Source organism: Grampus griseus (assembly GCF_964374135.1).
Source record: "Grampus griseus genome assembly, chromosome: 11".
Classification (NCBI taxonomy): domain Eukaryota; kingdom Metazoa; phylum Chordata; class Mammalia; order Artiodactyla; family Delphinidae; genus Grampus; species Grampus griseus.
The window spans coordinates 10,903,811-11,186,486 of NC_139005.1; the positions used below are offsets into that span (position 1 = coordinate 10,903,811).

Genomic DNA, 282,676 nt, shown 5'->3' on the forward strand with positions numbered 1-282,676 from the left:
GTCTGAGAATACCTATATTCTGTGGCCCATTTTCCAGCAAAGGCGGGAAGCAGACAGGTTGTGGCTGGTCCCACCTGTGAGACTGCTGCTTCCCGCAGGCAGAGCTTGCCTGATAGCATGCGCATCCAAAGTATAATTTTAAAAGAGCATAATTTCTTAAGATATGACTTTTATACAAATATAGAATGAACACGTGTCAATGATTATTATTTAACTCATTAATGAGTTATTTAACTCATTAATGAGTTATTTAACTCATTAATGAGTTAAATGGTAAGTTAGTTAAAAGAAGAATTAGAATAATGGAGGATATATAACAGTCCATCTGAAAAGTCATACAGAAATGCATTTGTTAGGTTTGGGAATAAATTTTGGAGTGTTTTTGGGTTTTTTTGTTTTGTTTTTTTGTTTGTTTTCGTATGGGAAAGAAATAATTTGCATCTTTCCCTGAAAAAAATTTACAACTTAATGAGCAACTTCACAAAGTCTGGAGTCTAATCAAGTATTAAGTCACACAAAAGCATATTCCCTAGAAAATTAAATAATCCTGGATGGGGGGGCTGGGGAAGTTTGTTAGACATTAAAGGGACATGCAGTCATTTTTTAATCTTGTTTCTGAGTTTTGGATAATTTTTTTCAATAGTCCTCCTTATGATCATAAAAAATTCTGAAAATTAGACTTGATAACACATATTTTTAAAAGCTGGACTCGTATTGCAACCTGATTCATTTATGTGTATGGTTTCCACAGATTAAGAACCCTACCAGTTTCTTCATGGTAGGCTTTTCATACCTAATGAAATGAGATTCATTCTGTAAAATATACTCCAGTATAGACCTGATAGGACAATTGATGTAACTGTATCTTCATAGAAAGTAGGACAGATTCTTATTGAATGTATGCAAATTATTATGTTGGCAAGAAAAATAAAGTGACTCAGCAGAAGTATTTATTCTTGAATGCCAAGGCATCAGGGAGAACAAAACACCATTTAAAGAATGTTTAATTTCAGTTTGCAAAAGCATAGTCTGCAGGGGGTGGGGGGGTGGGGGTGGGATGAACTGGGAAATTGGGATTGACATATATACACTAATATGTATAAAATAGATAACAAAATAAAAAGCATAGCCTACTATATTTAGGGTTGGAGATAGAATTTGAAGAAATAGAAAAAGGGCTTCCTGATATATCTATCAGAAAATAGAACACTATGAGTAATACAACAATATACTCCCCACCCCAAATAAATGTCCATTATTATTATTAGTTTTTTCTCATCAGTTCACTCAGTTCTATGTAGATCTTGGGTTACTAGGTTTTCACAGTCATGATTTTTGATCTGAAAATCACAGTTCAGTCCTCCAGCACAGTATGACAAGGTATAAATAACGCTGGCTCAGAAGCCAATACTGATGAGTCTATTCATTGTTGACAGAGTACCTGGTACAGTCCTGTTCATGAGGCTCTAAAGCTGTCCTTTGCTGAAGATTCAATTTGTACTAGGAGTTTATGGCAAGGCTCTTAGACAAGCATGAGAGGAAAGCAGAAGCCACATGCTGATAATGCTGAATGGCTTTGATTAATAACACTAGCCAATAAAATGGAGAAAAAAATTCTTTATAGGATAAAATACATAACAATTTTATTAAATATTTATCAGTGTTTTCCTGAAGATAACATATTAGGGGCAGTAAGAACACTGACAAATCTTCCTCCAGATAAAGTATATACAGTATCTGAAACATATTTATATTAATAATATTTTACCTGTTCAAAATTAATCAAGTGAAAGGCACTCAACAGCACTACTCAGGAAAATGCAAATCAAAACCACAATGAGATATCACCTCACACCTGTTAGGATGGCTATTACCAAAGACAAAAGATAATAAGTGTTGGCAAGGATGTGGAGAGAAGAAACCCCTGTACACTGTTGGTAGGAATGTAAATTGGTGCAGCCACTATGGAAAACAGTATGGAAGTTCCTCAGAAAATTAAAAATAGACCTACCATATGATTCAGAAATCATTTTTCTTGATATATATATATATATATGTAGAATGAAATCAGCATCTCAAAGAGATATCTGTGATCTCATGCTCATTACAGCATTATTCACAATAAGCAATATACGGAAACAATTTGTGTCTATCAACAGATAACTGAATAAAGAAACTGGCATATGCACACACACATACACACAGAAAATAGACTATTATTCAGCCTTAAAAAATTAAGAAATCTTGCCATTTCAACAGTACTATACAACATGGATGAATCTGGAGGACATTATGCTAAGACAAAGAAAGAAGCTAGACACAGAAAGAAAAATACCGCATGATTGCACTGATAAGTGGAATCTAAAAAAGTCAAAATTTCAGAAGCAGAGAGTAGAATGGTGGTTACCAGGGGCAGGGAGGTAGGGGGCAGCGGGGAGATGTAGTCAATGGATAACAAGTTTTTGTTGTACAGATGAATTAGTTCTAGAGATATAATGTATTACATGGTGACTATAGTTAATAATACTGTATTGCATACTTGAAATTTGCTAAGAAAGTAGATATCAGGTATTTATAATACATACACATACACACATAAAAGTAACTGTGTGAGGAGGTGGATATCTTAATTAGCTTGCTGTTGTAATAATTTTATTATGTATTGTATATCAAAACATCATGTTGTACACCTTAAATATATACAATTTTAATTTTAAAAATGTTTAACTACAATTAAACAAGGAAAGTTATGTTTCTATATTGACTGGGAAGTTCTTTCTATGCACCTCTTAAAATAGTTTTGAAATAATTAAAAAATATAGAGCATACCAAACAAACTTCATTTTCAGCTTTTTATTTTTTTTTAATAAGGTAACAGAACAAATCATTTTGATCACCAAGGGGATCTCTGGAAAACCCCTAAGTGTAAAAGATATCTTAAGTTTTATCCCTAAATTTAAGTTCTAATTTTGGATGGAAAAAAATAAAAAAACTATAAGAGGAGATATGGTCATGATTAAGATAGGATCATACATGCCTTAGAACAATAAATTGTTAGAGCTTAGCTGTCTATTAATCAAAATGTCAATAAGGTAATTTAAAAAACATACCAGACAGTAACACAATTACAAGGAACCTTACCTTTTTCAGAAGTGAAACCCTGAAAAATAAAGTACAGTAGAAGGCACAGAACATTATTTTAGTGAGAAAACAAATATTTTCTATATGAGCAGAAAGTAAAATATAATGTTCTATTTTTGCAGAAATAGAAAAAATTCCATCCTAAAATTTACATGGAATCTCAAGGGACTTCGAATAGCCAAAACAATCTGAAAAAGAACATAATTGGAGGTCTCACACACTTCCAGATTTCAAAACTTATTACAAAGCTACAGTAATCAAAACAGTGTGGTCTTGGCATAAAGACAGATATATGAAACAATAGAATAGACAACTCAGAAATAAACCCTCACATATTTGCTCAAATGATTTTTGACAAGGATGCTAAGCCATTCAATAGAGAAAGGACAGTCTTTTCATCAAATAGTGTTGAGGAAACTGGATATGCAAAAGAATGAAGTTACACCATACACAAAAATTGACTCAAAAAGAATCAAAGATCTGAGAGCTAAAACTGTAAAACTCTTAGAAGAATATATGGGGAAAAAGCTCATGACGTTGGATTTGGCCATAATTTCATGGATATATACCAAAACATAGACAACAAAAATAAATTGGACTACATCAGAATTTTAAACATCTGTGCACCAAAGGAAACAACAGAATGAAAAGGCAACCAATGTAATAAGAGAAAATATTTGCAAATCATATATCTGATTAGTAAATACCCTGGATATATAAAGAACTCCTACAACACAAAACCAGCCATAACAAAGCAAATAACTCAAAAAATAGGCAAAGGACTTGAATAGACATTTCTCCAAATAAGATACACAAATGGCCAACAAGCATATGAAAAGACACTCAACATCACTAATCATTAGAGAAATGTAAATGAAAAAATAAAAGCCACTGAGATATCACCTTACACCTATTAGGATGGTTACTATCAGAAATAAACAAAAAACTGAAAATAACCAATCTTAGCAAGGATGTGGAGAAATTCGAATTTTTGTGTTGGTTGGAATGTAAAAAGGTACAGCTGCTATGGAAAACAGTATGGTGGTTCCTCAAAAACAGTTATCATATAATCCAGCAATACCACTTCTGGGTATATATCCCAAAGAATTGAAAGCAGGATCTTGAAGAGAAATTTGTCCACTCATGTTCACAGCAACATTATTCACAATAGCCAAAATGTGGAAGCAACCTAAATATTCACTGATGGTGGAATTGATAAACTAATGTGGTATATACATACAATGAAATATTATTTAGCCTGGAAAAGGAAGGGAATTCCTACATATGCAACAACATGAATTATGCTAAGTGAAATAAGTCAGTGACAAAAAGACAAATACTGTATGATTTCACTTATATGATGTATCTAGAGTAGTCAAATTCATAGAAACAATAATTAGAATGGTGATTGCCAGGAGGTGGGGAAAAGGCAGAAGGAGGGACTTTTAATGGGTTTCGGTTTTGCATAATGAAAAAGTTCTGAAGATTGGTTACACAAAAATAGGTTATATTTAACACTACTAAATTACACACTTAAACATGGCTGATGAGGGACTTCCCTGGTGGTGCAGTGGTTAAGAATCTACTTGCCAATGCAGGGGACACGAGTTTGAGCCCTGGTCGGGGAAGATTCCATGTGCCACGGAGCAACTAAGCCCATGCACCACAACTACTGAGCCTGAGCTCTAGAGCCCATGAGCCACAACTACTGAGCCCATGTGCCACAACTACTGAAGCCTACGTGCCTAGAGCTCATGCTCCACAACAAAGACAAGCCGCCACAACTACTGAGCCCGTGTGCCACCACTACGAAGAGTAGTCCCCGCTCACCACAACCAGAGAAAGCTTGCACACAGCAAGGAAGACCCAAGGCCGCCAAGAAATAAATAAACAAATAAATAAATTTATTTAAAAAAATGGCTGATGGTAAATTTTATGTTATGTGTATTTATCACAATTAAAATTTTAAAACATTAAATAACATTTTACTACCTCTCTATCTGCCAAGACTAAACTTTGCCATTTTAATAGAAAGAAAACCAAATTCTACATTCATTAATATTTGGCAGGAAATGAGTAATAAGCTCTTTTAAAAATTTTGTTTATGGATAGGTACATCAAAAGTGAGGAAACGGGCTTCCCTGGTGGCGCAGTGGTTGAGAGTCTGCCTGCCGATGCAGGGGACGCGGGTTCGTGCCCCGGGCCGGAAAGATCCCACATGCCACGGAGGGACTTGGCCCGTGAGCCACGGCTGCTGAGCCTGCACGTCCGGAGCCTGTGCTCCACAACAGGAGAGGCCACAACAGTGAGAGGCCCGCGTACTGCAAAAAGAAAAACAAAACTGAGCAAACTTTGCAGAACTTTAAAAAATTTTTTCATTTTATTTTTTTATACAGCAGGTTCTTATTAGTCATCAATTTTGTACACATCAGTGTATACATGTCAATCCCAATAGCCCAATTCATCCCACCACCACCACCACCCCCCGCCTCTTCTCCTCTCTTGGTGTCCATACATTTGTTCTCTACATCTGTGTCTCAATTTCTGCCCTGCAAACTGGTTCATCTGTACCACTTTTCTAGGTTCCACATACATGCATTAATATACGATATTTATTTCTCTCTTTCTGACTTACTTCACTCTGTACGACAGTCTCTAGTTCCATCCACGTCTCAACAAATGACCAAATTTCGTTCCTTTTTATGGGTGAGTAATATTCCATTGTATATATGTGCCACATCTTCTTTATCCATTCATCTGATGATGGGCACTTAAGTTGTTTCCATCTCCGGGCTATTGTAAATAGAGCTGCAATGAACATTTTGGTACATGACTCTTTTTGAATTTTGGTTTTCTCAGGGTATATGCCCAGTAGTGGGATTTCTGAGTCATATGGTAGTTCTATTTTTAGTTTTTTAAGGAACCTCCATACTGTTCTCCATAGTGGCTGTATCAATTTACATTCCCACCAACAGTGCAAGAGGGTTCCCTTTTCTCCACACCCTCTCCAGCATTTGTTGTTTGTAGATTTTCTGATGATGCCCATTCTTACTGGTGTGAGGTGATACCTCATTGTAGTTTTGATTTGCATTTCTCTAATAATCAGTGATGTTGAGCAGCTTTTCGTGTACTTCTTGCCATCTATATGTATTCTTTGGAGAAATGTCTATTTAGGTCTTCTGCCCATTTTTGGATTGGGTTGTTTGCTTTTTTAATATTGAGCTGCATGAGCTGTTTATATATTTTGGAGATTAATCCTTTGTCCATTGATTCGTTTGGAAATATTTTCTCCCATTCTGAGGGTTGTCTTTTCGTCTTGTTTATGGTTTCCTTTGCTGTGCAAAAGCTTTGAAGTTTCATTAGGTCCCATTTGTTTATTTTTGGTTTTGTTTCCATTACTCTAGGAGGTGGATCAAAAAAGATCTTGCTGTGATTTATGTCAAAGAGTGTTCTTCCTATGTTTTCCTCTAAGAGTTTTATAGTGTCCGGTCTTACATTTAGGTCTCTAATCCATTTTGAGTTTATTTTTGTGTATGGTGTTAGGGAGTGTTCTAATTTCATTCTTTTACATGTAGCTGTCCAGTTTTCCCAGCACCACTTATTGAAGAGACTGTCTTTTCTCCATTGTATATCCTTGCCTCCTTTGTCATACATTAGTTGACCATAGGTGCATGGTTTTATCTCTGGGCTTTCTATCCTGTTGCATTGATCTATGTTTCTGTTTTTGTGCCAGTACCATATTGTCTTGATTACCGTAGCTTTATAGTATAGTCTGAAGTCAGGGAGTCTGATTCCTCCAGCTCCGTTTTTTTCCCTCAAGACTGCTTTGCCTATTCAGGGTCTTTTGTGTCTGCATACAAATTTTAAGATTTTTTTTCTAGTTCCATAAAAAATGCCATTGGTAATTTGATAGGGATTGCATTGAATCTGTAGATTGCTTTGGATAGTACAGTCATTTTCACAACATTGATTCTTCCAATCCAAGAACATGGTATATCTCTCTGTCTACTGGTATCTTCTTTCATCAGTGTCTTATAGTTTTCTGCATACAGGTCTTTTGTCTCCCTAGGTAGGTTTAGCCCTAGGTATTTTATTCTTTTTGTTGCAATGGTAAATGGGAGTGTTTCTTTAATTTATGTTTCAGATTTTTCGTCATTAGTGTATAGGAATGCAAGAGATTTCTATGCATTAATTTTGTATCCTGCAACTTTACAAAATTCATTGATTAGCTCTAGTAGTTTTCTGGTGGCATCTTCAGGATTCTCTATGTATAGTATCATGTCATCTGCCAAGAGTGACAGTTTTACTTCTTCTTTTCCAATTTGTATTCCTTTTATTTCTTTTTCTTCTCTGATTGCCATGGCTAGGACTTCCAAAACTATGTTGAATAACAGTGGCCAGAGTGGACAACCTTGTCTTGTTCCTGATCTTACAGGAAATGCTTTCCATTTTTCACCATTGAGAATGATGTTTGCTGTGGGTTTGTTGTATATGGCCTTTATTACGTTGAGGTAGGTTCCCTCTGTGCCCACTTTCTGGAGAGCTTTTATCATAAATGAGTGTTGAATTTTGTCAAAAGCTTTTTCTATATCTATTGAGATGATCATATGGTTTTTATTCTTCAGTTTGTTAATATGGTGTATCACATTGATTGATTTGTGTATATTGAAGAATCCTTGCATCCCTGGGATAAATCCCACTTGATCATGGTGTATGATCCTTTTAATGTGTTGTTGGATTCTGTTTGCTAGTATTTTGTTGAGGATTTTTGCATCTACATTCATCAGTGATATCGGTCTGTAATTTTCTTTTTTTGTAGTATCGTTGTCTGGTTTTGGTATCAGGGTGATGGTGGCCTCATAGAATGAGTTTGGGAGTGTTCCTTCCTCCGCAATTTTTTAGAGGAGTTTCAGAAGGATGGGTGTTAGCTATTCTCTAAATGTTTGATAGAATTCACCTTTGAAGCCATCTGGTCCTGGACTTTTGTTTGTTGGAACATTTTTAATCACAGTTTCAATTTCATTACTTGTGATTGGTCTGTTCATATTTTCTATTTCTTCCTGGTTCGGTCTTGGAAGGTTATACCTTTCTGAGAATTTGTCCATTTCTTCCAGGTTGTCCATTTTATTGGCATAGAGTTGCTTGTAGTATTCTTTTATGATGCTTTTTATTTCTGTGGTGTTTGTTGTAACTTCTCCTTTTTCATTTCTAATTTTATTGATTTGAGTCCTCTCCCTCTTTTTTTTTGATGATCTGGCTAATGGTTTATCAATTTTGTTTATCTTCTCAAAGAAGCAGCTTTTAGTTTTATTGATCTTTGCTATTGTTTTCTTTGTTTCTATTTCATTTACTTCTGCTCTGATCTTTATGATTTCTTTCCTTCTGCTAACTTTGGGCTTTGTTTGTTCTTTCTCTAGTTCCTTTAGGTGTAAGGTTAGATTGTTTATTTGAGATTTTTCTTGTTTCTTGAGGTAGGCTTGTATAGCTATAAACTTCCCTCTTAGAACTGCTTTTGTTGCATCCCATAGGTTTTGGATCGTCGTGTTTTCATTGTCATTTGTCTCTAGGTATTTTTTGATTTCCTTTTTGATTTCTTCAGTGATCTCTTGGTTATTTTGTAACATATCGTTTAGCCTCCATGTGTTTGTTTTTTTTTACGTTTTTTTCCCCTGTATTTTAAAAAACATATTCACTACTGGTTTTTCAGACTCATTCCTTCTTTTCAGATATTGCAGGCATTAGAAGCCACAGCAAATAAAGTCCACATTCTGCATATCATTTACAATTTTCTATAATCATTTAAGTTTCATCATTAGCTCTCTTTTTATAGTCTCAATCAACAAGGGACATTAGCCCACAACTATTCACAATTTCCCTTGATAAATAAAATACAACCCATTACCTTGCATACCTGGTTATATTTCTCTGCCACTATTGCCTCTAGAATCGTGCACCAGTTATTAAGTTACTGTCTTCTAGCTCCAAACCCACCATTCCATATTTTGCACTGTGATAGTAAAGCTCAGATTCTTCATACAACATATCTGCTTTGCCAGATGGCTCCATTTTATGCTCTCTCCATAAGGGATGTTAGAGGGAGACTGCAAGGCTAGAGGACTGCATCCTGTCTGCGTCCTGTCTCCTTGTGGTTCCTATAAGCATCGCCCTGGCAGTGCTTCTTCACCATGGCAGCAGCAGTTCCTTCTTGTAGCAGCAGTTGAATATAGTTTGCAGTTTTTCCACCAGTGTCCGGATGAACTTTAGTGTGCCTTCAATACCCTTAGAGACACCAGCAGTGACTGATGCCCCCTCAGGACCTATTTGATTCCTCAGAAGTCTAGATTTTAGTGTCACGGGAACTTTCCTCTATATTTCTAAGTTTTAATCATTCCAACTGCTTCCCTTTGTTGCTATAGTACAAAGGAAGCGTGTTAGCTGCTTATTGCAAATTGCTACTTCCATGATATGCACAGTGGTCAGTCACCGACAGACCTTGAAAGAAGTGACATCGGTCGCTGACCATATTTACATAGTGATTTTTGTGTTAAAAGATGAACTGAATCATATTAAAAATTTTAAGAGTTTTTTGAGCAAAAACTGATTTGAAGCAGGCAGCGTGCAATTTAGCAGGTAAAAAGGAGATCCGAGGACCTGTATTTGATGAAAGACTTTATAAGCAGAAGAGAGCAGAAGCAAGGAATTTATACTTGGCAAAAAAGCAAGTTGGTTATGGCAAAGTTGCTTTCCTTTAGAGGATCACAGGGGTCTATCAGGCAGATTAGTAACTAGTGCTGATGAGGTAATTCCTAATTGACTAGTTTAAGATTCCATTTCTGGGAGAGCAGAAACTGTAACCCGAGGTTTATTAGCATAAGCAACTCCATTTGGGGTCTGTTGTCTTGTTTTTTAATAAGACCTATAGCAAAGTTTTTACTTTATGCAATTACTTACAATTAATATACCATGATAATTGAAATTTGAAACATGTTATTGGGGGATTGGTGTTATTTAACTAAATGATGGTGTTATAAGTTGAATGATGATCCTAAAAAATAATTTGAAGTCATAACCCCTTGTATTTTAGAATGTGACCTTATTTGGAAATAGGAGTTTTTGCAGATGTAATTGATTAAGATGAGGTCATACTGAAATTAGTCCAGTATGACTGGTGTCCTTATAAGAAGATGACGTGAAGATAGGAGGGAAGAAAATCATATGAAGATGGAGGCAGAGGTTGGAGTTATGCAGCTGTAAACCAAGGGACACCTGGGGCTACCAGAAGTGGAAGAGGCAAGGAATGACGGAGCTGCAACATCAGACTTCTGGCTTCCAGAATAAATTTCTGTTGTTTTAAGCCACCCAGTTTATAGTACTTTGTTACAGCAGCCCTAGGAAACTAATACACATTGTAACTATATTGGAAAACTACATTTCTCCTCCTGGGTCTTTCTCCTTTACTTTCACACAGAACATATCATTTCTGACACTTCTGGTCACCGAATGTTTGGGTTTTTTTTGTTTGTTTGTTTGTTTGTTTGTTTTTTCTTTTTTCCCCACACCAAGCAATTCTGCAACACCAGCTGGGTGTTGTCCTGCAGTTTAGCTTAATTCTGACACTATGGCCCTGGAGATAGTATCACATCCCATAGGTTCATCACATAGGCATGATCGATCATTGACTCCGTTTTCAGCCTTTCTCTGTTCTCAAGAGAATGAGGTGGGGTGGGACAGAGCCGACAATTCCAAGCTTCAAATCATGGCTTGGTCTTTCCAGTGACCAGCCCTCACCTGGGAGTCATCACATTAGAACAAAAGACACTTATCACCCAGGAAATTACAAGGGTTTCGGGAGCCCTGTGCCAGGAACTGGGGGACAGAGACAAATACATATTTTCTACTCTCTCACAGTAATTAAAATTATAAAATGATACACATGGTAAAATAAAATGTGGTAACTAAAATTCATGCATGTCAGAACTGTGCAAAGTGGGGACTACCTGTAGTCTTAATTACCCATATTGCATATACATTTTAAACAAATTAACTAACTGCTATTTCACAAAGAGACCCAGGAGATAGGATGTTGATACTTGTCATATGTAAGCATTTTAGCACGTCATTGGAGCGTATCTATGATGACCCTCATAACCACATACACACATCACTTAAACACTTTCTTAAGATTGCAAAAATGAACACTTACAGCTGTTTAATATTGTATAAACATAAGAAGGAAAAGTATATATGAAAATACATGTATACTTTATATATACATGCATACTTAATATTATATATATATATTTTTTATATAATGACCAATTTTCAGTATTCTATCATATTTAGAAATTTTCCATGTAATCAAAGAAGAACCTTTAATTAGCCAATATTAGCATCTTAAAATTAACTAGGGATCTTGGAGATTTTGTTTAAGTTGACATGCTATGGAACATAATTATTATTGATATGAAGAACTTTATTAGAACTATAATTCAATTTAATTGAATATATAATTTTACATATTTCATAATCTTAAATTCTTATATTATACTCTCTATTGATTAAATCAAGAAGACAGTTTTTTTTTAAAACCAAAACTATCAAACTAGTCCCATATGTCCAAGGACTCACCATAGTCCTGTGAACTTGGATTTTTATATATAAATGCATCTGAGTTAGAAGTTTTCAATGAGAAGATTTGTTTCTTCTTGCAAGGCCAACACATTTAGAGTCTTAGAAATTCAGGGGTTTTCCCCTGGAATTCTTATGCTCTTTATAGGTTGTAAGATTTTTTTAGTCTCTATAAACCAACAAAATTGGAGCTCCTTTAACTTTAGAGGCTTTATAATCTAATTTGTGAACAGATTCCAAAAGTAATATATTACCTTGTACTCATGCAATGGGATGTGTATGCTATTTTTAATAACAGTCATAAAGACACACTGAGAGCCCGAAGATTCTCTTCTACAACCTTACCCATGGGCAAAAAGTAAACCCAGAACACAGAAACGCACCAGTCCAGATAGCCAAAGACACGTCTTCTTTCCAGTAGGCACAAAACATTTGCTTAATTCATTTGGATTCACAAAACGTCAAATAAGTGAGCAAAATGACGAATAAGCCAAAATTCTCTGCCATGTCCCATTAAACAAAGAATAGATTCCCACCAAATCAATAGAGATCACCAAAGACTCATATCATAAAATCAGATTTCTAATTCTTGTTGCTACCAATGGGAAACAATTTATCAGCTATGTGCACACCAAAACTGGAACCAAACCTGGCCAAGAACCAAAAATAAAAACAAAACAGGGCTTCCCGGGTGGCGCAGTGGTTGGGAGCCTGCCTGCCGATGCAGGGGACACGGGTTCGAGCCCTGGTCTGGGAGGATCCCACGTGCCGCGGAGCAACTGGGCCCATGACCCACAACTACTGAGCCTGTGCATCTGGAGCCTGTGCTCTGCAACAGGAGAGGCCGCGACAGTGAGAGCCCCGCACACCGCGATTAAGAGTGGCCCCTGCTCGCCGCAAACAGAGAAAGCCCTCGCACAGAAACGAAGACCCAACGCAGCCAAATAAATAAATAAATAAATAAAAAACGAATTAAAACAAACAAACAAAAAAACAAAACAAAACAAAACAGAGTCGCACAAAAAAGGAGATACAGGAGAGTCAATGAAAGTAAAATTATATTGCTGCCTAGAATTCACTCCAAAGGCCAAAAAGAGAAATGCCTTGAGTATTCCATGTGGTATACTTCCTCAATTTCACTGGCTGTAGTTGGGTGAGTCCAGGTTGGCATCTAGGTAGAATAGCTTCCATAACTGTGAAAGTATAATTTTATTTCTAAAACGTTTAAAATGACTCAACCACACATAGAATGACACCATCAACAATTTTCATTAATGAGGGGACTAGCAGGATTGTAAAGTTGATTTAAAGGAGAATTAGAGAAATTAAGGACTATTAAAACCTTCAAGAAAGACATACAGAAAAAAATGTTACATTTGGTACAAAAGTGATTCAAATCCGACTGGTCCATAATGCTATAACCTATGATGATATCTTTTTATACAACATTTATTACTTATATATCTGCCAGAAAAAAAAAATCTACATGGTGATATGTACCTCTACAGTCCTAAACCATAGTACTTAATCTTAGAACTAGAGACAACCTGTTAACAGGATGAAGTATAACATTGAAAGGACATACATTAACCTTTTGCTTTAGTTCCAAGTGTTGGATAAATTTTCTTAACAAGAATGAGAGTAAAGTGTGAAAAAAATTAGTTCAAATTTACTTCTTCTCTAGACTTTCATTTATTTCTGTTACTTCTGCCACATTTTTGCATTTTGCTGCAATCCCAAGCCAGGGGGCCCTGCAGGTCACCTAAAACTGCTTTCACTGAGAATTTTTCCCTAATTTATTAGCAAAAGCAAGAATTGTAATACCTTTACTTTCCTTTTAAGCAAATAAATGCTAATATTTCTTTAATAGGAACACTTTTAGCTGAATTTCTAAAAATGGAGAAATGGAGTTTGAAGCAGATCAAGTTCTAATATAACTTCCACATTTCAGGCCGCCTCACAAATAATTATGAATAATTTTTTTACATTTATTTATGCCTGTATAATATGCAAAACTTACTTTTGGCTCTTCCACTCAATTACAACTTAGTTATATGTTTTGAGGTATTTATTCTGTGGTCTACTCCAAGACCTTATGTCTGTCGCATAGGACAGGGGTTTAAGAAAGCAGCATAACTCCTTCTAGCTTGTGATCTTAGATAAATACATTAACTCTTTTTGCCTCACTTTCTTTATCTGGTTTTATGTTGAAAGGAAATATAAATTCTTTCCCAAGAAGGAATATTTTACTGGTTCTTCACTGTCCCAACCAATTCATCAATCAAGATTCAATTATCCACCCCTCTCTCTATCCATTAGGATTCAATTGATAACAGAAGGCCAACCAGGCAATGGTTCTTATTGTAGACTTACCTAAGAAGCTTGTTAAAATGAAGATTCCTGGCCTTGTACTCAGATATTCTGATTCTATAGAACTGAGATCAGCTCAGGAGTCTGAATTTTTACTCAAGACCTCCCAGGGAATTCTTAAGCACAAGGTCCTTAGAACACATTTTGAAAATAGGCTTTGAAAGCTAATTTTCCATACCAACTGATATGGAGGCAAAACCCAAAATACAATTGGTAACTACAGTGTTAGGCAAAATTGGGGTTGACCTAGACCAAGTGGCAACTATTAAGAAAATAAAACGGGTGTAGTGGTCCAGGCACAGCAATCGCAGAAGTTAAAAGAAAAGCAGTGGGTAATTAGACACTGTAATATGAGTCCTGCCAAAAGATGCCTCACTCCAGATATCAATGGTTTTAACTTTAGAGCAGTGGGATTTGCAAGAAAAATCTGCCAACCAGCTTACTAAGAGGTTGCTTAATGTGTACTTCAGAAAAACACTAGACATAACAAAGAATGGTTTAAACCACAGTAATAGAATTACAGGCAGTTGGGCAGTTCTCTGACAAGTTTAAAAGTGAAATATCTGAATATATGTGAGATGAGAAACCCCACAGAAAGGATGATATAACATCACACAGCGGGAGAGGGCAAATAGCAAAACTTTTTGATATTGGCTGTGACCTAACATACCAAGTTCTTAGGACCCAGGACATCACTAATTCCACTTGTCAGAATATGGGCTTAGAGATATGAGAGTTAGCAATGAATTTGTTGCCCAGTTGGCTCAGTCTGATTCTGAACTCATTCTTGCTTAAAACATGATGGCTAATTATTTAGCTGGATGATACGACCCATATTGTGATTGTCAATCATCCTTGGCCTTGTTCTTGCTCAATGGGCCCATGAGCAAAGTAGCAATGGTGGCAGTGAAGGAGGCCATCATGCGTTTATCACCTGGACTTCACTTCACCAAGGCTAATTCATCTGCTAGCACTGCTAAGGATTTAATCGGCAAGCCACAGTGATCAGTGAACAATTAAGAGGAAAATAGAGAGAGAGCCCATCCATGCTTTAAGGGGAAGCAGTCTACCTGATTATAAGTCAACTTCATCAAGCTCTCCTGACAAGTAGAGGACAATGTCTTGTCCTCACCTAGACTCACTCTGGTTGTGTATTCAGTTCCATAGTTATAGTGACATCATATATAAAGTTATTGGATGCATTATGCATCATTATGACACTCCATCCACATTGTCTCACATAGCTCTTCACAGCAAAACAAATGAGGCTGAAGCCCAGAGTATTGTTATCATACTTTGTTGTGCCCACAAGTTGGCTTTAGAAGAAAGAAGAATATTTTATTGAAAATCCAACCAGGGTATCAAATTGGGAACCCCATTTTGAAAAGTTAGAGTCCTGTCTTGTAGAATGTGATAAATGTACTGAACCAGTGACCAACAAAGATACTTTCTCTCCTATAAGGAAGAATGAATCTAGGAAACAAGCAGTGTACTTGAGAGTGGCACTGCTCATCATGGCACCTAATAATTGTTTCAGAATTTTTGTTTCCTGAGCTTGAAACAATGGACTTCTCAGCTCTCAAGCCTTAGTAACCAAGAAGATGGGATGTAGTAATAGTGGAAATAAGTTTGAAGAAGAAGCTACCATCTGGCTAATTCAGGCTCCTATGACACCAAAGCAAGAGGCAGAAAAGGAAGTAATGACTTTAGCTGGATGATGGATCATGATTATAAAGGAGAAATGAAGAGTACAGCAAGAATCCTAGGGAACTCCTGGGGGCATCTCCTCTTACTGTTATCTAGTGGTACCAGAGTACCAGAGACATGCACAGGCAGGATCACAAATGATTCATTGCTCTCAGAATTAAAGCTTTGAATCACTCAACTGTGGGTTGCGTGAGTAGGCGAGGGAGGAGAGGGAAAGGAGGAGTAGACTCCTACAAGCTGAGGTGCCGCCAGAAGGCAAAGCACACACAGTCTAGGTAAAGGGAGGGGTCAGTTACTAAGCGTCAACACTAGCTAGTGCCTCATGACCAGTTGCAGACGTGACAGCTTTAGCCATAGTCTCTACATCATATTTATTATTATTGCTACTTTGTCTTTTTACTAATTGTAATAGAAATTACAAATTTTCCTTCACTATTCCTTTCTTCCTTTCTTCCTTTGTAACAGAACATTCAGTTTTTATCTAGGTACATGACTACTCAAAATAAAGACTGCTTTTCCTCATCTCTCTTTAAGCTAGGTATGTGCACGTGACCCCATTCTCACCAGTGGAATATAAGGAGAAATGCTGTTTGTGAAAGTCCTTAAGTGGGGGTAGTAGGGACATACCATTTTCACTTCCTTCTTTTTCCTGCTGACTGAAAGAATGTATGTGTGTCATCTTATTTGAGAATATTCAATTCTTACATTCAGGATAAGACAAACAAATGAGATATTTGAAACTCCTAAGAAGTACTAAGCCTAAACACCAGGTAAGCTAGTAGCCTATGAAATACAGGTGAAACTTGTGGAGGGTGTTAACTACAGATAATGTGTAAGCACGTAGCTTGTGAGACATGGGCAGAATTTATAAAATGTGTTAAATATAGATTTTAGGTAAGTTAGTAACTTGTAAAACATGTTGAAGTTACATATAATAAATGGAGTATAGGGACTTCCCTGGTGGTCCAGTGCTTAAGACTCCGTGCTTCCACTGCAGGGGGAGCAGGTTCCATCCCTGGTGGGGGAACTAAAATCCCACATGCCGCATGGTGTGGCCAAAAAAAAAAAAAAAAAAAAAGGAGTGTATGACAGGACAAACAAGAATGCTAGTCACAGGTAGAAAGGGGTAAAAAGGTCAAGTCACGAGGTGTAGATACATCTCTAGGCTAACAGCGAGGCCATCCTTCAGGCGGCTGCTGTGGTAGGCGGAATTGTAAAATGGCCCCCCAAATTTCTGGCCCCTGGTTATCTACACATCTTCACTTAGTTATTCATCAAACATTGATTTAGGTGTTGCTGTGAAGGGATTTTGCTGATGTATTTGAGATCCTCAATCAGTTGACCTTGAGATAGGGGGACTATTCAGGTGGGCCTGACCTATAACTACTAGAGCCCTTTACACACAGGCCTAGAGATCAGAGACGGAAAACCAGAGATTCAAAGCAAGAGGAATTGATGCACCATTCCTGCCTTGAAGATGGAAGGGGGACACGTTGCCAAGAATGTCAGCACCCTGCTGGAGCCAAGAGCAGCCCCTAGCTCACAGTCGCTGAGGAAAGGGGACCCCAGTCCTGCAACTTCAGGAACTGAATTGTGTCAACAAGAAGAATGAGCTTGGAAGTGGTTTTGTCCACAGAGCCTCAGACAAGAACTCAGCCCAGCTGAACCTTGACTTCAGCCTTGTGATGCCTTGAGCAGAGAACCTAGTCATGCGGTGCCAGACCTCTAACCTACAGAGCTGTGACTACTAAATGGGTATTGTTTTAAGCTGCCAAATTGGTGGTAATTTGAGACACAACAATAGGAAAGGAATACAGCTACTCATTAGTGATATTCATTATGGTATCATTCTGGCCTCACATGTGCTCTACCCTACAAACATAGATAACACACATAATTGTTCAGCAGGCTAATTAGGGAGCTACACTGGTAGCCAGGCATACTCACCCATCTCTTGCTGATAGAACACATGAGTGTGTTGGTTCCAGACACCTCCTGTCTGCCAAGCTCCCTTGCTCAAATCCTAGCTCTGCTCGTCAAAATCACACCATCAAAGGGGAAGATATGTGTGGTAGAGAGAAAAAGAGAATATATGAACATTATGTAACCCAGGGTTCAGATAATGTGGTCCTTCCATCCCACTTGCATCCTATCTTAAATGTGCAAAATTGTTATCCCATTTCATTTTCCTTGTTTTTCATTCTGTTTTAAATTGATTTAATAAACCATATAATTTGAGCATCTTTACTTGGTCTGTAGACCTTTTTGTTTCATGACTTCTGTGACAGCTTGCATGGTAGTGTACTTAAAGTCTACTGTTGCATCAAGGTAATTTCCCATAGGACAAATGTGGACATAATGGCTGGCACTCAAGCAGCCATTTTGGTCCCATGAGGGAAAAGGTCCATGCTGAGGATGATATTGCTGTCAGATACAAGGAGAAACAATTTAGAAGAAGACTGAATTTCTTATATAATGGAGGGCTGTGACAGCCCTGGATTGCCTACCTCTGACTATTTTTTATGTGTGAGAGAAATAAACTTCTATCTTTTAAAAGTCAGTATTATTGATTTTCCATCACTCACAGCTGAGCCTGACTTTATGTAGTAATGTTTCATGTTTCCTCCACTATTTCAAATAATTGGTTTTTTAAATGTGGTCTGGGCTTCCCTGATGGTCCAGTGGTTAAGACTCTACACTTCCATTGCAGGGGGCATGGATCTGATCCCTGGTCAGGGAAGTTCCGTGTGCCGCGAGGTGTGGCAAAAATAAAAATAAAAATAAAATGTGGTCCAAGGCCTATCAAAATGATCTGTGCTACTTGTCAAAAAATTTAGTTTCTTAGATGCTTAGGTTCTTAGATTCTAAAGACTACGGTAGAGTCCAAGAATCTTTATTAGTGATGAGTGAAGATTGGGTATTCCTATGCCACCAGTATTTGTAAACCACTGATCAACAGGGAATGTTTGTGGTATTTACATTTAGAATTTAGTCCAAAGACTAAAGAAGAGCAAGGAGTAAAACTTGGAGAGGTCCCCAAAGGAATCAGAGGGCTAACATAAAATGCCTGGAGATTTTGAACTGAAGGGGAAAAACCAACTTTGAAAATTACCCCGTGTATTAGTTTAGTGTGGCTGCCATAAAAAAATCACCACACATTTGGTGGCTTAAAACAAACACACCTTTATTCTCTCATAGTTCTGGGGTTCGGAAGTGCAAAATCAAAGTGTTAGCAGGGTCACACTCCCTCCAAAGGCTCTGGGGGAGATGTGATTCCTTGCCTCCTTTCGCTACTTGTGGTTGCCTGCCATTCCTTGGCATTCCTTGGCTCTTGGCCACATCACTCTGAACTCTGCCTCTGTTTTTACATTGCCTTCTCCTCTGTGTGTCTTTCTAATATCTCTCTACCTCTCTCTTATAAGGATACATTTGATTGTATTTCAGGCCCACCCAGATAATACAGGATAGACTCTTCCTTTGAAGATCCTTAATTTAATCACATCTTTTGCCATACATGGTAATATTCATTCTTTGGTCATATAAGTTAGTATTAACAGGTTCTGAGGGTTAGGAAGTAAATACACCTTTTAGGGGAGGGGACATTTTTTCTCCTACTACACGTCTTAATATCACTTTTAAAAACAAATTAATTAATTAATTTATTTTTGGCTGTGTTGGGTCTTTGCTGCTTCATGTGGGTTTTCTCTAGTTTCTCTAGTGGCCAGTGGGGGCACTCTTCATTGTGGTGCGTGGGCTTCTCTTTGCGGTGGCTTCTCTTGTTGTGGAGCGCTGGCTCTAGTTGTGCGGGCTTCAGTAGTTGTGGCACGCTGGCTCCGTAGTTGTGGCTCACAGGCTCTAGAGCGCAGGCTCAGTAGTTGTGGCACATGGGCTTAGTTACTCCACGGCATGTGGGATCTTCCCAGACCAGGGCTCTAACCCATGTCCCCTGCATTGGCAGGCGGATTCTTAACCACTGTGCCACCAGGGAAGTCCAATATCACTTTTTGATAGAGTAGTTAAACCGTGTATTAACAACAATTTGAATACATTTATAGTTTTTCACATGATAGATCATAAGGAGACGTTTCATGCATTACACCCAAAAAGTGAAATATACAGGACATAAAGTCATACTAGCTACCACCCCCACTATCCTCTTTTAACTCAAGCCCTACTCAGGGAAGCCACCTTGAATTGCATTTCAGGATTAATGATTAGATCAGGGTAGGTACATGATTGGAGGGAAGCTAGTTTATAACCTATGAGATTACCTGTTAAACATGTGGTTGTAAACGTCTAAGACAAACACCCTAGCTTCCTCTGTAATTTTGACTAAGGAGTTTGAAATGTGGCGAAGATTACCAGTTAGCAGAGAGATTTGGGTTTAACAGCCTGGGGGCGGGCCTGCGATTTTTTTCTCTCTCTTTTTTTAATCAGCTTTCTACTAGTTCCTATGTACTTCATAATTGGAGACCTCAGTTGTATTGAAAAGATTATGGTATATTGAGTCAAGTATTTAAATCTTGTCCCTACCACTTACTAGCTTTGTGGTTGTCTCTTAATCTCTCTGATTCCTAATTTCCTGCACTATGAAGGTTATGTCTACCTATCATGGTTGTAAAGACTGCATGACACAAAATATTTAAAATACCTGGCACAGTACTAGGCACACTGGAAACCCTCAGTAAATGGAATGTACTAAGGGCTTTAAGGCAGTAAAGAAACAGATAAGGTGACTAAAACTACAAACATGGTCAAGTCACAAATTTTAAGGAATTTGACAAAGTTCTCACGGTCTTTTGCATCTCTCTATATGAAATGTTATCAGGAGCCCACTGGATACCTGTACACCAGATTCAGTCTAGCTTAACATATGTAATTTTGTTAAAATTTCTCTTCCTACCATATGTGATTATATAATGATAATAAGGGATAATTAACTTTTGTTCAGAAATCTCTTTATCTCTGGTTAGAAATTTGCATTTCTGACCATCTGTAGATTGCAGGCCCCATGAGACTGTATCCTGGTCCTACTGGGGCATTTCTTGTTTATATATGGTAATGATGTTATATTTCAACACTAATTGACATTAACAAGACTATTTTCATATAGTGGGAAGGTATATTCACATGAGTCTGGCAAAATGGAAGTCTTCAAAGATAGACAGAGTTCAACATCACTAATTATCAGAGAAATGCAAATCAAAACTACAATGAGTTATAGCCTCATACCTGCTAGAACAGCAGTGCACTGTTGCTGGGAATGTGAGTTGGTACAGCCAATATGGAAAACAATATGGAGATTCCTCAAAAAATTAAAAATAGAACTACCATATGATCCAGCAATTCCACTTCTGGGTATTTATCTGAAGAAAACAAAAACACTTGAAAAGACATATGCACCCCATGTTCACTGTAGAATTATTTACAATAGCCAAGATATGCAAACAACCTAAGTGTCCATCCACAGATGAACGATAAAGAAAATTTGGTATGTACAAACAATAGAAAATTATTCGGCCATAACAAAGAATGAAATCTAGCTATTTATGACAACATGAATGGACCTCAAGGGTGTTATACTAAGTGAAATAAGTCAGACAGAGAAAGACAAATACCATATGATCTCTCCTATATGTGGAAGCTAAAAAACATAAAGAAAATGAAACTTATAGATATAGGGAACAGATTGCTGGGTGCCAGAGACAGGGGGCTGGAGAGGGTGGGCTAAATGGGTGAAGGGAGTCAAAAAGTACAAACTTCCAGTTTAAAAAAAAAATCGATAATCCCTGCCTCCCTTTTCCTCCTTTTGCCATTTGTTTGCTTAAAAAGCTGGTTTATTTGTATGTAGAATTTCCCATTTTATAGATTTTGCTAATTGCAAACATGTTCTTCTATTCCTTGTATTTCCTGTAAACTTGTTAAATCTAGAAATTTTATTAGATTAGGGTTCAATATTCTTTGGCAAGCATGTGTCAGAGATGATGCTGTATACTTCATATTGTATTGCATCATGAGTCAAACAATGCCCTTTTTTGTGTGGACAAGATTGGCTTTGAGTTCAGGTATTGCTAGCCTAATTCATTCATCATCAAGTTTCCTAACAATATTTCAGCTAATGCCATAGTTTTCAAATTGTAGTCCATAAACTCTGGGGATCTCTGAAATTCTTCCAGGGAGTCTGCAAGGTCAAAATTTCAAAATAATAATAGACATTATTTGCTTTTCCTCTTTATATTCTCACAAGTGTACAGCAGCGTTTTTCAGATGCTACGTGACATTCTTGTGTTTTAAATTTTTCTCAGTTTTAATTTCTAGTGTAATTAATATTGAGATATATAACTTTCAAAAAGAAAACCTCCTTGTGGTGTCCAATAATTTTTAAAAGTGTGAGGCATCCCTGAGAAAAAGTTGGAGAACAACTGAGCCTATGAATTTAGTAGCCATTGACGATTATTCCCTGAATTTATTATTTCATTAGAGGTTGTAAAATATTAATATTAAAATGTAAATCTGATTTTCTCCCTCTTCTGCTTAAATCAGTTCTGCTTGTTCTTCAGTTAAAGTGAAACATCTGAGGGACATGATAGAGTATCCTATTATAGATTGATGATGTCTATTGGTGCTTTTGCACTGAGGAAGTTTCTATTTCTGGACACAAAGCAAGAGATTGATATTCCAGGATTTACCCAGAGAGCCAATACTGGAGAACAGAGAAATTAACAGAGCTTTGTCACAGTTTTTGCTAGAGAAACACAATTGAAGGCATGAGGAGCTAAGATGCCAGTAAGAAGAGAGGAATGGAGAATTGAGGTTGACATGCAGACAGTTTCCCCTTGTCGTTTGCTAAATTCTTAAGTTGTAAAATTCTTAAGCTAAGAAACAAAGTAGAGTGCTTCCAAAAATTAGAGTGGAGAGTTTTGCAATCTCAAGGTACTAAGGAGGTAAAGATTAGAATTTAGAACTTTCTGGGGAAGGGCTCAGGGTAACATATCAGGCATCTCGTTGAAAGCTCTGGAGAAGTATACCATAAGCATAGGGGAAAAAACAAGGGCAGACAAAAATCCTTACCCAAATGATGGCCCCTTGATTAAAGGAGCACCTATTGTCTTCAAAAAAAAAGGGAGGGTAAATCTTCTCTGAAGGAAACAATATCATCTGGAGATTTTACAACTTCTATACATGATATCTAGCATCCAGTCAAAAATTACTAGGTATGCCAAGAGACAAGAACATAAAATAGATAAGTGAAGACAAAATAGAGGACAGAAATAGATCCACAGCTGATCCAGATATTGAAAACAGCAGACAAGAACTTTAATGTGTTCAAGAAAATCACAGTAGAGATGGACAAAACTGATGAAAGAATGGAGAATTTAATCAGAAAACTGGAATCTATATAAGGGAATCAAATGGAATTTCTAATTCTAAACTGTAAAATCTCACCTCAGTGGTAACTGAACTTAACAGCTTAATGGAAGGGTCCCACAGTAGACTAGCACAAAAGAGATCATTAGTGAACTGAAAACAGAAAAATTTTCTGAAGCACAGAAAGAAAAAAAGAATGAAAAATACAGAAAAGAGCATAAGAGAAATGTTAGCATAATGAAAAAGTCTAATATGAATCTAAATGATGTTTCAGAAGGAGAGGAAAAGTAAGTGTCTGAAGAAATATTTGAAGAGATAACAGCAGAGAATTTTCCAAAATTCTTCCAATTGTTCTCTTCTCCTTTACTTCTTCCCACTCTCTCATCTTTTTTTTTTGGTGGTACATGGGCCTCTCACCGTTGTGGCCTCTCCTGCTGCGGAGTACAGGCGCCGGACGCACAGGCCCAGCAGCCATGGCTCACGGGCCCAGCTGCTCCGCGGCATGTGGGATCTTCCTGGACCGGGGCACGAACCCATGTCCCCTGCATCGGCAGGCAGACTCCCAACCACTGCGCCACCAGGGAAGCCCTCTCATCTCTTTTTTCTTCTTCTTTTCCCTGTGTTTTAGCTTGGATAATATATATTGATTTTCTTCAAGTTCACTGATCCTTTATCCTACATCCAGTATGCTGCTAAGCCTATACAATGAATTCTTAATTTCAATTATTGTATCTTTCAGTTCTAGAATATATACTTGCTTGTTTTCTAGAAATTTATTTTTATTAAGTTCTCTATATTTTAACTGTTTTTTTTTTTCTTGCGGTACGTGGGCCCCTCACTGTTGTGGCCTCTCCCGTTGCGGAGCACAGGCTCTGGATGCGCAGGCTCAGTGGCCATGGCTCACGGGCCCAGCCACTCCGCGGCATGTGGGATCTTCCCAGACTGGGGCACAAACCCGTGTCCCCTGCATCGGCAGGCAGACTCTCAACCACTGTGCCACCAGGGAAGCCCTATTTTAACTGTTTTATATGTCTTTTCCCCTGTTTTCCTTAACACATTCCTAATAGTAATTTAAAAGTTCTTGTTTGCCAGTTCCAACATCTGGGTAATCTATGGTTCTGCTTTTAATGGCTATGTTTTCCCTGTTGACAAGTCACACTTTCCTTCATATTTGCATGTCTCATTTCTTTTTTTTATTGTACACTGAACATTATATATCTAAAAATTTATGGGAACTGAAATATTATTTTGTCCCAGAGAGTGCGTGTCTTTTCTACTGTCAGGAAGCTAGACTGAGAAACATTATTTTGATCCAATCAGGATTATGCTCTGTTGGGTTTAGATTACAAGTTTATTTTGTTTGAGTTCACCTTAGGTTTCAAACATCTTGAGGGTGAAATCTGGAGTTCTCTCCTGTGTATATAACATACGTTCCTCTGGCAGGACTTTTAGACTAGGCATTGTGAGACTGGCTACATCTTACCTGGAAGCATAACTCCTACAATTAACAAATTTATTATTGCTTATGAAAGATAATTTGGAAAATAATTCCAAATAGAAAGACAAAACTCAATCAAAATGCCATCACTTCAATAAAGCTACATCATTATTTTGATGTATTTTCTTACAGAACTTATCCTGGGGCTAGATAGTTTACAATTATTTCATTATTTAATTGAAATTCTAAAAGTAAGTATATATTTTGATTGAGGTGAGGTTACCTGAAAAATATTTTTTTTTGTCAAATCCTAAAGCAAAATAATATTTATAATGAGACTGCTTGCTTTTAAATTTTGTCCAATTTTCTTTGAGAAGGAGGCATCCACACTTTTGCATTCTTGCAAGATCATTAGGATGGTAAAGTCAATTCATTATGGCTTCTTAAATTATTATTCTCAGAATTTTTGTTGGGAGTTGTGTGCTGTGCCTATAAATAGTTCTTTTAAACAAATCTTTTTAACTAATACCCAAACCTTCTAATTATGGAGATATTAATTTTGGTGACTCTCTTAGATAAATAGGTCTATAAATGTCAGTAGCTCTTCTAAAAGGGTAGATAGGTCATATATTTTCTGAACCTTTGCGTATCAAAGAATAAAATTTGTTACTTTTCTACATGAAAGACAATTTAAACATAATTTCTAATGGCCCATCCTTTCCCTCCCAAAACTCTTACGATATTGCTCAATTAAGTATTTGGTATTTAATATAACAGAGGAGAAGTCTGATGTTAATTTGATTTTTGTTCTTTGAAATATAGCATATTGTGTCTCCATTTTTCACCCACCCACCAAATACCCACCACGGCATATATACCCTCTTAAGCCCATACCAAGCTGAAGTGAAGCACTGGCCATTGCTCTCTGAAGGTTATCTTAGTCAAATGTGGTGATGAACAGACAAAGAGGTCATATATTGACCTTGACAAGTTCCAGATGGTCCTCACTCTCCTTCACTTCACCTCCAACTTGTCTTCCTATCTGCCAAACCTGTTGATGAGCAACAGACACTTGGTTTAAACACAGAGGCAATAACTAACTACACAGAGGCAATAGCTTTCCCTTTGCAGTCCCACTTAGGCAGCTACATATGCTTTACTTTTCTGATTAGTCAGTTGGTGACTCCTTCTCTGTTCCTTCAACTAGCCTTCTCTGGCTGTTACTTCCCCAGCTCCTACTACAGGTGTAGAAGGTTTAAATCCTATAGTAAATCTCTTATTCCATAAGACTTATTAAGATCTCTGCTTCTCTCACTAAATTCAGCTGATATTGTTATTGGTACTGAAAATTGTTCCAGGGGAACAGAAACATGATGATGGGACTTTAGAATTGATTCTCTGATCTACCTAAATTTGGGATTAATGACCCTGTTGCCAGTAATAAAATGGTAGCCTATTGCATGAAGTGGCAAAATAGTTACTTAAATTATAACACATGGTCATGAGAAATCAACTGCCTATAGAAATAGCTGATACCATAGATTATCTTAGGGGAAAAACAATAGTGTTGGTTGATTGCTTCCAGATGCATTATAGAACTTGAAGAAAGAAAATGATTAGTTCAGAACTTTAAATTCCCAGTTTTAGATCCAGGTAAGGAACAAGATGGCTTCTATGACTGCCCTAAAATAAACCTTTATTTCTTTTAGCTGCAGTGTCAAGGTTTCTGACCAAGCCCAAAGTCTAGTCATGTGGATGGCTAGGTTACAATGCAAATTAAAATTATAACATCAAATGATCTCTTATATTAATGTTAGAACATTGATTGGAAGGAGTGAGAGAATTGGGGTGGGAACATAGAGGAGACTCCATTTAGGCTAAGAACCCAAATTTTGTCAAGCATCTTTTGCATCAGAAATAGCCTTTTGTACTCTGTCTCTGTAAATTAGTCTCCCCCTGTCTGAAGAACCAGTAATGACCTTTCCTGAACTGGTTGATTTATAGGGTCCAGTGATCCAGGGTATGGACTTGGAAGGTACCCCTTCCAAGATAAAGTGCAAGTTGTTTCATCTGATTCTTCCTACCAGTAAGGATGCCTATTGGGCCTCTTTGGATTTTAGAGACAACATACTCTGATCCACTTACTGGATAACCCAAAAGCCTGCTGGTTTGGTGTGGATCCTGGAAGAATCTCAGCATCAGATTGAGGCTTCTGCACAACCTGCTCTGTCATTTGGGCCATATAACTCAGCAGATACGATTGTGCTTGTGCTTTCTTTGGTATGGATAGGGATACTGTATGAAGCCTTTGGCAGGCTCTTATAGGATTTTGAAACAGAGCTATGCCATCTTCTGCAGATGACTACTGTCCTTTGGGAAATAGCTCTGTCCTGCTATTGGCCCTAATACAGACTGATAGCTTGACCACAAGCCACTAAGTTACCATGTGACCTCAGCTGCCCATCATGAACTGAGTATTGTATGACACATAAAACCCTAAAATTAAGTATGCACAGCAGCACTCTATCATCAATCTAGATTGGTCTTGAGAAACTCCTACAGAAAGTAGTAAGTTTTATGAGTCTGGTTCCATCTCCTGCTATATTGCCTCTTCTCTCTCTTGCACCTGTGAATGCATTGAAAATTCCTATAACTAAGAAAAATTTGGGACTGGGTTACAGATGGTTCTGAATTCTATGCTGGCACCACCTGAAATTGGATGGCTGCAGTCCCACAGCCACACCCTGGGGTGGACCTGAAGAGTACCGGTGAAGGAAAAACCTCATTGGGCAGGATTTCAAGTGGTACATTTAGCTGTCTACTGTATCTGGACCAAATAGTTGGCCAGAAGTATGGATCTACATTCATGGGCATTTGCTGACATCTGGCTGGATGGTCAGGGATGATACAGAATTGGAAGACTGATGACGCAGCGTCTGGGGTAGAGGTATGTGAATGGACCTCTCCAAATGAGGACAGGGTATGGAGATATTTGCATCCCATGTGAATATCACCAAAGGGCAACCTCAACAAAAGAGGATATTTATAATAAGGTAGAAAAGATGACCCATTCTGCAGATGTCAGGCATCATTTTTCCTCAGACATCCCTGTCCTTGTTAAATGGGCTTTTGCACAAAGTGGTCATGTGGTCAGGGATGGAGGTTATGCATAGACTTAGCAACATGAATTTCCACTGACCAAAACCATTGCAGTGAGCCCAAGCTACAACAGTAGAGATCAACAATGACCCTCCTGCTTTAGAACCATTCCTGGAGGATAAGCCAACCTTGGTAGGAGGATGATTACATTAGATTAATTCCATCATTCAAAGGGTACACACTGTTCTCACTGAAACAGACTATTTCAGACTAATATAATTTGGAAGCATATTTACCTTCCCTGCCTACAGTACTTCTGCCAAAATCACTACAACCTGTGGATTTACAGAATGCCTTCATCATAATATTCCAAAGAATAGCATTTCCAACCAAGGAACTCATTTTACAGCAAATGACGTATGGTGATATGCTCATCTCATAGAATTCACTAGTCTTACCATGTCCCCATCACCTAAAACAACCGTCCTAATAGAATGGTAGAATGGCCTTTTGCTTTAAAGACTAAGTTGTCTTTTAGAGTAATTGAAAATATTTTCTTTTACCTTCATTTATTGATTTCTGATACTCTTTATTGCTTTATGTTGATCCATGTTTCTCACCTAATATTCTTTCTCCCTGAGAACTTCTTCAACATTTCTTTTAGAGTAGTTCTATTGACAGTGAATTCCCTCAGTTCTGATTTGTCTGAGAACATTTTTATTTCCTCTTCATTTTTAAGGATACTTTTGCCAGGTATAGAATTATGGGTTGATTTTTTTTTTTCTTTCAGCACTTGAAAGATGTCACTTTATTGTCTTCTTGCTTGCATAGTTTTTTTTGTTTGTTTTTTTTTTTGTTTTTTGCGGTACGTGGGCCTCTCACCGCTGTGGCCTCTCCTGCTGCGGAGCACAGGCTCCGGATGTGCAGGCTCAGTGGCCATGGGTCCTGGGCCCAGTCGCTCCCTGGCACGCAGGATCCTCCCGGACCGGGCCACGAACCTGCGTCCCCTGCATCGGCAGGTGGACTCCCAACCACTGTGCCACCAGGGAAGCCCGCTTCCATAGTTTTTGATGAGACATATGTTATAATTCTAAGCCTTGCCCCTCTGTAAGTAATGTATCTTTTTCTCTGGATGACTTCAAGATTTTTGTTTGTCTGGTTTGCAGCTCTTTCAATATGATATGTCTAAGTTGTGGGGTTTTGGTATTTATCCTACTTGGTTCTCTGAGGTTTTTGGATATATGACTTATTGTCTGTCATTAATTTTGGAAAAATTTTGCCCATTATTTAGTCAAATATTCTGCCTTGTTCTTTCTTCTCCTTCTGGGATTATAATTATGTATATATCACACCATTTGATACTATCCCACATCTCTTGGTTATTCTGTTCTGTTTGTTCATTCATTCTTGTTTTTCTTTTTGCATTTTACTTTGGGTAATTTCTGTTGGCTTATCTTCAAGTTTATTGGTTCTTTGCTTACCTATGTTGAGTCTACTGATAAACTCATTTACAGCATTCTTCACCTCCATTACTGTGTTTTTTTTTTAGCTCTCCCAGCCATATTGTAATGTTATTTTAAAAGTCAAATCATTTTAGCATGAGGTGGTGGGGAAGGGTGGGGGATATAATGTGGAGATTAAGTCATAGCTTTAAGCAGGCACTGTAAACTTGGGTCTTGGGGTATGGATTTCATAAGTGTTCTGTGTCTCTTGCAAATATATACTAGGCCTAGCATGTCTTCCTGTTCCTCCTATAGGGGTAGAGCATTCTTTTTGTCCTACAGTTAGTTTTTGTTGCTTTTTTCACTGCAAATTAAGTTTTTTGTTCCACAGAGGAGATAGGAGAGACAGGTTTCAGCAGTGGCTGTGTTCCCCTCTCCCAGCCGCAACTGTGAAGCAATCTTTCTCAGGATTCCCCCACTCTTCCTCATGGGAGTGGTTGGATTCCTGGAGGAAAAGCCTGAAAGAGTGTGCAATCCCCTGCATGTCTATGTCCCTCAGGAGCCTCACACTCATTTTAGCCCATACCTGGACTTTAGCCATTTGGTAAAAAATTGCTAGCTGCATCTTCTTACTGGCTTAAATGATATCTGGAAGCATCTGCCAAGGTAAAAAAGTGCTCAGACCTTGTTTTTCTCTGTCTCTCTCCAGATTTCAGGTTAGTTGTTTGCCCTATAGCTGCAGTTCTCAAACGGGTTCAAGAAAAGTCATTAATTTGCACAGATAATTTATTTTGCTGTAAGGGTGACACTCTTTTCAGCTTTCTGAGCTAAATCTGGAAGCCAAGAATGGCCTTTTGAAGGCTTAGTTATGATGTCAACTGGGTGGCAACACTTTGTGGGGCTGAGATAATGTTCTTCAGTTTGTGACATATACTCTGATTCAGTGACAAAAGTAGGATTCATGAGTCTCAAAATCAAAGGCTGGATATGCGAGTGCCGCCTTTTGCAATTACACTTAATGTTCCACTAGTGAATTCTTTGCTTCCTATCCCACAACTTTAGGCTCTGCTGATCTGGAGGTATTTGTTCCCAAGTGAAGACTGTTCCACCAGCGAATACATTGATTTTATTAAACGAGAAATTACCTGGTTTTTAGGCAACTCGTGCCAGTGAATGATACTGTACTGGTTGGGGGTAATTAATACTATTAAGGAGAAATTAGGTTGTTGCTACATAATGGACATAAAGAGAAGTATGTCTGGAACACAGGAGTTACTCTGGGGGTGTCTCTTAGTACACCCATATCCTGTGATAAAATTAATGGGAACACTACAACAAACCAGTAAAATCAGGACCATTAATGGAACAAACCCTTCAGAAACAAAAGTTTGGATCATCACAGGTAGGGAAACAGAACCATTTGAGGGGAATAGCAACATGTAATGAGTAGTAGAAGAATTCAGTTATAAATACCACTTACAACCGTGTGATCAGCTGTTATCACTTGAAAGCATGTGACCAATTGTTATCCTATTCTAACACTTATTAGTGATTATTCTCCCTTCACTGAACCCAGAATGATGTACTTCTCTAACCAGAAGGAGGAGAAATGTCTGTGGACAGACAAAAACAACTATTGTGGGGCTTCCCTGGTGGTGCAGTGGTTGAGAGTCTGCCTGCCGATGCAGGGGACACAGGTTTGTGCCCCGGTCCGGGAAGATCCCACACGCCGTGGAGCGGCTGGGCCTGTGAGCCATGGCCGCTGAGCCCGCGCGTCCGGAGCCTGTGCTCCGCAAAGGGAGAGGCCACAACAGTGAGAGGCCGCGTACTGCAAAAAAAACACAAAAAAACAAAAAAAACAACTATTGTGAACTTTAGGAACTTTCATTAGAAGGGATATGGACTGGCTGGCTTTGTGCTTAATATCTCTAATTCAACCTTACAGTCATACAGATTCAAATTACCACATTAATGCTTATGTTATTTTACCTTGGAAACTAAATGTTTATTATTTAAAATTAGGATAATATCTATTATGTATAATTTGTTATAATTTTTAAAAGCACCCTATATAGGGCCCAGCATATAGTATATTATTTTCTTCATTGCTTCCCCTTTCTAAAAATACTTCCTTGGGCTTCCGTGGTGGCACAGTGGTTAAGAATCTGCCTGCCAATGCGGGGTACACGGGTTCGTGCCCTGGTCCGGGAAGATCCCACATGCCATGGAGCAACTAAGCCCGTGTGCCACAACTACTGAGATTGTGTGCCACAACTACTGAAGCCTGCTACTACTGAGCCCATGTTCCACAACAAGAGAAGCCATGGCAATGAGAAGCCCGCACACCGCAACAAAGAGTAGCCCTTGCTCCCCACAGCTAGAGAAAGCCCGTGCACAGCAACAAAGATCCAACGCAGACAAAAATAAAATAAAAATTAAAAAAACTTCCTTGATGAATATATGTATTACCGTCTTTAACATCCCCAAAAACCTTCTTTTTCCCCCTCTAGTTTCCTTTCTTCTCCAACAAACTTTAAATACAGGTCTTCTTCTTCTTAGAAAAAAATATTAATTTGGGTCTTGTAGACTAGAGCTTCCTAACTGATGTACCAAGGTACAATGATATGCTAAGGTTCATTGATGTGCCATGTGTGGGTTACAGATGTATAGATACACTGATCCCCTCAGCTATCAGTACAGTCGGCTTGGGTCTGGGGCAGCTGGAACCCCAGTTATCTTTGTTCTTCACAGACCATAAGCAGCTTCTTTCATTTATCACAGTGTTCCTTCCATACAAAAGCAGTACTGTCATTTTTAAATTTATACTGTGACTGAAAACACTATAATTCTACAAAGGGGGATTAGAGAGATTGATTTCAGGAATTAATTTTCTAAAAGTGATTTTATCCGTACAGATTGAATGAGACCTGGCATATGAAAATTAGCGACAAGATGCTTTGATAATTATTCTATATTCTTTTTTTTTTTTGCGGTGCGCGGGCCTCTCACTGTTGTGGCCTCTCCCGTTGCGGAGCACAGGCTCCGGACGCGCAGGCTCAGCGGCCATGGCTCACGGACCCAGCCGCTCCGCGGCATGTGGGATCTTCCCAGACCGGGGCACGAACCCGTGTCCCCTGCATCGGCAGGCGGACTCTCAACCACTGCGCCACCAGGGAAGCCTTATTCTATATTCTTCAACTCAATATAATTAATCAAGAATACTGCTTAGCATGTATAAAAGGAAAGAACTAGAAAGATTCTGCTTTAAGAAATTCTTCCCACCAAAGGGTAACTGCTGCATACATAATTTACTGCAGTGCTGTCATTTTACTAGTGATTGTAGAAGCTCTATATTTGTTGATAGCTGAACATTTAATAGTTTTATTCTTTTTTATTCTATCCTATTTATTCTTTTTATCCTATCCTATCCTATCCTTTTTATCCTATCCTATCCTTTTTATCCTATCCTATCCTATCTTTTTATCATATTACCATATTTATCCTTTTATTTGCTGAAGTTATTTATTAACATATTCATTTTAATTTTTACCAAATACAGGTCTGTAGTTTAAAAAATCAAATAGTGTTAAAAGTCTTATAGTAAAAAAAGCACTCTTCTATTCCTCCTTTCCCTACTCTAACCCTTTCTCCAAAAACAACCACTTAAAATTTTGATGCTCTATTCTTCTGTTTTTTGGCCACATGTTTCTAAGTGACATTCATATATCACTATCTCTTTGTTCACCCATTGACTTATAACCTACTGGTATGGTAGATCAGAATTTACCTCACTTATACCCCATTCCTCCAAACTACCCTTCCCTTTATTCTCTCAATATAGCTAAAGCATTATGAATTGAACATCCAGTATTTACATTATTAAGACCAGGTAAATATTATTTGTTGTTGAACCAAATAGTACCCTATGATTATATATGCTTGTCTAAGTTAATTTTTCTTATGAATAGTAATTGCCCTGCTTTTCATTTGTTGGTGAGCAGTTTTTTATCGAGGATTATCTTACCCCATCTTTTTTTTTTTCTTACCCCATCTTTAAACATCCTCTAAAGATAATTTTTCACATGGTTCAATGTATCAGATTATCTAATATTTCCAGTATTTCTCTCTCAAGACCTCTCTCAAGCAGTCTCCTGTCCTGCTCCTATCATGACTTCTTTTCCTTTTTAATTCATCCTCTGAATTTTCTTTGTCTCTCCACTATATTGGGATCTCTTTCCTGGAACCTACTCACTTCTTTTTGGTTAATGTCCTCTTTTTGGTAGATGGCATCCTTGATTAAGATTCCTGTGTAATTGCATATGAGAGGTAAAGTTTTGACATTTTGCATTTCTGAAAATGTCTCTATCCTAGCTTCATATTTGATTGATAGCTTAGTTATAAAATTAAATGTTGAGAAGCAGTTTACTCAGAAATTTTAAGATAATACTTCAAAATTTTCTCTGGCTTCCAATATAGAAGAAGACTAATATCACTTTTATTTATTTTAATATGTGGCCTATTATCCCCCTACACCCACCCTGACATAAGCTTTTACGATCTTTCCTCTCTTCCCAAGATCTTGACATTTCAAAGTGAAGGGCCTAGGTACATGTTCTATGTTTTGTACTGAATTGCAATGAACACTATGAATTAGGACTCTTGTATCGTTTAGTTCTGGGAAATTCTTTCTTCATATATCTTGAAAATTTCCTCCCCTCTCTTGGATCTTTTCTCTCTTTTTTGAACTATTAGTTAGATGCTGGACTTTCTGGAGCAGTCCTTTTTTAAAGAATTCTTCTCCTATTTTCCACTGTTTTTCTTTCTTGAACTTGACAACTTATTCCAAAAATACTTTAATTTTAAAAGTTTGGTGATGATATTTATAATATCCAAGATCGTGTTTTGTCCTCTGTTCTTTTATTTTTTCTATCATGGGAAAATATACATAACATAAAATTTACAATTTTAACCATTTTTAAGTATACAATTCAGTGGCACTAAATACATCCACAATTTTGTGCAACCATCACCACTATCTATTCCCAGAACATTTATCATCATCCCCAAAGAGAAACTCTGAACTCATTAAATAGTAACTCTCCATTCCCCACTTCCCCAAGTCCCTGGTAACCCTTTATTCTACTTTCTATCTCCATGAATTTGCCAAGTTTAGGTACTTCATATAGGTGGAATTACACAGTATTTGTTCTTTTGTGTCTGGCTTATTTGACTTAGCATAAAGTTTTCAAGGCTTACCTATACTGTAGCATGTATCAGAGTTTCCTTCCTTTTTTATAGGTGAATACTATTCCACTGTATGTATATACCATGTCTTGTTTATCTGTTAACCTGTTGATGGACACTTTCTTTTCCCCCACCATTCATCTATTGTGACAAATGCTACTATGAACATGGGTGTACAAACATCTCTTTGATTCCCTCTATCCATTCTTTTGGGTTTATGTCCCAGGAATGGAATTGCTGGATCCTATGGTAATTCTACGTTTAACTTTTTGAGGAAATGTCAACCTGTTTTCCACAGAGGATATACAATTTTACATTCCCACCAGCAATGCATGAGAGTTCCAATTTCTTCACATTCTTGTCAACGCTTGTTATTATTATTTGTTTGTTTTTGGTGATAGCCCTCCTAATTGCTATAATGTGGTATGTCATTGTGATTTTAATTTGCATTTTCCTAATGATTAATGGTGTTGAGCATCTTTTCACGTGCTTATTGGCTATTTGTATATCTTTTTTGGAGATGTGTCTATTCAAGTCCCTTGCCCATTTTTGAATTGGGTATGGTTGTTGTCATTGTTGTGAGTTATAGGAATTCTTTATAAATTCTAGATTTTCATTCAGATTTTCAAAGATTTTGTCCCATTAGGTGGGTTGTCTTCCTATTCTCTTGATATTGTCCTTTGATGCAAAAAAGTTTTAATTTAAAAACATTGAGAAATAATTGACATATAATATTTCATTAGTTTCAGATATACAACATAATTCAATATTTGTATATCTTGCAAAATGAACACCACAATAAGTCTAGTTAACATCCATCACCACACATAGTTACAAATATCTTCTTATGGTGAGAACTTTTAAGATTTCTCTATTATCAACTTTCAAATACATAATACAGTGTTTTAAACCATAGTCACAAAGCCATACACTATATACACATGACTTATTTATAACTGGAAGTTTGTACCTTTTGACCCCTTTCAGTCACCTCCTTACCCCATACCTTTGGCAACTACTTTTTTTTTTTTTTTTTTTGTGGTACGCGGGCCTCTCACTGTTGTGGCCTCTCCCATTGTGGAGCACAGGCTCCGGACATGCAGGCTCGGCAGCCATGGTTCACGGGCCCAGCCGCTCCACGGCATGTGGGATCTTCCCAGACCGGGGCACAAATCTGTGTCCCCTGCAGTGGCAGGTGGACTCTCAACCACTGCGCCACCAGGGAAGTCCTACTTTGCTTTTTTGTTGTTTTTTAGATTCCACATGTAAGCGAGATCATATGGTATTTGTCTTTCTCTGACTTATTTCACTTAGCCAAATGCTCTCAGGATCCATCCATGTTGTTGCAAATGGCAGGATTTCATTCGTTTTTTTTTTTTTATGGCTGAATAATATTTTGTTCTCTCTATATATACCACATCTTCTTTATTCATTCAGCCATTGATGGGCACTTAGGGTTGCTTCCATATCTTGGCTATTGTAAATAATGCTATAAGGAACATGGGGGTGCATATATCTTCTTGAGTTAGTATTTGAATTTCCTTTGGATAAATACCTAAAAGTGTAATTGCTGGATCATATGGTAGTTCTATTTTTAATTTTTTGAGAAATCTCCATACTGTTTTTCATGGTGGCTGCACCAATTTACATTCCCAGCAATAGTGCACAAGGGTTCCCTTTTTCTCCACAACCTCGTCAACACTTGTTACCTCTTGTCCTTTTGGTACTAGTCATTCTAATAACAGTGAGGTGATATCTCATTGTGGTCTTGATTTGCATTTCCCTGATCATTAGTGATTTGATCACCTTTTCATGTACCATTGGCCATTTGTATGTCCTCATGGAAAAATGTCTATTTAGATATTGTGCCCATTTTTCAATTGGATTTTTTTTTTTTTGGCTATCGAGTGTATGAGTTCTTTATATATTTTGAATATTAGCTCATTATCAATTATGAAATTGCAAATATTTCCTCCCATTCTGTAGGTTGCCTTTTCATTTGGTTGATGGTTTCCTTTGCTGTGTAGAAGCTTTTTAGTTTGATATACTCCCACTTATTTATTTTTGCTTTTGTTGCCTTTGCTTTTGGTGTCAAGTCCAAAAAAATCATCACTAAGACTAATGTCAATGAGTTTAAAACCTATGTTTTTTTCTAGGAGTTTTATAATTTCAGTTCTTACACTTAAGTTTTTAATCTATTTTGAGTTAATTTTTATATATGGTGTAAGACAGTGATCCAGCTTCATTCCTTTGCATGTGGCTAACCAGATTTCCCAACACCATGTATTGAAGAGACTTTCCTTTCCCCATTGTATATTCCTGGCTCCTTTGTTGTAAATTAATTTACTCTATATTTATGGATTTATTTCTGGGATCTCTATTCTGTTCCACTGACCTATATGTCTGTTTTTATGCCAGTACCATACTATTTTGATTACTATAGCTTTGTAATATAGTTTGAAATCAGGGACGATGATGCTTCCAGATTTGTTCTTTCTCAAGGTTGCTTTGGCTATTCAGGTGTGTGAGTGTGTGTGTATGTGTGTGATTCTTTGTGACTCTTTAGGGTTTTCTGTATATCATATCATGTCATCTACATAAAACTGTCATAATGACAGTTTTACTGTTTTCTTTCTGATCTGTACGACTTTTATTTCTTTTTCTTGTCTAATTGCTCTGGTTAGGGCTTCCAATACAGTGTTAATAAAAAAGGCCAGAGTGGGCATTCTTGTATTGTTCTTGATCTTAGAGGAAAAGCTTTTAGCTTTTTACCCTTGAGGGTGATAGTAATTGTGGGCTTGTCGTATATGGCCTTTATTATGTTGAGGTATGTTCTCTCTACACCCACTTTGTTGAGAGTTTTTATCATAAATAGATGTTGAATTTTGTCAAACATTTTTTCTGCATCTGTTGAGCCAACCATATGATTTTTATCCTTAATTTTTTTAATGTGGTGTATCACATTGATTGATTTGCAGATGTTGAACCATCTTTGCATACCTGAAATAAGTTCCACTTTATCATGGTCTATGATTTTAATGTTGTTTGCTAATCAAATTCAGTTTGTTAATATTTTTTTGAAGATTTTGCATCTATGTTCATCAGGGATGTTAGTCTGTTATTTTCTTTGCTGGTGGCATCCTTTTCTGGTTTTGGTATCAGGGTAATGCTGTCCTCCTAAAATGAATTTAAAAGTGTTCCTTCCTCTTCTATTTTTTTGGAAGATTTTGAAGAGAATTGGAATTAGCTTGCCTTTATATGTTTGGTAGAATTCACCAGTGAAACTATCTGGTCCTGGACTTTTGTTGTTGGAAAATTTTTGATTACTAATTCAACCTCCTTACTAGTTAATTGATGTGTTCAGATTTTCTATTTCTTCATGCTTCAGTCTTGGTAGGTTGTAATTTCTCCTCTTTCATTTCTGATTTTACTTGTTTGAGACTTTTCTCTTGGTGAGTCTAGCTAAAGGTTTGTCAATTTTTTTATCTTTTCAAAAAACTACCTCTTAGTTTCAGTGATCTTTTAAATATTTCTTTTTTAGCCTCTATTTTAATTATTTTTGCTCTGATCTCTGTTATTCCCTCCCTTCTACAAACTTTGAGCTTCATTTGTTCTTGTTTTTCTAGTTCCTTGTGGTATAAAGTTAGGTTGTATGAAATTTTTCTTGTTTCTTTTAATTAATTAATTTATTTTTAACATCTTTATTGAAGTATAATTGCTTTACAATGTTGTGTTAGTTTCTTGTTTCTTGATGTAGGCATTTATAACTATGAATTTCCCTCTTAGAAAATCCTTTTGTTGCATTCCATAAGTTTTGGTATGTTTTGTTTCCTTTTTCATTTGTCTCAATGTATTTTTTGATTTCTCTTTGATTTCTTTTTTGACCCATTGCTCAGGAATGAAGTATTTTTATGAAAATAGAATTACTTATAATTCTAGAACTTAGTGTAATTTAGTTGCTAATTTAAAAACTGAATATCATGTTTCATATATGTTCCATCAACATCTACATGTATGGTATACAAATATAAGAATAACATGGATTATTTAATATTAAATTTTTTCCCCAAATGTTAGGAATACTGCAATAAATTCTGAGTATCTACAGAACCACAAACTGGAACATTCAAAAAAGCAAGAAAATGGAGGTTTGACACTATTGGCAAGTGAATTCACTGTGCAAAAATCTATTAAGTCTGCACTAATAGCAGAGAAGCATCTGAGAAGTTAGAGTTTTTTTCTTACCTATCTTGCTGCTCAAATATTTGCATACTCTAAAGCTGTGTGTGTATCTCTACTCCCTAACCTTCACAACATTCTGATAGTTTCCTTTTGTTTTTGAGGACACAGAGCAAGAAATATGGGGAATCATTCCCCTGAGGCCTTGAAAAGTATTAGGAGAGCAGATATTTAAGATCACAGTTCCCCATGTGGTACTGCTGATTGTCATATTCTGAGTGACAAAGGCATTCATGTGTTCTTTCAAATGTGTGTGTGTATGTTTATTATATGTAGGGGCCTTCTAAAATATGAGGACCCAAACACAGGTCCCTCTTGCCCAGCTATAATTACAGTACTAGTTCTAGCCTTTTTACGAATGCCAGGCAATATCTTTTACTTAGGACCCATTTTATCCATTTAGGTCACCTATCTACCTTTGAAGATTTTAAGGTACCCCTTCCCTTCTTTGATGACTTCCTGTATTCGTTTTCTATTGCCAAGTAACAAATTACCACAAATTCAGTAACTTAAAATAATGGCATTTATTATCTCAGTTTGTGTGGGTCAGGAGTTTGAGTCTGACTTAGATGGATCCTCTGCTCAGAGTCTCATAAGGCTATAATCAAGGTGTTATTTGGGCTGAATTTTCATCTGAGAGCTTGACTGGTAAAGAATCTACTTCCAAATTCATTTGGTTTGTTGGTAGAATCCATTTCCTTATGGCTATATGATTGAGAGTCTTGGCTTTTTTGCTCACTGTTGGCTAATACCCACCCTCAGGTTCTAGAGGCTATCCAAAGATTCTACAGGCCACTTGTAGTAACTTTCCATGTGGGCTTCTTCAACATGGCTGCTTACTTCATCAAACCATTAAAGAGAACCTCTCTCCTCAGGGAAGGCCCAGTTCCTTTTTAAAGGGCTTTTTCCAGTTTAAGTCAGGCCCATCCAAGATAATCTCTCTTTTATTTATTCATAATCAATTTTTATGAGACCTTAATTACATCTGGAAAATTCATTCACCTTTGCAATATTCTATTGGTTAGAAGTAAGTCATGGGTTCTGTCCACAGTCAAGGGGAGAGGATTATACAGGGTGTGAATGCAAAGGGGTGGAGATCATCTTAGAATTCTATTTATCACACTTCCTATTCCAGAAAGTTATTTCTTAAGTTTTCCCAGGTTTGCCTACTTAACACCTCAGTAAACTTCTCTGAGAAATGTAGGATAATAATAAGAATTATCAGGTTATGGTTAATTCATTTTCTTTCTTAATGGTAGTATAGGATGTATAGATAGAAACTGCTCAAGCTGATCTATGCCTGTACCGTTACTACTCTGACAAGTACTACTAGTACTAGTACTACTATTACTACTATGATTACTATTAGCTAACACTTATCAAAGTATTACTATATACCCAGTATTCCTTGAAGTGTTTTACCAGAATTTAATCTTTGTAAAAACCTTACCAGATAAGGGCTATTTTTTTCATGTGCATTTGATATTTCTGGAACCATTTGGTTAGAGAAGTTTAGAACAGGCAGTAAGTAAGAAGTAGAGAAAAACTTTTAATTCAGGTAGTAAATCTTCAGAGCCCATTTTTGTAATCACTAAATTAGACTGTCTCATATTATAGTACTTAGAAACTTCAGTTTTCCTCTTCAGTTGTTCCTTTTCCAAGTTTATACTGTTTTTCAAAAGTTCAGTTTTCCTTGCTCAATTGCTACAACTGAAATTCATTTAAAACTGTTTATTATTTTAGGTTTTTTTGCTTTTGGATTTTTTTTTTTTTGTGATACTGCTTTACTCCAGCACTTTTTTTCTGGAAGTCTATTCAGCCTGTATATATAAATAAGCCCACAATGGTGGGTAAAATATGGAAATCCTTCAGTACTGATCGGTAAGTAGCCGCCCTACCGTGAATACCCCTCCTACCAGCCAGTCTGTCTTGGTGCCCAGCTGAAGAACCCCTGGGTTCTCCACAATCCTACAACTAGAGGATTAACATTTGATAAAATAGGGGGTCTTCAAACCTTCTTGTATTCTAATGGACCAGTGTCTGGTACCACAAGGATTGATAAACATTCTGAATATCATCCCACCTATAAATTGAAGCCATGTCTTTTTCTTTTTTCAGTGTCTTTGCATTTCTGTTTTACCTAATTTGGATTCTCCTTCTTTTGTACCTATTCTGACAGCCACTTTAAGTTCTACATTATAAGTCAGATCAAGCATCACCTGTTCTGTGAAATTTTCCTATATTCCATGAGGAAGTTTTAGGTTCTTTTGTTTTACATTTCTTTTATACTTAGTATATACCTCCATGATAGTAATGATCTCATAATGTATATCTGTATATATGACTCTTTCCCTACCAGAGGCAGTGTCATTTCCTCTGGGCATCCTCAATGTTTAGAACAGTGTGTGAATAAATAATAAAGGCTGTACTTGTTGAATGAAACAATGAATGATTGGTTAGATTAACCAGCAGGTAGACAGCTAAAGAGACTGTAAACACATGGTTGAGGATATTTGAGGAGATTCAAACAAAATAAAACTGTCTAACTGGAGTTTTAGGGAGGCAAGTCTAGAATATGAGCAAGAAAGAAAATTGATCAGTTGGAGTTCATGTTCAATTACTTTCCCTTTGCCATTAGCCAAGACAATTGAGAGTGAACTATTATAAAAATGATTCCTTTCTATTTGCTTATAGAAGACAAAGAGAAACCTAATGAACTCTGTTATTCCTATCCCATTTCTCTTTTTATAGAATGGAATTTTAAATATTGATATTATTTATAATTTGCTGAGCATCTATTTTATAATTGAGCACTACGTACTAAATAAATTACAATACATAATTTGTTATAACTGAGCCTCTATTTGTAATTTATTGAGCACCCATGTACTATGTTCTGTGCTAAGGACTTTACAAAGCTTAGCAATTAAGCAATGCAAATCTAATTGTGTTATTTCCTAACTTAAAACCTTTTAAGTGATTCCTCATTCCTTTCACAATGAAGTCCAGCTTTTAGGCAAGAAATCTATTAAATCAGTTCTCATGTTAGAGATTACTTCTTCTAGGAAGGCATTACTGATTCTCCAAGTCTAAATTAGGTGATCCTCCTAAAAGCCACGCAGTATTTCAACTAAGTTGAAAGCCCCAAATTATAGAAATAAGTATTAACCACCCTGCACTAATTTCTTATTACTTACAAAAATTTCCTGTTTACTTTTCTGTCTCCTTCACTGTAGTAGAGATTTCTTGAGGACAGGCACCTAATATAGGTCTGGAACACCAGCATTGCTAAATAAATATTGAACGAATAGATTAATTTAAGGGAGAAATGATGTTAAAAAACGACAACCAAACCTCACCATATATTTGCCAGGCTGCTTTTGCTTTGCAAAACACACTAATATTTATCCTATCATTTAGCCCTCTCAACTGATTTGAATTATAGCCATTATCACCATTTTAGAGAAGAGAAAACTGAGTAACACACTTATTTCAAGGAACAGGCACGTAAGCAGGAGTCCTTGGACGTAAGCCCAGATATCCCAACAAATACAGAGGCACCTTTTTCATTACACTCTGTGGCCTTCATGAAGGGTTGGCTCCCTAAATAAAACTGAATAACAGGGATACAACAGGTGGAAGGGTATGACTGCAAGCGCTTGCTCTGCCACAGGACGGAAAGAAAAGATGTGTTTGTGCCACTCCCTCGTGACTTACACAGTTTGAGGTATATTTTCTGACTTTTTAATATAAACGATAAACAACCTAACATACTCCAGCCTTTTTCGAAAATCTTTACCTCAGCTCTTTAACTTTCACCTACCTATTTCCTTCCTTCCTTCCTTCCTCTCTTCCTCCCTTCCTTCCTTCCTGAGGCTCATAGAGGGCGCTCACAAAGCGCTACTCCACTCAAAAAACACACCTCACTGCAACTGAAAGGCGCAGCGCCACCACCTCAGACTTCCTTCTCTTTTCCACGGCAGGAGGCGGGGCCAATTTTTCTCATTCAAATAAAAAACCAGAAGATTTGCATGGGGAACGGCCAGTCCGTGAGCCCATTGGCTAAAAGCATGGTGGGCGTGACCAATATTACGACCACCGAGCCCCGCCTACGATAATTTGCATAACGGCCCCGGCGCGTGCAAGGGAGAAGCGGGTTTGTTTTTGAATCTGCGGAGGCGGCGGCGGCGGCGGCAGCGGCGGCGGCGGCGCGGCGACTGGAGCGCGCGAGACTGAGGCTGCAGCGGAGGGGACGGAGGCGCGGGACGGCTCTGTAGGAAGGAATTTGGTTCCCCCTCCCTCCTCTCCCACCTCGAAAGGTATATGTGAGTCCCAGGGTCTATTATAACCACATTTTGTTAAATTATTATTGTATTTCTTTAGAGTCGAGACCGCATTATGGCGGCTGCGGGAGCTGTGTTTGCGCCTGCGCGGTTGCGGAGCTGCGGGCGGGCGCTGCATGGGAGCACGTGATCTTGCGGGGTCGGGCTCTAGCTGCAGTTGTGCAGCTGGCGGGGCGGTGGCTGCGCAAGCGCAATATTCATTTTCAAGATAGAATGTTCTTGTTGGACGCCATTCGGGTTCTAGATTTAATTTTCCTCATTCTTGAGGGGTTTCGTTTTGTTACGCTCGAATTCCTATATTTTAAATGGAAAACATTTCTCTTATGTTGTATTCCCGTACCGACCTCAAACTCCTTTCTTGTATTTCTCCGATTCTCTGAGAAGCTGTGGACTTAATTTTGTGTAAAAATGATTCTCCCCTTGTGGTTCTCGATTTTTACTTCACTTTAAGGGTATTGCTGGATTCAAGTTTATATTTAGGGAGCGGAAGATCAGCACCTAGTGGTGTTCTCACGGGAAGTGCAATTATTTGAACTGCATATTTGCAAATACATTTTTAACCCTATCTTTACCAGTTCTGTTGGAATGTTTTCAAACTAGAAACAATTTGAGTTTTGGAAAAATGAAGGGGAGGGGGCATTGGAAGAATCTGTATAATGTCATTTAAAAAGAAATCTCAATCTCCTTGGGTATTTATTTTTTTTAATAAAAAACACCTCAGTCGGTGAAGTTTTAATTTAATCAGTGTGTGCCTCTGATCTTGCTTGCATTTGAGTTTTACATTTTTTCTGTTTCTGATCACTTGTCCATTACTGCTTCAGTTAGATTATTTTTGGTACCTTGACTTTTAAAATTAATCATTTCCTTACCATTTTGTTTGTAATGATATATAAAGTATAGTACTTAAACTTGGTAAATTTTTCTGATAAAGAATTCTACAAAGAACTCCCAACTACACTGAGGCCTTTATGAGGAAATTGTGAATCATTGATAAATCAGTTGATTAAAAAAAAACAAACTGCCATATATACATGTGTGTAAGATACAATTGTGTTAGATTTTAAAAAATTGTATGTTCCTGGTTTTAGTTTCTTAAAGTAGTTATAAGTATGTTACTGATTATTTTACTTTAAAATGGTAGTGTCACTATATTTAAATCTTATACAAACCCCTGGGAGAAGTTTTATACATTTGATATAATTCTACCATTGTGTAAATTATTTCTTACTGAGCTGAAAACTTGTAAATGGTTGTCATAAATTTCATCTGTGGTTTGTATATACAACAATTGTTTTCTTGGTTGGTTATGTAACTCTGAGTTTAAGTCAGTCACTTGTCAGATGAAGAAGTGGCTGTTGCTTTATAATCTTGGTTGGTTTAGGGACTTTATTGCCTACAAGAACGGTTAAGTATCAAATAGATGTAATTGAAGGGAGTACTTTTGGTTGGTGGAGTTTTAAAAAATGACATCACAAAGGAGATAGAATGAAGTGAAGGGAATAATTCTTTTTTTCTCAACAGAAAATATGTTGATATAATTTTTGAACCCCTGAAGTCTTCTACAGAGACATATATTTAGAGGGCAGTTGTGTAATCTTTTCCCTTTTATGCTTCCAGGGTAATTACCCAGCACACCGCCTCCACCCTCCAGACATTATTTCAGGTGTTGTAGAGTTGGAAATACATTGTATTTTCTGTATCTACGTCTATGTCTGTGTGTATGTGTTAGGTTAAGAAAAGAACTTTGATCATAGGGCATGGTTCATTCTGCACTTCCAAAAAAGTGAAATATTTTGGTTTATATATTTAAGCTTATGTTTTCATTTGCATATACAAATGATTGCCTCTTAGGTTAATGTGGAAGATCATAAGAGGCACTTGAAACACTGAAGAACATAATGTACTATGTAAATATGTATTGGTAGGACAGTTTTGCTGTTACATTTGTTAGAAAGGCAAATATAGTTCTATAAATTTAAAACTAAGATTAATGAATTGTCTGAACATCTACTGTTTGTTCATTGGTACTCTATCAATAACAAGCATGTTGTGGAATTTCAGTTAATATTAAGACTAGGTTACCAAATGAATACCAAGTTACTGGGAGTCATTTAAAATCTTTTTCACTATAGCACATTTGGAAAGTATTGAAAATTAATTAGAAATAAACACTTTTTTGGTGATTTTTGTGACATTTCCATTTATTGATTGATCAATTAGTTTATCATTTGGATCATAATTTCATTCCTGCCCTTTTAACTTAGTATTTTATTGTGGATATTTATCCATTTCATTATTCTTTTGAAATTTTTTTTAATGATTACATAATAGTTATTTTGTGAAAATATCCCAAATGATCAAATGTTCTTGAAATATATTTTTAAATGGCTATGTAATATTGGTGTCTTTAATAAGAATGTACTGTGACTTACTAAATCTTTCTTTCCATTTTGTTGCCCATTTCTCTATTATAAATAAAGCTGCAGTGAACATCCTTGTACATGAGTCATGATCTACATCTCATAATATTTTTTTGAAATTACTGTTACAAAGGACTTTTAAAGTAATTTACAAAACTGATAAAACCTTAGTTTTATTGAAAAGCATTTCCTATACCACCATCAATTTGGTGGTTAGCATTTTTTTCTGATAACTAGTGAAATTGAACTTTTAAATATTTAATATATATGCAACTTTCTCATTTTTTGTGACTTTGCTGTTTGAGGTTATTTTGTGTATCTTTTTCTGTGGTAAATGTTAATGTCTTCCTTATGTGTAAGTTATTTATGGATATTAGCCCTTTGCTTTTCATATTTTTTGAAGTTTTTTTTTTGTTTGTTTTTGTTTTTCGGTACGTGGGCCTCTCACTGTTGTGGCCTCTCCCGTTGCGGAGCACAGGCTCCAGACGCTCAGGTTCAATGGCCATGGCTCACGGGCCCAGCTGCTCTGTGGCATGTGGGATCTTCCCGGACCGGGGCACAAACTCGTGTCCCCTGCATCTGCAGGCGGACTCTCAACCACTGTGCCACCAGGGAAGCCCTGAAGTTTTTTTTTAGTTAAGATTTTTTTTTTTAATTGCTATGGTTTTACATATTTAGAATTGTTACATTTTTATGAAGTCAAATGCACTGCTTTTTCATGTGTTATTTCTTCCAGGACTTCTCTGCATAAAAAATATTGTAAGATGAACTAAATGTTCGTCTGTTCTGTTTATTTTTTCTAGATGTTTTAATTATCTTAAAAAATACCTTTTGGCCTATATGGAGTTTATTTTGACATTGCGTAAAGATGGGTTGCTAGTTTCCATCTTTTCCTAATTTTCTTAGAATTTTATGTTGATGATACATTTCTTCTTTTGATCATAACTTACTAAGTTTGAGCTATCAATTCTGCTTCATTTACTAGGGATATTTAACTTGAGGTCCATTGACCTTTGGGGGTTCTAGAGATACTTAAAAAACTTCCGTGGATTCCATGATATACGCAATTTTGTGTGAGTGTACATATGTGCTTTTTTTTTCCTGGGGAAAGAGTTACAGTTTTATCAGCTTCTCACAAGAATATGTAATGTAAAATCTAAAAGCAGGTTAACAACCCTGGAACTGGGCCTTGTTTATATAGCAGTACTGCATTGTCTTATTTGCTGTAGTGCTATAGACTATATAAATATATGAAGGGGCAGTAGATATCATTCCTTTTCACAATTTTCTAAGCTAATTTTCCCTCCTTTTGTACATACATTTGGCAAAGTTTAAAAACCAACTATTTGAAGTTTTGTTTAGAATTGCATAAAACCTAAATTAGGGTATGTTTACATCTTTATACTGTTTTTTTTTTTAATTCACGAATATGATGCATTTTCTGTAGATCCCACAAAAATGTATTGTTTTTAGGAACTCTGAGAAAAATTGTGGTACTGTTACTTTCTATTAAGGTGTTATCTTACTGGTTTCCTATAATGGTATAATGTTAATAGGGATGACATGATAGAGGATATAGGACAACATTTCCAGTTTTAATCTGCTTTAGAATATAGCATCATGAAAATAGTGCAAGTATGAAGTTAGAAATGAGAAAAATAGGTTACCAAGATAGTGTTCTGCAGTATTTGAAAACAGAATTTTTCTTGTGTATTTAACGTAGACCTTTTTTTTTTTTTCCAAATTTATTTATTTAATTTATTTTTGGCTGTGTTGGGTCTTCGTTGCTGTGTGTGGGCTTTCTCTAGTTGCGGCGATTGGGGGCTACTCTTCATTGTGGTGCACACGCTTCTCATTGTGGTGGCTTCTCTTTTTGCGGAGCATGGGCTCGGCGCATGGGCTTCAGTAGCTGTAGCATGCAGGCTCAGTAGTTGTGGCTCGCTGGCTCTAGAGTGCAGGCTCAGTAGTTGTGGTGCGTGGGCTTAGTTGCTTCGTGGAATGTGGGATCTTCCTGGACCAGGGCTCGAACCCGTGTCCCTTGCATTGGCAGGTGGATTCTTTTTTTTTAACATCTTGATTGGAGTATAATTGCTTTACAATGTTGTGTTGGTTTTTGCTTTATAACAAATTGAATCAGCTACACATATACATATATCCCCATATCTCCTCCCTCTTGCGTCTCCCTCCCACCCTCCCTATCCCACCCCTCTAGGTGGTCACAAAGCACTGAGTTGATCTCTGTGTGCTATGTGGCTGCTTCCCACTAGCTATCTATTTTACATTTGGTAGTATACATAAGTCCATGCCACTCTCTCACTTTGTCCCAGCTTACCCTTCCCCCTCCCCATGTCCTCAAGTCCATTCTCTATGTCTGTGTCTTTATTCCTGTCCTGCCCCTAGGTTCTTCAGAACCATTTTTTTTTGGACTCCATATATATGTGTTAGCATATGGTATTTGCTTTTCTCTTTCTGACTTACTTCACTCTGTATGACAGTCTCTGGGTCCATCCACCTCACTACAGATAACTCAACTGCATTTATTTTGATGGCTGAGTAATATTCCATTGTATATCTGTGCCACATTTTCTTTATCCATGCATCTGTTGATGGACACTTAGGTTGATTCTATGTCCTGACAATTGTAAATAGAGCTGCTGAACATTGTGGTACGACTCTTTTTGAATTATGGTTTTCTCAGGGTATATGCCCAGTAGTGGGATTGCTGGGTCGTATGGTAGTTCTATTTTTAGTTTTTTAAGGAACCTCCATACTGTTCTCCATAGTGGCTGTATCAATTTACATTCCCACCAACAGTGCAAGAGGGTTCCCTTTTCTCCACACCCTCTCCAGTGTTTATTGTTTGTAGATTTTTTTTTTTTTTTTTGCGGTACGCGGGCGTCTCACTGTTGTGACCTCTCCCATTGCGGAGCACAGGCTCCGTACGTGCAGGCTCAGCGGACATGGCTCACGGGCCCAGACACTCCGCAGCATGTGGGATCTTCCCGGACCAGGGCACGAACCCGTGTCCCCTGCATCGGCAGGCGGACTCTCAACCACTGCGCCACCAGGGAAGCCCTGTTTGTAGATTTTTTGATGATGGCCATTCTGACTGGTGTGAGGTGATACCTCATTGTAGGTTTGATTTGCATTTCTCTAATGATTAGTGATGTTGAGCATTCTTTCATGTGTTTGTTGGAAATCTGTATATCTTCTTTGGAGAAATGTGTATTTAGGTCTTCTGGCAGGTGGATTCTTAACCACTGTGCCACTAGGGAAGCCTGACCTTTTTTTTTTTTAAACAGAGAAAATTTGAAAAGTTATCTGATTCATTTTTTGGCCAGTGTGGAGCCTAATAAATAATATATAATTAAGGTAAAAAATTTTCATTTTAGTCTGTTTTGGTAACATTAAATATTCCTCTCATAAGGATGTTTCCCTAAGTATTAGTATACATTCATTCTCTATTAAATCTATTCTTTGTGCTGATTGCAGTGAAAAGTATAATCTTGATTGATAGTGTATTTTAGTTGTAATCCTACTTTTTAAAAATTATTTTTATATTAGGTACAGGAAAGAATGTCAGATTATTGTAAAAATATTTTTGTTGAATATAGTTAAACTTGAAAAATTGGTGGTTGTATGTAAAGAAGAAATCAAGGAAGTTAAAGATAGAAATCAAATGGTAAAATATTATTGGCTTTATAAAAATAACTCTAGGAAATAGGTAGAAATTGTGTTAAGATATTATTGGCTTTTCTTCAGCATTTTTTTCTAATGAAAAAATTTTGTCTTTGGATATTTTTCAAGCAAATCCACTTATAGCAGTTTGCATATTTTTATTTTTTTGTGTATGACCTTTGCCCTTACCTGAGAACTTTTCATAGTTCTGATGTATTGTGGTATCTGTGTTTTCAGACGATAATAGTTAATTAGGGACAGGAGAAGTGCTACTAGAAAAATGCATATGGATAGGGGCAAGAAGAGATGGCTGGCATCTTGATAGAGAAGAGCTGTCAGATTCCAAGTGTTAGAACAAGAATTAAAAAACTTAGTTTTGAGGTTACTTAATTTGGGAATTGTTATTCTTAAAGACACATTATTTATAGCATGTTCATTATGGTAATAGATGATCTTATTATGATTCTGAATTATAGGAATATTTAATTATGCTAAAGTTGTTCAAGAAGACAAAGAGATGTATGATTTGGTTTAGAAAGATTTCTATTATACTTTTTGTTTTTAAGTTTTGAGGTATATGGAAAATTCATACATTATCATACCAAGTTTTTCAAAGGAGTCACATGTAGAAAGAAGTTTGAGAGTAAAGTTCTTGCTTTTGAGTTCCTAACAGCTGTATGGCATTATAAATAAAAATAAGGTGATATTTTAACAGTAGATTATAAAAAATATCAAGTAGCTCTGGGGAGCATTGTCCTTGTTAGTTTCCTAGAGTATCTAGAAACTACCTATCCATTAGTGGAGCTTCTTTTTTTAAAATCCTTGCCCATTTGATCTTGTTATGTTCTTTAGAGAGTCCAAGACTAAAAATTACTTCTCAGAGTTCTTAGATTGTCATGCAATCTGCAGAGGAAATCAGTGTTTTTTTTCTGTTATTTTACTTTTTTCAAAACAGAGAAGTGAATTCCACAAAATTAAACCGTTTATATATGCTTCAGGTTGTACGGTGGAATCCATCTTGTATCGGAGACACTATGATTGCTGGGCAGCATTTCCAGTTTTTTAAGTGCTGCAAAGTGAGAAAACCAGGGCGCTAGTGTTTATTTATACAATGTGAACGTTTTCAGTTTTGAATTTTGATCTTTGGGTTTTTGAGTCTTTAAGAGAATGACCCAGGCATCTCCTTGGTCACCTTCCAAAAAATGTGGCAGGCCTAAGGGTACAGTTGATATTATCTTCCTGAGAGTCTTTATAATTGGGCCTATGTAAACATGAATGTCTGGGAAATGAAGATGACCTTTACCATCAGAAATATTAACTTTACCATCAGAAATATTCACTTATTCATGTCTGCAATTTTTCATTGTTTAGAATATTATTAAGAATTTTGTGTTATTTTTTGTTATACAAAAAACAATTATCAGTTATAGTTCTAGTAACTAGGAATAACTAGATATATTCCCTTTAGTTTGGGAGAGAGACCCCTTTTTATGATGATGATGTGAGGTAGTAGTGTTATTATGTCAAACCGTATACTCCTTTCTCCCTTTCTTTGTTGTTAGTGTAGCCCTGTGTTACTTTGGGAACTGTTGTCTTGGTAGGTACCCAGGAATTATGTGTATGGCACTTTTACATTCTAATAAGGAACTTGAATTTTATGTTGGAATAGTGGTTCTGAGAACTGACAGGGCTGTAAAAGGATCTCTCCTTGAGCCAGTAATTGTCCAAGATGATGTCTTCCATTTTGTGGAAAGGTAAACTTAGAAGGTAGGAAGAGTTTCTGCTGTTTTGAGGACCAGGAGCAAAAGAAAAAGAGATTTTGGTGAATCAATAACGAACGACTTGACTGCTTCAGCTCATTTTCAACTAAGACTTGCCAGCTTAGGAGCGTACCTGCCCTGTTACCATTATTAGATTAAATGTCTCAAGAGAAGGAAGAAATGGGGAAGAGTATGGAAAAGAGACTGTTTTTGAACTTCTTTTATTTCCTTTTAGGTAGTCAATGTCAGGAGCTGATTGGATTACAGTAAAGGCTAAACTGCTCTGAGACACTCTGTCACTGTTAAGGATGATGTTTATTTCTCTTGTGTAATAATACAGAGAAAAACTCTTCAGGTTTGTAAGTGGCTTTGGCTTAATGTATGGTTTCCATATGTTGAACATGGTTTCTGGGTTGAACATGGCTGCTTTCACCAGCCAGGGGCAAGGGAGAAAGAACAATGGGAGTGCACGCTCATTGTTTTGAGAGCCTCATCTGGAAGTAGTACTATCATTTAGATTCATGTGTTATGGGTGAGAATTTAATCATTGGAACATACTTAGCTGGGAAATGTAGTATCTGGCTGGACAACCATGTGTTCAGCTAAAATTAGAAAATTTTATAAAAGAAGGAGAGAAATGGGTATTAGAGAACAGTTAGCCTTTTCTGCTACTAAAGGCAGCTGGAGAAGTGGTCTCTAATTAATTCATAATTTGATATTGAAAACTGGTTTTCTGTTTTAAGAATTAGATCCAGTTGTAACTATATATCTTCCTTTGAAATGGAATTTTGAGAGCTTTGTAATCATGATTCCTGACAGATTGTAGTTACTATAAATATTTACCTTATTAGGCAGAGTTTTTCCTCTTTCTGCTTGCTTTTGAAAACATTAAATCATGATTAGTTTTGCAAGAATTCAGTGTACTATCTTTGAATCTTGCCAGTTAACTTACTTTAAAAGGATGAAGGACTGTAGGTAAACTCTGACAATTGTTTTAACTGCTTCTTTTAATTTCAAAGTTGAGTTTATGATTTCTCAAGATGGAAAATGTGATTTTTGAGGGCCTTGTAATATACACAGGTAAAAAATAACTGTGGTCATAAATTCTTTGCTTACAAGTAAAACTTATCTGATAAGTAAGTAATAAGTAACTAATTAAAAACAGCTCTTTGTAGATGATAAGTGTAACACAATAGATATCTGTGTAAGGCACAGAAAGTGGGACTCTGTTGGGGGGAGGTCAAGGAAACCTTAGAAGAGTTGTATTTAAAAAAATTTTTTAAAAAAATATTTATTTATTTATTTGGCTGCACCGGGTCTCTGTTGCGGCACGTGGGATCTTCAGCTGCGGCATGTGGGATCTAGTTCCCTGACCAGGGATCAAACCTGGACCCCCGGTATTGGGAGCTTAGGGTCTTACCACTGGACCACCAGGAAAATCCCAGAAGAGTTGTATTTTAAAAGAAGAATTACAAGGATATTCTTAGTAAAGGGAATAAAGAGGGTATTCAAAATCTCAGAGGTGGGAAAGAAAGTATTATGTTTAGGAGAATATATTCTGATATAAATCCTTGATTTTTGTAAATAAAAAATCATTGATGCCATGGTGCCTACATAATGTACCTAATAAAGGATATTGTTATCCTCAGCTGGAAGTTCTCTAATTTCTCTTTTTACTTTGTATCTCTTTTAAAGGCATTTATTCCTTTCAACTTTTATGTTTATAGTTATTTGTGTAGTACTTTATAAGCTTCCTGCAGTTAGGAATTTTATCTTACTGATGTATCTGGCAAATGTCGCATTTTAAGGACAAACCCTTTCTAATTAGGTATAATAAGACTGCTAATAAAAGTATAAAATTGCATTCCACAATACCTACCTTAATATTCAATAAATATTTGCTTATTGAAAGAATAGAACCCCTTTGTTTTAGGTACAAAAAAAAAAAAGGTAAGATGTTCTAGCTCCTTTCATTTAATGCATGATAATCTACATGTCAGAACTTTTAGTTGTTGTTGTTTTTAAATAATTAACCATGAAGTTTACTTAAGCAAGCATCCACTGGGTAAATTGTCAAAAGATTTGACAGACACTTTGCATCTGGAAAATTATAAATAGTAAAATAACTTGGAAAAAATTCTTCAATCCCATTCATTAAGAAATAGAAAAAATTTAAAAAACACCATTGCTTACCTATTAATAAGAAGTTTCTAAAATATAATTCTGAAGGACATATGTATGAAATTAATAAGGGTTTGATGAAAAGATGGAATGACATAATTATTTTGAGTTGTGTAATTCTCTTCTCCATCAAACATATTTTAAGTGATATAATAGTTGGCAGATTAAAAATATGCAAGCAAATTGACAGAAGAAAAAGAAAGAACAAAAGAAAAGACAAAGAATTTTCCTAAAACCAGTTAGTAATATCATGAAGTGGAAAGTATAGTAATTTTGTATTGGAACCTGGCCAATTTGTGTTTCCCAGCAGTATTTCTTACATATAAAATGGTGATACCACCTACCTGGTAGGCTTATTTTGAGAGATTAAATGAGATTAATTATATAAAATGTTAGCATTTGTTCCTGACACACTTTTAATCTCTGGCTTCAACCAATTGATGAATCTATTAGTAAGACATGAATATTTACTAAGAGGCAGCTACGTGAAGCTTTAGGGAGCCCTGCAGTACAAGGAGATATATGGAAAATGACAGTATTCTTCCTTACTGGAGTTAGAACTTATATACATTTAAAAAGCAACTTAGAAAAGTAGGTTTAATCATGCCCCTTACTAGTAGGAAAAATATGAATTTAGAAATGTAGTTTATTTGCAAAGGTTTGTGAGAGAGTCCAGCTTTAGGACTCATTCATTAAATTAAAACAAAAACAAAACCAAAAAACACTACCAGAGTACTTAAGAATAAAAACCCCTCAAAGATTACTAAATCTCTGAGTCTCATCATGGTGAAAAAGCAGCCATTTTCTCACATTAATTATTTATCTTCAAGGTTTGTCATAATTCTTCAGACTGTCATTATTGCCAAAGTTAGAGATGAAGTCATTTATTTTGGGAGCTAGATCCACATAGAATTATCCTGTTTTCTTTTTGTAATTTTAGGGTGCAGGGTGATCCCTCACCCCTTATTTACCCTTCAGCTATGGAACTTGCTGGGCATGCTCACTTAAAATTGAGGCAAAACAAAGTGTCAGTTTTCTTCCATAACCCTTCCCGTGGCCAAGTTTCTGCCCCTTAAGGTACAGATTTGATCATATAAGTTTGTTTAATAATTTTCTGATTCTTTATTTCGATGTTTTGTTTGACTCGTTTATTGAACTAATGACGTATTGTTAAGTATAGAAAGGCTTCTCTTTGTCTGCTTAACAAAACTATGTCCATTTGATATAAGAGTTAAGTTCTGTCTAGTTTTATAAAGCATAATAATTTACTTATTTATTTGCTTGGTTACAAGATTAGGAACCAAGAGCCATTTAATTTATCTCAATGAGATTTTGCCTGCATTACTTAGAACTGTATGGTATCATGGTTCTCTAAGAGTCCCACATTTGTCAGTGTTCCTTGTCTGTCAGGAAGTGATATTCTTTATTCCTCTTAAAGCTGGGAATCCATAAGTTATGAAAGAGATACTGTATTGATTTCCTGTGAAGACCTAGAAGGCATCATTTCTACATTTGAGATGCAGTCCTTTTTCCCTGTCATAGCTAATTAAGAGAGATTTGTTTTTAAACGTTGCATTTTTCTGTGGTCATGGTTACAAATTTGATTTATCCATTTTATTCTGAAAGGAAGGAAAACAGATTCTCATTGAAACTATGTAAGTGGGTTCATAAAAAGTAGAGAGACTCAGTTATGATACTTTATACAAGATTTAATCATTCTTCTAAGTAGTTTTTAAACAAGGCCAATCAATATATTCAGTATTTTTTTATAGAATTGTTCTTAAAATATTCTCATAGATTATTAACTTAAAACCTGTAGTAAGGTCTTTCATAGGATATTCTGCCCCCCCCCCCCCGGAATTCTGAGGGTGTTGGATCAAGATACTATTTAAATTACTATTTATACAAAATATATCTTAAATTGAGGGTTAAAGGTAGATTAAGAAGAAAGTATTTTTCTTATATGACCATTAAAAGAAAATGTTAACCACAATTAAATCATTTCATTTAGTCCTAAATAATTCTTATCCTCCTGATCTAGAGTTAAGTAATCTACTTACACAAAGTTGTCTGCCCTGAACTATAACAGAATTATGGAAATCATGACTCATTCTCTTGATACAGTTATGACAGAGGTCCATCCATGAAGGTAATTTTATACCAGGATGCCTGTATCCATGAATCTCATCCATGTAATAGTAATAGTTGAGATGATTTGGTACAATCCTTTACTAAGGATTTTTTAATGTTTATTTAGAAGACACTTTTTTTCCCCCTCAGGTACAGTGGCAGCAAGGATCGTGACTCATTTTTGTTTCTTGATTTTCATTTTTCCAGGCTAGCCTACTTGCTTTCTATATCTGGTATACCGCTTTCATCCTTAGAATTTTATTCACCATTGTGGGGATTTCTCTCACCCCTCTTCTGTGTAGGACCTTTGTTTTCCATGTGCTATGTCTTTTTATTGACTTATTCTGTCATTAGGGGGAGTGGACCACATTCTCTAGTAGCTTTTTGAGAAAGAATATATAGGAGATATGTTCTTTGAGACTTATGTGTGTCTGAAAATTGTCATTTTATATTTTTAATGCTTGATTGATAGTTTGGCTAGGTATACAAAGCTAGGTTGGAAATCATTTTTCTTTAGAATTTTAAAGGCACTGCTCCATTAGCTTTTTGCTTCTGTTACTACTGAGAAATCTGAAGCCGTGCTTATTTTTGATTTTTTCCCTCAATGGAAGCATGTAGAATCTGTTATTAGTTTCCAGGTGTTCTGAAATTTCACTTTAATTCCTTCATATGGATCTATTTATTATTGTTTGCTGGAATTCATCAGGCCCTTTCAATTTAGCAGCTGTTGCCTTTCAGTCCTGGAATTTTTCTTAAATGATTTCATTGGTGATATTTTCTGCCATTCTATCATTCCAATGTGAATTTTTGGATGGATACTCAAATTTTCTTCTCTCTCTTGTTGACAGCTTTGTCGTTTTGCTCAGGTAGATTTTTTTTTTTTTTTTTTGCGGTATGCGGGCCTCTCACTGTTGTGGCCTCTCCCGTTGCGGAGCACAGGTTCCGGATGTGCAGGCTCAGTGGCCATGGCTCACGGGCCTAGCCACTCTGCGCCATGTGGGATCTTCCTGGACCGGGGCATGAACCCGTGTCCCCTGCATCGGCAGGCAGACTCTCAACCACTGTGCCACCAGGGAAGCCCTCAGGTAGATTTCTTATCATCAGGTCCTTTTATTGAGTTTTTCATTTTTTTCTATCATATTCCTAATTTCTGTTTTGTAATCCTTGCCTGTAGTATTCTATTCTTGACAAATGAATGCAGCATCTTTTGATATATATAGATATTAATTTATTTTTGAAGTTTTCTCCCTGTGTAGTCTGTTGCTTTGTGTTTTTTTTTTATTTCTGTCTTCCATCTTAGACTCTTAGACTTTTCTTAGTTGCCTTTCTCTTCCTTGCCTGACTGTATATAATATGTTGTGGAAGAGTAAAAAGTTGATTAGCATATCTAAATTTGTCAGTTTTGGACTTCATTATAGAGGCTGATCTGGGTGGGCTGTTTTTGGAGAGCTCCCAAGACCTTAAGGCCTTGTGTCTTGTGCTTGTTAACTACCCTCAGAGAGTAGTCTTACATTTTCATACATAGTAAGGATCGGATTGCTAGCATTCTGGGAGATTAATGGAGGAAGAGGATTGGATTCTCTTCAGTGAGCACTCAGTCCGTCTTTTTGGTATGCTACTCTCATTTTTAACTGTGGATATTGTTTTCAGACCTCTGCTAGGATTTGGGAGAGCAGGCATTCAGTGGAATGTGATGAGGGACATCTAGGGTATCTTACTGCTTCACAAACAGCTTTCACTGGTATTCTCTTTTTTAGTCATACAATCCTACTATTTGCTCCCTTCACCCCAATTTCCAAAGTGCTTAGTTCTTCTAGTTTCTATGTCTTTTGAAGTTTCTGCCATGTAAATCAAACTGGTTCTTAATTTATCCCCAATGCAGCTTAGAATATAGTGTTTTGGGAACTGCTGACTTAGTTACCAGTGGTTCTGCTTATTTTCCAGCTCCGCAAATCATGTAGCTATTGTCCCTTTTACTTTTCTCTTTGTTCTTGAGGATTTATGCCTTCAAAAAATACCTCCACTGTAGTTTTAGTGGGATTTGAGGGAGTGAAGTTAGGTGTTTTCAGTTTATCATCTTAGTAACCTTCTAATGTTCCTTTTCTCTTTATATATATATATATATATATATATATATATATATATATATATATATATAATGTTGATAGTAACTTGTGTAATTAAAGTGTATTAACTAAATTAATGAAAAGTGTATTTACTTTCTACTTAATACGCTGAAACCATTTTTTTAGGTTCCTAGGTTCCATGGAATTTTCAATATTCTGCATGTGCAAAGTTTTTTTTTCTCTTTTTTAAAAAAAATAAATTTATTTATTTATTTTTCGTTGCATTGGGTCTTCGTTGCTGAGTGCAGGCTTTCTCAAGTTGCTCCAAGTGGGGGCTACTCTTTGTTGTGTGCGGGCTTCTCACTGTGGTGGTTTCTCTCCTTGCGGAGCGCGGGCTCTAGGGCACGTGGACTTCAGCAGTTGTGGCTCGTGGGCTCTAGAGCACAGGCTCAGTAGTTGTGGTGCCTGGCCTTAGTTGCTCTGTGGCATGTGGGATCTTCCCAGACCAGGACTCGAACCCATGTTCCCTGCACTGACAGGCGGATTCTTAACCACTGCGCCACCAGGGAAGCCCCAGAGTTTTCTAATAGTGTGATATATGATATATAAAAAGTGTAGTAGTTGACTAAACTTAATTCTCCTATAGTTCTTTTTCATTACTACTTGTGTGACCCCTGGCAAATGATTACATTCTCTGGTCGTGAAAAATTTGAGATTATAGCACTATTATTTTACATGGTCATTGTAAGAGTGAAATGAAAAAATTATATGAAAAGGGCTAGTTTTATTTAGGAAGAGGTAAAACATTGAGTAATCATGGAGATGTTTACCTTACATTAGAAATGCCTTCCAAATGTGTTTTGCTTTCACAAATGATTGGCAATGGTTTTCTGACTAACCCTTCCAAAACCAAATTTCTTTTAACCTATGACATTATATAATCAAGCTGTACTCTTTCTTAGTAATGTTAAAAACTTTTTAAAGTAAATAATATATTTCTATAATTTTTATAGACATTTTTCAGACTTTATTCTAACACATATTAGCTCCTATGTAGTGCCTCTAAAAACACTTTAAAAACTGAAAAATGCCCTGCAAAAGGTATTTTTTTCCACCTTGGGTTTTGAAGTACAGAGCTGTTTAGGTCAAGACTAAAAACTTAGCTGACTTCTTCTTCTTGCTAGAAAGTAAGAGTTGAGATCCTAAAAATGAAGGTTCCTAAGGATGTAGAATTTTCGGAGATTTTTGTGGTAGAAATGCAAACACAGGGAATTACTTTCAACTCACCATCTATTGAGCAAATACTATTTCACACTATGAAAGTGAGTGGAAAGTGAATTAAGTTGTTTCTGTCCTTTAAGAACTCATATATAAAGATATAAATAGTGAAATATGCTAAGTATAATGATGGTGTATACGAAAGACCTTGAGAGAGCAATTACACCTGGTTTGTGGGTTGGGCATAGTAAGGGGAAAGGAGAGCAAGGAAGAGATTGTCAGTGATAAGATAATTTAGGTTGAATCATGAGTAGGGTTTATTGGGTGAACCGGGATAGTCTCTTTGGGATAAAGAGTGAATGAAACATTGGCAGTGACACCACTTACCTGACTAACAGCCTAACCGTTATTCTTTCCTAAGTTGTTTCCGTGATGCACAGAAACAGAACCAGTGTGGGAAGGGACAGACAAAGCTCCAGTAGGCTTGGGCTGAGTGTAGTCTAGGATGTATTTTAGCTATTAGCACTTTCGTGAAGTTATTTAATTTTTGAGCATGTTTCCTCGATCACGAATTGGAGATAAAACCTATCTTGTAGGGTTAATGTGAGAATTAGTTTAAACAATGTATATAAAAACTTATATGAAGGCTTGATTTATATTAATGGACTTCCCTACTCCTTTGTCTTCTAAAGCCCCTTGCATGAAATAGGCAATCATTATATTGATTTGACTTACATGCCTTGGGATAATAGAGAGGATATAGTAAATTAGTAGTAAAATGATTGTAGTGGCTGGAGGAGGATTGGTATAAGGAGGGAACTTAGATTATGTCTCTTATTTTGAAGTCTAAATTGGGTGAAAAGGTAGATCTTATAGCCAAGAGCCAGCATCTTAGCTTGCCCGGGAAAGCTTAGACTGAGAAGAAGGTATTTAGTATTTACATTGGAAGGTGTCTGGCGAGACGGGGGAGGCTGAGGGAGGTGTGGGGAGCACCGCACGTTTGAAGGTATATTACATAATTTAAACCTTTGTGGAACAGGCTTCCGAAAGAATCTGCTTTTTGAATATCAGCTGCTCTTCATCAGGCAGCTCTAAATGTTTTGGTTGGTTGTCTCTCCGTTAACCTTAGCCACATTCTAGTGCTCCAGTAATGTCTATCCTGTTCGAATCTTTCCCAGTTTACCTCTTGCTTTTAACAAATAGATTTGAGCCACCCTCAGAGAATCCATTATATTTTTGAAGAATTAATGTGGCTTAGATCAACTATAAACTTTTTTTCCCCTCGTACAGTACTTAAAGCAGTTTACGTTATCTGGTTTACCTCAGGGAGAATAAATAAAGACTTTTTAAAAGCTGAGTATTTTTTTTAACTTTTATTATGGAAAAATTTCAAATATATACAGAAATAGAATGAAATAATGAGCTCCATGTGCCCATCACTCAGCTTGAACAATCATCAATTTATGGGGCCAGTCTCCTTTTTGCTGTACCCCTACCACCCCCTTACACCCTTAACGTGTTTTAATAAATACCTACATCTAGTGGTGGATAGAGACAAAACAGCACAAGGCAGCTAAATTTTAGGATGGTAAACCAAGTAAGACAAAAGGAAAAGATGGATTTCCTAGCTGATGTGAGCTATCAAGCAAACAGGTTCTTTCTGTGCTTTTGTCCTTCTCTTGATGGTTGGTTACTGTTAAAACAAATTTGTCTTCTTAATACACCCACTTTCAGACTGAATTTTATTCTTTTGTTCTTCCTATTTGTTTTTTCCCCCGGGGGTGTCTACATTCTTTATTTTATTTGCTTTTCACCCATGTCAGAATGTTGGGAGGTCTGAGCCACGGCATGAAATTTAATTTGCCCTGGGACCAACCACTCACCTGGAGATGTCTTTGTGACCATCTGGACTACAGAAGAGAAGAAATTGTTTTTTATCTTTATGGCAGATTGCTCAAAATAAGCTTTGTTGCCACTGTAGCTCTAATGTCTCTAGTCTTCCCCAGCAGTTATTTAAAATTATTGTCAAGATTCAATAATTTGATTGCAAGCTTTAACCATTCGGCTAGATTTGAGCACTTTGGGGCTTAGATTCTGTGGGAAAAACCTTTAATTAGCCTTCTATAAATGGAAATTGATTATCAGGATTTAAACAACTTAACTTTCTAGAAATTATAAAAATTGGCACTCTTTTTATGTAAAAAGTACTATAAAAGAGTAAAAAAAAAAAAGGACCTTGAGCATAGTTTGACTTTTTTTTTTTTTTTCTGGACTGAAATGGAGGCTTTCTTTCAAGCAAATTCCCTGATGTTTGCTGTGTGTGATTTGGCTCTATCTCTGTAACTGCTAATATGTGGCATGGACTTCAAGCTGTCTGGGATCAGGATGTGCCCAAACTCTGTATTGCAAGTCGGGATTCACAGGCATTATGTTACAAAACTGGCTTGCTGCCTTCTCTGTTTGCTGTGTTGTGAGTAGCTGCATTGTTTGTTGCAGTATATGCATTAGCTGTTGTCAGTGTTCAGTTTCCTGCAGGCTGACAAAGTGGGAGGGGCTTTGTTTGATACATAGCTGAGTTTCCACTGTGTGAGTTCTTGAGTGCACACTGGAGCCATCTTAATTACACTTTAGTGCAACTGAGACAGTGCAGCTGTCTCAAAATGGCTGCTAACCTAGTCTTTGTAGCTGCTTAGGCAGCTACTATGCCACTGAGGAGGTTTGTCACATGCATCAGGACCAGAGGTAAGAACCACATTACTCTTTATCTCTGAACATTTTAATTAAGAAACATTTGAATTTTACTAAGTTTATATAGGAAGGCGAACTAAGAGCTTGCTTGCTAAGAAGTTGAAATGTTTGCTGATAGAACATTGAAGCCTCTGTTATGGAAACAGTACATAGGATGGTGAGGTCAAAGGTTAAATTCCTGTAATTTCTCACCGTCTTATGTTCTGACATTGCCAGAACAATTGATCACCACAGTAGTGCTTTTCTGGCCCTGATTAACTTAATGTTCCTTTTATGTTGGATATTTTAGTTTGCTTGATATTTATTTGTAGAAATTAAAAACAATATATTATCTCAGTAGATTTTTTTAAAAAGAAGCCATAAGTAAGCCGTGTTTTGCATGAAGATTGTGATTTTTCTGTGTGTGTGTGTGTGTGTGTGTGTGTGTGTTTTGGAGGTATTGTTTGGTAGCTTTTTGGGAAGAATGTTAATTCTCTGGATGTAAATCACAGTTACAAAAATAAACAAATTTTTAACATTGTTAGATTTTTTTTTTTTTTTTTTTTTAACTGGGTTTCAGTTCTTTCTCATTATGCTGCCTCCTCCCAGCCATCCAATTTTTTCACATTTTTGATGGGGCTAACTTTTCATCCTAACTATTTTTTGCTTAAATTGGCATTCAGATTCAGATTTTGAATTTAGAAATAATTCACATCTTCTAGGTCTGGATACCCTTCTTCTTTGTATCTAATGTATGCTTATACAACAGGGCTGAAGTAAATCTCGGTTTTTTAGTTAAGTGATATGAACTGTTGATGTCCACCTTATCTTAGTTAAAATCTGTGATATATTTAAAAGTAATGACTCAATAATTTTGTAAATTTAGTTTCAAAATTTTCAAAAAGCTTTCTTAACATTGTTCTGAAGTATCAATAGAAAAGTTTATTGAGATATTGTAAGTCCATAGTGACCCAGAAAATAGGAGAATGAAATTTTTATTCACGTATTATTTCAGATAGCAGAACAGTTAGTTATAATTAAAGCACTGATGTTTGGATCGCAGTACTTAATAAAATTTTTTCTAAATAGTATTGTGCATTCCTCTAGCTTTGTCAATAGAGTATTATGAATATATCCCTGACTAATATGACATAGAACAGTAAGTTTTGATCTTTCTGAATACAGAAACTTTTAAAAGACAGCAACTTTTTGCACCTTAAATTCTTATGAAGGACCCCAGAATATTAAAGGGATATATGTATGGTATTTTTATATTGTGTAATTATTTTATAATGTAAAATTATAACATTTACTTATTAATTTTCTTAATAAAATGAGAACAATTAGGCTGTTACGATGAAAATAAAGGTTTGAAACCAGATCATGTATGACAATTATGATCTTATTATTAGTGTCAGGATCTAGGTCACTTAATTGTAGACATCCAGGCGCTAAGGGACTATGGAATTCAGTTTGAGAAGTATTCTAGAACATATATTCTTCATGTTCTTTTTTGACTTACAAATTTTCATGAAGGTAGTATATAAGTTCTATATTTACATGATTTAACAGTTTAAAATTGCTGCCTTGCCCCAAAATTGTGTTTTTACTTGTTCTTATTTTAAAATTCTTTTAGCAACATTATTGTTTTTCCTAAGTTAATCAGTATTTATTTGTTCGGTGGCCTAAAATGTTTTTGGAATAATTAGCTCAGTTTTATCAACAGCTGTAGTATGCTTATTTTACTTCCATTAACTTATTACTTTGTGACATTGTTAGGACTATTTTATGTGATATAATGGATTCTCATAATCTGAACATTTCTTTATGTAAATGTATATAGGAGCTTGCTCCTGAAAGGGAAAAAGAATAACAAATCCAATATGCATGACAAATCCAATATATGTGAGAGGTTCTATCCATCGTGCATTTCACTTCAGTAAGGTTGTGCCCTAGAGTGAGTATGACATAGGAAAGTGAATGTGCTGTGACTCTAATCACTCTTATTTTTTTTGCCTCTCATAGTATGAACAGCTCACTGGATTTCAAAAATTGCATACCATGTAAACCAGCTACTTGGTTTGATATTCTTTATTGCTGGAGAGAAACTGGCCAGGTTGAAACTATTGATCAATTTATGTTAACCTTCAGAGTAGGACCTCAGGGAAATTTTAATGATCCATTCTTCTTGCCTTCTATTGTGGACTGTAATATTTACATCCACCCTCCCCTCCACAAGATGAATCCACTGATTATTACTTATACATGGGGAAACACCAACACTCTGTGTTTACTCAGGATGTTATTGCTAATTCTTTCAGTGCCATGTTGCATTTTTGCAACTATAAACATAAACTAGACCTCACTGGGATTATTACTTTTGGGGTTGGTGACAGTTTTCAAATTTTCTATGCTGAATTCCAGGTTAGCTATTATGCTGAATAATTGAGGGCATAATAAATCTGGGTGCTGGGTAATTGAGATGTTATGTTATTATTTTGTCACTTCTTGTCCTCCCCATTTGTTTACCCTTTTTCACAAGCCATTTCACTAGCATAAACCTTTAAGAGAGATGTTGAGGTAGTGAAAAGAACACTGACCAAGAGTTCAAATCAAAATTTGAATTCTGCTTTTGCTACCCTTTTCTTATATTGGCCATTCCATTTTCTGACTCTCATTTCCTTATGTACAAAATGGAGGGAAAAAATCCTATCTATTTGGCAAGGATATGTTGATGATTACTTTATATAATGTTTCTGAATAGTACCAGGAAATACTCTACAAATATCTGGCATGCTAATTTTCCAGTAGTATTTGAATGCTCTTCAGTTTCTTTGCTTCTCAGATGTCATATACTTTATCAAATGTGATTGGATCAGGGAATGTGGTATGTTTAGAAAGAATGGGAAATTTCTCATAGAACTCATGCTCAGAAGCAAGAAGTAGCAAGAAGCAGAACTCAGGCTTAGAAGCAAGAAGTAATTACCAAGCATCCACTTGGTAATTGATATATTCATGTTTGCACTCCTGGGTTCTACTCTGTTAAATAAATTAGCCATCCTTTGCTGTATGTGGGTAGTGGCAGATGTGTTTATTAAGTAAAGCCAATATAGAATGTTGTCATTACAGAATCAGAGTAGGAGAAATGTTTCAGTTCTAGTCTGGCTGAGTAGTCCAAATATGCAGTGAGAAAATAACTTCTCTAAAGGGATGATGTGAATTCAGGGCCTAGAGTTTTATATGTTTCAGTACAAATGAAAGTCTTTACAGTATAGTTCTCTTTCGCTGGCCACAAACTGGCAGCCAGCAGACTTCTTTGGTCCTTTAACCACTGCCGTATTTCTCTAGTTAACATTTAAAGTGGTCAGATTTTACACAAAAATCTGCATGTCTCATCTTTCAGAAAATAGAATATTGGGCAGTGCTAGAAATGTATTTTTGCTTGAGAAAAATAACCTACAGTTGAGTAGCTACTGTCTCCTTCAGATAGGGCCTACTCCACACAGCTGGTCCTCTTCATTGATTCTGGGCCCCTGAGAGCTGTTCCTTTTCAATCCCTATTCTACTTACTTGACAGATTGTTGGCAACCTTTAATATCTAAAATACAGCTTCTCATCCAGAAGAAAGTAAACATAAGTAAAATCTACCCTACTTCACTTGGTAGGAGAGAGAGCGTATATAAAGTCAGCCTACTCTTTAGAGATAACGGCACGTTGCTAACGTTTTTCTTGTCCTGATTTTTATATTAGAGTACCATTGGTGGCTGATTGAAGGAGATCCAGTGACAACAGGAAAAACTGACAATTGGTTGAAAGTGAGGCGATTAAAAAAATACAAACTAGAAACATACAAGTTCCTTGAGGTCTTTTAATGTGGTAATAAATTCTCATTTCTTTACATGTTATCACTATTAAAGACATCACTATTTGTTGACTTGATGTTCACAGTGATGATATTGAATAAAAAAATGTTAAATTATATTCAAGATGTGCAGTTTCCTGAACAGGTAAATGAAATGAGCTTTAGAAAAGATTTTTGCCTAAATTGATTGAGCTAAGAAATTTTAGCACTTAAAATGAGTAAGTTCCTAAAAGAAAGTGTTCTTAACTGCACTAGACTAGATAATTTCAGAGGCTGTTATTTTTGTTAAAATATCACTCCTGTTTACAAAACATTGACCATCTCAACTACGTGAAGACTACCTTCATGATCCGTGAAACGTTGGCGGTGTATAATAATGATCTGATTTAAATTTGAATTCCACATTTTCCAGAGTAAAAGCCAGCTTCTTAGCATTCATGTAATACCATGACATAGGTAACTCTAGGGAAGTGCTAAAAGAAATTTACTCATTTTTGGAAAATGGCTTTCAAATTAGAGAGAAAGCTTTAGCGAAAATTGAAAAACCGGTTAACTTGCATAGGAAACACTGATGGGCTCCCCTGTCTTCCACTTCTTACACTCCCGAAAGAGAAAGTGATTTGGGAGAAAGCTTAAAGTTTATTCAAAGAAGGGATTTTTAATAAATTGCTCAGGTTAGAACTTTCACTAAGTGTTCTCATTAGTAATTTGTAACAGTCTGTTATTGGACATTAATGTGTGAATATGGAGATGATGAAAATAGTGCTTATTGACTCAACGAATCTTTGAGTTTAATGAAGGAGGGAGTTTTCTTTGAGTTTAATGAAGGGGGGAGTTTAACACCAGAGAAAAGAGTTGCTTCTGCATCTTCCTGAGGGCTTCTACCTTCCCTGCTGAAGTAAACCAGGCACTGCTGCCCAGTGGAGTCATCTGACTGGCGTTTCTTTTGCTGACATACAAGTATCATCGCATGCAAAGTGGAAAGTATTAGTATAGAAGTGATAGTTCTGGTGCTGCTAGTGAGTAGTTGTATAGTTTGGATAAATTATTTAAGCTCTTAATGCCATTCTGTGACCATTAAACAAGGGAGGTGGTTAGACTACAGGGAAGAACACGAACTTTGGAGTCAAGGTGAATTCATGTTCTTCCACTCACTAGTTAGAAGTTTATATGAAAAGCGTATAATAGTGCTCAAAGTATAATGGCTATTTACAGTAAGTGCTCAATAGGTCTTATGCGTTATTTTTTATGGGATGAGGCTAGTTGCTTATTTTCAGAACTTTAGCTTTCTTATCTTTAAAATGGGAATAAAGTACCATACAGAGTTGATACTGGGATTTAAATGGGCATAACAAAGTACCTAGTGTATGTGTGATACAAATTAAGTGTGAGTAAGATTGGTTATTCTTCCTCACAAGGTTTCCTCCAGCACAGATTTTTTTTTCTCTGTTTTTTTTTTCAATCATTATGAAGTTTCAATCATTAGGAAATCTGGGGTACTGGATACTTTAGAAAAGGATCTTTAGGGAGAGGGGATTGTTAGGGACCTGGCTGATAATACAGTAAAAATGCCCGAGAGCAAGGTGTTTAAATCTCAAATTGAAGACTTTAAAGAACCTAAAGGGGACAAAACAAGCATTCTTATTTGTGCTAGGGCAGCATGATAGAGTGAGAACAAAAATGGACTGTGAATTGATCAGTTGATTCAACAGATTTAACAAATATTTATTATGCCCCTGTTATTTGCCAGACACTGTTTTGATTGCAGGCACACAATATCCCTTGCCCTCAAGGAGTTTACATTGGGGCAGGGAAAAAAGGACGAGAGAAATAAATATGAGATGCTTAACATGCTGAGAGATTGAGAATGCCGGGGGTAGGATGGGATAAGTAGTGCCTAGGTGAGCCCTACTCAGAATGTGTTCTGTGGATCAGTTCAAGGTCAGTTCTCATCAGTTCATCTGTTCCTGGTTCTCCAGTAGATAACTGAAATTAAGAGTGTCTAGAAAAAAAAAAGTGTCTAGAAATTTCACATCAGTCTAATAAAATAATTTTATATCAGATCAAATAAGAAAAAGGCTTAATTTATATGCCTTTTTTTCCCCAAATAATTCATTTTCATTGTATTTTACAACAATATTGGTATGTAATGGATTGGAAATAAAACATTGGGTCTTTACCATTGTTAGTTTGAGAAACGCTCAGCTAGATTGGTAACTTCCATTGTTGGCACTTAAGCAGGCTGTAGAGAATTTGAGCTTCTTATGATTAATTCATTGTGAGGGGATTGTTTAACTTATTTGACTTTCAAAAACAGTATCTAAATACTTGTTATTAACATTATATTTTCTGATGGACTAAAGGATTTTAGGTCCTTTGATTTTAAAGTACTTTTATTCAAATAGTTGGGTGTATAAAGTAGAAAGAGAGGAGGAAGCAAAATTAAAAATGGAAGGAATACAATACTTAGATGATTTCCAGCTCTGAGATTTTATGATCAATTGTTGTTTTGGTATAAGACCTTTCCTCCCACAAAGTGTTGCTTATACAGGGTCTACTATGTGAAGTTACACCGTCTTATTATGCATTTGTCCCTGTACCTTCATCTGCCGCTGGTGGGGGCACAGATCCTAAGAAGAGAGTATAGTTGTTTGAGGAAATCTACTACTGCTTATCAAAGATAATGTGGGTAACATTTAAGATTATCCACATATTAGAAGTCCACCAATTCCTGTTGGTATGTAACTTTATCATTCCCCTATCTAGGGCCTTATTATCCTTATTGTGTAATAGGGATAATTTAAGACCTATGTTTTAAGACAGCTGAAAATAAGATTAAAAAATAAGGAACATATTTTGGATAACCCCTAGTTAGCGTATTAAATACTTTTCATTTTATTACCATTTTAGATGTGGCACTAAACTAGTTTCGCATTTATTATTTGAAAATGAAATTTAATATATTTAAACTCAATAAAGTAGTGGAAAAATAGAAGTGGAGGTATAGAACTATTTATTAGTAGGTCATAAAGTAACTATAAAAAAATTTTAAACAGAGGACTTTCATAGATAATGATTCAACTCTTGCCCAGTCAGATCTGGCCAATTAAAACAATACACAAATGATTTAGGTTCAAAAAAGAATATGCCACACAAAATATGTTCTTGTGTAGATATTTGTAATATAACATGCCTGAGTTTTGATATTCAGTGCATGCTTTAGTAGTATTAACTAGTGGTAAATATGTTGAATTATTTAAACATCACAACAGTGATACCTGAAGATGTATTGTCCTGTTATATTTGGTGAAACATAAAGCAATTTGGTTCTAAGAACACATCTATTTAATGATCATTTACTATTTTAGTGATTAGTTAAATTTGAAAGGCAGCTGTAGAGTAGAATGAGGACAGCTTTTAGCTAATATGAATTATAGTTTATATTTTTAATGATTGTTAAAAATAGCGGTCATTGGATTTATGTAATTATATTGGCCCATGCCACAAATAAACTAAGGCTTTTGAATATCTCTGGGGGTTAAAAATATTTTTGGTGGGGTGGAGGTGGGATTTCAGTTATATAAGAGCTACGAGTTGATTTTTTCTTATTACCTGGATTTTAATCATATTAATAAATAGATAACTAGATATATTCTAGAACCAGTCAGTGCCTGTTGGGGAACGAATGGGGGAGGGTTCACTCAGCAGTATTCTTCTTTAGTTTGGTCATGAAATGAGGACTGCTTTATGTAAATTGTTCTTTCTGGCGCCAGCTAGCTGTAACTGCAGTCTGGCTGTACTAGGGCAGCAAATAATATGTGTCATGGATTTTCTGTTTGGAATGTATAAGAATGCAGCCTTTTGGACTGAAAGAGCAGAGTTGATGCATTAGAATAGGAATACTGAGACCTGAACAATTGCCAGTGAATATGTGGAATAGTAAGAAGCTATAAGCCTTTTAAGTTTCTATTCTGCTTTTACAGATTCATGCCTATTGATACTATTGGGTAATATGTGGGAGGTACCTAACTGCACACAGTTGCTGCAGACCTAATAGTTGGCAGCATAGAAAGCCATACAAAAGAATTCTGATTCTAGGCATCTTCACTTGCAACAGTCCTTTGGAAGATGTATGTTGAGTGTTCTGTGAGCTTCATTGACACGCTGTCTGATGTCTTCTGGCTTTTGTGGCTGATGGGATGTTTGCTGCACAAACTACATAACAGATGTGAACCACTGTTTGAAAGGAATTTTAATATGTAGCCAATCTACTGTATTCCTATTATTATTATTATTTTTAATGAATATGTACCAAAAGAGGAATTCAGGCTCAAAAAGGCTGATCTAGAAATCTGCATTAGCTTTTAATGCTTATACAGATGAACTGAGTAGCAGTGGTTAACAGAAGAGGAAATCTTTTTCACAGTATCAAGCTGCCCACAGGTAAGAGATTCAGGTCCTTTTTCTGTGATAACCCTTCTGCTCCCCTCCCTCCTCAGGCCTTACATCTGTCTCTCACCTTTGGGAAGTTTTTCTTTGTTAGTTTTAGTAATACCAGGATTACTAGATTGTTTAATGTTAATTTTCAGGAGATTCTGAATGTCATATTTGGATTTGATTTTTAAAAAAATATTATTTTCACCTTCTCTAATTTTCCTCGGGTTCGAATTGAAATTAACAGTGGGTGTCATATGTGAACATTACTCATGCATACAATATATTCACATTACATAGGAATCAGTTTTAGGTCTCTCATCATTATAGTCCTGTTACTGTGTTCTCCGTTGTAGTGACACCAACTGGTACATACGGAGCGATGACATTTTGTAACCTTACTAAACTATAAAGTTTTAGTTTAAATGTACCCCTTTGACTTCATCAAAATCAGAATGCTTATGTTTTTACAAGGGGCTCATTGGCATACATTAGATAATGTGTATTTATATATATATATATATATATAACATGGTCAAGTTTTCTCTACCACCCTCATCGTTTCCATTTCCACATATTTAAATGTATCACCATTTTACAAAGTGAATTTAAGAATTTAAAACTAACATGAGTGTATTAATTAGAAATTCCATTGAATCTAATATTTTATTTCTTAAGGTAGGTGAAAGGTACATAGGCATTTGTTATATTATTCTTTTTTTGTATGTCTGAAAAATTGCATACAAAAAAATCTCATTGAAATAAAAAACTATATAAAATAAAGAATATATAATTGTTACTGTAAAGATATGAAGATTTATATTTATAAAGAAATGCATACTGATATCAGTATGGCCAATGATAAAATATATTACTGATTGATCTAATAATAATTTTAGGGGGATGAGAGTGGGGAGGTGAGGAAGTTGGATGAAATGAAGGATGGTAGTTTAGAGGCTACCACTCTAGTGGTAGTTTAGAGGCTACCACTCTAGTGGTAGTTTAGAGAGGCTAGTTTAGAGAAGTGGAGGAAATGAATTAGATTAGGCAGTTCTCTGCCTTTGCCTTCTGGGAGTTAAATAGCAGGTTCTTTCTGCAAACTGAAAGTGTTAGTTTTAGGTGGGACTTCAGTTCTCTAGATTCTGAAAGGTAGCTCATCATTTGTTACTACTGTGTAGTTGAGTACTTAAAAAAAACTAGAGGCCAGCTGTGATAGAAGGCACACTCATGTTTCAGGGGCATGAACTATTTCCTGTCGCCCTTTGACAATATTGCTTGGGATTTTTAAAATGATTGTTTTAATGTATGTTCTGTTGAAGTATAAAAATGTATGTTTGTGGGTGTATTTCCTCTAAGTAAACAAATTCACTAGGATTGGAGAAATGCTGATAGTAGAAATATATCAATTTCGATTAATGTGCTTGAGGTTGGATGGAAGAATGAGGTTGGATGTGTTCTCCTGGTGTGGAGAGCATGGTTGGGAAATATTTTCAGACTTTTCTTGAGCCATTGTTTAGGAGAATATTGGGCTGGGAAGATGGTGGAAATAGACTGACTGGTTTATATATATAGGTAAAGAGGCAAGGAGTTGTTAGACCAAAAAACAGAGGAATTTATTGATTGGTATTAGAGTTGGGGGTCATGGAAGAGAAAGATGATGGAAAGTAAGACAGAGGAGTATTCTGTCTATAGAGAAATAAACCTAAAAGGAAGCAGGTAAGACAAAAAAATAAAGGCCATGAGCATAAAGATGTGTAATCTTTGAGACTGCTGAGGTTGAGTGTGCGTGATCCAAAAATCTGGGGGATAAAATTTGCATTTTTAGTTTTTGTGTTCCTCTTAGGCAACAAAATTTATTTAGCAAGCAGTGTAGACTTATGAAATCTTCAGAGTGAAATGGGCCTAAGTGATCTAGTAGTTCTAACATCACACTTTGCATGGGAGTCTACTGTTTGGTATTTCTGACAGGTAATTATCTAGTTTCTGCGTCAACCTTTCTAATGACAGAAGAGAGAGGCTCTAATTTCTTAAGGCAGTTCCTTCTTTTGTTGGATATCTGAAAAAAAATTAACATTTGCAGATTTTGAGACAAAATTGGCCTTTCATTGTTTTGTTCCTGCCCTCTACCTTGTGTCTGTCTCTTTCTCTGTGTATCTATCTTTTTTACATGACAGATCTGCACTATTTAAAGAAAGCCATTAAAATTCCCTTGTGTTTTCTAGGCTAAATATCCTCTGTTTTCCAACGTTTCCTCATACACTACATTGTTCTAGGTCCTTCTTTAGCCTGGTCATCCTGCTGTTCTTAAAAGTCTCTCTTTATCTGTGATGCTCATAAGTAAATGTATTACTAAAAAATATCCCTTTCCTCTGACTGTGTACTTCTGTTCTGCAGTTTAACTTTGCATTGACATTTTTGGCAGCCTCCTCCCACTGTTGGATTTTACTGAGTTTGCGGTAAGTTAAAATCCCTCAGTCTTTTTCATGTATTCCATTGATAACATTTAATATACTTAAATATTTGAACCAAGAGTATTACCTTATATTTGTAGTTATATTTTCTTCATGATTTCTAGTATTGTTTATTATGCTTTCTTTAGATTCTCCTTGCAATATTTTCCCCCTTTTAGTAGTCTTTTCAAAGAACTGGCCTTTTGGTTTCATTGATTGCTTGCTGTTTTATTGAGTTTCCCATGATAATTTTCCATTTTTATTGTAATTACTTGTTTTGGGTTTATAACTTTTACTAGCATTTTTGAGTTTGTGCTTTTTTATTAATACGTGCATTTAAGGTTTTCTCCAGAGTATCATTTTAGTTGAATTCCCTGGGTTGTATTTTGTTAATACTTTGTCGTTTTTATTATTTTTACCACTGATTTCCTCCTTAATCCAAAGTTGTTTTGTTTTTCTTTTTAATTTATAAGGAGATAACTTTCCCTCTCATTTCATTTTTGTTTATCTAAATGTATTATGTTATGGCCCGAGAATGTGGCCTTGTGGGAATTTTTTTGGGGGGGGTGGTCTTGGAATTTATGATTTCCTTGTCACCACATGCACAGTCAATATTAATGTATGTTGGTTTTGTTCATAAAAAATTCATATTCTGGGTTTTTTGATATACAATTCTATTTATTTTTCTGTTTTTCTAGCATGTTAATTGAGAAATGCATTTTTTAATATTACTTTTGTTTTTATCTGTAGAGTTTAGAAAAAGGTGTGTCTTTGTGGATTTATTAGTCTTTTCCTGAATTTTTAAAAACGTGTTTTTTCTTTATGTTATTTGAAGCGATATTATTTAGATATATCAAAGATAATGTTTCTAGTGGATTGTACCATTTATTAATTAGAAATATCTTTTTTGTCCCATTACTTGATCTTCAATTTGAACTTTTTTTTTTAATATGTTACATATAGGCTTTATATGTATACTTAACTTTTTTTTTTGTATTTTTGGTTAGCATTTGCCTCATGTATCATTTTTCACCTCTTAGTTCTCAACGTTTTATGCTCTTTTAAGGTATGTCTCTTTTTTATAGCACATATTTGATGATATTTATATTTTACCCAGCTTGAAACCTAAGTTATTTTTAGATGATAGTTTTTTTTATTTTTGTGCCATATTCCACAATCTCTAAGTCCATCAACTCCCATTTTGTAATTATCTTGGATTTTGATTCCAGAATATTTGTTTTAAAGATGGTGGGTCCTCAGTTATTTCAGTCTGCCCATGAGTTTTACTTGTTTTATGGAGCATTGCTGTTTCCCTTATCTGAGTTTCTTCCTAGGGCCTTTTGCTGTCTTGAGTCTGTAGTATATCTTTATATAATTATGTTAGCAATAATCTGTTTCCTCAGACTTTGCTCAGAAGTAATACCTTTAGTTTTTCTATCCTTGTTGATTTTCTGGCAATAGGATTCTAGGCTAAAAATAACTTTTCCCCTGAACTTTGGATATTGTTGTTTCTTTTAGCATTCAGTATTGCTGATGACAAGTCTGATGTCAGTTTAATTCTTACTCCTTTGTAGTTAAAAATGATTTTTTAAAAAATTCTAAGATATTAGTATTTATTCATATTGTTTTCCTGAAATCTTAACACAGTATGTCTAAGTGTTAAAAACTTTTTTTTTCTTATTTTAATTTAGTCTGTTTTGGTAATTAGTAGGCCTTTTCTATGGAAATCTTTTTTTTGGGAGGGGGGATCTGTGAATTTTTTTCTTCTCTCCTTTTTTTCTCAGTTCTTTTTTTCTATAAATCCTCTTTGGTGAAAGTTGTTGCTTCTGGGTGTATCCCCTATGCCTCCTTTCTTTCTGTTTTTCCTTTGTATAATCCTTACCCACCCCCCCGACCCTGAATTTTTAATTGATTACACTCATTTTTGTGTTTGAGTTTTCCTATTTTATGTTGAGTAGATGCTGACCCAAGTGATTGTGAAGGAGGTGGTACTTGCTGCTCATGGCATATGCTGGGAATTTGTGTTTTGAATGGTAGCCTTCCTTCCCTGTCTCTTCTGGGTTTGTGTGGGTCACTACCCTTTCCACATTCATAAATGTCACTGCTGCCCTGGTTTAGCATTAGCATTAAAGAGATTGGGGGAAGTGGAATGAGCTTAACTGTTAAGATAAAAATCACATGAATGTGTTTTCATTTTAAAATTGAAACGGATATAGCAAGTCTAAGTGAAAGTCTATATATTCGACTGTCTTCTCCCTAAGTGAACTGCTGTAACTAGTTTGGCATTTATCCTTCCAGACTTTGAAATATCACTTGAGATATTTCAGAGATTATATATTGAGATATATAAATGTTTAGAAATATATTATTTTGCATTTTAAAACATAATTGCATAAAAACTGGAAACACTTATTGACTACTTATATGTCTGAGAACTTTCTACTTACATTCTCATTTAATCCCCATAACATTTTTATGAGGACAGGCATTATAATAGTCTCAATTTCGTAGATGAGGATACTGAGGCAAGGAGAGAATAAGTATCTTGGACAGGTAACTTAACAAGGAAGTGATCATACCATATACAAAGAGGTATGTCTGGCTTCAGTGTTTGTACTGTTAAGTACTGTGAATTCTGTAGCTGCTTGTACACTTAATATTCATGCCTTTAAAAGAGATCTACCACATTCTTTACTTTTCTTAGCGTTCTTTATTCTTTTTTTTTTTTTTTTTGCGGTATGTGGGCCTCTCACTGTTGTGGCCTCTCCCGCTGCGGAGCACAGGCTCCGGATGCGCAGGCCCAGCGCATGGCTCACGGGCCCAGCCATTCCGCGGCATGTGGACCTTCCTGGACCGGGGCATGAATCCGTGTCCCCTGCATCGGCAAGTGGACTCTCAACCACTGCGCCACCAGGGAAGCCCAGTGTTCTTTATTCTTTACTGTGGATGCTGAAGTTTTTTTTTTTTTTTTTAACTATTAGTGATGGCTGTTAAATTTGATTGTTTGCTAGTACAGTGCAGCAGTAGGTATCCTGATACATTACCTTTTTAAAACATATTATTAGTGTATTTAAGATACATCTCAAAGTGTCTTTGGTGTGTCAAAGTGATGCACAGTTCCTGCTTATTTGCCCCTGAAAATAGTTATGACAGTGAAGTCTTCTACCAGCAGTGTATGGTGCTACTCATTGCTGTACATTATTGCTAACAATAAGTAGTTGCCAATCTGATGTAAAAAAAAAAAAAATGTATTTTCTCTTTGTTTTGTCTTTCCCTGATTATTTTGAAGTTGAACATTTTTTCTAACTTATTTTAATGAGTTACTTGTTTGATTCTTTTTTTACTCTTCTTTTGAATTTTTTGTCCTTTTTATTCACTAATAGATGTTCTTTTTTATTCTGGGAACTAATTCCATACCACTACGCTTTTTTTTTTTTTTTTTAAACTGGGAGCGGCTCCTCTGTCACTGCGGCTGTGCAGTAGACCCGCCTCCCAACCCCGGGCCGCGAGCCCCGGCTATTCGGTGGCGCAGCCTGGAGCTGGCCACCTGCAGCCCACCAGCACGTGCGAGGCACCCTGAGTGCAGTGCCCGGTGTGCACGGAAGATCTGAAGATCTGAAGATCAGCAGATCAGCACTCACAGAAGACAGGGCGAGCAGAGAGGGAAGGAAGGTCCAGCTGGGAAGGGCTGGAGTGCAACCCCACTATGTTTTTTATCTTTCACGTATTTCTCAAAACGTGTGGTTACTTGTAGTACTTTTCTGTGCCTTTGATATTTTTCTACATTGAGTCATATACCCAACATAGTTTTAATATTTCACATATTTTCATAGCTTCATGAATCTTTTTCTTATATGTTAATGTTTTTAGATACCTTTTTTTCTTGCTGTTCTGAATTAAATGTTTTCTTCTTTATATCTTTTTTGTTTGAGCTCTTACTGCTTTGGTCAGGATTTCTAGAACAATAAATGTGTGAATATAGTATTACACTTTTGTTTTTGCCTTTAGTGGAAATGCCTATGGTGTTTTACTACTAAATGTGAAGTTTCCTGTTGGTTTGAAGTAGCCACTATCAGCTAAGGGAGCAGTCTTTATGTTCTTAATTTTCATTTTTATCAGTAAATGAGTCTTGAAACATATTCAGTGCCTTTTTAGGTTCTGTTGAAAAATGACAGTTAATTTTTAGGTTGTTAATACATTTCTGAATATGCTTAAGTTTTTAATTATTAGAGGTGTTTAAAATGGAAAAACAGTGCAGTTTGGGGTAGAAAATTTCTCATTTAGTATTTAACCAGGCCTACAGGGATAGAGTACTTTGATGAGAATGTATAGTTTTTTGTCTCTGGGCCTTCAAGATCTAGCGTAGGAAGTCTCAGTCATTTTCCTACAGACTGGGGCTATTCTTTGCACAGTATGTTATTGAGTCAGTTGTTATGCCATTAACAGTGAGGTGGCTAATCACATTTCTTCTGTTCTCCAGTAGAATAGCTTCAGACTCTTTATTCCAACATTTAAAAGATGATAAAAAATTTCCTAGAGAGATATAACAAATATTTGAAAATACCAAAATAAGGTCTTTGATTCTGAATTTGTGAACCCTTGAAAAGAGCTTGGTGGTATATTGCATTTATCATTGTATTTCTTTGGGCTTTTTTTTTATCCCCCACCTCCTTTTTTTTTTCCCTTTCTTTCCTTTCTTCTTTTTTAAATTCTGGAGGCTCTAGGCTCAGTTAAATATTTTAATGTGGCAGACAGCCAGATTTCCAGTAGCCCTGAACTCAGCATGTTGCTGTTTCTAAGCAACTACTTGTGAAGTCTTGTGGATGTAACTAACTGAATTATAAATAGGGTTATGAGCAGAAGTGCAATTGAAATTGAGATTGGTAAGAAAGGCATACTCTTTTTTTCCCTCCCATTTAAATTTGAGTTATTCTTTATGCAGAGTCAGTTTTTAGAAATCTGGCTCATAAAACTTGGGTGTACTAACCCTATCAGGAAGACAGTAAGGGCTTTGTAGAGGTTTTTTTGTAATCACACATCTGAAAGCCTTTTTTTGATTATTAGGATTGAATAGTCTATACTGGACAGATGGCAGTTAGTGGAAAATAGAGTACTTCTCCTAAGTTTCATGGTCATTCATGTGGAAAGATGACCACACATAGTATTACTGCCTATATTTTTTTCCCACATTTATGTTAAAATCTACATGTTGTAACACTTAAATTTTGGCTATATTTTTATACTTTTAATCACATTGTTTCTTTAGTGTCTTAAAAATTGTCCTTTAATAGTGACCATATAGACATTTGATAAATGCATGAATACACCAAGCTATCTTCGCCATTTCTCAGTAGAGCAGTGGACTTTAGAGTGGAATTTATTAAAATTTTATTTAAGAATCAAAATATAAGTATTCTCTCAGGTCTTCTAATTTGTTTTCCATTTATTCCAGATGGAAAACTTTAGACCTAAAGATTTTAAATGATTTGCCTAACCCAAATCTCTCCAATCTGCGTTTTTTCTGCGTTATTCTCTTACTGATACAGATCTAACAGCTTTTTTTTTTGCATTCATGTTTCATCAGTTTATACGAAGTTTAATTGTATTCTGTAATTTAAATTAGAAACATACAACTGAATTCGGTAACAAGCACAACTAATATGAACAGATTTAGATGAGAGTAGAAGAACATGAGATCTCAGTATGCTTGTGGTTATCAATTGTATGTTCATAGAATGTGTGGAAAACATCAGCTCATTTGGTCTGATGGTTAAGAGGAGAGAGACTAAGAGAGTTTCCAAAGTATAGTGTTTTTTGGTCAGATCTGCAGATTTTTTTAGGTTCTGAAAGAGGAAACAAAGTGATAATCCTTGGTTTTGGGTAAAGGAACTCTGCATTTTCTTAAAATACATCACAAACTTTTGATAGTAGCTTCTGATAGCCCAACCTGTATTAACTCAGCTTTTTAGGAACATTTGCCTGAAGCAAATAGATTATATTCTCACGTATTGTTTGCCAGAAAGATTTCAGACTAGGAACATAATTTTTCTTTTTTTGCTCCCTGTGGGGGGTGGGGGTGGGTGCTGGTCCATTCTGAGTTGTATGCCCAGGAGAGATCTTGTTATCAAAAGCATAACTTTTTTTTCCTGAAATTCTAACTGAAGAAAGATACAGGTTTGCAGATAAGATCAGCTCAAAAAGTTGTGGTAAATAGAATTTTAGTTAGAGCTGCAAAGGGATAATATACTAGCAATATTGCTTTGCTACAGAAGAGAAAAATTATAGGTACAAAGAAGAATTTGAGTTTCCTCTGGGATATGAAAGAAGATTAGGTTTCTTCTTTTAGTTTAGTTATATTTGTTATTAAAGTTAGACTTCTGTACCCATAGGCTAGGGCCACAAGAACATCTGGTTCTCAGCTGACATTTTAAATTCCTGTGGGTTGTTGGAGGGGAGGGTCTACAGATGGGGCAGAGAATGGAGAGATGGAGGGTGATGTTTCTGGAACACATCTAAACTTGTCCAGGGCATTTTAGTTGCTGTACTAATTTTTAACACTAAGGTGCCATTGATTATTCAGTCCCCCCCAAAATTCCTATTGGTGTGTGATAAAATGTTTACTTTGAATAATATTCTGCAAACCTTATGCTTTTTCTGTTCTCTTGAAATGAAACTGGCTAGTGTAAGTAAAAATAAAAAGTATTATAACTGCTTTAAATAATACCTAAGAAAATATGAAGTGCTGAGATGTATATCTAAAGGGATATTTGACTTACATATCTGGAATTATAAAATACTTTTTCCCACTTGTTGTGCCTTGTTATCAAATTTTGACCCATTTGTTATATTCTCCCCCACTAATTGTAACTCATAGGTTAATTCATACTGCTTTCCTTTGTGATGAAGATCATAGTTTATTTGTTCAGATAAGTAAACAAGATCTATGTACATATAATATTTAAGTTATCTTAAAGATGTGAATACAGTTGTAGTTAGATCTGTATATCCAAGTCACGTGAATACAACGTTAAGAAAAGTGAAGACAATAAGCTGTTACTTTTCATTCAGACGAATGTTTAAAATAATAGTATTTATGTTTTTAAAAAGGCATGGTTAAACTTAATTTTAAAATCTACCTATCTTTAAATGTCTAGATTAAAAGGATATACTGCTCAATAGATTGCTCATTTGATGTTTCTTCATCCTTCACAGGAGCTCTTTTTGTTACTTAAAACTGTTCTGCGTTCTTATATGTTTTAGAGACATTGTTTCTAAGCTTTATTAAAATAAGTCCTTTGTATGTAATTTTCATAATGAACTTTTTAAGACTTTCCTAGTATCAAATATATGAATTCATTTTTTGACCAAAGAAAACATTTTAAAGTTAATTTACTACATCACTAAAACATACTGATGGAGGGTTTGATGTAAGAAATGTATAGAACATGAAATTTGATAAATAGCATTTGTTTTAATATGGTTTGATTGTCTAACCAGCCTTTCATTTCAGCAGCTATAATTTAAATTTTTGAAATTAAAAAGTTCTTTTTCCTTTTCTCTTTACTTTCTTTTTGTTTATTTATTTTTAAATTTGGTCATTCCTCAGTAGCCCATAATCTTCATAGTTATTACATTAGACTGCACATTGTTTGCCATCTTTAGGAATTAAAATTTCTCCAAAGTAAATTTGTTATGTACAAGGAAACATGCATACTAAGCATACTTAGGTTGGAAAGTTAGAATGATGAAAAACATTCTTTTATTTGGGTGACAGAATAAGAAAAGTCAAGTGTTGTCAACTTTAATATTATCCCACATTAGACAAAATTGAAAAACCAAAGATAGCAGTATTTTACAGATTATATATTTACATGTTTAACTTTTACTTGACATATACAATAAGATGGTTTGTTTTCCTCACTGACAGGAATTGTTTTAGTTTGATTGAGGAAACAATTCTTGAATGTCTACCATATGGAAGACACTACTGTATGTTGGAACAAGTTTGTGTCAAAAATAAATAAGGCATAATCCCCACCCTATTTAGAGATCTGCTTTGATAAATTATTTAATCTTTGTATTTTTAATACACAGTAAATAGTCTTTTACCCTTAAGTAAGATTCTCAAATGATTGCAGGGGAAAAGTGATAGGAAAAAATGCAGTGGTGTTCAGATTTGAGAGATTTTTAGAGGTTTAGAGATGTAAGAACTATGATTAAAGTGCTTAATTTTTCTCCTGACAAAAGAATGCTTAAATATATATGTACATGCACACACATATGTATATAAGTAAAATAATACGGATAATGGCATGTAACTTGAAAGTGGCCCATTAATTTAGCTTAGCATTCATTTTTCTTTAACTGCCACTTAGTAAGAGAAAGTTGCAAGTTTAATATTCTAAATGATGAAATGCAAGGTGCATCTTTTTTCCCCAAGAAAGTAAAGGTTTTTTGCTGGTGGTTTTGCTCTTATAGTCACATCTATTCTGGGATTCATACTAGCATATTGTTTCTATTTTTAGGCTGTTGCCGGGCAGATTAAAAATTTCTCCCCTTATGATTGCCCAATTTCTAGCTTTCTGATTGGTTACATGAACCTGCTTTCTTTAGCCAACCACAGTGACTATGCAAATTGTATTTCAGTTTCTGTTGCAGTGAGAGAACTGATAAGATGGCTGCAGGGGTTTTCCTTTGGGGTATGTTTATTATTTTAGAGGATTTTCATCATTATGTAGTAATAAGCAAAAGTAGATTTCTTTCAAAACGGTATTTTAGTTTTTGAAATGTAAAATCAACTATCTAAACAAGATTTATGAGCCTTGAAAAATGTCTCTCATGTCAGATTAGATTAATTTTAATGGTGCTATGTATTGCACCCTGTCAGAGGCAGCATTTTGTGTAAGTAGGCATACGTTACTTTTTGTTAGTAAATAAGCATTCTGACTCCTCAAAGGAAGGTTGACCTTTGTATGTAAACCTGCTGTATTTGAACATGCCAGCATGTTAGTTTGCAATTCTGTCAGAAGTATTCTAGATTACTACCTTTGCTTTATAAAGAATAATTTAGTTTTTTCGCTTAAGAATTATTTTTGATTTTAGTTGTATGTATATAGCCTATTATTCTTTTAGTCAGTATTTACTAAGTGTATACTATATGCCAGACACTGTGTAGCTCATAAATATTATTCCAGGTTACTTACTTTATTTTTTGTTCTTTCGTTAAATGACCTCTGAAGTACGTCATAATGATACCAGCATATTTTAAGATGTTTTCTGACAACGAAGCTTGGGCACTTAAAATGTATTAATCTTATACTAAATACATGATGAGATGTGCCAAAGTGTTTCATTAAACATAGGTATTACAGTCAATTTATACTAATTATTTCTTTTTTTAAAAAACTGAAATATAGTTGACTTACAATTTTATATATTTCAGGTATAAAACATTCGATATTATATGTTGCACACCAAAGTTATTACAATATTATTGACTGTATTCTCTGTGCTGTGACATTACTTCCCTGTGACTTACTTATTTTATAACTTGTAGTTTGTACCTCTTGATCCCTTTCACCTGTTTTACCCATCCCCCCATTACCTCCCCTAATAATTATTTCTAGAAAGATACATGTAAAGTACTGGTAAATACAGTGGCAAGACACTTCATATTGAATAAAGACAGTATTGATAAAATGTGACAAAGCTTTATGTAACTCCAGAAAGTTCAGCAAGTATACCTCATTTATAAATATTATCATTAATTACGTGTAAGGCCTTTTGATTATAGTGCCAGTTTATAATAAAAGGGAATGCTCCTGCTTCACTTAAGACTTCCTAGTCCTTTTGGTAAAGATGGTTAATTGCATTTTCCGTGTGTGGAAGACTTTATTCGTATATGTACCTGGAGTGTTCATTTGCACCATGCTCAGTACTGTTTTTGTTGATAAAATTTGTTTTGTTCGTTTATCTTATATGAGTATCTCATGCCCATTATTACCATCCTGTGAGATAAACATCATAGAATTATGTCCCATTTAGGAAAGGGAAAAAAAGTAATTGGCTTATCTAAGATGAACACGTGGAGAACAAGATTGCTGTTATTTTCTGTATATTGCCCTTTATCACTAGTATAATTACACGTATACTTGTTGGCCTAGAAATGTAAATTCCCTAAAGTAGGAACCGGTACTCAGTTCTTTTGGTATAGTTGTTTTGTCCATCATGAAAGTGTGACTCAGTAAAAGTCATAGATTAAAAATAAATGAAAAAATACTCAACTCTAGTTTGCTATTTTAAAAAAACAGGTTTATTGAGATGTAATTCACATACCATACAATTCACCCGTTTAAAGTATATAACTCAGTGGTTTTTGAAATATTCATACACTTGTGCAACCATCACCACAATTAATTTTAGAACATTTTTATTACATTATAAAGAAATCCTGTACGCTTTAGCAGCCATTCCTCATTTCTTCCCCAACCCTCAACCCTAGCCAAGGCTTTGCCTTGAATCAGTAGATCAGTTTCGAGAGTAGTGACATGTTAATATTAAGACTTTTGATTCAAGAGGTTAAGTTATCTTTCTGCTTATTTAGGTCTTCTTTAATTTCTTCAATGTTTTGTAGTTTTTTAGAGTATTAAGTTTTGTACATTTTATTAAATTTATTATTTTTGATGCTATTGTAAATGGAATTGTTTTCTTAATTTCATTCTTAAATTGTTCATTGCAAGTATATACAAATACAACAGATTTTTATATTTTATTTATTTTTTTTGTGGTATGCGGGCCTCTCACTGCTGTGGCCTCTCCCGTTGTGGAGCACAGGCTCCGGACGCGCAGGCTCAGCGGCCACGGCTCACGGGCCCAGCCGCTCCGCGGCATGTGGGATCTTCCCAGACTGGGGCACGAACCTGTGTCCCTTGCATCGGCAGGTGGACTCTCAACCACTGCACCACCAGGGAAGCCCTACAACAGATTTTTTAATATCTTGATCTTATATCTTGCAACCTTCTAGACTCATTTACTGGTTCTAATACAATTTTTAGTGGATTCCTTAGGATTTTCTATGTACAGGATTTTATCATCTGCAAGTTGAGGTAGTTTCACTTTTTTGTTTTCAAGGTGCATGACCTTTATTTCGTTTTCTTGCCTAATTGTCCTGGCTAGAACCTCTAGTCAGTGCCAAATAGAAGCGGTAAGAGCAGACATTTTGTCTTGTTTTTGATCTTAGGGTGAAGGCTTTCTGTCTTTCACTATCAAGTATGATGTTAGCTGTGGGTTTTTCTTAGATGCTCTGTATCAGATTGAGGAAACTCTCTGGTTTGTTGAGTGAGTTCTGTTGTTATTTGCTTGGGTGACTTAATGAAAAGTTACTTTTAAAAAGATACTTGAATGTTTAAGAACCTCTTGGTAATCCTGTTGGAGCTAATATATGAACCAGTCTGCAGGGTGGTTAAATTGAGTGTGTACTGTCAGAACTCATTTACTGTGTGGATGGGCCTTAGCAATTCTATCAAATGACTCTTCCATTTCAAAGAGATAGAGAAGAAAATTGTGGCAAATACAGTATAGTTTATCGCTTAGCATTTTGAACGCTAGAACACTCCCTGGTTGCAAAATTTAAAGGATGAAATGCATAAGAAATGTTCATATGCAATGGAGACAACTCCATGCTGAAATTGGGTGTCTGTTGACCTTATTAAGTTAATTATTATCTGTGTAATGAGATGAATGATAGCAGCGTGGTTACTGATATATTAATTCAGATGTAAAGTTGAATTTGTATAACTTGTCACATAAATAAATGGGAAAAGAATATGCCTTGGTTTAGGGCTTGACATATAATTACCCCTTGATAAATGTCAGTTCCTTTTATCCCTTTAAGGTGTGTTGTTTCATTAATGAAAAGGGGAATTTATAGAAAAAGTATAAGGTATGCCTGGGACTAATAAACATCAAATTCAAGAGTATGCTTATCTTTGTGTTAAGGAGTTGGGGATGGGGAAGGAGGAGCATGCTATCTGGTAGTGTTACACAAAGGGCTTTGTATTTAATTTATCTGGATAATGTATACACATGTGTTCATTATATCAGACTTTATATCTTGCATGTTCACTGTATTTCATAATGAAAAATTAATTATAAAAGAGCATCAGTATAGCTAGACATTAGTAAAATAATACAAAATTTGAGCTAGAATCAAACTTAGCACCCATCTGGTCTAACGTCAGTTTTACAGTTGAGCGACGTGAAATCTAGAGAGTTTGGGTGATTTATCCTATGACAACTGTTATGGTAATGCTGGAACATGGAGTAGATTCAGTTTTGTTAGTTTAGAAATCTTTGTTGTGCTAAGCTTTTATAATTATGTATTTTTGAGGTGTGGTAGATTATATAGCTCACTGTTATTCTTGTTCTGGTAAGATTATATATCCCTGCCTTTGCCATGTGACATGAAGTCTTTCCCCATGAGAGCTTTTTTCTTCTCTACCCTCTTAATGTCTAACTTGGCTTTAGCCAAATGGAATGTGAGTGAAAGTAGTGCTATGTCTAAGAAAGTAAGTACTATGTCTAAGAAAAAGCTTTAAAACCATTGTATACTGTATGGTTCTGTCATTGTGGATTTTCTCTCTGCCACAAGACCTAGAATTGCAGGGGGTGGGGGAACAGTTGCTGCTCCTTCAGCCTATGACTTAGAATGAAGAAGAATCTTAGTTATTAGCCAATAAAAATTTTTTTTTCATACTGCATTATCACCTAGTGAAAGCTGACTGACACAGAAAGTAAGCTCTCCGGTCTTTCAACTTAGGTTGGGTCAATAAGAAAAGTAAAAGCTATTTCCTGGCATTTGAAGGATTTACATCTTTCAACTTGTCCTAAATCATTTTGGGTGTTGTAATTCACCCAGGTAAAGTGTGAAAAATTTTGGACAAGTGGTTCTTAAATTCCTGAGGAAATAAAATACATGGCCTTCTGTAACTTTACTCATTGCTGGTGGAATTTGGTGAGTGAGATAAGCTAGTGGGGTAGGGCTCTGATGGATAACTGGCTAATTTTCTAAGGGGGTGTAATTTGGTAAGTGTGTTCTAAAATTGCATTTGTTGGATCAGGTCAATTAATTTGACTTTGCCTATATAACAGAATGATCCCCAGTACGCACTTGGAGAAGTGATTTTAAGGTATCTTGCATTTTTTCATGTAGACTACCTTAGAATTTCTCAAAAGATCAATATCAGTGAATGCAACAAGTTAGACTGTAGTGACCATTCTGGTTTGATGTGCATAACCAATATTGATTTGCTCGTGCTTTGTCCAAGGAATTGTTGGTAAAGCAAACTCCCTGTTTCCTAGGGGATATTCCATTACATATTTTTATATCATTAGCTTGATGACAGGCAGAAGGGGTTGTTTGTTGTGTCAAATATTATGAACATTCAATACTTTACTGAATTTGTGAGTATTAGGTAAGGAACAGATTTCACCAATTAATGTTTTTTAAAGTGTGGTAGGATAGCTATTGACAGTGTTTTTATGCATGTGAGAGAAGAACCATAGCATAGTAGAAATGAAGAATTGTGAACTATAAGGGACTCTGGATCCTCAAGTAAATATTGCCAGTGCTTTGTGAGTGGCTGGGAGAGAGAAGTTTGGAAACAAGATGCAAATCTTTGCGGGATTTTTAACAGAAGTAGTGATTTTGTTTCACTACAGTTTTAGAAAAATAATTATTGACAGAGATGACAAGATATCCAGTATTTAAGAGAAAAATTTAGGAAGTCTGTATACTAAATTTGAGCAGATAAGTATCAAGAGGACGAATCACTGCACTAGCAGTTTCACCAGTCTTCATTAATGGGCAGTAAACACACGCAGATTATTAACATTTGCTGTGCAACACACTGATTATTCTTTATGGTTTTATTGCCAGGACTATTGCAGAATTCTCAAGTAAAATTTAGGAGTGCAAAGTAAAATCACACAGCTCTCAACTGACAATGGGATTCTCAAAGAACTCAGTAGCAGAGCCTCTACAGAGGCTAGGAATCCTCAGCATAAAGTGATTCTTTAGGAGTAAGCCATTATTAGTCAAGCCTATTGACTAATATTTATTTAAGCCATTTAACAAACTCAGATCTGAATAAAAATTATTTTCAGCACCCCATTATTCAGAATAATGTTATACTAATGTCAGTTAACAGCATGAATTTAATTGGAGTAACTGTGTCAAAGATAGAAGTGTCAAGTCCACTTAAGTAGCTTTGCTTAACATTTTGAAAATTTTTGCTAAAGTTTTATTTTTAAATACACTTCATCAAGTATCCATACTTTGAATTAACATAGTGTTTATGTGTGTGCGCGCGTTTTGATCCAACAGTCCTGGTACATTGTTAGTTAAGGCAGTTCTTGGAAAGCAGTAGTATAGATCCTTGTTTATTTACTCAGAAAAACCCCACCATAGTCCTGTTATTGAAGCAAAGAATCTGGGGGTATATTACGAATATGTGTCAGTTTCATCATTCACCTTTAATTTCACACCGTTTGGATTCTTGGTAGAGCACTTGCCCTCATCTGCTTCCCTTGTTGCCGGGCAAGGTACGTGATGCTGATGTCTGATTGGTTTAGGCAACTACGGCTTTGAGCCAATCAGACAGTGAATTTCAGTTCTCTCACAGGACTGAAGCATTCAAGCAGCTGCTGATTTATTTTTCCTATGGGGAGACTATATAAACTAAGAGTATGGCTGCAGCAAGCTCCCTCTTGGGTGTGTTTGAAAAATTACAGGGTTTATCTGTAATTGAAGGAGAAAAACGTGAGGTTTATTTAAAAAACTTGTTTATTACTAAGAAAATTTTATAGGTAGTAAATTTGAGAAAAAAATTCTGATGACAGATTTCCTATTTTTATTTTATAATTTTACATTTAAAGGACTGTAGAATGATGTAATATAGGAAAAATTTGCCTTTAGTTTACATGAGTATTTACTATGTAATATACACATTTGCTTTATTTCTTCAAAAGGGGAGAGCTCATAACCTTTTTGTAACCTGCTGCCAAGGGCAGTTAAGGAGAAAATAATGTAGTAATTGTACTTACAACACTTAATACAGGTTATCAAGAATCACATTTTAATTTCATTAGATGAATCAAACTAAATCAGTTCAGTGCAGTAGACAACAAAACACTTTATAATGCTATCCATAGTAAACCTTTTTTGGGTCCAGAACACAATTAATTTTTGGAATTGGAAATCTGTAACAATAGAGGTAGGTGAGTGTGAAAATAATCTTGTTAGTTGTTTGGATTTAAGGTTTTGCTGGATTTTTAGTATAAATGTTTTATAAACATTAAGGACTATGGAATTTTAAAAAGAAATTTACATTTGAATTTTGCAGATTCTAACCCATTGTGTAGAAAAGTATGTTCTTGTTATGCATTGTCCATGTTTGACTGATTCCCCAGGTAGGGAATGGATTTATATTTCTGGAAACATTCTTTAAATGAAAATAAATAAGATTTATACCTTTTATCTTATTTTAATTTATTTATATGATATATTTAATATATATTATGGACTTAGAATTCTTTGCAATTATGTTCTAGATTACTTTTATCAGACAAAGAACCTCACTGAAGTGTTGTGAATCCAGGTTTTAACTATGTTTTTCTGACCTTATTGTCTGTCTCCTGTTGCTGGGCAGGAATCAGAATGCTGGCTACTGATTGGCTGAGTTTGTGACCAGCTCTTGAATAGCCACTTAAATTCTTGAGCTTTTTGAGCAGGCAGATTGTAGGCTAAGACATTGCAGCTTTTGGTAATACTTCTCTTTGTTGTTTCATAGCTATAATCTCTTTGCTAGAAAGAAGAGTGTGAAGGGAGTGGGTGGAGGGGGATGAAGCAGAATAGAAAATAATGGTTTCACTTAAAGAAGAAGAGGCTCATTGGGCTTTACTTAAAAATAATTTACACAAATTTCAAAAAAAAATTCCAAGCCATAGAGACTTATTTGCAGGTAACACATCCTTCTTGGTTATTTAAATATAAATTCCTTAAGTAAAGGTGAAATCCTTGTTAATGCTGTAGAAAAAGATTCTTTTTTTTTATAGTGATAGTATTTCCCTAGAGTTCTTGAATCTGAATATATAGAGTAAGGACCTAAAAGCACTTTTTTCTTACTGTCTTTCTCATGAAAAAATGTTTTCAGGAGAAAGTAGTTCATCACGTTTTACACATTTACTTCTAGATATGGCAGACATTTTCTGCTGTAAAATATAAATGCTTTTTCCTGTGAAAATAAATTACAGTCTTGTGAGAGCTTCATGATTCTAGTGTTGCCACCTAAAAAAGTAGTATTTCTTTTGTCAAATAGTTTTGTGAATGGCGTCTCAGTTCCAGATGATAGTATTTAAAATGATCTTTAGAAATGTTTTGTTCCGGTACTACAGTCATGGAGACTTGTTTTCAGGTAAACACTTGTTTTCAGGTATCTTTCTTAAATATACATTGCTCATGCAAAATAGATTTTTAAAAACTTAACTGCTGATTGGTTTGCATAGATATGGCTGAACTAGTTTGAACTGGTTGTTCATGCTACGGTTGTTCATGCTACTTCCTTATTGCTTTGTCTGTTATTCATTATACTTAGAACCCATAAAAAATCTTGTAAATGGCTGTAGTGTGCACCCTTGTGGGTATAGGTGGTAGTTATTCTGTAATTCTTTGTATAGGTAGTCCTTTAGTGTACTAAAGGAATTGAATGGCAGTTTTGTTGATAAAACCAGCTTGCTTCGATAACATTTATTTTTATTAAATGTTACTTGGTGGTGGCTATTAACATTGAACGTGATGTTTGCGTGTTGGATTTTCTAATTCATATACAAAAAATCCCAGAAGTATTTAAGAGAAATTTGTTTCGGATTCTCTAGTTTATGCCTAAAGCCATTGTGAATATACATAGACAATTATGATAATAACATTTATTGAGTGCTTACTACCTTCTAGGTGCTTAATGTATAGAATCTCATTTAATCATTATTACAACCTCTATGTCAGGTACTGATATTCCCTTTTTAAGGTGGCTGAAACTAAACATTGAAAGGCTAGGTAACTTGCCGTCTGTCACATAGTATATCGGAGAGCTAGAATTCAAATCCATGTTTCTGTTTGCAGAGTTCATGTTCTTAATGGGATTACTAAAAATTATGAAAATATACTTTTTTTTAAAAAGAGGAGTGTTTGCTTTTACTGCAACTGGCAATAACGGCCACTTCTGCATAATGGTTGAGAAATGTGGCTGTTATGAGGTCAAAGTCCCAAAGAATTGCAGTTCAGTATTTGAAAATATTTAAAGGGTAACCATACTCCTTGTGCTGTAAATTTAATCCTTTTGTATGTTTCGAGTCAGCAAGGAAAAGTGACTAAAAAATTTGCATTGTATCTTTGCAGAAAATTTTTCAGTTAGTGTGAGTTTCAAATGGATGGTAGATGGGAAAAATTTTGAAGTTTAAATTTTAGCTGCAGTTAATAACCCTTAAAATAGTGCCTATGATAATTTTGCGTTGACGTTTCTTCTCAATTTTAAGGTAATTTCTGTAAATTGTTTCACTCATCTCCATAATTTAAATTAAAAACCTAGAAAGACCAAGAAACATAAGTAATTGGCTTAAAGTAAGAGAATGAATGCAGATTTTATACCACAGTCTAGAAGTACTGTGACAAAATAGTTGGTTCTCAGGCTTTATTGGCCTCCAGCAAATAGGCTGGGCCATAGTTTTATGCCTTTCAGCTAGAGGAACAGTGGAACACCAAGAACACACCTGTAATTGAACAAGTTGGGTTTATTGTTGCAGTGAGAGAGAATGTTCACCATGGGGAAACAGCGAGGCATATCAGTAGGAGGATGTTAGAAAAAAACCTGGTAAAAGATTCAGTTATAGTATAGTTGGGGTTTTGGGGGTGGGGGTTGAGGCAGTAGAGCCTTACTCTGTATTAGGTGCTATCAGAAAGCAGGGGCAATTCTATGCTTGTGTATCTCAGCCACTGTTATCTATAGGGAGGACAAACTATAGCGAGGATAAAGCTGCAATTGATAAAAAAGTGTAGCTATCACTTAGTCAGAGAGGGAGATGTTTAGTATTTTACGGGATGCTGGGTTGCACAGTGACCTTGTCTAATTTGAATGGTGAAGTCGTTTTATGTCCAACATGATTTAGCTATAAGCATCAAATCAGTTTATAACAACAGTGAGCTTTGAGCCTTAGATAAGTTCCCAGACTTCCGAGGCTGCTTTTTTCCCTTCTCCAACCAAAGCAAGTATATCCTAACATCATTCCTACTGGTAATGGTGATGTTAAGTGAATATCCAATGTAAAATTAATATTCTTGATTCTGTATATCTTAGTCCTTAAAGGACGTTTGTTTTATTCCACTATAGACTGGCAACATTGTCTTTCTCTAGGACCAAGTCTTTTGTTTGCCTTACTGCACTGACCAGATGTTAACACAGAAACAATGATAGAGAATATCCTTATCTTAGTTCTGATCTTATTTTACCATTAAGTATGATATCTGCAGTCTTCTTTGTAGATAATCTTTATTAGATTTGAGTTGTTTCCTTCTGTTAGATTTCTGAGAGTTTAACTATGAGTCAGTGTTGAATTTTGTCAAATGAATGAATATTATGTGTCTGTTGAGATGATCTGTTGTTTATTTTCATCCTATATTCTGTTTTTGTGGTAAATCACACTGCTTGAAAAAAATGTTTTTTCTTAAATAACAGAAATGTATTGTCTTACATTTCTGGAAGTTAGAAGTCTGAAATCAAGGTGTTGACAGGGCCATGCCCCCACTGAGGAAGCTAAGGAAGGGTCTGTTCCACACCTCTCTCCCAGCTGTGGCTTGTGGCTAACTCCATTTTTCACACAGCGTTCTCCCGTGTGTGTGTGTGTGTGTGTGTGTGTGTGTGTGTGTGTGTCCAGATTTTCCCCTTTTTATAAGGCCACTGATCATACAGAATTAGGGCCCACCCTAAAGACCTTATTTTAACTTGATTATCTCTGCAAAGACCCTATTCAAATAAGGTCACAATTTGAGGAATTAGGGCTTAGGGCTCTAATGTATTTTTATCAAGTGGACATCTTGTTTGGGCCTATAATAAAGCTATAATGCTTCATGTCTCACTCGTAAATCTACATTGCTTAATTTTTTAATATGAAATTGACCTTGTATTTTTTTTAATGAGCTTCACATGGTCATAGTGTATTACCTTTTAAAGAAACATACTTTTAAGTAACTCACAGATGAAAGAAGAAATCACAATGGAAATTAGAAAATATTTTAGTAGAACAACAATGAAAAATATGACACATTAAAATGTAAGATGCAGCTAAAACAGCACTTAGAGGGAAATTTATAGCTTTACATGGATACACTTACAAAAAAAGGGAAAGATTAAAAATTAATGATTAATGTTTAGCATGTTGAGGACCTACCAGACTGTTTTCCCAAAGCAGTTGCACCATTTTACAATCCCATTGCCATTGCAGGAGAGTTTCAATTTGCCCACATTCTTGCCAACATTCATTATTTTCTTTGATATAGCCATCCTGGTGTGTGTGAGCTGTTGTCTCATTTCGGTTTTGATTTACATTTCTCTGGTGACTAAATGATGTTAAGCATCTTTTCATGTTTCTTGCTTATTGGCTATTTGTGTATCTTTTAGAGAAATGTCTGTTCAAGTCCTTTGCCCATTTTAAAATTGGTTTTTTTGTTGTTACTTTTCAACTGCAACAATATTTTATATTCTATATTTTCCAGATGCAAGTGTCTTATCAGATACATTATTTGCAAATGTATGATTTGTAAATACAGTTGACCCTTGAAAAATGTGGGGGTTAAGGGGGGCCGACCTTCCGCACAGTTGAAAATCCTCGTATAACTTTATAGTTGTCCCTTCGCATCCACAGATTAAACCAACTGTGGTTCAGGTAGTACTGTAGTATGTATTTATTGAAAAAATTCCAAGTTTAAGAGGACCCATGAAGTTCAAACCTCTGTTGTTCAAGGGTTGACTGTATTTCCTTCTATTGTGTCTTTTCACTTTCTTGATAGTAACCTCTTATTAATGTGTTTACAGTTGTTAATTTAGATATTCCTGGTTGCAAATGTAATCTTTCCTTATGTTCCTTAATTCTCCCTTCTTTTTTTCCCCTTATCGCTATACCTCTCTCCCATTCCCCTACTGCTTTCATTCTCTTATAATTTTATCTTTCCTTTGACAGCTACTTTTTTACTTCATGTATTTTTTTTAATGCTATCTCCTCCGGACTCTGTGAATCCATTAGCTTACTGAGAATGAAAACTAGAAATTAGTCACTTTTTTCCTAATACTGCCTAGTAATTGATCTCCTGTGAACTGTATCTGCTATCAATTTTATATTATATAAATTCAATAAATGTGAAAATTAACACACAGCAAGGATCATTATGCTTTCTATATGTAATTATTTCAAAATTACATAAAGGGCTGCTTGCTTATAAGATCAGTTTGCAGTAAGTCTGTAATTAGGTGGTTTCGGTTTCAATTGTTAAACTCTGTCTTTCTCTTTCTCTTTTTAAAGATTCAAAATGGATAGTATAGAAGAACCTCAGAAAAAAGTCTTTAAGGCTCGAAAAACAATGCGAGTGAGTGATCGTCAACAACTTGAAGCAGTGTACAAGGTCAAAGAAGAACTGTTGAAAACTGATGTCAAGCTGTTAAATGGCAACCATGAAAATGGAGACTTGGACCCAACCTCGCCTTTGGAAAGTATGGATTATATTAGTGACAAGGACGAGGTGAATGGCATTGAAGAGCTTTGTTTTGACTCCGAAAAAAGTAAATCAGAATGGAAAGAAACACCCTCTACCTTAAACGTTAATGTAAAAAACAAGCAGGATGATGATTTAAAGTGTGAACCTGTGTCTTCTAATAATATAACTCCTGAACTAGCCTCTAAACTGACTGCTGAACCATCTTCCGCTGATACAGCCTCTGGTGCACTAGCTGCTAGAGGTCTGGTATCTGGAGATTCTGCCTCTGGAGACTTGGCCTCTGAAGCAGTAACGTCTGGTGATCCCACCTCTGGTGATCCTGCTTCTGTTGATCCTGTCTCTGGTGATCTTGCCTCTGGTGAACTGGTCTCCAGTGAACTGGTCTCCAGTGAACCGGTCTCCAGTGAGCCAGTCTCTGATGAACTGGTCTCCAATGAACCAGTCCCTGTTGAACCAGTCCCTGGTGAATCGGTCTCCACTGAACTGGTCTCCAGTGATTCAGCATCTGATGATCCAGCCTCTGGTGATCATGCTTTTGAATCACTGGCCTCTGATGATCCAGGCTCTGGTGATCTGGCTTCTGGTGATCCAACTTCTGGTGATTCGGCCTCTGGTGATCCAGCCTCCGATGAACCAGTTTCTGATGAACCAACTTCTGAGTCAGTCTTTGATCCCACCTTTGAACCAAATTCTATACCAGTCTGTGAACCAGTTCCTGAAACTGATAGCACAGAGCCTAGTAGCAATAAAGGTGATGATTTTCTTGAAAAAAATGGAGGTGATGAAAAGTTAGATCAAATTTTCCCATTTGATGAGAAAAATAAAGCTGATAGTAATGTTGATGTTGATGCAGAAGCTCTAGAAACAGATGATACAATTATTTGTTCAGATGTGTCTCCTGAAAAGAAGATAGAAGAAGATGCTATCACAGAATCTGCTCTTGGAGAGGAAGCTATATCTAGCAGTATTGAGATTGACCAAAGTGAAAAGACTGAAGAAGAAAATTCTGCAGACCTTGCAGAAACCATTAGTGAAAATGTTATGAAAGATGACAAAAATGAGAATGTCTTAGAAAATACAGATTCTATGGAGACAGATGAAATCATTCCTATTTTGGAAAAGCTTGCACCTGCTGAAGATGAACTTACTTGCTTTTCTAAAGCTTCTCTCCTTCCAATTGATGAGACAAATCCAGATTTGGAAGAAAAGATGGAAGGTTCTTTTGGTTCACCATCTAAACAAGAAAGTAGTGAGAGTTTGCCAAAAGAAGCCTTTTTGGTCCTCTCTGATGAAGAGGATATTTCGGGTGAAAAGGATGAGTCTGAAGTTGTATCACAAAATGAGACATGCTCTCCAGGTTAGCATATTATTTAAATTCTAAAGATTTTGATTAGCTTTGATAAACTGCTTAGTAAAACATTCTCTTAAAGTTTAAATTTCTTTTAGTTACAGAAAAAGTGGAGAATGATGGTGACTAGAATGATCTCTTAACTTCACAGCTTCTTAACTTCACAGAATTTAGAATTACAGAGAACCACTCTGAGAGCAGCATTGTGTGAAGTGCTGAGAAGGGAGATAAAATAAGTAGAAAATTTTGCACTTGCCCGTAAGGGACTTATAGACTGGGAATAGAGATAAGAGGGACCAGTTTAACACCATGATATAACAATTTCCAGTACATAATTGATCAAAATCCTAGCAATTGTTCATGCTATCACTTAGCAACCAAATAACTTTGAATCTAAAAGCCTACTAGTTTATTTGCTTCAAGTGTAACAAATTCCATTTTACAATTAATTTTCCAGTTGGAATCTGATTCTTTTTAATATTCTTTGTCCAGGGAATAGCACCACCATTGCTGGAAGCCAAAAACCTAGAGGTCTAATTATATGTTTGATAAAGACTTTATCCATTTGCTTCCTAAGCCTTCTTGATTCTACCTAACGTACTCCCCTCATTTTCTGAATGATCTCTCAATAACTTAAATCTCTTTTATTTGATTGTGTTCCTCTCTTTCATTAGATCACTATTATTGGGTTGGCCAAAAAGTTAGTTTGGTTAGTGAATACACTGTTCAATAAAATTCTTGGTGAAAATGAATATTTGTCCTTTATTTTTAGTTAGAATTGAACAAACTTTTTGGCCAACCCAATACTTTTAGGGTAATTTCAAACTCCTTATATAAAAGCTATATAAACTTCATGATTTGGTCAATGCCTGTCTTTTCCATATCTTTTATTATTACTAGAGAAAAAAGAGCGAATGAGAAAAATCCTACTTTGCTTTCATGGTCAAACTCAAACATGTGTGAAACTTGTTTGAAACTTTGTGAAACTTTCTCAGTTACTTTCAGACTGGTGTGAATACCTTTATGTTCCCATCGTGTCACATTCTCTTAGCCTTAGAGCCCTGTGAGTGGAGTGACCTTGTAATAAGAAAAACAACATCTGGTTTTTAGTTTGTTCAAAGAAAAAAAAAGCCTAGAAGACACAGAGGATTCCCTCCCACCCACCCCCACCCCCAATATGTCATACCTACTTTTGGAGATAGAAACGTTTTCTTATTAAAAAATGACTTCACTTCCAAAGAGCATTCATTCATTTATTAAACCTGTATATATAGAAAGGCCAAGCTTTTCTTGGCTTGGGGATTTAAAGATAAAGTTCATTACTTGCCCTGAGGATTCTGACAAGAATTAAATTGCAAGCCATTAAATACATGGTTGTGAATACAGTAGTAATGTTAAACTGGTATGCTGGGAGTGTAGAGGAGAGTAACTTTGAGAATATAGATGTATTCAGGGAAGCACTTTCCTTTCACTCTCCGTGTAACATAGGGTTTTAAGGAAGATAATCCCTCTTAATTGCAGCTCCATACTACTTGCTCAGGCCAAAAATCTTGGAGCCATTCTTATTTTTTTCATTCATAGTCCATATCCAATCTGTCAGGAAATCCTGTTGGTGCTACTTTCAGAACAGATCTAGAATGCAGTCTCTTCATACCATCTTCACTGCTATCACCCCTGCTTTGAGCCATCATAATCAGGCCAAAAAAATGCTTGGGTCACAGTTAGTGCTCAGTAAATGTTTGTAGAATTAATTAATTGGTAATAGAAGAGTGTTATGGAGGACCTTGCTTACAATGCTAAAACATACTAACACCGGGGAGCCATTGAATGATTTCAAGCAGAGAAGAATGACACGATGAAATTTACATTTTGGAAAGATAATAAATAACAATGTTTAAGGAGAACTTCACTCATTTTTCAGTAAGAATATAGAGAGTAATATTGGGGTAAGTCCTTAAAAAAATCTTTTGGTAGTGTGTATAAGAAAGTCATGGCAAATTGAAGCTTAATTATTTAATGAGTTTATACATTTTACCTTTATGTCAGAATCTTGGAGATTGGAGACCATCCCTCCCACCCAGTGGTTAAATGCAGAAAGATGAATATTAAACCATCCCCATTGTATACTTTGAAAATTCAGAGTTCGGTTTATTTTTGGTTACTTTTAGACTTTTATTTGATTGTATGCTGTTAGAGTAGGTTTAGTGATAGATTTAATTTCTTAGCTGGTAACTGAACTTTTATTTTCTGTCCCCTGACCCAAAGGAGATTTTGTGTATTGTAAGTTGAAGTATGGTTTCTTCATTGGTTCTTAAACGGTTCTCTGTTCTGTTTATATGGTAGTAGAATCTGTTACATGTCATATTTGCTGTTGTTCATCTGTTGAGGTATTACTTTCTTCAGATTCTTTATTCTTGAATAATTTTTAATGTTTTCAGAACACAGGATTATAAGTCTGGCTTTTCCCTCTAAGTACTAACATTTATGTGCTGTACTAGTAGGAAAACATAAACCTCTATTATTTCAGACACTTTAGCAAATTTGTTTTAAATATAGCAGTTATGGATATGAGCAGCAGCAAAAAATAATGAAAGGTATCTGAAAACAAATGGAAAAGCGATTTCAGGTTTACAAAGATAGATGAAAGACCTAAAAAACGATTGCAGATATTCCTTAGTAGGCCTGAGGATGCTGTCATATTGTTGCTTAATACTGTATAATACCTGATACTCATTAAATGTTTACAATCATAGTCTGTTTAAGAAGTCTAGGAAAATAAAGGTTTCTCTTTGGGAACATTCAAACAACACCAGAGGAGGTACACGTATTAGTTACCTTCCATGTATTCTCCATACCATATACTCTCCTCTACTACTGTTCCATCTTTCCTCTCTTTCAGTGCCATTCTTCAAGTTATGTTAACAAAGCTAGCACAGTTTCATCTTCTCCTCTTTACTCTTTAACTTAATTGAATTGTGATTTCCACGTTCCCAGCCTCTTTCCTAATTGTTCTCAGTGGAGTGACATTGATGCTCATGTTGTTAAATCCAGGGGCATCCTTTATTTGTCTTTATTCTCTCATATTTAATAACAATTCCTCCCTATTGAGATTCTCCTTAGCTTTCAGTCTACTGCATTCTCTATTTTCTTCCCTTTTGGCCCTTCTCATTTTGTTTCTTATGTAGAAATGAGAGGGAGAGCTCTTTTCTACTCGGCTTTTTAAATTTTTTAAACATTGTTTTTTCTTAATATTTTTGAGGAGAAAAATCTGTTTCAAAGTAAATAAGATTTTACCCTAAGCTCTGACATAATTTCCTTCCAAATATTATTTCAGATTTTAAAAATATCTGGTTGTTTTTCCCTTTCATTGGATCCTTAAGATAAATTAGATGAACGTAAATGCTAATGAGGATAATTGCATGGGAATAGAATTTAAGGTTTCTAATTTTGCTTTAGGTTAATAGTGGTAGAATTGCCATGGTTTACATAATTAAAATTTATTGATATTTTGTTTTCACTATTTAATGTGTTCAGCTAAAATTCTTTATTATCTCAGCCCATTTATATTCAACTGTGTCTTACGTACTTGGATTTTCTTTATGGAATCTTGTATTCCTGTACATTGTTGTAGAAGTTGCAGATTTTTCTTTTCAGAGTTGAGTGAGATCAAAGATGAAGCAAGTTTTGGAAAGGGGAGTGTGGGAGGAAGATCAGTTTCAAATGACAATTGTTGCCTGAGTTAGATATATGTCTGGATTTTAGAGCAGAGGCTTGGACTGTCTAGAAAAAATTAGGGGTAGATACCATATAGACATTAGTCGAAGTTGAGTGACGAGGTGAAATCACCTCAGAGTGAGTATAATTCAGTGAGAGGAGATCCGAGAACTGAGGTCTTTGGCAGTCCTGTATTTAGAGGTTGAAGATATGAGGAAGAACCAGCAAAGGAGACCAAGAAAAAACTTCAGCTAGAAAGAAAATTAGGAGATTTTGTTGTCTTAGAAGTCAAGTAAAGAATGTTTTGAGGAGGAAGGAGTAACTCTATTTGTGTATCAAATGCAGGTGTTTGTTCAGTTAAGATGGAAGAGAAATATTTAATGACCTGGAGATCATTTATGACCTTGACAGGGGGCAGTGCAGTTGAAAGCCTAGTTGATAATTGAGTTTCAGAGAGAAGGGGAGGAGAAGAATTGGAGATAATAAAATGTAACTTACCCCCCAAATTTTGCTTTAAAAGGGAGCACAGAAACTTACTGTGGAAGATACTATTTAGAGATTTGTATTAGTTAAATAAAGCTTTTAAAAATTTTCTGGAAAAGTCACATTGCCAGTAATGCCCCATTTTTCTGATTCCTCTTGTGAGGCTGAGAATCTTACATTTGTATTCCTTATCTATAAATTGCTTCTTCCTCTTCTTTGCCCATTTTTTCTGATGGATATATTGTCTTCAGTTAGTCTGTAGGAATTTTTTGTTTTAAGTATTCTTGTAGAGCCATTAATCTAAGACAGGGGATTGGCAAACTGTGACCTATAGGCCTTAACTGTTTTTGGTCAATAAAGGTTTGTTGGAACATAGCCACATCTATTTGTTTACATATTACATATTGTTTATCATCAATTCCCACCATAAGGACAGAATTGAGTAGTGTGTCAGAGACCATAGAGCCTACAAGATCGAAAATACTTCGTTTTGGCCATTTACAGAAAATGTTTGCCAACCCCTGATCCAGGGCAACGGTTTTGTCTGTATTTTCTTGGAATAAAGTTCTATGTAATTCTGAAAATGGGAAACCAACCCCTAATGTAAATTCTGTCTTCTAATCCTCTACAATACAGTTTTTCCACCTTCATTTAATGAATTTTATTAAAGATAACAGTCATTAGAAAGATATTAAATATCTACTTTGTCTCAGCTCTTCCCCAAAGTTTTTAGGGTTACCAAAATTACAAGGTTTGGTACCTGCTCTTAAGGAGCTTACTGTCTAGTCTGGTTGAAAGGAAAGAATACCACAGATAGAACTGTTTGTGAATGTATGCCAACATATGAGGCTATATTCAAGATGGGAGGAATTATAGCAGAAACTGAATGAAGACAGATTCTAAAAAAGACAGTCTTAACCCAAGTATTTGGATGAGTTTTAGGAGTCCCAGAAACTACTTGAAATTATATATATATATAAACACCGTGTACCTGAGCCTCTGATTATTATTCTGAGTTGATGGAGGTTCACTTAGATTCTCTACAGGCTCTGTGAACAACAACAAAAAAAAAAAATTAAAGAAATATAGGGCCTTACTCCCTTCTGTAGACTCTGTTAGTACCATTTTTTTAAATCCCAACTTCTTTATTATATAAAACTCGAGGCTAAATTTTAATTCTGTTTGTCTATTTCAAACTCCTAATAAGTGTTTTAAGTATTAAGAATCCAGTCATATCTTCTAAACATACCTGGAAAACGGGAATTTGATGATAAGAGGAGTTGTTTGAATAAAATGAAGGAATTGGGAGCTAAGCTTGACATGTCTGTGGGCGGAGAGGGATCTAACATATGCATAAAAGAGGCAGACCAAACCAGGCCAGTTTGCTTTGCTGTTTTCTGATCTGGCTTGAAGTAACCCTGATTGGAGCCAGGGCTAATTTTGTTCTTTGGGTGGAAGGGTGGTTTGCTAAATAAAGACTAAGTAAACCTTCATCTTAAGCAACCCAATTTCTCTGTGTTTCTGGAAACTAGGAAACTATAGGAGTCACCATCCTCAGTATTAAAGGCAGGAAAACTTGGAAAAGTATATATAGGAAAAAATGCTATGTAATGAGTGTGCAGTCTACAGGGGAGCAAAACAAACTTTCATTTCGTTGAACTGGTGTTGAGGGATGAGATCTTAAAAAAATTTCTTAATGAGCATAGGGTGGTAAATGGAAAGTTAATTTTTTAATATTCATTTATGTTAAAGTTTAAAAATAGTCTCAGTAATCTCTATATGTACTGTGTAAACGTCCTTTTGTATTACTGTGTTCACGTTTTACAGCTTTATTGTTTATCTTAATGTGAAAAACATTGTAACAGGTTCATCAATGATCCTAGTCTCTGCCTATTTTCACCTAAAAATTCTTTTAAGTTTTTTTAACCTTGGCTTCTACCATCAGGGCTGTTGAAATTAAAACCCTGGTGTTTGGAGCAGAGATGCCATATCAAAATCTTTATATAGTTCTATATACCCATGATTGTTTATTTAATTGTGGTTGTAGAATATGATGAAATACGGCATGCTTTATTGAAGCTGCAGGGGAGCCACTTGCAGGGATGTAAGGGGGAAAAATAGAAACCCAAACATGTTAGTGACTTGTTCTTCTCCCCTAAATGATTAAGTTAGTTGAGGAGCTATAGATTGATTGACCAAAGACCATTTACGGTGCCTCTGGGATTTTATTTGTTGTAACAATGCAACTGTATGGCTATTTTTAGCAATATTTTTTGGTAGCACTCTTTAGTTGTTATATTTTATGTGCCTTTTGTGAAAATTACTTAACATTTCTGAACGTTACTTTCCTCATCTATATATATGATGGCAAAAATACTGTTTATAGTGTAGGATTTTTTGAGGGATAAGTTAGTTGTTGGCACTGGTATCAAAGTAGCTATTACTTTTAAGTAAAACTTTTATTATCTTTAGGATAGCTTTTCCCTATCCATAACCGTTAAAATAACCTAATGATTCAACCTGTCTGGTCAAAATATTAGGTGTTCTGAGTTCACCAGTAATTTATAATTTTTTTTTGTAATTGCCACAACCACTGTTTTAGTTTTAATAATTGAATGTAAAGGAGTCTGAATGCTTTATAGTAGTTGTTTTCACATTTTATTAATCTATTGATGACAGTAAATTACTAAGATTCTTTGTCTTAAAATTTATATTATTTAATTTTTTTCCATGTTAAGAGTTTATTATGAACTTGCAGAAACATTTAAAACTAGACTTGTCCACTTATTTCCACCAGTTCATGCTCCCTTTTTATTCCCAATATTTTACATTTTGAGACTCTGATTTCCTAAAATATTATCAACTGGATAATTACACCAAAAGTATAAATTATAATGAACTGTTACAAATTCTGATGGAAGAAAATTTCCTTTTCTATTTTTGTTACAGAAGAAGTAGAAAGTAATGAAAAGGGCAGCAAACCTGAGGAAGAAGAGCAAGTGATACATGAAGATGAAAGACCTGAGAAAAGTAAGCATGTACAAACAAACCTGAAATAGTTTTAAAAATTGTTTCTGCTTTTAAGGCTGTGGAAAATACTTTTCTGTCCATGAGATGCTTGTAAAATTTTTCAGTTTAAGTAAGCCACAGTTAAATCGTTTTGTTGATGGCTAACCCAAGGATCTTTGAAAGTATTAATTATTTCATGTATTTTATTGTTTATTTATTCTTTCCATTGCTCCATAGAAAGATTTAAGCTTACTATTTAGTAAGATGCTATCTGAATATCTTGAGAGAAATTGTTTTAGATTTGCTTTTAGAGCATTGGACCATAGGAATTTTGTCTGGGATGATATAGGCAAATGGAAGTATGTGTCTCAATCTCTACTTAAAGTTCTTAAGCTGTAAAGAGAAGGGGAAATGATGTTACTGAATGTCATTAGGTTGGGTTCTGTAACTCTCCCTGTCATACTGCTCTCCATCTGTGACTATGTAAGTTATTATTTTTTAAAACTTTCAATACTACTACTACTTAATAATAATAAAAGCAACTGTGTTGATAACATGTTATGTACCAGACACAGTTCTAAATTTTTTCCATCTTCTTTTTTTTTAACTTTTTATTTTATATTGGAGTATTTATTAACAATGTCATGGTAGTTTCAGGTGTACAGCAAAGTGATTCAGTTATACATATACATGTATCAATTCTTTTTCAAATTTTTTTCCCATTTAGATTGTTACACAATATTGAGCAGAGTTCCCTGTGTTATACAGTAGGTCCTTGTTGGCTATCCATTTTAATTATAGCAGTGTGTACATGTCAATCCCACACTCCCTAACTATCCCTTCCCTTCACGCTTCCCCCACCCCCGGTAGCAATAAGTTCATTCTCTAAGAATGTGAGCCTGTTTCTGTTTTGTAAATAAGTTCATTTGTGTCATTTCTTTTTAGATTATGTATGTAAGTGATATCGTATGATATTTCTCTTTCTCTGTTGTGACTTACTTCACTCAGTATGACCATCTCTAGGTCCACCCATGTTGCTGCAAATGGCGTTATTTCATTCTTTTTAATGGCTGAGTAATATTCCATTGTATATATGTACTGCAGCTTAATTATCCATTCCTCTGTCGATAGAAATTTAGGTGGCTTCCATGTCCTGGCTATTGTAAACAGTGCTGCAATGAACATTGGGGTACATGTATCCTTTTGGACTATGTTTTTCTCCAGATATATGCCCAGGAGTGGGATTGAAGGATCATATGGTGGCCCTAGTTTTAGTTTTCTAATGAAACTCCATACTGTTCTCCATAGTGGCTGTACCAATTTACATTCCCACGAACAGTGTAGCAGGGTTCCCTTCTCTGCACACCCTCTCCAGCATTTGTTGTTTGTGGATTTTTTTGGTGATAGCCATTTTGACTGGTGTGAGGTGATATCTCATTGTAGTTTTGATTTACATTTCTCTAATAATTAGCAGTGTTGAACATCTTTTCATGTGCTTCTTGGCCATCTGTATGTCTTCTTTGGAGAAATGTCTATTTAGGTCTCCTGCCCATTTTTTGATTGGGTTGTTTGTTTTGATGATATTAAGCCACATGAGCTGTTTGTATATTTTGGAGACTAATCCCTTGTCAGTCACATCATTTGCAAATATTTTCTCCCCTTCTATGGGTTGTCTTTTCATTGTGTTTATGGTTTCCTTTGCTGTGCAAAAGCTTTTGAGTTTAATTAGTCCCATTTGTTTATTTTTGGTTTTATTTCCATTACTCTGGGAGACAGATTGAAAAAGATATTGCTATGATTTACGTCAGAGTGTTCTGCCTATGTTCTCCTCTAGGAGTTTTATAGTGTTTGGTCTCACATTTAGGTCTTTAATCCATTTTGAGCTTATTTTTGTGTATGGTGTTAAAGAATGTTCTAATTTCATATTTTTACATGCAGCTGTCCAGTTTTCCTAGCACTTGAAGAGACTATCTTTCCTCCGTTGTATAGTCTTACCTCCTTTGTCTTGGATTAATTGACCATAGGTGTGTGGGTTTATTTCTGGGCTTTCTATTCTGTTCCATTGATCTATGTTTCTGTTTTTGTGCCAGTACCATACTGTTTTGATTGCTATAGCTTTGTAGTGTAGTCTGAAGTCAGGGAGCCTGATTCCTCCAGCTCTGTTTTTCTTTGTCAAGATTGCTTTGGCTATTGGGGTCTTTTGTGTCTCCATACAAAGTTTAAGATTTTTTTGTTCTAGTTTTGTGAAAAATGTCATTGGTAATTTGATAGGGATTGCACTGAATCTCTAGATTGCCTTGGGTACTATATCATTTTGACAGTATTGACTCTTCCAATCCAAGAACACGGTATATCTTCCCATCTGTTTGTGTCGTCTTCGATTTCTTTCATCAGCGTCTTACAGTTTTTGGAGTACAGATCTTTTGTCTCCTTAGATAGGTTTATTCCTAGGTATTTTATTCTTTTTGATGTGATGGTAAATGGGATTGTTTCTTGAATTTCTCTTTCTGTCTTTTGTTGTTAGTGTATAGAAATGCAACAGATTTCTGTGTATTAATTTTGGAAACTGCAACTTTACCAAATTCATTGATGAGTTCTAACAGTTTTCTGGTAGCATCTTTGGGATTTTCTATGTATAGTGTCATCTGCAAACGGTGGCAGTTTAACTTCTTTTCCAATTTGGATTCCTTTTATTTCTTTTTCTTCTCTGATTGCTGCGGCTAGGACTTCCAAAACTATGTTGAATAAAAGTGGTGAGAGTGGACATCCTTGTCTTGTTCCTAATCTTAGAAGAAATACTTTTAGCTTTTCACCGTTGGGTAAGATGTTAGCTGTAGGTTTGTCGTATATGGCCTTCATTATGTTGAGGTATATTCCCTGTATGCCCACTTTCTGGAGAGTTGTTTTTTTTTTGCAGTACGCGGGCCTCTCACCCCTGTGGCCTCTCCCGCTGCGGAGCGCAGGCCCAGCAGCCACGGCCCACGGGCCCAGCCGCTCCGTGGCATATGGGATCCTCCCAGACCGGGGCACGAACCTGTATCCCCTGCATCGGCAGGCAGACTCCCAACCACTGCTCCACCAGGGAAGCCCTGGAGAGTTTTTATCATAAATGGGTGTTGAATTTTGTCAAAAGCTTTTTCTGCATCTATTGAGATGATCATATGGCTTTTATTCTTCAGTTTGTTGATGTGGTGTATCACACTGATTGATTTGCGGATATTGAAAAATCCTTGCATCCTTGGATAAACCCCACTTGATCATGGTTTATGGTCCTTTTAATGTATTGTTGGATTCTGATTGCTAGTATTTGGTTTAGGATGTTTGCATCTATATTCATCAGTGATATTGACCTGTAATTTTCTTTTCTTGTGGTATCTTTGTCTGGTTTTGGTATCAGGGTGATGGTGGCCTCATAGTATGAGTTTGGGAGTTCTCTTTCCTCTGCAATTTTTTGGAACATTTTCAGAAGGGTAGCAGTTAGCTCTTCTCTAAATGTTTGATGGAATTCGCCTGTGAAGCCATCAGTTCCTGGACTTTGGTTTGTTGGGAGTTTTTAAATCACAGTTTCAGTTTCAGTGCTTGTGATTGGTCTGTCCGTATTTTCTGTTTCTTCCTGGTTCAGTCTTGGGAGACTGTATCTTTCTAAGAATTTGTGCATTTCTTCCAGGTTGTCCATTTTATTGGCATACAGTTGCTTGTAGTAGTCTCTTATGATCCTTTGTATTCCTGTGGTGTCAGTTGTAACTTCTCCTTTTTCATTTCTAATTTTATTAATTTGAGTGATCTCTCTTTTTTCTTAATGAGTCTGGCTAAAGGTTTATCAATTTTGTTTATCTTTTCAAAGAACCAGCTTTTAGTTTCATTTATCTTTGCTTGTCTCTATATTTCTGCTCTGATCGTTATGATTTCTTTTCTTCTACTAACTTTAGGTTTTGTTTGTTCTTTGGTTGCTTTAGGTGTAGGGTTAGGTTGTTTATTTGAGATTTTTCTTGTTTCCTGAGGTAAGATTATATTTCTGTAAACTTCCCTCTTAGAAATGCCTTTGCCATATTGCAAACAGAGCCATTGTGCTTTCATTTTCACTTGTCTCTAGGTACTTCTTGATTTCCTCTCTGATTTCTTCAGTGATCCAGTGGTTGTTCAGTAGCATATTGTTTAGCCTCCACATGCTTGTGTTTTTTACAGTTTTTTTCTTGTAGTTTATTTCTAATCTCATAGCATTGTCATCAGAAAAGATGCTTGATATGATTTCAATTTTCTTAAATTTACTGAGGCTCCCTTTGTGGCCCAGCGTGTGGTCAATCCTGGAGAATGTTCCATGTGCACTTGAGAATGTGTATTCTGCTGCTTTGGGATGGAAAACTCTATAAATATCAGTTAAGTCCATCTGGTCTAATGTGCCTTTTAAGGCCTGTGTTTCCTTATTGATTTTCTGCCTGGATGATCTGTCCATTGATGAAACTGAGGTGTTAAAATTCCCCAGTATTATTGTGCTACTGTTGATTTCTCCCTTTATAGCTGTTAGTATTTGCCTTATATGTTGAGGTGCTCCTATGTTGGGTGCATATATATGTACAATTGGTATGTCTTCTTAGATTGATCCCTTGATCATTATGTAGTGTCCTTCTTTGTCTCTTATAGCAGTCTTTGTTTTAAAGTTTGTTTTGTCTGAAATTAGTATTGCTACTCCAGCTTTCTTTCGATTTCCATTTGCATGGAATGCCTTCTTCCATCCTCTTACTTTCAGTCTGTATGTGTCACTAGGTCTGAAGTGGGTCTCTTGTAGACAGCATATATATGGGTCTTATTTTTGTATCCATTCAGCCAATCTGTGTCTTTTGGTGGGAGCATTTAGTCCATTTACATTTAAGGTAATTATCGATATGTATGTTCCTATTCCCACTCTCTTAATTGTTTTGGGTTTGTTATTGTAGGTCTTTTCCTTCTCTTGTGTTTCTTGCCTAGAGAAGTTCCTTTAGCATTTGTTGTAAAGCTGGTTTGGTGGTGCTGAACTCTCTCAGCTTTTGCTTGTCTGTAAAGGTTTTAATTTCTCCATCAAATCTGAATGAGATCCTTGCTGGGTAGAGTATTCTTGATTGTAGATTCTTCCCTTTCATCACTTTAAATATATCGTGTCACTCACTTCTGGCCTGCAGAGTTTCTGCTGTGAAATCAGCTGATAACCTTATGGGAGTTCCCTTGTATGTTACTTATTGTTTTTCCCTTGTTACTTTTAATATTTTTCCTTTGTCTTTAATTTTTTCCAATTCGATTACTATGTGTCTTGGTGTGTTCCTCTTTGGGTTTATCCTGCCTTGGACTCTCTGTGCTTCTTGGACTTGGGTGACTGTTTACCATGTTAGGGGAAGTTTTCAATTATAATCTCTTCATATATTTTCTCAGGTCCTTTCTGTCTCTCTTCTCCTCCTGGAATCCCTATAATGAGAATGTTGGTGCATTTAATGTTGTCCTAGAGGTCTCTTAGATTGTCTTCATTTCTCTTTATTCTTTTTTCTTTATTATGTTCCACGGCAGTGATTTCCACCATTCTGTCTTCCAGGTCACTTATCTGTTCTTCTGCCTTAGTTATTCTGCTTTGATTCCTTCTAGTGTATTTTTCATTTCAGTTATTGTATTGTTCATCTCTGTTTCTTCTTTAGTTCTTATAGGTCTCTGTTAAACATTTCTTGCATCTTCTCAATCTTTGCCTCCATTCTCTTCCTGAAGTCCTTGATCATCTTCACTATCATTATTCTGAATTCTTTTTCCAGAAGGTTGCCTATCTCCACTTCAGTGAGTTGTTTTTCTGGGGTTTTATCTTGTTCCTTCATCTGGGACATAATCCTCTGCCGTTTCATTTTGTCTACCTCTCTGTGATTGTGGTTTTCATTCCACAGGCTGCAGGACTGTAGTTCTTCTTGCTTCTGCTGTCTGCCTTCTGGTAGATGAGGCTATCTAAGAGGCTTGTGCAGGCTTCCTGATGGGAGGGGCTGGTGGTGGGTAGGGCTGGGTTGTGTCTCTCTGGTGGGCAGAGTTCAGTAAAACTTTAATCTGCTTGTCTGCTGATGGGTGGGGCTGTGTTCCTTTCCTTTTCGTTGTTTGGCCTGAGGTGACCCAGCACTTGAGCCTACAGGCAGTTTGGTGGGGCTAATGGTGCCTCTGGGAGGGCTCATGCCAATGAGTGCTTCCCAAAACTGCTGTTGCCAGTGTCTTTGTCCCTGCAGTGAGCCACTGCCACTCCCCACCTCTGCAGGAGACCCTCCAGTGCTAGCAGGCAGGTCTGGCCCAGTCTCCTGTGGGATCACTGCTCTTTTCTCTTGGGTCCTGATGTGCACAAGACCCTAAGAGTGCAGTTTCTGGTTCTCCCAGTCCTGTGGAGGTCCTGCAATTAAATCCTGCTGGCCCTCAAAGCCAGAGCCTCTGGGGCCTCCTCTTCCTGTTGCCAGACCCCCAGGTTGGGAAGCTTGACATGGGGCTCAGAACTTTCACTCCAGTGGGAGAACTGTGGTATGATTGTTCTTCAGTGTGTGGGTCACCCACCTGGTGGGTATGGGACTTGATTCTATCACGATTGTGCCCCTCCTATTGTCTCGCCATGGCTTCCCCTTTGTCTTTGGATGTAGGGTATCTTTTTTTGGTAGGTTCAAGTGTTTCTTTGTCAATGGTTGCTCTGCAGTTGTGATTCCAGTGTTCTTGTAAGAAGGGATGAGCGTACCTACTTCTACTCTGCCATCTTGACCTTATCTCTCTGTGACTATGTAAGTTTTGATACAAGGGAAATCGTAGAATAGAATTGGATTTTAATAATAGGCTCATAGATAGTGTGGAGATTTTAATATTTTAATATTTCCCTGTTTCTATATTGAAAAAGAAACCATATAAAATATGTTATGATCTCATGAGTGTTACCAATATTTGAAACAAATTTTCTAAGTGAAGGTCTTTGAATGTTTGTTCTTTACCAAATTTACCTTTATAATGACATTAATTTTATTATTTTTATATATTTGAAATTTATTAGGATATGTTAAGAATAACTAATACTATTTTCCTAAGGCTGGTGATTAAGAAAGAATTTTTCCTAAACTTACTGAGGAAGAAAATTTACTGAGGATGAAGAATTAAATAATTAAAGCTATGCACAGTTAGTAGAAGCATGTGATGTGAGAATAAATACTGAGAAATCTGTGACTTGTGAATGAATACTGTATTTTGTCAGAGAATTCATATACACTAGAGAATTTACTGAAAGGAATGAATTTGAGATGATTTCTTCTCATCCCATATTGTTAGTTGAGCTTCCATCTTAATACGAAGATTTCAAGGAAAAAATGTTCTTTGTTCATGTTGTTTGTACATTTACTTATTTAGTGTTCGGAGGTTCTTATTTAGCATATTGAAAATCATTTCAAGTTTAAGGTAAAAGCTATCTATTTACTTTTCTGATCACAAAAACAATTCATAAAATAATTTATTGAGAGTGCTATTTTGATAGCTAGAAATAATATCTTCCTGAGGATGGAAAGAGGCATTAAGGTCTATGTATAATAAAAACAGCTGACTGGTCATTATGCTTTTTCTTCTCAGGTGAATTTTTTAGAAGAAAACGTTCTAAGTCAGAGGACATGGACAATGTACAGTCCAAACGACGTCGATATATGGAAGAAGAATATGAGGCAGAGTTTCAAGTAAAGATTACAGCCAAAGGAGATATAAACCAGAAGCTACAAAAGGTGTTAGAGATTATAAGTTAAAACCATATTAAACAAAAAACACCACCATCTTTATTCTATTAGATTTTTGACATTACTCTGTATTTTACTGAAATATTCAGCTTTTTCATAGAAAGAAAGAACTTGAAGAAATTGGTTAAGCTTATTACCCTTAATAATTTAATTATAAAATTCCTTATGACTCTTTTGAAGCTAAATAGTTTTTTTGTTTTGTTTTGTTTTTTTAGATATGGTAGTAATTTTAAAAATGGGAGAGAAATTATGGCTTCTTTTCTTTTCTTTTCTTTTCTTTTTTTGTGGTACGCAGGCCTCCCACTGCTGTGGCCTCTTCCGTTGCGGAGCACAGGCTCCGGACGCACAGGCTCAGCGACCATGGCTCACGGGCCCAGCTGCTTTGCGGCATGTGGGATCTTCCCGGAGCGGGTCACGAACCTGTGTCCCCTGCATCGGCAGGCAGACTCTCAACCACTGCGCCACCAGGGAAGCCCATGGCTTCTTTTCTTATTTGCTTTAGTAACAAAACTGAATACCAGTTTTCAGCTTTTATTTTTTCTTCTATATTGAACTTTATTCTAATTGGAAACATTAGAGTCTTAGTGTTAACATTTTAGTTTTTGTAAGTTTTGTCATAAGCTGGTTTCATGGCTATAAGTCCCTGTGTTCTAAAATCTTTGTTATGTACCTTAGGCTTAGTATTAAAAATGGTATGGACAAGGCTTTCGAATGACTAGGGAAAGGGAATATTTAAAGTACAGACTTTGGAAACTTCCCCCTATATGTGTTAGACTAGAGATAGAAATAATGAAAATATAAAGTATTTAATATATGTTTTAAGATGTGTTCACAAGGATTGATGACAAATGCCTTTTTAAGAGAAGAATAGAAGACTCAGGTGAAAATTTTTCAAGCTCTTATAGATTTAATGGTGAAATTATAAATACTCTAGGCCAGTGTTCCTCTACTCAGATAAAGTATAAATATCCCCATTAGAGAAAGGAACAGAGAGGCAGTACAAAAGTGGCTTTTTTTTCCTCCCAGTGTCTTTTTTCTTTTAACCATATGGTGATAATAATGCTTGTTTAGTCTTTCTTATAGAGCTATCAGAAATATGAAGATAGCTATGAGAAAGCATTTTGAAATATACTTCTGTGTGTACTGAGGGTTTACTCCTCTAGAGCAGTGTAATTTGGGGATGGTCTGTGGGCTGCACTGTGTGTCCTGTTTGTTATGGGTCCATAATGAGATAAATATGGAAATTGTGAGCAGGCATTTAGAAATGTTTTATAGGAATTTCATAGTGCAGTGACATTCTTAGTGTCTCACAAAAATATCATCTGTAACAGATTAGAAAATTTAAAATCTGCTCCTTACCTTCAACTGGTTTCTTTTAAATCACAGTAGAGGGTGTGGGAAGAAAATATTAAAACTTCAATTTCAAAATGTTTTAAAAATTTCACCCTCTGGAAATTTTCTATTTTTAGTACATTTTATTGTGTTATAGTAGATATTATATATGTAGAAGTGGAGGATTTCAGCAGATAGCATTGTGTTATGGATGCCAATATGTTTTTTTTAATTAATATATCAGTACTTCAGAATATTTACTGTTTGCTGCTTGCTTGAAATTCCTTTTTTGCTATAACAAAGGAATATGTATTTTTTTAGGTTGTACAGTGGTTGCTGGAAGAAAAATTGTGTGCGCTACAGTGTGGTGTATTTGATAAGACATTGGCAGAATTGAAAACACGAGTGGAAAAGATTGAGTGTAACAAGAGGCATAAAACAGTTTTAACTGAACTACAGGTTTGTACACTGACTTGAATTGCATATCCGTGTGTCATCATTTTTATAACTTACTTTCTGGGATATGTTTTTGAAGTTGACAATAAAGTATATTTAACTTTTAAGTATTAGAAATAAAAGGAGCCTCTATTAGTTTGCTAGGGCTACCATTAACAAAAAGTACCATAAACTGGATGCCTTAAACAACAGAAATGTATTGTCTCATAGTTTTGGAGGCTGGAAGTCCAAGATTAAGCTGTCGTCAGGATTGGTTCTGAGGGCCGTGAGGAAGAATCTGTTCCTTATGTCTACTCTAGCTATAGATGGTTTACTGACAGTCTTTGGCATTCCTTGTCTTGTAGAAGTATCACCCTGATTTCTGACTTCATCTTCACATGGTGCTCTCTCTGTATGTTTGTCTGTTTCCAAATTTTCCCTTTTTACAAGGATACTAGTCATATTGGATTAGGACCCACCCTATTCCAGTATGACCTCATCTTAACTACAGTTGACTCTTGAACAATGTGAAGGTTAGAGGTGCTGTCCCCACCCGCTGCAGTTGAAAATCTGTACACTGGTATCTGCTTCAAAAAATGAAGGAGTTGGGCTTCCCTGGTGGCGCAGTGGTTGAGGGTCCGCCTGCCGATGCAGGGGACACGGGTTCGTGTCCCGGTCCGGGAAGATCCCACATGCTGCGCAGCGGCTGGGTCCGTGAGCCATGGCTGCTGAGCCTGCGCGTCCGGAGCCTGTGCTCCGCAACAGGAGAGGCCACAACAGTGAGAGGCCCGCATACCGCAAAAAAAAAAAAAAAATGAAGGAGTTGATAAATGACTCACCCCAGGCAGTAGCTGAAACACTTCAGATAGAATCGGAACTCAAGCCCTAATTCTTTTGATTTCACATCTGTTGATCTCTAATTGAACACAAACTTTTCCCCACACTTAATTTAAAGATCTGTAAAGTGAAAATATAGGTACTATATTGATTGAAAAAAAATCCATGTATAATTGGACCCACACAGTTCAAATCTATGTTGTTCAAGAGTCAGCTGTAATTACCTCTGTGATGACCCTCTTTCCAAATAAGGTCATGTTCTGAGATACTTGGGGTTCAGACTTTCATATACTTTTGAGATACATAGTTCAACCCATAGCAGAGCTTCAGAAATAATCTGACTTAGTGCATCTTAAACATTTCTTCATTCAGTGAAGAAAGGCTGGCATCATCTCAAATGTCATGAGTACTAAATAATATTTGCTGTGATTCTTTTTATTTTAATCTACTTCTCCCATGAATCGTATTTTTTAAAGATATTAGCTTGTTAATCTATATTTATTAATAATTACTACTTTTAATTTTTTATTAAATACATCTGTATGTTAACGTGTACTGCTAGAGCTTCTAATCAGTTGAAATGAGCACACGGTACCATGGTGCAGTAATTCATTTTATTCCAAGACTAAGAAACTGGAAAATTTTATCAGTACATTCATTCTATATAAGCATAGTCTCAGACGCTGACTTGCAAACCACTTATAGAGCCTTTTTTACAAATGAGGGAGAAGTGGTCTGTGAAAATAAAGTCGCTTCTTCACAGTTAAAAGCAAATTGCAACCAAATGTGTCTAGAATTTAGGTATTATATTTGGCAGCCTACAAGTTACTTTTCTAGTTTCATATTGTTAGTTTTGTTTACAGTGAGACTTTACTACAAATACTTTATTATTAATAATTTTGTAATGTATCATTTAGGACACCACTAGTCCTGTTTCTTACCTTTAGCAGGTCCTTATATAGTGTTGGATTGTCTCATCATTAAACTTTATTTTACTAGTACTGTTAAGAATTTTGAATGAGAAATTGAAAATGTCTGAAGATTTAAGAAAGTAATTTCATTCGTTGTTTGTTATCACTCCCGTGGCTGCATCTATGGTTTTGTGTTTCTAGAACCTGAGATTTTGACTCTTATAGTCTTATAGTCTTGCTTAAGATGCAAGTCTGCATCTAACATTTAATAAACCTTTGCACTTGGATATTTCTTTGTAGCCTCAGAATCTTTCCAACATCAAACCAATCATCTTCTCCACAAATAAGTCCCCCTTCACATTGTTCCTCTTACTCACAATTCTTGAATTCTTAGAAAAATCTTCAAGGAATATCTTCCCATTGTTCCTGTTATTCACAATTTTTTAGTTCTTGGAAACTGATTCCTCTGTATCACTTCACATATACACAGTGGGTTGCCAAATTACAACTATTTTTGTTTCTTATAAAAGTCTATCTTTTGCTTCTATCTGCAAGGCCATCATTACCCAATTTCTTGATTATAGTAACAACCTTTTACATGACCACTTTGGTACTGCTTTTTAAGTCTTTGCTGGTCCTTCTCAAGGATTGTACTCATCTTTCTAAAATACTTCTTGTTCATTCTCTTCTGTATAGTCCAGTTTGCTCAACTGTGTACCAGTTTAAACCTGTATTCATTCTTCAGTTTGTAATTTGGATCTCCTAGATTTTGATCTACTTTTCCTAATACCCACCAGTTGCTTCACTGTCCTACAGAGTATTAATGTCCATAGTATTTTTATTTCAGGCCTCTGACTTCATATTGCTTCTCCCGTTCATTTATGATCTGCCCTTACCATGCCATTTATTTAAATCTTACTCAGCCCAATTTAGTTCCCATCTCTTTCTTTGTTTATGGAAGTAAAATTCAGGTAACAATCATTTTAAAGTTTACACTTCAGTGGCATTTAGTACATACACACTGTTGTATGTTCATCATCTCTATCTGGTTCCAAAACATTTTCATCAATCCAGGAGAAGACCTTGTACCCACTGAACAGTCACTTCTCATTTCCCCCTCCCCCTCACCCTCGGGAAGCATGAATCTGCTCTCTGTCTCTACTGAGTTACCTGTGCTGCATATTTCATATGAACAGAATTATACAATATGTGACTTTTGGTGTCTGGCCTGTTTTTCTTAGCATAATGTTTTTAAGGTTCATATATGTTGAAGCATGTATCAATACTACATTCCTTTTCATAGCTAAGTAATATTTATATTTCTGTACTATTGAAAATAAGTAGGAATTAATTCAAGATGTCAACGTGTGTGTACACACATGCACACACATTTTGTTTATGTATTCTTTGGCTGATGAACATTTGATGGGCATTTGGGTTGTTTCCAGCTTTTGGATATTGTAAATAATGCTGCTATGAACATTCATATACAAGTATTTGTTTGAATACCTGTTTTCAAATCTTTTGGGCATATACCTAGGAATGGAATTGTGGGTCATATGGTAATTCTTTGTTTAATTTATTGAAGAACATTCAACTTTTTCCCAGATCAGCTACTCCATTTTATATTTTACTCCCCACCAGCAATGTGAGGGTTCCATTTCTACACATCCTTGCCAACACTTGTTACTGTGTATTTTAAAAATTATTATTATAACATCCTAATGGTGTGAAGTGATATTTTATTGTGGTTTTGGTTTGCATTTTCCTAATGGCTAATGATGTTGAACATCTTTTCCTGTGTTTGTTGAACATGTGCATATCTTCTTTAGAGAAATATTTATTCAAGTTCTTTTTGTTTTGTTTGTTTTGCCCTTCTGTTGTTGAGCTGTAAGAGTTCTTTACATATTTTGGATACTGAACACTTAGAAATACACGATTTATAACTACTGATATTCTTACCCACTGTGTAAGTTTTCTTTTCACTTTCCTTTTTTGATAATGTCCTTTAATGCACAGAAGTTTCAAATTTTGATGAAATCTTGTAGACAGCATAGAGTTGGGTCATGATTTATTACCCACTTTGCCAGTCTCTGCCTTTTAATTGGAGAGTTTTTTTTTGTTTTTTTTTTTTTTTAATTGGAGAGTTTTTGTCTGTTTACATTTAAATTAGTTACTGATAAGGAAAGACTTACTCCTGCCATTTTATTTGTCTTCCACCTTTTTTCCCCTTAATTCCTACATTACTGCCTTCTTCTGTGATTGATTTTTTTCTAGTGAACCATTTTGATTCTTTTTGTCTTTCTCTTTCTGTAAATTTTTTAGCTTTTTCCTTAGTGATTACTCTGGGGATTACACTTAACATCTTGAATTAATACCTACTTATCTTCAATAGTATACAAAACTGTTCCTTTACAGCCCTGTCCTGCTCAAATCTGTTGAACCTCTCTGGTGAATTTCTTAATTTCAGTTATTATACTTTCAGCTCCAGAATTTATATTTGTTTTCTTTATATAATGTCTGTCTCTTTATTGATATTCTCTATTTGGTGAGACATTATTTTCCTTTTTTTTTTTTTAAAGTTCTTTTTCTGTTGTGTCCTTTAGCTCTTTGAATAGATTTAAAACCATCTGTTTAAAGTCTTTGTCTAGTAAGTCCTATGCCTGAGCTATATTTCTGTTAATTCTTTTTTTTTCTGTGAATAAACCATACTTATTTCTTTGTATACCTCCTAATTTTTTTTGTTGTTACTGTTGAAAACTGGATATTTTAAATATTGTAATGTGGCAGTTCAGAAAATCAGGTTTTCCTGTCCTGTCCAGGGTTTGTTGTTGCTGCTTGTTGTGGTTTGTTGTTTGCTTGCTTAGTGAGTTTTCTCAACTAGTTTTGGAAAGTATGTATTCATTATTGTGTGTGACCACTAAAGTCTGTGTTTTATTAGCTTAGTGGTCAGCTTGTGTTTTGACAGTTACCTTAAATGCCTGGAGCTTAAAGAAGGAAAAAAATTACTCTCCCAGGTCTTAGCAGATTGCCTGTTTTGGAGCACTCCTTCCACACTTAATCTAGGCCATTTACAACCTGCTTTATCAGACTTGCCTTATCCTTCTCTTCCTGCTTGCACAGACTCTGAAAGCCAGTCAGAGGTGAAAGCTTAGGGTCTTTTCAGCCCATTTCTGAGCATGCTTTCTGCCCTGGGCATTCAGATATTCTTCTCAATTTCCTGACATGGGTGAGAGCTTTTAAAGCCCCCTTTTGCTGTGTGTCTTTTTTCTGCCCTTTTCTATCCCAGGCTTTTCTTTATATTCTTTGTCCAAATTGTTCTATGCCTCAAGCTGCTGTGCCAATACCAGCACCTTTAAATCTTTTTGGGAAAATCTGTCTGGAATGCTGCCCCAGCCTTGGGAATTACTCAGACTTGGGTGAATCAAAGGCCAGCCTTTGTGCTCGTTCTTGAGGGAGTTACTAGAGAAAATAAGGTGCATATTGCTTCCTGTGGCACTCATAACTTGCTTCAGGTATCCCAGCTGTCATCCTTACAGCTGCTGCTGATCTGGGTGTGGGGAATCATAAAGGACAATTTTAAAAGACCTCAGTGCTGTCATACTGCAAAGTGCAGCTTTATTATTCCCTAAGTCTTCCCTTAGCTATTGTAAGTTTTTGAATAGATTCCAACAATGCTTGCAAGCTAATTAGTTGCTTTGGGGAAGAGACAACCCTGAATTTCCACTCAGGCATTTTTGGTGATGTCACTTACTCTTTCAATATTTTAATAATTATTGTTTTCAAGTTCTTCAACTTAAAGCCTACTTTATCATATGCTTCAGCAGATAACTGTGTATTTTATTAAATAATTTACTATTTTTAGGTAGAGCTGACAGTAAACTGTTTGAAAATATTGCAGTGTGTATATAGTACTTCCGTATCTCATATCATAGCAGTAGATGAGTACATCTTCCTGATATGCATATATATTCGTTTATTATACCTGACTTCCTTTGGCAGAATCCAGTATAAGTTTTATAGCATTCAAAGTCAAAACACAATTGAAAGCAAATAATTAATCACCCGTGGCTTAGTAGGTATTTTGCTTTAAGGAATACATAATTTAATATTATTAATTTTAGTATTAGTGGCTTCTTCTTTTTTTTAACTCTGCAGTTACAAAAAAATAGACTTTTAAAGGACTTGTGATCCTTTGCCATAAGTATAAAAATTTACCATACATTAAAAACTGTGGTAAGAGGATAGAATTGAGTAATGTGGACTTTACCTCTAGAAGGAACTCATGAAGGTCTCTATTCTGCTATAATTTTTAATGTATAAATTTCTCTATAGATAAAGGAAGTTAGATTTTTATGGATTTTCAAATTAGTTGCCATTCTTATGTATTTTTTCAATGGACTAGTTCTTGATTAAAGTCATTTTTAAGTTTTAAATAATAGTTCACTGTGTATTATGACTTTTGTCCATAAAGCCTGTTTGTAATTATTAGCTTATTTTCTGTGTACTAAACATATTTTATAAGAGCTGAAAAAATTGTCAACATTGGAATATATGGAGAATTCATTATATAATTATTTTCTGTGTTAGTTTAGGGATTGTTGCTTTCTGAATCTTGAAAAAGTTTTATGTATTTTCATTTTTTCAGAGATGTCAAATTGTAAGGTAAATCCAAACAGTTATGTCCACGAGTTTTATTATTTTTTAAGTAGGAAAACATATAATTTTTAGGTTTATATATCTTTAATGCATTGTCACATTAGAAATGTAGTGATTTCTAAGAGCATCTTAAAATGCTAACCACCATCATTTGTTGTGGATTCAGTAGTAACTATGTAGTAAAATTAGAAATTATCGACAGATATTTAGCTTTTCTCCTCTCCCAGATGGTACCTTCCCCCAAAACATACTTCCAGGTAATTACAAAGAGGAATTTAAAAATGGACATTCTCAACTCTTCAGGTCAGAACTATAATAATACATTGCATATTAAAACTTGTAAGTTAAAGCTGATGCAGTATTCAAAAGGAAATTTATAACTTTAATTTATTACTAACAAACAGAAAAATAAAAAAGCATTATATGTGCATCTCCTTTGCTAGGGAAAAATAGCAATAACAAACTAAAACCCAGAGAAGGAGGAAGGAGTTAATAGAAATAGCAAAAACGCCGACCCTTTTTGAAGATTGAGCAATAAAGACAAAAGCTTATTGAAAAGCCTTAAAAGTAGATACATTTTTGATCTACAAAGAAAAGTACAAATAAACTGTATAAGGATTCAAAAAGGCAAGAAATAAAGATCTAGAGGAGATTCTTTAAGTTAAGAGAACATTATTATATACAACCTTATACCTATGAAGTCCATTTTATCTAAGAAGAAAGTAGAAAGCTGAAAATTATGAGGAACTCTGTTAAAATTGTAGTCACTTGTAGTGAAAGATCTGTTTCTGAAGAAATCATTAGGCCCCAAAAGCCTTGCCAGAAAATTCTGACAAACATTTGAGGAACAGGTAATTCACTTCTCATATAAACACTTCCAGAGTATAGGAAAAGATGAGGCCTCATTTTATGAAGCACACCCAACTGTGGAATTCTGTGGCGTTAGAAAAGAACAAATATAGGCCAGTTTTATTTTCCAGCATTGGTTTCTCTCATGAATGTAAGGCTGGTTCAATATTAACCATTATATTTCACTGTACTAACAGAAGAACGATGTAAATTGTGTGATCATCTCAGTAGATACCAAACAAGGAGGATTTGCTAAAACTGACCAGGTGTTGGAAAAAATAGGAGGGAAGTACCTTAAATCTCATAAAGATGATCAGAAACCTGTTATAAATATCATATTTAATAGTGGATCTTTGGAAATATTTCCACTAGAGTTGAGAATAGGACAAGGATGCCTTATCTGTGCTGCTCTTTAGAACTTTGGTGACAGGGCAATAAAATAAAACAGGAAAAAGGCATGAGGAGTAATAATGGTAAATGATAAACTGTAATGCTTAGCAACTAACTGATAAAACGAAAACATATTCTAGTAGCCTTGCTGTACATCAGCAACAACCAGTGGGAAATTGTAATGAGAAAACGGTTTCACATATGGTAGACATTTAAAAATAAGAAAATACTTAAGAATAAACCGAAAAACAAAATTTCAAGACCATTATGAAGAAAACGGACAGAAAAAGAAAGCATGAGTCAACAGTGATCTACCATTTCCTGGATAGGAAGACTTGATTCCTCTCAAATCACTATGCAAATTCAGGATACTCAATATTTCAACTGGATTTTTTAATGGAAAAACTGTCAACACACTCTGGAATCCAATGTTCCATTGGTTATGATTTATAAAATGCCATTTTAAGTAGTTTTAACTGAAAATAGCTTTTTCAGTTTTTTCTTTCAGTCTCTCCTCCCACTCGCCTCCCTCAATGAGTAAATCTGTGGCTGCCTAATCCACGAGAGAATTTTGAATAATGAACACCATGTGTCTGTTTATTCACTAGCGTTTTTGAGTGCTAACATTTGTTATTAGGCAAACGATATACGATTACTTTTTTTTTTCCCCACACAGAATTATTTCCTGAGATATTCCTTGGTAAATAACAAAGAAATTCTTGGTTTGCGTAGTTTGCTAAACAAGGCCCCAGTGTGTCTGAATCCCAACAATTTATGCAACTTTTATTTAAACAGGTACCATTGTGCCATTATACAAGAAATGATAGATATGCCTAAGAAACCAAGAGCAAATGAAATAGTAGTAGTAATCAAAGATATAGTAATAGAATATTACCTCCTTCACTAAAAAAATGACTTGTTTATAGAGTTTTTTAAAAGATTTCACAGAATACTTGCCAGAAAAAGAGACCCAATCTTAGATATATTATGACAGATATTTTGAATTATAATTAAAAAATTGTAGTTTCCCTAGATTAAAACAACACAAAAAGTCTGCTCTTTGATTTCTTTTTTATGATATTAAATGGCAGAAGAAAGCATGTCTGTGTCTAAATTTTGTTATTTTTTTCCTCTGCCAGTAGTTTAAATTTTGAAGTGATAAAAAAATTTTTTTAAGAAATATTTGAATATACTATAGATGTATATGACATGAAATTGAAGCTCTCTTTACACTGCCTGCCAATCATAGCCTCTAGAGGTAACCACCGTTAGCTTTGGTGTTTATTCTTCTAGACCTTTCCCCATATATAACATATACAAAATAATGTTTTAAATTTGCTTTCATTTTTAAGGGCAAATAATAATAGTATACATATTATGCAATTTATAGAATACCTACTAGATAGCCTGCCAAAAGAAAAAATGAAAGACATTCTTGTATAAGTTGGAGTACAGAAAACACTTTCTCATATACCTTTCTTGAAAAAATTACTTGAAATATTTTAGTTACAGGAAGGTAAATCCATATTAAGAATTTAAAAAAATGTGCTGTACATGTCCTTGGGTGTTAATAATATGCATAAATAATTAAGTCCTGAGGAAAATCTTCACCTTGGGAGTCATAGGTAATTGATTGCCTAGCCCATATCGGTGGACTTGAATACTTCTTAAGTTTTGGGGTCTTCTTTAGAAGTGACTATTTTGGGAAAAAAGGGTTTAAAAGTAAATAATATTTTCTTTTTATGATATGATTGTATTGGCTAATTGAAATTATCTGGAAGAGCACTTCCTTAGGCAGGCCTCATGAACGCACTCAGAAGTTTAAAATTCTTAAAAATATATTTATCGTAAAATGACAGCAACAGCCACAAGAAAAACAATTGAGTATCATAGCAATGCCGTGGTAAAAGACTTAAAGGAAATAAATACAAAGAAAATATTCATGTGGTGATGGGGTAATTTTTCTGTTTTTTTCCTTTCTGCCTCTGGTATTAAATTTTTATGAATATGTATGTGGGCAAAATATGTGATCAGGCAGTGTTTAATAAGCAGTACAAATGATTAATAAAATAATCTCACTGACAAATGTTAACACTAAGAAGGTAACATTTTTGTCAGTTTTTTAAAGGTTAACACAATATGAAATTAAATACTTCAAAGAGTAATATCGTGTGAACATTTACATACATTGCCATTGAAAGTGTAAATTAACAAAGCCGGTCTGAAAAGCATTTAGATAGGAGCCTTAAAAATACACTGTCTCAGGAATTCCACCTCTGTGAATGTAGCTTAAGTAAGTAATCTGAAAGAACAAAATTATTAATTGCATGTTATTTGACTACAGCAGTTAGTTAAGAAACAACTGAACACATCCAGTAGGAAAGAGACTGTATAACTAATGATTCAATATATCATACATATACTCATATGTACTATCAGTAAGGGATTTATAGATATGCTTACTATACACTTCTCAGTGAGAAAATTAAGTGTGGTTACAACTGTGTTAAAAAATAACAAACGCAAGCACACATATTCAGAAATATACTGGTTTGTGAGCAAACAACCACAGTTCAAGGAGGAAAAAAGCCAATCTTACAAAATTAAGTGTGTTTACGTTTTTGTTATGATTTTCTGTATTTTTCAGATATATGTTTTACAGTCAACTTGCCTTATTTCCTTTGCTGTTAGCTATCTTCTGAGGATCCTATTACCTGTGGGTTTCTTGTTATGTATGCATGGGTTTCTTTTTAATACTATAATGCCATTTGATTTCCGTCTCATTTTTGCTCTTTTTAGGCCAAGATAGCCAGGTTAACCAAACGCTTTGGAGCAGCCAAAGAAGATCTTAAGAAAAGACAAGAAGTAAGAATTTCTATTCTTGCATAATTAATATTTAGCCTTAAGTGGTAATATTAGGAAGTGCTGATTTAGGAGGAAACTCTTTATTACAGGTCGGAAATTTGCTTTCATACTGTGCACTTCCTGCATGTTGTTTCCAGAGCTGCTACTCTAGAACTAATTATTAACCGTTTCTAATCCTCACTGTTTTCATACATCAGTACATATTAATCTATTTATATAAGGCATTCTTGAAATTGTATTTTCTATCCATCTTTAAAATTGTGTTTTGGGGATTTGCCTTACCTTGTTTCTCTTTTTACATACAGGCATGCCTTGGAGATATTGCAGGTTCAGTTTCAGATCACTGCAGTAAAGCGATTATTGCAATAAAGCGAGTCACAAATTTGTAAAAAATTTTTTCGTTAAAAAAAAAAGAAGTTATGTTTACGCTACACTATAGTCTATTAAGTGAGCAATGGCATTGTGTCTAAAAAGACAATGTGCATACCTAATTAAGAAATACAAAACAAAAAACAATGAGAGTAATGTCAAAGATCACTGATCACAGATCACCATAGCAATATAATAATAATATAAAATATTGAAATATTGCAAGAATTACCAAAAAATGTGACACAGAGATGCAAAGTGAGGAAATACTGTTGGAAAAATGGTACCTATAGACTTGCTTGATGCACGTTGGCATAAACCTTCAATTTATAAAAAATGCAGTATCTGCGAAGTGCAATAAAACAAGGTATGCCTGTATTTGCCAGTGTCCTAGTCTAGACTATTATTTCCTCCAAAATGTTTTAGTATACACTGCCTCAAGTAGCCTGGTTCTCCTCTTCCTTTTTTCCCCCATGTAGTTTAGTCCAAGTGTCATAGCATAGCACACAAACTAGTCTGTAGTCACACTTTTGCTTTTGTTGTTTCCTTAGTTATTCAGTAATATGTATTTTTAGTATAGCACTTGTACATTGCACTATTGTTTTTAGTTCAATTTCTTTCTTTTCCTCCTCTTTTCTTTTTTTTAATCATTTGAGCAAGTTACATTTCTTTGTGTCTTGATATCTTCATTGCCTGGGACATAGTAATTGCCAATAATAATTATTTCAGTAGTAGTCATTATTACTGTAGGATTTTTCTGTCTTGAATCATTTTCATATCTTCTTTACTTGACTTTTTAAAACAAAATTTACTTTGAAATAATGATAGATACGTAGGAAGCTGCAGCAATAATACGTAGACTCCTATGAACCCTTCACTCAGCTTCCCCCAATGGTGAAATCTTCTATAATTGTAGTACAATATCAAAACCAAGAAATTGTTACAATTCTATTAAATAGTTTTGTAGACCATACCAGTTTCCACCAGTTTTTACACGAATTAATTGTGTGTGTGTGTGTTTCTACGCAGTTTGATCTCATGTATAGATTTATATAACCTGCCACCACCGTCAAGATACAGAACTGTTCCCTCACCATAAAGGGACTCCCTCATGCTGTTCTTTTACAGTTTCAACCTTGCTTTAACCCTACCCTCACTCCCTGTACCCTGGCAACTACTAATCTGTTCTGCATCTCTGTATTCTTTTTTTTTTTTTTCCCAGCACCACTTATTGAAGAGGCTGTCTCTTCTCCATTGTATATTCTTGCCTCCTTTATCAAAGATAAGGTGACCATACGTGCATGGGTTTATCTCTCTTCTATTGGTTTTTTTTTTTTTTTTTTTGCGGTACACGGGCCTCTCACTGCTGTGGCCTCTCCCGTTGCGGAGCACAGGCTCCGGACGCGCAGGCTCAGCCGCCATGGCTCACGGGTGCAGCCGCTCCGCGGCATGTGGGATCTTCCCGGACCGGGGCACGAACCCGTGTCCCCTGCATCGACAGGCGGACGCTCAACCACTGCGCCACCAGGGAAGCCCAACTGATAGTTTTTATCTTTGTTTACACAGGCTATTCTCATCAAACCCTCATTTGGCCACAGCCAAAGATTTTTTAATTATGGTCCTCTTCGATGATGTAATTAATTCTCTGATTTTAAACTCCACTTTCTCAGCTTTGTTTTTTTGTCACAGTATAAAAACTAAGCTGTTTTATTTCTTATATTAGAAAATTGGTATAAATCTTTGTTTAACCTTTATTTGCTATGCATCAACCAAATATAGGAGTTTGAAATTTTTCCATTGTTTTGTGCAATATGAATTTCCATTTTTTCCTTTCATCCTGTGTCTGAACTAAGCAGTGCTGCCCACCGTGTACTTTTCCAGTGTTTATGCATATCAAATTTGTTCTCAAATCTACTTTCCAAGTCTTGTTTGTTTAGTTAAAGAAGACAGGCAGAGACCTTAAGGAATAAAAATGAAAATATTACAATCCATGAAAAGTTTGTCTTGAAGGGCTACAACTGGTATGGAAACAAGGACAAATATTGTATAATTCCTAAAGATTGGAAAAGATTAATTTGCACAGTTAGTATATGTGGCACTTGAAGGAAATGTTAAGGTGTAGTATTCAGTTTTTCAAATTTTGTTCCTTCCTTCTTTAGTTTGTGAACAAGGCCAATTTTAAATTTCAAAACTTGGACATCTTTCTAACTCATTCTTGTTAATGTTTTCTTCTTGTGAGAGAGATGTGTAGAAATTTCAAAGATTTTGTTCTTTTGTGTTTAATTCCCTTTAATTATGGTATCCACTGTACTTTTACATCTGTGTCTTGCTGTTTTAAAAATAAGACATGTAGAAAGAATGTTTAGAACTTTATCCTGAAAATAACCAAACAAACAATGGCACTTCAGATGCTTTTCTTCTATTTAGATTTGTTCCTTGGTCCTTTGATATTAACCAGTTAATAGTGAACCCCACTATTCAGGTTTGTCTTAAAACATTTTCTATTAATTTCGGAAAGAATAGAAAATCCTCATAGGCAGTTTGCTATTAAGACCACACGCATAATCTAATCTATTTTACTCCTCTATGACTGATACCTTTAACTTTCATCCTTTCTAGTTTTTTACTGCAAAATAAATATCAAGATATTTTTCATCCTTTATCTATGAAAATCAATGACATAACTGATTCTCAAACAAATTTTAGATTGAATCTAAATCCTACATTTCAATTTTTTATTAAAAAATATTTTAAATTCTTTTTACTTTAATTATGATAGAAATAGTTAACATAAAATTTACCTTTTTTTTTGGTTGTTGTTGTTCTTTTTTTTTTTATTTTTGTGGTACGTGGGCCCCTCACTGCTGCGGCCTCTCCCGTTGCGGAGCACAGGCTCCGGACGCGCAGGCTCAGCGGCCATGGCTCACGGGCCCAGCCGCTCCGCAGCACATGGGATCCTTCTGGACCGGGGCACAAACCCGCGTACCCTGCATCGGCAGGTGGACTCCCAACCACTGCGCCACCAGGGAAGTCCAAAATTTACCATTTTAAATTCTATAACTCAGTAGTGTTACCTTTGTTAACATTGTTGTGTAACAGATCTCTAGAAATTTTTCATCTTGCAAAACTGAAACTGTACCCATAGAACCCATTTCCCCTCCCTTTTAACCCCTGGAAACTATTGTTCTACTTTGTTTCCATGATTTTGACTACTCTAGATATCTCATAAGTGCAGTCATACAGTATTTGTTGTTTTGTGACTACCTTATTTCACAAAACATTATGTCCTCAAGGTTCATCTGTGTTACAGCATGTGACAGGATTTCCTTTTTTAAGGCTGAATAATACTCCATTGTATGTATATACCACATTTTCTTTATCCATTTATGTATTGATGGATATTTGGGCTGCTTTCAACTCCTGGCTCTTATGAATAATGCTGCAGTGAACATTGGTGTGACCTCTTTGACTTCTTTGAGATCAAAGTCTTGGATATATATACCCAGAAGTGAACTTGCTGGGGCATATGGTAATTCTGTGACTAGTTTTTTGAGGAGCCTCCAGACTCTTCTTTAGCAGCCACACCATTTTACATTCCTATCAGCAGGACACAAGGGTTCCCATTTCTGTACATTCTTGTCAGCACTTGCTTTTTTTCTGTTTTGTGTTAGTGACCACCCTAATGGATGCGAGGCTGTATCTCAATGTGGTTTTGATTTGTATTTCTCTGATTAGTGATGCTGAGCATCTTTTCATATGCTTGTTGGTCATTTTGCATATTTTCTTTGGAGAAATGTTTATTCAGGGCCTTTGGCCATTTTAAAATCTGGTTACTTGTATTTTAGTTGTTAAGTTGTAGGAGTTCTTTATATGTTCTGGACATTAACGCCTTACCAGATACATGATTTGCAGTTATTTTCTCCCATTCCATAGGTTTCCTTTTCACTCTGTTGATTGTTTCTTTTCATGTGCAGAAAATTTTGTTTGATGTAATCTTCTTTGTCTTTTCATGCTTTTGTTGCCTTTGCTTTGATCCAAGAAATCGTTGCCAAATCCAATGTCATGAAGCTTCCCCCTGTGCTTTCTGTTAGGAATTTCATAGTTTTAGGTTTTACATTTAGGTCTCTAATCCATTTGGAATAAATTATTGTATATGGTTTAATGGTCTAACTTAATTCTTTTGCATTTGGATATCCAGTTTTCACACCATTTGTTAAAAGACTGTCATTTCCCCATTGTGTAGCCTTGGCACCCTTGTAGAACATCATTTGAGTGTATACATAAGAGTTTATTTCTGGGATCTCTATTCTGTTTCACAGGTTTATGTGTCTGTCTATATTCCAGCACCGAACTGTTTTGATTACTGTAGCCTTTTAAAATCAGAAGGTATGAAGCCTTCAGCGTTGTTCTTTTTTCAGATTGTTTTGGCAATTCAGGGTTTCTTGAGATTCCATATGAATTTTAGGATGCTTTTTCCTACTTCTGCAAAAAATGACAGGGATTTTGGTTGGCATTGCATTGAAACTTTTGACCACTTTGGATAGGATGGACATTTTAACAATATTAAGTCTTTCAATCCCCATGAATATGTCTTTCTGTTTGTTTTGTTTGTGTCTTTTATTTCTTTCAACAAGGTTTTGTAGTTTTCAGTGTAAAGGTCTTTTACTGTCTTGGTTAAGTTTGCTCCTAAATATTTTATTCTTTCTAGTGATATTGTAATGGGATTATTGTCTTAATTTCTTTCTCAGATTGCTCATTGTTTGTATATAGATGTACATTGGATTTCTTTTTTGTTGTTGAGGTATAGTTGATTTACAATATTATATAACTCTCAGGTGTACAACATAGTGATTCACAGTTTTTAAAAGTTATACTCCCTTTATAGTTGTTACGAAATATTGGCTATATTCCCTGAGCTGTACAGTATATCCTTGTAGCTTATTTATTTTATACATAATAGTTTGTGCCTTTTAATCTCCTATCCCTATCTTGCCCCTCTCCCACTTCCTCTCCTCACTGGTATCCACTAGTTTGTTCTCTATATCTATGAGTCTGTTTCTTTTTTGTTATATTCAATAATTTATCTTAGCTTTTACATTCCACATGTAAGTGATTTTTCGTGTTGATTTTCTATCCTGTAGCATTGCTGAATTCATTTATTAGTTCAGACTTTTTCGTGTGTGTGTGGCTTCTTTAGGGTTATCTAAATATAAGATGTCATCTGTGAACAGTGATACTTTTACTCCTTTCGATTTGGCTGCCTTTTATTTATTTTTCTTGCTTAATTGCTCTTGTGAGGCCCTTCCAGTGCCATGCTGAAGAAATTGGTGAGAGTGTGCAAACTTACCTTGTTCCTTATCTTAGAGGGAAAGCTTTCAGTTATTCACCATTGAGTATGATATTAGCTATGGGCTTTTGACATATGGTCTTTTTAATATTGAGGGAGTTTCCTAACTTGTCGAGTGTTTTTATCATGAGAAGGTGTTGAATTTTGTCAAATGCGTTTTCTGCAACAATTGAGAAAATCATGTGGGTTTTTTTCCCTTTATTCTTTTAATGTGGAGTATTACGTTGATTGTTTTTCATATGTTGAGCTATCCTTGTATTCCAGGGATAAATCCTACTTTGCCATGTTGTGTAATTCTTTTTAATGTGCTGATGAATTTTATATGCTAGCATTTTTTTGAGAATTTTTGTATATATGTTTATCAGGGATATTAGCCTGTAATTTTCTTTTATTTTGGTGTCTTTGGCTTTGGTATCTGGATGATGTGGGGTTCATAAACTGAGTTTGGGAGTATTCCCTCCACTTCAGTTTTTTGGAAGAGTTGAGAAGGGCTGTTGTTGATTTTCTTTAAATGTCTGGTAAATTCTCCAGTGAAGCCATCTGGTACTTGACTTTTTTGGTTGTTAGGATGTTTTTGATTACTGATTCAATCTCTGTACTTGTTTAGGTCTGTTCAAGTTAATTTCTTCTTGATTCGGTCTTAGTAGGTTGCATATTTCTAGGAAGTTATCCATTTCTTCTAGATTATCCAGTTTGTTGCCACAGTGGTGTCTTATGATCCTTCTCTTTCCGTGACATCAGTTATAATGCCTCCTGTTTCATATATGATTTTGTTTATTTATGCCTTCTTTCTTTTTTCTTAGGTAATCTAGATAAGGTTTTACCAATTAAAAATTTTTTTCTATTGATTTTATATTGTCTATGTCATTTATTTCTGCTGTAATCTTTATTGTTTCCTTCCTTCTTATAACTTGGAGTTTAGTTTGTTTTTTTCTTTTCTAGTTCCTTGAGGTGTAAAGTTAGGCCGTTGATTTGAGGGTTGTTGTTTTGTTTTTTTTTTTTGTAAGCATTTACGACCACAAACTTTTCTCTTAGTACTACTTTTGCTGCATCAATTTTCCCATAAATTTAGTATGTTGTGTTTTTGTTTATATATATCTCAGATATTCTCTAGTATCCATTGTGATTTCTTATTTTACTCACTGGATTTTTAAAAGTTTTCCACATATTTGTGACTTTTTTCCATTTTCCTTATGATGTTGATTTCAAGTTTTATTCCATTGTGATTCACAAAGATATTTGGTATGGTTTTCATTGTTTTAAATGTGTTCAGGCTTGTTTTGTGACCTAATACATGATCTATACTGGAGAAAGTTCTGTGTGTGCTTGAGAAGAATGTGTGTTGGGTGAAAATTTCTACATTTGTCTGTTTGATCTTTAGTCTTGTTCATTTCTAGGGATTCCTTACTGATTTTCTGTCTGGAACATCTATCCATTATATAAAGTGATGTTCTGAAGACTCCTACTATTATGGTGTTTCTGGTTTTCTGTAAAAAAAAAACCAATTTTTACATACTATATTTGGAGGCATAGATGATATGTCCATATATATTTATAAATGTTATATCTGGTCAGTTGACTTTTCATTATGTAGTGTCCTTCTTTGTCTCTTGTAATAGTTTTTGATTTCAAATGCATTTTGTCTTAAATACGTATGGTCACCTCTACTTTGTTTTGCTTACCATTTGAATGGAATATCTTTTTCCTTACTTTTACTTTCAGCCTATTTGTGTCTTTAGACCTAAAGTGTTCCTCTTGTTGATAGCATATAGCAGGATCTTGGTTTTTTTTGTTTTTGTTGTTGTTTTATTGAATCCATTAAGCCAGGGTATATCTTTCTATGGAGAATTTAATCCATTTGGATTTAAAGTAATTATTGTAGGGACAAACTTATTATTGCCATTTTGTTGAATATTTTCTGTTTGTCTTGGAGCTGTTTTGTCTGTCTTCAGTTTTTTCTTACTTCCTGTGTGTTTTGTTTATTTTCTTAATTAGTTAGTAGTGTCAGTGCTTTAATTCATTTCTCATTTTTTTGTGTATCTTCTATAGGTATTTTCTCTGTCATTACCATGGGGATTACATAAAATATCTTAAGTTTACACCTATTTTAAACTAGTAACAACTTCAGTCACATGTTTCCTCCCACTACTTTATGTTATTGATATCATACATAATATCTTTTTGTATTGTGTATACTTTTTTTTTTTTTTTGCGGTACGCAGGCCTCTCACTGTTGTGGCCTCTCCCGCCACGGAGCACAGGCTCCGGACGTGCAGGCTCAGTGGCCATGGCTCACGGGCCCAGCCGCCCTGCGGCATGTGGGATCTTCCCAGACCAGGGCACGAACCCATGTCCCCTGCATTGGCAGGCAGACTCTCAACCACTGCGCCACCAGGGAAGCCCTGTATTGTGTATACTTTAACATAGATTTACAATTATATTTTATACTTAAATTCTGTACCAGAATTATATGATTTTTGCACCAACTTTACAGTAATGCAGGATTCTGCATTTGTTTGTGTATTTACTTTTACCAGAGAATTTCATATTTTCATTTGCTTTCAAGTTGCTGTCGTGTCCTTTCTTTTTTTTTCTTCAGTAAACATTTAATCTTCTTTCCTACAGCATTTGTGAACATAATTTATGAACTATAACATATATACACACATATATACACATGTATTCACACATAGATATATATAATATATATTAGCTTGATGAACTTTTACCAAATAAACATACCAATATTACTATCACTGAGATTAAAAACTACATTATTACAACCCTATAAACTTCCCCATTGCTCTCTCCCAGTCATTACCCTTTCCCGAAAGGTAACCTATTCTGTCTTTATATAAGATTTATGTCAGTGGATTCATAGAGCTTTTAATCTTTTGTGCCTGGATTCTGTCTTTCAACATTATGCTTTTCAGATTTTTATGTGTTGTTTTGAATAGCTGTAGTTAATTCATTTTTAGTCTGAATGTAACACAATTTATTTATCCTGTTTGCTGTTGAGGGACATATGTACTGTTTTCAGTTTCTGGCTATTTCACATAATGTGCCATGAGCATCTGTGCAAGTGTCTGGTGCTCACAAGCACGTATTTCTGTGAGCTGTATAACTTGAAGTGGAAATGCTGGGTCAAAGGATGTGCATATCTTCAGACTGAGTGGATAATGACAAACTTTTCCAAAGTGGTTGCACAGTTTGCATCCATACCAGCAATGCTGGAGAGTTTTCATTATTCTGTATCCCCACAAATACGTGCTATTGTCTGTTTTGGAACAGCAACAACAAATAGCCAATATAATGGTGTGTAATGATATACCACTGTGGTTTTAAAGTGAATTTTCCTAATCACTAATGATGTTGAATAGTATTTATCATGGTCTGAGTGTGGGTTGGAAGAAGAATTTCCAGAAACGAAGTATTTTAGAAAAGAGTGAGTTTCTTGAGAACAAAGAGCAGAGTTAGTGAGGGGTGCTGCAAATACAGCGGGCCGCGTTCCTGATAGATCAGGGAGAGCCGATCCTCTTTGTGAGCTAGTAGCCAACTTTTATAGCCTCAGGACAAAGAAAATTCCTGCTGGCAAGATGGCATTAGGTCATTCTTGTCAGGATGCTCTGAGGTTACTACATGGTGATTATTTTGCTTAATACGGAGTCGGGGGCTGTCTGGTTTAGATTAGGAGAGCTCATGGCAACAGTTGCAGTGGGGGCTTGGTTAATTCTGGAATTTTTGTCCTGTGTCCTTGATACAGGGTGTCCTTGACGTAGGTCTCAACAGTATTTCATAAGTTTATCAGTTATTTGGATGTCCTCTTTTATGCCTTTTGTCAGTTATCTAAAACTGGTTGCTGAATGTAAAATGGATGGCTAGTGGGAAGCTATAGCACAGGGAGATCGGCCTGATGCTCCGCGATGACCTAGAGGGGTGGGACAGGGAGGGTGGGAGAGAGACGCGAGAGGGAGGGGACATGGGGACAAATGCATACGCATACCTGACTCACTTTGCCGCACAGCAGAATCCAACACAACACTGCAAAGCAACCACACTCCAACAAAGATACAAAAAAATAAAACCGGTTGCTGTTTTTTCTTATTGATTTACAGTGTGCTTTATATATTTGAAATATAAGTCCTTTGTCTAATATATGGCTTGCAAACATCTTCTACTTTTCACTCCTTAAGTTGTCTTTTGATAAACAGAATAATGTAGTCTTTATGATCTTTCCTTCAATGCTTATTACTCTTTGTGTTCTGTTTAAGAAAGGTTATAAAGATATGTCTTATGCTATCATCTAGGCACCTTATATTTTTACCTTCCACATTTGGATCTAATCTATCTGGAATTAACGTGTGTGTGTGTGTGTGTGTGTGTGTGTGTATGTGTGTGTGTGTATCCTATGTGATAGAGATTAAGATTCATATTTTAAAATATGGATGTCTCATTCACCCAAGAAATACTTAATGTAAAGATCATACTTTCCCATCACTCTACCAATGTCATTGTTCTTCAGGATTGCTCTGACTATTGTAGAGCCCTTGAATTTTCATATCAATTTTAGAATCACCTTGTCATTTTCCATTAAAAAATTTCAGGAGAACTTTGAATGGGATTGTATGAGATCTATAGGTCAATATGGAGGAAAATTGACATCTTTGCAACACTGAGTCTTTCATTACTTAATTAGGAAATTTCTCTCTACATCTTTAGTTTCTCTCAGTAATGCTTTTTTGCTTTCTATATTGAGTTTTGAACATCTTTGATTAGATTTATTTCTTTGTATTCATTTTCTGGGTATAAGTATCATTTAAAAATAGTGTCATGTTAAAAAGTTTCATTTTCAAATTCTTTTTGAATGATATGTAAAAATACAATTTGTTTTGGTATCTCAGTGCTTTTGCTAAATTCACTTATTAATTCTAATAGATCACATATATTCTTTTAGGTTTCTGTATTATTATGTCACCTGTGTCATCTTCCATTCCTTTTTTTTTTCTTTTTACACCTTTATTGGAGTATAATTGCTTCACAATGGTGTGTTAGCCTCTGCTGTACAACAAAGTGAATCAGCCACACATGCACACACGTTCCCACATCTCCTCCCTCTTGCGTCTCCCTCCCTCCCACCCTCCCCATCCCACCTCTCCAGGCGGTCACAAAGCACTGAGCTGATCTCCCTGTGCTATGCGGCTGCTTCCCACTAGCTATCTACCTTACGTTTGGTAGTGTATATATGTCCATGCCTCTCTCTCTCCTTGTCACAGCTTACCCTTCCCCCTCTCCATATCCTCAAGTCCATTCTCTAGTAGGTTTGTGTCTTTGTTCCTGCCTTACCCCTAGGTTCTTCATAACATTTTTTTTCTTAAATTCCATACATATGTGTTAGCATACGGTATTTGTCTTTCTCTTTCTGACTTACTTCACTCTGTATGACAGACTCTAGGTCTATCCACCTCATTACAAATAGCTCAATTTCATTTCTTTTTATGGCTGAGTAATATTCCATTGTACATATGTGCCACATCTTCTTTATCCATTTATCCGATGATGGACACTTAGGTTGTTTCCATCTCCGGGCTATTGTGAATAGAGCTGCAATGAACATTTTGGTACATGACTCTTTCTGAATTATGGTTATCTCAGGGTATATGCCCAGTAATGGGATTACTCGGTCATATGGTAGTTCTATTTGTAGTTTTTTAAGGAACCTCCATACTGTTCTCCACAGTGGCTGTATCAATTTACATTCCCACCAGCAGTGTAAGAGGGTTCCCTTTTCTCCACACCCTCTCCAGCATTTATTGTTTCTAGATTTTTTGATGATGGCCATTCTGACTGGTGTGAGATAATATCTCATTGTAGTTTTGATTTGCATTTCTCTACTGATTAATGATGTTGAGCATTCTTTCATGTGTTAGTTGGCAGTCTGTATATCTTCTTTGGAGAAATGTCTATTTAGGTCTTCTGCCCATTTTTGGATTGGGTTGTTTGGTTTTTTGTTATTGAGCTGCATGAGCTGCTTATAAATTTTGGAGATTAATCCTTTGTCAGTTGCTTCATTTGCAAATATTTTCTCCCAATCTGAGGGTTGTCTTCTGGTCTTCTTTATGGTTTCCTTTGCTGTGCAAAAGCTTTAAAGTTTCATTAGGTCCCATTTGTTTATTTTTGTTTTTATTTCCATTTCTCTAGGAGGCAGGTCAAAAAGAATCTCGCTGTGATTTATGTCATAGAGTGTTCTGCCTATGTTTTCCTCTAAGAGTTTGATAGTTTCTGGCCTTATATTTAAGTCTTTAATCCATTTTGAGCTTATTTTTGTGTATGGTGTTAGAGAGTGATCTAATCTCATACTTTTACATGTACATGTCCAGTTTTCCCAGCACCACTTATTGAAGAGGCTGTCCTTTCTCCACTGTACCTTCCTGCCTCCTTTATCAAAGATAAGGTGACCATATGTGCATGGGTTTATCTCTGGGCTTTCTATCCTGTTCCATTGATCTATGTTTCTGTTTTTGTGCCAGTACCATACTGTTTTGATTACTATAGCTTTGTAGTATAGTCTGAAGTCAGGGAGCCTGATTCCTCCAGCTCCATTATTCATTCTCAAGATTGCTTTGGCTATTCAGGGTCTTTTGTGTTTCCATATAAATTGTGAAAGTTTTTGTTCTAGTTCTGTGAAAAATGCCAGTCGTAGTTTGATAGGGATTGCATTGAATCTGTAGATTGCTTTGGGTAGTAGAGTCATTTTCACAATGTTGATTCTTCCAATCCAAGAACATGGTATATCTCTCCATCTATTTGTATCATCTTTAATTTCTTTCATTAGTGTCTTATAATTTTCTGCATACAGGTCTTTTGTCTCCTTAGGTAGGTTTATTCCTAGATATTTTATTCTTTTTGTTGCAATGGTAAATGGGAGTGTTTTCTTGAGTACACTGTCAGATTTTTCATCATTAGTGTATAGGAATGCCAGAGATTTCTGTGCATTAATTTTGTATCCTGCTACTTTACCAAATTCATTGATTAGCTCTAGTAGTTTTCTGGTAGCATCTTTAGGATTCTCTATGTATAGTATCATGTCATCTGCAAACAGTGACAGCTTTACTTCTTCTTTTCCAATTTGGATTCCTTTTCTTCTCTGATTGCTGTCGCTAAAACTTCCAAAACTATGTTGAATAAGAGTGGTGAGAGTGGGCAACCTTGTCTTGTTCCTGATCTTAGTGGAAATGCTTTCAGTTTTTCACCATTGAGGATGATGTTGGCTGTGGGTTTGTCATATATGGCCTTTATTATGTTGAGGAAAGTTCCCTCAATGCCTACTTTCTTCAGGGTTTTTATCATAAATGGGTGTTGAATTTTGTCAAAAGCTTTCTCTGCATCTATAGAGATGATAATATGGTTTTTCTCCTTCAATTTGCTAATATGGTGTATCACGTTGATTAATTTGCGTATATTGAATAATCCTTGCATTCCTGGAATAAACCCCACTTGATCATGGTGTATGATCCATTTAATGTGCTGTTGGATTCTGTTTGCTAGTATTTTGTTGAGAATTTTTGCATCTATGGTCATCAGTGATATTGGCCTGTAGTTTTCTTTCTTTGTGACATCCTTGTCTGGTTTTGGTATCAAGGTGATGGTGGCCTCATAGAATGAGTTTGGGAGTGTTCCTCCCTCTGCTATATTTTGGAAGAGTTTGAGAAAGATAGGTGTTAGCTCTTCTCTAAATGTTTGATAGAATTCGCCTGTGAAGCCATCTGGTCCTGGGCTTTTGTTTATTGGAAGATTTTTAATCACAGTTTCAATTTCAGTGCTTGTGATTGGTCTGTTCATATTTTCTATTTCTTCCTGATTCAGTCTTGGCAGGTTGTGCATTTCTAAGAATTTGTCCATTTCTTCCAGGTTGTCCATTTTATTGGCATAGAGTTGCTTGTAGTAATCTCTCATGATCTTTTGTATTTCTGCAGTGTCAGTCGTTACTTCTCCTTTTTCATTTCTAATTCTATTGATTTGAGTCTTCTCCCTTTTTTTCTTGATGAGTGTGGCTAATGGTTTATCAATTTTGTTTATCTTCTCAAAGAACCAGCTTTTAGTTTTATTGATCTTTGCTATCGTTTCCTTCATTTCTTTTTCATTTATTTCTGATCTGGTTTTTATGATTTCTTTCCTTCTGCTAACTTTGGGGTTTTTTTGTTCTTCTTTCTCTAATTGCTTTAGGTGCAAGGTTAGGTTGTTTATTCGAGATGTTTCCTGTTTCATAAGGTAGGATTGTATTGCTATAAACTTCCCTCTTAGAACTGCTTTTGCTGCATCCCATAGATTTTGGGTCGTCGTGTCTCCATTGTCATTTGTTTCTAGGTATTTTTTGATTTCCTCTTTGATTTCTTCAGTGATCACATCGTTATTAAGTACTGTATTGTTTAGCCTCCATGTGTTTGTATTTTTTACAGATCTTTTCCTGTAATTGATATCTAGTCTCATAGCATTGTGGTTGGAAAAGATACTTGATACAATTTCAATTTTCTTAAATTTACCAAGGCTTGATTTGTGACCCAAGATATGATCTATCCTGGAGAATGTTCCATGAGCACTTGAGAAAAATGTGTATTCTGTTGTGTTTGGATGGAATGTCCTATAAATATCAATTAAGTCCATCTTGTTTAATGTATCATTTAAAGCTTGTGTCTCCTTACTTATTTTCATTTTGGATGATCTATTGGTGAAAGTGGGGTGTTGAAGTCCCCTACTATGAATGTGTCGCTGTCGATTTCCCCTTTTATGGCTGTTAGTATTTGCCTTATGTATTGAGGAGCTCCTAAGATGGGTGCATAAATATTTAGAATTGTTATATCTTCTTCTTGGATCGATCCCTTGATCATTATGTTGTGTCCTTCTTTGTCTCTTCTAATAGTCTTTATTTTAACGTCTATTTTGTCTGATACGAGAATTGCTACTCCAGCTTTCTTTTGGTTTCCATTTGCATGAAATATTTTTTTCCATCCCCTCACTTTCAGTCTGTATGTGTCTCTAGGTCTGAAGTGGGTCTCTTGTAGACAGCAAATATATGGGTCTTGTTTTTGTATCCATTCAGCCAATCTGTGTCTTTTGGTGGGAGCATTTAGTCCATTTATATTTAAGGTAATTATCGATATGTATGTTCCCATTTCCACTTTCTTAATTGTTTTGGGTTCGTTATTGTAGGTCTTTTCCTTCTCTTGTGTTTCTTGCCTAGAGAAATTCCTTTAGCAGTTGTTGTAAAGCTGGTTTAGTGGTGCTGAACTCTCTCAGCTTTTGCTTGTCTGTAAAGGTTTTAATTTCTCCATCAAATCTGAATGAGATCCTTGCTGGGTAGAGTAATCTTGGTTGCAGGTTTTTCCCTTTCATCACTTTAAATATGTCCTGCCAGTCCCTTCTAGCTTGCAGAGTTTCTGCTGAAAGGTCAGCTGTTAACCTTATGGGGATTCCCTTGTGTGTTATTTTTTGTTTTTCCCTTGCTGCTTTTAATATGTTTTCTTTGTATTTAATTTTTGACAGTTTGATTAATATGTGTCTTGGCGTATTTCTCCTTGGATTTATCCTGTATGGGACTCTCTGTGCTTCCTGGACTTGACTAACTATTTCCTTTCCCATATTAGGGAAGTTTTCAACTATAATCTCTTCAAATATTTTCTCAGTCCCTTTCTTTTTCTCTTCTTCTTCTGGAACCCCTGTAATTCGAATGTTGGTGCGTTTGATGTTGTCCCAGAGGTCTCTGAGACTGTCCTCAGTTCTTTTCATTCTTTTTTCTTTATTCTGGTCTGCAGTAGTTATTTCCACTATTTTATCTTCCAGGTCACTTATCCGTTCTTCTGCCTCAGTTACTCTGCTATTGATCCCATCTAGAGTATTTTTAATTTCATTTATTGTGCTGTTCATCGTTGTTTGTTTCATCTTTAGTTCTTCTAGGTCCTTGTTAAATGTTTCTTGCATTTTGTCTATTCTGTTTCCAAGATTTTGGATCATCTTTACTATCATTATTCTGAATTCTTTTTCAGGTAGACTGCCTATTTCCTCTTCATTTGTTAGGTCTGGTGGGTTTTTATGTTGCTCCTTCATCTGCTGTGTGTTTTTCTGTCTTCTCATTTTGCTTATCTTACTGTGTTTGGGGTCTCCTTTTTGCAGGCTGCAGGTTCGTAGTTCCCATTGTTTTTGGTGTCTGTCCCCAGTGGCTAAGGTTGGTTCAGTGGGTTGTGTAGGCTTCCTGGTGCAGGGGACTAGTGCCTGTGTTGTGCTGGATGAGGCTGGATCTTGTCTTTCTGGTGGGCAGGTCCACGTCTGGTGGTGTGCTTTGGGGTGTCTGTGGACTTATTATGATTTTAGGCAGCCTCTCTGCTAATGGGTGGGGTTGTGTTCCTGTCTTGCTAGTTGTTTGGCATAGGATGTCCAGCACTGTAGCTTGCTGGTCATTGAGTGAAGCTGGGTGCTGGTGTTGAGATGGAGATCTCTGGGAGATTTTCACCGTTCGCTATTATGTGGAGCTGGGAGGTCTCTTGTGGACCAGTGTCCTGAAGTTGTCTCTCCCACCTCAGAGGCACAGCACTGACTCCTGGCTGTAGCACCAAGAGCCTTTCATCTACACGGCTCAGAATAAAAGGGAGAAAAAGTAGAAAGAAAGAATTAGTAGAAGTAGAAAGAGAGAAAGAAAGAAAGAAAGAAAAAATGCAGGGAGCGAGGGAGGGAGGAAGGAAGGAAGAAAGGAGGGAAGAAAAAAAGAATGGAGATAAAGTAAAATAAAATAAAGGAAGATAAAATATAATAAAGTTATTAAAATAAAAAACTAATTATTAAGAGAAAAAAATTAAAAAAACAAACACAAAAAACGGATGGATAGAACCCTAGGACAAATGGTGGAAGCAAAGCTATACAGACAAAATCTCACACAGAAGCATACACATACACACTCACAGAAAGAGGAAAAGGGGAAAAAATCATAAATCTTGCTCTCAAAGTCCACCTCCTTAATTTGGGATGATTGGTTGTCTATTCATGTATTCCACAGATGCAGGTACATCAAGCTGATTGTGGAACTTTAATCCGCTGCTTCTGAGGCTGCTGGGAGAGATTTCCCTTTCTCTTCTTTGTTCGCACAGCTCCCAGGGGCTCAGCTTTGGATTTGGCCCCGCCTCTGCATGTAGGTCGCCAGAGGGCGTCTGTTCTTCACTCAGACAGGACGGGGTTAAAGGAGCCGCTGATTCGGGGGCTGTGGCTCACTCAGGCCGGGGGGAGGGAGGGGTACGGATGCCAGGTGAGTGTGCGGCAGCAGAGGCCGGCTTGACATTGCACCAGCCTGAGGTGCGCTGTGCGGTCTCCCGGAGGAGTTGACCCTGGATCCTGGGACCCTGGCAGTGGCGGGCTGCACAGTCTCCCCAGAAAGGGGGTATGGATAGTAGGAGTTGTTCCACGTGTAGATGTATTTCTGGTGCATCTGTGGCGAGGAAGGTGATCTCTGCGTCTTACTCTTCCACCATCTTCCCGGAATCCTCCAAGTGTCCTTTCATTTCTACCTAAGGACTCCTTTTAGCGTTTCTTGTATGGTGGATTTAGTGGTGATGAATGCCATCAGGTTTGTATTTACTGGGACAATCTTAATTTTGCCTTCATTTCTGAATGATAGTTTTGCTGGTTATGGTATTCTTGCTTGGCAGTTTTTTTCTTTCAGCACTTTGAGTATGTCATTCCACTCCCTTGTGGCCTGCTAGGTTTGTGCTGAGAAAACCATTGATAATCTTATGGGAGCTGCCTTAAATGTGATGGGTCGTTCTTCTCTTGCTACTTTTAAAATCTTTGTGACTTTTGACAGCTTGACTATAATGTTTCTTAGTGTAGGTCTCTGAGTTAATTCCAGTTGGAAGTTTTTCACCTTCTTGAATTTGTCAGTTTTTTCCCTCAAATTTGGGAAGTTTCTGGCCATTATTTAAGTAGGCTTTCTGCCCACTTTCTTTCTTCTCATTCTTGGTCTCCCAAATTTGTATATTGGTCCATTTGATGGTGTCTAATAAATCCCTTAGTCTGTCTTTACATTTTTCGTTCTTTTTTCTATTTGGTGGTCTAACTCAATAATTTCAAGTGACTTGTCTTCAGGTTTGCTGATTCTTTATTCTACTTGATAGTCTTTTTTTTGTTTTGTTTTGTTTTGTTTTGCGGTATGTGGGCCTCTCATTGTTGTGGCCTCTCCCGTTGCAGAGCACAAGCTCCGGATGCGCAGGCTCAGCGGCCATGGCTCACGGGCCTAGCCGCTCCGCGGCATGTGGGATCTTCCTGGACCGGGGCACGAACCTGTGTCCCCTGCATCAGCAGGCGGACTCTCAACCACTGCGCCTCCAGGGAAGCCCTACAGTCTGGTTTTGATCCCTTCTCTTAAAAGTTTCAATTCAGTTATTGTACTCTTCAGCTTCAGAATTTCTATTGGTTCTATTATAAAGTTTCTTTTTCTTCTTGCATTGTTTTCCTGATTTCATTTCATTTTCTGTCCTTTCTTATCTCATTGAGCATCTTAATGTTAGTCATTTTGAATTCTCTGTTGGGTAGTTCATAGATCTGTTTCTTCAGTTTCTGGAATTTTATTTCTTTGATTGATCCATATTTCCCTGTTTTTTTGTATGTCTGGTTCTCTTTTGTCGAAATTAGGGCATTTGAAAAAATAACCTCCCCATCTTTTTGGAATATCTGTATACAGATGAAGACCTTTACTAGTCAGTCTGGGTAGATACTCTGGTGTCCTCTCAAACCTATTTTTAAAGATGCATTTTCTTGGAGCTTGTGCATGTATCTTTCATCTGAAGAGGTTTATCTCTTTCTACTTGGGAACTTCCCATCCCTCACCTGGTATCTACTTTCCATATTGCAGTCTTGTGCTGCTTTAGCAAGCCATGACTGGAGTTACCCCTGTTTTCTGTCTGTGTTACTGCAATTTTTCTGGTTTGGTACCAAGCCAAGGGGTTCACGTTTGTTCTCATCTAGTCCCCAGACATCCAGCTTGTGCTGCTTTATCCAAGTCAGGTGAGACTGAAGCCAGTGCCTTATCAGTACCCCAAAAAGCCAGAATATTGCCTGCAAATTCCACTCTTCTCTTTCCTTCCCAAAGGAGAGGACAGTTGTTGGGAAGTTTTTCTTGATTGCACCACACTGTGCGAGGAAGGGGATGGAGCATGGTGGGTAGGAGCAGCAGACTTTCCTACCCACTACCATATGTCTCCTGGGGCTTGCTTTCACTTGGGGTTCTATAATCTCTCAACAGGTTTCTGGACTTCTTACCAGTGAAATTTGTTCTTATATTGCTAAATCATTGTCCTCATGAGGTAAGGAGGGCATAGGATTTCCAGTTCTGCCGTCTTGCTGATGTCACCGCACTGTAGTGTTTAAGGTCCTCCCTCTGATGACTCTAAGCCCTGTTATACTTATTTATTATGCTTATACTGCTCCTTTTTTGTTTTCCCTGCAATGTTGTTTACCTTCATTTTAACTATTTTGAGTGTACTAATTACTCAAAGACTTGTTAGAAGATGCATTTCTTTCCCCTAAAATTTTTAAACTTTTTCGAGTAATACTACAGTGTTACTTTCATTTGCTTTTCTATTTATTTCAAATGTTTTTGCATCCACAGCCAGGTTAGAAGTTTATCTTAATTCTTTATCTTTTGTCTCCTCTACACAGATAACTAGTACAACACTATACTGTTTGGTTAAAATCATCCTTTTATCCTATAAAAAGCAGCAAGATATATTTGTTGTTGAGAAGAGTGATTAGTGGCATCTGCTTGATGTGATCCTAAGCACTTACCACCTTTTGTTTAGTATATGTATTATTATACTTAATTAACTCTTGAGTGGAGGTATTTATTTTTCTCAATTTAAGAAATAAATGATGATAGTGTCATTAATGATGGAGGCCCAAATAATGGTGATTAGCATATAAATATTAGAATTCTCTTTCTATATTCCCTGTTTTGGGGAGCCGAAAAGGGTTAAATTAGTTTGTTCTGAAGTTTAGAATTGGGACATCTTTTTATGAAATTGTAAGTCACATAGTGGCAAGTATTTATTTTTTAAGCAAAAATTGTAAAAATAATTTTGATTTGTGACCTAGGATACCACTTAATTGGCAATCAATTACTTCTGGGGAAAAATAAATACTTACCTTGTTTGTTGAGTTTCTGCCTGTAATCGTGCCTGATCTGCCTGATATATAGTAGGCATTCACTAGATATTTATTGAATGAGTGTCTAATTTTTCTTTAGATTCATATTAATGTTTACTGAACCGTTAGAACATATAAGCTACTTTCGTATTCTCTATTTTATTTACTCATATCAAAAACTGAGGTTTAAGAATTATTCTATTCACTTTTCATATGATAAGCCCTTGTGTCAATAGACTAAGTAATTTGTGTAAGGGGTTTAACAAGTGGCAATGCCAAGATTTAAATTTTTTTCTCAGTAAGATTTTCCACTATATTAGAGAAATAACAGATAACATATTGACAAGGCATTTAAAGGTCTTATTTTAAAAGATCCCTTGTGAACTGGGTTTTATTTTACCTTGGTATTTTTCTCCCCCAGAATCCACCAAACCCACCTGTATCACCAGGAAAGTCTGTAGTTGATGGCGGCAGCAATAACAGTGTGCCCTACAGGTGAGAGTTGTAAACAGTCTATTTATCAAGTTTTTAATTAAGAGAACAAGGTTCTGATTTTCTTTGCAGAAAAATCTTGGAACGTGATTCTGTGTATTTATGTAGAAGTTTGGTACAGTGGGATAAGTATATTTGCTTCCTTTTTGCTTTGTTGTAACTGTTCACCTATGAATATTGATTTTGCTAATTTATTATAAGGCTTTCTTTAACCACTTGTGTTAAATAGTATTATCTTAAGTAATTGAGAAATGCTCTCGTCAGGGGTGATAAAATCTAATGTGTGCAGATATTCGGACCTACATTTGGTTCTCAGGTTCAAGTATTGAAGACATAGAATATAGAAGGAAGACTCTCCCCTAATGCTGTAGACCCCAGCATTCCAAAGTCTTTGTGCCAGCTTTGCTTCACTGCCTTCACTCTCAGTTTAATGCTTTAATATCCAAGTCTAGCCACCCTTTTTTCCAAGGGGCCACTGCTTTCTCTATACATAAATAGATATTCCCTAGAATGGCAATATCAAGTGACCATTTGTGTGTATATATATTTCATAGAAATGCAAACACAGTGAGACAGATGTTGGAGTCCAAAAGAAATATAAGCGAGAGCACACCGCCATCCTTTCAAACCCCTGTGAATACAGGTAATATTCTTAACACTGAAATACATTTTCTTAGGAATTGAAGGTTTTGGTTCTCTTTTCTTACGTTCTTTTGAGGTTGAAATGGACTAAGAAACTGAGCACAGTTATGTAAAACTGAGTGCTAAGCACAAGGTTTATTTAAAAATCAGGATCGCAGATATGCATGAAAATACAGAAATTCAGATCTCTAGTCTAGTGGTTCTCAAACCTTTGGGTCTTCACATCCCCTTATAATCTTAAAAATTATTAAGAATCCAAAGAGCTTTGTTTATGTGGGTGTACTAATTGATATTTACTATGGTGAAAATTAAAACATAAAAATTTTTAATGTTTATTTATTCACTTAAAAATGATTACAGACCTATATTATGAACCATAAGTAACATGTTTTGATGAAAAGTAGCTCTTTTCCAAGCTTTAAAAAAATTAGCAAAAAGAGTGTTATTGTGTTAAATTTTTATAAATCTCTTTTATACCTCACTTAAAACATTAAGATGGCTGAAGATACCTGGATTCTCATATCTGCATCTGCATTCAATCTGTTGCAGTTTGTTGTTATAGTTGAACTATGTGAAGAAAATTCAGCCTCATACCAATATGTAGTTGGAAAAGGCCTAGCCCTTTTAGTGAGTTGTGGATATTCTTCTTTGATACAGCAAGTAGTAGTTTCTTACAGGTTAGTTGCAAAGTGGAATCAGAAACCACACCAATAAACTTCTCTAAATTTTTCATTAAAATTCATTTGTCTTGTCTTGTACTTGGATGGATCTTTTACTAATATCATTGATCATTTGGAAAATATTCACTGAGTTTTCTGAGTGTTCCAAATGTTGACACATTTCATTAATAAATTTTTTTTTAAAATCGTATTTATTTATTTCACTATCAGTTCTTCTCAGACAAGTCTTTAAAGATTTGGGAAGCTGTCATGCCCTCAGTGGCAGGTAGACGTATTTTCCAAAGTTCTAATTTTTTTTTTTCTTTTTTTTTTTGCGGTACGCGGGCCTCTCACTGTTGTGGCCTCTCCCGTTGCAGAGCACAGTCTCTGGACGCGCAGGCTCAGCGGCCATGGCTCACGAGCCCAGCCGCTCCGTGGCATGTGGGATCTTCCCGGACCGGGGCACGAACCCGTGTCCCCTGCATCGGCAGGCGGACTCTCAACCACTGTGCCACCAGGGAAGCCCCATAATGAACATTCTTAAATGAAACTGATTTTGTTTGGCTTTTACTGTGCACATGTGGTGTTAAAGAGTGCAGTGATGGTTTGGTACGACTACCTTGATTTTTATACTGAGACATCAAACGTTTTACTCACCATTGCTTTTGCTCCATCATTGTAAATATCTACACAGTGAAAAAGTCAAATAATGTTTTCTTATTGTTATGGAAATTGTTTGGACATTTCAAACTTCCTGAAAGGGTCTCAGTAATCCCCAGGTGTCTCCCTAGACTGCACCTTGAGAATTGCTGCTCTAGCGTGCCTATGATTTTGGAAAGACTACAAATCATTGAGAAGAAACTTGGTCATTGATTTTAAACCTGTTCAAATGAGAATAAACACAAATGATTGAACTAAAATGACAGTAAAACTACAGTGACAAGCATTTTGATTTTCTCTGCTCTTTGTTATCTACTCCTTAATTCATCTCCCATCTTCACCACGCTATTTTCCATATCACATAATGTCAATAGAGTGTTAATAGAGACAGCCTCTCCTCACCAGTTCCTCCCCGGGGAATCCAGTAAAATTTTTGATCCACAGATAGAGGTTTCACATTGTCCAAATGACAAAATACCATCACCAGGTTTACCTGTTATTCATTAATGGTACTCTTTCTAGATTTTCTATTTGAGTTTATGTATTGCCAGTGTTCTAAGGCATTTATAATATATTTAATGTACTTTCAAAATTGTCTATACAATTTTACCTAGTTTTCAGTGTTTTTTAGTTGTTTTTCCAACTAGTTACTCTGAACTAAGTATAATAATTTTCAGAGACTCCTTTTATACAGAGACAGCAGTCCTCTGCCTTAATCATAAAACATGTGCTATTTTCATAATGTACCAAATACAGATGCAAAAATGCTTCTACAGATAATCTGAGAGTTCGAGGATTTAAATCTTGAATTAAAAATTTAATTATGAGAGACTTTCGTGTATATACTGCAATACATCAAATTTGTATTATATTATCTTAGCTGATAAAGATAGCTATTTAAACTGAGACTTCTTTTTTCTTTTTATAGTATCTTCAACCAATCTTGTCACTCCTCCAACAGTTGTCAGTAGTCAACCTAAATTGCAGCCTCCAGTGACGTCGGGTTCTCTGACAGCAACGTCAGTTCTTCCTGCACCCAACACAGCTACAGTAGTTGCTTCTACTCAGGTGCCTAGTGGAAATCCCCAACCTACAATCTCTTTACAGTCTTTACCAGTGATTTTGCATGTACCTGTTGCTGTATCCTCCCAACCTCAGCTCCTACAGAGCCATCCAGGGACTTTAGTGACCAATCAACCATCTGGCAACGTTGAATTCATTTCTGTACAAAGCCCACCTACAATGAGTGGTCTAACCAAAAATCCAGTATCTTTGCCATCCTTGCCAAACCCCACTAAACCAAACAACGTTCCTTCTGTGCCCAGTCCTAGTATTCAAAGGAATTCTCCTGCCGGTGCTGCACCATTAGGAACAACACTTGCTGTACAGGCTGTTCCAACAGCGCACTCTATTGTACAAGCCACAAGGACTTCTTTACCCACAGTAGGCCCATCAGGACTCTATAGTCCATCAAATAATCGAGGCCCTATACAGATGAAAATTCCAATTTCTGCTTTTAGTACTTCATCTCCTGCAGAACAGAGCAGCATGGCCACCACAAGAATTGGTAAGTCAATATGGAGGTTTAATAATAGAAATGCAAGCATGTTAATAGTCTATAGGTAATTGAACATGTGTGAGTGAGTGTGTGTGTGTGTGTGTGTGTGTGTGTGTGTGTGTGTGTAAGTGACTAGCATTACTGGAAGAACAGAGTAAATAGAATTTTCAGGGAGATTATTTTTAGTAAGTTTTTTGTTACCTAAGAGAAATGATGTTGTTACAGTGGGATTTGAGAGAGAGTTTATTTTGAGTGAGAAGTTAGCATTTGTAATTTATCTTTTACTAGTTTTCCTAATCTGTGCGAATCTTTAATTTAGGCTTTGTAGCAAGCATTATGAATTACTTTTCTAATACATTTTTCAGATATATCTGAATAGAGCAAGTATATTTTAAAGGATCTAATTGACATAATATATGCTAATAAGAAGAAAATAAAAACCACATATCTTCCCTACCCATTTGGAAAAATCCTCTGTGCAATCACTCATATCTTGCAAATTTGAGAGGTTTAAAACTAGGTCTTCCCTCTTTAATTTACTACAGAATGTTTGCTTGCTTTTTGTTTTCTCTTTTATATATTTTTCCGTTATGACATATGATTATGTTTGCATATGTATATATACTTCGAAGTATTGCAAAAAGGAGAACTTGATTGCTCCTGTTTTTAAAATCTGTAAAACTCTATGTCTTCCTTGTTCTTCAAAAGCATACATTTTTTATGCATTCTTGAACTTGCTTATTCTTTATTTCTGATTTCACATTTATCCCCACTGCTTTTGGAAAGACAGGCAAGAGAGCCTAGGCATCATGTATATAATGAAATTGCCAATAGTATCTGTCTTACTGATGTAGGAAGTGACCATGGAATATAAGAAACAGATTATAAAGTACAAAATTACTCTTACAAGTGAGATATACAAGCCTTGTTTTTTTTAAGTTCTCATATAGTCTTCAGTAGTGTACTTGCCCTCTGACTATATTTTCTCATAAAATAGTGATGGTGTTTCATAGAGTTATTGAGAGAGTAAATGAATGGCAGCTAAAAATTAATATTGGACTGAACCTGAATATCATCCTCATACAATTAACATCTGAGATATAAGAGTAAATCTGAAATTTCAAATAGAATTATTAGTATTTAAAATTAAATATTTGCATGGTACAGTAACCATATTTTTTTAGCATTATCTGCTATCACATCCTTATATGCTAAAGATGCTTACTTTTAATTGAGGTCAGTGATGAGCAAGATTTTGGGGGGTTACTTCATATTTCTCTAATTTATTTTTCTTCCAGTCATTACTGTTTTTTAATATGTCAGGTGGAAGATGATTATCATGGACATTCTTTTATGAGATTCTGGAGTTTTTCTTCTTTATGAAATTTTGAGCCTAGTTGACATTGTTTCTAATTCATGGTCGCAAGATAAGATATATTCTTAAATATAGAACTTCCCCTGAAAGACCATGGCCTGAAAAGAAATAAATAACTTAAAAGATTATTTTGTTTAATGTTATGAATGCAAGTACCCTAAATAATTCTACAGTATCAGAACTGTAATTCAGTTTCATTATCCTATTAACATTGTATGAACATCTGTTGACACAAAAGGTATGTTTTTCCCAAAGTTATCTAGCTTAGTGCGCTTTATTAGTTGTAATGAGTGTTAGTCTGTTTTGTATTTATTTAATTACTTGACTGTCCTTGATTATTTTTGTATATAAAATTAATAGTTTTCCCCATTATTATTAATTAGAACATCACTCTGCTTTTGTGATAATATACATTTATACTTACACTTAAAATTTTATATTTTAACATATATTTAACACATTTATCTGTACTTTAATACATAAATTATATTAAGGAGATCTTCATTTTGAGTTCTATTTAGAATGCTTACCTACTTTTGAAAGTAAATTATTAGATATTAACCAAAAATGTTAATGATAAGCTTTGTTTTTATGTTGTTCATAATGTTAATTAGAATGAGATCCTATGAGATGATATGTTCTTTGATCATGCATAATTTTAGGGGCGCCATAAATGGCATTAAAGTAGGCGTTTAGCTGTTGAGGCTCGCCAAAGCCTAAGCTGAAGCCAAATAGCAAATTTTGGCTAAATATGAAGGTTGAACCAAACTTTAATACATCCCTAATGTGATAAAGTAATTAGTTTTAAATCCTATGCTTATGTAGGTTTTATTTACTTAATGAGAACATATACTGTATAACTAGACATGCATTTATATGTATTTTATATACATATATCCCCATAGAGTAAGTCAATATTTTTTGGAAAATGTAAAGTAAAAATTGTTCTAAGGACTACTTGGAAATTTAGAGACCAAATTATAGCTTATATCATTTATTCATAAAATATCAAATGCTTGTATTGTTCTAAAATCCTGCAGATACACAGAAATGTACAAAATAGTCCCTATTCTAACCAAGCTCATAATCAAATTCGGAACTTGGATATTAAATAAATAATTAATTATCAGTGTGATGAGTGTAAAGATATGACGGTTTCTGTGAGAGGATATGGGAGATCTGGGATGGTATGAGAATGGAGTGAATCGAAAGATGGTGGGAAATAAGGTTTTAAAGGATTTTTACGGAGAGGAAGGAGTGTGACATCCATGAACACTGGCTGCAGTGAGGGGAATGGATTAGAGGGGGAAAAACAGAGTTAGGGAGACCAGTTAGGAGGCTCTTGGAGTGATCTGAATGAGAGATGGTGTTGTAAAAATGATTTAAAGGTCTTGCATTGCATTCATTTTCATACCATTATCCAGCACCTACTGGGGTATACTACTAATTGGCACTCCTGTAAAACCTTTTTATTATTCTGGTAAAAATGCAGTGTTGGTAAAAAGTGACAATATCTTTTCAACATAAAAAGATAGAGATGTTTCCCATATGACAGAAAGAATTTGAGGTACAATTTTTTTTTTTTTTTTTTGCGGTACGCGGGCCTCTCACTGTTGTGGCCTCTCCCGTTGCGGAGCACAGGCTCCAGACGCGCGGGTTCAGCGGGCATGGCTCACGGGCCCAGCCGCTCCGCGGCATGTGGCATCCTCCCGGACCGGAGCACGAATCCGTGTCCCCTGCATCGGCAGGCGCCCCAACTTTAGATAAATTCTGAAAGTAAAAAGTTACAAATCAATCTATCAAGCAATAAAATTGGCAGGGTGGGGCTTCCCTAGTGGCGCGGTGGTTGAGAGTCCGCCTGCCGATGCAGGGGACACGGGTTCGTGCCCCGGTTCAGGAAGATCCCACATGCCGCGGAGCGGCTGGGCCCGTGAGCCATGCCCGCTGAACCCGCGCGTCTGGAGCCTGTGCTCCGCAACGGGAGAGGTCACAACAGTGAGAGGCCCGCGTACCGCAAAAATAAACAAAAACAAAAACAAAAACAAAAACAATTTATTTAAAGTAGATATTATAGTAAAAGAAAACAAAAGATGCAGTGAGACTATAAAATGATTAAGAATCAAGAAAACAATCTGTAATAAAGGGGTAGGGGAAGTTAACTGAAAATCTAGAATAAGGAATATCATTACAGCTTTGTGAATAATTAACTCTTTTTCCTGAGACAGTTACGTCAAAGAATCACTCTGGATAACAGAACTCTCATAGTTATTAGTATTTGTGTGTGTGTGTGTGTGTTTGTGTGTGTGTGTGTAAAGAAGTAAAACATTTTATTAAGCAGTCTAAATCTTCTCTGAGTCTTGAGGATAATTGTATGAGGATATTTCAACAGAAAATAAAAATGAAGCTCCCTCACCTACTTTGCTTCTGAATTTACCTTTTATTTTCACATGGAAATGAAAATGTCTTTTAACTCCAAATGAATGTATTGACATTGTATATATGTATTAAAAAAATTGGAAGTAAATTGATGATGTTTTGGTAATATCATCAGTGTAATTTAATACTCAACCATGTAGGATCAGTACCCTGGAATTTGTTTTTTATTAAGTAGTATTTCAAGAACTTCACAGTCCAGAAGAGAAGCTGATTCATTGTAAATGAAGTAATTTTAAGGTATTAAAGATATGTATATATCTTTTTTAAGTTATACACATCTTAAATTATTTCCCTGCGATATTCCTTAGGTTAGAGTTATATATATTTTATATATATATATATATATATATATATATATATATATATAAAATATATATTCTTCCTACGAAAGGAACTAAGATAATTCAGATAGGGTAGGGAGAAATTGTAAGGGCCTCCTTTTACGTGCCTAGCCTAGAAAACCTTCTTTTTTAATAGGTAGATATTTATCCTGATTTTTTTGACATACAGATTTATATGTAGAAATACATGGTTATGTCTCCTGTTTCTGTTTTGTTTTTTTAATATAAATGGTTTACTTTATATGTGTGTTATGAAGATTTACAGATGAAAGGAATGCCATATTTTGACCAACGTTTTTTTTTTGACAAAAAAGCAAGGATGGAATGTTTCAACATTAGAAAATTCCTATTAATATAATTGACCACATTACCAAAGAGAAAAAACTGATTAATCACCTCAGTAGATGCTCAAGACATTTGATAAAATTTAATACCTTCTCTTTAGAAATTGAGGCAGAAAAACCTACTTGGTTTCTTTTCTGTGCTGTTTTTTCATTCAGCTATCTTTTTTACAACTATATAGTTGTAGTTCTATACATACAACTTTCATGTGTGTGTGTGTACATGCATGCACACACATACATATGCCACAAACTCAACACAAGTTAATTGAAAACTGAATAAAGAAAAATCATCTGTGATTGACCTACTGAGATCATCCATGTATATTTCATCAGAATCACTGCAACTATTTTTCTAGTGAATTTATTACATTTTTGCCATGCTATTAAATTTTTTTTCTCCAAAGGTATATAGTATGGACGGATTATATTTTATTTAACTATTCATGTTTCAGCATTTAAGTTACAGACGTCTTAAATTGTTTCCCTGCAATATTCCTTAGGTTAGAGTTAAAATTTCCGGTTAATGAGTATGTGAAGTGTTTTGATCTCTATTATGAATTTGTCCTTCTGAAAGGTTTTGTAGTGGTGGTCTATGAGAGGATCTCTTTACATACGTAACATGTTGACAGACAAAAAAAAATTGGAGAAAATTAACATGAATTGTTGTATGTAAAGCAACCCATCCTTTCACATTTTGTAGGTGCCTTTAAGAATAGCTCTGAGTTTTGCTTTGTTTTGTTTTTTGACTCCTCAGAAAACCAGACAAACAAAACAATAGATGCTTCTGTTAATAAGAAAGCAGCTGATAGCACATCACAGGTAAGATTTTTCCTACTGTTTCAAAGTAAAATTCTAATTACAGTCCATAAGAGAATGAATTTCTATCAATATTCTTTGGTAAAATGAAAATTATTCTAAGTCTGCTTTTTACAACTGTCCAGAAATTTTCAGTGTCTCTGTGTTGTTTGACAAGAATTGAGTTTTTTTGCTTAGTAGTTCTCTTAGAAATAATATGTTTATTAAATTAACTAACTGCTTGGATTATATATAATCGGCAGTCTAGTTGTTTTTCTTCATATATTGTGAAGTTTTAAGTCTCCATGTGTAATTTCTTCCTGGCCCGTCTTTTTAAGAAGGTCTCACTGGTTTACCTCCCCCGCGGGGATCCCCCCAACCCAGTCCTCTGTCCTGCCATTGCCAACACACACGGAGACATCATTTTAGTTTCTTCAAAGCTGATCAGAGATAGCTTTTATGGAAAGAAAATCTTGGTCTTTCTGATAGCTTATTAGCACTTTGCCAGTCCTGGTACTTTTTCATGTTAAATTTAAATCACTCAGGAATGGAGTAACTACTTTTTTCCTGTATTAAATTGACAATGTTCATCATACTTCTTTTACTATATTGCTTTAGGTGTAATAGATTTATAGGGAAGTCATTACGTTGTTGATAGTCTAATTTTATTTTCTTCCCTTCCTCTTAATCATATCAAGAAATGCATATATTTTTCCTAGAAAAATAAAAAATCTTGAATAAGTCGGGCATGAATAAATTACATGAATTTTAAAACAAGGGCATAATCTTTAATTTTGACTGTTTTCCTTTAAAATGATGGATTTTTAACCAAAGATAGGTGTACACCATGCTTTATAGAAAGCTATTAGGAATATTTTATTTCTTACAAATTTTAGTAGTCTTTTTATATGATATTAAAGATCAGAGTTTTGATTGCTTCTGAGGATGTCTTATAGTAGCTGTGTTTTTAATTAAAAGTATATGGAGTACTTTCTGGAAGACACATGGTATAGGAAATGTTGATATATTCAGTGACTTTTATGGAACATTTATAGGAAGTCTAGCCTTACTTTATAAAGTAAACCTAAAACTAAACAAAGAAATTACAAACAACTTTATTTCCCTCAGTAATTTTTTTTCTTGTTTGTCTAGACATACTAGGTAATGTTTCAAGACACAAAAATGGACATTGTAATGGCTGTGTTTTTATCTTATTAAAAATGATGATTCTTGGGCTTCCCTGGTGGCGCAGTGGTTGAGAGTCCGCCTGCCGATGCAGGGGACACAGGTTTGTGCCCCGGTCTGGGAGGATCCCACATGCTGCAGAGCGGCTGGGCCCATGAGCCTGTGCGTCTGGAGCCTGTGCTCCACAATGGGAGAGGCCACAACAGGGAGAGGCCCGCGTACGGCAAAAAAAAAAAAAAAAAAAAAAAAAAATGATGATTCTTCTAAAGTTGTACTGTCTAATGTGGTAGCCACTAATCACATGTTGGCCATTTAAATTAAAATTTAATTTAATTTAGGCTTAAATAAAAAATTTACTTCCTATATCACAGTAGCCCCATTTCAAGGCTCAATAGCCAAATATAGGTAGTAACTACCATATTGGAAAACAAAGATACAGAACATTTTCATCATTGCAAAAAGTTATACTGGATTGCTGAAATAAAGTGTATGTAATATTGTAAACATCTAGGTGAAATTAAAATTGATGTAAAAGTTTGCTAGACTTTTAAAATTGTTTACTTAAAAATATCCTTTTTAAATTAAAGAAAGACAACAAAGCAAAATAATATAAAATCCAGTAACACCCAGCTGCTTATTATGTTCTAGAAATTCTAAAACATCATGTGTTACTCCCCACTTCACAGGTTTTAGAATCTAAAATGTTTTACTTTACATTGCATTGTATAACTTACATTTTGATGAACCAGTCGATCCAAAAGACGCCTGAAATAGTAAGAGACTGCATCAGGTAGCGGAGAGACAGTGCAGCCAAATATTAAGCTCTCAGTGGTTATCTTATTTGGCTTACAGGAAGAGTAATTCAATACCATTGTATGAAAAACACATACAAGTAGCATGACTAGGGAGCTAACCTGCCCAAGTCATGCCTGGTCAAAAAAAGATTTTCAGCTTTGAATGAGTACCAGTTACGGATTTAAATAATAAATATAATATGCAAGCTTTATTATATGATAAGAAATATATATGTGCTGCCAGTTATAAATTGATGCTTTACTGGCTCTTTTGGGTTACAAATAAAATTTTTGTTGTTGTGCTGAATACCTTGATTAAGGTAACACTGTTTTTTTTTAAATAAATTTATTCATTTTGTTTATTTATTTTTGGCTGCGTTGGGTCTTCGCTGCTGCGCACAGGCCTTCTCTAGTTGCGGTGAGCCAGGGCTACTCTCCCTTGCATGGGCTTCTCATTGCCGTGGCCTCTCCCGTTGCGGAGCACGGGCCCTAGGCGTGCAGGCCTCAGTAGTTGTGGCACGCGGGCTCAGTAGTTGTGGTGCACGGGCTCAGCCGCTCCACAGCACGTGGGATCCTCCGGGACCAGGGCTCGAACCCGCGTCCCCTACATTGGCAGGCGGACTCCCAACCACTGCGCCACCAAGGAAGCCCCAACACTATTGTTTTTTGAAGATATATTAAGAAATTATCGTTAGGTTTTTCCCCTGTATGTTGCTTAGTAGCAAGTAGACTCTGGTATGAAACAGGTAGCTTGTGATTCTTTAGACTGTTAACTTTCTAAGTATACTCTGCCAGCTTCTTTTTTCTCTGCCAAATCTTACTTAGTTGTACTTCTGAACACTTTAAGGCTATTATAAATTAGAAGGAACCTGGATGGCTTGTATGGAAATGATCGTTGTTCAGACATAGCTAATTTGAAAATAATTAAATGTGTAAAATATTCTCTTCGTAGTCCTTGAAGATTTCTCTAATGTCCTCCAAATAAGTATTTATTAACATATTCTATATAATGAGTTATTACTGCATATTTTATTCATAGATCTCATTTCATACAGTACATTACTAATATATTTCATATGGTGAAAAACATTATTCGAAGTATCATCGCATGTTGTAAAACAGTATAGAAATCTTTTTCTGCCACATCTGTAGTTTTATATTACTTTTTTGAGGGACTCAAGATCAGCCTCAATTTTGTTTATTTGCTATAAGGACTTATAAGACCTGTGACAGGTTATGCTCATGGTTATGGTTTATCACAGCAAAAGGTAGAGAGCAAAAACAGCAGGAAAAATATATGCATCAAGTGGGATTAAGTGCGGTCAGGCTGAGGCCTCCATATTCTCTCCTATCCAGCACTGCACAGGATGTGCTGTCTCTCTGGTTATTAACTGCAGGGACATGTGCCAATAGTCTTTGCCCAGAGAAGACTGACTGAGTATCAGGGTCTGAGCTGACTATACAGCTGCCTCTTTCTTTGTAACCAGCCATGGCAGTCAAAACTCAGGACCCCAACAATGAAACCAGGTGTGCATTGTCAGACTTGATGTCTGTGCAAATCAATCCTGATAAGCCAGTATGACACTGTTTAAGGAGTACATAAGAAAATTATCATTTATTAACGTAAACTTTCTAAGGGTCACATTCCTGGTAGCCAACCAAGCCTGCCTGTAGTTCCCAAGTCCCCTTGGAGAGATGTGTGTGGAGTGAACAACCAGGTCTTCTGTATTTATAACTTCCCTTGCAATTGTTGAAGTGCCCTACTCTAGCCTTTCAAATATGTTCTTATTTGTTTCAGTAAAAAAAAAAACAACAACCAAAAAACCCCCCAAAAAACCTACAAAGCCAGTATCTTTGCTTTCTTGAAATTTTCTTAGTGTTCACTTAATGAGAGTGGTCTCATTTTGCGGGAAGGACACATGATTAAGTAACTTTTTAATAAAATAGATTCTTAGTATTAAAACCTATTTGATACAACTAAGATGTTTTTTAATAGTTTCAAATTGAGTAATTCTGTAATGTGTGTAAATGCAGATATAGGCATGTAATGTCTCTGATTACATAAGTTTTCTCAGAATTGATGGCAGAAAAAATGTGAAGATATATAAATTTGCACCTAGTGGCATAGAAATAATAAGCTCTAGAGTCAGACAGTGCCTCCTGTCACTTAATAATGTGTAAGCCTTGAATAAGTTATCTAACACCTTGATTTCTTACTTATAAAATATGGCTAATGCTGGTCTCAACCTCAGGATTATTGTAAAGGTTAAATTTGTTAATGAATGTATTGATAAAACACTTAGCACAGAGCCTGATGGGAATAGTGCCAGCTATCATGACTGTCTTATAATTGCTGTTAATAGTTATTGAAATAATTCAGTTTTATTTCTCAAGAAGAAAATATAACCAGGAAACTACCTGCAGTATGTGATAATAGATGAATTTTATCAGTCAGGTTATGGTAAATAAAAATATAATGTAGGTTAGATCATTGATTATAGATCTTCTCTTCCTATTATATTATACATTATAGAAAAATATGCACCTTATAATAGAGCATCAAAACATGAGTGAAAACAATAAAATAGACAAATTGACTGTTTTATCGTTATAAGGTTTACCTCTTTATATGTTGTCTAACATTAATGTGATTTAACAGTTTTTTTATGCTTGCTTTTTTTAGTGTTTGTGTATTTGTATTTAAAGTGAGTATCTAGGAGAAGAAAACTAGTTATTTCTTGATTTCTTGATATATTATTTCATCTGACAATCCCTAATTTTGATAGGAAATTTCATTCCATTTAGTCGTTGATATGGTTGAATTTAGGTCTGCTGTTCTGTAATTTAAAAAATATGTCATCTGTTTTTTTGTTTCTGAGTACTTTTTTCCTACTTTTATTTTGTGTTGATTTTTTAATATTCTATCTTAATTTTTCTGTTGTCTTCCTGTTTTTCTCATTTTCTACTTTTGCGATTTCTTATTTGCACATCTGTTAATATCGTATTTTCCTTTAATTCTTTGACATATTTTTTTCATTTTTTAAAAATGGAAGTATAGTTGATTTACAATGTTGTGTTAGATTCTGGTGTATAGCAAAGTGATTCAGTTATACATATGTATATATTCTTTTTCATTATAGATTATTGCAAGATATTGAATATAGTTTCCTGTGCTATACAGTAGGACCTTGTTGTTTATCTGTTTTATATATAGTAGTTTGTATCTGCTAATCCCAAACTCCTAATTTATCCCTCCCCCCCTTTTCCCCTTTGGTAACCATGTTTGTTTTCTGTGTCTGTGAGTCTGTTTCTGTTTCGTAAATAAGTCAATTTGTATCATATTTTAGATTCCACGTATAAGTGTTATCATATATTTGTCTTTCTGTCTGACTTACTTCCCTTAGTACAATAATCTCTAGGTCCATCCAAGTTGCTGCAAATGGCAATATTTCATTCTTTTTTATGGCTGAGTAGTATTCCATTATATGTATGTATGTATGTATATGTATATACGAGTGTGTGTGTATGTGTGTGTATATATATATAATCCCACATCTTCTTTATCCATTTATCTGTCAGTGGACATTTAGGTTGCTTCCATGTCTTGGCTATTGTAAATAGTGCTGCTGTGAACATTGGGGTGCATGTATCTTTTTGAATTAGAGTTTTCTCCAGATATATGCCCAGGAATGGGATGGCCGGATTATGTGGCAACTCTGTTTTCAGTTTTTTAAGGAGCCTCTTTTTCTCCATAGCAGTTGAACCAATTTACATTCCCACCAACAGTGTAGGAGAATTCCCTTTTCTCCATACCCTCTCTAGCATTTACTGTTTGTAGACTTTTCAATGATGGCCATTCTTACCAGTTTGAGGTGATACCTCATTGTAGTTTTGATTTGCATTTCTCTGGTAATTAACAATGTTGAGCATCTTTTCATGTGCCTATTGGCCATCTGTACGTCTTCTTTGGAGAAATGTCTATTTAAATCTTCTACCCATCATTTGATTGGGTTGTTGGATTTTTAGTTATTGAGTTGTATAAGCTGTTTGTATATTTTGGAAATTAAGCCCTTGTCAGTCATATCGTTTGCAGATATTTTCTCCCAGTCCAAAGGTTGTCTTTTCGTTTTGTTTATGGTTTCCTTTGCTGTGCGAAAGCTTATGAGTTTCTTTAGATCCTATTTGTTTATTTTTGCTTTTATTTCTGTTGCCTTGGGAGACTGACCTAAGAAAACATTGCTATGATTTATGTCAGAGAATGTTTTGCCCATGTTCTTGTCTTGGAGTTTTATGGTATCATGTCTTATATTTAAGTCTTTAAGCTATTTTTAGTTTATTTTTGTGTATGGTGTGAGGGAGTGTTCTATCTTCATTGATTTACATGTGGCCGTCCAGCTTTCCCAACATCACTTACTGAAGAGACTGTCTTTTCTCCATTGTATCATTCTTGCCTCCTTTGTCAAAGGTCAATTGATTGTAGGTGTGTGGGTTTATTTCTGGGCTCTCTATTCTGACCCATTGATCCATATGTCTGTTTTTATGCCAATACTATGCTGTTTTGATTACTGTAGCTTTGTTTATTGTCTGAAGTTGGGAGTGTTAGGTCTCCAGCTTTGTTTTTTTCCCTCAGGATTGCTTTGGCAATTCTGGTTTTTTTGTGATTCCATATAAATTTTAGGATTATTTGTTCTAGTAATTCTTTGAGCATATTTTTAACAGCTGCTTTGAAGTCTGCTGAATTCAACATCTGGCTCCACTTGGAGTTATTTTTATTGACTATCTTTTTGTCTTTAGTTGGGTTCTACTTTACTGGTGTTTGCATGTTTGTCTAGTAATTTTTGATGAATTTAAAACTTAATTTTAAAAGTGGACCTTAGTTTGAAAAGTGGACCATATAGATCTGTTGTAGCAAGTGGATTCTGTTATATTCTTCAAGGTTTGTTAAGAACTTTTCATTTTGGATTTTTCAGATTTGTGATGTTTGTAAACAAGTCATTTTCTATGAAGTCATTATCAAAGAAAGGTTTATAAGTGTAAGATTTAGAATTACATCATTGTGTTTGGATTTGGCCTGAATATCTAACGTCAAAGAATTATTTAATTTTGCAAAATTGGAGTTTTATAGATGAAAGCCTTAATCATTTGGAGTTGATATATCATAAAGTAATTATGATTAGCATTTATTAAGCAGTTACCATGTATCATGCCTGGTGTTAGGCTCTTTGTATGCATATTTGCATTAATCCTTATAATAGACTTCATATCCAAATTTTGGAAATTGAGGAAATGTGCTTTTAACATAAATTCACATAGCTTGTATGTGTTGGAACTAAAAGATGCACTCAGTCTTTTTGACTTGAAGATCTTGGCTCTTCAGGTCTGTTTTGTACTGCTTTCCTTTTTTGTTGCTATTATGTAGTTAAATTTTTTAATTACATTTCTAATGATTTTGGGCAGTGGGTGGACTTCAGTCAACTTAGATGGCAGTTGATTACAGCACATCACATCCTATCAAACGACAGCATTCTTCAGGGGAAAATATATTATTTTATGTAACCTAATTCTGGCTTTAAAGTTGCCTTTGGTGTTTTTGTGAATTAACGTTGATAACTTAGTGTAGGATTGGTCAGCATTTAAATGTTAGAAAATGGATTGTATGGGACTTCCCTGACAGTCCAGTGGTTGGGACTTCGCCTTCCAATGTGGGGGGTGTGGGTTCAATCCCTCGTCGGGGTAATGGCATCCCACATGCCTCGGGGCCAAAAACCAAGGCGTAAAACAGAGGCAATATTGTAACAGACTCAGCAAAGACTTTAAAAATGGTCCACATCAAAAAAAAAAAAAAAGAGAAAAAGTTAAAAAAAAAAGAAAATTAAAAAAAAAGAAAATGAATTGTTTACAGTTAATCACTTAACACACTTGATCGTCACTTTAATAGCTCTATGCAATTGACAGTGTAATTTAAAAAAAAATTTATTGTGAAAGGATTTCAAAGTTATTTTTTATGTGGCACATATTTAGCTCATGAGTATCCTTGGGTCATTTATCTGACAAACACTCTTTCTTCAGGTGAAGCCATTAGGTGTCCAAACTGAACCAGGCTGTGCATTATCCTTGTTTCCCCTCAGTATTATTTTATTTTCCTCATGTCTGCCAGAGTTTTCTTTGCAAAATGCAGATGTTTTGTTTTTTTCAGAGTGGAAAAGCCACAGGCAACGATTCAGGTGGGGTCATTGATCTGACAATGGATGATGAAGAGAGTGGAGCTTCACAAGGTACTTAAATATAAGTAATCCTACTAAGGAATGCTTTGATACCATTTTTCTCTCTTAATCCATTATATTCAGTGAATACAGATCTCTACCCCATTATTTGTGTCCTTTTTAGAAAGAGGGTTTTTAAGATTAGAATTAAAAAATAGAAATCAAATCTTGAATGTATATGAACAAGGCATAAAGGAAAACAGAGCAACTAGGAGAATATTTGACTTGCGGAACACCTCTCCTTTTATATCTGTTATTTCACTTGATCCTTACAATAACCCTATACTGCTCATTTTAGAGTTGAGGATAGATTCAGAGTGCAAATTAAACCCAAGTCTTTTGACTTTAAATTAAATGTTTTTTCCATGTGTGTGTGTGTTTTAATGTAGATGTTAAATGAAAGTAATGTTAAAAACCATGCACACCCAGAATTCTCAATATTATTCTGAGTTATAATATTTAGAAATTATATTGGTTAGATATTAACCAATTTTCCCAGTTATTCTTCCACAGTGTTAATAGGTGTTCTGTGATAAAAGTTCATGGTTAAATATGCTTGGAAAATGCTGAGTTAAAATTATATGGATTTTTTCCTTAATACAGATTTCTCCGAGCCTTTGCTATGCTAATTTACAGTGTAAATCTCCAAGAATGATTCAAGCTATAAAGTATTTCTCAAACTTATTTGAGAATAACTGTTCACAGACATATTTGTAAAACTTTGTGGTGGTAATTATATAATACATGTGGAAAATCTAATAGGATCAGGTGCTAATTATTTTACCTTAAAGACATTAAATTTTTTTTAAAACTAAAGATTTTTAAAAATTACGTTTTAGGGAATAAGATAGTTAAGTTGGTTTTAGGAAAACAAAATTAATTAGCTATACAATTCATTATGTGACATTAAAGTCAATTTTTTTTTTTTTTTTTTATAAAACTGATGTAAAATTGGAAGATTTGTGCCATCATTTGTCAGGGTTGAATTCATGCCCGTCTGATTATTGTTTAAAAGTTTCAGATTTTCTGTATTGCTTTTACTATTTTTTTTAATAGAGAAATCTTAATGGAAGGAATTTCCTAGAGCACAAAAATAAATACAGGTTATTTTTGAGAAGACACAGGTAAGGCTGGTTCTAGATAAAAAAGTAAAGTAAGCAAAGTTTGTTATCAGTGCTCTTGTCAGTTCCCTTTCTATCACCCCTGCCTCTTGGAGCCTCTTTCCATTGCCCCACCACTGAGTGTTACTTCAATTCTCCCCTCTAAAGTGCATTGTTCTTCATCAACACTCAAGTATTAAAGTAGCAGTTGCTAAAGCCTTAAATTTGTTGTATTGAGTTAGAAGTAGGATTCGTTCGTTAAAAAAAAAAAAAAGTAAAACTGTGTTTTCTTTAAATGTGAATTAGAATCTGTGATAGAGCCAACAGTGAATTGTTTAAGGTCCTGACTTGGTTTTCAAATTGGCAAAAGTACACTTAATTAAAATACAAAGAAATCGTTCTCTTAGGGGTACATGTGACTGAATGGCAAGGATAAACTTGTATTTCTAATTTTCTTCTATCAATAATCATATTGTCTCACTTTTAATTAACAGACCCTAAAAAGATAAATCACACTCCTGTGTCAACCATGAGCTCTTCTCAGCCTATATCTCGACCACTGCAACCCATCCAGCCAGCACCACCTCTTCAGCCATCTGGGGTGCCAACAAGTGGACCATCTCAGACAACCATACACTTACTACCTTCAGGTAAATATGCTGAATCACTAAGCTGAAACTTTAGTTTTGCCTGCAGTGAAATATGACTATGAAATGGAATGGAAAGATTAGACAGAAAATTAGCTCATTTAGGTAAATACCAATGAGCGTGATTGCTGGATCATACAGGAAGAATATGTTTGGTTTTGTGAGACACTGCCAAAGTGTCTTCCAGAGTGGCTGTACCATTTTGCATTTCTGCCAGCAATGAGTGTGAGGAACTATTGCTCCACATCCAGCATTTGGTATTGTCAGTGTTTTAGATTTTCACCATTCTAATAGGTGTAGTGGAATCTCATTGGTATTTCATTTGCATCTCCCTAATGACATGTTATGTTGAGTATCTTTTCGTGTGCTTGTTTGCCATCTGTTATCTTCTTTAGTGAGGTGTCTGTTCAGATTCTTTGTCCACTTTTTAATCGTGTTGTTCATTTTCTTATTGTTGATTTTTAGGAGTTCTTTGTATGTTTCGGATAATAGTACTTTATCAAATATGTCTTTTGCAGATATTTTGTCCCAGTCTGTGGCTTGTCTTCTCATTCCCTTGAGATGAATTGGATTTTAACCCTAATTATGTTAGTAATAAGTTATAAAAACTATAAAGTATTTTAAAAAAGGATTAGACAGAAAATTAAGAATAGTCCTCATTGTTACTTTGAAGGCAGTGTATGTTTTTGAATGCAGTATGACTTAATTTCGTGGACAGTCTCAAGTAGCAGCACTGATACAGAATAGTTATAAAGAAGAGTTCAATTATATATGTCTTTGCCACTGTAAACAGCAGAAATGAATATAGTTTCTCTGGAAGGGATGAGTGTAATGATTCATTCTGATTATAACCAAGAAGTTATAATTGACTGATCAAACAAGAATTTTTAAATGATTCTTAACTAGAAATAGTTTTAACTGGCCTAACACTACTGTCAGAACCACTAATATTTTACCTGCTACCTCTCAAGAAACTATAAATCAGACATTTTCAAGATGTCGCCTGTGTCTCCTAATCTGTTTAGAAGCCAATCAAGACAGGTTGTCTTCTTCAAAAAATAGCCTATTGCGTAAGAGATTTATCTGCAAAATGCTTATATAAGCACTCTTCTCATTAAGGTATACATTGAGCTCACGTGGAATTTGATCCAGTGAAATAAATTAAAATGACAGTCACCTAATTTAGATAATTTAGAAGGAAATGTCATTATGCAAACCCATGAACAATACAGATAGTAAAATGGGGAATAAGGAGATGAAGAGATAAGTATTCCTCCTTGTATACTTTACTTTTTTCCGCTTTTGAAAGACTCACGTTGAAAGTTAGGATATGTAAAGACTAAGCAGTCTCTTTATTATATCCAGTGTTTACCTCCAAATTTATTTTATTATAGAGCCCATTTTTCCATATGAAAGTATATTTATTATTGATTTTTATTATATAGTTAATATGTGGTCATTTATAAAATGAAATTCTAATTCAGAGAGTTATTAACAAGAAACTGTTAACTCCTGAAATCATTACTGTATTTCTATGCTGTCAGTGAACATCTAGGACTCATATTTTGATAAATATGTGTTAATATCACTCAAGGCATTAATGCTCTCTGGAACATAAATTAGGAGGAATGCCACAGTAGAGAAGGAAGAAGCCTGTATTTTAATGGGTGTTTTATTGTTTTGAGTAAGAAATGGTTTGGCTCATCTGAAGAAAATGTCAATTATAATAGCCAGTTTTTTTAAACTGGGGGAACACAGAGTTACTCTCTTGGATTTATACCCATCGGTAGAAGGCCTGGAGGGCCGAAAGTTCCACTCTGCTAAGAATAATTTAACACTGAGGAAGGGAAAATTTACTCTTTTAAATCACTCCTATAAGATCATACTCTCAAGGTCTAAACCCTTTCTTCATCTTCACTTGCTTATTTAATCTAGTTAAACTAGAGTAGGAAGGGCGTTGGACCTGGTTGAGGTACTCTTTTCTTCTGAAGCTTGGATTGTAGTAGTATTAATTTTGATTGGCCCTGTCATTCTTACCTTCCACGATTACAAAAGGAGTCGCTTGTCTCTAGTTCTCTTTATTATAGTAAATCAGATTTTGTATAAAATTAATTATCATTTAATACTGTTTACTTAGCATAACATTTACTGCATTTTTAATATATTTTTCTGCTTTTCATTAGCTCCAACCACCGTGAATGTAACGCATCGTCCAGTAACTCAGGTGACCACGAGGCTCCCTGTACCAAGAGCTCCTGCAAACCATCAAGTGGTTTATACAGCTCTCCCCGCACCACCAGCTCAGGCTTCCCTGCGAGGAACTGTTATGCAGGCTCCTGCTGTTCGGCAGGTCAATCCCCAAAATAGTAAGAGACTCTTCCTGTATATGGCTCCAAGTTACACGTAGTTCTTTAGCACTTAGCTGGAGTAGCTTATATTGACATTAGATTTAGCAAAAAGTGCTAAATATCATATTAAAACTATTATTAATTCATTTTTCTTCCCTTAGGAGAGTTAACCAGAAAAATTGGACTTGTATATTATCTGATATGTGTTCTGGGTGTTGTCTTCAATTTAATTACTTATGGCCTGTACTATCACAGTACCCTATTTGATGTTGGTCTGTACTCTGTTGAGACACCTTGCCTAGATAAAGTGGGAATGATCAATTGTGACTTAGCCCAGATGGAGATAATGGTAAAAGATAGCCTCCAATGAGAGAGTCTTAAAGGTATGGAAAGTGGCTGAGAAATAAAAGATGGGAAAATGTTAAAGGTAACTTGTAATTTCCATATGTATATGTATGTGTATATAAATGGAAAAAAATATATATATATATTTTTTTAGTAGTAAAATATATCATACAAACAAGTTTCTGTAAAAGATATATTTAAAATTTAAAGAAAAATGGCAAAATGAACCACATATGAACTCCCCACCAGCCTAAGAAATAGAGCTTTATCAGTATCCAAAAGTCTACTATATGCCCGCCTTTAATTGCATCCCTCTCCCTTTCTATCAGAGGTAACCATCATCCTTACTTTCTGTTTTTCTGTATGGTTTTGCAATCTATATATGTATCACTAAAAATATTTAGTTTTGCAAAATTTAATAGCAAGGGCAAATCCAGCTGTTTAAAGAAACTTCAGTAATGCCATTATTAGGTGATGGCTTCTAGGAGAAAATAAACTAAGCAGAGTCTTTGGTTCACATTCTGGCTTTAGCTTTCTCAAGTTTACAAGAGCTTTCTCTGGGGAGATCAGTCAACTGTGTCATGAATGAATTCTGGGAAACTGGGCTCACCCCAGTCAGGGTACATGGTGGTACTGAATATATGGCAGGAATATGGTTGAGGCATGGGTGGCTTCTAAATTTTCTGCGTTTGTTGCCCTGATGTATGTCAGAAGAGTTTTCTGTTGGATGAAATGAGTATCCTCAGCTGATCAGCAGGGCATGGAAAGAAAGAGGAACCTCATTAACGCAAGGCAAGGATAACTTCCCTGTCCTGGAGGCGGCAGCGATCTCTGTGAAGATAGCTTCAAGCTTTCTCTCTTTAGAGTCACACTGCTCCATTCCGACCTGTTTGCCTTGTACATGTCTACAGCTCCAGTGTTTCAGCGTTCTAGGATTTTCGGTTATAGTCCTTTTGGTAGGGACGGCATTTATTTCTCTCCTGTCCACTAAGTCTCCTGTTCTCCTCTTTCTTGATTTCCTCTCTCATTTGGGGAGCATATATCCTGCAGTGGCTACTTGAGGAAAAGTTCACAGAGGTAGATTTTATTTTGGTAGCTCGCATATGTGAGAGTTTCTTTATCCTCATGCTCAAATAATACTTTAGCTGAGTATAGACTTATGGAAAAATAGAAATATTTTTCCTTTTGAATTTTAAAAACATCACTTTACTGACTTTAAATGTTTAATTCAGTGTTCTACCAAATTTGGAATAGAATTCTAATTTTGTCACTGAATTTTCTTTTATAGGTGTTACAGTTCGAGTGCCTCAAGCAACTACATATGTTGTAAACAATGGATTAACCCTGGGATCAACAGGACCTCAGCTCACAGTGCATCACCGACCACCACAAGTGCATACTGTAAGTGTGGATGCTTGGTTTCACAAAATTCTCACCTGTAAAGCCGTCAAATATCATTGCAGTTGGTACCTTTTTCTTTAAACTGGTTATATCAAAAGGAAATGACAGGTCTTCTGTGTCTCCAGCAGAAGTTTATTGAAGAAAATAGACCTTACCATTGTGAGCAAATGTTTGTAGGGAATGATGGTTGAGGATTACTGAGTCTGCTTGTGGTCGTGAACAGTGTATAGTCCACATCTGGGGCATGCAAAGTGAAATAGACCATTTTAAACTCATGGTTAAATTAAAAAGAGCATTTTGGAGTATTAAAAAGGATATTTTAAAAAGTATCTTTTCACGTTCTAACTTTAGTTTTTATTTAATACCTTTATTATAGGTATGGCCGCTAATGTACAGAGGGGTTGAGTAACCAACCCAAGGTCATACCTCATACATTTTCGTCATCTGGCCTTAACTTACCTTTCCAAATGTGTATGTTCTTCTTCACATACCCGATATCTAAATAACATGCTTTTACCTACTGGCAGAAAGGTCTGTGACTATTTCTACATTTCTAAATTCTGTCTTTCACAGTCCAATATAAATGTCACCTTTTTTGTGCTGACCAAGGGAAAAAAAATACATTCAGCGTTAAATGCGCTTTCTTATGAGAATACGCTGCTGTCTTTATATGGGAAAGCAGTTTGAAAATGAAAGTAGAGTTGATACTCAAATTTTACATGATAGACTGCCACACATGTTATTTAAAAATGTTATATTAAAATATCTGTAGTACAGATCATCAAATCATAAATTATTTTGTTAGAAGTAGATGCTTATTTCAGTTTTTATCAAGATGATGCTCCATCAGCAAGGGCTTTTGTTTCCCAAGGAAAACTCAGTATTTTAGACCTCAGACGTAGAGTGGGAGGAGCCTTAGCTCTCATCGTGCGGGGCGTTACTGGTTACAAATCATCAACTAGAACTTGCCAGAAATGGCATGGGGTCTGGTGTCTCCCAGGGTTCTTGGTGTAAGGTGAAGCCCCTCTAAATGTTCTCTAGGGTGCTGTGCTCTCCCTTCAGCAGCGGCCCTCTTTGTGGCCATTATAAACTGGCGTGCCTCTTCCTCCTCCAGGAGCCCCCCTCACGCCCTGTGCACCCGGCGCCCTTACCAGAAGCCCCGCAGCCGCAGCGCCTGCCCCCAGAGGCCGCCAGCACATCTCCGCCTCAGAAGCCGCACTTGAAGTTAGCCCGGGTGCAGAGTCAAAACGGCATTGTGCTGTCCTGGAGCGTCCTCGAGGTGGACAGAAGCTGTGCCGCCGTCGACAGCTACCATCTGTACGCTTACCATGAGGAGCCCAGTGCCACTGTGCCCTCCCAGTGGAAGAAGATTGGAGAAGTAAAGGCGCTTCCCTTGCCCATGGCATGCACTCTCACCCAGTTTGTATCTGGAAGCAAATACTACTTTGCAGTACGAGCCAAGGATATTTATGGACGTTTCGGACCTTTCTGTGATCCTCAGTCAACGGATGTGATCTCTTCTTCCCAGAGCAGTTAAACCTTGGGGCCTTTATCTCTTCCTCTTTCTTCAAAAGTTCCACATTTGGGTCTCGCTTTAATCTTGTGCATGATACCCATTGTAAAATCCACACTGTGCAAGATTTCTTGGACAGATGTGTATATACATTACATTTGTTTATAATCAGAATAAACTCAGCCCATAAAGCAGAATCTTTTCCTGAACAATTCACGCTTCAAGGTTTTGAAATGTAAATTGCACCTTGCTTTAGTTCTGAGGCTGGGGTATATGTGTGGGTGTTTGTGCTTTTCTGTATTTATATGTTTATTGCAGTGGAATCTCCCATTTTCATTCTCAAATTTACCTCTCTTCCAGTGTGAAGTAAGTAGATCAAAGGATTTGAGGTATGTATCTGGCATGATTCTGCTTCTCAGAGATCTGTAGGTTCATAGATAAATGATTTAAACTGAATCTAAATGGAACCCAAAGAAAAAATAAAAAGCAAAATGGTTAAATAGTTTAAAATAGGTTAATTTGAACACAGGAAAGGATCTGTTCATCTTTTCTTTTGTCTCTTCTGGGTTGTCAGTTAGATGAAAAAGATCTGCAATGGGCCCTCCCTTTTCTAATCTGGTTTTTCCATTTATTTTGTGCCTTAAAGATTAACGACAAAAGTAAACAGGGCCGTTTGTCCATTATTATTTACTCTTCCCTGACAGCCTTTCACCCTCATTTCTCCTTTATCTCCACCAAACGTAGCACATCTCCCTCAAGTAAATTTTAGACCAAGCCTTTTATAAATAGTCTCATCAGTGACATCACTACATTTAACTCCAAAAATCTGACTTGCTCTTTTCTTCCAAGAATATAAATGCTTTTTATTTTTGCACCACGTTGTGTAAGAAAATTTTCCTTCAAATATATTTTGGTATCTATGTTGCACAAGGTTTTAGAGATGATGAAAGCAATTCTAGTTTACCTTATCACCCAAAGCATAGTATTCTTTCGAAGGAAGTAAATAGTAAAATTCACAAAATACAGTGAGTAAACTATCAAAGGGAAAGCTCCGTTTCTTCTTTATTCTCCTGTCATTCTTCCTGTCTTAATCTTTTAACTTTGTTTTGATGGTGCTAAGTTTTGTCTGATTTACTGTATGTCAGCTTTGGATAGGATTTTTAAAGTATATCCTTTGGAGTCATTTTATGTAACAATTAGATATAACTTCTGTGCTTCTCTGTTCTTCTTCAAAGTTTTAATCAAGTTCAGCTTAGGTCATGGATTTTCATTATGAGTGCCAGCTATACGTGGTATCAGGTACATGTTTGAGTGTAGATAGCTTAAGACAGGAGAGGTGGTGTAATTTGGGGGGTGAGAGCGTGGTTGGCCATACGTGGAAAGGAATTTGTGGAGTTTGTGAAACAAATTTTCCAGTCATCTTCCCATATCATATTTGAATTCATACTCCTACCTTCTTAAATAAGTCAGTCATTAATTTTTCCTGGAATTATAAGCAGGAGCTATGGCTTCAATATTAATGCTGCTTTGTTTGCAACTTCGGTGGCTTGTAATAAGGAAGCATTCTAGTTGTAAAGAAACTCTTTAGAGACTTTTACCGGTCAGTGTACTGTCGTGTTGGGTGTGAAGTCTGATTGATGCTGAAGAAAGCCTACAGATTGCCAAAAGTAAATCCAAAATCTTCCTTTTGCTTTCAGAAAATGAGACCACAATAAGAATTAAAGTTTCCACTAATTGTATTTGCCAACCAACTATGTAGACGTTACTCATTCTAGTACTAATGATGATGGTAAAGAAGTTGCCAATGTCATGCCAATGAAACTTTAAAGGGAGAAATTGATGATCTTCTAGATGTGTGTGAGCACCTATCTGATATCTGCATGTATATATGTTTTTACCTGCAATGGTTGCAGTATTAATTATGTGTTCAAGATCATTCCTGTCTACAGAATAGAAAGCCCACGTTCGAAATTGTTCTTTATTGACCGGTTTTGTGGTCACTTGATAATAATTTGCTTACCTAGCCTAGAAAGGTGCCCTTGGTGAACGTTTTTTATTTATATTTACTAATCCTTTTTTTTTTTGTTTAAAGCTTTCATAGCATTATATAATCAGGTGAAGAAAGCCCAGTAGAATGAAAATATTATTTTAGCCTATATTGTGTCATTTCTGTCAGAGAAAAAAAATACTTAAATAGTAACCCTAAAAATAGATTTTCTACAGTAAAATAAAACTTTATTACAGGTGGTGGAGGGAAGGTACAAAGAGAAATTGTGATTATTTGAGGGAAAAGATATTATGAGATGGTCTCCTTCAGTTAGCCTGCCATGGGATTTATAGGCAGCAGCTATATTGGAGTTACTTATGGGTGCTAGGCTAGAACTCTAGGCTTTTATTTGGGGCAGGTTTTCATGTTGAGGAGTACTTTCTTTTTGTTTGGTTTGTTTCTTTGGGGACAGAGAATGGAGGACTCAACTAGAAATAGCTACTGGTTACAGATTTTTTTTAATAGCAGTTCACACTCCATGGTACCTTTTTTTATTTCACAATATCTTTTCACAGAGTGTTATAAATAAACTTGATAATCCCATTTTGGGAATGCAAGTTTGCTACCTTTTTAGCCTGACAATACTTGTGTAAGTATTGCCTCATTGGAAATCCTGGAAACTTCTGATACTTCAGCCTGAAATATAGGATGTTTATATGACATTTAAAGGTAATTGTGATATTTGTTACTCTCTACTTTGCACTTTGTCAGAGTAATCTTCACCCTGTTTTAAGTGTAAGCCTCACATTTTAAAATTATGTTCTTGCCAGTAAATTTATAAATTACATACAAAGACATCTGTTGTTAACAGGTAACTTTATGAGGTAACTATATCCCTCTATTTCTCTGGACTCACTTTTTAAAATATGCAGAAAACTGTGTGCTGTTTAACACAGTAGAAGTTTATGAGAGAAGTGAAGAGTAGAGCTTTCTTCCTTGAGAAGTGAGTGTTTATTGGGATACCATTTGCCTCACAGAGAGGTGTTCCCCACTCTCCTGACCCCCATTGCCAGATAGTAAATGAAAGGTTTAATTGAAAAAAATGACCTAAAGCAAGGAGCTTGGAATCTTAGGACCACCTGTCAGCAGAACTCCTTAGGTGGGCCGCACCATACAGTTCTCTTGCTATATTGGATTAAGTGTTAACGTAGCTTTTTTTTGTTGTTTGCTCTTTTGCTTACACTTTCAAAATGATCATTTATGCAGCAAGGTGTCAATACTGCATACACTTTTGTCTTATTCTGCGAATTTTCCAGTACTGTACAAGATTAAGAAAATAATGCCTGTGGTATCCTCCTCTCTCACCTTTATACACTGTGATCTTAGCACAGTAGGTTACGGCAAACACTTCCAAGTGTTCTCCGGGACTTTCCTTCTTGGGCTATTTCAGTATCCTATGATTTATTCATTACTTTAGCTTTATCATTGGCCTGTTTTATTTTAATTTCCAGAAATACCATGTCCCAGTATTAGATTATTGAAAATAACTCTATCTAAAACCAGTGTATGATTCTGCCTGCCTTACTATTTACTGGGCAAATGAGGCTCCCTCCCCTTTTTTAAAATTTTGGGACAAAAAAAAGAAAAAGATTAGAACAATTCCTATAAGGTGTTTTGTTAGTGCGGCAGGTGTATCCAGTTCCTAAAACTTATTCCCCTTGAGCCAGCCAGTGGGGAGGAATAGGATGATACAAATACATGCTTTGTCTTCTGGTCAAATTATTTTATCATGCTAAATAAGTTTTTCATTTTTTTTTATTTGTAGAGTCAGTTAATACCCATCATTTATATTTAATTGCCATCTTTTAAAAAAAATTTGTTTGTAAATAAGGTAACTGGGCAATCAAACACCTTTTGGGAAATCTTGGCTTTAGTGTTTTATCAACCATTTCAAATTTAAATATAAAAATAATTCCTTTGTAGTAAACTTGCATCCTGATTTTTCTTTATTGCAGTTGAAAGTGTAAATAATAAGACAATGTAAGACCTTCCTAATGTCTAATAGAAACTGGGCTATAGCAAGTTGCCCAATTTTTATTAGGTTTTGAAGGTTTTTGTGGGGTTTTTCTTTTTTAAATGTACAGTAGAGTGTTGTCTGTATAAGTGTTAACTGTAGTGGGATTTTGTTCAGCAAGCCTGAAATTTATACTTTGAAATAAACTGCTGGGTTTTTCACATCCTGTGTACTCTGATTCATTCTGATTATTCTCAGCCCTTGTGTTTCTTTGCTTTTTCTTTTGGGAGTCTTTCACCTTGTTGAGAGTCACTGTTACACCGTTCAGTATGGCTCGTTTAACTTAACTTGACGGTACCACGGTACTCAAACCACATACAGTTCTCCAGCTTTGAAAGAAAAGTTTGTTATGCAGAGTTGCTCCCCGATTGGATATGCTGCTTTTAACTAATGGGAGACAACGTTAAAGTTTGCTGTATTATGTGCCTATCCTGCGCCAGAAAAAGACTCAGCTGTTGCTTCCTAATGACCAGGAAAAGAACACTATTGGCGTATTCCTATTGCAGGTCCCACCACCCCCTAGAGCTCTGTCATCAAGCACATCCAGCTGGGAGAAGGGGAAACAGCATGAGCAGTACAGGCTGTTAGGGGCCAGGCCTGGAAAGAGTCCACTCGCGAGAACTCCGCCACGTGGCACAGCTGCCCAGGGCAGCCTGGGAGGTGTGGTCTGCGGGGCCAGGCTTAAAAGCAGAGAGAGAACGGATTTTGGTGAGCGAGGGAGCAGCTTCTACCATACTTTCTTGTGTATAAGCTTGTGTGCTAAAACGGTATTGTCGTTCATCGTATGTAATGTTTTCTTCTACAGTGCTCCACCCTGTAGTAAATGCTTGTTTTAAACATGACAAAATTGGCAGTGAAAAATGAAAGTGATAGACTGGATTGAATATATTTTAAGACTAAAAGTTTGAATGGGAAAACGTAGTTAAAATAGTGCCCTTTGTATCTCATCTCCCTCCATTTCATGTCAAGTTACAGAATTGGTTTCATGGTAATAAAATCAAAGTTGTAGGCCTCTGGCATTCCCTCATGGAGAGTTTTGTTGAAACGGCTCCAGTGAAAAACAGGGAGGCCACCTTGTACTGTGGGCCCACTAATGGCATAGGCTGTGTACGCGGACGCCAGGTGGATATCTGCCACCTGCAAAGAGAGGAGAGGGGGACATTTTAGGAAACCGCTGGGCAAAAGCTAGACTACATCCCTGCTGTACTTGTCGCTCCTGCTCCTCGTCCAAAGTCACAATATTAGCTCCCCTTAAAGTGAAATCCTACAGGCTTCCACAATAACGTTCTTCTGCATCTATCTGGCATTCAAATGTGCACTGACTAGTAGAAGTGTGTTAAACGAACCGCCAAAAGTGTGAGATCTGGAATCAGGTTACTCATGTTTGGAATTCTAGCTCCAAAACGTATTTTGACTCCGTTTTCTCATTTGTAAAAAACTCTGCTTCATAGAAGAGTTGTCATAAGGATTAATGAGAGCAAATACTTGAAGCAGTGCCTAGAATAGATTAATTCCTCAGTAAAAGTTGTTATGAATCAGGGCACTAACGAGTATTAAAGTAGAAGGAACTCGATGAAAAGTGAGGTCCGTGGTTCTTAAAAACACTTGAACATTGGGTAGCAGCAGATCTTAAGCCTAGAGGGGAAAGCAGGAAACGTCTCATAACTTCTGGTTTTCCTCATATTCAAAATGGCTCAAGAGAAATGATATTTTTAAAGTATATGCTTCAACAGAGACTTTTCTGATGAAAAATTGGCAGGCTCTTGTCTCCTGAAGAAAGTAAAACTTGGCAGATGGAAGCTTGGCTTGGGTTCTCCCCAGTTCAAGTCATTCTCTTTGTGTGTTCTGGAATGGATATAACACTTTTCACACACTTTACTGAATGTTTGCAAATGCCATTAAAAAGAAATAAATGCAAAAGCATTCACTGGGGCTTCATGTGTGCCAGGCTCGCTACATCCACTAAATTTTTCTTACACAACATTTTGAGAGTCATTAAGGCTAAAGCTTGGCTCAAACTCTTCTAAGGCATCTTCTGTTTAGACATTAAGCTGATAGAAAAAATAAGGTATGGGGGGGTTGGCATTCTTACAGTTACCAGAGCGTCAGATAGAACAGTTAACTCCGCTTGTAACAGATTTCTTCTAGAATTTAGGACTGGAGATGCAAATGAAAAGACATATGCCCAAGCCAAAAGTGCAAAAGGATGTGGTAGAATGATTCCTTCCACCAGCTAAATGGCTAACTCACAACCTTGGACATCCCAAATCCTGGTAAATTTTTAACTAACTAGCTCTCTGAGGGAAAAAGACCCCAATTTGTAGTGTTTGCTGATTTCCACGATGTAACTATTCCACCACTTCAAGCTATCAACTGGGTGTCAACTATTTTAACAACTGGTTCTCACAAGCCTATATGAGTGGGCTTCAGCCCCACTGCAAACTTCTTATTACCTATATTGTGGACACATTACGGCACTTAACAATTCTAGCATAGTGAAAAGCCTTTATTGCTTGAGCATCTGGTCCAATACTTGTTCCTTCGGCTACATTCAGTTCCTGTGTAGCGTGAAATCACACTGCTCTCGGTATGTTCTTTGGACTTTGGGCCGGCCTGGTAACCCTGAAAACCTCCACACCACCACCACCACCACGATCGTGTGTATTTACAAACAACCCACTAAGTACTGTTGTGAGCATTTTATAGCTATTAAGTGTTGACTCTTCACAACGACCCTCGAGGCAAGTACTCTTACTTCCATTTTTCAGATGAGGAAACAGAAGCATAAAAGATAATGTGGTTTACGGCTGAGTGGCCGAGCAGGAACTGGAAGTGAGGCAATAGGACCTACCACCAGCATCTCTGAAAAAGCTGATTCCTGAATTGAGTTTGTGTTTAGAGACATTATTGTGTTTTATGCCACAAAAACCTCTGCAGCTCTGCCTTTGAAAAGGCCTAGGTGCTGGTAGAAATTAAATTCAAAAACCAGTAAGGACTGGATGGGAGGGGAGTTTGAGGGAGAATGGCTACATGTTACGTATGGCTGAGTCACTTTGCTGTGCGCCTGAAACCAGTGCAACACTGTTAATTGGCTGTACTCCAGTATAAAACAAAAAGTTAAAAAAAAAACCAAAACAACCAATAGCGTGTTACCTTGGTGTCATAGCAACCTCCAGGACTTGGATTAAGTGAGTTCAGGTCCTCACGGCAGCAGATGGTATTGCAGGGATCTCCCTTACTGTAAGTATCGTTCTTGTAATCTAGGAAACAGTGATGGGGAAAAGAGTGAGCACTGACCATTCTGAGATCCACTTATCCACAGTAAACTGGACCTGTTTAAGCCTAGATGATCAGAGCGTATACCCCAGAGACCTCCTCGGCCCAGCCTGCTCCCATATACAGAAGTCACCTCCGACTTGTACTGGGAAGAGGCAACTGCCAAGTCCCCTGCTCCAGGCTCAGCCTGGTCTCAAGAACCTCGCACAGTGAAGAATGGATGGAAGAAAGGTAACAGAGGACAAATGTACCTACATTTTTTTTAAACAAAATAAATACAAATCTGACTCGATACTGTTCATCAAAAATAAAGTGTTTATGAATAATTGCTGTTTTAGTAGCTGCTTTTCTCCTTGGAAGGAAATCTGTGTTTGGGACGGTAGGGTAAAAAAAGTACCCTACATGGGTTTTTTCTTTTGTGTTTTACATATAACTTTTTCAGTTAAAAAAAAAATGTAGAATTTTCTTCCCTATCATTTTTATAAAAGAGGACAAAATTCTATTTGTTGTGTATATAATATGCATAGTATCAATTGAATACTAAATAATTCAATAACTTCTTATAATTCCTTCTAGTACAGAGATGATAAAATGACATGGATTCTTTATCCATGGGGAAGAAAAGGAGTTTTGAAGAATGATTCTTGAGAAATGTGCTACGTACTGTTGTAGCGCATGATATATTTCATGGATTCCATATCAGTCACTTTCCCTTGGTCACGCCGGAAGATTTTGGCTCGTGAAGCCAGATCGTAAGAGTAGTCCAAACCCAGCTTCTTAACCAGCATTGGATAGCCGCTCCAGTTGTAGATTTTTTCATGGAAAGGAATGTTGTAGGAGGGCCAGTAGCCTAATGTGGAGTGGAAAGGAGGGAAGGGTGGGATGGACAGGGAGGAAGACAGAAGAGAGAGGAAACCAAAGAAATGTTATTCGTGGTACTTTCTTTTGAAAATTGGCACAGCTGTGTAATTACAAAATGATACTACATAGAAAATAATGACTGTGAACCCTGGCAATCAAACAGATCCTTTGACATTTACAGACTCGGGAGACCTCTAGATTATTCCATGAGGGGAAGAAAAGCATCAGGGTTCTTTGGGTTTTCACCTCAAATTCTTAAAGCAATCTATTAAGCAGAAGATTATCTGAATTCTAGGCTCCGGGTTGAATAACTAGACCTTAGGCAGTTAACCTCATTCCCCCAACCCCTTTTTTTTAGCAGGAGGAGGGAAAGGAAGAGTTCATAATGTGAGGGGAATGGAGATGGTCTGTATGGTTCCAGTAGGCATTAACTCCTCTGACGCTCAACATTCATAAAGGCTCAGCTGCATTCAGAGCTTCACAGTGTGCCAACGACACTAGGCGTCAAACGTGTGACACAACTTTAGTAAAATCAACATTTCGGGAACAGCTCAGATTACAGTGGCCTAAGGTATTGCCTATAGGACAGTCAGCCTTCAGCATTCGGGGATTAATTCCCACTCCTATATTCTCTTAGCCCTTGTCTGCCTTTTTCCCTTCTTACTGTTTTATAGGATCCCCTACTCGGGGGTGAACTTATTAAGAGAAAACAAATGACAAGACATTCAACCTTGCTGATTCTGGGGCACAGAGCCAGCATCAGGAAGAAGTGAGATAAAGACAACATTGAAAGTGCAGGCTAAAAGTCACATTTATTATTGCAGTGTACCTAGGTTATACAACTTGGGAGTTAGACTGCCTGGACCTTAAGCCTGGTCCTGCCATTATTAGGTATGTGACCTTACACGAAGTTTTTAACCTCTCTGTGCCTCAGTCTATAAAATGTGAACAATGATAGTACTTACCTTATAAGGATCATTGTGAGTGTTAAATGAGTTCAAACAGATGGAGTAGCTTACAACAGGGTCTGGTACTTGGTAAGCACTAGATGAATATTAACTTTTATAATTATAGTTCTCTATGTGAATTCTCTATGTGAATAGCTCAAATGAATAATAAAAATGGCCGCTTTATACTTCACATAAAGCTTCATGACTAAAAAAAGATTTAAAATAGAGTATCTTATATAACAACACAATACCTGCTGATGTATAAATATTGCATCCCTCCTTCTAAAGGAAGAAACAGAGGTTCAGAGAGGTCGAATACCTTCCTTCTGACTAAAATCACCCAGGGCTTCTATCGGCATATCATAGCTGCTTCCAAATACTAGGAGGTTTGCGGGACTTTTTTTTTTTTTTTTAAATGGCTATATGATATCGCTTAATTATTTAGGAAAATCACATGTTTCTTTCTGAGCCTTTCTTCCCTTACAGTAAGACGGTAACGAAACTACTTATCTGGAAATACGTTATGAAGGTCAAACAAAGGAATATAAGTAAAAGGTATGTCAAGTATATAGCAGACACTCAATGAGTTTAACTCTGTGTTCTTCTTGCCTCTGGGGGAAAACAAAACAAAACTACAGACAGATCAGCATCAACTTGTTTTAGTCCCAGGGTAGATTTCTTCGTGGGATCTAGGGATGGGATTGCAAAGAACCTGAATCTACCAGCATATAATCAGCGGCTTCCTGTGATTATCAGGCTCTGAGAACCAAGTCCGACAGCTAGGTTCTCGGTTTTGAACTGCCACGCCAACCAAGTAGCCACCTAACCATCTGACTTCTCAGGTGGATTTTCCAACAAGAAGAGGAGGTAGGTCCGCTACTTGGTAGCATCTGATCTTCTTGAAGTTGCCACCTTAATTAATTCTGTTTTATGCACATTATTTGCACTTAGCTGGCAGGAGCCACCCTGGAGTGAAGCGGTTCCCTCTGGGTGTCGTTACAAAATGGATTCGAGGACCTGGGAAATGAAGGACCGGCCCTGACCCCCAGGATCCATACCGTATCTTGGTTCTGTTCCTTCTCATCTCTCAGCTGATCTATTTCAAGTTTCTAATTCTCCTCCTGTCTTCTCTCTGACCTGTGCGTTCTCCCTTTTCAAAGACTCCAGTTTTCTAAAGGATAAAGGCTAATTTTTAGTTTTTTAAGGAACCTCCATACTGTTCCCCATAGTGGCTGTACCAATTTACATTCCCACCAACAGTGCAAGAGGGTTCCCTTTTCTCCACACCCTCTCCAGCATTTATTGTTTGTAGATTTTTTGATGTTGGACATTCTGACTGGTGTGAGGTGGTACCTCATTGTAGCTTTGATTTGCTTTTCTCTAATAATTAGTGATGTTCAGCATCTTTTCATGTGCTTTTTTTGGCCATCTGTATGTCTTCTTTGGAGAAATATCTATTTAGGTCTTCTGCCCATTTTTTGATTGGGTTATTTGTTTTTTTGATATTGAGCTGCATGAGCTGTTTGTATATTTTGGAAATTAATCCCTTGTCGGTTGCTTCGTTTGCAAATATTTTCTCCCATTCTGAGGGCTGATTTTTTGTTTTGCTTATGGTTTCCTTTGCTGTGCAAAAGCTTTTAAGTTTAATTAGGTCCCATTTGTTTATTTTTGTTTTTATTTCCATTACTCTAGTAGGTGGGTCAAAAAGGATCTTGCTGTGATTTATGTCAAAGAGTGTTCTGCCTATGTTTTCCCTGCCTATGTTTTCCTCTAAGAGTTTTATAGTGTCCAGTCTTACATTTAGGTCTTTAATCCATTTTGAATTTATTTTTGTGTGTGGTGTTAGGGAGTGTTCTAATTTCATTCTTTTACAAGTAGCTGTCCAGTTTTCCCAGCACCACTTATTGAAGAGAGTGTCTTTTCTCCATTTTATATTCTCGCCTCCTTTGCCGTAGATTAGGTGACCATAGGTTCATGGGTTTATCTCTGGACTTTGTATAAAGGCTAAACTGACTGCTCATCAGGGTCCAAAGGCTGTATTTTCCTCTGACTACCTATCTTCCGTGTCACAGCCTTCTCTCTAGCTGTCTTGGGCTAAGAGTTTCCCCGTCACACCATGGTCTTCATGCCTCTATTTGACCTTGTCCCCTTGTCAAATGGCTGAGCTCCTTTCTAGCCTGTAAACCTCCGCGCAGACATCATCTTCTCTTTCATTTGTTTAACAAGTATTCAGTGAGGACTTCTTATGTGTGCTGAGCACTACGTTCAGTGCAAGATGTTAGGACTTGCCGAGTGTCGGCAACGTGCTCAAGAACCCACAAAAACCGTCTCCGTTCATTATAGTGACAACCCTGTGGGACTGCAAAGGCCTGCACCCCCACACCGCAGAACTCCTGGGGCCACGTGTGTTTCAGAGCTCAGGGTTTTCCAGGTTGCAGAACAGCAATGGTGTGCAAATTACAGATGATGTTGCAGTCTCTGTGGGAGCCCCTCATAATCAAAGACATTGATAACTCTGTAGCCTGGCGTATAAATTCTCTCCAGAGGAGAGGGAATAAATAGAGGCCATAAATAGTTCCAGTTAGTTTTTGCTGCCGAGTGAGTTCAGATCAGGTCATACTTGGCTACCACAAGTGAGCTAGGACAAAAGACAAAGGCACAAAGAACTTTTAGAGTTTTGAGATTTTGTAATTACGAGTAAGTGACTAGGGACCCGTACCACTACTGTCAGGTTTTACAGATGAAGAAAGTGAGGCTTGGACAGAGTGGATAAGATTTTGAGGAATAGATAGTCCAATCAAGGCAATGTGACTCCAAAGCCAGTACTTCCAACGTCTGGGCTGTGACCCTGCCCTCCAGAACCGCCTTCTCTCATCCCTCCCACTGACGGCGTCACCACCAGGTTTGCTACACCAGAGCGTATCACTGCTGTTGCTTTCTGGGCTCTAATAGCTTCTTTAGGTGCCTTGCTTCCCTATCAGACTGTGTGTTGAGGATTCTACATCCACGCTTTTCCAGTCCCTGGGCCGGAGTAGCACTTCCATAAATAGTTGCTGAACTAAAACTTTACTTGGGAACCCAGCAGAGAAGGTAATACTGGAACCATAAGTAGTCATAAGACTGTGAATGCCTGGCTTCGTCCCAGTCTACGCATAAAGGTAATCACGTAAGAGTCTGAGGGGCAGGTTTTACATGTTGTGCTGAACCTGGTCATTCTTTTCCCTGTGTGACTAGCAACAGCATTCCCCTCCTTCCTTCCCCACCATATACTCCCCGCATCATACATTCACACAGCACATATTACCCATCACACACACACACACACACACACACACACACACACACACACACACACACACACACACACACACACACACACACACACACACAATCAGACTTCCAGACTTCCAGCATGAAGAAAATACCTGTCCGCAGAACATCGGTTTGTTCAGAATATTCTACATATGCAGGAATTTGCTCCACGATGTACAGAGTGCCTTTACCAAGGCTGTAGTTCAGATTTACCTTCTTCAGGTCCAGGACCATGTACTGATTGTTATACGTGCCTGAAATATTGGGAGACATGAAGACAGGGCATGGGTATGGCTTTACTGGTTAACTCCAGATCTAAACGTACGTACATGCCTAAAAGTTACTCTGCAGGGCCACTTACCAGAGTTGTATTTTGAAAAGACCTCTGCCCACTGCTTGCCTCCGTTTGCCATCATATTGGCCACCCGGACTCTTTGCCAGGCCAGGAGAGACTTGGGTACCACGTGCTGCAGTAGGGTTTTATTATACACGCTGTTTGTGGTCTGCAGCAATACCAAACCACTGCTGAGAAGGTAAAAGTCGTCCAGAGACTCCAAAAACCCTACAGGAAACACGAATATACAAATCAGCGTAACACATATGCAAAATACTGAGCCATCAGTGTTAGCACAGAGCTTCGTGTACACAGTGCATTTTGCAGTGGCTGTTATTATTATCCTCTCCCAGCTTTGGTTCCCCTCTGTGGCAGTTACTCAACTGCCGTTTCTAAAGGTGCCAGTGGACCTCCATCCCTGGATCTGCCATTGAAAATTTTTGATTTTATGATTTGGGATGACAAGAATACATTAACTCGGGACTATTCCAAGTTTCCAAAATGACGAACAGAGTAGATCCTCACTTGCTAGGATTTTCCAGGAAAACTTTTAATTAGGGGGAGATATTAGCAGGATTCATTGTTGGACAGTAAGAATACGGATGCCTTCTTTCTTTCTCCTTTTCTGTATTTTCCACATTTTATGTAATGAGTCTACTTAATTTTTTTAAGTAGAAAAAGTATCTACATTTATAAAAGTGAACATGGTTTTGACACTCTGGGTCAATGTGTTTTACAAATGTTGGAAAATCAGCAGAGCCACAAGTCTTCTTTTTAAATAAATTTATTTTATTTGTTTTTATTTTTGGCTGTGTTGGGTCTTTGTTGCCGTGCGCGGGCTTTCTCTAGTTGCGGCGAGCGGGGGCTACTCTTTGTTGCGGTGCGCGGGCTTCTCATTGCCGTGACTTCTCTTGTTGCGGAGCACAGGCTCTAGGCACGTGGGCTTCAGTAGTTATGGCATGCGGGCTCAGTAGTTGTGGCTCGCAGGCTCTAGAGCGCAGGCTCAGTAGTTGTGGTGCACGGGCTTAGTTGCTCCGCGGCATGTGGGATCTTCCCAGACCAGGGCTTGAACCTGTGTCCCCTGCACTGGCAGGCGGACTCTCAACCACTGCGCCACCAGGGAAGCCCACAAGTCTTTTTTAAAGGCCTATTGTGTGATTTATTTTGTGATGAGTGTGGTAGAGATCAAGGAATATCAGACACAGCTGTAACAACGAGAGAGGCTATATTGTCGTCAGTAACTAACAGTGATGGACAAGCTGGCGGTGCTACATTAAGGTCAGAGAAGAGCCCAGGGAGAGTTAAAAGGAACCAGGGTGGTGAGCGCCTCCAGGGCCTCGCAAACTCCCACCGTTTTTATACTACTTTATTATCTTTGCCATGTCTGATTACTACCCGTGCTATGCTTTACGTAATATTTTTCCTTACATGAGCTCTCTTTTTAAACTTAAAATACTTAGCCTTATCACATAAAATAATATCCAAGGAACCATGGGTCTAATGTTTTGGGGGCTTTTTCCCCCCAAAACCAGTACATTTAAGCAAATACATTTCTATTAACATGCGAGAAAATACATTTTCAGGAAGTCCCTAACGTCACCTCACTAGAACTATGCATGTCATGCACTGAGCAACACCAATGGCGCTCCGAGAGGAGGCGATGGGATCTATCCAGGATCACAGAGCCAGCTCCTGGCAGACCTGGGCCTGGAATGCAGGTCCTTGATCCAGTCCAGGGCTCTTCTGCTAAGTCTGAACACCTATGCTCAGCCTCCATGGTGCTCCCTCTTCTGCCTTAATGAAGGCTGGAAGAGGAGAGCTTCATGGAGGAAGTGGATCTGAGTCTTGAAGCTTGTGTGAGTGCTGACCAGGTAGAGAGCAGTGAGCATCACAGGTGGGAACAATACTATGCGTGAAGGTGCACAGCAGTAGATGTAGCACAGGAGAGTGCGTGTTCTGGGAAGCCGGGCAAAGACAGTCATTCATTCATTCACTCAACAAACAAGCTATTGTGCATTTACTCTAGACCTGACAGGGATAGGTGGGGTGGGCTAAAATAACGGGATCGCCTAAGACTTCAGAGCGAATATGCTGGGAGTCAGAAGGCCGGCCTTTTAGTTCCCTGCATCGCCACCAACAAATTTAGCACTTCTCTTGCCTCTCTGTTCCTTATTCCCTTCCTCTGATAACCTGGGACTATGTGATGTCATTCACCTCCAATTTTGAATTTTAATTCCTGGAAATTTCTGAGTAGGAAAGTTACATGATGAGAGCAGTGTACAACTAACTCACAATGAGCCTCCACGAGGCTGTCATTAGCCAATACAGAGATTTGCATAAATGACAGAAGGATGCACACTTCAGGTGGTGCAAAGCTTTATGAGGGGATGGCAGCCTTGAATGAAATTTTAATGGGCAACCCCTCTGAGAAGACACAGTCTAGACATAGGAGGCGTGATTGACAAGCAAAGTATGAGATGAATTTCAATGACTGTTTTCTTTTTTTTTAAATTTTATTTATTTATTTAGACTGCGTTGGGTTTCACTGCTGCACGCGGGCTTTCTCTAATTGCGGTGAGCAGGGGCTACTCTTCTTTGCGGTGCCCAGGCTTCTCACTGTGGTGGCTTCTCTTGTTGGGGAGCAAGGGCTCTAGGTGCCAGGGCTTCAGTACCTGTGGCTCGTGGGCTCTAGAGTGCAGGCTCAGTAGTTGCGGTGCACGGGCTTAGTTGCTCCGTGGCATGTGGGATCTTCCCGGACTAGGGCTCGAACCCGTGTCCCCTGCATTGGCAGGTGGATTCTTAACCACTGCGCCACCAGGGAAGTCCCTCAATGACTGTTCATTCAGCTCTTGGGCTGAGGTTGTTCTGCAGTGTTTGAACTGTACAGCCATACTTGGCAGCCTTGAGCAAACTCTGGTAAGGAATCTCCACAGGAGAGAACTCTGTATTTCTGGCGTGATAAACTTGCTAATTCACTCCTTATTGTAGCAGTCTCTATGGACACAAGAGGGCAGGCGTTCTTTCATATGTGTGAGTGACTAATACTAACATGAAAGGAGCAGTCTTTCACTCAAGAGCAAGACTGTTTGTTGAAGTCAAAAGAAATGTAGGCCACCCAGAGTTCTGAAACAAAGAAGATAAATTGTCTTACAGAAAACTTTAGTCAAGGAGTTTAATTCTATAGTTTAGAGTTTAAGATTAAAAAATGGAAAAGGCCCAGAGAGGGGACAAAGTCCTGGAACAGTGCATTATAAGAGAAACAAATGTTCCTTGACTGTGTAAAGTTGTATTCCTGCTCTTATCTGTCACTAGTAGCTTTGGAAGGCACACTATTTTAGATCAGGGTAAAGTGAAACACTTCAGTATGAAAGCCAGCCAGCAAGTAACATTTCATAGTAAGCTTCTTGCTAAATTTAATCAAGAAATAAGAGAACCCTTACCGTTAATAAAGCATCTTTCAGGACTTAAAAAATATGTAACCGCTTGAATTGTAAACATGAACAAGGACCACTTTCCTCTGATTCCATTTAGACCTACTGCTTAGTAAAACACAGAAAAGTTTACCCTTATGATCCTATCAAATGTATTTAAAATGTGCCCATTTGGAAGAGTGACATCAACATCATGTGGGGTGTGAGACACTCCCTTTGTCTCTCCCCTTCAATCTACGACCAGTAAGTAAAACCAGTAAAACTTCCATGACTCAACAAAGGTTCCTCGGCCCAACACAGCAGCATGTTGGAGAGTTCCACACCTCTGTCATCTAAGGGACTGGACTGGAACACATAAAGTAGGTGGAACCAGAGGGACGGTGAAGGCAGTGCCGGCCATCTCCGTGCCCCAGGTGGCACTGTCAGCAACACCGGCAGCAGCAAGGAACCGACAACCCTGGAGACGGAAATAGTGACAAGGAGGGCACCAGGCGACACCTCTGACACGGACAGTGGAGAGTGGAAAGTGCCAGCTCTCAAAAATAACCAGCGCGGGTAAGAGAAACCAAAAACTTGTGCTATAGCGCCACCTACTGGGAAACAAAAGAAAGGCATCTAATTACTAACCTAGTGAATAGCTACAATCAAGTTAGGAAAAAAAAAAAAAAAGCTTTACCTAAAGAAGAAACATGTTCACCACTTCAAATGCACTGGCAGAGGAGCACTCATCAAGCCCCATGAAGAACCATGGTAACACAGTACCACAAAAAGAAAATGACAGTCCTCCAGAAACCAAATTTAAAGTCACGGAATGTTGTGATCTGATAGAGAATTCAAAATAGCTGTCATGAAGATACTCAACCAGCTACAAGAAAACTTTGAAAGGCAGTTCAATGACCTCAGGAATGAAATGAATGAACAGAAGGAATACTTTACCAAAGAGACTGAAATTCAAAAAAAGCACCAAATAGGAATTCTGGAGCTGAAGAACTCAATAAATGAGATGAAGGATGCATTAGAAAGCACTGGAAATAGAGCAGACCACATGGAAGAGAGAATTAGTGAGCTTAAAAATTGAAATCTAGAAATGATACAGGGAGAAGAGGAGAGTGAATTAAGATCTAAAGAGTAAAGAAATCCTACAGAACCATCTGACTCTTTTAGGAAGGGCATCATTAGGGTAATGGGTATCCCAGGAGGAAAAGGGAGAGTGAAGAGTGCAGAGGGTTTATTTAAAGAAATAATAGCTGAGGACTTCCCAAACCTGGGGAGGGAACTGGATGGACAAGTCCACAAAGCCAAGAGAACTTCTAATTACCTCAATACAAAAAGACCTTCTTCAAGACATGGTATATTAAAACTGTCAAAAGTCAATGACAAAGAAAGAATATTCTAAAGGCAGCCAGGGAAGAAAGGATGGTAACCTACAAAGGAATCCCCATCAGTCTATCAGCAGACTTCTCAGCAGAAACTCTGCAGGCCAGGAGAGAGTGGAAGGACATACTCGAAATACTGAAAGATAAAAACCATCACCCAAGAATACTCTATTTAGCAAAGTTATCCTTTAGATATGAAGGAGAAATAAAGACGTTCCCAGACGAACAAAAGCTGACTGAGCTCATCAACATTAGATGTGCCTTAAAAGAAACGTTGAAAGAAGCTCTTCTACCTGAAATGAAAAGGGAAAAGTACTGTACACAAAACTTTGAGTAAAATGGTAACTGGACAGACAGAATAAAAAAATTGCAACTTATTCTATATCAGAATAGGTTGTTAAAAACTTAATAATAGCATAAAGATTAAAGGGAAAAAAGCAGTAAAAATAACTCTAGCTACTTTAATTTAGTAACAAACAACACAAAAAGGAATAATTTAAGACAACAAAAATGTAAAAAGGGGAGAGGAAAAGGAAGAAACCCATGTAGGCAAATGAAGATAAGATACTATCAGCAGAAAAAGAACAATTTTATCCATGATAGGTTTCATACAAATCTCATGGTAACCATAAAACATAAATCTAGAGCAGAGAGAGGAAACATAAAAACAAGGGGAAATAGGGAAAAACATCATAGAAAACCACCATACTAAAATGGCAGATAGAAACACAAGGAAAAAGGAACAATGGAGGGAAGCAGCCGCATAGCACAGGGAGCTCAGCTCAGGGCTTTGTGACCACCTAGAGGGGTGGGATAGGGAGGGTGGGAGGGAGACGCAAGAGGGAGGAGATATGCGGATATATGTATATGTATAGCTGATTCACTTTGTTATACAGCAGAAACTAACACACCATTGTAAAGCAATTATACTCCAATAAAGATCTTAAAAAAAAAAAAAGGAACAATGGAGATACAGAGCAACCAGAAAATAAAAGATAAAATGGCAGTTCTAAGTCCTCATCTATCAACGATCACCTTAAATGTGAATGGATTGACTTCACCAATCAAAAGACACAGAATAACTGGATGGATTAGAAAATAAGACCCAACTATATGCTGCCTCCAGGAGACATATCTCAGCTTTAAAGAGAAACATAGGCTCAAAGTGAAGGAATGGAAGTTGATACTCCAAGCAAATGACAGCCAAAAGAAAGTGGGTGTAGCCATTCTCACATGGGAAAAAATAGACTTCAAGGCAAAAATGGTAGCAAGAGACAAAGATGGACATTAAGTAATGGTAGAGCAGACAATTCGTCAAGAAGACATAACAGTTATTAATATATACTGACCTAACATAGGAGCACCAAAATACATAAAGCAATTATTAACATACCTAAAGGGAGACAACAAAATAACAGTAGGTGATTTTAATACCCAACTTACATCAGTGAATAGATCTAGACAGAAAGTCAACAAGGAAACAGCAGCCTTAAATGAACCTTAGACCAGATTGATGTGATAGACATATATAAAACATTCTATCCAAATGCAGCCGAATACACATTATTCTCAAGTGCACATGGAACATTCTCAGGGATAGACCATATGTTGGGATACAAAACAAGTCTCAATAAATTTAGGAAGATTAAAATCATATCAAGCATCTTTTCCAATCAAAATGGTGTGAAACTAGAGATCAACTACAAGAAGAAAGCCAGAAATATCACAAATATGTGGCAACTAGGCAACATGCTACTGAACAATTATTGGGTCAACAAAGATATCAAAGGAGAAATTTTTAAAAATTAGACACAAATGAAAATGGAAATATGGCTTACCAAAATCTATGGGATGAAGCAAAAGCAGTATCAAGAGGGAAGAGTCTAGTAATACTGTAAATGGCAATATTTCTTTTTTATGGCTGAGTAACATTCCATCATATATGTGTGTGTGTGTGTGTGTGTGTGTGTGTATATATCCCACATCTTCTTTATCCATTTATCTGTTTATGGACACTTAGGTTGCTTCCATATCTTGACAATTGTAAATAATGCTGCTATGAACATTGGAGTGCATGTATATTTTCAAGTTAGTGTTTTTGTTTTTTTTGATATATACCCAGGAATGGAATTGCTGGGTCATATAGTAGTTCTATTTCTAAGTTTTTAAGAAACCTCCATACTGTTTTCCACAGTGGCTGCACCAATTACATTCCCACCAACAATGTACAAGGGTTCCCTTTCTCCACATCCTCACCAACATTTGTCATTTGTGTTCTTTTTGATGATGCCATTCTGACAGGTGTGAGGTAATATCTCATTGTGGTTTTAATTGCATTTCTCTGATGATTGATGATTCTGAGCATCTTTTCATCTGCCTGTTGGCCATCTGTATGTCTTGTTGGAAAAACATCTATTCAAGTCTTCTGCCCATTTTTAATCAAGTTGGGTTTTTTTTTTAATGTTGAGTTATATGAGCTGTTTATATATTTTGGATATTAACTCCTTATCAGTCATATCATTTGCAAATATTTTCTCCCATTCAGTAGGTTGTCTTTTTGTTTTGTCAGTGGTTTCCTTTGCTGTGCAAAAGTTTAATTCGGTTCCATTTGTTTATTTTTGCTTTCGTTTCCCTTCCCTGAGGAGACAGGTCCAAAAAATATTGCTATAGTTTATGTCAAAGAGTGTCCTGCCTATGTTTTTTTCTAGTACTTTTATGGTTTCCAGTGTTACATTTAGGTCTTTAATCCATTTTGAGTTTATTTTTCTATATGGTGTTAGAGAATGTTCTAATTTCATTCTTTTGCATGTAGCTGTCAAGTTTTTCCAGCACCACTTATTAAAGAGACTGTCTTTTCTCCATTGTATATTCTTGCCTCCTTTGTTGTGGATTAACTGACCATCAGTGTGTGGGTTTATTTCTGGACTTTCTATTCTGTATCACTGATTCATGTATCTGTTTTTTTGTGTGCCAATACCATACTGTTTTGATAACTGTAGCTTTGTAGTATAGTCCGAAGTCAGGGCGCATGATTCCTCCAGCCCTGTTCTTCTTTCTCAAGATTATTTTGGCTATTCAGGGTCTTGTGTGTTTCCATACAAATTTTTGAATTATTTGTTCTGGTTCTGTGAAAAATACCTTTGGTATTTTGATAGGGATTACATTGAATCTGTAGATTGCCTTGGGTAGTATGGTCATTTCAATATTAATTCTTCCAATCCATGAACATGGTATATCTTTCCATGTGTTTGTGTGGTCTTCAATTTCTTTCATCAGTGTCATAGTTTTCTGAGTACAGGTCTTTTTATCTCCTTAGATAGGTTTATTCCTAGGTATTTTATTCTTTTTGATGCTATTGTACATGGAACTGTTCCCTTAATTTCTCTTTCTGACAGTCTGTTGTTAGTGTATAGAAATACAACAGATTTCTGTATATGAATTTTGCATCCTGCAACTTTATCAAATTCACTGTTGAGCTCTAGTAGTTTTTTAGTAGCATCTTTATAATTTTCTGTGTATAATATCATGCCATCTGCAAACAGTGACAATTTTACTTCTTCCTTTCCAATTTGGATTCCTTTTATTTATTTTTCTTGTCTGATTGCTGTGGCTAGGACTTCCAATATTATGTTGACTAAAAGTGGTAAGAGTGGGCATCCTTGTCTTGTTCCTGATCTTAGAGGACATGCTTTCAGCTTTTCACCATTGAATATGATGTTAGCTGTGGGTTTGTCATATATGGCCCTTATTATGTTGAGGTATGTTCCCTCTATGCCCACTTTCTGGAGGGTTTTTATCATAATGGATGTTGAATTTTGTCAAAAGCTTTTTCTGCATCCACTCTTGCCACTCTTATTCAACATAATATTGCAAGCCCTAGCCAGATCAATTAAGCAAGAAAAAGAAATAAAAGGCATCCAAAATGGAAAGGAAGAAGTAAAACTGTCACTGTTTGCAGATGACATGATACTATGTATAGAAAACCCTAAAGACATCACCTAAAAACGATTAGAAATAATAAATGAATACAGTCAAGTTTCAGGGTACTAAATCAGTATACAAAAATCTGTTGTGCAGAAAGAGAAATTAAGAAATCAATTCCATTTATAATTGCATCAAAAAGAATAAAATCCCTAAGAATAAATTCAAGCATGGAGATGAAAGACGTGTACACTGAAAACTATAAGACATTGTTGAAAGAAGTTGAAGATGACACAAATGGAAAGATATTCTGTGCTCATTGACTGAAAGAATTAACATTATTAAAATGTCCATATTACTTAAAGCAATCTATGGATTCTGTACACTCCTTATCAAAATTCCAATGACATTTTTCACAGAAATGGAACAAAAATCCTAAAATTTCTATGGAACTACAAAAGACCCCAGATAGCCAAAACAATCCTGAGAAAAAAGAACAAAACTGGGGGTGTCACACTCTTTGATTTCGCATGATATTGGCAGAAAAACACAGAGATCAATGGAAGAGAATTGAGAGCCCAGAAATAAACTCACATATACATGGACAATCAATTTATGACAAAGGAACAAACAACATATAATGGAGAAAGTATAGTCTGTTTAACAAATGGTGTTGGGAAAACTGGACAGCCACATGCAAAAGAATGAAACTATACCACTATCTTACATTATACACAAAAATGAACTCACAATGGATTAAGGACTTGAATGTAAGATCTGAAACCATAAAACTCCTAGAATAAAACATAGGCAAGATGCTCTTTGATACTGGTTTTAGCAATATCTTTCTGAATATGTCTCCTCAGGAAAGAGGAACAAAAGCAAAAATAAACACGTGGGACCTCATCAAACTAAAAAGGTTCTTCACAGCAAAAGAAACCATTAACAAATTGAAAAGACAACCTACCAAATGAGGGAAGATATTTGCAAATCATATATCAAATGACAGGTTAATGTCCAAAATATATAAAGAACTCATACAACTTAACAACAAGAAAACAAACAACCCAATTTAAAAATGGGCAGAGAAGCTAAAAAAGACATTTGTCCAAAGACATACAGATGGCCAACAGGCACATACAAAGAAGTTCAACATCACTCTTATTAGGGAAATGCAAATCAAAGTCACAATGAGATATCACCTCATGCCTGTCAGATATCACCTCATGCCTATCAAAATCACAATGAGGTATCACCTCATGCCTGTCAGAATGGTTCTCTCCTTCCAGAGTGATGGAGAGAACGTGGAGAAAAGGGAACCCTCATACACTGTTGGTGGGAAGGTAAAGTGGTGCAGCCACAGTGGAAAACAATATGGAAGTTCCTCAAAAAATTAAGAACAGAACTAACATATGACCCAGCTATTCCACTTCTGGGTATTTATTGAAAGAATACGAAAACACTAATTGGAAAAAGATATATGCGGCCCTATGCTCACTGCAGCATTCTTTACAAATAGCTAACATATGGGGCTTCCTTGGTGGTGCAGTGGTTGAGAGTCTGCCTGCTGATGCAGGGGACGCGGGTTCGTGCCCCGGTCCGGGAGGATCTCACATGCTGCGAAGCAGCTGGGCCCATGAGCCATGGCTGCTGGGCATGCGCGTCCGGAGCCTGTGCTCCACAACAGGAGAGGCCACAACAGTGGGAGGCCCGCGTACCAGCAAAAAAAAAAAAAAAAAAAAAGCTAACATATGGAAACAACTTAAGTGCCCCATAGACACATGAATGGATAAAGAAGATGTGGTGTGTGTGTGTATGATGGAATACTACTAAGCCATAAAAAGGTGAAATCTTGCCATTTGTGACAGCATGGATGGACCTAGAATGTATTATGCTAAGTGAAGTAAGTCAGATGGAGAAAGACAAATATCGTATGATTTCACTCATATGTGGAATACAAAAATAAATGAACACACCAAACAAAAACAAACACATAGATACAGTGAACAGAGCAGCAGTTACCAGAGGGGAAGGGTGGCAGGGGGATGGCAAAATGGATACAGGGGGTCAACTGCATGGTGAGGAATGGAAGCTAGACCTTTGGGAATGAGCATGCTGTAGTATATAGAGAAGTCGAAACATAATATGTAGGTACACAAAAAACTTATATCATGTTATAAACCATTAAAAAATAAAATAAAAAACTTAAAATGTGCTCATTTGCATATCACATGCATTAGCTGCTCCAAACCTCTGAAGACCACACACATTCCTTCCTTCCAAAAGAGTAGATTCAGTGTTGACAAAGGACATAAATGACATACAACTCAGGGTCAGGAGTGTGGATCATGATTGTAAAAATAGCTGTGCTGCATTTCCTCACCCCTCCTTCTATCCATACTCAGCAACGGGACTTTGCAACATCTCCCAGAAAGAGGCATTGTCTGTTTCCCCATCTCTTAGATCTGAGCTGGATCCGGAACTCGCTTCGGCTAACAAAATGCGCCAGTTCTGAGTCTAGGCTTCAGGAGACCTTGCACACTTCTTCTCACCTCTTGTAACCCTGTTACAGCAGTGTAAACCAGCCCAGTCTAATTTAGTCTCTGGGATGGGAGACCACGTGCAGGAGGGCCAGCCTCTAGCTGGCCAGTCCCCCAAAGTGCTACAGAGTTCATCCAAGGTCAGCAGAGCTGCACACCCAACCCCAGCCAACCTCAGACGCACGATGTGCCCAGCGGAGACACCAGAAAGAACCATTTAGCTGACGTGTGGACTCAAAAGCAATAATAATCATGTTTCCAGCACAAAATTTGGAGGTTCAGCAGTAGCTAATATAATAATAGTAATCCAATTATACAACGTATTTTGTTTTGAAATGTCTTACTGCCATTTGATTTTTAAAAATTTTTCATTTTATTTTGATTCTTTTCTCTCTTTTTTTAAAAAAATTATTTATTTATTTCTGGCTGCGCTGGGTCCTCACTGCTGCCGCGGGCTTTCTCCAGTTGCAGAGAGCGGGAGCTACTCTTCGTTGTGGTGCGCGGTCTTCTCACTGCGGCGGCTTCTCTTGTTGCGGAGCACGGGCTCTAGGTGCGCAGGCTCAGTAGTTGTGGCACGCAGGCTCCATAGCTGTGGCTCGCAGGCTCTAGAGCACAGGCTCAGTAGTTGTGGCGCATGGGCTTAGTCGCTCCGTGGCATGTGAGATCTTCCCGGACCAGGGCTCGAACCCATGTCTCCTGCATTGGCAGGCAGATTCTTAACCACTGCGGCACCAGGGAAGCCCTGCCATTTGATTTTAACACAGATGGATGTGACACTTTGGGAACTCTTTTCTTTCTTTTTTTTTTTAAAAAAGAGAAAAAACAGGGGCTTCCCTGGTGGCGCAGTGGTTTAGAGTCCGCCTGCCGATGCAGGGGACACGGGTTCGTGTCCCAGTCTGGGAAGATCTCACATGCCGCGGAGCGGCTGGGCCCGTGTGAGCCATGGCCGCTGAGCCTGCGCGTCCGGAGTCTGTGCTCCGCAACGGGAGAGGCCACAACAGTGAAAGGCCCGCGTACCGCAAAAAAAAAAAAAAAAAAAGAGAAAAAACAAAGTAATATCTTGGCGCCATACTCAGCCTTTCTGCTCAGCTTTTTCCCACAGCTGAAGAGGAACTGTATCACTTCTCAGACCTGTGAAAAGCACCCACCTATGCTGGGCTGTCTGATTTCTCTAAGCCAGTCTGACAGTCAATAAATTTTTATTAAACACTTACTGTATCTCAAGCACTGTGCAATGGGTCTCAGCCCAGAGACTGTATCAGAATTCCCTCAGGAGCTTCTTCAAAAGGCATATGCCCAGACTGCCCTCTCTGCCCACCTCTGCTCCCCTCTGAGTCTCCACCAGAACTCCTATGTAAGGTTACTGTCTACAGCTGGAAAGTCTTCCGCTTCCTGCCTAAGAAAAGGCAGCCTGTGCTCTCCTTGTTATCCCAGGACATGAAATCCTCCAGCCGTTTATTCTGTCTACTCTGCAATGGACTCAGTCTTCCTACCTTCCAGAATGGCATTCATTTACTTCTCTTCCTGCCAAGGTCCTAACTGGAACCAATCAATTTCCCCTTCACTTTCCAGTAATTATTCTTCTATCAAGTATGTATTTTTTTTTTAGCAGATTTCTGCTTAATCCTGCAATAGGCAGGTGATCAATGAAGGATTCATACTATTAGATATTCAAGCACATGAAGCCATACTTGGGAGTTTGAATATCCTGCAGTGGTCCAAATAAAAGAATTAGTATAATTCTAATTCTAAGATAATAATAATAATCTCTTAAAGACTATAGAAAGTAATTATGAAGAGGTAGCTTACATTTAACCAATATTCTGTTATTATCCACATCAAATTGTTTTTCTTCAATAATAAATTATTTATTTTAGGTTATATTATTTGCTTGTTTACTGTTTCCTTTTCCATCTATCCCATAGCATGTAAGTTCCACCAGGGCAGGAACTTTTTCTGTCTTGTTCACTCTAGCGCCAGAAAAGGATTTGACACATAGTAGGTGCTCAATAAATAACCGTTAAATCCAAGGAAGAAAGAGATGGTGGTCACTAACATTCACTGTGTACCTACGACACACCAGAAACCCCGCTTTAGAAGGATGGATACTATCATTTGATCTTCACAAAAAGAGCACTTAGATGAGCTAATTTAAAAAATATTTAGCTATTTAAAGCTAATAAACAGCATTGTCAGGAATAAATTTAGGACTGAACCTCAACACATGCCTTTTCCACTACAACATACGCCTGACAGATGTGAGGGAAACAGATAGGCAGTCATGGCAAACAGTGACAACACTTCTATACAATAGAGCAAATGCATTCAAAGCAATTGGGAAGAGAGTGAATCATGGGGGGTTGCATGTTTAGACAGGGTGGAGTTGGGGAAAATCACCTTATGAAAAGTGTGGAAAATAAGGTGGGATTTCTGGAAAGATAGAAGGCAGGAAGCTTCCTTAGCTAGGTGGGGAAAGATGTTCAAGACAGCTGTGGCCTGGCAGAAGTCATCAGTATCCTGGGATGGTGCCAAAGAGGAATACAAAACAAAAGGAAGGTACTGATACTTAGGAAAGCAGAAATGAAGTGCTACAAAATCTATCTATGGTCCTTTGGAATGGGTGCCCTAGTTCTACTTTTATTTCTTCTCCTCCTTTGGTTCTACTTTTTAAAGGCAGAAGATATGAATCTTGGCATGTGTTAAATCACAGATTGTTTGTATATATTTCAGCCTTATGATCAAAGGATCTAAGATAAAAGAGGTAACATGAAATTAATAAAAGTAATTATACAATTACATTAAAAATGTTTACAACTACAGAGGCAATTTAATAACACATGAAAGTAATAACATTATGGATTATGAAGGAGACTTGACTACATTTTCTTGGGGCTTTGAGACTATTCTTTTATCTCCCTGTGCACCTACTTTCAAGTATTTGAACTTCAAACAGGAGAAGGCTGAGCAAAGTCATGGCTACCCAGACCAGAAAGACTGCCGGAGTCTGAAAGGACGGGCTTGGACCCAATATGTTAGAATCACCTAGGGTGCTTGTTACAAATGCACCAGCCCCGATCAACTAAATAAGAATTCTTATGGATGGCACTTTAGAATCTGCATTTTTAGCAAGCTCCAGAGGAAATTTTAAGGGGTATGTACATGTGTGTGGGAGGTGATGGGATGCCCAGATGTGATGCAAAGTAGGAACACATGCATGCTTGGTGAAACACAGTACGTTGTGTTCCAGAGAGCTCCACTTACACATAATTAAGCACGAAGCCTCAGCCTCCTAGGGATCATCATCATTTACTGTAATCCTCAATTAAAACACTTTGTTCCCACACAAAAGCTCCACCCACCTGGCATCCCAGGAGGTCCTTTGAGTTCATGGCTCTTTTAGTGTTAGCCATTTAACTTAGATACAAACAGAACCATTTCTGAAAACGAACACTGGGTATTTTATAGTCAGATACGTCGTGTTTGAACCCCAGTGCCCAGCTCCTGAGCTGGGTATTTAACTTCCCTGAACCTGTTTCTTTATTTGAAAAATGCTGATACAATACCCTCCTTGTTAGGTTTTTATGAAAATTAAGTGACATGATACACACCAAATGTGTATTATGCATACACAGAGTGTCAGTTATAATGCCAGGCACATAAATAGAAGCTAAACAAACATTACTTCTTTTCATTTCAATAACAAGTTAAGCACAAACGATTTTAAGGTAACTTACTTAAATCTTGGGTGCTGCCCAATTCCCATAAAACTAGTTGGGTCCTATTCATGTCATTCATAGTCAGGGTGGCTGCAAAGGATTGGCTTCAAGGTCCAATCCCTGTGCTGAACATACAGGTTTGCATCTGAGATGCCTTGATACCAATTCATGAACATCTCGGACTCTTCTTTTCAAATCAAGGGTATAAAAGGGAGGGCAGGATGAAGAGAAAACAATGAGCTTGTGATATGTTGATAGATGATGCTCTCTCAGGCAGCCCCTCCTCCACCTCTCACTGCATTTCCCGTCTGTCTTTCTCCAGTTTCCACCTGTCCACATCAGAAGGGGTTATCTGTAACCTGTCTGCCTGTTTCCTTTCTTTTTTCTTCCCATTATCTTTTCCTCCTTCCTTCCTTTTCTCCTTTCCTCCTTCCTTGCATAAATATTTGTTCAGTGATTACAACGTGCAAGGCTCTGCTGGCCCTGAGGATGCAGACATGAATACAGAACGTGGGCTCTGAAGAAACTGCACAAGGCACCGAGGAAGCTGAAAGGAGGGGTAGCTGACTCAGCCTGAAAATTAGCGAAGGCTTCGACCAGGAGCTCTTGTGATGCTTTTGTGAATATGGAAAACATTTGGGTAAAACGCATTAAAAGGCAATAAAAATGCTCATACCAAGGGTGAGTACTCCAATGGCAGCACAAAGAAATTTGATGATCTCTCCCACAAGTAAAAAGGATAAACACTGTATAAAATTATGTAAAATAACTAGTTGAAGGTACTAGAAAATGACCAAAGGCAGGGAAAAACTGAGCACTGATCCTATTAGTTAAGAATATGAGTATGGGGACTTTCTTGATTGTCCAGTGGCGGAGACTCCACGCCTCCACTGCAGGGGCCACAGGGTCAATCCTGGTGGGGGAACTAAGATCCCGCATGCTGCACAGTGCGGCAAAACAAACAAATAAAAATTTTTTAAAAAAAGAACATGAGCATGTGGCTGCATTGCTTGAGTACATTCCTTAATCCCCCACTGCCAGCTCTGGTGGTGGGGAACCGCAGCCATAGTGACTTGAGATGGTATTCAAAGTTCAGTGCTGCAGATATCTGAGAAATTAAGGGGGAATTTTTTTTTTTTTTTTGGCTGCATCACGCAGCATACGGGATCTTAGTTCCCGGACCAGGGATCGAACCCATGCCCCCTGCAGTGGAAGCAGGGAGTCTTAAGCACTGGACCACCAGGAAAGTCCCAAAGGGGGAAATTTTGAAAGCAAGAGAGAAGTATAGAAGGGCAGAGATCCAAAATCTGAACATAAGTTCTGCCCAGTTTCCTGGCTGACCACTAACTATGCAAGGATGTGAGAGATGCCAAAGAGCTTGGGATAAAACCAGAAAGAATTGAGAGATTTACCCTTGTAAGACCGAATTCTTACTGGAGAGATATACAAATCTGCTGCAACTCTGACAGAGGGTGCTCTGCTCCGAGCTCATACACAGCTCAGACTGCTCCAGCTATCAAAGGGCAAAGCCCAGAGCTGGAAGAACAAGTGGAAAGTTAGAGAGAACCTTAGAAACAAGAAAACCACAGGGAGAGCTAGCTCTAAAATCTCAGCTAGTCCCTGCCAAAACCTTTGGCTCTCTATTAAACTACACTGATTAAACACAAAGTAAGCAGAGAAAAAGAAAATCATAAAGATAAGAATGAAAATCAATGAGGAAGAAAAATAGACAATAGGAAACAAATCAATGAAAAGAAAATCTGGTTATTGGAAAATATCAATACAATTTATACACCTCTAGCTAGACAGATAAAGAAAAAAAGACATAATATCATGAATGATTAAAGGTACTTAGCTACAGATCCTACCAACATTAAAAAGTAAATAAAAATATTATAAATAACTTTATATCAATAAACATGATAAATTAGAGTCAATGGGCAAATTCCTTGAAAGACACAAATTTTCAAAACTGACTCAAGGAAGAATTAGAAAACCTGAATAGACCTATATTAATGAAAGAAATTGAACTCATAGTTAAAAACTTTCCAACAGATAAAATTCTATGTCTAGATGGCTTAGTCAATGAATTCTTTAAAACATTTAAAGAAAAAAATAATTGCAGTCCTACACAAACTCTTTCAGAAAACATAGAAGGAAAAAATAATTCTAAACTCAGTTTATAAGAACAAGCTTACCCCAATACCAAAACAATTAAAAGAAAAGGAAGCCACAGTCCAGTATGTTTCATGAATACTAGATGAAAAAATCCTTAACAAAATATTAGTATGTTGAATAAAAAATAAATAAAAAAGAATAATATATTATGATTAAGTGGGGTTAATCCCAGGAATGCCAAGTTGATTTAATATCTGAAAATTAATCAGTGGACCTCACCATGTTAATACAGGATGAATATCATATGATCATAGATAGAAGCTGAGAACTGCACAAAATGCAGCACTCATTCATGATAAAAACATTAAGCAAAGTAGGAAGAGACGGGATCTTCTTTAACCTTATAAAGGGTATCCAGAAAACCTACAATTAACATCATACTTAATGGTGAATGACTGAATATTTTCCCTTTAAGATCAGGAACAAGGCAAAGATTTCCATGCCACTTCTAGTCTACGGTGTCCTGGAGGTCTTATCCAGTACATTCATGAAAGAAAACAAAGACATACAAGGTAAGAGAGAAGTAATACTGTCTTTATGCAAAGATGGCCTGATTATGTATCTAGAAAAATCCCAAGAAATCTACAAAAAAGCTATTAGATTGATACATTAACTTAGAAAGTTCTCAAGAGAACAAGTAAATATACAAAAAAATAATATTTCTATATTGTGGTGGTGTTTAACTTTCCACAAATTCCTTGACAATTTTCCCTTTAAACGATAGATTCTAATTTCCTTTTCTTGAATGTGGGCTGATCAAAATAACTTCCTTCTAACAAATAGAATGTGGTGGAAGTGAGAGTATATGACTTCTGAGACGAGGTCATAATAGGTACTGCTGTCTCTGCCGTGTTCTTTCAGATCACTTGGTCTGGGGGAAACCAGGAATCCTGCCCTGAGGATACTTGAGCAGTCCTGTGAAGAGGCCCATGGAGGGGAATCAATTTCCCAGCACCATCTTCTTGACCATGGAAGTGAGTCACCTTGGAAGTACATCCTTTAGCTTTGGTTAAGTTGCCAGAGATTTCAGCCCTTCAGTCTCTTGAGTCTTCAGCTAAAACTCCAGATATAGTGAAGTAGAGACAAGCTCTCCTCACTGGGCCCTATCTAAGTTCCTTATCCATAGAGACTATGAGATACTAAATGGTTACTGTCATTTCAAGTCACTAATTTTGGGGGTGATTTGTTATGTAGCGATAGATAACTAATGCATATATACAAGCAATGAACAATTGGAAAAAGGAATAAAAAATTGATTCTGATTACAGTAGCATCAAAAATCATTTAGGATTCAAATTAATTTAAGGTATGTAAGACCCATATACTAAAAACTACAAAACATTGCTCAAATTAAAGAAGATCTAAATAAATAGAGAAACAATATTTGTGGGTTGGAAGACTCAGTATTACTGACAGGTTGATTATCTCTGATTGACTTAAACCTTCAATGCAATGGAAATCAGTAGATCTTTTTCTTGACATGAACAAATTTTATTTATTTTTATTTTTTAATACAATTTCTAAAGGTCACATTCCACTTACAGTTATTACAAAATATTGGCTATATTCCCCATGTTGTACAATACATCCTTGTAGCCTATCTTACACCCAATAGTCTGTACCTCCCACTCCCCCTACCCTATAAACCCCTCCCCCACCTCTCCACTGGTAACCACTAGTTTGTTCTCTGTATCTGTGAGTCTGCTTCTTTTTTGTTAAATTCAGTAGTTTGTTGTATTTTTTAGATTCCACATAAGTGATATCACATAGTATTTGTCTTTCTCTGACATAAGTGAAATAATTAACTTAGTGTAACGCCCTCCAAGTCCATCCATGTTGCTGCAAATGGCAAGATTTCATTCTTTATTATGGCTGAGTAATATTCCATTGTGTATATGTACCACATCTTCTTTATCCGTTCATCTGTTGATGGACACTTAGGGTGCTTCCATGTCTTGGCTATTGTAAATAATGCTGCTATGAACATTGGGGTGCATGTATCTTTTCAAGTTAGTGTTATTGTTCTTTTCAGATATATACCCAGGAGTGGAATTCCTGGGTCATATGGTAGTTGTATTTTTAGTTTTCTGAGAAACTTCCATACTGTTTTCCACAGTGGCTGCAGCAATTTACATTCCCGCCAACAGTGTACGAGGGTTCCCTTTCTCAACATCCTTGCCAACATTTGTTATTTGTGTTCTTTTTGATGGTAAGGAGATCTCTGCACAGCAGTGTTCATGCAGTGGTAATGCCCACCTTTTCAATGCCGTCATTCCCTATGGGATTCTTGACTGCATAGCCAAATCAAGAGTTGTCTGCATACAGTATCCTGGCGGAGGACTGGCCAGGGCTTTTATCTTTCTTTGCCCTATCACCTCTTAGGTAAAACAGACCATGGCTATTCAAAACCTTCTTTTTTTGCTTCAATAATACAGGGCCACCTTTCTTAAGAGTATTCAGAGCTTCAGGCAAGTAATTTTTGCAGGGCCCCTGCCTAAATAAACAATTGGATTAAGAAATAGATGACAAAATTCAAGGGCCCATGTGAAGTGTAGGGATTTATTAATGAAGATTTAGAATAATGACTAGAGAAACATACTAATGTATTTGTCTATCATCCAATCAGTGTACGTGAAGATGCTTTGTAATGTCCAGGTACCACCTCTTTGTATTCTTTATAGTCCGATACGTTATTTTTGGAAAATTTTATGTCTCCCTTCATGAGAAAAAAGCAGCAATACTATTATTACTCTCAAAGCCATGACTCTTTGTAACCTGTTTGCACTGAAACAACATAGATTTCTTTGCCTCTGCAGTTCCTTAACACCATTTACTTGATGACTCTGCAACGTTTATCATGTCGCCTGTGAATACTGAATTCTAATGACTGTCTCAGAAATCATTACTGTGCTTTGTTAATCATGACCACAATGGCAAGTCTTACCCACAGTATTAAGAAAAATGTGAATGATAATTCTTTTCCTGGTCATTAATTACATTCAGAATTTTATAGAGTAAACATACATCAACGTATTTCCAACTTTTGTCTGTCTTCTCTCAGACTTCTTATGCTATAATCAGTGCTCTCCTAGAATGTGATCTCTATCCATGCTGCCTATACCCCTACCTTTGATACACTCCCACCTGTGGGTAGGAGAGGTGAGAAGCCTGAGGCAAGAGGCAGAAGAGCAGCCTCAGCTGCTCCACAGAATATCCATCCAACTTGTAACCGACTCGTGAAAGCAGGAAGTCACCTCATCAGCTGGAGGCATGAGATCTGTTACAAAGGCCTGGTTGTGTTAGAAAGCAAGGTACGCGGGCCTCCACTGTTGTGGCCTCTCCCGCTGCGGAGCACAGGCTCCGGACGCGCGGGCTCAGTGGCCATGGCTCACGGGCCCAGTCGCCCCGCGGCATGTGGGATCTTCCCGGACCGGGGCACGAACCCGCGTCCCCTGCATCGGCAGGCGGACTCTCAACCACTGCACCATCAGGGAAGCCCGAAAGCAAGGTTTTTAAAGCCCTTTTAGGGGCCAGGGCCAGCCCTCCCCACAGCACTGCTGAACACGTGGTGCAGAGCCTGCAGGGGGTGCCGTGACTGCCACAGGGGTCAGTGGGGGAGCATACGGAGTAAAGCTCACTTGTCACCTCCCCTGCTGCCCTTGGGTAGAAAGGAAGCAGCACTGCACTGAGAACACAGGTGAAAGTAGACACTTAAGCCCAAGGGTAAGCGTGACCTTTGGCAGCCTAGGGCCTAGTGACAGTTGCAAAAACTGGGGCTCCAGACAAGTGAATAAGCTTTTTACCTGGGAAGTGTTGCCGAGCTGTAGTGAGGCCAAGGGGATGTACAAGGGTGGTGTCTCCCAGCTTATGTCTCCTGGCAATGTCTCCTTAGCCTCTAGATGCATGGGAAACCTGAAGCCCGTCTGAAGCTGAAGCATCAGGCTAAGTAAACAGGTCTTTTTCACAGGGATACTTGGGTTTTATTTCAGCTTGCTGTCTGTGCAGTGCCCTGGGCGTGGTAGCCTGCCAAGAGCTGTCTTTCTGATCGTTACCGTCCTGTGGAGCTCAGGAATGCCAGGGCCCCTGGCAAGCAAGGCTGGGAGATCAAGAGGTGTCCCCTATGTGGACTGAAAGTGCTCACTGGCTTTAGCAGGGCAGCTGGAGAGTGGAGGGGATGGGGCCCGCTCACTGGCTTCAGGAAGGCACTTCTTCAGCCCCCCCCAGGGGGCAGGGGAGTGTTGCAACCACTGCACGTGCAGACTTCTGCAAGGAAGTAGGACACTGCAACGACCACTCACCCCTGCCTGCTTCGCTAGGCAGTGGGAGGGTGTTGCATCCAGGCTCACCCACCTGTGCTAGCACGCTAGGTGGAGAATGCGCCAATGGCTTCCGCCAGCGCCTCTGCCTGCAGACCGTTTCGGCTGTCCCCGGCCCCTCCAGCCTTTAGATGGGCAAATGAATCTTCCTCACATTTGGCACTTTCCAAACTGTTGCTATTTTGCTGGGTCTTGGGGTGTGGAAGACCACATGCAAATCCTTTACTGGGGGAATCTCAGTCTCCTATAGCACTTTGGTACCCTTGGACATCAGCCCCGTTGGGTTTCTAAGCCAGACGTTTTGGGAGCTCATCATTCTGGTGCGGATCGCAGGGGCTGGGGTGCCTGGTGGGCGTCACCAATCCCTTGCTCCTCCTGGAGAAGCACCTGTCTCATGAGATCCCTCCTTATCGCGTGTGGTCCTTTCATTCTCTGTTGTGGGAATCAGCTCATCTCACTTTCAGATCTTTTTCAGAGGAAATGATCCAAATGTAGCTGTAGATTTGGTGTGTCTGTGAGAGCAGGTGAGTTCAGAATCTTCCTACTCTGCCACCTTGGACCCCACCTTAAATCCTTTCCAGATTAAGATGGAGGTTATTATATTATTTCCTTGAATAACTACCTGTATTTTTACGGAGTCAGCTGGGACTCTCGTGAACACAGAGCGTGAGACTGGCTTAGATAAGCCTGGGTGAGCTGGGGTCTGCAAATCCTTTTGCAACATCGATGACTGTATTGTGAAGGATGACTATTGTTCCTCCTATTCTATGCTGGAGCACAGTTTTGGGAGTGCCCTTCCAACAATTCTTATTAGGCAATTATCCCTCAAGGATTCTGGCAAGGACAACAGGAACACTATTACAATATCAATCTTCCATCCGTATATTGACTGACCATCTGCAAAACTTTATGTGGTTTGAGTTGCCTGGACTGTTGCCTCAGGCTTCTCCATGTTCTGTGGGAAGCCTCTCTTGTCCTCCTCTCGTGGGCCAGACATTTTGTAATTCTAAAATGCAAATCTATTAATGTCACTTTCACTTGTCATTTTAATGGTCTTGCACTGCCCTTCATTCCCTCTCCCTGGCCTTCTCCGCACTTCCTCTTGCCCATAGGCCTTTACATGTGCTGCTTGTTCCACAGGGAACATTCTACCACCCCATTATCCCAGGGAATTTACACTGGCCTTTGTGTCTCAACATAAATTTTACTTTCTCTTAAAAGCTATCTATTCATCCCCAAACTAGGCTTCTCTATTATTACACAAATCACACTTTAGTCATTGCTTTTTTATTTGTGTCTATTTTTCACCAGAATGTAAAGTTTGTTAGAATAGGGGCTGCATTTGTCCTGTTTTTCATCACAAATACTCTGCTTAGGACATTTTAATAGAAAATTGTAGCTGAATAAATTATATCATGACTTGATCTATCGGTTCTGACTCAATAACTCTTAATATCCTTGTCCGTATCAGGAAGAGCCTCCAGGTCCTGCCCCTTTGAATACAAAACTGACACCACGCTCCTAACCCACTCTATCTATCACGGTACTCCTGCACCAAAGAAAAACAACAAGCCACCTAGCTTACTTCTGGGATCAACAGCACATACACATGGCATAAAGTTCATGGTAAAGCTTAGTTTTATATCTATGCGATGAATTCCGTGCGGCTGATCCCATAACTAAACAATTCTTTGTAATATAAATAAAATTCGACATGTTTGCTGTTGAGAACAAAGCAGTCCAGTTAGAGAAATTATGAATGACATTGCTCCACTGGCTCCTGCAAAAACATCTTGGAGTTAAAAAAAAAAAAAAAGTCTTTTGTTTTCTCTCAGTTTAATTGCTCTAAAGAACTCTATTATCTATATGTCTACTTCTAAATCTATCTATTCTGGAAGATATATATGCAAATATGAGCAAGGTCAAAAGTTTCACAGGAAATCCCTCCATGTCCCTCTCCACCACTACCTTTGGGATTCAAGACTATTAAGACTATGGAAGAACACCATTCTGCAGAGATTTCAAAGCAAAAGTTTCAGGTAACAGCTGGACTTTGCATTCTATCACAAACAAGAGGAAGAGTACGAATATTTGACTGTCTCAGTATCTTGCTGTCGTTACATTTCAGTGCAAAGGAACACAGAAGAATCAAAGCACAGTTTAACTTGGAGAAAGGAGTTCTCAGTCCCCCTCAGTACTAAAACAATTAAGCAAACTATGACAAAGATGAAATCAAAGTGGTCTCAAAGGAAGGATCAGGTCACAAGGACAGAAAGACATCACTTTATTCCCCTGGTCAGAATTCCCAATAGGGTGATGTTAATATTATCAAGAACAACAGTGCCAGAAGGGACAATAATACTCTGACACAAATACTCTTACAAAGCTAGATATGACAGGTGGTTGGTATAACCGCCCTGTAAGTTGCATATATGTAATTAAAGGTCAAAAGTGTCCACATCACATCTGCATTGGACACTTAGATGTTTGGCAAGAATTTCCCCCTTGCCTTTGCTCATAATGTTTCCTGAAGAGGTTGCAAACCTGCAGTTGAGGGCAATTCCAGCTAGCAGACACACGTTTTGGGGTTTTGTTTTTCAAATCCATATTTCTCTCTTGAGAAGCTAGAGGACATGGAAATACTGATTTCCACATGGCTGGGTGACAATAGTCAGTGGGAACTGACTGGCTCCCTGTCAGTGGACCATGTATTTGCTACAATTGTTTCCATTTCTATTTTCTTATACCAGCCCCTTTATTCATTTGCATCATCTTCTGTCTCCTTTAGGTATAGGAGTTTGCAATCCCAACTCTACAAAGACCATCTTTCCCATTCATCTCTACCTGCTCAAACTCTATAGTCATCGCTCATGGTTCATCTCAAATGTCCACCTTTTTCCTTTTCCCAACAATCAGATGTGAGTTGTCCCTATTTTGAATACTCACAACATTTCTTACACTTCTTTTGTAGCCTAAACAGTATCCAGTAATAATATTGTTCTTATCTGTATAGTACTTATCTTGTCTGTGTAAGATCTATAAGCTTGTACATTCATTCACCCATCCATTCAGCAAAAATTTATTAAGTACTAGGTGCCACATACTAGGTAAACTGCTGTGGATATTGCAAAGAATAAGAGAAATGCATAAATCACCTACACTCCAATTAAAAAAAAGAAATCATAAAAAAAGAGAACTGGAGACAGGCTCTCAAGGAGATGCTGAGACAGGATCTGCCTCGTTCATCTTTGATTCTACTGCAGAGCCTAGGCCAGTGCCTTGTGCTTAAATACTCAATTGGCATTTGTTGAAGTGAAGTTTTGTCAACCCTATTAACATAGTTTATGACATTCTATTAAATACAAGTATTAGAGCTATATTTCATAGCACTCTAAAAACCAATTTTGATTAATGTATGCTAATCACTAAACATTTCTTCTTCCATTCCAGTTAAATCACTAAGGTTTTATCCTGAAATAGTACTCAGAGTACTCAGATGTCTCTCTAAATTTATTTACCTGGGTAACTGCTGAAAGAGAGGCGACTACTCCTGGTGTCTTTATCAATGATGTTGAAGTCCCAGTGTTTATATATCCTGAGCATGGCAGCATACGTGTACCAGCTTGAGTGAGCAAAAAAGATGTTCTCAAATCCAGGAAGAACCTATAGCCAGAATCATAGTGAAGTATACAGATAACTGACTACAAATGTAGGAAGTGTAGAGGGATTATGTCTATTAAGGCGTTTACTGCTGTTTTTGTTACTGGAAAATTAACCTTTAATGTGCACAAAACAGAGTCTGTCCTAGCTTCCAAAATGGAAGATTCTGGATGGTGGGAGTGGCAGGTACATAGAGCATGGGAAAAATGATGGAAGAAACGGGTAACATCATGTACATCCAATTCCCTCCATCAGTTCCTTCTAGTTCTTAACTTCTATGACAGAGGAACCCATGAGCTGATATATAACTATAGCTGGGAGTGATGAGATGTTACCATACTTGGGTGACATATAGAAAAAGTCCATATGGACCAGAAGAAGGACGAAGAGAAAGGCTGTCGCATGTCTCACCTTAATAAGAGCAGAGCAATGTCCCATGTCCCATCTCTTAAAAGCCTCCAGGCCGGAGTTTTTTGTGGGAGAAAGTGAGGGAATCAGGTCCAGCAGATCTCCAACAGCATTCAGGAACTGAATCTGGAACAGGGTCATGGGCTGGGAAAAGAGAGAGACTGCACTTAACATTGATTTCAGACACTCAGATGTCATTTTCTGTTGTGAGGGCTCCTGTTGCTAGGTATCCATTACATTATTCCTTCGTGAAGGTTCCCTAATGTTACAGATACACTAGGTTTTATTGTAGTTTATAAAATGCTTTCTATTACTTTATAGTTTGTGAGACATTTTAGCCTGTTAGCCACAGATGTGGGGAGTGGGTCCTGTGAGAGTGAAATAAACAGAGCCCTCTGCTTGCGTTCCTCTACAGCAGGTTTTTTCAGTCTTGGCACTAGTGATATTTGGGGCCAAATAAGTCTTTCTTGTTGGGCAGGGGGGCTGGGCATTGTAGGAAGTTTAGCAGCATCCCTGGCCTCTACCCACTAGATATCAGTAGCACCCTCCCGATTTTGACAACCCAAAATGTCTAGGCATTGCAAAATGTCCTCTGGTGAGAAGTCATCCTTAGCTGAGAAGCACTGCTTTACAGCGAAAATATTCAACTAAGGTGCTTTTGATTTTGATCGTATGTTTAAAACAGGACTAACAGACTTGACAGCATTAAGCCTGAAGCAATTATCAGGCTTGAACATGAACTCTGTGTTAACTAGAGAGCACTGCTCCAGCAAGATTCAAACCACCAGAGTCGCCCAGGACTAGGCATCTACAAACAAATTGGTTTTCGGGCAGAGGTGGTGAGAAGACAAATACACGTGACAATTTTAACAAAAGCAAAAGCAAGAAAAAAAAAAAACACCTGATTATTTATTTATATAAACATTCTCTTTGTTTTGTTTTTGAATAAGTAATCCATTCATTATTCAATATTTTTTTTAATTATAAGATCTATAGTGGAAATTCTCTTCATTCCTATCCTCTGTTCACTCAAGACCCACCCTGTCTCCAGCTTACTACCACTTTTATTGGTTCTTGCGTATCTCTAGACTTCTAAAAATGTCTTACAAATACATTTTTTAACATAAACGATAGTGTGTTATATGTACTTCTCTTCACCTTGATTTTTTTCTCTTAATATCTTTTCATATCTTGGGGACCTTTCCATATTTGATATAAAAATCTTCCTCATTCTTTTAAATAGTATTCCAATGAATGGATGCATTATAATATTTTTAACCAGTATTTTATTGGTAGACTTTCAGGTGGTTTCTAGTCTTTTGCTAATATAAATAATGTAACAATAGTCAGACTTGGACACATCATTTTGTATGTGTGTGAGTCTGTGTGTGGGACAGAGCTCTAGAAATGATTTTGATTTTAATAGATATTTCCAAATTGTCTTCATAGGGCTTATTTCAATTATACTATTACAGCCTAACAACATATTAAACCATTAGTTTATTTCCAGTTTGATAGGTGAAAAACAGTATCTCATTGTAGTTTATACTGGCATTTCTTCTACTATGAGCACTGCTGAGCATATGTTTAAAAATCTTTGGATTTATTTTTTGTGAACTGTGAATGTGCTTTATCTGTTTTTCTACCAGGTTATTCTTGTTTACCTACTTTTAAGAGTTCTTTAAGTATTAGAGAGATTAGTTCATTGTCTCTGAGATGAATTGCAATATATCTTTCAGTTTGTAATTTGCTTTTAAATATTTTGCCTTTATTTTAAAAATTAAGAATGATACCATACATATGAAAGAATAAAGATGTATATGCACAGTTTAAGGAAAAATAATAAACTCCTATTACCCACCTCACAGTTTTTAGAAAATAGAATATTATACATAATAATATATAATAATATATAATCATAGAATATTATTGTACATTTTATAAAACTTAGACATTTTTCTTAACAAACGTATTGTCTAAAACACTTGCTTTATTAGGTTAATTAAATAGCCAGTACATTCATATGGGGCTCTTTAACCTACCCCAGAGAATAGCATGAATGAGACTGAAAGAACACAGCAACAAGCTGGTTTATTTGTGAGTTAACCTGACACTGAGTCAGGTGCTAGCAATGAGATAGATAAGACAGTTCTTCTGTGCAAGAAATTTATTCTCTAGTCCTAATTTGATCTTCTCCTTAATTGGAATGTATCAATAATTTTAAAGATAATTTTCAATATTCTTGCCATACCATATAAATCCTGAGTAGCTTTTAAAACATCTTACCTTTGTTCCTTCTACTGTAGCCCTCTTCTTTGCCCCTACATATAGCCCATCCATTTGTGCCATAACATAGCCTGTGTGTCTCCAAAACGGGTCATCCTTGTAATTTTTGATGTTAGCCCGGGCCCACTGATCTTGCTTCCTGGAAGACAAATTAGATTTGTACTAGAGGTCTCCATGGTTGTTCATCCAAAGCTAAATTAAACCCAGGTATTTAGAGATTATATATTCAGATACTTATGTTAGCTAGTATAATTTAAATTCTGGATCTTATAACATTCCAATCACTTTGAAAGGATATCAGAGCAAATCCTAAGTGATTTTCAATTTCTCCCAAGGACTAGGACTCTTCCATTGTAACTTCCCCCATGCTCTATCTAGAACTATCTAGAAACACAGGTGTAATATTTACTTATCTGTGATACTGAGACCTAAGAAAGTTGAGGATAGACTGGTTCAAATATATCTTATATAAAATCATGTTTCACTAAATCGGTAAGGACAAGTTGATTAACTTTACTTTGTAGATAGAAGTGATAAACAACAGGAAAAAAACAAAAGCTCTTAAGGACAGGGTGGTTTGTATTCGTATTTCTCTCAGATCATTTTCATAGTTTATGGTTTGCCCTATTCCAGTTGTCGCTAATAACAGCCTCAATGCCTCTGTCCTAGGAAAAAGTCTTTTTTTTTTAATAGTCCTTTCATTCTCTCTTCTCTTTTTGTTGTCTGCACTTTATGCAGGATGAGTTGATATAAATTTGTATACTAAAAGCTATTTCTGATGTGTTCAGGCTATCTCTAGATCAATTTAAAAATACAGTGTCACTGCTTCATGGGATCTAGCCCAGATGCTCTGTAGGACCTTAGCATCCGATGAAGGGGTTGCTTAGTATATAATTTGGAGGGCCAAACCAAGAGCTCCTTTATCCCCAAATTAGTCTCATAGTCTGTCATCCCACAAATATAAAACATATTTTCTGAATATTGAGAATTATTAGTCTTCAGAAAACTTTACTAAAATGGAAATATTCTCAGAGGATGTTAAGAATTATAACTTTAGATATGAGCTAACTTCCCAGCTAAGAAGAGACACCAGGTCCATGAAATGGAAGCACCTTTCAGAGGGAGAAGGAATGATTTCTGCAAGGAGAGGAGCCCCCAGGTGGAAGGGATCCGGGGATTTGACTTTGCCTGTCTTGCACTGGTGAGATCTTCCTCTAGCTGCGTCAGCAATTGATAATGGGATATTCAACCTGACCTCTGAAAGAGCACAAATTAGAAGGCATTTGTCCACAACCAGTTTTCATGCCATCACCAAAAGGTGCTATACTTAACTACAAGAATTACTCCAGAGTCCTGCCTAAGAGATGGAAAAGAAATTGGTGAAGGAGAAATTGCTGTTTGAAATGACAGATTCAAGCCCTGAAGCCTCAACAGCAATGAGAAGAGGAAAGCTTACGTTAAAGAAAGAGGAATACTTACGTTAAAAACTCCTGTACTTTATCCAACACGGAACGTTCCTTAATCAGCTGTGGGTAGAGGTTTGTGAAGTGGTCAAACATATGTCTGAAAGGAGACATGAAAATTGTTACATTTCCATTTTTCTTCTTGGATTTTCCCGTCACAGTAAATTATCCAGTATTTTGGCTAACTGGGATGTTCCCTATGGCAAACCTTCCCTATCTTCTTTTATAAATCAAATGCACAATTTAAAATGGGGAAATATTGGGACTTCCCTGGTGGCGCAATGGTTGAGAATCCTCCTGCCAATGCAGGGAACAAGGGTTCGATCCCTGGTCCGAGAAGATCCCACAGGCCGTGGAGCAACTAAGCCTGTGCGCCACAGCTACTGAGACTGTGCTCTAGAGCCAGGTCTCTGCAATAAGAGAAGCCACCGCAATGAGAAGCCCGCGCACCGCAGCAAAGAGTAGCCCCTGCTCGCTGCGCCGCAACTAGAGAAAGCCCGCGCGCAGCAGTGAAGACCCAGCGCAGCCAAAAATAAATAAATAAATAAATTTTTAAAAAATAAAAAAATAAAATTGGGAAATATTCCCAACATATAGAAAAGCATAGAATATAACAAACACCCAAGTATCCACTACCCAACTATATAAAATCATTATATTTTGCCATATTTGCTTCATATTTTTAAAAAAAGATATAAAACATAAGATAGAGTTCAACCGCTGACACTAACTGTCCTCCCTTCTCCCCAGAGGCAACTGCAGTCTTGAATGAGTGATTTATTGTTCTCATGCACATTTTTATACCATCTCTCTCTATATATATATTTAATCATAAATAATGTATATTATTATTAATAATGTTTCTGGACAAATATAAATAAGATCATACTATCTACCACCCTAACTTGTTTATTTTTCTCCACATGATATTTTAAAAGAATTATCTGTTATCATCTGCAGCTTAAACTTATTCTTTTCATGTGTTGATGGTATTCCATGTTATGACTATATAAAAATTCATTTATGCAGTCCTATGATAGACATTTAACTGGTTTTTAATTTTTCGCTATTACAGTGCAACTTCATTGTTGTAAATGTTTCTTTTTACACATTTGTTTTTCTAGTATGTATGTGTATATATACATATACATATAAAAGTAGAATTTCTGGGTTGAATATTCTATACATCTATAGTTACTAGATACTGCCAAATTGTTCTCCACAGTGATTGTACCAAATTACGTTCTCCCCAACTACATGTTAGATCTCTCCTTGCTCCTTACCCTCGCCAACACTTGGCACAGTCAGACTTTCAAATTTTCAACAGTCTGTTGTATGTGAAATGATTCTGTGTTTTAATTTCCATTCCCCTCAGCATTACTGGCTATTTGAGATTTTTTAAAACTTATTTAAAAAGTTAAATGTCCCTCATACGCTATACAGTAAACATTTTTGGTGAGCTATAATTGACATACAACATTGTATAATGATTTGATACATTTATATATTGCAATGTGATTATCACCATAGCATCAGCTAACACCTCTACCATGTCACGTAATTGTAATTTCTTTTTGGTGGTAAGAACAATTAAGATCTAATCTCTTAGAAACTCTGAAGTTTATAATACAGTATTGTTGACTATAATCACTATGCTGTGTGTTGGCTCTCCAGGGCTTATCTACTAGCTGCAAGTCTGTATCCTTGAACAACATCTCCTCAATTAAACGTTTTTGAATTGATGAAAATAATCCATTTACATCTGTTGTGATTTTCATATACTTGGATTTATTTCTGCAGTCCCTTCTGTTTTCCATTTACCATCCCTTTTTTTTGTCTCTCTTTTATGGTTTCTCTGTTTAAATAACATTTTTATTATCCTTCTTTTTACTTCTGCTAATTTAGAAGCTTTATATAAAATGTACAATTGACTCTTGAACAACATGACTTTGTACAGCAAGGGTCCACTTATACATGGATTTTTTCAGCAAATACATACTCTTTGGATATGGAGGGCCGACCATAAGTCTACATGAGGATTTTTGACTGTGCAGGGTTGGGGGTGAGGACTCAGCGTCTCTAACCCCAGCATTGTTCAAGGGTCAGCTGCATTTCTATTCCATTAGTGATCATCATTAAAAATTGTGCAAACATTCATTATTATGCATTTTATTATAAAATATAAATGACTTTTTTTGGGGGGGCAGTACCACGTGGCATGCAGGATCTTAATTCCTCGACCAGGGATCAACCCGTGCTCACTGCAATGGAAGCATGGAGTCCTACCCACCGGACTGCCAGGGAATTCTTATATAAAATCTAAATGAATTTTCTATTTCTCTCCTCCTCCAAACATACATATTTTAGCAAGCTTTACCCATTGACATCACCCATCATGTTATTGTTCAAAGATTTAGTTTTACCTTTTCAATTAAAAAAATATTAAAATAATTTTTATTGTTTAACTTTTACAATCAAATTTTATTAACTTCTTTGTTTTTTGTGCTAACTATTGTTCCTTATATCCCAAATGTTCCCTCTTGCTATTTTTGTTAATGTATGTCCTATAATAGTTTATTAGAAGTCTGTGAATGGTAAAATATTTTAACTTATATATCTAAAAATATCCTTGTTTTGCCCTTGCTCTTGGATAATTTAAACGGTTTTAAAACTCTAGTTAGTTATTCTTCCTCAGTACTTTAAAAATATCATCCTCACCTTCTAGGTCTATTGTTGCTAATGAGAGGTATGCTGGCAGTCAAGCTGAGATGCCTTTGAAATCAATGTTTTTCTTTCTGATAGCTTTTAAAAGTATTCCCTTTATCCTCAAATTTCTGTAGTTTCATCCTGTGTTGTAGCAATTTAATAGGCTGTGTATTCCAACTAAGGACTCGTGTCTTTCTCAATTTTGATCAATTCTCACTGTTACCCTGTCAACTATTGCTTATCTGCAATTCCCTCCAGTTTCTTTTTCTGGGACTCCTAATAGACATATGTTGGAGTTGCTTTCTCATTATTTTTACCCCTTTCTCTTTTGGGGCAGTGTACTGTATAAATCCCTCAATACTAATGTCTGATTCAGAAATTATTTCTCTGAGTTGGTCTAGACCAGGGTTTGCCCACTTATTGATATTTTTAAAAATTAATTTCCATAATTTTCATTTATGATATTTCAAGCAGTTTCTTTTAAAATATCTACCTGTCTTATTTCTTCCTTTTTGTTCCATAAATTTTTCAAGTTTTCCTTCATATGTGTGTGTGTGTGTGTGTGTGTGTGTGTGTGTGTGTGTGTGTGTGTGTGTATATATACATATATTTTGTTGTCATTGTTGGGACCTGCAGCTTGAGTGATCCTAGCTCCCCAATCAGGGACTGAACCTGCGCCCTCGGCAGTGAAAGCGCATAGTCCTAACCACTGGACCACCAGGGAATTTCCAAGTTTTCCTTCATTTAAAACTTAGAGTACCTTAAGCATATTTAAAGTCTTTGTTAAACCATCTACAAAATTCATCTGGAGTGTATTAATGACTTACTTTATTGATTTTGCTTTTTCTTAGCATTCAGTTTCTTTGTGCTTTTTTTATCATTTTTTTTACATCTTTATTGGAGTATAATTGCTTTACAATGGTGTGTTAGTTTCTGCTTTATAACAAAGTGAATCAGTTATACATATACATATGTTCCCATATCTCTTCCCTCTTGCATCTCCCTCCCTCCCACCCTCCCTATCCCACCCCTCCAGGCGGTCACAAAGCATCAAGCTGATATCCCTGTGCTATGCGGCTGCTTCCCACTAGCTATCTACCTTACGTTTGGTAGCGTATATATGTCCATGCCTCTCTCTCGCTTTGTCACAGCTTACCCTTCCCCCTCCCCATATCCTCAAGTCCATTCTCTAGTAGGTCTGTGTCTTTATTCCTGTCTTATCCCTAGGTTCTTCATGTGTCCATCGTCGGATGAATGGATAAAGAAGATGTGGCACATATATACAATGGAATATTACTCAGCCATAAAAAGAAACGAAATTGAGCTATTTGTAATGAGGTGGATAGACCTAGAGTCTGTCATACAGAGTGAAGTAAGTCAGAAAGAGAAAGACAAATACCGTATGCTAACACATATATATGGAATTTAAGAAAAAAATGTCTTTGTGCTTTTTTGAACTTGGTATTCAGGCATTTTAAGTTATGTGTTTGTTTACATTCTTAAATTCTTCCCCCCCCCCCACCCCCTTCCTTTCTCCCTCCCTCTTTCTTGCCTCTCATTTCCTTCTAGGTACTTCCATCAGACTCCCTGAGAACCAGGTCTTGTAGCGGCTCTGGGGGACTTCTTTCCTATGGAATGCTGCACGTATATGTGTCCTGGAACCAGCACATGGATGATTTGGTTCTTTTGCCCACCCCGCCTCCCGTCAAGCTCACGGTTTCTTATAAATCTCTACACCAGAGTGCACATCAGCAGAAGTTATTCTGTGGCCTCCTATTTTCCAAACAGTCCAAAGCAGCAAGGTTACTTCTGCTTCCCAGCCTTGATTCAGCTCCCTCAGGTCACAGAGGCCTTCACCCACCAGCCGGGGTGGCTGTCTCTGCCTGCTTCATGCCAAGGGCCCAGCAGATCCAGACCCCAGTGCTTTTCTGCTTCATTTCTGGTTCAAGAGATCTTTAATCTTGTTTGGGGCGTCCAGCTATATTACCATGATGCTCTCTTTCTATACATTTTATCTACTATTTGCTCTAAGTTTGGAGCAAAGTGGGTCAAATTGTGAGCCCCTTGCACCCTCTGGACTGGAAGTTTACCTAAAGTCTGAGTTCTGGTTTTTATTTGACGCTTTTTATCGACCTAGAGGTCAGCACTGTAAGCAGGAGGTGACTCGGCTTCCAAAAATGGGAATTTGGCCCCCAGCACTGTGGAACTTTAGATATCTTTATCTAATAGTTTCCAGAACTGAAATTGATGCGAATAGAGTTTTATTGCCAGTGAGGCAAAGAACACTAAAATCCTTTGAAATTTTTTAGTTTATGGTCCTTGAATTCAACAAACTTCATGAGTGCTTTTCCTTCAAATTATCTGTAAATATTTTTTTAAAATTGAATTATCATATTTGTTTATATATCTTTTATGCTGCCACACCTATTCTTCTATCAAGTTGGCCCCTTTTCTATCATCTCTAAAACTGAGGGAGAGAACAGCAATAAAGCTAGACAGGTATGTGGCTGACAGGGAAGGGACCCTCTGCCCTGGCCTCATATTTCAGGTGAATGGAATGCAGAAACTCCAGGTGAGTGGGACAGCTTGATTTAGTTGCTTAGGGAAGCAAAAGCCCTTCAGTTTTCCCTCCGAGGTTGCATGGGGAAGTAGAGATGGCTGCCAGGACTGTCTGGGCTCAGAAGCCAAATGCAGCACCCCTGCCCCCCTCCATGAGTTTCAGGGAGCAGCTAAAGGCTTTCTTGTCTGGCCTGGGGTGGAATAAGAGGACATTGGGAGTTGATGGACCTCCTGGGGGCAGAGGACTTATACTTGGGGTGACTACTGCAACCTCAATGGCATTGATTTTGCAACTGGAGACCAGGGAGACCATGGAAGCCTCATCAGGTGTCAGGTGGGGAAACACCCCAGCTAAAGACTCAATGAGACTGTTCCACTTCAGTAAACGTGCCAGAGAAGGACACAGGACAACCACTGCTTAAACATCCCCCCTCCCTCCAAGATGCCTCAGTAACACCAATCCATTCTGGAAAAAAGTGTTTGGAAGAGGACTGGAACATTCTGAATTGACTCAGTTTCAATGAGATTTTGTCCCTATAGAAATGACTATGGTAACATTTCCTGCCATGAGGAGGAATGGGCTCTTAAAATTAGAATGATTTAAATGGAAATAAAGTTCTCTGTTTTGGGAAAAAATAATTTGTGGGCTATTGACCTACCAATGCGCACTCAGGTAAAGATACAAAAATTCGTACTTTTAACCTAAAGTCTCCATCACTGCACCCTGCCCAGCTCCACCCAGAGCTCCAGATCCTCTCGATTTTTCAGTCTATTTCAATATAGGGCTGTTTCTCAACCGGAGTGATTTTTCCCTCCAAGGGGCATTTGGCAATGTCTGGAGACATATTTTGTTGTCACAATAGGGGGGTGGAAGGTGCAACTGGCATCTAGTGGGTAGAGGCCAGGGATGCCGCTCAACTTCCTACAATGCACAACAAAGGATAATTCAATCCCAAACGTCAAAAGTGCTGAGGTTGAGAAACCCTGAAACAGAGGAACATTCATCCTGACTTGGGGGTGGTTGCTGTGGAGGTCCATGTAACGGTAAAGACAGATGTAGATAAAAGAGGGTAACTAGGCCAGAATTACTAATATTTTTTCTTTCTTTTTTGGGGGGGAGGGGGAGGGGCTAAACTTTTTGATTCTGATATTCAGAGCTGCGGAAGAGAAACCTGCACCTTGAGACCAGAAGTGGAGGCTTCACCTGACCCTGCCCCACCCAGGGGCCCTGAGGAACATAATCCATTCACAGTCCCCTGAGAAGGTTGAGGCCCTTCTCTGATCTTTGAGCCTGGGGCCCTATACCTTTGCGAAGGTTGAGGCCCTTCTCTGATCTTTGAGCCTGGGGCCCTATACCTTAGCGTGCTGGAGCAACACAGGACAGCAGATAAGAGCAGAGGCTTTGAATTCTGAACTCAAAGCTTGATCCACTCCTTGTAGGCTCTACAACCATAAGCAGGATTCCCAACTTCATCATGCTTCCGAATTCTCATCGAACAGAGCCAAGACCAGTCTCCATGTCAAGGATGTGTTAGATTTCGTTTCAGCTCCTGTGGTGTGTAAAGTCAGTAAGTTTCCTCCTAAGTTGGCCGAGACTTTGCCCATCTTTCCATCTCTCACACACACTTTGTGACAATCACAAAGACATATGGACACCTACTTTTCCCTGCGTCTTTTTGCATTATGTTAATACCATATCATTTAGTGCTTGTCAGGTGATCTCTCCTACTCTTTCCTAGTTGTTTCAACTTCCTACTTCCTGGGTCTGACACCGTATCAGGCTCCTTTAGTATTTCCCATTGTGATTAATCCACTTGTGTGTGTGTGTGTGTGTGCATTTGCACACTCCGTAGCTGGACAGCTGGTCTCCAATTCTGGCTGCTGCTAACTAGCTCTGTGACTTTCAGCTACTTATTTTACCTCTCTGTGCCCAAGTTTTCTCTCAGTAATATGGGGATAGTAATAATATATACCTCACAGCGTGGCTGTGGATTAAATAATTTAACATATATAAAATGTTCTGAACAATGCCCGGCATATTTTAAATTATATATATGTGTGTATGTGTGTGTATATATATATAAATATAAGTGCTAGTCGTCATCATCATCATCATCATCATCATCACTATTTTGTGCTTCATGTTAAGTCCCAAATAATTACCAACTGATGGGTCATTTGATAATTTTGAGGGTGTGACTGTGTCTTACTTATCTTTGCTTTGGCTACAGCCTTGACCCGGAGCCATATTCAGTTTCTAATATCAGAAGGAGCAAGTTGGGGGGTACGGAGGAGATTCTTGAAGTATCTCTCGATGGTAAGACAAACGCCCAAAAAGGTTCCGCCTTTGACTAGTCTCTCTACTTGTGCCATAATCTTGCTAGAACCTCTTTTCATCATAGTTTTACCAACTGCTGTGTCAACACATTACCTTAAAACGAGTGGGGAGAGTACTCAGGAACTCACTCCCCACTGTCTCTCTATCCCCAGAGCCCGGCACAAGGTAGTATAACGAGGGTGTGTCGCATTGAATTGTGGCATCCAAACTGGCTAGGTAATTCCAGAGGAGGTCATTTCTACATGTGCCTCAGCAACACAAGAGATCAGCCACTTTGTTAAAAACTAGAGCAGACCAGGTCCTCACACCCCCATCACCATTCTTTCCAGAAAGGTTTCCTGACTTATTTTATTGACTATCAATGACTATTTATCAGGTTTTACATCATTAGTGAGCATCAGAGACTCTTAATTTGCAACTGTTAGGGAGCCACCCAGTAGAGTTAAAAAAAATGAAGACAGAAATTCCATTTGGCCAAGGCTGCTAGACGATGCATTACATGGAAATACGTAGCTGACACTTCCGATTCATCTCTCATAAAACAGGAACAACAGGATTCAATTAAACTTCATAAGCGTGTAGTTAAGTAACCACTGTGGGGGGGCGGGCAGAAGTGCTGTGCCAGGCGCCTGGGGTATATAAAGATGAATAAGATGGGGACCCTGTCCTCAAGGCACTAACAGGTGGTGGAGGGGAGAGATGGGGCTCTGATCCAGTGGAAATGGAATCAGAAAGAGCTTCATCAAGAAGAGAGCATCATATAACTGATTCAATTTGTTGTACAGCAGAAACTAACACAACATCGTAAAGCAATTATACTCCAATAAAGATGTATTAAAAAAGGTCATTTCTGGGCTTCCCTGGTGGCGCAGTGGTTGAGAGTCCGCCTGCCGATGCAGGGGACGCGGGTTCGTGCCCCGGTCCGGGAGGATCCCACGTGCCGCGGAGCGGCTGGCCCGTGAGCCATGGCCGCTGAGCCTGCGCGTCCGGAGCCTGTGCTCCGCAACAGGAGAGGCCACAGCAGTGAGAGGCCCGCGTACCGCAAAAAAAAAAAAAAAAAAAAAAAAAAAAGGTCATTTCTAACAGCTATATGATGTAGCATCATATTGACACACAATACAAAATATTGTAATTTCAAAAAAAGGCATAAAACAAAAAGAAGAGAGCATCTGAGATGGGTCTTGGAGGTTGAGCAGGATCTTTTTTTTTTTTTTTGCAGTACGCAGGCCTCTCACTGTTGTGGCCTCTCCCGTTGCGGAGCACAGGCTCCGGACGCGCAGGCTCAGCGGCCATGGCTCACGGGCCCAGCCGCTCCGCGGCATGTGGGATCTTCCCGGACCGGGGCACAAACCCGTGTCCCCTGCATAGGCAGGCAGACTCTCAACCACTGCGCCACCAGGGAAGCCCTGCGCAGGATTTTGATAGGTGGAGACGGAAGAGGCAGCATCTGGCTCTCAGGAATCACAGTTCTAAGAGATGCTAGGATGGGGCTGTGCGGCAGGCTGAAGGGGCATCACAGCAAGCCTCAGGGGGCCCTCCGAATGCATGTCTGCGTGGTGCATCACGCAGTGAGGGGCTCCTCAGGGGCCGGGGGTGGGGCAGTGGAAGAAGAGGGAGAAGAGAGTGTGAAGAAGAGCAAGACAGCGAGAGAAGCTCCTGAAAATTGTGAATGCCTACCCGAGGCTGCGGCCCTGGTGGATCTGCCTCCGCTGCGCACGGCGAGATAACCCTGCAGGAGCCGCGCAGGTACACCGCCAGGAGCTTCCGGATACAGGACAGAGGGCGGGCCCGGGACGGTGTCGTAAAAGTGTCGTAAAAGCTCAAAGAAGCAACAAATTGCTGCGTGCTTCGAAGGCAGTGATGGAGGATTTGAGCGTATTTCTTTATGTTTTGATTTGGTCTCTCGAGCGTTTCATAGGTTGATAAAAGCAAATTATATTTTCTGAGGCCGTCAAACCAACGTCCTTATCTGCCTATCTCAGTCGTTCATCGCACGATGTTCGTCCTTTCACACATCTCCCCCCGAAGTGCGGCAGAATATAAGGCACACCACTGCATTTTAAATGTGGTGATGTGGAAAAACGTGGCAGCCCTATACTTCCCACTGCTCTTGGCAGCTGCCTGAGCAGCTCTGCAAGATGAGAGGAAAACAAGGCAGTTCTTTCTTTTGGCCTCTGGCACAAACTCACCTTCTCTGCCCTGGCTCCAAGGCTGTGTCTTGGTACGTGGAATTGTCCTTTGCAAAACAGTCCCCAGCAGTATATGTCTTAAATTGATAAAATGATGTCTGTATGAAGATGCTATTGCTTCTCATACAACCGTCCCTGTGTAGCTGAAAACAAAAAACTCTAGCCTATGACCTGTATTCTTTCTCCGCCATTGGTTTGTGGCTACAGTCACAACTTCCAGAGGGTTGACATTTTAAGCTCTTCTGCTTTGCTTCAGAGAATGCTGGATACCTTTGCTCGGAGGGAGCCCCACTGCCTCTCTGCTCAGTTGAGACAGTGCACGGGGTGCCTATTGGTGCAGTCCTTCCTGGGTGGCGCCTTGGGTCTGAGAGTCTCAAGCACATGAATTCTTCCAGCCTCCCCTCTGCCCTGTCTCCCTGCCAGAGCTCTTGTCTCTGTGAGCCCTGATTCTTTACTCCATTTGGCATTTCTCCTTCCTCCAAATTAAACTCTTGGGCAACAGAATGTGTAGTAAGCCTTCACCTCCTAGACCATATCAGAAGAGGAAGGCAGGAAACTGGTAACCACTTCTGTCTCTTCCCTCTTCCCCAACCCACTGCCAGGGGTCTGTTTTAAGCTTGCCGGGTCACATCCCACTGTTCTGAGCTTTGAGTGAAGCACAGAGCAGAGCCTTTGAATGCATGCTGATTCAGAAATTCCCCTACTTATTGGACTTTTCAGCAATGCAGTCAGAATGACAGCCTCTGAAAAGGAGCTTCTGGGAAATGCCCTTCTAAAGATCGTTTTGGTTGTATTTCTCTCTTTTTTTTTTTTACATAGTAGCATTTATTTATTTATTTAGCCGCACAGCTTGTGGTTATGGATAAAGGAACTCAAGGATAGGTCAGTACTTTATATTATGAATAAGGCAGAAATCATAAAGCTACTTCCCAAAGTGAGATGTTAAAACTTAGGTTTTCCTGAGACATAAGAATAACAGAAGGGTCACTTTTGTCAGAAGTCTCCTTGGTCAAACTCCCTGAGCTCTCTAGTACTGATGCCAAAGTCCAAGGAAGACAAGCTTAGGCTCTCAACGTTCAACCTATGTTAGCATCTCTAACACAGATTAGAGATGCTCCACTCAAGTTACATAGCTTCCCTTAATAACTCATATGTATCTTATGCATGACTTCATTGAATATATTTACGTTCACACAACTTCAATCTGAATTATTTCTCCAAACTTGCAACTCAATTTCAAGAATGCAGTCAGAAACCAGTGGATCCCGAAATAAAGATTTGTAGGGGAAAAGAAGAAGTTCAGATTTTTACATGTTGAATACAGTTTTAAACATGTTTTTTAAATCGTATTTAGTTTATAAAGTTTTCTACATCTCCAAACTGAGAGTCCCCTATTAAGGGGACTTGTATGGTAAGGTAACAAAAATTTGGCATAAAAACAAAACCAGGAATTTTTCGTTTAAATTTTAAAAAAGAGCAGCCAGAGTCCAGCAATTAGTCATTCAACATTTGATACAATTGCCAGTACTCATAAACAGATTAAGATCAGCACTGCATTTACTATGACTAAGATGGTAACAGTGCAAAATAAGGTTTGGTTAAACTGCACTCAACAATCTAGGTCACAGAGCATAAAAGAAGAAAACCACGTCCTCAAGACATTTTATATCAAAGGAAGAATGAGGCTTGTTTAAATGAGTTGCAACTTTCCTTTCCTCAAAGATTTGTTCTCTAAAAAGGATGAGTCATGATTGCATTATTATAAGTACATATTTTGTTATTTCCATAAGACAAGGGAAGAACACAAGAATTAAATAACAATAGAGTTGGAAAGAACATTCATGTTAGACATTAAAATTTCAATTTAAAATCTTCCCCCACTTGAAAGTATTGTTCTAAGATGGTTGAAAATAAATGCTCTTACATTTTATTTTTATTTTGAATTAATCTTCTCTGTTTGTGGTCCTCAAAGAGCCACTCCACCTCCATTTGCTTTCTACCTGACAATAAATGACTAGTATGATGAAATGACTTAGCAGTCTTTTAAAAGAGTTTCATGAGAGGGAAAGATTTTTAAATGTGTCACAATTGGGGGCTTTGCTCCTTCTAGGCAGGTATGACTACTACAGGTTCAAATGTAATTCTGATAATCTTTCTATTGTATGAGAAAAACCATGGCAAATTTTCAATTCTAGTGTACAATGCCAGGAAGAAAAAACCACTGTTGGGCAAAGAAAAGGACAGAGGTTGCCTGGCAGTTCTCCACCACGACTGGGTACTTACGGAGCAGTGAGGTAACCCTCCAAAAAGCCGGCTGCAAACATGACGATCTCATTGCTCAGGGATCGAGAACCGTACCCCGCTCTGATCTCAAGGATGCCCCAGCCTGTGGTTTTCACAGAGTTATTGTAAAAGCCATAGGCATCCCCATTCCTGTCTAGGACATTTTCGACTTGTATTCTCTTCTCAGTAGGCATCCAGTATGCAGTTGCATAGTAGACCCCTGGAAAAAAAGAAAAACGAATAATGATAGGATGTCATTGAACTGAACTGCTGATACATTTTCTTTTCTTTGTAACCAACAATTCCAGCACATTTGCTTTTAAAGAGTTCTGTTCTGTTACAACAGAATTGGGAAATCTGCCACGCTATAGTTTGTCCTTGTTACAAGTGGGAAAATACCAGAGCCTTGACCAAGGGGGATGAGCCTAGAGCACAAAGAACCAGGTCAAAGGTAGGGGCGTAGCTGGAGCATCAAAGAGGTGGGTCTAAGTGCTTCATCCTTAGAGATGGGATTCTGGGCAAGGCAGGAGCTGGAGCTCTCACCCACCTTGTCATTCAACCAAGAATAGGGTTCACATCCCTGGTCTGCAACCCTTTCCATCCCCCTCAATAGTTGGACCAAAGCACCCGTATTCTCTCACTTTCTATCCTATCTCTCCTGCTTAATTCTTTTTGTTTTTCCTTATCAAAAATATCTTATTTACAAAAAAATTCAATTATACTGTACATCCTACACTGGAAATACATTGAATAATTGCTAGAATAAATATAGGCAATTAATTCCATGTTTTATGAGAATGAGAGAAATTGACATTTGAATGTTATCAAAGCTTAACTTAGAACATAAAAAGTCAAAAAGGCAAACTCAAGTTTTAGTCTCATTTAATGGCATGGTCTGTTCATTTCTCACAAGCTCTCCAATCAGTGAGAGTCTAAGTTGTAGAACATTATGTAAGTTTTTGTACTCTGAAGGTAGAATGTGCAGTTTTTTCTTAAGCAGGATGGATGGAATATAGGTGTCTGCATAAAAAGGAAGCAGAAAGGCAAGAAACACATGGTTGAATACTTCTCCCCATTTATGCTTCCTCACAATACTTTTTATGCGACTCTTCATGTGTTCAATTGTTTTTAAACACAGGTCTACACAGCACCAGCTACAAGGCAAGATGGGTCATGTCAAAAGTCAAACTGGATAACTAAGACCCCAGAGTAGCTAAATTAACAAGGCTGAGGATACCTGGTCCATCAATTTTTTTATGTGCCAATTCTTTTTTTTTTGCGGTACGCGGGGCTCTCACTGCTGTGGCCTCTCCCGTTGCAGAGCACAGGCTCCGGACGCGCAGGCTCAGCGGCCATGGCTCACGGGCCCAGCCGCTCCGCGGCATGTGGGATCTTCCCGGACCGGGGCCTGAACCCGTGTCCCCTGCATCGGCAGGCGGACTCTCAACCACTGTGCCACCCGGGAAGCCCTGTGCCAATTCTTGATGTAACTATTAAGCCTTGATATCATGTCTACTATGTAAACACATTTATGTAGGCCAGGAACAGAAGAGATGAAGCAATTATCTGTATAATTCAGAAAAAAATCTTCCCTAGCAAGTTAAAGGGACATGTGGAGCTTGATTCTTCCAATTTTAAATCTGTATGCCTTAGCCTTATTATAATTTATCCCACTCACCCGTATAAACCTCATACTAACATGTAAAGTGAACTGACAAGCTGGAAAAAAAAAAAGGGTAGGTAAAGTATGTTCAATATATAGACAGGATCCAGTGAATACAGGTCACAGAACAAAATGATGAACTGCTTTGTATTTGTCCAAATTGTACAGATAATTTTTCCCACTTTCCTTTTTACTTAGCCTGGGAAAACACTGTGAGAATCTCCAAAGACTATCTTTAATACCCAGATTTTGTCCACTGCTGGATGCCTAGTGTTTTCTTTTGAGAACTAGCATTCCCTTTTTTTTCAATCTTATGAAAAAATTGTACTTTTCTACCCCTTTGGCCTTGGTTTTCAGTGACTTCTTTTTTGTACACATAAGTATGAATTTCTCCTCCCAAAGTGTGACAGGTATATTGGCCTTTTCTAAAGAAATGAAAAAAAGTTAAAATATTGAAAGTTTAAATACTTTTTCACAGAAACAAACTATTCAATTTTAAAGAGAGAGAGAGAGAGAAACATTTTATTCTTTCTATCATGAACAACATAAATCAACCAAGCTTCACATTTTGGGTAGAAATTTTTTAAGTATGAATTTTTTCAGAACCTATTTTATTTAAAAAAAAAAAAGGAAGAACAGGTGTATTTTGGCAGAGAAGTAAAATATAAAGTATACAAAATTTGTTTTAAAATTTGCATACAAAATTTTAAAACACAGTACAATTATATAAAAATATAGCACAGACAACAGCCTGTAAAATTTCCTTCGGCCTTTCATTTGGTAGAGTTAAACAGAAAACCCTGCCTTAAAAAAAAATTAGCATCAACACAGTCCATAAGTTAGGTTGTATATGTTGAAAGAACTTTTCCTTGAGCTTCCAAAATCCTCTTCTTCCATGGTTACCCACATAAAGCATGACTAGTGAGGTATATAGGGCAAAACACTGTTAGGTGGATGTACAATAAGGAAAAAGTGCATAAACAAAGAATTCTTCCCATTTTCATAGAAGTATCAGATTAAATGTGAGTTCTTCTTCTTCATGTATCATTTTACTTTGGCAGAATTAAAATAAACCCATACAAATGTCTTTGTTCAAGTCCCAGCAGCAGTGATGTGTCTCCTTTGGTGGCATTATCTGATGCCACAACCATACAGTCCCTAGAGGAAGTAAGGTTTTGTGTGTGTCTGCATCTGTAACTACAAACATCAAATGTAAGATCGTACATCAAGCACTGTGTCATACTGTTGTCCCTTCTTCCGCCTGCCACAGTTTTTGATGAGAACCACATACAGTGTCGAAAACATGACCCAATAGCATGCATAGAGCAATGTTCCAACAATTAAAACTGTCTGTTTGGATTCTGAGAATGGCTTTTTAGATTCCTTATAAATGGTGAAAATCACACCACCCAGGAGGACTGTATACCAAACTGATACTGGAATGAGTCCTGTGAAATTAACAATGGATTTCCTTCCAGATGTGCCCCACCCAGCTTTGCTTATTGTTGCAACTGGGAACATCTTGGCGGGAAGTAAACTTGACATGTAAAACATTGAGTAGAGGGACATGAAGACCATGATGATATTTCCTCTAAGGCAGCTGGCAGAAGATGATTTTATGAGACGCACTAACTGGACAGTTAACCAGAAAAGGAGGATGTTCCAAATTTTACCCCTGTAGAAGAGCTGGATTACTGTGGCAATGAGAAAGAAAGGGAAGAACCCAGTGATGACTGCTTCATAGGTCATCCGCAAGTGATGTTTATGAAACCACATTGCATTGTACAGCCACTCTCGGATGCAGGACTTGCTCCAACAGGTCTGCTGGTTTAACCATCTGAGATATCCCTTAGGTGTTTCAGTAAGGCATTTGGATCGAGCTGTGTATTTTCTTGCATAGCCCAGGCTCAGCACTCAGTTTGTTAGATGCCTGTCATCTCCAAAACCACAATGGCTGCCCATAATTTTTTTTAAATATTTATTTGTTTATCATTTATTTTTGGCTCACGCGTGTCTTTAGTTGCGGCATGCAGAATCCTTAGTTGCAGCATACATGTGGAATCTAGTTCCCCAACCAGAGACAGAACCCGGGCCCCCTGCATTGGGAGCACAGAGTCCTACCCATTGGACCACCAGGGAAGTCCCCTGCCCATAAATTTTTGATTGTACCAGTCTTCCACAAATTCATGCAGTAAGGAGTTTCTGTACATTCCCAGAGGTCCACTGATGCACTGGACGCATCCAAAATAAGACTGACAGGCCCTTTCTATGTTAAAAGCCATCCAGTATCTCACTCTGCTGAGGAAGGAGATCTAGGAATCACACTTGTTTAAAATCTGGACATCTCCCCTGACACCTCCAACCATGGGATCTTCTACAACTTTTACTGTCTCCACTGATGAGGCAGGGTCAAGCATGGTGTCTGAATCACCAACCTGTGCATAATCCACACTTGGTCCCAGTGCTCTGAAAGCCGTGGACATGACTTCTCTTTTTCCACCCCATTTTTGCATGATGCAAATACTCTTGTTGGACAAGACCAACTGGGTGACATGTTGTGAGCTTTCTTTATGTGACTCATCTGTCTCACCAGGACCCTTCATGTGGAAGTTGTTCTTCCAGATCTAAGTGGCTGATTTGTCCCTGCCCATGACTGCAATGAAGATGTCCATCATGTAAAGATCATCTTCTGAATTTCCATCTATGACCATGACAACTTTAATTCCAGGGTAGGTTGGCCTTTTCACAGATTGCAAACATTTCCATAAGTAGTCTGGATCTTCTTGATAAACAGCAATGCAAAGAGTTTTCTCATAGTTTCTGAACTATGAAGAGGCTTTTTTTCCAGGTCTCTCTGACCTTTAAACCATTGTTCATACTTTGCCAGAGTGACCTTTCTAAAATGCAAAACTGATTTGTTTACTTAATTACCCCAAATCTTCAATGGCTTCTACTTCCTAGAATTAAAATTCTTTGACTTACCCTCTTGACATTCATGACCTGCTTTCTGCCTACCTATCTAGTTTCATCCACCACTCCATGCACTTTGTGATCTTGAAACCATTGCACACACAGCTCTCCAACCTGCCATGAGCTGGTCCAGCACCTCTGACTTTGCATATGCTGTTTCCTATGTCTGACATTTTCTCCCTTGTTAAATACCTAGCAATCTCAAAATTGCTATTTAAGACTCAGGAAGCAACACCCCCTTTGTAGGGACTGACTTGCTCTACAAGCTCCATGTACCTTGAAAGCAGGTCTTCTTCCAGTTTTATCACATTGTAATGTAATTTATATGTCTGCCCCTGCTTCTAGCCTGTGAACTCGAGGCCAGAGATTGTTTCCTCAGCACTTGATATGGTGTCTGACCCACAACAGGTGCTCAATAAACATCTGTGAAAGGAAGGAAGACTTAGGAAGAGAGAGAAAAGAAAAAAGAAGAAATGAAGAAAAGAAATGGTATGTAGTGCATTTATTTCTCTGCCTAAGAAACCACTGTACAGCTGCTCAGGTTAAAGACAAACTTATTAAGGTCATCAAAGAGGTGGGAGGAGGCCAGAATGACTCAGATTCTAGGCTGTGACTCAGTGGATGGTTGTTGTATCATCACTGAGAGAGGGAGCAGATGGGAAACAGGTCTGGGAGGGAATATGAGTTTAGTTTCGGACACACTAAGTTTTTAGTGGTTAAGATACTATAAAGCTCAGATTAAATATTTATCTATGGTTATCTATTTTCCACATTCAAAACTGACTCAGTATTTTATCTTTTTTGATGCAAAGATTGTCTATGAAAATTAGCACTAAAATTAGAAACTTAATACTAGAGCATCGTGGCACCTTGGCCCAAGAGGGTGATACACTGGGACTTGGTCAAGCTACGCTAATCAGCTAATGCTGATTATGACCCTTAAAGAATGATCTTGAGCAGGAAAGTCAATTTATTCTGCACTGAGTCATGACCATATTGAAATCCATATTGGATTTCTTTAAAAACGGTAACGTGGAAGTAATGGCACTGATAAACATAGGCAGGCGCAGAATACATGTCAACAGGCTGCTGGTGATGAATGAGTCTAACTGTTACTAAGTCAATTGACCACAGTTGGACAATTGTTGGCATCATCCATAGATATGTCCTTTCTTCTCCTCCCAAATATAATAAGTATGTTTTCCAAACTGATTTTGGGACACAAATGCCACAGCCTCAGCCCCTCTCCAGCTTTTCTCATGCATTCTCTCCCACCCTCACCTCCAGTGAGCTTTGTAGGAAATGAAAAAGGGTGGCTGTTTCACTGTTACTGGTACTACCTACTTTTCTGACCACAAATAATAAACTTCTGTAAATCTGTGCTTTTTTGACACTCATGTGCCCCCATGCATGGAAAAAAAATCTTTTACCCAGTCCTCAAGAGAATTCAATGAGAAAAATTTACTGCTAACACACTGACCAATTTACTTTTTTTTTTTTTTTGCGGTACGCGGGCCTCTCACTGCTGTGGCCTCTCCCGTTGCGGAGCACAGGCTCCGGACGCGCAGGCTCAGCGGCCACGGCTCACCGGCCCAGCCGCTCCACGGCATGTGGGATCTTCCCGGACTGGGGCACGAACCCGTGTCCCCTGCATCGGCAGGCGGACTCTCAACCACTGCACCACCAGGGAAGCCCCACACTGACCAATTTAGCAAATGCTTTGAGAATTAAGCCAAAATCTGAGTTTCTCCTGCTACCCCTAATTGATGTCCTCCGTTCCTCAATGTTTTCTCCATGTATCAACTCTTCCTGGTTGCCCAGTCCCATGCTTTTTTCTGATTTTCTTAAATCCTCGAATAATTTAAGCCTTATGCTTTTCTATTTTTAAAAAAACATCATGTTGTGAGGCGAATAGTGTGGAAAGGGCAATAGCAAAAAGGTAGAAAAATATCACATAATTCTAATCTCAGTCTAGCTCGATACAAGCTCTGTGAAGGCAGGGACCTCTTCTGCTTATGACCCTATATCCTGGGAGTGCTGTAGCTGGCACAGTAATGTTTCTTTGATGAATCTCGTTTAATTGTGTGTGTTCTTGACCCAAAAGTGAAATTTATCTGAACATTCACGGAAGTTAATCTAAAATAACTCAAGTCGTATGTCTTCATGCTTGGGTAAGGAGCCTAGAGGACGTTCAGATGCCCAAGGGACAAGGGCCACGTGTTGATATTTTCTCTAGAGTCATGAAAATGAAAATGAGATTTAAACTTTTTTTTTTTGGCTGCGTTGGGCCTTCATTGCTGTGCGCGTGCTTTGTCTAGTTGTGGCAAGTGGGAGCTACTCTTCGCTGCGGTGCATAGGCTTCTTATTGTGGTGGCTTCTCTTGTTGCGGAGCATGGGCTCTAGAGTGCGGGCTCTGTAGTCGTGGTGCACGGGCTTAGCTGCTCCGTGGCATGTGGGATCTTCCCGGACAAGGGATCAAACCTGTGTCCCCTGCATTGGCAGGAGGATTCTTAACCACTGCGCCATCAGGGAAGTCCCAGATTTAAACATTTTTAACATTAACATCCTTAGAATCAATGCACTTGATAAATATTTGTTGAATGAATGGGAATATTACTTTCTAAAAGCAGAGTATTTTTCTTCTGTAAATAAAGATGAAAGAGGTCCCATCATTTTCCTATTTCTCTCTAAAAACCCAAACACCCAAATTGAATTTCTTTTATTTACCTGTTTATTATAATATTTTCTATGAGTTAATTGTTTTCAGTTGAAAAATAATTCCTAACCCTGTCTTAGAATTTGTAAAATAATCATAAGTGGCCTAAATCACTCTTTCCCATATTTGGAACCTAAGTTTGCTAGCACCTCATTTATGAAAGAGGAAGTAGTTTTCAACCCTGAGCAATACAATTTTTGCCTGATGTAGTCAGTCAGTTAGAGAAAAAAAGAAGCATGAGAAAGCAGAGGCAGAATATGTCAGAGAAAAATATAAAAACAATAAAATTGCAACTTAATCTATCCAGATTGGTTTTAGCTAATAGTTTACTGACTGTGATCCTTGAATTGCTTTTCTCTTTTATGCTCAATGAGCATGGTCATTCAGCATCCCTCTGTGTACCTTGGCTTTGCACCTTTCCTTCTTCGAAAGGGCTTTCAGTAAATTGATACCTTGTTTTAGATTTGCTTTGTCTCTTCATCAGAGTCATTAAGAAAATAACTGATTTATGAATAATCAACCTCTAGGCAGCAAAACTGTAAGTAGGTATTTTAGCTCTCACTCCCTCCAGAAATCAGAGCCTGGGATTGTTGATGAAAGGAGAATTATTTGGGGAAGTGCTCCCAGAGAACAGGAGTAGGGGGCCAGGAGAGTGAAACAGGGAGGGAGGGAAAGCAGGAGGGTGCATTTTGAGATGGTCCAAAGAGGTGTGCAGAATAAGCCTCTGAAGATCCCATCCCAGGGATGGAAGAGGGAGCATTTATCCAACTGCTCCCATCCCACATAGGTCAAAGGGAGTGTTAAATGAGGTGCTAAATCCTTCACTCTCAGGTTTGCACATGCTCCAGTGCTAAACAGTTATGATTTCGGAGGAGCTCTGAGGTAGAAAGCAGGGGGCTCCTGCAGTCTGGCTGAGGTGAGGTGCCTCAGCTTATATACGAGAAACTAGAATAAAAGGCAGGTGAGAAGATGTGAGGTGGGATGAATAATGTGCCTGATACACAAGGCAGGTTGAAAGGGATTAGTTTTTAAAAAAAAAAAAAGAGCTTCAAGGAAACAAAATACTAATACATTAAAATGCTGGAGATTTGCTTGGCTCTGGAATGATCTCTTTCCTTCATCTCCTAAAAATGTACCCATTCTTCATTGCTGGCTTAACTCAGAGTTCTTGCCAAAAGTCTTATCAACAGAAAGTCAACTTTGCCCCATTCTGATTCGGCACCCAGCTCACTGCTCATCTAGATCACTCTTCAGTTATATGTATTTGTGTGTATTTGGTCCAATAAATTTCATTACAAACTTCTTAAGAATGAGGGGTAGCATCTTAAATTTCATTGTATTGGCTCCTTTGGGCTTAACACAATGCTTTATTATATGGCCACGTAAATCCCCAACTTTCACACTGGCTGGAGGGTCACCATTGGAGACAGATTCACATCACATCTACAGTATATTAATTCTTAATTTCTAATTGCAGATTAGAATTTTGATATCTTAGATCTGGTTTGAGTAACTCGACACTACCTTATATTGGAATTGTAGCTGTGTGTGCAAGACTGAAGGACAAATTTCAGAGCAAGCCTGTCTCTCTCAATCAAGAGACTTGCACAATTTTCCCCAAGAAGATGATAACGTATCTGTTGCCTATACAGACAGAGAGTTTCAAATTTTCGACGCAAGTTTCCTCATAATTTCACTACCTCTATTAGTTTCATTTTTTAACCACATTAAGTAAATTCCTGTTTCACAGTAGTACAAAAAACCTACATAATAACATTATTAATACATTTTCTAGCCACATCTTAAAGCCAAATTATCAAAAGATTGTGAAATATAAGTTGTAGGAGCAACTGGAATCTTCTCTATTAAAAAAAAAAAGGTGAAACAAATGCATTTTTTTAAAAAACTCTTAAATGTTAAACAAAATTAATCCCTTGAGATTCATTCCATTATTGTTGCTACTACCTTTTTTTGCTATTTCAATAGTAATGCTTTGAAATTTGGAATCCAACAAAACATAACAGGTGACAAAAGTAAAAATAATGTCTAAATAAGTGTGAAAACTAAAGTTTCTATTTTGCGTGTCAGAACCAAGACCCAAGATGAAGTTCACGTGATAAACAGTTAATATATCATGGAAAGTAAATCACCATGAAATAGTTACTTAAAATGTTCTACGTCAATTTCAATACTGAAGGAAGATCTTTTAAATTTTCTTCCAGAGAAAGTTTTTGATCTTTGCTATCAGATTCAGGACCAGGAAACAAAATTTAATAATAAAGATTCATAAGTACTTCTCCCAGAAATTCTTCTGGAACTTATCTATTTGAAAAAAAAGTTTTTTGCTAAGGTCTAATCAATAAACATGGTGTTACGCTTGTCTCTGCCCTGTCAAAGTCTACAATAAATGTTCAGTCAAAATATGTGTAGGTTAATCTTTATGAGAGAACCTCCCTAAATTTTCTCAAAATATTCCAAACTCCATGTGTCCCAAACTAAAGTCACCCTGTTCCCAGTCCTCAAAAAAGTGCCTTTTCCTTTAGTTCTCACCTTGATAAAGGCAAGAAACATCCACCACTTTGATCTGGAAGTCATCCCTCCTGGCCATTTACCAAGTTCTCAGGCTTTTATCTATTTCCTTTTCTTCCCTATGTATCACTTTAGTTGAATCTCTTCCCATTTCTGGAACTTATCTTGTATACATTCTTATAAGCACCCTAGTATAGAGCTTGGATTGGTTCAAGATGGTGGAGTAGAAGGGCATGCACTCACCCCTTCTTGCAAGAGCACTGGAATCACAACTAACTTCTGAACAACATCAACAGTAAGTCGTTGGAACCAACCAAAAAAGATACCCACATCCAGAGACAAAGGAGAAGCCACAGTGAGAGACTCCACTCTTGGAGGGCACACACAAAGGCCTGTGTGCATTTGCACCCAGGAGAAAGGAGCAGTGACCCCATAGGAGACTGAACCAGACCTACCTGCTAGTGTTGGAGGGTCTCCTGTGAGGGGGTTGGGGGGGGACGGCTGTGGCTCACCACGGGGACAAGGACACTGGCACTGACAACAGCACTTCTTGGAAATACTCATTGGCATGAGCCCTCCCAGAGGCTGCCACACCAAACAGCCTGTAGGCTCCAGTGCTGGGTTGTCTCAGGCCAAACAACCAAGAGGGAAGGAACACAGCCACATCCATCAACAGACAAGTGGACTAAAGTTTTACTGAGCACATCCCTGCCCACAAGAGCAAGACCCCATAAGGTTAACAGCTGATCTTTCAGCAGAAACTCTGCAAGCCAGAAGGGAGTGGTAGGACATATTTAAAATGATGAAAGGGAAAAACCTAAAATCAAGATTACTCTACCCAGCAAGGATCTCACTCAGATTCAACAGAGAAATTAAAAGCTTTACAGACAAGCAAAAGCTAAGAGAATTCAGCATCACCAAACCAGCTTTACAACAAATTCTAAAGGAACTGCTCTAGGCAGGAAAACAAGACAAGGAAAAGACCTACAATAACAAACCCAAAACAATTAAGAAAATGGTAATAGGAACATATATATCGATAATTACCTTAAATGTAAATGGATTAAATGCTCCAACCAAAAGACACAGACTGGCTGAATGGATACAAAAACAAGACCCATATATATGCTGTCTACAAGAGACCCACTTCAGACCTAGGGACACAGAGACTGAAAGTGGGGATGGAAAAAGATATTCCATGCAAATGGAAATCAAAAGAAAGCTGGAGTAGCAATTCTCATATCAGACAAAATAGACTTTAAAATAAAGACTATTACAAGAGACAAAAAAGGACACTATGTAATAATCAAGGGATCAATCCAAGAAGAAGATATAACAATTGTAAATACATATGCACCCAACATAGGAGCACCTCAATATATAAGGCAAATACTAAGAGCCATAAAGGGAGAAATCGACAGTAACACAGTAATAGTTGGGGACTTTAACACCCCACCTTCATCAATGGACAGATCGTCCAGACAGAAAACAAATAAGGAAACACAAGCTTTAAATAACACATTAGACCAGATGGACTTAATTGATATTTATAGAACATTCTAACCAAAAGCAGCAGGATATACATTCTTCTCAAGTGCACACAGAACATTCTCCAGGATTGACCACATGCTGGGCCACAAAGAGAGCCTTGGTAAATATAAGAAATTTGAGATCATATCAAGCATGCTTTCCAACCACAACACTATGAGATTAGAAATAAACTACAAGAAAAAAAGAAACTGTAAAAAACACAAACACGTGGAGGCTAAACAATATGTTACTAAACAACCAATGGATCACTGAAGAAATCAAGGAGGAAATCAAAAAACACCTAGAGACAAATGAAAATGAAAGCACAATGACCCAAAACCTAAGGGATGTGGCAAAAGCAGTTATAAGAGGGAAGTTTACAGCAATGCAATCTTACTTCAGGAAAAAAGAAAAATCTCAAACAACATAATCTTACACCTAAAGCAACTAGAGAAGAACAAACAAAACTTAAAGTTAGTAGAAGGAAAGAAATCATAAAGATCAGAGCAGAAATAAATGAAATAGAGACGAGCAAAGATCAATGAAACTAAAAGCTGGTTCTTTGAAAAGATAAGCAAAACTGATAAACCTTTAGTAAACTCATTAAGAAAAAAAGGGAGAGGACTCAAATCAATAAAATTAGAAATGAAAAAGGAGAAGTTACAACTGATACCACAGAAATACAAAGGATCATAAGAAACTACTACAAGCAACTGTATGCCAATGAAATGGACAACCTGGAAGAAATGGACAAATTCTTAGATGGTACTGGCACAAAAATAGACATATAGACCAAGACTGAACCAGGAAGAAATAGAAAATATGAACAGGCCAACCACAAGCACTGAAATTGAAACTGTGATTAAAAAACTCCCAAGAAACAAGTCGAGGTCCTGATGGCTTCACAGGCGATTTCTATCAAACATTTAGAGAAGAGCTAACACCTATCCTTCTGAAACTGTTCTGAAAAATGGCAGAGAAAGGAAAATTCCCAAACTCATTCTATGAAGCCACCATCACCCTGATACAAAAATCAGACAAAGATATCACAAAAAAAGAAAATTACAGGCCAATATCACTGATGAACATAGATGCAAATATCCTCAACAAAATACTAGCAATTCGAAAGCACAATTCATTAAAAGGATCATATACCACAATCAAGTGGGATTTATTCCAGGGAATGCAAGAATGTTTCAATATCTGCAAATCAATCAGTGTGATATACCACATTAAGAAATTGAAGAAAAACCATATGATCATCTCAATAGATGCAGAAAAAGCTTTTGATAAAAATTCAATATCCATTTACAATAAAAACTCTCTGGAAAGTGGGCATAGAGGGAACCTACCTCAACATAATAAGGCCATATATGACAAACCCATAGCTAACATCATACTCAACAGTGTAAAGCTGAAAGCATTTCCTCTAAGATCGGGAACAAGACAAGGATGTCCATTCTCACCACTTTTATTCAACATAGTTTTGGAAGTCCTAGCCGCAGCAATCAGAGAAGAAAAAGAAATAAAAGGAATCCAAATTGGAAAAGACGTTAAACTGTCACTGTTTGCAGATGACATGACACTAGGCATAGAAAATCCTAAAGACACTACCAGAAAACTACTAGAGTTCATCAATGAATTTGGTAAAGCTGTAGGTTACAAAATTAATACACAGAAATCTGTTGCATTTCTATACACTAACAATGAAAGATCAGAAAGACAAATTCAAGAAACAATCCCAGGCTTCCCTGGTGGCGCAGTGGTTGAGAGTCCGCCTGCCAATGCAGGGGACATGGGTTCGTGCCCCGGTCCGGGAAGATCCCACATGCTGCAGAGTGGCTAGGCCCGTGAGCCATGGCCGCTAGCCTGTGCGTCCGGAGTCTGTGCTCTGCAACGGAAGAGGCCACAACAGTGAGAGGCCCGCGTACCACCAAAAAAAAAAAAAAGAAAAAAGAAACAATCCCATTTACCATCACATCAAAAAGAATAAAATACCTAGGAATAAACCTACCTAAGGAGGCTAAAGACCTGTACTCTGAAAACTATAAGACACTGATAAAAGAAATTGAAGACGACACCAACAGATGGAAAGATATACCGTGTTCTTGGATTGGAAGAATCAATATTGTCCAGATGACTCTACTACCCAAGACAATCTACAGATTTATTGCAATCCCTATCAAATTACCAATGGCATTTTTCACAGAACTAGAACAAAAAATCTTAAAATTTGTATGGAGACTCAGAAGACCCCGAATAGCCAAAACAATCTTGAGAAAGAAAAACGGAGCTGGAGGAATCAGGCTCCCTCACTTCAGACTACACTACAAAGCTATAGCAATCAAAACAATATGGTACTGGCACAAAAACAGACATATAGATCAATGGAGCAGGATAGAAAGCCCAGAAATAAACCTATGCATCTATGGTCAATTTATCTATGACAAAGGAGGCAAGACTATACAGTGGTGGAAAGACAGGCTCTTCAACAAATTGTGCTGGGAAAACTGGACAGCTACATGTAAAAAAATAAAATCAGATCATTCTTTAACACCATACAAAAAAAATAAGCTCAAAATGGATTAAAGACCTAAATGTGAGACCAAACACTATAAAACTCCTAGAGGAAAACATAGGCAGAACACTCTCTGACATAAATTGCAGCAATATCTTTTTCGATCCATCTCCCAGAGTAATGGGAATAAAAACAAGAATAAAAAAATGAGACCTAATTAAACTCAAAAGCTTTTGCACAGCAAAGAAAGCCATAAACACAATGAAAAGACAACCCACAGAATGGGAGAAAATATTTGCAAATGATGTGACCGACAAGGGATTAGTCTCCAAAATATACAAACAGCTCATGTGGCTTAATATCATCAAAACAAACAACCCAATCAAAAAATGGGCAGAAGACCTAAATAGACATTTCTCCAAAGAAGACATACAGATGGCCAAGAGGCACATGAAAAGATGTTCAACATCGCGGAGTTTTAGAGAAATGCAAATCAAAATTATAGTGAGATATCACCTCACACCAGTCAAAATGGCTATTTTCCAAAAGTCCACAAACAATAAATGCTGGAGAGGGTGTGGAGAGAAGGGAACCCTCCTGCACTGTTGGTGGGAATGTAAATTGGTACAGCCGCTATGGAGGTTTCTTAAAAAACTAAAAATAGAGCTACCATATGACCCTGCAATCCCACTCCTGGGCATATATCCAGAGAAAAACATGGTTCGAAAGTATACACACACCCCAATGTTCATTGCAGCACTGTTTACAATAGCCAAGACATGGAAGCAACCTAAATGTCCATCAACAGAGGAATGGATAAAGAAGGTGTGGTACATATATACAATGGAATATTACTCAGCCATTAAAAAGAATAAAATAATGCCATTTGCAGCAACATGGATGGACCTAGAGATTGTCTTACTGAGTGAACTAAGTCACAGAGAGAAAGAGAAACATTGTATGATATTGCTTATATGCGGAATGTAAAAAGAAATGATACAAATGAACTTATTTACAGAACAGAATCAGACTTAGAGAATGAAGTTATGGTTACCAGGGGCTAAGGGTGGAGGGAAGGGATAAGGGTGTTTGGGATTGACATATACACACAGCTATATTTAAAACCAGTAACCAGCCAGGATCTACCGTATAGCACAGGGAGCTCTGCTCAATGTTATGTGGCAGCCTGGATGGGGGAGTAGTTAGGGGGAGAGTGGATACGTGTATGTCTGAGTCACTTTGCTGTGCACCTGAAACTATCACAACATTGTTAATCAGCTATACTCCAATATAAAATAAAAAGTTCAAAAAAAAAGATACCACATTAAAAAAACTAGTATAGAAAGAGCACAAGAAAATGTTTGAGTTCATGCAGAGCACTGTCTTCTTTTGGGTCTAAAACACTAAGACAATGGGAATGAGCTGTAGGAAGACTTAGTGAGTCTCAGAAAGACAGAAAAGTGTTGGGAAATTCTAAAGCAGCCATGGTTAATAAAAATTGCACTGTGGCAAAAATAATCAAGATGACTTCAGACAGTTATAACCAAGGAAAGTGTTTCCTGAAACAGCTGCTTAATGTGCTGGTATGGACCCCAATGTTAGGCCATGATTAAGAAAAAATTCTGTTTTTATAACAATCTTTTTGCAATCCTTTTGCCTTATCAAGAGATCCACGATGCCTTTTCAGAGAAAAGCAATTCCAATGGCTGGTCAATTTTATAGCCCCTACTATGTGCCAGGCACTGTTCCTCACAACAAACTTATAATATAGATATTATTATAATACCCATTTTACAGATGAGGAAATTGAGGCATGGAGAGGTTAGGTAACTGACCGAAGGTCATGTGGTTAGTAAGTATTGAAGCCAGGATTCAAACACAGGCAGTCTGGCTCTACAGCTTCTGTCTTGGAATTCCATCATATCTCTCTAATACTTGACTTCCAAGAATGAAGACCTGCCATAGAAAGAGTGAACATATGGAGCAACTTCCTCAGGGAATCTGGAAACAAGAAAGTTCTCAGAGATAAAGGATCAATTGAGATTGGCCTCAGCCATAGGTCTGCTACATCAGTTAAGGAGACTGAACAACTCCCAGGACTGTATAAACTCCTCGACAGCCACATAAAGGATTAGCCTCTTTAGAGAGGCAATCTGTTAGTCTCACGTGGCACTGGTGAGTCATGGGAGAGTGGAAAAGGAGTTGGTGACCAGGTTTTTGGGCAAGCAGTGTCTGGTAAGGAGGACCCATGGGCTGACTGAAGTGTCCAGTCCTAGTGAGATGCAGATGAATCAGGTCCCCAGCCTAAGAATCCCTGATATTCTTTTATCTTGTGTAGTTTGATTGCAGTGAGGATGTGCCTGGAGCAGGCTACACAAATAACCAGTCTGATAAAAATGAACAACAATTAGTATTTTGATGAATAGACGTGTGTTTATCAGGACAAATCAGCTTCCTTGTTTCTGATCAGCTCTGGAGAACTGGAAAGAATGAATTTCTGGAGTCTAGCCCTGCAAGTTCCAGGGCCAGATCTGGAACCTGTTTTACAAGGCACATGCCACCTCACGAGTCTCTTGGCAACCAACCCACCTCTTTCCCTGGTGACAACCTGACTGCACTATACATACGACTTAGAAAAACTGGTAATTCCCTGGTGGTCCAATGGTTAGAACTCCGAGCTTTCACTGCCAAGGGCTCGAGTTCAATCCCTGGTAGGAGCTGCAAGCTATGCAGCAAAAAAAAAAAAAAAGAAAAGAAAAGAAAAGAAAAATTATACAAGACATCCTAAAAACACATGTGGGGCTTGAAAGTCTGAAAAGATAAAGGCAATGCGATTATATGTCTGAAGTCTTTAATAGTTTGAAATATATGGCTAGGATGAATTGGTAGTTGTTTGCCGATTTCTAGAATAATGAAACTACAACGTAACTTTCAAAAATTAAGGAAGTTGGTTTTGGATAAAGAGGTGTATGTTAGCAGATACAAAATTCATTCCAGGGGGTTGAAAATACAATCCCTTTAGTGTTTATTGGGCACTCGTTAAATGCTGAGTACTGAGCTGGGCATTTCAGAGAGAACATGGAAAGCAAGGGGTAGCAAAGGCCCCATTTTCTGCCCAAAAGTTGTTGGCAGTCCAGCAGTTGAGGGTAAGACAAAGACCCCAAAAGCTGCACTAGAATACAGGTTAATATGGGTGGAACAAAGGAAACAGAGATCGCATCTTTTGAGACAGTCGGGGTGGGCATCACCAGTCATTCCTCAATGCCATGATAAGACGTCTTTCTGGATGGCTGGGCACAGTGCCATCAGGACCAGTTGCAGCAGAAGTGCCCTCACTCTTTGCCTTGACTCCCTCCACCTGGCATGGCTTCAGCTTCTTATTTGGGGAGCTCAGTTTAAGAAGCTGTTTCTTGTTGGCTGATATTTTCTTGAATAAACGGTGCCCCATCTTCAGAAAAACAACATCTCCACCTCACTCCTTAGGCTGCCCCTCACATCTACAGAAACATTTAAAACAATCCCAATAATCCAAAAGAACAGAAAAGGGAGAGAAGATTCCGCCAGCACTCCAGACACAGAAGCCATTTCCATTTCCAGGGCGCTCCCTAGCCTGTCCCAGGTGTGTCCTAATGAGCAGTCTCAATGGGCTAAGGGGTGGCATGGGGACTCCACCACTTCCAGACTGTGCAGGCAAATCATGGGTCAGGAGCCTGGGATTGGTCACTTCTGAGCGCAGAAGCCCAGGCAGCTTCAAAGACTGGAAATATTTAAGAATGATAAGTGGGCAAGTTGCGAAAGCAAAGGTCTTGAAATCTGGACTGCACACACTTGCTGAAGGAAGGTGGAGGAACAAGAACCAGTAGGTGCTTTTAGGAAGGGGTTGCTCTCCCAAACCCCACCCTAGTCTTTCACAAGGTCAGCACAGAAAAGGGATTAGGAAATAAAATGAAATGAATCCTCTCTTAATATTACTTTTCAAGTCTTTCAAGTTTTTTTTTTTTAACTTAATGTTGGTTTTACTCATTGGGAATGAAAGTGACAAAGCCCAAACTTTTTTTTTCTTTTTTAGGCAAAGGGTCAGTGTCCATACCTGTAGGAATAAAACAGTTTTAAAACCTGTTTTACTAAGAGGGGAGTAGTCAAGTAAATGGCCTTTTGCACTTCAGCTCTGCCTTCACTGGCTGTGTATCTTTATGCAAATTACTGAAATCTCTCAGTCTCAAACTTTCTCATCTGTATTATGGGGATAATAAGCCTACTTAGGACTGTAGTGAGCATTATATGAAAGAACACACATCCTTCCGCACGCTGCCTGGCACATATCCAACTGACAATACCAGGCTGCACTTCTCATCATTTTAAACCAAAGTCATTGTCAATTAAGGAAAAAAAAAAAAGTGGCATTCTGGGATCATACCTCTCTATGGTGCGAATAAATATATTCAGATGTCCTTTGGCTGACGCTTTTAGGACCAGCCAAGGCTCAGCAAAGCCAAGAGTCGTGCAGGAGCGAGCCGATTTGTCTGCCAGGAATTCTGGCCAGCGCTTCTTAAGCTCGCAGAAGCACACACCCTATGCCCTCGTCTGGGGCCATCCCCGAGCTCCAGCAGGGCTGGAGCAACCGACTCTGGAACTCACCGAGCGGCATGGGCTCAGCGTGGAGCGCGCGGGCGTCCAGGGCCCCTCCCGGCGCCCCCCGCCCGGGCTGCCCGCGGGGCGCGCTGCTCACCTGCCAGGCCCGACGGCACCACGGCGGCCAGAAGCAGCAGCAGCAGCAGCAGGGCCGGCGGCGAGAGCAGCCCGAGGCTCCCGTCCGGGCTGCGGCGGGACATCGCTCGGCGGCCGCGATCTCCGCTCGGCTGGACCAGGCGGCTGTTGGCAGAGCGGTTCTGCTGCCGGTGGTGGGGCGCAGCGATGCAGAGGTTGGAGCGTCCTTAACTTTCCTCTCTCATGAGCCCGACCTGTTTGGGGCTTTTAGAGGCGAGGAAGGCTCACGTGGCCTTGACGACAACCTTCGCCCTGCTGGGCCCCAGTCGGGGAAGGGCGGGACCTTTCTGACCCTCTAGCGCCCTGTGGGCAGGGCTGGGACAGTTCCCCTGCTCAACTTCTGGGGCCTGCCGAGGCTACGTGCTGCTTTCCCCTCACTCGTCGGGCGGTTTGGCGGCCCTGGGCTGGAACAAATCAGTTCATGTCCACACGGCTAGCCTCTAGGGCCGGCCCCTGGTCTGCAGCAGCTGGGAGGAGACCCCCTGGCCGTGGAGAAATGCATACCCCTGCCTACACGCAGCTCCGATTCTTCGCCATTCTGGAGAGGTCTTCACTGGTCCTTCTAACTCCAGGTCAGTGCCCTTCCATCTCGGGCTGTTTAACCTAAATCCGTTGACTGTTGCTCAAGACTTTGTATCGTTTGCTTTTCTCTTCATTGGCTGGATCCACCACTGGCGAGTGATTCAGATGGGTCTGAAACCAGATATATCTCCAAACCCCCTGTGAAGTCCCCATTTCTGTGCAGGACCAGTTGAAAGAGACATTGTGAAGTAGGCAAAACTATGCCTTGGGTAACATTATGAAGTCGGCAGAGGGTGCCCTGGGTGACACTGTGAAGTAGGCAAAAGGCATTTTATTTATTCAGTAAGCATCTGTTGAGCCCACCTTTTGTGTCAGGTACCAGTGATATAAAGACCATTAACAGCATGTCTATGACAGGCAAGTAGGGATAAAACTGTATAAATAAACAGGTACTGGAAGCTGACGTTATTGCCGCAATAAAGCTCTGCTTAAGGGTCTGTGAGGGAACCCAGCTGGGGGCCTAGACACTCCCTTCTTCTCCATCTTTCTTCCAAGCTTAACTGAAGTGTTAATGGGAAGGGAGGAGAAGAGGCACATTTCCTAGAAGGGGAAGCACATTTCCTAGAAGGGGAAACACATTTGTAATCGCTAGAAAAGATACAGAACAGTTACATCAACTCTCTGCAAAATGTTAAACACGAGTCCTAAGTCATAATTTTGTTTGGTGACAACACCTATCACAGTACTTGGATGATAATATCATGTAATGAATAGACATGAATGAAGGAATTGAGGACACTGTAAAAATTGCAATGTCCGTTTTTCTTTAAGTTAGAAAATAATAGTGAAGGAAAATGATGAACATTTTGATTGTGCCATGTCGAGAAGAGAGCTACAATAGGACATTCAGGGAAGTCAGAAAGTAAGTCAGAAAGAGGAAAACGAATATCGTATATTAACGCATACATGTGGAATTTAGAAAAACGCAAGGCAGAAATAGAGACGCAGTTGTAGAGAACAAACATATGGACACCAAGGGGGGAAAGCAGGGTGGTGGTGGTGGGATGAACTGGGAGATTGGGATTGACATATACACACTAATATGTATAAAATAGATAATAAAAAAAATTTAAAAAGGAAGTTGTGTCACCCCAAATATTTCAGTCATGCTACCCTCCACCACCCTCCTTCACCTTATAACCCTTCCAATCCAAGAAGCAAGTGGTTGGATGCGATCATGTGTAAGATGCAGAGACACTCATTCATCTATTATTTAGTCATCAAATACTTGCTGAATTCCACGTTCCAGGCACAGAACAGTAAACAGGACCAAGTCCCTGCCCTCACAGAGCTTGCGTTCTAGTGCGGGAAGCAAGTTATACATGTAAACAAATTAAGTGGATCAGGGTTTAGCAGCCTCAGTGCCGAGACATTTTGGACCACTGCAATTCTTCGTTGTGGGTGTGGTCCTACGCATCCTCTGGTCTTTATGCACTGGAACCTCCCTCTAAGTTGTGACTATCAGAAACGTCTTCAGTCATTGCCACACGTTCCCCTAGGGAGCAAAGTTGCCCTCAGTCGAGAATCACTGAATTCGAGGATGATAGATCTTGCCTTCTTTAAATTGTCAGTTTACATATCCAGGAGGGAGATGAGCAGCTAAACTCAGCAAAGCTGAGGGGAGGGGGACCAAAGAAGACGTTGACTGTGCAATGTTTTTATCACTTCTGTAGCAGATAGACACGTGCGGTTTGGGCTACTCACCACTCATTACCCAGTTCCTATTACCAATTTTTCATGAATCTGGACCCTATTGGTTTTGAAGTTTCAGTGAGCAAGGGAGGAGATATGTTTCCACCAAGAGACACAATAACTGTTTCACTGAATTGGAATTTTAAATTTCTGCCTGGCCTTTATTTGGCTCCTGTGAAAGAAACGGGCAAGAATAGGATTGTAGTGTTGGTCAGAGTGAGTGAGCCTGACAATTGAATGAATATAGCACTGCTACTCAGCAGGAGGGGGCAGTAGAAGGAGCTCAGGAGAGTCCCTTGTATCATCATGTCCTCCTGAAAAGGTTAACTAGAGTGCTGTCACCTCTCCTAGGCCGCCCCTCCAGTGACTCAGGCCCCTCACTCCAATAGGCAAAGAACGCCAACCAGCTGGGATGCTGGCCCAAAGCAAAGGGAACAGGAAAAGAGAAGTCATGAATAACTAGAGCTGGGGGACCAGTTGTAGAAACAGAGACAGTGGCCTCTGTCTATGTTTCTTCCCTTGCTGTAACATATATGTGGTGGATTCAAAACCTTACAGTTCCAGAATAAAATGTACATCATGTAAATTTGTTTTTTTTCCAAAAGGTATGATTAGCTTAGCATTCAAACACTTATCCATCGATGGTAGAAATTTGAGAATACCAAACTTAAGGTTACTCCGTCTCATTTGGGCTAAATTCTAAGCAAACTTCACCTCCTCCTTATTCTTTCCCCCTTTCCTGAGGCTGATCGTCATTTCAGGGGCTTATGTATTGACTGGGCATTGAATAGGAGGCATCTATTCTGTGAGCCATCTTCTTGGCTTGGTGGACTCCAGTGAGATGAAGTTCATCTCTTCCGTCCTCCTTGTGGTACAACAGTGGCAGGAATCCACTGTTGACATCTGAGGCTCTTGGCCTCAGGCCTGGATTCCTATGTGCTCTGTGTATTAGTTAGGTAATGACAAAGTTCAATGGATTAATGCAACCAAAATGTATTTCTGACTCATATTCCAGACCAATGTGGGAGTTGCTTAGTTGCTGGCTTTCTTTCATGTAGAAATGTAAGAATCCAGTGTCCTTTCACCTGTGGTTCCACCATTCTCTAAGGCAGATGTTCTAATCTTTCCTCGCTCATATAGTGCCCCGAGCGTCTCAGTAATACAATCTTGGGGCTGCAGGCCCAAAGAAATATCTAACAGTTTCTTTCATTAATTAGTTAGGGCCAAACAATTTAGAAGTAGTAATGTACTCGGTGTCCCAGATGGTACTATGTTTTCCTCAAAGATTTATAATATCTCAGGTGCCCCCTTTAGTCCCCTGTGGTATGTCCTGCTGATAACATTATTTCCTGTGAATATTTAGTATATCCTAGGTACCCCTTGTGAATTCATTGTGGTTGTCAAACTGTATGCAGGAACAATCACTCGGGGTCTTGGAATGTTTTCTTCCAGCCAGAGAAGGGGAAAGAATATGGGAAAGTTCTCCTGCTTCATTCCACTGGCGATAACTAGACATACTGCCACACCTAGATGCTGAAGAGGCTGGGAAATGCAGCCTCCAGCTGGGATGTCACCTCTCAGTACGGAAATAAAACACACATTTTTTTGGAAGTCAGCCAGCTGTTTTTGGTACTCTTGGCAACCTCTCCAACCAGACTTGGATTCTTCTGGGCCCTCTGGCTCACTATCAGACCCACCTGAGCCCTGTGGGGGAGTGTGTGGAGTAGGGAGTCAAAGATACTCCGACTTGGTGTGTGTCAGCCAGTCTCCCCAGATGCCACCTTCGGTCATTGCTTTTCTACAACTCAGATGTCATGTAGGAGACCTAACTCCTTGCAAGTTCATGAGCTACATTCTGGAAAGTTTAAACATAACCTCCTCTGCTCTGGTAACTCTAGACCTAACTGGAGTTCCTATTACCAAATGTTCCCACATCCTACCCCACCCATCAAATAAGCAACTCAACCCCTAGGGGAAGGATGGCGCTGGTTCTTGCATCAAACTGCTGTGTATTTCTCTTAACCACTCTTCAAACATTTTAGTTGCTTGGATAAGAGTTATTATACATCCTTATAAATTATTACCTTACAAACATTTATTATCTACTAAATACCTTATTATATGTCCTTATTCCACTTTATTGCTCTTGAATATACTTTATGCCCTTTTATTTCAACTGTGCCTTTTAAGCGTCCAAGCCAAGCTTTTGAATATTTCAAAACATTTTTCTTTCTCAGGTGCACAGACCTTACATTTTAATGGCTTTGAAGATTATGGTTTGTGTCTACGCAAGACCACAAATTTTACTCTTTGGTCTTTTTGTTTTCTTCTTCCTTGAGCAATAAGCCTCAGCCTCTTAGAATTAACCTAGTAGTGCAAAATTTACTAAGTTAAACATGAATTTCTCAGAAGAAAAATGTGTAGGGTAATATTTTAGACTACTATTCAACTTCTCTTCTGTGTATTTACTTCCGTAGTTAATTTTCCCTTTCTTTTTTGTTCTTTTCCTCCATTTGTGTGTGTAGGTTGTTTTGGTAGTTAAACTGATCATTTGGTACTTGGGGATCAGAATATTGAGTTCAAATTGCTGCAGAACCAAAGAAAAAAATGGACATTCCTCAGAAATCCTGGGCTCAAGCCTGATGCCTGCGGAGCTTGTTTTGGTGACTTATTTTTTTTTAATTAATTGATTTATTTATTTTTGGCTGCATTGGGTCTTCTTTGCTGCACACAGGCTTTCTCTAGTTGCGGCGAGCGGGGTCTGCTGTTTGTTGCCGTGCGTGGGCTTCTCATTGTGGTGGCTTCTCTTTGTTTCGGAGCACAGGCTCTAGGCGCATGGGCTTTAGTAGTTGTAGCACGTGGGCTCAGTAGTTGTGGCTCGCGGGCTCTAGAGTGCAGGTTCAGTAGTTGTGGTGTACGGGTTTAGCTGCTCCACGGCATGTGGGATCTTCCCGGACCAGGGATCAGACCCATGTCCCCTGCATTGGCAGGCGGATTCTTAACAACTGCGCCACCAGGGAAGTCCCTTGATGACTTATAGTGCAATTCTGTGCTGTCTGCCTATCCTCTCTTCGACTCATTTGCTCGTGCTTTAAAAAGGCTGCAATCCATTATAATTTCCAGACTGCAGGTGTCTTGTAAATTGGGTACAGAAAAGTGGGGCTGCCATTGGTCAGTGATCGTAAGGCCACTAGCATGTCTTGGCTTTGGGACAATGGTATAGGGGCGAGATGTGAATCAAGCGTGGGCTAACTGAAGCAGAAGGAGCAGAGGTTAAGAGAGAAGTTTCTGTACAAGCTGAATACTAATTAGATGGTTTATTATTATTATTTTTTTTTCTACAGATGACAACTATACACTTTCTACCCTGCTGATAGGCATCTTGGTCTCCATCTTTACTTCCAAAGAGGCTGAGAAAGGCACTCCTGAATACTTTTGGGGCCAAGAACATTTTCTGCATTGTTTAAGGGATGTAATCTTTTTTTGCCTGACAGCTCTTTTTTTTTCATGATTTCTCTTTTTCTACCTCTTTTCTAAATTAAATGGCTATATCCTGGAGTAGCTGCCACCAAGTTCCTCAATTTACGTTTCTTCTCCCACTCTTAACATCTTAGCATTTTCTCCTCATTCTACAGACAGAAGTACAAATGCCAAATAAAAACAATTAGCAAAACACAACCCCTTCTTAGTGGTGTTTAACCTTGACTACGGATGCAAAATATTCCTGTGTTAAATGTCCCCGATCTTCTTTCAGGTTATAAGGAAGGATTTAAGCCTGAATGGTGTGTAACAATGAATAAATGAAAAGTGCTTGATCAATATTTGGTGAGTCCAGTTTGCTATTGATAATTTTCAAACGAAGACAGAAAGAACACAAATCATAGGCAGTTAATTCTTGGAAAGTGGCTACAAATTAACATGTAAATATAACCCGGGGTCAAAACTCAAGATAATGCTACTTGGAAAAGATCCTAATTCAGTCTAGCTGAGTAAATTAGATGAACATCTCCTGGATACAGGGAATTTTGATATAAACTGTGCATATCAATCTTTCAGAAAACTGCAGTTTGAGAAGGAAGTTCTGAGGAGTGTTGCCAAGAGAAATTTGAATACTGTCTCTGTTGAGAAACATACACTGTCTGCTAGCTCTTTCAATGTAAAGATTTCAATTTAAATCAGAAACAAGAACCAGAACTCCACAACATGGAGTCTGAAAAATATTGCAGACCGAGGGGAAAGGAACATCACCCTGAAAGCTCAGATTTCTAGAAGTTCCCAATTTTAGGCACCCAAAGGAATTTTAGAAAAAAAATTTAGCATATTCTATAGGATATGAGAAAATAGCCTCTCTTTCCCAAGAGAAGAATGTTTATAAAGAAAAACAGGTTGAGAAGAAAATGCATGAGATGAAAGGGGAGATGGATAGAATAAGAAAAGGTTGATAGAAAACTAAAAATTTCATAGTAGAATTGATATTTCCATTGGAGGCTAATAGCAAAGAGCAGGAATTGACACTGTTGAAAACTGAGTCAGTCATTTGAAGGAAAAATTGATGAGGCCCTCCAAAAATTAGAGGGAAAAGATAAAAAGGAAAAGGAATGTCAAGGTGAGAGACACAAAAGAATTTAAAGTCCAGCCTAAAAATGATATTCTTACTGAAGATTAAATCAAATTAAATATTGAATAGAAGCACTGATCAAAACACTATCAAGAAAACTTTCCTGAACTGAATAAACAAACCTTAGTGTTTTTTCCTGATATGATGTGATGGGAGGTGCACAACATCACCTACGTAGTAGTCTTGGCAAAAATGTTTCACCTAAATCAAATCATGGGGATCACATTTGGCTGGGGCTAGTTTCATAGGCACATGACATGTTCAGTCAAATATACCCCATCTCTCAAGCCTAAACCCATCAGTCTATGGGCCCTGGTCCTGGAGGTTAAACCTTTACGTTTTAGGCTTATCAAAACCTTTGCTCAACAAAGGTAAGTCTCTCCCTAGGGGTAACTGCATACCAACTATTAAGAAAATAGTAGTCTCTGAATTGGTACATAAGGGGGAAAAAAAAAAAAAGGAACTGTGAACGTTCCAGTGAAGGGAAAGTGGAAAATGTTACCTGCAAAATAGTAAAAATCAGATTGATGTGGCCGTTGAAGAATCATCTGCAGACTCTGTTGAGAGAAAACGTTGTGACCATGAAATTTTATACTGAGTTAATTTTAGTTCATGTGTTATGGTAGCAAATGTTTAAGGACTTAGAAAATAGAACTTCTAGGAATCATTTTTGAAAGAATTACTTTGATATACTTAGAGAAGAATTTAGAGAAGAATCTTTCAGTCAGTTTAATAACTTCAGCACCCCACATTTAGGAATTGAGTGGGTTCTGTATTCTCGGGTGGAGTCTTCAACCTAGGCAGCAGCTTGCCCTTCAGTGATTCCATTAGCAAGACTGTGTTTTTTTCTGCTTCCCCTTCTTGCCCAGTGACACAAGGTGTATTTCTCAAGCTGCATTCTTCACAGTACAACCCAGATTGAGTCCTTGCTGTGGTTGATAACTTGTAGGTGCTTTCCTGCTCAGCACTTGCTACCAAGTAATTTGGTTGAAACAGTATTTCAACAAGAATTACATAACGGAAGCAAAGTTGCATAAAAACCATAATGGCCATTTTCATCGCCAAGTAAACTGAGGAATGATTTTCTACATCCTGACAACCCCTCTTGAATAGTGCATCATGTTTTTAAAAATTGGCTATGAAAAGCAAGTGACTCAGGGGCAATCTATCAGCAGTCATGAAGCTCATTCTCTCACTGTTCTTCTAGGGAATGATCAATATTTTAAATTATGCTTAGGTAGTGTGGGTCCTTTGGCTGAGCTAAACTAGGATTCATGTTTGGATGTGTCTGGTGAATGCATGAGTCCACATGTACCCATCTGCCTGAATCGGGTTGTACTGAGGAAGGAAACTGGAAAAGCAGGTTTGTGTGTGGGCAGCTGGGGGAAAGCAGAGCAGGTGGAGAGAAGGATGAGGGGATGGAGAGAAAAGCATGGTGTCTCTTCCATAATTTGCCTGCTTTGTTAACTTGGTTTCAGCTTTTGAAAGAGAAAGCGGTCTCAGGCAGAAGCAGAAGAAACAGATTTCAAGGAGTTTTTGATACTTGGGGCCATTAGAGCTTTGTTCTGATGCCGGATGACAGCATGGGCCATGGAGTGGAGAAAAAAAGCACGGCTTCCACTAAGTAAAAACTGCATGGGGAGCCCAACTGCATTGACACTGTTAAGATAAAGTGGATATATATGGAAACCCTACGGTAATGCTATGAAAAGAGTTCCAAAATGAAATAGTTTAATATCACAGACACCCGTTTGCAAGGTTAATGCAATGAATAATGGTGACCGGGGGAGGAAGGGAATCAATTGCAAATTGTATGATAACCAGGTTTGTTTTACTGCACACGTTTATATATACATTGTTATCTACCCAAATGGATATCATTGTTAAATGGGGATGGGGAAGCGAAGCTGGCTAAGCAAAGGAAAGAAGGGGGAGGGGATACGGGGACCTGTGTGTGCATACGGCTGTTTGGCTTTGCTGTGCACCAGAAACTAACACAGCATTGTGAAGTAATTATACTCCAATGAAGATGTATAAAAAAATTAGGTGAGCATATTATAATGGATGTCTCTGTATGGTGGGCTTGGGGGTGATTTTTCCCCCCACCTGTCAGTATTTTCCCAAAATTCAATGACAAGAATGTGGCAGCTTTCTCATCTAAACTTTTAATTTTGCAATATCCATAGGAAATATCATTTTATATTAAAAAATACTTGAAGGTGTCTTGACTGAACAAATCCTCTTACTAGATTCGAACTAGAATCAGGAGTTTTAAATTGGCTACTGTACACTTTGACACATATAGTATATTTCAGATCAAGCCTTTTCACTTTGAATAAACGCTTCAACAGTTCCATTCATATAATTTTCGTAGTTGTTGTTACGCTGTTATTTCAAAGCCTTTCGATGGCCAGAAGCAAAAGCTGGGTGTATGAATCATCTAGGAAGCATTTTCAGAATAATCATGGTTGCTTAATGTCCTGCTATCAACCTGATCTTCTCTGGGCTGGGATTTCAAAAACCTCAGAAGAACTTCCCCTAGCCTGTGTTGTTGAAAGTTACCAGCCCATATGAGAAAGTTGAAATTTCATAACTTAGCCTTAGCAATATGACTCTACATGCCTTTCTATCTCATTTTATCTTTCCTGGGTGAACCCCCTCCTGCTTGACCACTGGATCTGAAATATCTTGCCCTTTCTTTCCATTTTTGATGAGATTGTTCTCCTAGCTTGTCCCTTTCCTCTCTTCCTTTCCAAACAATCTATCATTTAAAGGTCAGCTCTAGGCCCGAATCAGACACCTTCAAACAAGCATTTTGGAACACCTGGTAAAAAGTAAGTTTATGCTAGATACTGTAAGAGTTCCGGTTAGAAAGTTTGTGGCTACTGTCTTGGATTAAGAACTCACCATCTTGTAGTGGGATTTAGGTAAGAACACAAATCACTACAATGCAAGACAGAATAATACTAAGTGCCAATGCAAGTAGGAGTTCTATGAGTTTCAGAGAGGGAGGAATGAGCTCTACTCTGAAGCTGCTTTCATCCATATTGACCTTTTCCTTCCCTGAACTATTGTTGCACTTATTATTTATACCACTAATTTTGGCCCTTATTCTCTATTTCATGTGTGTTTTATGTGTTTGTACTTTCCTTAAACACCTTGAAATCAAGGGAAAGTCATAAATGAATTTTGTTTTCCCCCAGAGTAGCCCAAAACAGTAGGGTACCTGGGTTGTATGGAATTGAATTCCAGCTTAGGTGGATTACATAACAGTGTGAAAGACAGTCATGCAATCATTCCACTGGAGTAATGACTTTAAATGCCCCAAGCTTTAAAAAAGAGACTCCACTGAGTCTCTGCAAATAAACAGTGAGCTAGGTAAAAGCAATGAGCTTGCTCTTGGATCTCCAAGATTGGTCCCCGGCTCTTCCTCTCAACCACATTTTGCTTCACTAGCTTCACATATGTATTTACATTCTGAAGCTCTTAAGAGAATGACACTCTGCCTTTTGAGCCATTATGTTTTCCATCAGGCAACTCTTGTTGACACTAGGATCTGATGGCCTAGGGAATGACTTATTTTTGCTTCCCTTCTTACCTCCCTTATTCTTTTCTCTTTTCTTTTGGCTGCGCCACATGAAATACAAGATCTTAGTTCCCCGACCAGGGATCAAACCCATGCCCCATGCAGTGGAAGTGCAGAGTCTTAACCACTGGACTGCCAGGGAAGTCCCACTTTATACGTTTTAGATATAGGACTTTTACTAGATATTAGATCTGCAAAGTTATCTTGCAGTCTATGGCTTGTCTTTTCATTCTTTTAACAGTGCCTCTCAAAGAGCAGAAAGTCTTAATTTTGGTGAAGCCCAATGTTTTCATCTAGAAGTTTTATTTACAAATTAACTTCTGTACACTATGCAAATTTTGTACACTATAACAAATTAACTTTTGTACACTATGCAAAATTTGGTGAATGTGTTTCTTTCCTGCCTCCTTCCCTCCTTTTTCCCCTCCCCCGTCCCTGCTCCCCTGCCTTGTTTGTTCATTTTCTTCCTTGCCAACTCCTTCATCGTGGTTATGCCATTAATTTGTAATACATCTAAGTTCCTTTATCACTGTTGTTATTCCAGTTTTAGTCTGTCCTCCCTCCCTAATCCTGGTTTATAAATTATATATATTTTCTCAGTAGATGAAACCTTTACGTGTTTCTAAAGGTCAGGACATAGAATGTTATCCTCAGAGCATTGTCACGCCTCCCCTCCCCTCCCTTTTATCTTGCTCCAATTCCCACATGTTTTTACACTCCATCCCCATCTACCCCTGTATATAACCAGTATTATTAGGTTTTGGTTAATCCTTCCTGTTTCTTTTTTTATAAATAAGCTGATATACCCATTTTTTCCTTTTTTCTTACTGAAAGATATCATACTAAATACTCTTTTACACTTTGCTTGTTTCACTTAAAAATATATCCATGAGCTATGGGAACATATGTATATGTATAACTGATTCACTTTGTTATAAAGCAAAAACTAACACACCGTTGTAAAGCAGTTATACTCCAATAAAGGTGTTAAAAAAATGCAAATCAAAACTACAATGAGATATCATCTCACACCGGTCAGAATGGCCATCATCAAAAAATCTAGAAACAATAAATGCTGGAGAGGGTGTGGAGAAAAGGGAACACTCTTGCACTGTCGGTGGGAATGTAAATTGATACAGCCACTATGGAGAACAGTATGGAGGTTCCTTAAAAAACTAAAAATAGAACTACCATATGATCCAGCAATCCCACTACTGGGCATATACCCTGAGAAAACCATAATTCAAAAAGAGTCATGTACCACAATGTTCATTGCAGCTCTATTTACAAAAGCCAGGACATGGAAGCAACCTAAGTGTCCATCAACAGACGAATGGATAAAGAAGATGTGGCACATATATACAATGGAATATTACTCAGCCATAAAAAGAAGCGAAACTGAGTTATTTGTAGTGAGGTGGATGGACCTAGAGACTGTCATACAGAGTGAAGTAAGTCAGAAAGAGAAAAACAAATACCGTATGCTAACACATATATATGGAATCTAAGAAAAAAAAAAAGATCATGAAGAACCTAATAGATAGCTAGTGGGAAGCAGCTGCACAGCACAGGGAGATCAGCTCGGTGGTTTGTGACCACCTAGAGGGGTGGGATAGGGAGGGTGGGAGGGAGGGAGACGCAAGAGGGAAGAGAGATGGGAACATATGTATGTATATGTATAACTGATTCACTCTGTTATAAAGTAGAAACTAACACACCTTTGTAAAGCAATTATACTCCAATAAAGATGTTAAAAAAAAATATATATATATATATCCATGGCAGTTCATAGAGACCATTATTTCTTACAGCATTTTCTGGATTACCATAGTTTTTAAAAGAGTTTTCAATGTATGGGCATTTAGGTTATTTCCAATATTTTGCAATTACAGACGAAGGTGCAATGTGCATATCTATTTTCATATTGTTGGAAGTGTATCTTTAGGAAATCCTAGAAGCGGGATTGCTGGGTCAAAAGGTAAGTACATGGGTAGTTTTGTTATACTAACTTGTTTGCCAAATTCCCCACCAAAAGGATGTACCTGTTTGTATTTCCACCACCAAATAAGAAGGTGCCTGCTTCCACAAGCCTTTTCATCAGAATGTGTACCAATCTGACAGGTGAAAATTGGTATCTCAGTATTACTGTAACTTACATATCTCTATGAATAAGTTTGAACATTATTTCATATATTTGAGTCATTTTTATATCTCTTTTTGCTAATTATCTGTTCATAGCTTTTTCTCATTTTGTTATTAGGTTTTTTTGTCATTTGTTCCTCAAATTTTGAGAGGTCTTCATGTATTACGGATACTAGATCTTTATTGGTAATATGTGTTGCAAATATTTTTTCCCAGTTTGTAGCTGTGTTTTGGCTTTTTTTATGGTGAATTTTTTGCCATGCAAAATTTTGTATTTTTGCATAGTCACATTTATGAATCTTTAATTTTATTGCCTCTGGATTTTGATAATTTAATAATTTTGATAATTTCACGTTTTCCCTATACTAATGTTAAAGAAGAGTTTACCCATGTTTTATTCTAATAGTTGTATGTCTTTGTTTTTTATTTTCCTCATGCATTTGAAGTTTACTCATATGCATGAGTAAATGTACTCATTTTCATGAGTAAATGTACTATTCATCATGGATATAATTTTTTTTTCCAAGTGGTCTAGCTGTTATCCCAGAATCATTTATTACAAAAGTCCATCTTTATTACAAATGATTTGAGATGCCGTCTTTATCCATACTAATCTCCATATGTACTTGGTTTTATTCTATGCCACTGGCCTGTCTATTCATCTTCCAATTACCACATTGTTTTAATTATAGAGGCTCTATAATATATTTTAATATTTGATTGAGCTAGTCCTCTTTACTTTTGTTTCTTTTTGTGTTGTGTTATCTATGTTTTTTTTTTTTTGGCCATGCCACGCTGCATGCAGGATCTTAGTTCCCTGACCAAGGATTGAACCTTGGCCCCTTGCAGTTGAAGTGCAGAGTCCTAACCACTGGATTGCCAGAGAATTCCCTGTTTTATCTACTCTTGAATGTTTATTTTTTCATATGAACTTTAATAAAACTTAACTTTAATAAAAACTTATCTAACTCCAAAAAACTTTTGTTGGTATTTTACTGAAATTTGAATTTGTTTATTTTCGTGTTCATTTTATGTTACTTTAGAGAGAACTACTATCCTTATGATGTTGAGTCATCTTATCCAAGACCATGGTTTCTAAGAATAATTTTATTATCTCAATAGCAAGTCATATCGTAACATTCATTCACTAAACACTTATTATGTCAGGTAATGTGCTTGGTACCAGAGACAGGGTGGTGAGTAAGATAGTTTAGATTTTATATAACATAGATAAATGAAAGCACAAGTTTCTCCATTAGAGAAACTAGCACACCATTGTAAAGCAGTTATACTCCAATAAAGATGTTAAAAGTATATATATACATGTCAAAGTAGCTGAGTCCTTAGATCTTTGTTGTTTAATGTGGTGAAGGTTTGCTATTGTTCTATTTTATGTTCATACTTTTCTAAATGAAACTCTTTGCATTGTAATGGTTTACCTTGAAAAGGCCTGAACTGGCACCTTTGAGTTGCTGGAGCTTCTGCAGGACGACCGTGCATCACTGTGGACCTAATGAGACATTCTTAAAGGCATCATAATTACCAGCTTAACCCAGTTGACAAAATACCTGGATGAATCCAGCTATATGTTTGGTCTGGGTCTCCACTCCACTGTCTGAGCTCTGAAGGAGAAAACCAACCAGCAGAAAAGTTTGGTGCTGTTAAGTATTCATAAGTCTCAACCTCAAACGGACCCTCAACTCTACCTAGCCAAGCTATTATGGTTGTCAGTTTGCTTTCTCCCTTCAAACTGCTGCAGACCTTCTTCACTCTCTTCCTAGTTCCCTTGTTATTTCCCTTGTTCTGAGCAGATGGCCCCACCTCCTACTACAGAGAGAAAGTAGAAGTCAAAATGTCATTTTCCCTCTTGCAAGCTTACACAAGCACCTGGATTTCCGCCCATCTTGTCATTCCAGGCTGTTACAGTAAAGGAGGAATTCTTCCTCTCATCACGTAAGATCAACATCACCACTTGTGTCTGGTCCTTCTGTCTTCTCTTCCCCTTCTACCCCGAATTCAACCTAATGTTACCAAGTGTTTATGCTCTGTTCTCCATCTTTGGCCTCATTCTTGACTCTTTTGGCAAAACATGTAAACCTGCTCAATGGCCATATTTTACTCTTCTCCTTCATAGCCTAATTCCTTAGGTCATAGGATTTTGTGAGCCTAATTAGAGACAACCTTCATGAATGCAACAGTATACAGTATACAGTTACTGAGAAGAGGGAGAGCCTGAAGAAAATATGGGGACAGCTGCAGGCCACCACAGTGTACCGGGGCTTTGGGGCTACATTTGATCTGTGGGGCTCGTGCCATAGGTGAAACAGAAGACTTGCTGGTCTGTGCTGAACTAGGCAATATAAGCAATACAACATATGTGTAGGTCTGAAATCAGTTTCTTTATTTGAAAATTTAAAATAACAATAGCAACCCTGCAGCGTTGTTTTGCGGATTAAATGAGCTAATGGGTATAAAACTACTTACCATGCTACATGCCCAATGAACCTTATCTGTTATTATTTTTGTAAGTGTAATTATGTTATCAGAGGGGCAGGTTTGTGCAACTAAATATGAAAGCATACATATTCAATATGGAAATAAACATAAAGTAATACAGCTGTCTTTGACTTTCAAGTTTGACTAGTGTTTTAGATATTCATTTATTCATTCATAAAGAAACATATGTATCAGGAACTTTGCTAGACCTTACGGATTACAAAGAAGAATAAGACAAAATCTCTGCTTTCAATGATGTCACAGTCTCAGAGCAGTCAAGGCATAAACCTGTAATTATAATACAGTGTGGTAAGCTCAGTGACTGATAAACATGGGGTACTTCTGGAAGTTCAAAGAAGGATGTATATAGCTTGGGGTGAGGTGAATCAATGAAATCTTCCTGATTGAGGTGAAACTAGAGCTGATTCTTAAAGTGAGTAGGTCTGAGCAAAAGAAAGACTAGGCTCCCTTTTATTTCTTTTTCTTCTCTGATTGCCATGGCTAGGACTTCCAAAACTATGTTGAATAATAGTGGTGAGAGTGAACATCCTTGTTTTGTTCCTGATCTTACAGGAAATGCTTTCCGTTTTTCACCATTGAGAATGATGGTTGCTGTGGGTTTGTTGTATATGGCCTTTATTATGTTGAGGTAGTTTCCCTCTATGCCCACTTTCTGGAGAGTTTTATCATAAATGGTGTTGAATTTTGTCAGAAGCTTTTTCTGCATCTATTGAGATGATCATGTGGTTTTTATCCTTCAATTTGTTAATATGGTGTATCACATTGATTGATTTGTGTATATTGAAGAATCCTTGCATCCCTGGGATAAATCCCACTTGATCATGGTGTATGATCCTGTTAATGTGTTGTTGGATTCTGTTTGCTAGTATTTTGTTTAGAATTTTTGCATCTATATTCATCAGTGATATTGGTCTGTAATTTTCTTTTTTTGTAGTATCTTTGTCTGGTTTTGGTATCAGCATGATGGTGGCCCCATAGAGTGAGTTTGGGAGTGTTCCTTCCTCTGCAGTTTTTTGGAAGAGTTTGAGAAGGATGGGTGTTAGCTCTTCTCTAAATGTTTGATAGAATTCACCTGTGAAGCCATCTGGTCCTTGACTTTTGTTTGTTGGAAGATTTTTAATCACAGTTTCAATTGCATTACTTGTGATTGGTCTGTTCATATTTTCTGTTTCTTCCTGGTTCAGTCTTGGAAGGTTATACCTTTCTAAGAATTCATCCATTTCTTCGAGGTTGCCCATTTTATTGGCATATAGTTGCTTGTAGTATTCTTTCATGATGCTTTGTATTTCTGTGGTGTCTGTTGTAACTTCTCCTTTTTCATTTCTAATTTTATTGATTTGAGTCCTCTCCCTCTTTTTCTTGATGAGTCTGGCTAACGGTTTATCAATTTTGTTTATCTTCTCAAAGAAGCAGCTTTTAGTTTTATTGATCTTTGCTATTGTTTTCTTTGTTTCTATTTCATTCATATCTGCTCTGATCTTTATGATTTCTTTCCTTCTACTAACTTTGTGTTGTCTTTGTCCTTCTTTCTCTAGTTCCTTTAGGTATAAGGTTAGACTGTTTATTTGAGAAATAAAAGGAATACAAATCGGAAAAGAAGAAGTAAAACTGTCACTGTTTGCAGATGACATGATACTATACATAGAGAGTCCTAAAGATGCTACCAGAAAACTACTAGAGCTAATCAATGAATTTGGTACAGCTGCAGGATACAAAATGAATGCACAGAAATCTCTGGCATTCCTATACATTAACAACAAAAGATCAGAAAGAGAAATTAAGGAAACAATCCCATTCACCATTGCAACAAAAATAATAAAATACCTAGGAATAAACCTACCTAAGGAGACAAAAGACCTGTATGCAGAAAACTATAAGACACTGGTGAAAGAAATCAAAGATGATACAAACAGATGGAGAGATATACCATGTTCTTGGATTGGAAGAATCAACATCGTGAAAATAACTATACTACCCAAAGCAATCTATGATTCAATGCAATCCTTATCAAACTATCAATGGCATTTTTCACAGAACTAGAACAAAAACTTTCACAATTTGTAAGGAAACACAAAAGACCCCGAATAGCCAAAGCAATCTTGAGAAAGAAAAATGGAGCTGGAGGAATCAGGCTCCCAGACTTCAGACTATACTACAAAGCTACAGTAATCAAGACAGTATGGTACTGTCACAAAAACAGACATATAGATCAATGGAACAGGATAAAAAGCCCAGAGATAAACCCACGCACCTATGGTCAACTAATCTATGGCAAAGGAGGCAAGGATATACAATGTAGAAAAGACAGTTGCTTCAATAAGTGGTGCTGGGAAAACTGGACAGCTACATGTAAAAGAATGAAATTAGAACACTCCCTAACACCATACACAAAAATAAACTCAAAATGGATTAAAGACCTAAATGTAAGACCAGACACTATAAAACTCTTAGAGGAAAACATAGGAAAAGCACTCCTGGACACAAATCACAGCAAGATCTTTTTTGACCCACATACTAGAGTAATGGAAACAAAAACAATAATAAACAAATGGGACCTAGTGAAACTTAAAAGCTTTTGCACAGCAAAGGATACCATAAACAAGATGAAAAGACAAGCCTCAGAATGGGAGAAAATATTTGCAGATGAAGCAACTGACAAAGGATTAATCTCCAAAATATACAAACAGCTCATGCAGCTCAATATCAAAAAACAAACTACCCAGTCAAAAATGGGTGGAAGACCTAAATGGACTTTTCTCCAAAGAAGACAAACAGATGGTCACAAGGCACGTGAAAAGCTGCTCAACATCACTAATTATTAGAGAAATGCAAATCAAAACTACCACGAGGTATCGCCTCACACGGGTTAGAATGGGCATCATCAGAAAATCTACAAACAATAAATGCTGGAGAGGGTGTGGAGAAAAGGGAACCCTCTTGCACTGTTAGTGGGAATGTAAATTGATTCAGCCACTATGGAGAACAGTATGGAAGTTCCTTAAAAAACTAAAAGTAGAATTACTATGTGACCCAGCAATCCCACTACTGGGCATATACCCAGAGAAAACCATATTTCAAAAAGATACATGCACCCCAGTGTTCACTGCAGCATTACTTACAATAGCCAGGTCACGGAAACAACCTAAATGTCCATTGACAGACAAATGGATAAAGATGTGGTACATATATACAATGGAATATTACTCAGCCATAAAAAGGAACAAATTGGGTCATTTGTAGAGATGTGGATGGACCTAGAGACTGGCATATAGAGTGAAGTAAGTCCGAAAGAGAAAAACAAATATTGTATAATAGTGCGCATTTGTGGAATCTAGAAAAATGGTACAATTGAACCAGTTTGCAAGGCAGAAATAGAGACACAGATGTAGAGAACAAGCGTATGGACACCAAGTGGGGAGAGGGGGGTGGGTGGGATGAACTGGGAGATTGGGACTAACATACATACACTAATATGTATAAAATAGGTAACTAATGAGAACCTGCTGTATAGCACAGGGAACTCCACTTCGCTGTGCAGTAGAAACTAACACAACATTGTAAAACAGCTATACCACAATAAAAAAATAAATAAATAAAACAAAGTAAAAAATAAAAAGAAGAAAGAGGAGGCAGACAGGGGAAAGGTTTTGAAGTTCCTCTGTCCACACAGTTTACTCAAAAGCACGAGAATTCCATGCTTTATTTAGTTGAAAAAATTGTACTACTAAAAAGTTATTTGAAATTCATTGGCCTATCATTCAAATGATAGGTAAAGAATAAGGTATTAAGTGATAATACAAGGATGAGGCAAAACTTTTATTTCATTGGGAGTGGAACTTAGCAGGAATTGCTGTAAACAGAGTGATACAATGTATCTCAAGGAACCTCCTGGCTGGGAGCCCAGATAGGCTACTACCAGTGATGAAATTGCCTAAGTGATGTCACATGGTCCTCAGCTTTGAAGGTGCAGGAAGTTGATTGTCAGCTAATAAGAGATGACCAATCTCTTGAGGACCGCTTCAATTTAAAAATAGGAGATGAGGGACTTCCCTAGTGGCGCAGTGGTTAGGAGTCCTCCTGCCAATGCAGGGGACTCGGGTTCGATCCCTCGTCTGGGAAGATCCCACACGCCACGGAGCAAATGAGCCCGTGTGCCACAAGTACTGAGCCTGCGCTCTAGAGCCCGGGGTCCGCAACAAGAGAAGCCACCGCAATGAGAAGCCCGCACACCGCAACAAAGAGTAGCCCCCGCTTGGCGCAACTAGAGAAAGCCCCTGCGCAGCAGTGAAGACCTGACGCAGCCACAAATAAATAAATAAGTAAATAAATAAAATAAAAAGAGGAGATGAAAGTAAAAGCTACAATGCATTCATTTATAATAAGAGATAGGAAATTCGTGCAAACTGAAATACCCATGTTGTCGTGACTGGTACACATGCTCCATATAGGCAGGCTAAGCAGTTGTCTTGAGCTCCTGAAGTCAGAACAAAAAGAATTAGCTAGAGTGGGCAGCTGCCTGGTTCAGAACATGGACTCAATTTCCTGTTCTGATTCTTCAAAACCTCAATCTGTGTGATTTCTTAGATTTAAAAATTCTCATGATTGCGGTTATTTGAAAGATGAGATCTCGGGAAACAGGGGTAGGTCTTAGGCAGATAAGCATCTAACCAGAATGTATTTTGGAATAGACACAAATACCACCTGCTGAGGCAGCATCATCAGCTGAGGTCATGTTGAGACATCAGGGGAAAGAAATTAGCAAGGGAACATATACCTGCCAAATTATTAGTGCCACGTTGGCTGTGAAAGTGGGATATCTCTGAACCTTTGAGAGCTAGATAAATCATATTAACATAAATTCAGAGTATTATGCATATTATCCATTTACATAAAATAATTAAGTGTGGATGCATAAGTATGGATGTATATATAAAATATTAGGAGTGGTTTTCCTATATAAAGAAACCTATGTGAAAACATGGATGTTCTTTATTTTCTTTTTGCTTTATCTGTGATTTCAAAATTTTCTAGAATAAAAATGTGCTACTCATGGAATAAAGAAATAGAAAGTTAGAAAAAAGTAGCATGAGAGAAAAAAGACTGAATGTCTCCCACATTCACTGGAACAGCTAATAGTAGTGCAGCTTGGATGGTGTTGGATGTGAACAGGTTAAGACCATAGGGAACACTAAGAAGGGTAGTGGAAAGGGGTGTATTTAAAAGCATGTAGAAAGGGCCATGCTGCTGCACAGAAAGGAATTTCTTTTCCATTTGGACTGAAAAACAGGAAGGGACTATTTTTAGTAGGAGTTTTAAATGCCCCTCCTGTTGGCAGAGCCAGCAACAAAAATATTTATCTTGCATAAAGAATGCACACATTATTTTTCGAGCACACTAGAGTCATTTATGGAAATCGAGCACGTTCTAGGCTATCAAGCAAGTATCCACAACTTACAAAGAATTAATAGATCACAATAAAATTAAATCAGAATCAATAACACAAAGGTAACAAAAACCTCCCTCAAACATTTAAAAAATTTTAAAATACACATTTAAGTAATTCATGGATGACAGAAGAAATCATAAGGGAACTTTGACAATACTTAGAACTCCGTGATACTGAAAATGCTACTTCTCACAACTTGTGGGATGCGGCCTTTTATAATGCATGTTTCTCTCAGCAAAGTTGTGGGGTGGAGCTTCCAACGTATACTAAGGCATTTAAAGTAGGCCACATCAATTTCATTTTCTACATTATTTATATTTATGTATGGAACGGAACCTAGTGTATATTGCTTTGCCAAATTAAAAATGACTTTTAGGGGGACTTCTCTGGTGGCGCAGTGGTTGGGAGTCCGCCTGCCGATGCAGGGGACGCGGGTTCGTGCCCCGGTCCGGGAGGATCCCACATGCCGCGGGGCGGCTGGGCCCGTGAGCCATGGCCGCTGAGCCTGCGCGTCTGGAGCCTGTGCTCCGCAACGGGAGAGGCCACAACAGTGAGAGGCCCGCGTAACGCAAAAAAAAAAAAAAAAAAAAAAAAAAATGACTTTTAGGGACTTCCCTGGCAGTGGTTAAGACTCTGCGCTTCCACTGCAGGGGTCACAGGTGCTATCCCTGGTAGGGGAACTAAGATCCTCCATGCTGCGTGGCATGGCCAAAAAAAAAAAAAGGATTTTAATATAAGGGCCAATTTACAGACATTAGTTTGATTTCAATTAGAAGTTGTATGACAATTAAGTGACTGTTGAAGTTTTCCACCGGGAGCCAGGGTCGGGGTGAGTGTTCTCTTAGGACTCACTTCTAAGGAGTGTAGAAGCCTAACAAGGGTGAGTGAGTATGGTTGTATCCCAGATATCTTCCAGACTTTTTCAACAGGATTCCTTGAGAAAATCTAGCCCTAAAGGGCCAAAGACGTCCTTTGTATGTAATGAGTTAACCTCTCTCATGCATCTAGAACGGAGTTAGTTATGTACCATCTTTGGGGGAATTAAGAAAATAGTCACTCAAATAATTTTCTGCATCCTGTGGTTTAGACGATGAACCCAAGTCGAAAAGGGCTGTGTGACAGTGGAGTAAATCCTGCTCTGGCCCTTCGGGGCCCTCATACCTGGGGTTAGTCCAGAGGATCCTCATCCTGGTTATGAGGCAGGCGATTGGGTAGTCAAGGGGAGCTAGGTGAAAGGGCTAGACCCTGGGCTGATGGCATGCATGCTTGAGAGACGCATCTCTGAGCTCATACCTAAGATTTTTTCCTTGTCCTCAGGGCCACCCTGTGTCCTCCTTCAAAATCCTCTCCTTGGCTTTGGAGCCAAGTTAAAACAATCCAGTTCCTTGTATAAAAAAAAAAAAGAGAGAGAACTCTACAGGACATAGGAAAGAATGATCACTAGTCTAAGATTGAAATTGTAGCAAGAAAACAGAAACTTAGACACAACTCTCAGGGCATTATTTTTAAAAAAAATAATAAACATTAGGAAAGTTCTGATTATATCACAAATACCAGTTCTAACAACCACCAGCATCACAATCACCTGAGATCCTTATCAGAAATACAGAGTCCTGGTCTCTATGACATCAGAATTGCTACAGTAAGGCTTGGGAATCTAATTAAAGACCAAGAACCACTGACTCAGGTAGATTTGTTGGGCATGTAGCAAAAGCCTTTACCCAACCCTTGTTAGATCTTAATCAGGAGGCTCCAGAGTGGTTTCCTTTGATATACAGAAGACCTCTGCCATTTGTGGATTCAGTAATCATAGTTTAAATGATCAAAGACAGGTCCCAAATATCCATGACATGTAGTCATTAGGGGTTTCGCTGAGGCACAAAGTCTAGAGCAAAGGGGAGGACGTCAGCAGACGGTCCCAAAGACCCAGCACTGCAGCACGACTTTGTAATTCTCTTTGTCGGCATGCATTCTGTAGGAGGAATTCTTTGCTAAAACGTAAATTATGATTTTAAGGATACACCAAGGTCTCAGGGCAGGCAGGAGTCTTTTCCCATCTGATAGCGAGCCCTTCCCCCATTCTCCAGGAACTTCTTGAAGTTCCCAAGTCTACTGCTCATTGCCATACCATTGATTTTTTAATGTAAATCTGGATTCGATTTGCCCCCTGCAGTGTCTGGCTCAGGTGACAGGTCCCTATTTTCAAACATCCTCCTTTTTTGGTGTTTATGAGGCCACCTCTTATTTTCTTTCACTCATTTTCATTGACCTTCTGCTTCCTGCCTCTATAGGCAGGGGACCTCAAGTTCCTGTTCTCGTCCTTCATTTTCCACAGAGGTTTCATCTATCTTAGTGACCTTGTCTGTGCTGGTCTCAGCCTATCAATAACCAATGTTATTGTTGTGGTTCTTATTGTGATCTCAAGACGCCCTTCAGCAATAACCATCAGGAAACTCTGAAAAAAAAAAAAAAGCCTCACTGCTTACAGGACCTAGAAATTACACAGCACACCAGGGGCCGCACAGTGCGGTCACGGGTAGAGAAAGACAGTTGAGAGGCTGGCGTCCTGTTTTTACTGGGGTCTAGGGTAGGGGTCCTAGGGCTTTGCAGGCTCACTCTTTATCAGTCACTTTAAAACATAAGAGCAGGAATTTAAAGTGTGAGAAGAGAAAAAACAAGTGGTTCCAATGATCAGCTACTGAAATCAGTCAAGACCTCTAAGACAAAGGAGCCTCAGGGCAGGGAGGTGTCTGGCTCTTATCCAGTCATGTGGCTGGCCGTGTGTTTATTCGGGATATCTGCCTTTGAAATGGTTGCCTCAGCAATCAAAGCGTAAGTCAGGCACTTGCAGTACAAAGAAGAAAAAAAGAAACATCTGTCAGGGTTTACACTACAGACCTCAAGTAATACCTTGCAAATATTTAAGTTTACAGTGTCTTGTTATCATTTCCATTCTAGCATTAAGTTCCAATCTGTTCCATCATCTCCTAATTTGTTTATTCAATCATTTAAAAATACTTAACAAATACTTTTGGCTTCCTATCATGCGCTTGGGATGTATTTGGGTGAATAAAACAAGGTCACCACCCTGCAAAAGCTCAAAAGCCATACTCAACGTCATGTCTCCGGAGGTAACAGAACTTCTGTGTTCCACCAGGGATGTAATATCTTCCACTCATAGTGGCGCAAAAACTTGGAGTTCCATTTGACTTTTCCCATTTCCTCATCCCCCAGTTCTAATCAGTCACTAAATCCTGTCGATTCTCTATTTGGATTTTCAAATTCTCATTGCTCTCATACCAGGTACATGACTCTGGTAACAGTGTGCTCACAGATGCTGAAAATGAAAGAGGCTTTTTGTTCTCTGCCATTTTATTGCATCTTCCTTGATGTAGACTTCTCTTCCTTTGTGTCATTCTCTGATCGCCCATTACTTTACAAAAACCACGCCAAAGCCATGAATGTAAAGTTCAAGGCCCTCTGTGATTTGACCCCATCTTCTTTTCACGCTCAAGCACTGCTATCACCTCTACTGATTCCTTCAAACTGCTCCTCCCTCAGTCCTCCTCAGCTTAGTAAAGGGCCACTCCTTTCCTACAGTTCCTCAGGACAAATACCTTCAGTTGATCGAATTGACCTTCACTCTTTTATCTCCACTTCTAAACCGTCAGCCAATCCTGCTGGATCTGCCTTCAGAATACACCGAGGATCTGACTGCTTCTCATCCTCAATGCCGCCATTCTAGGCAGATTGGATCTGGAGAACAGAAAGAAGATATCCAGCCCAGAGAAGTATAGAAGAAACTTATCTCTCTAAACTTCTGTATCTGCGTGACAGAAGAGTGAAGGAGGTGTAAGACAAATGTCCTGCCTGCAAGAAACTTTTAGACCAATCAATGATGACTGTGTACATATATCTCCAATATGATTAAAGAATAAATACAAGTGCCAAATGAGTAGTACTGAGAAGAGAGAGCGAATAATAACCCCAAAGTTTCAATTCTGTCATTGGCTTTGGTATCTGGGCAACCTATGTCCCAATACTGGCCTGTACTTTCAGTACTTGTTTAATGTGAGGCAAATTGCTCATCTTTATTGCTACAGAGTCTGTAAAGCAAGGATAATGGTTACTTAAGAGGTTGTAGTGGATTAAATTAAAGGATATCCCTAGTAGCTATGTTTAACAAACATAGGAAAACTGAAGAAAGCTGGGGTTGCAGACAGAAATGGATGAGTTGGGAAAAGGCCTTTCTTTTTTTTTTTTTTTTTTTTTAAATAAGTGAATGATCTTTATTTATTCATTTATTTATTTATTTTTGGCTGCATTGGGTCTTTCCTTTCTCTAGTTGCAGTGCGCGGGGGCTACTCTTCATCGCAGTGGCTTCTCTTTTTGTGGAGCACAGGCTCTAGGCACACGGGCTCAGTAGCTGTGGCTTGGGGGCTCTAGAGCGCAGGCTCAGTAGTTGTGGCGTGCAGGCTCTGTAGCTGTGGCTCACGGGCTCTAGAGCACAGGCTCAGTAGTTGTGGTGCACGGGCTTAGTTGCTCTGCGGCATGTGGGATCTTCCCAGACCAGGGATCGAACCTGTGTCCCCTGCATTGGCAGGTGGATTCTTAACCACTGTGCAACCAGGGAAGTCCCAGAAAAGGCCTTTCTAATTTTGTAAGATCTCTGGAAAAAGGGAAATGGTTATCCCACAGTTTTAGATGTCTTGTGGTTAGGAGGTTTTCCCCTTACAACTCCATAGACGGCTACTTCTGCTGAGTATCACCATTCTTCACAGAATGCTATTCAATTTCCCTGCTGGGCTTGACACATTTAGAGACTTTGCAGACAGGCAGCCTTGGTTTCAAGCCCTGTCTCCACCAATTGGTAGTGGCAAGTTGTTGCTTTAAGTCCCCGGAGCCATAGTTTTCTCAGTTACAAAATGCAGTATCGCCATGAAACTTCATGAGATAGTGTTGATAAAATGCCAGAGGGGCGTTCAAATTTCTATCTGATCTGCCATTCTTATGAGTGGAGCTGGACTTAGGAATCTCAATTTCTTTTACCCTTCTCACCTAAAGCCTAATCATTTCCTATCTCCAGCAGCGAGCACTGTGGTACTTTTCAATGGATTTTACCCTTGTCCTCTGGGCCTTCCTGGTCACAGAAGTCTGGAGCAAGAGAGTCAAGAGGAGGAAGAAAAGAACAAAGATCTGCATTCATGTCTCCTGCAGGGATGCTCTCTGGTTCCACACTGGCTTTCATCCAGACTTGTGTCTAAATTTCTCTGCCTTGTGAATGAATAAAGTAAAAGGGGAAGGCTTGTGCCCCCCTTTTGAAATTATATGAGTAGCGCAAGATGTATCTATAGTAGGTCAAATCATGGCCCCCAAGATATGTCCATGTTCTGTGAATGTGACCTTATTTGGCAAAAGAATCTTTGCAGATGTAATTAAATTAAAGATCTTGAGAGGAGATCATTCTGAACTATCTGGATGGGCCCTAAATTCAATGACAAGTGTCCTTTTAAGAGACAAGAGACAACGAGGATAGACTTGGAGAGAAGAGGAGAAGGCCATGTAAAAACAGAGGCAGAGATTACTCCACCAGAAGCTAGAAGAGATGAGGAACCGTCTCCCTCAGAGACTTCAGCGGAAGCACAACCCCCAGACACCTTAATTTCAGACGCCGCTTATGTAGAACTGTGAGAGAATAAATTTCTGTCGTTTTAAGCCACCAAGTTTATGGTTTTGCTCCAAGCAGCCCTAGGAATCAATGCAGTACCCAGTCAACATTAATCATAAATAATGAGTATAAGTACTACTGCTACTCCTATCTTCCATCTGTTGAGCATCATATTTAAGATAGCAGTTTCTGGGAGCTGCTCCTAATTCTATTCCCAAGATGTCCCCCCTCAGCAAGCCTGACAGTGATATAATTAAAAAAAACTATTCGGTCTTTGTCCCCTGTTCCTGGCACAGAGCTCCTAAAACCCTGAGAATTTCCTGAGCAGTTAAGAGTATCTTTTGTATGCTAATGAGATGATCCAAGGCTGGGGGCCCCTCGATAGTTTCAGGATGAGGGCTGGTCACCAGAAAAACCAACCAGGGGATTAGAGGGTTAGAACTTTCAGACTTGCCCCTCCCTCCACCTCTGGGGAGAGGAGAGGGACTGGAGATTGAGTCTGGCTGCCATCTGGGCAGCAAGGAGGACCTGGTACAGTCCCTTCTAAGGAGATTCAAGAGTAGTCTCTGTTCTTAGTGATTCTAAATTAGAAGGGTGGGAGAAACATTAGTTTGGAAAGTTGTAGCCAGATGTTTGAGGAAACTAGAAGAATTCAGGATCCAGTCCAGTTTACAGGGAGATAACAAACCATTAAAGACTAAAATCTGATATCTAAAAAGGCACAAAAATAATTTTTTTTCTACACTTGCCCCCATTTTTAATCAAAGATAATCAAAATAAAACTAATTTATTTGCATTAAACCTCATCTGATTATTTACATGAGTGCAGCAAGACTATAGTGCTTGACCATATAAGCTTTTTAAAGACTGCTTTGCTAGGACTTTTTATAAGGAATAATAGATCGAACTCTTAAAAAATCTCTCCTGGTCAAGTAGCCAATCCAAAGTTCAAGCAGTTCCTTAAAGCTGTCTGGTCATATCTGAGTCTATGCATATCTGTCTCAAATTTGATACTCCAGTCAAAGTCTTGTTGATATAGTCAGTATTTCCAACTGTGTTCTGTTACAAGGAGAACAGATTCTTACCGAATTTGGCAAATAACTAACTCTTTTGCCATGAAAAGAATACTTAACAAGTTTGCAAATTCTAGAGGGATTAGGTAGGAAGAAAAAGTAAATGTTTCATCTTTGTTTCCAAAGGCATATCTTACTAAATTCTTGATAGCTTTAAGAGAAAAGTTTCCTTAAATCTGGAAAAGCAAAACATAAAAGAACGAGCAAAATTCGTAAAACTTATAATCATCTTCATCATTTCATTTAGCCTCATGTTATTAATTCTTATTCTGCTTGAATTTTCCCATTAATTCTGGAAATTTTTACCCAGTTCAGTTTTATGATCTTAAAGTGATCAGAAACCTGTATTCTACAGTACCTGTCAGAGTACTTTCTATGAATTTTTCTAAAGCTCAAACACCTTTGTAGGAACACTTTTGCAAAATTGTTGTAGTAAACAACAATTGCCTGTAAATGACAAAAGGCTTAAAATGCCCATTGTTAAAGATCTGATGAAAGTTCATTATAATGGAATTGACAAGAAAATTTCGTTATTTCTGTGACACATAACATTTCAAGATAACTAGATTTATGACAGATAACATTATGGCAGGACATATTTGAATTTTAGGAATTTTATACAATGTTTAGAACACTTATATTAGTAACATTCACCCACATAATATAACCTAAGGTTGATCATCACTTATTTAACAATGCTTCTCATGTAATTTAATATGCCGGATAAGTCCAATTAGTGTAACATCTCTCTTTCTATAAGGAGAAAGAATGAATCTTTTCAGATGTTCTAACTTGGGTTTTTCTAAGTTGGAAAAACCCAAATTAGTTCAAGGTCAAGAAGACATTATTTAGAATTTGAATTTTGGAAAGTTTGTCAAAAATGTTTTGAAGCACTTGGTCAAATATAAGATCATAGGTCACTGTGAAACTATACTCAGTTATCTACTTAACCAAAGTGACAAAGACTTCAGAGGCAAATAAAGAAAATTATACACTTCTGAGTAAAATTTATCTCTTTTCAATACTGAGAAGATAGGTTTACTTAAGTAATCAAAGATCCAATGATAAAGATAACATGAAGCACAGGAAATTATTTTGATAAAAGACAAAATCTTTGTTTTCTGGGTACGTAACTTAAAAGATAAAGAAAAATCTTTTACAATCTGTTATTATCAAAAGCAGACCAAAAGTTCAAGAAAACTTTGTAAAAAAGAGAGAGAAAACCAAATTATAATTTTGAGCCAGCTTAATTTTGATATGAAAGCTCATTTACTTAATTAAATTTATTTTAATTCATAGACTGTCCTGACTACACCTAAAATTCTTTTTCGAGTATTCTTGTTCCACAAACTTCCAAATTTTCTTTTTGCATGCATACATTTTGGATTCATTTTTGTCCTATTTTTTCCCTTATTCCCAGCCAGGACAAAATTACTTTCTTTTCCTTTAACAAAATGCATTTCTATTCCTTATACCTAGTTTACTGAAAACACATATCTTTTCTCGTAGCTTCAATCACATATATTAGAATTATTTTTAATCCTTAGAAGCCCTTAATTTTTAGTAAAAGCTAAGAAGTAAGCAATTGTAAATGGTCCTTTATATTAGCATTCTGTGGCCTGGCAAATTTATACTTTCTGTAATTTCTGGAGGCATGCTTTTTATAGTAAATTTCTCAGCTTGGCACAAAACGTGTTTACTAATGGATCCAAGCATGTCTAATTCCTCTATAAAAAAGGAAACAGAAAGTGAATAAACTTATGTCAGTAATTAATATTTCAGTCTTTTATTTAGAAATGATCTAAATATTCAATGAATTTCCCTCATTTAATTTAACTTAGCAAAGTTCTAAGGTTTTAGGTTATCAGAAAGATTTGGAAAAAATGGCTTAGAAAGTTTACCTAGAAACTCTTATTTGTTTAATTTATTTGTTCTCAACATTTAGGTTAAGCTACCCACAAGAACTTCATGGGACATTAGACAGTCATCCATCATCCAAAGTTATTTTTCTGGCAGACAAATTTTGTAACAGAGATCATAGGACCTTATTTGATTAGTAAACCCAGGTAGAGTAAAAGTTTTACATTTAACGTTGATAACCCTAAAGACATGCTTGCTTTCATTAAACCAGCAAACTTAAACTAGCGTGAATACTGAATATTTTCCCAGATAACGTGAACCTGAAAAACATTTCGGTTAGTCTCTATTATATTTATAAGAATTTTTATGAATACTAAATTTACATAAGCACTTAAGCCAATTAAATAGAGCTCTTTTACAAACTATTAATTTTAGTAATACCGTCCAGAGGTAGTAAATGCCACACATCTACAACACAGAAACACAGCCAAACACAAAGAGACCTAATAGTTTTCATTTCACTAGTCATTGAAGAAGTTGGATCTAAGTTGTTGGGTTTTTTTTTTTTCTTGATCCTGTTTCAAATGATCTTCCCCCTTTCATTTTTCTTATGATAAGAATTACTTCCCTGAAGTTTGTGCTTCAACATGTACATCTCAGAGACAGAGGGAAACAATGTCAGTTACAAGCTTTTGAAGATAAATAGGGGAGGTTTGGGGATTGATAAAAAGGAACAGTGAACTTTGGAATTGCCTCTAGAGCTGTCTTCCTAGTTTTGTAAAGATTTGACAGTTGTTCTCAATTCCATAAGAAATTGGGTTGAGGCTTAAATGATATTATGGATTGATCTACTCATCCAACTGCATTATCTTTCATTTCTTTAGGGGAGAAGGCTTTAAAAAAATTCCTATCAGGATCTGAATATCAGCTTCTAATCTCTGAGCAACTTTTGACCACAGAGCTACTTAAAAATTCTTTTAACTGTCTTGTCAGTTTTCAGCCAGGACTAACTACATATTTCTAGCAAAATTAAACAACTTCATGGACCCAAAGGCATCCTCAAAGAGGGTGAAAAAGGTACTACTGCCTTCTCAAGATCGAGTCACTCCCAAAGATAGCCAAAAGAAAGAACCAACAGCCTGCATGTCCCAGGGAGGCAGAAAGTCAGGCCAAGCTCTTTGAAAGGTAACTGTTTAATAAGTCTTTTCAGCATAGAAAGGCAATTCAGACAGAGGATTGCTAGAATAAGTCCTCAAATAAATGAGGATAGAGCGGAGCAGTAGGAATTACATCAGTCCTACAGTCTTTTGTTTTAGGTACCTTTTATGTCCTTACTTTTTTCATTTTAGCCTTTTGCAATGAATCTTTTAATGGGCTATTTTGGAATTTTGGAGGCTTCTTCATACCAATTAAAATATGTATCCCTTGTGTTTAAATGCACTTCTTAAATGATATTATCCAACTGGAATATTCCTCGTAGTGGCCACTGTGATTTCCCTGAGGGCCGGCGGCAGTTTGGTAGGACCCTTACCAAATGGCGTTCAACCCACATTTCTGCCCAGGCATATCTAGCCACATTTCTGTCTGGCCATATTTTGGGGCCCCCAACCTGATGGTTACCAAGGCAAGTTCTCAGGACACAAAATTCTAGATTGTCTTTAGAGAGATTTTGACCATTTTTGGTAGATATTTATAGCTTCTTGGACCACAGTTCTTAAGCAGGTATGTAGGAAGGTGGCATGCTTAACTCTTTGGGTTTTAAGGATTCCCTTTCTTTTTTTTTTTTTAAGAGAAAGTTTTGGGTCTTTCAGAGCCAAAATAATACATAAAAGGGATGTGCTCCTGGGTTGAGGATTGTGTGGTGTTTTGCAGGGTACCTCACAGCACAGAAATTTTCTTGAGGTTGGCAGGTGACCTAGTGTTGATCTAACCCATTCTGTGACCAAATTGTCCTAACACCAGAGTCTTTGGGTTAGGTGGTGAATATTCTAACAGCTTCTATTAAATGCTCTTCCCATGCTCACCAATTCTGTGATTTTTTTTTTTTCTTCTGAGATTCCCATTAGCTGTAGCCTTTACTTAAAATTTTATTCACTCAAGGCCTCACACTGAACCCAGTCCCATTTAAATCAGATCTAGTCTGAATCCAGATCTAGTCCGGTTTTTAAGTTAGACCCAGCCCCACTCTGGCCAATAACTACCTGCAGTTCCCGATGTGGAACTGGGGATCTGGGGACAAAACCAAGGGCTGGGGTTTCCAACCAAATAAGTAACTATGGAAAAAGCCAATTAGATTAGGAGCTCCGTGCAAGGAGGGCAGAGCTGAGAACCAAGAAGGGACTTACCCGTGGGCCTTGGAAACGGTGAGAAAGACAGTGAACTCAAACAGGTCACAGGGTACCACTCCTGTGTTTCTCCTTGTCTTTGAAGCTGTCGAAAGTCTCCCTCAGTCCCGCTGCTGCCATCAAACTATTAAATAACAAAAATACAACTAAGTAAATTTAAGGATCAAAGTGGCTTTATTAAACAATTAATGAATCAGGCAGTATCCCATCTAGCAAATAGAAGGGAGTTCTGCTAAGCTGTACAAAAGGAAAGATTCTTAAAGGCAGAAAGGGGGAAAATTATTAGCAAAGAATGCATTATTTCAGGCAAGGTCACCTCCTAAAGGGAATGGAAGAGCCTATAGGGAGGATTACCTCACTTAGGGCTGACTAGGTAATTCCAGGTCGACTAGTTGAAGTTTCCTGAGGGGTTGGGACTATAGTTCCAATAGGTTAGGTATTAAGTCTTACTTCGGTGACATGGGCTTAGCACAAATGACTCCATTTGGGGCCTGTTGTTTCTTTTTAACAATAATAAACTGGTAAACATAAAGTGTTTTCTCAAGTTCTGTCAATTGTCCCAGCAAATTATGGACCCTGAGAAGGGAGTCATGGGAACCTCTGGATTACAGCTTCAGTCAGAATATGGGTGGCCCTCTGGCACCTGTGACAGGCAACTGCTGTGAAGACAGTCTCGTGAGACCGAGCCCTTAACCTGTGGAGTCGGTGCTAAGTTGGTAGCTACTGTCAGAATAGAATTGAACTGTTGGTCACCCAGTTGGTGTCAGAGAATTGGCTGTTGGTGTTGAGAAGAAAAAACTCACATATTAACTTTTGGGTTTTTTTTCTTAATTACTCTTTTTTACAGAAGAACTGCATCAGTTTTTCCAAGGCATAGATAAATTCTAGGTCAGTTTTGTTGCCTCTCCTGATTAACTACAGGAGCTGCATTCCTCCTTCCCTTTAGCTGAGCTATGGGTCTGGACGCCTCTCTCAGCAATTTGTCCCTAGAGGGATATACTACTGTGTGGACATCCCTGGAAAGCCTGGGAGGCAGCTGTAACGTTCTAGGTTATTGCTTCTGTGTTTTGGTTTTTTAATACTGAGGAGGTTGGGTCCTAGTTAAAAACTTATGTGTGAATTTTTTCAGGCCCGCCCGTAGGCAGTTCCATAGGCTCTTCCTGGCAGGCCTCACAGGGAACGTTGCCCGCCCTACACCAGGCCTGGTGCACAGGTCGTGCCCTGCTATCTCTGGAGGGAGGTGAAGTCAAGGACTCAGGCCCTCAGGCCACTCGTACTGTTTGCACATTTGCATTCCTGGCCCCGTGCCTACATTCCTAGGTCTCTTTATCTGAAGCCTTGGCTAGAGAATCCCTCCAGGTGTTTCTGTGGAGACCTCCTTATCAGGAGGAGGAAGAGGAAAACTTGAAGACACTACCCCATTTTGACCCAGGACCCAGTACTTTTCCACTCCTGGCCCTGCTCCCTTGCCCTCTCTTGACCCCAGAGTCAGTAAGACAGCCAGAGCCTTTCGTTGGAGGCTCTCTCAACGGTGAGATGATGCCATCCGTGCTGGTCCCCCTGACCCTTAACAGGTGTGCTGTTCCATGGGGGAAAATGCAACAGGGGGAGGTGGTGTTTTCTCTGGTCTCAGACTCTTGTACCATCTCAGTAAATGATCAGAGGCTTCGCTCTCTTTGTTGGCTTGCTGCTTTAATCAGCTACACAGATGATGAGCAGCTCAGATCTTTCTCCCAGCCTAGCGAGCTCCTGACAAACCTCGGGCCCAGCTGACCTTAAGCCAAAAGATAGTTAAAAAATCAATTTAAATCACAGTTGCATTTCAGCAAGCACGTGTGAAGTGCCGACTGTACTCCAGGCACTGTGCTAGGCTCTGTGGCTAGAGATGTATGAACCATAGCCCCTGCCTTTGAGGAGATCATGGTCTGAAGGGGCCTAGAAGGTCAGCAGTTCACTTCACGGTGTGGTAAGTGCTGTGGCAGAGGTAAGCACAGGGCGCTTTGGGGGGCGCAGAGGATGGGCACTGAGCATGGAGGGGATGGGGGAGGTCACAGAAGTCCTGCAAGAGGAGATGATACCTGAGAGGAATCTCAAAGCACAAGTGAAGAATGTGGGAGAGATTTCTAGGCAGTGGAATAAGCAAAGTCATGATCAGTATCAGCAGTGAAATCATCAACCTGTGTCATTGATTACCTCCTATATGTAATGCTACGGATGGGTTTTTTGAGTTTGTTTTTTTGCTTTGCTTTTGTTTTGGGTTTTTTTTTTTTTTTAAGGCCTACATGGCTTCCTTCTCACTGGTTGAGACAGGTTGGTGGTGGCCTACGGCATGTCCATATGAAAATGGAGCAGATCATCCTGGAAAACTTGGAGCAATGAGAGAGGTGGCCGTGTTTGGGGAGATGGTATTTTCAGCATGCATATGGCAGAAGCATCTGGTCCTTTGGGGCAAAGGTAGTGGGTTTCTGGATTACAGTTCTTAACAGTGGTGGGGAGCAGGGTCCTGTGGTGTTTCGCTGAAACGGTTCTCTGTTGTGACAATCCAGGTTTCATTTTTGCAGACTCCTGGTTTTGTGGCCTCTAAGTCGGCTCCTCCTGCTCTTCCAGAGACTGGGGGAGCTACTGATGAACTCCTTACTTTTAAACTAGCTGGAGTAGACTCTTTTCACTGTAGCTGAGAAACAGGGCCTTCTCACTGGGGAAGAAGTTTACAAGCAACAAGGCAGAATCAAGGCAGGACACTGTTCCTCTGGAGAAAAAGGCCTCATGGAGGGGACTGGGTGGTGGGATGTAGGACTTCTTACTCCCGTGGTAATGCCAAGTCCCGTGGCCAACTTGCTGGTCAGGATTCACAAAAGTTCTCTTCCAAGTGGAGCCTGTAAGTGTCCAAGAGCAGCCTTTGTTCGGATGTCTTCTTATCAGTCAACCCAGGGAGCCAAGGGGGAGGAGACAGAACGGGCCAGGCACGATCTGCTCTATGCCCAGCTCCTAGAAACCTCTTGGCACTACACTGTATCCATACACTGTCCACCCTTCTTGCTTTATTTAAACAAATGCATCAATATACAGAATCATTAAAGTTTAAAGTACTATACAGATCACTCCTTCAATTCTCTTGGAGTCTGATTGAAATTGAGGTCCAGAGAGGTTCAGAATAATAACTAATATGAATATAGTTCTCCTCTCTTTACAAAGCTGTCATCTATAAAAACTCCTTTGGTCTTCGCAGCAGCCCTGAGGGTTAAGCAACTGGCCCAGAAGTTCTTGGTTTAGTTTGTGGCAAAGCTGAGACTGAAATCTACATTTCTGAATGTACGGTCCTCTCTATTAGGGGCTCTGCAGACCGGTCCTGGTTTGCAATGGCAGATGGACATTGCCATAACATCTAAGCGTGTGCTTCTGTGTTTTATAAAACACAGTATCATTCTCTGGTCACAGTATCATTCTCTGCTCAGTTTGAAATGAAAAAGGATCCTTGATCACAGAATCAGAGTGAGAAATACTGCTCTATATAATGTTTGTTTCTAAGCTGAATGAGTGACTGAGTAATTTAGGATCTCTTTAGAAGTTGCAGAAGGTTCTTGTGCAATTCCCACTCTTACCAAACATCTGCCCTATCACAGACCGCAAGATTTGGTTATTTATTTCAAAAGAAATATGGAACTGGAGGCGATAACTCATGTCTTTTGTAACAAATGTGAGTTTTGAGTCATGAGTCTGCCCAGATATTAGGACATAAACCAGGAGTGTGTCACTGGTTTCTCTGCTGTGAGCTCTATTTACACTGCGGTCAGGTTAATACATTAAACAATTGGATGGAATAATCTACCCAATGTTAAACTGCAATTATTTAAAGGTGCTAGATAAGATGTGTTTTAACTGGGACTGCATTGTATGATATATGTGTATATGTAAGCACATACACAAAATTTTATATTCTATAAAAATACAGAAAAGAAGATAATGGCATTTTTAGCAAACATGAAAACAATGTGCTATTACTGCAAATACAAAGCCTCCATGAGAATTCTAGGCTGGAAAGTCTTCTATTTCTATAATGGTTAACTTATCACCACTTAATAAAACAAGGTCATTTTCAGAACATATTATCCAACATCTGGTCTACCATCTGCTGGCTGAATAAAAATTCATGTGACTCAAGCACAAAAGGAACAATTTCCCACATCATTTCTGTTGTTTTTTTCTCATTTACAAAAACAAAGGCTATGTGATCATTTAAAAGATGCTCTCAGAAAGACACGTGTACTTCATTTGTGCAATAGGTAGTTTTCTGAAAAAAATTTGCACAAATAATTTTTTCCTTGTTTTATTAAATCTCATTTTCTATGCATGGGGAACATCTGATTTTTAAACAATTTTATTCTGAGTCTTTCAAAAACATAGGAGTCCCAATTTTTATGGAATACTATCTGTTATTTATTTTTGTATTTTTTAAAATTTATTTTTATAGTCAATGTATAACATTATATGTTATAGGTGTACAATATAGTGATTCACCATTTTTAAAGGTTCTACTCCATTTATAGTTATTATAAAATATTTGCTATATTCCCTGTGTTGTACAATATATCCTTGTAGCTTATTTTATACCTAATAATTTGTACCTCTTAATTCCCTACCCCTATATTGCCCCTCCCCCTGTTATTTAGTTTTTTAAATAATCTAAGCAATTAATGCACATAGTTTAAAGAATATGAATATAATCAGTGTTTATAATGAGAAGCAAATCTCCTGACCTACACTTCTCTTCCTCTAGTACAATGTCTCTGAGGTTGTCCCTTGTTACTATTTCTGTTTTTAGGTCTTCTGAAGGTGTCAGCGTCAATCAAGCCAATATGCCTATACTATTGTTTCTCGTTTTATCAATCCGACATTATCTGACTTCCTGCTAGGATAAACGAAGAGTTGGCTCACCTACAATACTCTCTACCTTGTTCTCTACCTCCTTCCATTATCAATGGTATCAGCACCTCTACTGCTATAAACTTCCCTCTTAGAACTGCTTTTGCTGCATCCCATAGGTTTTGGGTTGTCGTGTTCTCGTTGTCATTTGTTTCTAGGTACTTTTTGATTTCCTCTTTGATTTCGTCAGTGATCTCTTGGTTCTTTAGTAGCGTATTGTTTAGCCTCCATGTGTTTGTGATTTTTACAGTTTTTTTTCCCTGTAATTGATTTCTAATCTCATAGCATTGTGGTCGGAAAAGATGCTTGGTGCGATTTCAATCTTCTGAAATTTACCGAGGCTTGATTTGTGACCCAAGATGTGATCTATCCTGGAGAATGTTCCGTGTGTACTTCAGAAGAAAGTGTATTCTGCTGCTTTTGGATGGAATATCCTATAAATATCAATTAAGTCTATCTGGTCTAATGTGTCATTTAAGGCTTGTGTTTCCTTATTAATTTTCTGTCTGGATGATCTATCCATTGGTGTAAGTGGAGTGTGAAAGTCTCCCACTATTACTGTGTTACTGTCAATTTCCCTTTTTATGGCTGTTAGCATCTGCTTTATGTATTGAGGTGCTCCTTTGTTGGGTGCATAAATATTTACAATTGTTATATCTTCTTCTTGGATTGATCCCTTGATAATTATGTAGTGTCCTTCCTTGTGTCTTGTGACAGTCTTTATTTTAAAGTCTATTTTGTCTGATATGAGTATTGCTACTCCAGCTTTCTTTTGATTTCCATTTGCATGGAATATCTTTTTCCATCCCCATCAGTACCTCTACTGATTATCTCTGTAACTTCAAACATTTTTCATTTCCTAGTCCTTCAACCTAGGATAGAATCTCCTAAGCTAATTCTCATAGGGTCTCACTAGTTCCTCCAACTTTATTCCTAGAACTGGTCAAGTATTTTGTAGAATGTCCCTCAATTTGATTTTGTCTGATGTTTCTTCATGATGAGATTGAGGTTATGCATATTAAGGAAAAATATCACATAGGTGAAGAAACCCTCTCAAGACATTGTATGAGGGGGTACAGGATGTTAATATGTCTTGTTACTGGTGAAGTTAGGTTTAGTTATCTGGTTAAGGTGGTGTTGGAGGCTTTTCCACTTTAAATGACTACTTTCCCTTTGTAATAATAAACATTCAAGGGGAGATACTTTGAAACTATACAAACATCCTGTTTGTCCTTAAACTGTCACCCACTAATTTTAGCATTAATTGATGGATCTTGTCTGTAAAAATTATTACTCTGGTGTTCTCATAGCCATTTTCTTTTTCCTGCATTTTTCTACACTTCTTAATTGGATTATCCTATAAGGAAGTGTTATCTCATCTCCATCATTTATTTGTATATTTAATCACATTTATTTTGGTATGGAATCACGGATATCTACTTTATTCTTTAAGTTTCATTATTTATTTTATTGCTAAATTTCTCCCAGCTTTAACCATTTGGGAGTTCTTTCAGGTTGGCTTCTGTGTCATTTTGACATGTCCCCAACTTTTTTTTGTTTGTTTTTGAGCACTTCATTACCTTCTGTCAACACAAGGTGCTCCAGGTTTATTTTGCATTTTTCCTGCCCTAGTCTTTTTTTTTTTAGGGGTATTTTTCTTTTCTTGGCTGTGCCACATGGCTTGTGGCATCTCAGTTTGCCAACTAGGGATTGAATCCAGGCCATGGCAGTGAAAGCCTGGAATCCTAGCCACTAAGCCACCAGGGAACTCCCTCCTGCCCTAATCTTAAAATCAGTCACTTCTGCAAGGAGCCCTCATTCCTTCTGGCAATGGTATTTAGAAGCAACAATCTGGACACTAGTTGTGTTCATTGCTATTTGGGTGTCACGACTTCTAGGTCCTACCAGTGGGTTAGTATATAGAACACATGTACATTTATCTATATCTATCTATCTATCTATTTTGTTTTAAAGTCTACTCTGATAAGAGTATTGGTACCCCAACTTCCTTTTCATTTCTATTTGTATGGAGTATGTTTTTTAATTCCCTCAATTTCAGTCTCTGTTTATCTTTAGCTCTGAAGTGAGTCTCCTGTAGGCAGCATATAGACAGGTCTAATTTTTTAATCCAATCAACCACACTATGTCTTTTGATTGGAGCATATAGTCTGTCAACATTTAAAGTAATGTCTGATAGGTATGTACTTATTGCCATTTTGTTACTTGTTTTCTCATTGTTTTTGTAGTTCTCCTCTGTTCTTTCCTTCTTTTAGTCTCTTCCTTTGTGGTTTGGTGACTCCTTTTGTGTTATCCTTTTTTTTTGTTGCGGTACGCGGGCCTCTCACTGCTGTGGCCTCTCCCTTTGCGGAGTACAGGCTCTGGACGCGCAGGCCCAGCGGCCATGGCTCACAGGCCTAGCCGCTCCACGGCATGTGGGATCTTCCTGGACCAGGGCACGAACCCATGTCCCCTGCATCGGCAGGCAGACTCTCAACCACTGCACCACCAGGGAAGCCCCTTTTGTGTTATCTTTGTGTTCCTTTCTCTCTGGTTTTTGTGTATCTATTATAGGTTTTAGATTTGTGGTTCCCGTGGACTTCATATACATTGAACTATAACTATATCTACTAGTTTTAAAATGGTAGTCATTTACGTTCATACACATTCTAATAGATCTACATTTTTTACTCTCTTCCCCCATTTTGTGTTTTTGATATCATATTTTACATTTTTATGTTTATCCCTTAACTATTTATTGTAGTTACAGTTGATTTTATAATTTTTGTCTTTTAACCTTCATACTAGCTTATTTAAGTGGTTGATCCACACCCTCTACTATATATTTGCCTTTACCAGTGGAATTTTTCCTTTCCTATGATTTCTTATTTTTTTGTTGTAGCCTTTTCTTTTTTCACTTAAAGAAGACCCTTTAACACTTCCTTTTTTTTTTTTTATTTGCGGTATGCGGGCCTCTCACTGCTGTGGCCTCTCCCGTTGCGGAGCACAGGCTCCGGACGCGCAGGCTCAGCGGCCATGGCTCACGGGCCCAGTCACTCCGCGGCATGTGGGATCTTCCCGGACCGGGGCACGAACCCATGTCCCCTGCATCGGCAGGCGGACTCTCAACCACTGCGCCACCAGGGAAGCCCCTTTAACACTTCTTTTAAGGTTGGGTTAATACTGATGAACTCTTAGTTTTTGCTTTTCTGAGAAGCTCTTTATCTCTCCAATTCTGAATGATAACCTTGAAGGTATAGTATCTTAAGTTGTAGGTTTTTCCTTTTAAAACTTTAAATATGTCACGCCACTCCCTTCTGGCCTGCAAAGTTTCTGCAGAAAAATCAGCGGTTAGCCTTATGGGGGTTACCTTATATGTGACTCTTTGTTTTTCTCTTGCTGCCTTTAAAATTCTCTTTAGCTTTTGTCATTTTAATTATGAGATGTCTTATACGGGTCTCTTTGCATTCATCTTGCTTGATGACTCTCTGTGCTTCCTGTACCTGGAAATCTATTTCCTTTCTCAGGTTCAGAGAGTTTTCAGCCACAATTTCATTAAATACACCTTCTACCCCTTGCTCTCTCTCCTCTCCTTCTGGGACCGCTATAATGCTAATGTTAGTATGATTGATGTTGTCCCAGAAGTCCCTTAAGCTATCCTTATGTATCCTCATTTTTTAAATTTGTTTTTCTTATTGTATTCTGATTGGGTGATTTCCATTATTCTGTCTTCTAGGTCACTTATGTGTTCTTCTGTATCAACTAATCTGCCGTTAATTCCTTCTAGTATATTTTTCATTTTAGTTATTGTATTCTTCAGTGATGACTGGTTCTTTTTTATATTTTCTAGTTCCTTGTCAAAATTTCCACTATGTTCATCTATTCTTTTCCCAAGTTCAGTTAGCATTCTTATTACTAATGCTTTGAACTCTTTATCTGGTAAATTATTTATCTCTGCTTCATTTGGGTTTTTTTCTTTCTTGTTCCTTCATTTTAAACAAATTCCTTTGTCTCCTCAATTTGTTTAACTTTCTCTGTCCCCATGAAATTAGTGAAACAGTTACTTATTGTGGTCTTGAAGGGGTGTCCTTGAATGGAGAATCCTGTACAGTTTCTGGTACCCAGTGGCTTTGGTGGGAGAGCTGGATATGAAATGAGCATGTCTTCCCACAGGTGTGCTGGCAGCCCCACCTTGGTAGGAGGCAGGGCTGGAGCTGGAGCAGCTAGAGCCAGAGGCAGGTGCAAGCTGGAGCTTCTCCTATGCTCAGTGGCTGTTATCACCCTGTCGGGAGTGGAGTTGGGACCCAAGGGGCTGAAGCAGGAGCCCTGAGGGAGTTGGGTTTCTCCCAGATGTGGTGGTAGTCTCTCCCTTGGTTTGCATCACAGCCAGGGCCTGAGGGTTTGGGGCTGCACTGTTGTGCTGGCTTCACTTTTTCCCTGGTATGTGTGACTTGGTTAGAGGCTGGGTCAGGGCCAGTGAGGCTGTTGCCACACTACTCAGCTGGTTTCACTCCCGCTGGTTTCGGTGGTCTCCTACCTGGAGCTAGTTCCCCTCCTCCCAAGTGTGGGCAGGAATGTGCGTGCTGGCAATGGCTGCCTCAGCCTTGGTCAGAGGCAGAGCCAGGCCAGGGTTTGAGCTGGCTCCCTTCCCCCTAAGTCTGTGTACTCTCATTGGCAATGGTAGCCTCCACCCTAGTGTTGATTAACGCTAAGATTCTCTCTTGCCCCTTCATCTGCTCCTTCTGCGCTTGGAGCTCCCCCAGAACCCTTCCTACCTTTTCCATCAGTCCTCTTCTACAATTGCTTTGGGCTACTATTCTCTCTTTTAGTCTGATCCCATCTGTTTTCTGTCTTTCAGAATTGCCTCATAATTTCCGGTTCACCAAGGATATTCTTTCCTGTTTCCCAATTCTTTGTAGAAGTAATTTTCTGTCATTCTGGGGGTTTGAGGTGGGAGTGGGTGATTAAAACTAATGCCAAGTGTGCAATTATAATCTAGTCTCATTACTGATCACTGGAGCTGGAATCTCAGTGTATTATTTTCCACATCTAAATTCTCCTTTGGGAGACTGGCTACATAAATTATCTTGGGCAAATATTAAACCTGACTCTAATTATCTTCTGGGTCTAACTACCAAATTCCAGGAAATATGGAAAATATAAGAACAAATTAAACATAACCATGAATATTCAATCAGCTAAATTCATTGAGGAACTATGTAGGAAAAATGACTCAATTTCTTCCACAAATAAATGTCATAGAAAAAAAGTGTGTATGGGTGAAACAGTATAGGTTAAAAGAGACTAGAGTGATGTTTCAGGCATGTGTAAACATATGGACCTTTATGGATCCTGACTTGAAAAAACTAATGTAAAATATTTTTTTGAAACAGCTAGGGAGATTTTTAATAAAATGAACCTGTTATTAGTTGATATTAAGGACTTTTCATTCATTTCATTTGCTATGATAATGGTATTTTAGCTATGATTTTTAAAAAATCCTTATCTGCTAGAGCAAGGTTAAGCAAACAATAGCTGCAAATAAAAATAAACTTTTATTGGAACACATCCTGCCCATGGCCTTGCATACTGTCTATGGCGACTTTCGTGCTACAACAGCAGAGGTGAGTAGTTGCAACAGAGAGAGGGTTGCCTGCCAAGTGTGAACTATTTACTGCTTGGCCCTTTACATAAACTGTTTGTCAACTGGTTAAGGGGGGAGAGGGATAAGTTAGGAGTTTGGGATTAACAGATACACACTACTATAAATAAAATAGATAAACGACAAGGACCTATAGCACAGGGAACTATATTTAATATCTTGTAATAACCTATAATGGAAAAGATCTGAAAAAGAATATATATATATATGTTTATATACATATATATAAAACTGAATCACTTTGCTGTATACCTGAAACACAACATTTTCTATAACTATACTTCAATAAAAAATTTTTTTAAAAGATGTATTGAGGTATTTATAGGTGAAAGACAGGATATTTGGAAGTTTTCTTAAACAATATTTAAGTTTTTTTAAAACAGGGTATTTGGAAGTTTTGGTAAAACAAACAAAGATGGTAGAAGATAGATGCAACAAGATTGGGAAAATATTGGTAATTCTTGAAACTGATGATGACTCGATGGGGATTCATAAGCTATTCTCTCTACTTTTGTGTACATTTGAAAAATTCTATAATCAATTCTTGAAAAAAAATCATCTTAAGTATGCTTATTGCACATGAAAGTCCTGTGTTTGAAATGCTTTAGTTCTGACTAATTAAGCAAGTAGAGAGAGGGGGGAAAAGTTGAAGGTAGAGGTTATATGTTGAAAATCTACTATATGAACCACTGTGCTAGGTTCTTGACAAATTTCATTAAAAAAAATCATTATAACAACTCCTTGAGGTGGATATTATGATTAATGATTTATTAATGAAACAGAGGCTTGGAGACATTAATTAATTTACAGCTAGAAAAGAGCAGAGAAGGAATTTGGCCGGTACTATTCTTAGTCACTGTCATCACTGGTGTTATACATCCACACTGTTAAGTGGTCAAGCCGAGGCCACACATCTGTTTAAAGGTCAAGAAATATTTCACAACCACGTAGAGTCTATAATAGAATACAAACACGGGAGCCTTCAACTGAGAAGTTTTTCATCAATGCCCTGTGAGCATTAAAAACAATTTTCTGGTCGACCTTAGAGTTGCTAAGTTTGCCTGTTGTCAAGGATGCTGCTTGGTTCCCACACCCACTTATCTCTTTCCATTTCTCTCTCTCCTATAAGATTCAAGGTTTGGAGAGACTGTATGTCTCTACAGCCTACATTAAGCCCAGTCCCTGGAATAAAAGGAGAAGGTCAAATGTGCTTCCTGAATGAATGAATGACCAAGAACTTCCATGCCACGACCTCATCCCTGTGTATAGTCTCCTTGTGCTGGACACAGAGGCACAGACAGATTATAAACCTCCAGATTCCAAGGAAGGACTCTTGCTGCATATTACGTGTTCAACCTATATATCAGGAGATAATTTATTACTTTTTTTTTTTTTTTTGCGGTACGCGGGCCTCTCACTGTTGTGGCCTCTCCCGTTGCGGAGCACAGGCTCCGGACGCGCAGGCTCAGCGGCTATGGCTCACGGGTGCAGTCGCTCTGCAGCATGTGGGATCCTCCTGGACCGGGGCACGAACATGTGTCCCCTGCATTGGCAGGTGGACTCTCAACCACTG

At 37.5% G+C, this 282,676-nt stretch overlaps 2 protein-coding genes and 1 pseudogene across 5 annotated transcripts; 1 reads left to right on the plus strand and 2 right to left on the minus strand.

Moving 5' to 3' along the window:
• The first annotated feature begins 42,882 nt into the window (after positions 1 to 42,882).
• On the plus strand, positions 42,883 to 170,357 carry ATF7IP (activating transcription factor 7 interacting protein). Of its 3 annotated transcripts, none has more exons than XM_082666603.1 (15): positions 42,883 to 42,995; positions 92,571 to 94,120; positions 101,258 to 101,338; positions 108,905 to 109,050; positions 110,716 to 110,853; positions 121,275 to 121,340; positions 141,659 to 141,732; positions 142,284 to 142,372; positions 144,619 to 145,257; positions 150,499 to 150,563; positions 158,715 to 158,793; positions 160,376 to 160,531; positions 162,712 to 162,894; positions 164,510 to 164,622; positions 165,737 to 170,357. In XM_082666603.1, exons 2-15 carry the CDS (start codon positions 92,578 to 92,580, stop codon positions 166,157 to 166,159), a joined length of 3,795 nt encoding a protein of 1,264 aa, XP_082522729.1. In that variant the 5' UTR covers positions 42,883 to 42,995; positions 92,571 to 92,577; the 3' UTR covers positions 166,160 to 170,357. The 3 variants fall into 3 exon arrangements, with proteins under 3 accessions (XP_082522729.1, XP_082522730.1, XP_082522728.1); XM_082666602.1 differs by lacking the exon at positions 42,883 to 42,995 and adding an exon at positions 80,607 to 80,644; XM_082666604.1 differs by lacking the exons at positions 42,883 to 42,995; positions 92,571 to 94,120 and adding an exon at positions 61,148 to 61,214.
• Positions 170,358 to 170,493: 136 nt separating this feature from the next.
• On the minus strand, positions 170,494 to 239,185 carry PLBD1 (phospholipase B domain containing 1). Its single transcript, XM_082666605.1, has 11 exons — positions 238,955 to 239,185; positions 220,300 to 220,519; positions 208,241 to 208,324; positions 206,762 to 206,900; positions 204,479 to 204,619; positions 203,926 to 204,070; positions 178,957 to 179,157; positions 178,709 to 178,849; positions 174,137 to 174,322; positions 173,350 to 173,456; positions 170,494 to 171,333 (listed from the first exon to the last, which is right to left on the minus strand). Exons 1-11 carry the CDS (start codon positions 239,055 to 239,057, stop codon positions 171,166 to 171,168), a joined length of 1,635 nt encoding a protein of 544 aa, XP_082522731.1. The 5' UTR covers positions 239,058 to 239,185; the 3' UTR covers positions 170,494 to 171,165.
• Positions 223,169 to 224,959, minus strand: LOC309829335 (hyaluronan synthase 2-like; annotated as a pseudogene). Its single transcript has 3 exons — positions 224,945 to 224,959; positions 224,096 to 224,787; positions 223,169 to 223,916 (listed from the first exon to the last, which is right to left on the minus strand). The product of its transcript is annotated as a hyaluronan synthase 2-like (transcript).
• Positions 239,186 to 282,676: the final 43,491 nt, after the last annotated feature.

Coding starts and splice junctions, on each gene's coding strand:
- ATF7IP (XM_082666603.1), top strand. CDS start 92,578: ATGGATAGTATAGAAGAACCTCAGAAAAAAGTCTTTAAGGCTCGAAAA. Junction 142,373..144,618: donor TCAAACCCCTGTGAATACAG/GTAATATTCTTA, acceptor TTCTTTTTATAG/TATCTTCAACCAATCTTGTC. Junction 145,258..150,498: donor CATGGCCACCACAAGAATTG/GTAAGTCAATAT, acceptor TTGACTCCTCAG/AAAACCAGACAAACAAAACA.
- PLBD1 (XM_082666605.1), bottom strand. CDS start 239,057: ATGTCCCGCCGCAGCCCGGACGGGAGCCTCGGGCTGCTCTCGCCGCCG. Junction 178,850..178,956: donor CTTTTCAAAATACAACTCTG/GTAAGTGGCCCT, acceptor CCAATATTTCAG/GCACGTATAACAATCAGTAC. Junction 174,323..178,708: donor AACCGATGTTCTGCGGACAG/GTATTTTCTTCA, acceptor ACTCCACATTAG/GCTACTGGCCCTCCTACAAC.